Source organism: Culicoides brevitarsis, chromosome 2 (assembly GCF_036172545.1).
Source record: "Culicoides brevitarsis isolate CSIRO-B50_1 chromosome 2, AGI_CSIRO_Cbre_v1, whole genome shotgun sequence".
Lineage (NCBI taxonomy): Eukaryota > Metazoa > Arthropoda > Insecta > Diptera > Ceratopogonidae > Culicoides > Culicoides brevitarsis.
Window position 1 is genome coordinate 7,607,664 of NC_087086.1, and position 259,588 is coordinate 7,867,251.

General features: G+C 25.8%; 23 protein-coding genes across 33 annotated transcripts; 12 read left to right on the plus strand and 11 right to left on the minus strand.

Moving 5' to 3' along the window:
• The first annotated feature begins 11,736 nt into the window (after positions 1–11,736).
• Positions 11,737–16,580, plus strand: LOC134829270 (band 7 protein AGAP004871-like). Of its 5 annotated transcripts, none has more exons than XM_063842288.1 (4): positions 11,737–11,864; positions 14,158–14,270; positions 15,296–15,446; positions 15,514–16,580. In XM_063842288.1, the coding sequence occupies exons 2-4, from the start codon at positions 14,171–14,173 to the stop codon at positions 16,163–16,165; spliced, it is 903 nt and encodes a 300-aa protein (XP_063698358.1). In that variant the 5' UTR covers positions 11,737–11,864; positions 14,158–14,170; the 3' UTR covers positions 16,166–16,580. The 5 variants fall into 5 exon arrangements, with proteins under 5 accessions (XP_063698358.1, XP_063698355.1, XP_063698356.1 ...); XM_063842285.1 differs by lacking the exon at positions 11,737–11,864 and adding an exon at positions 12,320–12,331; XM_063842286.1 differs by lacking the exon at positions 11,737–11,864 and adding an exon at positions 13,344–13,466.
• An 18,180-nt stretch (positions 16,581–34,760) lies between these two features.
• Positions 34,761–44,523, plus strand: LOC134830998 (uncharacterized). Its single transcript, XM_063844624.1, has 2 exons — positions 34,761–35,018; positions 43,187–44,523. Exons 1-2 carry the CDS (start codon positions 34,946–34,948, stop codon positions 44,146–44,148), a joined length of 1,035 nt encoding a protein of 344 aa, XP_063700694.1. The 5' UTR covers positions 34,761–34,945; the 3' UTR covers positions 44,149–44,523.
• Positions 44,524–49,211: 4,688 nt separating this feature from the next.
• Positions 49,212–50,964, minus strand: LOC134831664 (methanethiol oxidase). Its single transcript, XM_063845457.1, has 3 exons — positions 50,869–50,964; positions 50,600–50,806; positions 49,212–50,544 (listed from the first exon to the last, which is right to left on the minus strand). Exons 1-3 carry the CDS (start codon positions 50,876–50,878, stop codon positions 49,325–49,327), a joined length of 1,437 nt encoding a protein of 478 aa, XP_063701527.1. The 5' UTR covers positions 50,879–50,964; the 3' UTR covers positions 49,212–49,324.
• An 8,320-nt stretch (positions 50,965–59,284) lies between these two features.
• LOC134829338 (UPF0047 protein YjbQ) lies at positions 59,285–69,676 on the minus strand. The gene is made up of 4 exons (XM_063842378.1): positions 68,294–69,676; positions 59,969–60,023; positions 59,767–59,848; positions 59,285–59,704 (listed from the first exon to the last, which is right to left on the minus strand). Exons 1-4 carry the CDS (start codon positions 68,454–68,456, stop codon positions 59,489–59,491), a joined length of 516 nt encoding a protein of 171 aa, XP_063698448.1. The 5' UTR covers positions 68,457–69,676; the 3' UTR covers positions 59,285–59,488.
• A 2,412-nt stretch (positions 69,677–72,088) lies between these two features.
• On the plus strand, positions 72,089–72,688 carry LOC134831979 (transmembrane inner ear expressed protein). Its single transcript, XM_063845834.1, has one exon. The coding sequence runs from the start codon at positions 72,260–72,262 to the stop codon at positions 72,653–72,655; it is 396 nt and encodes a 131-aa protein (XP_063701904.1). The 5' UTR covers positions 72,089–72,259; the 3' UTR covers positions 72,656–72,688.
• Positions 72,689–72,940: 252 nt separating this feature from the next.
• On the minus strand, positions 72,941–76,657 carry LOC134829674 (probable actin-related protein 2/3 complex subunit 2). Its single transcript, XM_063842884.1, has 7 exons — positions 76,392–76,657; positions 75,671–75,764; positions 74,680–74,966; positions 74,394–74,614; positions 74,247–74,338; positions 73,921–74,033; positions 72,941–73,370 (listed from the first exon to the last, which is right to left on the minus strand). The coding sequence occupies exons 1-7, from the start codon at positions 76,463–76,465 to the stop codon at positions 73,343–73,345; spliced, it is 909 nt and encodes a 302-aa protein (XP_063698954.1). The 5' UTR covers positions 76,466–76,657; the 3' UTR covers positions 72,941–73,342.
• A 2,396-nt stretch (positions 76,658–79,053) lies between these two features.
• LOC134831174 (lysine-specific demethylase RSBN1L-like) lies at positions 79,054–84,245 on the minus strand. Its single transcript, XM_063844836.1, has 6 exons — positions 83,996–84,245; positions 83,641–83,756; positions 82,206–83,579; positions 82,005–82,141; positions 81,803–81,942; positions 79,054–80,841 (listed from the first exon to the last, which is right to left on the minus strand). The coding sequence occupies exons 1-6, from the start codon at positions 84,048–84,050 to the stop codon at positions 79,856–79,858; spliced, it is 2,808 nt and encodes a 935-aa protein (XP_063700906.1). The 5' UTR covers positions 84,051–84,245; the 3' UTR covers positions 79,054–79,855.
• A 5,647-nt stretch (positions 84,246–89,892) lies between these two features.
• On the plus strand, positions 89,893–92,279 carry LOC134830790 (UDP-glucosyltransferase 2-like). Its single transcript, XM_063844372.1, has 2 exons — positions 89,893–91,164; positions 91,883–92,279. Exons 1-2 carry the CDS (start codon positions 89,894–89,896, stop codon positions 92,190–92,192), a joined length of 1,581 nt encoding a protein of 526 aa, XP_063700442.1. The 5' UTR covers position 89,893; the 3' UTR covers positions 92,193–92,279.
• Positions 92,280–92,575: 296 nt separating this feature from the next.
• On the minus strand, positions 92,576–111,068 carry LOC134830187 (vascular endothelial growth factor receptor kdr-like). Of its 7 annotated transcripts, none has more exons than XM_063843579.1 (15): positions 110,686–111,068; positions 105,964–106,334; positions 102,895–103,275; positions 102,712–102,839; positions 101,177–101,330; positions 100,463–100,477; positions 99,182–99,336; positions 98,813–99,120; positions 98,578–98,756; positions 97,589–97,920; positions 96,734–97,517; positions 95,233–95,884; positions 94,829–95,046; positions 93,465–94,039; positions 92,576–93,407 (listed from the first exon to the last, which is right to left on the minus strand). In XM_063843579.1, the coding sequence occupies exons 2-15, from the start codon at positions 106,040–106,042 to the stop codon at positions 92,865–92,867; spliced, it is 4,503 nt and encodes a 1,500-aa protein (XP_063699649.1). In that variant the 5' UTR covers positions 106,043–106,334; positions 110,686–111,068; the 3' UTR covers positions 92,576–92,864. The 7 variants fall into 7 exon arrangements, with proteins under 7 accessions (XP_063699649.1, XP_063699650.1, XP_063699654.1 ...); XM_063843580.1 differs by having other exon boundaries at positions 110,951–110,982; XM_063843584.1 differs by lacking the exon at positions 110,686–111,068 and adding an exon at positions 108,125–108,397 and having other exon boundaries at positions 97,751–97,920.
• Positions 111,069–112,330: 1,262 nt separating this feature from the next.
• LOC134830202 (TBC1 domain family member 19) lies at positions 112,331–115,174 on the plus strand. The gene is made up of 7 exons (XM_063843606.1): positions 112,331–112,432; positions 112,504–112,638; positions 112,743–113,008; positions 113,070–113,313; positions 113,372–113,642; positions 114,657–114,858; positions 114,919–115,174. Exons 1-7 carry the CDS (start codon positions 112,331–112,333, stop codon positions 115,172–115,174), a joined length of 1,476 nt encoding a protein of 491 aa, XP_063699676.1.
• Positions 115,175–115,184: 10 nt separating this feature from the next.
• LOC134830203 (large ribosomal subunit protein uL24) lies at positions 115,185–115,968 on the minus strand. Its single transcript, XM_063843607.1, has 2 exons — positions 115,837–115,968; positions 115,185–115,753 (listed from the first exon to the last, which is right to left on the minus strand). The coding sequence occupies exon 2, from the start codon at positions 115,701–115,703 to the stop codon at positions 115,254–115,256; it is 450 nt and encodes a 149-aa protein (XP_063699677.1). The 5' UTR covers positions 115,704–115,753; positions 115,837–115,968; the 3' UTR covers positions 115,185–115,253.
• An 857-nt stretch (positions 115,969–116,825) lies between these two features.
• LOC134830971 (small ribosomal subunit protein eS21) lies at positions 116,826–117,499 on the minus strand. Its single transcript, XM_063844591.1, has 4 exons — positions 117,406–117,499; positions 117,265–117,325; positions 116,989–117,180; positions 116,826–116,924 (listed from the first exon to the last, which is right to left on the minus strand). Exons 2-4 carry the CDS (start codon positions 117,312–117,314, stop codon positions 116,915–116,917), a joined length of 252 nt encoding a protein of 83 aa, XP_063700661.1. The 5' UTR covers positions 117,315–117,325; positions 117,406–117,499; the 3' UTR covers positions 116,826–116,914.
• Positions 117,500–117,762: 263 nt separating this feature from the next.
• On the plus strand, positions 117,763–118,903 carry LOC134830731 (large ribosomal subunit protein bL28m). The gene is made up of 3 exons (XM_063844299.1): positions 117,763–117,881; positions 117,989–118,130; positions 118,187–118,903. Exons 1-3 carry the CDS (start codon positions 117,861–117,863, stop codon positions 118,873–118,875), a joined length of 852 nt encoding a protein of 283 aa, XP_063700369.1. The 5' UTR covers positions 117,763–117,860; the 3' UTR covers positions 118,876–118,903.
• Positions 118,904–125,115: 6,212 nt separating this feature from the next.
• LOC134832033 (uncharacterized) lies at positions 125,116–127,351 on the plus strand. Its single transcript, XM_063845920.1, has 4 exons — positions 125,116–125,218; positions 125,713–125,801; positions 126,289–126,418; positions 126,629–127,351. Exons 1-4 carry the CDS (start codon positions 125,158–125,160, stop codon positions 126,865–126,867), a joined length of 519 nt encoding a protein of 172 aa, XP_063701990.1. The 5' UTR covers positions 125,116–125,157; the 3' UTR covers positions 126,868–127,351.
• Positions 127,352–133,941: 6,590 nt separating this feature from the next.
• LOC134828430 (uncharacterized) lies at positions 133,942–135,452 on the plus strand. Its single transcript, XM_063841408.1, has 4 exons — positions 133,942–134,001; positions 134,063–134,254; positions 134,316–134,657; positions 135,366–135,452. Exons 1-4 carry the CDS (start codon positions 133,942–133,944, stop codon positions 135,450–135,452), a joined length of 681 nt encoding a protein of 226 aa, XP_063697478.1.
• Positions 135,453–136,076: 624 nt separating this feature from the next.
• On the plus strand, positions 136,077–138,816 carry LOC134830652 (uncharacterized). The gene is made up of 3 exons (XM_063844201.1): positions 136,077–137,564; positions 138,348–138,429; positions 138,528–138,816. Exons 1-3 carry the CDS (start codon positions 136,330–136,332, stop codon positions 138,672–138,674), a joined length of 1,464 nt encoding a protein of 487 aa, XP_063700271.1. The 5' UTR covers positions 136,077–136,329; the 3' UTR covers positions 138,675–138,816.
• A 1,291-nt stretch (positions 138,817–140,107) lies between these two features.
• LOC134831481 (anoctamin-8) lies at positions 140,108–171,261 on the minus strand. Its single transcript, XM_063845216.1, has 16 exons — positions 171,044–171,261; positions 151,623–151,875; positions 151,393–151,564; positions 146,598–146,997; positions 146,441–146,532; positions 145,510–145,665; positions 145,256–145,321; positions 144,928–145,063; positions 144,147–144,865; positions 142,811–143,031; positions 142,081–142,194; positions 141,578–141,809; positions 140,772–140,882; positions 140,570–140,711; positions 140,373–140,509; positions 140,108–140,310 (listed from the first exon to the last, which is right to left on the minus strand). Exons 1-16 carry the CDS (start codon positions 171,249–171,251, stop codon positions 140,200–140,202), a joined length of 3,270 nt encoding a protein of 1,089 aa, XP_063701286.1. The 5' UTR covers positions 171,252–171,261; the 3' UTR covers positions 140,108–140,199.
• LOC134830383 (tonsoku-like protein) lies at positions 156,235–162,018 on the plus strand. The gene is made up of 4 exons (XM_063843847.1): positions 156,235–156,327; positions 156,387–156,810; positions 157,272–159,791; positions 160,635–162,018. Exons 1-4 carry the CDS (start codon positions 156,315–156,317, stop codon positions 161,890–161,892), a joined length of 4,215 nt encoding a protein of 1,404 aa, XP_063699917.1. The 5' UTR covers positions 156,235–156,314; the 3' UTR covers positions 161,893–162,018.
• Positions 171,262–173,080: 1,819 nt separating the features above from the next.
• Positions 173,081–181,435, minus strand: LOC134829725 (ring canal kelch homolog). The gene is made up of 4 exons (XM_063842955.1): positions 181,149–181,435; positions 178,496–179,764; positions 175,979–177,276; positions 173,081–174,871 (listed from the first exon to the last, which is right to left on the minus strand). Exons 1-4 carry the CDS (start codon positions 181,226–181,228, stop codon positions 173,805–173,807), a joined length of 3,714 nt encoding a protein of 1,237 aa, XP_063699025.1. The 5' UTR covers positions 181,229–181,435; the 3' UTR covers positions 173,081–173,804.
• Positions 181,436–182,481: 1,046 nt separating this feature from the next.
• Positions 182,482–189,573, plus strand: LOC134829620 (RNA-binding protein 5-like). The gene is made up of 10 exons (XM_063842794.1): positions 182,482–182,616; positions 182,739–182,820; positions 182,880–183,179; positions 183,239–183,332; positions 184,515–184,584; positions 184,955–185,028; positions 186,150–186,263; positions 186,606–186,720; positions 186,785–187,462; positions 188,399–189,573. Exons 1-10 carry the CDS (start codon positions 182,595–182,597, stop codon positions 189,526–189,528), a joined length of 2,679 nt encoding a protein of 892 aa, XP_063698864.1. The 5' UTR covers positions 182,482–182,594; the 3' UTR covers positions 189,529–189,573.
• A 2,783-nt stretch (positions 189,574–192,356) lies between these two features.
• Positions 192,357–194,780, minus strand: LOC134831116 (methionine aminopeptidase 2). The gene is made up of 3 exons (XM_063844769.1): positions 194,622–194,780; positions 193,877–194,541; positions 192,357–193,149 (listed from the first exon to the last, which is right to left on the minus strand). Exons 1-3 carry the CDS (start codon positions 194,776–194,778, stop codon positions 192,505–192,507), a joined length of 1,467 nt encoding a protein of 488 aa, XP_063700839.1. The 5' UTR covers positions 194,779–194,780; the 3' UTR covers positions 192,357–192,504.
• Positions 194,781–195,886: 1,106 nt separating this feature from the next.
• On the plus strand, positions 195,887–199,060 carry LOC134829497 (T-complex protein 1 subunit delta). The gene is made up of 4 exons (XM_063842578.1): positions 195,887–196,147; positions 196,369–197,021; positions 197,086–197,225; positions 198,142–199,060. Exons 1-4 carry the CDS (start codon positions 196,036–196,038, stop codon positions 198,842–198,844), a joined length of 1,608 nt encoding a protein of 535 aa, XP_063698648.1. The 5' UTR covers positions 195,887–196,035; the 3' UTR covers positions 198,845–199,060.
• A 1,073-nt stretch (positions 199,061–200,133) lies between these two features.
• On the minus strand, positions 200,134–200,931 carry LOC134830519 (rRNA-processing protein FCF1 homolog). Its single transcript, XM_063844029.1, has 2 exons — positions 200,828–200,931; positions 200,134–200,765 (listed from the first exon to the last, which is right to left on the minus strand). Exons 1-2 carry the CDS (start codon positions 200,828–200,830, stop codon positions 200,160–200,162), a joined length of 609 nt encoding a protein of 202 aa, XP_063700099.1. The 5' UTR covers positions 200,831–200,931; the 3' UTR covers positions 200,134–200,159.
• Between the last annotated feature and the right edge of the window lie 58,657 nt (positions 200,932–259,588).

Below are 259,588 nucleotides of genomic sequence, written 5' to 3' on the forward strand. Positions count from 1 at the left end.
CATAAATAACATCCGAAACCTTTTTCCCCTGTAAAAGTTTCCGTGACATTCCAGCCCGGCTACGACGCGTACATCGTGCATATGCTGAAATCATCGTTAACCATAAATTATGGCAGATAAGAGCATAAGATGGCCCATTAATGTCCATAAAAATGAAGAGGAGAGGCCATAAAACATCAACAAAAGCAATGAAAATGTCTAAATAAACTACGATTTTACCAAGGTGAAATAAGAGGCAAAGAGTTGCTGCAACGTCGCTCCATTTAATGCCTCGTTGGAATCGTGCGAAAGAGAAAAAACTCAAAAACTTTTGTCTCTTTCGCACTTGAAACAAAGTTTCCTTTGTTTCGAATTTTGTTGCGCCAACTCTTGCTCGATTCTGAAGTCTTGGTTTCAGGTCGCAAATGATTGTCTCCGAAATTCAATCAAGTCTATTCCATTCCTCGTACTAACAAACTGACTAACTAGATTGCTGTTCGAGAAGTGCTTTCATGTACCTCCGCTCTTGGATGGTTAACGCAAGTGCCATTGGAGGGTACTCAGTAGCGCGGGTCGAATAATAATAACACTAACATGTCGATTGTCGGTGTCGTGGAATGGAACACTTTTTTTTTTGTTCATACATTATTGGTTTCGGTTTTGTTTTTGTAGAATTCCCCAATTTAAAAAATTTTGTCAGGAGAAAGATTGATTGTACCAAGCGCTCAAAAGCAACAAGGAGGGTTTTTTCAATAGTTGTATCCTGCTCTAACAGTTATACACAGCACGTTGAACGAGCGAGACAGACAGCGTTAATTAAGGAAATGCACTTTCAAGCGATATTTTGTGTCAAGTTCAAGCTGTGACGACGACAATGGAGACAAACGATGAGCTAGAGCAAAACTTATTGGCTCGTATACGAGTGCGAGGTGCCATAAAAAGAACCAAAATGATCATCGTCGACGCGTATGTACAGCGCAAAGAGTCGGCGTATCAACAGAGACGACGTTTCGTAACCTGCCCTAGTTTATTTGAAGCGATATGAATAAGAATAATCGAACAATTTGGAACAGGGGTTCAGGAATGTGGTAGATACGTGTTTGCTGAGTATTCCAGTTGTGTATGCTAACGTGCGAAAGAGAGAAATGCATTCAGTGGTGTATTTGAAAAAGGCGCCAAAGTGGTTTGTCATGTACTTTCAATGATTGGGTAAGTATTTTTTTTTAATTTTTCAAAAAATTAAATAAATTTTTTACTTTTTGAAAGAAGATTCTTATGCTGAAGAACATCTACGAAGAACAATGCATCGAACTAAAGACAACCTTTTGGTAAATTGAAAAATACCATAAAGAGGAGAATTTTATCAAACGTTAATAATCCCAAAAGGATGTATGAACTAACTTAATTGGCTCTTATTCAATATGTCATATCACAGAAAATGAAGATTCAATTGATAATGAAGGATTATAAAACAAGAAAATCGAAGAAGCGGTTAAATAATCGATCATCTTATGAAAGTTCAACTTAATGGTCCTTCCTCAATATTTCAGCTGAAATAAGAAAAGTCAATCTCATCGTTACAAATGTACTAACAGTTTGGATCACATTGTCTTTATGTTATAAGCAAATGAAAATTTTGACGTACAGTACTTATTTTCATATGACCCATCACGAAAAAAGGATGTCGTTATAAATTAGTTGAATTTTACCCCCATGTGAATGAACATCAAAAAATTAAAGCCGAGTTGTTATGAGACATGAGCTATTGAATGTCAAGAATATTAAGTCACTTTCAAATTGTAGATGTAAAGCTAGGTAACTGAAAGAAATCATTTAATGTTGAAAAACGTTTTTAAAAAAAGATGTTTAAAGTTAAAGTTATAAATTAGTTTAAACAAATCTCTTATTAAATATAAATATATTCATAGCTTCAGACATTTTCTGACAGGATGAAAATAGATCCTTTTTTGATTCATTTTTGACTTTGCATGAAAATTTTTACTCTGACATGAAATACTAACTAAGGTTAAAATTTTACTTGTTTTATAAAATAAAACTATTTTTTTTTAATTGAACCATAATTATTTAAGTTTAATTTTTAAACATTATTTCGTAAAAACCAACTTTAATTCGTATTTTTAATGAAAATCAGTTTAATTAAAATTTTTCGAAATCTGATAAGCTGTGTAGCAATTTAAACTAAAAAAGTCATGTAAGATGCAAGTTCAGATAAAAAGCGCTTTAACAAATTATTCACAGCGACTTTTTCGAACTCTTCTACCCGTTATACGAAAACTGCTGTAAAGTACTCTTTCCGCCGTACAAATGACATGAAATAATAGCTCTCTCATCATTGGCTAACGAGCGGGTAATAATTGCTGATGATGATTATTATGAAATCAGTGCGGCAGTCTGTGGCACGTTATACGTACCGTCGATTATGATTATTTGGTGATTTTTTTCATGATGTTCATCAAATGACTTCAGTTGTTGTGTAAGTGATTGTGATGATGTGAATGTGTTATGCAGATCATTTTAATGATAAGATAAAAGTGAAACAAAAATCTGACTGTTGCAACCAGGCTGGCAAAGTTACGCAGCAGTTGCGACCTCTTTCACTTTTTCCAAGTCGTCATTTTGTACGACGCGGTACGAATTCTGATCGTCGTCGTCGTCGTTGTCCGTGTAGTGCCAAAAGGCGAGAGAGAGCGAATGAGGCAAATGTGGAACACTCTTCTTGTACATTTGCGTTATTTTAATTTTATTTTAATTTTCTGCAGCCGATTACCGATATTTGAAGCAGGCAAACATGAAACCGAGATAGGTATTGGTGTCAAGGTAGCGAAAGGGAAGATACGACGCGGTACGTGCGCGAACGAGACAACGATAGTTTGTGCTGTTTGCGGCAACCTCGTTTTCGTATTTCACAAAGTAGGTAAAGATGCGTCGTTGTTCCCAAAAAAGTATTTCATGGTCAACACTTTGCTCTACGTCGTACGTCGTGTACGGGCGCGCGCGCGAGAGAGAGACCGAAGCGCGTTTCCTCGTCGTCATACAAAAACTTCATTTTACTTTTTTACTCTATTATAATACATATATTGTTATATTGTTATTATTACTCGCAACAAAATAATACAACAACACTGATTATGAAATTCATGAAAAGTAAATGTTAAATTAACGAATACTCTAACAGGAGCGCATAACCGCAGAAGAGTTCACCTGTTTTCGCCATCATACATTTTGAATGTCGCATTTTGTGTTGAGTTACACTGCCGGCGACACCGTTCAATGTCGATTGCGGACAATAAAGTGACATTGAAGTCGACTTTTATTGACCAAAAACAGGTTAAAACCTTGTAATAGTTTCGCACGAAGGTCTCACGCACAACATTAGCAGGTGAAAGTTGCATCAAATCACGGAAGTAGTTCGGAAAATCCCTCAATTTCGGAAACCACATGAGCAATTAGCGTTTTTCAGCGGAACATCCGAGAACATTGGTCAAGAATTTCATAGCAAAAAACCTCTGAAATCAACTTTTGAACTTCCAGAATGGATTGAAAAGTTCAAAAATCAGTAGATTTCTAAAAAAAAATGCGAAACTATCCGAGATTTTTTGGGATGCATCTTCATCTGAGGCTCGTACCTCATTGCGGTATGTTTGTAATGTTTGTTATGAAACGCATTTGAAATATTCAACCTAGGCGCGCGTTCTTTACCAAGACATCATGAACGAAGGAGGATGAACCAAACCAACAAATGTTAGTTTAAAAATCATCGGTTTGTTGAGTTTCAGTCAGTTATGTGACAGAGTCAGATATATTTTAAGAAAGAGACGAAACTATTTCACATGAGACAACTATACAAAATCCGAGCGAGACAACTACTGATGTTCCTGCGTTGTAAAAGTGTGAAAGAGAAATCCGACTTCATTTTATTGAATGAATGATTTCTGTTTCCATAGACATACGTAGGTATACTTTACGCTACGTACGAGTTACACCAACTGTAACAAATAGCATGTAATGAATTACAAAATGCCGGTGAATTGTAATTGGAACATCAATCAGGATGTTTTTGGGATTTCTCTGTTCGCTTGTAGTGACTCATTGAAGTTGCTGCGAAATGCTGATGCATGACTAACAGGAATGATTTTTTGCATAAATTCGCATAAATGCATGTGAAATTGAATTGAAACAAAAAATTATGGAATGAGGAAATAGATGATGAGTCAAGTAGGTTACGGATGTGATGAGATAAGCACTGATAATTTGTTGATTGTTTTGATGATTCATGTTAAAATAAAGTAAACATGAACTTGAAGGATTTTGGCTAAAGGAGAAGGAATTTCACAAGATGTGAAATTTTTATGATAAACAAAATAATTTGCTTGAGTCAATACGAATAGATCCATTTGAAGAATGAAAAGAGATTAAAGGCAATCTACTACTTCATATTCTGTCAACTGAAAATGAGTTAAAAATGAGGAATATGCTTTCGATAACATACTTTGGGCCTTGCAAGGGTGACAACTGTTCGGATTACGTTTTCAATTTGTAACTTTTAAATGGGATTCTGTATGTAAAGGCTTTTTCCCCTGCTCGATTAATTAAGAAATATTTGTTCATTGAACAAAGGAGAAGTTCAATAAAATGAAATTTACTACTTTTCTAATGAAGTCACACAGGAAATTATTTAGTCTTTTAAGGTTCGATAGCTATTAAAGCTTTGTTTGAAAGATTTCGAAACATTTTTTGAAAAATTTTGTTCAGTAAAATTCTCGAGATCTAAACTTGTTTCTTAACAATGTTAGATCTCGATCATCCCAAAGTACAAAATTCTTCAAAAAAGGTCTCGAAATCTTTTAAACAAAGCTCTAATAGCCAAAGAAAACTTTTTGCTTCAGAGTAAGACAAAATTAAATTAAATTTTGGCTTAAAAGTCAGAAGTCAAAGCTAAGTTGCAAGTCAATTAAATCTTTAATTTCGACTCAAATTTTCTAAAATAATTTTTTTTTTCATAAAAAATCGTAAATGAGTTTTCTTGCTAAAGGAAATTTATTTTAGTGAAAAAAAATTTTTTTTATAAAAAATTTAAAATAAAAACTTTTGTACTACAAATAAGAAAATAAACGCAAGGAAGTAGAAAATTTAGATTTTTTTGAAAATTAAGCTACTGAACCTTAAAAGACAAAATCCATTAGATAGGTTGATGCTAAAGTTATAGTTAAGATACGATATTTCGTGAAAAAAATCATTTTTCTGATAATTTTTATTTTTTACAAAGACTCGTAAAATTATGAGTTTAAAAACTTACCTCTTTGACAATTCTTTTGATGCACAAAATCGATCTATGAATTTCCTAAAAATTAAAAAATGTATAAAATTAGTAAAATTTATAAAAACTTTAATAAATCATAAAAATTTTAACTCCATAAAATTGTAATCGATAACTAAATGCTACAAATTGCCATCATCTGCTACCTTTTTTATTTTATCTCTCGTTTCTCACTTTTCATCAAATTACCTAAAAAATTTGTGCCCAACTTTGCATGTTCCCGAAAAATATTTTTAATTGAAAAATATTATCGTCATCAAATTGCAATATGAAGCACGTCAAAATTGCTCAACTTGCCATGAAACGACATTTTTATCGTCGTCGTCGTCAAATTCCTCCCTAAACGTCACCGCATGCAATGTCCTAATAAACAAACGACGACGACGACGAAAAAAAAGAGGAACACATAAAAAAAACACATCAAACGAAAATGAAATTTTAAAAAGTTTGCACCTTGCGCCAAAGCATTTTTTCAGTTGCTTGCATTCTGTTGTCGTCAAAGGAACAAAAGACGAAGAAGAGCCAATAAAAAATGTGTGTATGTGTAATTACGTTGCCATCCATAAACAAACTTACAACACCTGACCGACTTCAATCGACATTGCCAAAATAATTATACGCCCTTGACTTTTTTTTCGTTTTTGCTCCTTTGATGATGATGATGTTCATCGGATATCGCGTATCGCTTTTATGCACGAATAATTTTACATTCTTGTCTAAAGCGTTTCGCATTTCATTCACATCACGATGCACTAAAATTATGAAATTTGATGATAAATTTGCATGATAAACGTCGTTGTTGTCGTTTCTTGAAGAACAAAAAAAAAAATGATGATGATTACGATATTAGAAAAGCCATCTGTAAAATTCTTCAAGACATTTTGCGCTTCATTTAATTTTTCGTTTTTTTTTTTCAATAACAGCCGTTTCTGTTCCTCTTTCGTGAATTGAATTTCTACCTAATAATTTTTGGAATCAATGAATAGCACCTTGTAGACCACGTAGAACGAATAAACCGAAAAAACAACGAAATAAAAGGGGAAACAGGTGGACTAGTTTTGTTTTTCCTGTACACACATTGCCTAAATTTCTATCTAAGCGCGTAGAATTGACGATGAAAAAAAAAAGGTTTAACTACGTAGTTTTTGTAGTAAAACAATGTACAAAACATCTGTCCATCGCATTCCGTCTGTCAGAAAAGACCTCTGATCGTGCCAAATTTTATTTCTTAATAAAATTGTGTGCGGATGTTTTCGTAATGCGTTGCTGAAAATAAAATAAAAAAATTTTTTGAAAGTCTGTCTGTGAAAAAAAAAATATTTTAAAGAAATTATTTTTAATTTTTCAAAATTAATTATTTAAATTTTTCTTGAAAAATTAAATTTAAAAAACATAAAAATTTAATTAAATTAATTATTAAAATTAAATAAATTTGCTTAAAAAATATTTTTATTTTTAAAAAAAATAATTTTTATTTAATTACAAATTTAAAATTAATTTTTTTAAAAATAAAAATATTTTTTAAGCAAATTTACTGATTTAATTTATTAATTAAAAATTTAATTAAAATTAAAAATTTTTATTTTTAAACAAAATTTTTCATTAAATATATTTAATTTAATTAAATAATTAAAAATAAATAAATTAAATTTTAAATAGGTATATATTTTTTTATTTTTATTAAAAATTCTAAATAAAAAAAATAATGTTAAATAGTTATATAAAAAAAATATTAATTATTTAAATTAAATTTGAAAAAAGTAAAAACAAAAAAAACTTTATTAAACTGAATTAAAAGAGTCTCAAAATTTTCAATAAAAAAAGTTTTAAAATAATTAAAATAAAATTTTAAATTAAAAATAATAATTAAATTTTTAATAAATTTTATTTATTTTAATTAAAAATTTTATTTTTTTTTTTCAAATTAAATAAATATGTTAAAATTACAATTAAAATTAATTTAATATAAAAAAATATCAAATAAAATTTTAATAAATTAAATTAAATATGTTTAAATTTTTTAAAATTTTAATTTACTGATTTTTTAAATTAAATTTAATTTAAAAAAAAAAAATTATTTTTAAAAATTATTTTAAAAAATTATTTAAAAAAATTTATGAAATTTAAACAAAATAATTGAAAATTTAAAAAAAAAATATTTTTTTGAAAAAAATTTAACTTCAAATAATTATTTATTTTAAATAATTATTTCCTTATAGTTTATTAATTTAATTTTAATAAAAACTTAAAATGCGCCTAAATTGTTAATTTCACGTAAATTTTCAAAAAATATAATAATATCTTGTTTTGTTTGTTTTTATTATCTCCCCGCGCGATATTTTTGACTGTCTGTAAAAATAAAAAAAAAAATATTTTAAAGAGGATCTCTGCTAATGCACGACGACAACACGACAAGTAATTTTTTATTAGCTCATTTTTCATGAATCACTCACAAAATATGAAACAAAAACATACAACAATAAAATTTTACTAGTTAACTACACGACATATTTTTGAAAAATATTTTTATTATTATATTTCTCAAAAAAAAAAATTCTCAAAGAAAAAAAATTAAAAGAAGAAATTAAGACTCTTGACATATTTTCACGCCATTAAAAATTCACAAAACCCACGCACCATTTATTCATGAATTATTTTCAAAATATTTATGTTTTTCGCAGTCGTCTTGAGGTTTTTTCGTGCTCGAGAGAGATGGAATTCAATCAACGCGTAAATGAGTTGTTGTGACGATCATGTGCATGGCAAAATGTGTGAAAAATGTCTTTAATAAGGTCCAGACATTGTGTGACATTTAACATTTTCACACAAATTATCTTGCTGTCATGTGCGTCGTTTTTTTGTGTGTGATGAAAATGTTCTCGTTAACGTTTGTGAAAAATCACGAGGAGGAAAAAAATAAATAAACACATTTTCCGTTGATTTTTTTTTTATTTTGTCAGGTGTTCACTTTTGTTCGAAAAAATTTCTGAAGAAATTTATTGCCACAAAACTCTCTCGGGATTAACAACTTAAGACAAAGAGCGTGACCGACGAGGCAAGTGCATTAATTTTTTTTCGGTTCGTTGTTAGTTTAGCAACTCGACATTCGAGCATGATAAATTCATTCAAAATATTGCGCTCTCTATACCGAGCGTTATTTGTCAAAAAAAAAACCTAAAATAAAAATTCATCTGTCCGATTATTTCTTCTTCTGTGTCTGTTTCCTTTTCTTTTTTTGTGTTTTTGTTATTAAACGTTTTTTTTCTTCGGTTGGTTATTAATTACATATTTTTGGCAGCTGACTTATTCAGAAATTAATAACAAATTAAAAAGAATGTCTGCTTATTTATATTTTTTCGGGTGCGATGGCATGATCCGGACATTGCAAGGGTGCAAAACGTGTTTAAAGTCGTTAGCAAATCGCGAAATGAGATCTATTTAATGACTGATCAAATGTGCAAAGAAAAATTGTAATTAAGACCTCGTCTCTAAGGTTGATGAACAAATTCTGAAGAAAAAAAAATTACCCGAAAAATTTTAAAGCGTGTTGGTAATTTATCACTTGCCAAAAGCCCATCCGCTCAATAACAAGATACATATTAATTTACGACATATTTTATGTTTCGGTATGTTAAAGCTTGTAAATTCGTTGATTGATTTCCTTACACTTGTGGGTGACAATCATTTTGTTGTTTTTAGAAAATTTAGAAAAAAAAATGTCGGAATAAAATTATTTTTTTTAAATAAAAATTGTCAAGGAAAAATAGTTTTTAAGAATAATGAAAATTAATTAATTTTACAAAAGGATTTTTATTTGGTACATTTTAAGATTTTTACTTTTTTTTTAATTTTATAAATTTTAATTAATTATTTTTTATTAAATTAAATTTATTTAATTTTTTAAATTTATTTATTTTTTAAATTTTTTTTTTTTGAATAATTTTTAATTGATTTCATAATTTTTATTTCTATAGAATTTTTGAAATATTTTAGAAATAATTAAGTTAGAAAAAAAGATATATTAGAAATTGTTATTATTTAAAATTTAAAAAAAATTAAAGTAATAAATATTTTTTTTTTTTCAAAATGGAAAATTAAAAAACATAATTTTTTTTTATTCATTTTTTTTACCTAAAATTTGTTAAAATTATCATTATTTTTGCTAAATTTTTAATTGAAGAAAATAAATTTATTAAAATAAAATTTAGTATTAGTTCGAATTAATATTAAATAAAATAAAAATTATTTTTAATTATTTTAATACAATAATTATTGCAATAATAATCTAAAAAAAATAAAAAAAAATAAAATTAAAATTAAAACAAAATAATAAAAAAAAAAAAAACAGCAAAAAAAAAAAAAATTAAAAATAAAATTAAAAAAAAAATAAATTCATTAAAAATTAAATATATTAAATTTTTATTAAATAAATTTTAATAATAAAAATTTTAAAATAAAAAAAAAAAATTAAAATTTTATTTTATTGACTTAAATAATTAAAAAAAAATTATTAAAATAAAAAATCGAGCCTAAAATTAATAAAATTTAATTTAAAATCAATTATTTTTTACTCATTCTTATCATCAAACATTGATAAAAATAATTCATTTTCCAATCAAAGTCACTCTCTTATCTAAAAATAGCTCGATTTTATCATCAAAGATACAATCAAAAAATTTTATAACATAAACCGATGAAAATATCCGTGATTCAATAAGAAATTCGCTCACACTTTGTTTAGATTACCAACAATGTTGTTGTTATTTTTGGCAAAATTCATTGTTTATTCGTTCACGAAACAAATCAAACATCAATCCTTGACACGTAAATTTCACGATTTATGATATATCGGCGCGTTGTTGTTACTTCAAATTCGCTCATATGTGCAAATACGCCGCGTAGTTGACCTGTTTCCCTGAGTTTAGCGCCTCCATAATCCAATTTGGCCTGAACGCTATCAATTACGGATAAATAGTTTAATGAACGAACATTTGCTATGACGACCTATAATTAGTGGTTGCTGTGTGTCTGTTCGAGTTGAATTTGTATTAACAAAATTTTGTATAAACAAAAAATGTTTCAGTGACGGATTTTTTTAAAGGTTAACTTGGGTTTTGAAAGATTTTTTTGGTAACAGCCCTGACATGTTTAATCCAATGTTTGTGTAATTAATCGGTGTGAATGATTTTTCCGTTTCACATTTTCGATTTTTTTATTTTATTTTTCTTAAATTAGCCACAATACATCTTTTTTATTACACAAACAAAAAATTTTTACAATACAATGGTTTAATGGAAAAGCGATCCATGCTCGATTTTGTTTATCACATTTTAAAGAATATTGGAAAAAATAATTTTTTCTTGTGTTTTGGTCTGTCTGTAAATTTATTTTTGAGGTAAAAAATTTTTTAAAAATTGAATTAAAAAATTATTTTAAATAAAAATTTTAATAATTTTTTAATATTTTTTTTAATAATTTATTTTAAAATATTTAACTATATTAAATTTTTATTTATTATAAGAAAAAATAATTTTATTTAATTCAATAATAAATTTAACAATTTTTCAATATTAATTTTAAAATTTTGTTAATTTTTTTTTTTTGAAGTTAAAATTTTTAAATAATTTTTAAAAACTAATTTTAATCTTTAATTATTTTTTAAATAAAGTTAAATCAATTTTAATTCTAAAAAAATTAAAAATATTTTTTTTTTTTTATTTAATTTAATTAAATTAAATTAAATAATTTTTTAAAAATTTATTTATTTAAAATTAATTTTTTATTTATTTTTTTAATAAAATATTTTTATTTATTTAAATTTTTTTTAAATATTTATCTTTTTTAATTTTAATGAAAATTTAATTTTAATTAATTTTATTATTTTTTTTAATTAATTAAAATTTTTAATAATTTTCTAAAAATTAATTTTAATGTGTATTTAATTTTTTTTAATAAAATTAATTTTTTTTCAATTAAAAAATAAAATTAAAAAAAAAAATTTTTAAAAAAATTAAATTAATTAAAAATTTAAATTATTTTAATAAAAATTTTAAATCTTTAATAAAATTATTTAAAAATTTTTATCAACGAAGAATTTAAAAAAAAACTTGTAAAATTCAATAAAAGAAAAAAATGTGTAATAAATTTAAAAAAATAATTTTAATAAGTCTTTGATATTTAGAAAAATGATGAAATATTAAATATTTTGAAATTTTTTTGTGAGATTAGATTAAAAATCTGATAAATCAAAAATTTACAAAAAAAACCATGAAAAATTACAAAATGCGATACAATCTTTCATTTCATGACAGCTCCTTTCATCTTTCTACTTTTTTCATAGAAGCACGACCACTTTTCTACTGGCAACGAGTAACAAGTGTAAATATGTACATTGCAAGTACGGAGAAAAATGTTATTCTAAAACAACTGGAAATAAGCTTTTCGCGCAGTCAGTTCGTCAGTTAATGAAAGGTCGTGTTGGGAGTTAGTTTAATTTTTTTTTTATTATTTTTCCAGACAGGGAAAAACGTAGAAAATGTAATTATTGGTGAGTTCATTAGCAATAAAAATAGATAAGAAACAATTAAATTGTCGTTCGAAGCATGTTACAAGTGTCATTTTTTTATCAAACAAAGGCGTAAAAAATGCACCAACAATAAATTTTCTGTCAAAGTTGTTTTTTCTGCTGGCTCGGTGTTGTAACGCTCGATAAAGTGTCGTCGCGTTACATGAATGAATGACATTAGTGCGAATGATGAATGACGTTATCAGAACCTTGAATTGGGTTAACTCGCATTTCGTGCCGCGCTTGATAGCAATAAACAACGTGTCTGGGCGTCTCGTGGGCTTTACGAGGCAAATTTAATAAAAGTAACAAAGGCAATAAAACTAAAGGAAAACGCATTTTTTGGGTAGTTTTCACCACAATATTTTTATTTAATAATAGAAATGTCGCGTGCCACTTTGCTACTATCAGCAAAGTTAATAAAAGTTAAAATACATAGTAATGAGAAGGTATGCGTGTGAGGTTTTTTGGAACACACAAAGAAATAAAAATAAAGGTAGCGATGAAAAATAATGAGAAAAAATTAAATAAATGGGAAAAAGTGAACTAAAAAGTAAGAAATAAGGAAAAATTTTATTTTTAAAAAAAATTTTTAAAAAAATTAAATTCAATTAATGATTTTTTTAATACATTTTTGAAATTTTTTATTGACAAACAAATTCATTAAAAAATTAAAAAATTTTCAAAAATTTTTATAATTTTTTTAAAAAATATCAAAATTTTTTTCTTAATTTTTTTTTTCAGAAAAAAATTTAAAAATTTATTTAAATTTATTCTAATTTTTGATATAAATTTCAAAAAAAAAAATAAAAATTCAAAAAAAATTTAAAAAAATTTAATAAATTTTAAATTAAAAAAAAAAAAAAAAATAAAAAAAAATTATTAGTAATTTTATTTATTTTCAAAACAAAAATTAAAAAAATTTATTAATTAAAATTTAAAAAAAATGAACTTTTATAAAATGTTGGAAAAAAAAAATAAATTTTAAAAAAAAAGCTTTTAAAAATAATTTTTTTAAAAAAATAATTCATTAAAAAATTAACAAAAAGTTTTCATTAAAAATTAGATTTAAAAAAAAATTAAAATAGAAAAAATAAAAAAATTATTTTTTTAAAAATCTGAGGAAATTTTCTACAGTATTCATTAATTCTCATTTATTTTTTCTTATGAAAAATTAATAGGAAAAACATTTTATTTTAGAAAAATGTCGAAAAGCGAATGTGAATTAAATATTAAATAAAAAATAATTAAATAATTTAATTAAAAAAAAAAAATATTTTTTTAAATAATATTTAAAAAAAATTTTTTAACAAATTTTTTTAAAATATCCATAAATTCCAAAAAATTTTTTGAAGCCTCCTGCTGTTTTGTGACAAAACCTCACCCAACTAAAAACAATAAAAAACTTACCGTCACTCAACACGACGACGGCAATTTATAAATAAAGCATTTTTCGTGTAATCAGTCGTCGTTCCTTATCACTTACCGGCAGACGTAGTTCTTTCTGCGCCAAAAGTATTTATTTAATTTTTTTTTGTGCCGAACGCCATTCACAAAAAGAACAAACAAAAAATTAATTACAAGGTAAATTAGGCATTTTAGGGACGAAAAAATGTCATCGCAACACCCATAGACCGGAAACCTCTAATTGTCTCGACTTTCGTCGACGAGCTTTTGCGATTTCTTATCAGCAATTTATTTTAAATATCAACACAGAACTTGTGATGAAATCGGTGATTCACATTTCTGTACATTTTTTTGTGCGGTTTAAGTCAACAACAAAAAATATTGAATTACCTACCGTTAAATGGGCTGACTGCGCAAACAAATTAACGGAGAATAATTGATTGTTACTTTAAACTCATTGCACGTTCGAGATATTGTGACGAGTCATTGTGTTTGATGTCGTAGGAGCTTCGGAGAACTAATCTAATCAGCAAGTGGCAAATAAAGTTGCTCTCTCAGTCTCTTCTGATCGTTTATCATGCACGGTTGTGTGTTTATTCAAGCCCAATAAAAAAAATCGATTTAATTTAAAAAAAAAATAATAACAGAGAGACGTCTGTTTATGAAGAAGTATATCACACTAAAAAAACCGGTTCTCATTATTCAATAATAAATATTAAATAATAATTCTAATAATATCGGGCACTGTAAGAAGGCACAGATTTTTTTTATTAGTTTCAATTGATGAATAAATAATTATTGAGAAATAATTTATGTTGGAATTTCTGACGTTATAATTTTTTTTGTTTTGTTTTTAATTATTAATTAGAACTTGGAGAGACATGACAAACAGCGAAACAACGATTGTGATGGATGAAACGAAAAATTTGACGCATGGAGGAGGTTCGAGTAGGATGCCGAGTCAGTCTGCGGTACAAACGAGTAAGATTTTTTAATTTTTTTTTCCTTTAAAAAGTTTTTTTTTTAAATTATTAAATTTTTTTTTAATATTCAAAAAGGTCAAAATTCACGAAATTTTTTATTAAAATTTTAATTGAAAAAATGAAAAATTAAAAAAAAATTATTATTTTTAATTAAAGACGTCAAATAATCAAAAAATTATAGTTAAAAAAAATTTTGAAATCAAAAATTAAAATAATTTTAGTTTAAAAAATTTTTAAAAAATAATTTTCTTTTTTTAAAAAAATTAGATCAACTTACAAAATTAAATTAAAAAAATAAATAAAATAAAAATTTAATTTGATAAATAATTTAAATGTAAAATAAAAGTAAAAATTACATAAGTTAAGTTTAAATTAATTAGAAAATATTTTAAAAGTAAAAAATAAAATAATTAATTAATTAAATGAAAAAATAAATAAATTGTTATTAAATTAAAAAATTAAATGAAAAAAAATTTAAAAAAAATATTAATTTTCTAAAAATTAAAAAAAATAATTTTCTCAAATTTTTTTTCAAACATAATTTTGAGCTTAAAATATACTTTTACTCAAAATTTAATTTTAATTTGAAGAAAAAAAAAGGAAAGAAAAATAAATAAATCCGAAATTTGTAACGCTATAAATTAATTTATACTTAATGAAACGCTTTGATTTTTTTAAAAATTTTTTATATTGGCTTGAAGAAATTTTTGATACAGAAATATTAAGAAAATTTTGAAAATTTTTAAAAAATTAAAAAATTAAAAATAACTTGTAAAGTTCATTGCATACCTACTTCATATAGGAGCAAAAAAATTTTCTTGAAAAATTGAACTTTGATAATTTAAAGAGTTAATTTTTACTAAATTTTAAAATAAGTTTAAATTCTAAAGTTTAAAATTATAATAATTTTTTTTTCTATTAAAACAAAAAAAATATATGACAAAAAGCCTTAAAATTTAAATTTTTGTAATAAATTTTTATTTTCATAAATTTAATTTAATAAATATTTTAATTTATTTCCAGCTGAAGGAGAAAATGTTGACTGCATTCAAATTCTAGCGACGATCGCTTCCATCCTTTTGATGATATTAACATTTCCAATTGCCATTTTTATGGTTTTCAAAGTCGTTCAAGAGTATGAACGTTCAGTTATCTTCCGTATGGGACGTTTACGGTAAGAAATTTCCTCATTTTTAACAATTTTTCATCAAAATTTATAATTTTTCTTCTTTTTCTTTTAGTTCTGGCGGCGCTCGTGGTCCCGGAGTATTTTTCGTGCTTCCCTGCATCGACAATTATTGCAAAGTTGACTTGCGAACTGTGAGTTTTGACGTTCCTCCGCAGGAAGTTCTCACCAAAGACAGTGTTACTGTGAGTGTTGATGCTGTCGTCTACTATCGAATTAACGATCCACTAAAAGCTGTCGTTCAAGTCGCCAATTATTCGCATTCGACACGTTTGCTGGCTGCAACTACTTTGCGAAATGTGCTCGGAACACGAAATTTGAGCGAACTTTTAACCGAACGTGAAGCAATTTCGCACACGATGCAAGTTTCCTTAGACGAAGCCACAGATCCGTGGGGCGTGAAAGTCGAACGAGTTGAAATTAAAGACGTTTCGTTGCCACAAAGTCTCCAACGAGCCATGGCTGCGGAGGCTGAAGCTGCGAGAGAGGCTCGTGCAAAAGTCATTGCTGCTGAGGGTGAATTGAAGTCGTCACGTGCCTTAAAATCCGCTTCGGAAGTGCTTTCGGAGTCACCAGCTGCCCTTCAATTGCGTTATTTACAAACTTTGACTCACATCTCGGCGGAAAAAAATTCGACAATCATCTTCCCGCTGCCCATGGACTTGATTCGGCCTTTCATGAATTTGCCTCAAGAGAACCAATCATAAAAAATATTTTAAAAATTAATAAAAATGAGCTTCAAATTTCATTCAAAACGTATTTTTGCGACAACATTGTAGATGTAGACTTTTGGACCTACCAACGTCTTATCAATTTACGAAAACACAAAATTAAAATGAAACCTTAGAAGACACGAAGAAAAAAAATTGAGAAAAGAGGCAGGTGCCTCGCGTGCATTCAGTCTTGTTAGGAAATTACTTTATCTAACCATGCGTTGCTCCGTACAAAGCGTGATATTATTAATTTTTATTTCATCTTTTTTTTGTGTAAGTTATTCTAACATCATAACAAATGCACCTTGCAATAAATTTTGTGCAATGTTTCAAACATTTAATTAAACGCAAAGCCATCAACGACAAAAAAAACATGAGACGTAATAAAGATAAAGAAAAAATGGAAAAAGTTGTCGTTAATTTTTTTTTTACTTGGATGAAAATTTTTATATATTTTTATTTTTATATAATTTTTATAAGGTAAAAAAAATATAAAAAATTTGTAAATAAAATTAAAATGTGCATTGGGTCGAAAATTTGAAAATTTTGTATTGGGCGATAGTAAAAATTTTTTTTTAATAATTTTTTTATTTGGGCAAAAAATTAGAAAAAATATAAGTTAAAAACAAAAATTATAAAAAAAATAAAATGTGCATTGGGTCAAAAATTTGAAAAATTTGTATTGGGCGATAATTAAAAATGTGCTTTGGGTCAATATTTTTTTTATTTAATTTGCCAAAAAATTTAGAATGAATATTAGGTCAAAAATTTATTAAAAATTTGTAAAATTTAAATAAAATGTGCATTGGGTAAAGAAAATAATTTTGTATTGGGCGAAAAATTTAAGAGGTTTAAGTCAAATATTTTTAAAAAATTAAATTGGGCGAAAATTTAGCTAATAATTTAAATTTTTTAAATAAGAATTAAATAAAAAAAATTAAAATGTGCATTGGGTTAATATTTTTTCAAAAAAAAATTTAGAAGAAAATTTAAATTATTATTTGGGTTAATAATTTTTTAAATGCAAATTGGAAAAAAAAAATTTAATGTTGGGTCAAAAACTTTCAAAATAAATTACGACAAAAAATTAAAAATTTGTATTGGGCAATAATTTGAAATGTGCATTAGGTCAATATTTTTTTTAAATAAGAAAATAGCAAAAAAAAACATCAGAATGTGCTTTGGGTCATTTTTTTTTTTTTGAAAAATTTAAGTTATGCGAAAATTTAAAATGTTCTTTGGGTATTATTTAAATTGCGAATTGGGTAAAAAATTTAATGTGCATTGGGAAAAAAATTAGAAAATTTTTTTTAATGTGAAAATTAAAAATTTTTTGAATATGCATTGGGTCGAAAAATTTCAAAATGAAAAATGCGAACAAATTTAGAATGTGCATTGGGTCAAAAAAAAAAATTACAATTAATTTTTTAAAGTTTAATGCAAAATTAAAAACTTTTGAATTTTTAACAAGACATAAAAACGCATAATATCCCATTTTTTCTTCAAAATGCGTCACAAAAAAACGAATAATGTTACTCATAAAAGGCACATTTTATGACGAAGAACCACCAAATGCAAAGGTGTTTATTAATAATATTTTGGGTCTTTTGTTGCATACATTAATTCATGCAGTTTCATTTCTCTATACTTCCCATTCGTTAATCATTAAGCAAGAAAAAACACATGACAACAAGGTGTATCAAAAAATTCATAAAAATTCTTCCCTCATTCGTCTTTTGTATAAATTTTGAATGAAAAATATTCAAAAAAAAAAATGTGTGCATAAAAATAATTTAATGGATTATAACTGACGACGACGGTTAATTGTTGATGGTCATGTGCAAACAACAACGAATTTTTAAGTTTATTGTCATAAACAGGTGTGACAAAGATCGTCTTTTCCTGATACGAAAAATAAAACTTAAAAATTGGGAAATTCCAGAAAAAAAAAGAAATTTGACCGAACAAAATTTGGTGAGTTCCGGATTATAAAAACAACATTTTTTGTTGTTATTTTAGTCTAAAACGGAATGGGATTCCAATATCCGGTCAAGTAGACAAATCATTACCTGATAAGAAAAACAAAAAAAAATTAAAGTTTTTGACGATATGAAAGCGTGACTCAGTGAACAAAATTTTTTCGTTCATTTAATGCTCGAAATATAATAAAAATAATAAATAAATATATAAATGCCACCCAAATCTCAATCATCGAAAAAAAAAAGAAAAGAAGAAAACAAAACATTATGCTTAAAGCAATAACAATGCCATGTCATAAGACACATATAAAAAGTTTAGTTTATTGTTCTTTTCGTCTTTTGTTTTGGACAATGCGGCGCCATCCGTCTAAATATATTTTATACGACTGTGAGGTGAACTATCAAAAATGTCTGTTGATAACTTTTGATGCGTTGTCATGACTTTTTCTGTCCATTTCTTGTGATCGATTATAATCCTTTCAAGTTTAATCTTTATTTGCGTCATCAATTTTTTTTTCAACTTTTGACAGATTTTGCGAATTGTAAATAAAAAAAAGCAGAAGTTACAAAATAAATTTCCTGTTCGAATAATTTTGAACGTCTGGTCATTAATATTTACGAAAAAAAAGTCGATAACATTTGTAAAATTTTTTCATGAAAAAAAAGAAAGAGTTGCATTGTTACAATTTTTATATTTGTTCCTGTATTCGCTGTCACCTTTAAGCGTCCTTTTCAAAATATTATCAAATAAAGTGAATAATTGTAATAACTTTAGTAACACATTTAATTTTTCTTTTTTTAACATCTCAAATTTTAACTGAACAGATGTTTTCGAGAGTCTGTTTGCCATGTATATTTAATAATCAGACATAAAAAAAGAAGCAAAAATATGTAAGTTTTTAGTATTCAAATACAATCCGTTGTTATTTTGTTTATGTTTAACAAAAAGTTAAGTACAGTGCGTTTTTTTAATATTGAGCTATTATTTTTATATTTGATTAAAAATTTCTATGCATTTAATTTTTTTCATATTTTGAAAAATTAGATCAGCAATCCACAAAAAAAGTAAAATTTGAAGCTGATTATAAAAATATTTTTGACAGTTAAAAAAAAATTATTAAAAAATTATTTTTTATGTATAAATAAAATTTTGTTGACATTTTTTCATTAAAAAAATTTTTAAAATTAAATTAATATTTAATTAATTTTTTCTTAAATATATTTTTTTACTTTTGATTATTTTTTTTTAATTTGACTTACAATTAATTTTATTTAATTAATTTTAAAAATTAATAATTTTATTTTATTTTTTTTTAATTTAATTATTTGAAATAATTTGACGGAATTTTAAATTTTCAGTTAAAAATGGTCTAAAAAAATTTTTAACTAATTTTTCATGAAATTTTATTTGTAAAAAATATATTAACTTTAACTTTAAAATTTTATAAAAAATTAACAAAAATATTTTCAAATTGTAAAAAATTTAATAAAATTTTAATTTAAAAAATTTAATATTAAAATTTTACATATTATATTTATTATATACATATATATTAAAATATAATATGATAATGTGTAATATAAGATACATAATTTTTTAAAAATTTTTTAATTTTTATTTTTTTATTTTATATATTTTAATTTTCATAAATTTAAATAATTATTTAAATTTTTTATATTATTTTTATATTTATTTTAATAATTAATAATTTTTTATATTTAAGTTAAATTGAGAAATTTTCTTAACCTAACATTTTTTAAAAATTAAATAAAATTTTAGCTTAAAATATAACATTATAAAATTTAAAAACTTTCCAACTGTTTGAACTTTATTATTAAAAAATTATAAAAAAATTCATATTTATAATTTTTGTTTAATATATAGGAACAAATTGAAGCATAAATTAGAAAAATACGATTTATGCTCAATTTTTTTTTCTTTTTTTTTGATATTTAGTATTAAAAAAATATATAAAAAATTTATGTACATTTATAATATTATAATTTTATTGAAATACTATATCAAAATTTTATGATATGCATAAAATATAAAAAAAAAATTTCCGCAACTTTAAAAAATAAGACCAAATAACATAAAATTATGAACTGTGAAATATCAAAAGAAAACTATCTAAATTTTATTTGAACGTCCTGTACAATATGTTAAAAACCCAACTATATTAGAATAACGCAGAATAAGAAATGCATACCATACGGCTTGAGTAACGATGTTTGTTTGACTTTTTGAATTTTTATTTTACATATTTCATAAAAAAAAAATACGACGAGAAGTATTGTTTACTTTTGAAAAGAAGACGAAGAAGAAGAATGTGGTGTTAAAATGTGCCAGAATCAAAGGGATCAATACTTATTATTTGTTTACACATGTAAGGCATATGCGCTGATGGATAAACAGCAAATGAGTTCTACTTATAAATTCCTAACACAAAAAATGTAAACATCCTCTTTCGCAGACAAAAGCTGTTCGTTACCTACCAGCCGTCGTTTCTCCTTGTTCGTTCACGAAAATTCTCGGTACCTATTTCACGCTGACGATAAGAAATGAGTCAAATTTCAATTAGAAATAATTTTTTTAAGAGATTACATCATCATCTGTACCTGTTGCTATTCCTTGTTTGGATCAAAACTGAGAAGAAAAAAAAGGCAAAGGAACAAGTGAATTTCTCCAGAAAACAAAAATTCTGCTTTTGTTTAAAATAATTTGATAAATGGATAAAAATGGGTCATAATATGAAACTAAACACAATCGGCTTAACATCTGTTACCCATGACGACGATATTTTTTTTTGTACACTTAAAAACACATCTCTCAAAAGAGGTCTAATATTGCAGGTTGCATCATGCACATGCGTGAAAGACATACCGAACGAAACAAAACAAAAAATGTGCCTGGCTTCTTCTCTTTTTGTGTTATTTTTTTCTCTCCTCTAATAAAAAGATTATAAGAATGCTAAAAGGAAATCACAAAGAAATAAATTTTTGGATTGATGCAACACACAGAATTCCCATCGCAACGAAACGAGAAGAAGTCACATCTGGAATACAAATTAAAACACTAACTGCATGTTTTAATCAATCCGTAAGTTGGAGAGTTAAGTAGCGCTCGTCTTATCTACTACTTATTTAATTTCCAGACGTCATCAAACGCGATTCTGGTTAAATAACTGGATGATGTCAAACGACAAGGAATTTATGAAGTGCCAACAAACATTTCTCACGATTACAATTTTTTTTTCATTTGTCATCGAAAATTTTTGTTGGTAAGTACTTTGAGTTACTTGGGGGGTAATGTAAATACTATACACATGAACTTTTGTTTCAAAAGTTAAGTAGGCATTTTTTTATCGCAGTTTAGAGTAAAAGTGCAAGTAATGTCAACCATGTGTGTCCTATAAGTTTTATCTTTTGTTTTCTTTTAATTTTATGGAATTTAGTGGTTTTAGTGAAATTTAGTAGTTTTCGAGAATGTCTCATGGTAAGAAAAAAAATTCGGCTTATATTGAAGATCTGAATTATAAAAAATTTCTGTTCCCGAAATTTGATTAAAATTGACTTCGAAATATACCTTAATTAATATATTCTGCATGACATGTTTCTTTTGTTTTGTATTGTTATTATATTAAGGGAAGAACTGGTTGTAATATTGGGCGATAACAGAACCACGTTCGATGCACTTTACAATAGATTGAATAAGCCAAATTTCCAGAAGACTTTGGATTAACTTATCGCAACATACAAGGATTTTATTTACTGCGTAGGAAATAACTAAGAGAAATTATCGGAGCAAAACAAGCAAGTTGTCAATAAGCTATTTAATTAAAACAAGAATTCTGGATCAATAACTGGAACATAAATACCGCAAAATTTGCGTTGTATTGATCCAAAAGTAGAAGATTAATAGAAGCTAGTTAAGACTTTTCAATATTCACAAGTATATCCCATAATCTAAAGTAATTTAATTTGAAAAACTTCAATTCATCAAAAAGTTTCATGATACCAGTCCATTTCGAATGCTTGTAGTAATAAACTGTGCACATGATGTAAGATCCTGAAAATGAAAAAAAATCCTGAAAATGCTTGATTTGGATTAATTAGTTTGCTTGGTTTAGAATTAATTATTTGCTGAAAAATAAAAAAAAATTAAAGAAAATTAATTCCTTAAACAACAACTGTTCAAATACAAAAAATTGAAATACTTACCCGCTAAACTCGCACAACGATAACGATTATTTAGCAGTTTAGAATCAAAACATCTTTTCGGGGCATTTGCAATCCATCCATCAATGCATTCTGTTTACAGATTCCAGATCGTGGGAAAAATAGTTTGCTCTACAATTTTCTCCATAAAAGGGTTATTAAAATGATACAGACTGCCAAGTCGTCGATGCACGAAAAAAAAGAGCATCGCTGATTTGAGGAGATAATTAATCAAAAGAATTTTCCGTATATGCAGCATTGTTCGGGGCCATGGTCAGTCAGGTAAAAATTTTGAGCTGCTGCATATTCGCGTGCGTTCATGCATTTCTGCAAATGTCTGAAACACATCATTACTCTAGCTCTAGGCTGTCACGAGGAGTTTACACACACATACACTTTTCGTTCACAATTCGCAAAAACAATGCCTTGATCGTATTTTAGGAATCGGTTTATGATGGCAACAATAAAACATAATAACAAAAACTTCTACAGTTTATATTCCTTAAGCTTATTATTAAATTATACGCAAAATATGCCTGCGATCCACGTTGAGGAAGAGAGAGAGATGAAACAATAGAAATGCAACAAAAATCTGTTATTATTGTTTGAACAACAGAGATGCTAATTTCATATGCAGATGGGACCAAATCAAAACGCGCCAGACAACATTCCAAGAGACAAAAGTTGTAATTATTTTTAATCAGCAGATTCAGAGAAATCATAAATTTCTGACGAATGATCAAAGAATGGATCTATGGAGATATGGCTCATCGATTCCATATTCAAATTCAAGAGGAAATATTTTTTTTTAAAAAAATTGATGAAAACACATCCTTTTTCGAACGTTAATCCTCTTAATGTTATATTTTGATAAATGGACCTTTTAACGACTATTTATTTTGCCACATTTTCCCTCGTTTCAAAGCTCAAATTACCGATAACCTTTTAAAAAATATATTTAGAAAATTTTTTTGAGTAATTATGTTGCAAAGTATCGTTACCGAGAAACAACACTGCACCTGCTTCAAAACACTGACGTTTTAGAGAGAAATTTGAATTTGACCTGAAACAGTTTCAAGTTCTGTTTTGATGATCCAGAATGATGACGAAGTTTTTTCCAACTTCATTTGTCAAAATAAACGAAGATGGCGCAAAAATTAGCCCAAAAACTAATAATGGGTGTGGTTGGTTTGCATTCATAACGTTTGTGTTTCTCGAAAAATTCATAATAAATACACAAAAACATAATTTGATCATAATTAGAAACACATGTTTAACGAGAGATGAAGCAGAAAAGAATTTGTCGGTGATTAAAATGTTGGATCGTGAAATGATATGCATAAAACAACTCTTTCACAGCTATCGAAATCTTGTAAAACAATGTAACACATCGATTTTTCATTTCAACCTCCTGCGGATTTCTTGGCGCCACTCAACAAATGATTCGCACTTCTTTAAATCATCTTTCTTCTCACTTCTTTTGTGTATGTATGTACCTCTGAGGTGTTGTACATATTGATTGTCTTTCTGACACATACCTACAAAAAATATGAAGAGAAACAAAAAAACAGTAATGCTATAGAAGGATCGTTTTGTTCTTTTGTTGTTCTGATGATGATTTGAATTCAATTCTGATGAGAATATTACAAAGGTGTTGTTATGGCAACAAGTACCTGCATGGGATCCAAAAGTGATTAAAGTGAATTGTTCGAATGTTCGTCTCCCTTGGCATATACCACAACTTGACGCCAACGAAAATGAAAAGAAAGGGTCAAAAAATCGTCAAACTTTTCATAGAAGATAAATTTTATATGGAATGTTTAGTAACAGGAAGTAAATTGAATTTGACGTTGAAAAACATAATAATAATCAAAAGGAAAATGGAAAATATTTTACAAAACTTTTATAATAATAATAATCATCTCATATGAAACGTTAGTTAGAGAACTCATCACATGTGCCAACCATGCGTTTAACATCGTTTCAAATGCACAAAAACACGCACTCAATCATCGTCAGGGAAAAGATGTGCCGCCGCTGCAAACTGAAGAGACGAAACAAAAAACCCAGAAATAGAAACATCAAATTGTTTCCTGTGTCTGTTGTTCTGTTCTCACTTTGCATGATTATATTGTAAGTAGAAAGCCATATGGAATTCTTGTTTATTTATTTATTCATCCACGAAGCGTCGTAATGAATCTACGGCGAGATTCCGTTCACAAAAAAAAATGACGAAAGTTTAAATCAAAATTCTATTTGAAGTTCGGAAAATGACGGCACTTATGCGTTGTAGAACACCAACGTTCATGTGTTTACGGCAGCCAATTCATTCATTTATGAATGTAAAAATATAGAGTAGGAGATGAAACGTCATCGGATGAGTTGGAGACAAAAGCGCATTGGTAAGTTTTTTAAAGCGACATTTTAACATATTTTCTTTTTTTAGGTACTCAATTTTGGATAAAGGTAAGTTTTGATCTTTATGAACTTCTTGAAGAAACCAAATGATTTAAATCAAAACTGAAGAAAATCTTGACTAACGAATACTGATCTATCCCTATGTCCCTTAAGTTAAGAGAGCTTTAAGTATTAGAATAAGTCAAAATTGCAAATATTCTTCCCAATTTATGTCTTCTACTGCCAAAAACAACAAATGCTGAAGTGGTATAATATTCATCGAATCAACTCATCTGATCCAAAAATCATCAACATCATATTTAAAACAATCTTTAGCATCATCATCCTCAGCAACTTTAACATCATTTTTAATCATGGAAGCCTGAAACAAAAAGCCATAGGTTGCGAAAACCTTCCTTGTGAATTATCATTGACTGACTTTCAAAACTTTAGTAATTTCCTCAATGAAGTTTAAAACCAAACTTCATAAGAAAAAAGTCAATGCAATTCATTGATGTTCAAGCCCTTTAAACAACATCTCAAGCCATTTGAGAAAAGTCAATTAATTCTTACCTGAACATAAAAGATCCATTTGGCGTCGAAGTGCAAGAGATGGAGCAGTAGCAGCGTATCAAACGAGGTATCAAGTGACGAATTAAAAAGGTGTTTTAAATTGTTTTCTTGTGTGAGAAAAAATTCCTCGAACTCCAACAAGCGAAGTTCTTTTTTACTTCCAAATTGCTCATATTAAGAGCCAAAAACTTTTATCATTCAAAAACCTGAAAAGACTCCAACAACTTCCAAAAGAACATTTTTTACATCATAATCCCGCGTAATGCTTTAAAAAACAAATATCCAACTGTGGAATGTGTGGCAAACGGAAAACGCCGTAATTAATAGTCGGTTAATTACTACATTAACTGAATGTTCAACCATTAAAACGTCTCACAACGCATCCGAAAATTTCAATGCATTTTTTTATGTGTGTGGGTCGTATTTCTTTAATTTATACATTTTTCAAAAACAAAAAATGTTTATTATAAATATTGAGCGGAAAATGCGTTGCAGCTGTAGATAGTATTACCTCGTGTCACTTCGAAAAGCGGAAAAAAGGAGTTAAAAAATTTATCGTTTGTCGCTTTGATCTAATTACAAAGGTGTCTTACGATATTTTTACATTCATCTTCATCTTGTGTAATTGATAATTTATGACTTACGTTTTCACGGAATAAAATTTTTTTGTCACATCCAGAAATTAAAAAAAAAATGAACAGCTCAATTTCTTAAAAAACAAAATACAAAAATAAACCGAAACGACAACGGATGTTGATGATGACTTAACAATCCTCTTATTATATTCTTTCACGTCTGCCTTTGACTCTTAATAATTATTTTTCTTTGCAAAAAAAAAATCTTTGCAACACATTGGAAGAAATCCACACAAAAAAATAAAAACACATGAGAGAAAGATTGAAACTCGATACTAATTTCAAGTAAACCACACACACGCAACTCCAACGAAACGATCGACTTTGGCCCATCACACATGTAACGACATGTTATTATGGTACGTGGTTGAGTTTTGGTCCCTCTGTGACGATGATGACAAAAATGTGCCTCGTTGAAACTTAATACATATAATCACTTGCCAAAAATTCCGAGAAAATCCATCATCGCTCTCTCTCTTCATCTCTCTGGACCCGGGATGTTGTTAAGTTTGGAGTTGATTGGGAGTAAATGTTGCATAAAAAGGAGAATAAAATTAACATATTTAATGCATTTTGTTTGTTTAAACATAGAAAGACATGACAAAACGGAGAGAAACATAAAACTTAAAGACCCTTAAATTTCCTCAGAAAAATGTCGGTTTGCGTTTTTAAAAGTTAAAAAGTATCGAAGGAGGCAGTGTTCGACACATGATGACGATAATGACACCAAAAGGTTCACTTAATTCTACTGAAACTATAAATATATGCAAAAACGAAATAAAAATTGGCCACGTTCTTATGGTAAGGCACATATGTGAGCAATTCTTCAAAAAAAAAAGACAATGCAACTTTTTCCAACAAATAAAAAAAATAACATATGGACCTCATCTAGTTCTTGTTTTTGAAACAATACAACGTTGTTTCTTTGATTTGTTTCAACGGGCGCACAAAAGGCAAGAACAATAGAATTTTAGGTTTTGATTTATCTCCATTTTTTTCTGCTTTTATGGCAATCTGCTTTCCAGATTTTATCACATGTGCGAACACGAACATCTTTGACGCGGATGTTTTTCATTCAAAAGGAAGAAAAAAATCAGCAAAGATTTATTCTTTTTTTTTTTTGGCAGAAAAATACATCAGAAACCCTTAAAACGCCCTAATTTGCTACAAAATGGTCTTTAAATCTCGCACAAATACATTTCAATCATTTTTTTATGATTCCTCGGGGCCATCATGCCGATTCTAAAGCCATGAAAATGTTCTCACGGTTGCAAATCTCTTTCGCATATTTCTTCATAATCTTTTTCTCTTTTTGCAAGTATTTTATTAGCAAGCAGTTGCCGGGTATCATGTCACGAAGAACCATTAAAAAAGCAGCAACAAGACAAAGTCTTCGGGGATAACTGACATTTTAACGACCTGAATGGATCGATGGATGTAATTTACGGGACCTTGTGTTCTGGTTTAGCCGGTGTCTCTTTCTCAACTTTTAGAACGTCTGATATGACATTTCAGTAAACATCAATTCACGTGTTAAATGTTTTTTTAAATGCTTTAACAGGTTTTGATTCATAACTTTTTGAAAATTTATAAGGAGTACGTGACTTTTGAAACATATTAGAAATTCGGAATAACTGCAATATGAAAAAAAAGTTGATCGGAAATACGTCGAGGAACTGGAAATGCCGATTATTTCTAGTTCTATTTTTGGTCTACGTGACTGGCGAATCGTAGCAATTGATGCAATTAGCAAGTAGGTCGATGAAAGGTCAGTTGATTCATATGCACTTGATGTGTTAAAAGGTTTTTTGGAACCAGTTTTTGATAAGGAATTGGATGACGATTTTGTTATGACTGCATTTCGTCATAACACAAGACGTTTCGAAGGCGCTAAAAGTATGTGAATTATTTCGAAAGTTTCCATAAACGTATTAGAGCACCCGGCAAAATCATGTTATGATGACCATGCTATGACATTTGACCACGTGAGTTTGTGCTTTGAGCTATGGAAAATTTTCAGAACGCAAGAAGGTAAGTTCTTTAAATAGTTTCTTCGAATCAACTTTATATAATTTCAGATTTAGACTCAGTAGTTAAAGTTGGAAGGAATCAATAACTTGTCTTGAAATCTATCGAAGCAACTATATCCATTAAAATGTGTGAAAAGGGATCAAAAATCGGAAGTAAACGTTATCAGAATGGCGTTTTCAAAGTACTTGAAGTGTTTCTATGCATTTTTAGTGAGATCAGGTATGTCAAAGAGGTACTTGAATATACCCAAATGCACTGAAAAATGTCTAAAATCCGTTTGGTTCGTTGTAGAATTTTAAATTTAGGTTTTTTGGACTACTTTAGGCCTAACTAATACAAAACCATCAAAAAATCTCATGCCATTTTTTTTTTCGATGAAATGCTGATATCGGGTGATGTGGCCTTCATTATCATCAAATATACAATTAGAGGTTCAGAAACAAGTTTTCTTGTTCCTAAAGGATTAAAAAGAAGATTCATGTAAACTTTAAGAAATCCTGAAGACCAAGCCAATTAATGAATAGAATCTCATTGACGATAATCAAGAAGCTTAAATGGATCTCATAAATGTCTTTCTTGCTAAACTGAAACAGACTTAACAAGTTATCAGCTGAAACAACTGAAGCTTTGTTTCTTGTTTTTTAATGTAATTTCATGTCATGTCAACTGTAAATCACTGTCACTAAACATCCTTCAGAAGACGATCTCACAAATTCCGTATGCAAGCTTAAATCAATAAATCTCCATAAATTGATGCCCTTCATTAAAAGTTTGAATCCAAACAATAGTTGAAGTTAAGCTTCAGTATCGAAAATGAAAACCTAACTTCATTTTTCTACAAGGATGTGAGAAAGTTCAACCATATGACAAATTCAAGAGACAAATGCTGAACAACAGATCATCTAAATGGCGTTCTATAGAATTAAAAATCGCAAATGAAACTTTTGAGCTGAATTTCATTCTTTAAGTAGATGCTTTATTGAATCAAATTCAGCTCAAAGTCTTCATTTGCGATTTTTAACTCTCTACATAACGCCATTTAGATGATCTGTTGATCCGCATTTGACTTCATTTTAAAACTTGTTGAACTTTCGCACATCCTTGTACAAAAATGAATCTTGGCTTTCATCAAGTATATCTTCAACTTTAATTTGATGAATCTCGGTTATTTATTGTTTCGATTCTTTTGAAGCTTTTGATTCTAAAATTATAAAAGAGTGAACGACTTTGATATCCAAACCCATTATATTGCCTTTCAATTGTCTCCAATCTAATTCAAAGAAATCCCGAAGACAGTTTCCAACAAACAAACAGCTTACTGTCTGCACAAGTGCAATAATTTCTACCTTTTCATCCTTTTGTCTAAGCCATCTCTCAAATCAACTTCAACCTGTCATTTTCTGTCCAAAAAATTTGCACAAGTGCCAAGTAACAAGTGCAAGTGCCCGATAATTTTCATCCTCTTATCAAATCCGGAATAAAACATAAAAGAAGACAGGTAGTAAGTACTTGAAACTTTAACTTAATCTCCATTCATCATAAACAAAAGGATATTCCAGACGACGTCGACCGACGACAAGTTCTTCTATTGTCACACCTTTCTACGCTTCGTGTCGTACAGAGTCCCTTTTATCACATGTTGTTCACACTTTTGTTATTGCAGCAATTAAATTTGCAGACAAAATCATAAATTTGCAATTAAGGAACCAGACATCATTATCTCTCTCTCTATTCCATCTGTTTTGTTCTCTCACCTCAACTGCGACGTCGACAGGTACCTACGTTGCATTTTGAAGAATAGAGGTTGCAACTTGTTTATTTTCCGTCCATTTGTAAGTACATTACCTGTAATGTGTTTTGATGCCAGAGAAAATGTTCCGTGATTTATTTGTTTGTCGATACCTGCCCCCTTATTTTTTGCCTTTCTCACATTTCTGCCATATTTTTTGATTTTATCTCGTTTTCTCAGCATTTAGCAAGTGTTCAGTTGATGACTAAGTGCTTTGCTATGAAATCTGAGCAGTTGTTCACATCATCAAATACAAAAAATGCGCAACGATTCCTTCAAGGAATACGAGAAAGAAGAAGAATTGAAGGTGTTAAAATCATGAATTGCTCTACTTCGCTTGTCTGATGCCCTGATACCAACTCTTAATCTGCGATGCCTCGAGGCTGGATGAAATTTCAACATTTCGCGAAGGGAGAACCATAATTACCGATAATAATACGCGTGAATCCATGGAATTCACGTGAAACAGCTAAATCCACAAAATTTTTGTTCTTTTGAGAAAAACATCTGTCGACTTTTAGATCGAAATTTATTCAAGTTTTTCCTATTTATCATCCAACTAGATAGCAATGAGGGGAACATCTGAACAAATTTTCAAATATTTCATCTCAATTTACTGCGAAAAAAAATTCTGTAAAGGGGGTTTTACTCGTAAAAAAATGTAAAAAAAAATTCTTGAAAGAGAAAATTCGTTCGCGTAATTTCGTCATTCATTCATATGCCACGCCGACGACGACAAATGCATTGCAACGAGTATTTCAGAACGTAACGGCGCCGCTTTTGATTTTTTTTTGCACATACGTGAGTAGTAGAGTACGGTTACTTAAATAAATTGTAAGAGTGTAAAATAAAACAACTATATATATATTTTATAAAAAGCGATACGAGCGAACACGAAAAACGAATGCATTTCTGCATTATATGCAATCCCAGTAATGATTTACATATCATACCATTCATTTACTGCGTTTTTTCGGCGGACGTTGTAACGGATGATGTAATGTGCGGGTTGCGGTAATTTTTTTGTTGTGAGTTTTTTATCGGTTAAGTGCATTAATTGATTTTTTTGGTTTAAAATATGAATTTTTGTTAAAGAAATTTAATTAAAACTATAAAAAAAAAATTAAATTGAAATAAAAAAAAATTATGAAAAAAATGCATTTATATTTAGATGAATTAAATTAAAAAAATCATATTTTTTAATTAAAAAATATTTAAATTAAAAAAATCAAGAATAAAAAAAAAATAAATTATTTAATTATTTTTTTTTTAATTTATTAAAGAACAAATTTATTGAAAATTTCTATTTTTTGCTACAATTTTATATTTTTTTTCATCAATTAAAATATTGAAAAAATCAAATCAATTTTTTTTCTATTTAATATTTTTTTTATAATTTATTAAAATTGATTTAAATTAATTTATTTCAATTTATTATTATTTTTTTTTATTTTATTTTTTTATTTATTTTTAAAAGGAAATTAAATATATTTTTCAAGCAAATTTAATTTTGAGAAGATTTATTTTCTTTTCAAGAATTTTTTGCTTAATTTTAATCTTAAAGTATCTTATTATTTTATTTAATTTTATTTTTATTAAATTTTAATCTATAAGACAAAAAGGTTTTAAAAAATAACTAAATTTGATAAAATGAATAAATAATTAAAATTAATTAAATTTCCATTTTTTTAACTTCGAGTAATTTTTTTAAATTTAATTTTTAATTTAATTTTAATTAAAATTAATAAATAAAAAAAAAAATTAAATTAATTAATTTAAATAAAATTTTTAAATAAATTTAATTGAATTTAATTAATTTTTTAAAAAAATAAATTTTCATGAATTTTTATAAAAAATCTAATTTTTTTTTAGAAATAATTTTTTTTAAATATTTTTTTAAATAATTTTTTTTTATTAAAATTATTTAATAAAAAATTATTAATAAAACAAAAATATTTTTAAATAATTAATTTTGTTAAATTTTTTTTAATTAAAAATAAATAAATCTGAAATTTTTAAAAGCCAAATTAATAAAATAAAATTTAAAACATTTTCGTTGTGATTTTAACTGAAACCTTTAATGAAGCATAACGTCACAGCTGGCTCTACATTTCTGGCTAGCACAGGAAAAAAGGGCTGTTGTTGTGCATTCCAATTAAAATTCATTTCATTCACTCATCAAAGTACGGCTGACACGTGCCACAAGTCAAGTCCCTCATTTATTCATCGCACATCATGCGTAATGATGGTAATAACAATATTTTTCAACTAAATTCCCTCATTTTTGTGTGACTGAAAGGTGTACAATGCACTGCACTCGCTCTTCTTAGTCACCTGTCACATTCGCTTAATACCGACACACAACAGACCAAAAAATAGTAACTTTTAATGATGAACTTCTGTTTCGGAAGTAATTTAAAAGAAGAAAAAAAAAGAACAGACAGTTGCGCCAGTATGCGAGGGAAATTAATTTTAATTAATGTTTTTAAATGATATAATGGTTATGTTCCATGTTTACTTTTTTTTTTGGTAAGCGTCGCAAAAAGATAATTTCGGGGGTTTCTTGATGAGGACATCTGCCCCCGTTTGTCTTTTGTTTTTGAAACAAATTTTTTTTTTGATGAACTTGAATAAATTATTTTATTTATTGCTCTCGCTTTGCAGGCAGGTATCGAAAAAATGATGGAAGAACTCTTTAATAGACACCTTTTGATGCAATAAAAAATACTTGAGAACGAAGAAAAGAAAAATATTTTTATAAGGAGGGCAGTTCTCTTCTAGCACGTGCTGAATAAATAAAAAGTGATGAAATGGACATGGTGCGAACGAGCAACAGACCGGAAATAAGGGACTCGTGTTCAGTTGGTTACGGTTGATTTTTGTCCCTTGGCTGTCTTGATGGGAAGGAAATTGGCATTGGAAAGATGGTTAGCGGGATATTTAAATTTTTTGACGTTAATGGAGATGTTTTAAAAGAATTTGGCGGTAAGTATAAAAAATTTCATTTTTTTTTCATTAAAAAAATTAAAATTGAATCTATTTATAAAAAAAAAATTAATTTAATTAATTAAAAAAAAAATAATTAATTAATTTTTTAATAAAATTTAAAACATATTTTTATTAATTAATATTAGAAATATTTTTTTTAAAATAAATAAATTTAAACTTAAACCATGCAAAAAATTTTATTTCAAAAAATATAATTTAATTTAATTAAATATAAATATTTGTGATTTAATTTATTAAAAATAATTTTAAATCAAATCATTAAATTATTTAAATTTAAATTAAAAAAAAATATTAAAAAAAAAATTTTTTTTTTTCATTTTTCATTAAAGTTTTTTTTTATTTTATTAAAATTGGATAAAAAACTGAAATTCATAATTGCAAACAAAATTAATTATTAATTTATTTTTAAAAAATATTTTTATATTATATTTCAACGTAAAATCTTAAGCTTTTTCAATAAGTTAAAAAAAAATAAAAATAATTTTTTTTTTCATCTTAAATTAAAATTAAACATTTTTCCAGGTTAAAAGAAAAATTTTAAATAAATAAATTTAAATAATTATTTAAATAGATATTTAAAAAAATAATTAAATTTAAAAATTTATTAAAAATAACAAAAATTTATTTTTTTTTAAATTTTATTTGAACTTACATATATTTAAAACACATAAAAATTTATTTGGTAATTTTTCAGTAATAATCCAGAAATTAAAAAAAAAAATTAAAAATTTATTTCTTACTTTTAAAATATTTTTAAATAAAAATTTTAATTTATTTTGACTTTTTAATCGAAAATTTCGAAAAAAAATTAAAATTAAATTAAAAACCAACTTAAATTAATTTTGAATATTTTATTTACTATTAATTACATTGAAAATACACTTTAAATATTTTTTTTAAATTATTTTTTTTAATACAAATTTTTATCTCTAACTTTTGATCTCAATATCCTTCACTCCAAATAAAAAATAAATAAAATCCAAAAATTCAAAGGTCTTCGTAGATCAAAAGAAACATTTCAAATCGACTTCTAACCCTTTTACATCTCATAAACGATACGCCAACGACCTCTTCTTACTTCTCGTCCCGACCTTTACTCCCGTCAATCATAAAAATGCACGAACAATCAAAACAAGTCATCGAATAAAACCCATCCTACTTACAATAAAGTCATTAAAGTCTGCGATTTTATCTCATCATTTTATTTTTTTACATGTTCAAAACAAATTCATTTCAATAAAATAAAAACATATCTGGTCGATAAAAATTCTAAAAAAAAAATGTTCTGTTCATCGTCTTATATTTTTCTATTCCCAAACCGAGCAACAACAAAAACAGAAATTATAGACACAGATGTTCTTTTTTTTATTGCCACTTCTTCACGCCATCCACGAACCCCTTCTTTCGTTCGAATTTGTCGGATTATGCTATTAAATCGACGTGTTCTGGTATGCGCTACGAATCGCCGTACAGATTGCATAAATATGCACAAAAGAGAATTGTTAAAACACATGTTACTTAAAAATGTTCGAACCAGATGTAAAAAGGAAAAAAATTGAAAATTTCTTCTCTCTTTCGCTTTTCGTGACATTCCGTGAGTAAGACAAGGCCAAATGCATGCGACGAAGAGAGAATCTCTCGCAATTCTGTAGTTACGTTCGCTACACGAGAGATACAATGTAACGACATTCATTCATTGGATCCATTCAGGCAATAAATTATCGTTCGTAGAGCCACGTACAGTTACGAATGTAAGAAAGAAGAGTTAGTCGTACGACGTACGAACGAAAGTCAAGTGTTTGCCGACACATAAAGTTATTCCAAAGTAGTTAGTTAGTCTTCAGCGGTATCTTGTACTGAACAGACGTAATTCATTCAAGAATTTTTTTTAAATTTATTATTTGAAAAAAAAAATAATAAAAAAAAAATTATTAAAATATTTTTATACAAAAAAAAAAACAATTAAAAAAAATAATTTTTAAAAAATAAATAAAAATTAATAAAATGGATTAAAAAATAATTGTGCAGAAAAATAAATAAAAAAAAAACTTCAACAAAAATATAAAAGTGAAATAATTAAAAAAAAATCACAATTTCCTTGGATTAAATTATTATTACAACAAATCAACAGAAACCGGAAAAAATGGCAACAGCAATGAACAAATTATATGCAAGCTTAAATGCATCAGAACTGAATTCAAGAATTATTTTTAAAGGTAAGTTTTTTTTAAAAAAATATTTAATAATAAAAATAATTAATAAAAAAATTTTAATTTTAATAAAAAATAAATTTTAAAATAAAATAAAAAAAAAAATTAAAAAAAAAAAATTAAATAAATTAATAATTAATTTAAATTTAGTAAATTATTATAAAATATTTTTTTTTAATTTATTTAATTAAAATTTTTAAAAAATTTTTTTTAAATTTTTTAAAAAATTTTAATTTTAATTAATTATTAAATTATTTAAATATTTTTAATCGGATTAAACATTCGTCACAAAACTTAATTATTCTGACTTTGTACGAAATGTGAATGACTGGCGCCTAACGTTATGCCTGATTATTTGCCTCACATTAGGGGCTGTCTCTTAATTTTTTTCTTATTTTTTTGTTTGTCACAGCGGTAGACAAATTTGCGTGTCAAGAACAGACACATAAAAAAAAAGAAAATTTAAATAATCAAATTTTTTTATGAATTTATTTATTTATTTTTCTTCGAATTAAAAAAAAATTTGCTCCTGGATCAGTTTTTAAAAATAAAATTTTTTTAATGATAAACAAACAAAACAACAAAATTCGCTGATAAAGCAACTGACCGACCAACTGCGAAGATATTTATCGCATTCCCGTATAAATAGATCGTTTAAAGAGAAAAATATTTTGATACCAAAGGCGCCGTTCTTTTTTTATTTAACAGCCGCTTTAATTTTTTTTTATTTTGCATCGAACAATAGAAGAGGTTTGGTGTTGAAATGGCAAACAAATGATTTAAATACTTTCTGATTTTTTTTTTCGATTTTTTTTATTGATGTCTGTGACTTGCTTTGAGTGATTTCGTTCATCAAAAAGAAAAAAATAAAATTAGAATAAAATTTGCGCTTGGCGGCATGTCAAATAAAAGCGATTTAAATTTATACATGTCGGGCGGCGGCGATGCGAATGACAAAAGCAGACGCGCCAGATATTATTATATATCCCCCCATCATATTTATCAACATCCTGAAACATGTGTGACTATCGTTCGAGAGACAAGAGAGAACGATTTAATGAAAGGGTGTTTTATTATCGGATGGTCGAAAGAGGGAAGCACAGCAGCATCTGTTGTGTCTTTTTACGATGTACAAAATTGGATTATCATATTATACAACTTCTCGAATGTCTTTGAGGAAGAAATTGGCGACGAGGAGTAATTTTGTGTGGGATTTGAGGATGGCGATAAAGTACAATAGGCAATTAAGTGTGCGTTATTTTTCCGTATGAAAACTGACAAATGTTAACTTTTTGTCTGTGTCTTCAAGATTTTCCTTGTTTGGTGTCATTTGTGGTAAGAATTTCACGGTTTGGGGGAGGAAATTTATTTTGCCCTGTGAAATGAAAAGAGAATGATTTTAAGATTTTTTTGATTTTTTTTAAACTTGAAATTTTACAAATTAAATTAAATAATAAATAATTTTTTTAAAATTAATTATTTAATTTAATTAAATTAAATTAATAAATTATTAAAATTAATTAATTAATTAAAATTTATTTTAATAATTATTTAATATAATTTTAATTAATTATAAAAAAAAGTTAAATAATTTATTTTATTAATAATTCTTAAAATAAAAAAAATTAAATTCGAATTTTCAATTTTTTTTTAATAAAAAAATTATTAAAAATAAAATTATTCAAATTAGCTTTTTAAATAAATTATTTTTTTTTATTTAAATAAATAATTTAATTTAATAAAATAATTTTTTAAATAAATTAATTTCTATATTTATTTAATAAAAATAATTTAAATTAAATTAAATATTCTTAAAGAAGAAATCAACACTCAAAAGTATGCAATTAATTTTCTTTTAAAAAAATCAATTTCATGCCTCCTTTTGGTATGCAATGAACATTAAATATCAAATCTTCAATTTTCCATGAATTTTTCAATTTTTCTGGTCCCAAAACCTTCTTAAAGCAAATAAAAATACATTACAAAAAACCCCGAAGTAATTCTTAAATCAAAACTTGAGTTATTGTATTTCAAAGTTTGTATGCATTTTCGAATCAAATTCCATTTGATACACTTTTGATCGAAAATTAAGCCCTCAAGTGTTAATTTATCCCCTTTTTATCACCCCTAAGCCATTAAATATTTGTCTTGAACGAAAAATCCAATCAAATGATTAATTAGAAAAATGTCACGTGGCGGTGCCTCAATTTCTGCCAAAAAATTTCACCTATGATGACTAACGTGGCTTGCAAATTATTAATTACATCAACAACATTCTTTTACAACAACCCAAAAAAAATATTTTTAAAAAAATGCATAATTAAGAAAAAAAAAGATATCCGCCCATTCATAAAAAGCGGACAATTTCTAAAAATAATATCAAATTTTATTTAATTAGCACAACCATTAATTATTTCTGAAGTGCTTTTTTTTGTGCTCTTGTACATTTTCATTCACGTCTCACATGTTTTTTTGCGTCCTGTCATATTTTTTGAAGAAATTTAAACAAGTTGCATATGTGCGCCATCCGTACAGAGAGATAATTGTCACGTTGGCTGTTTGTTTGCTAAAACGTTGATGATTTCATTGCATTTCTCGCGCACAACCAGATGTTGTTGATGTTTTTATAGGGAAATTATATATATAGTTTTGAAATTTTTGTAGACATTAGTCATGCGGTTTTTTGTGTTTGTTCAAGCAATCGCAAGACGACGTTAAATTTTTTGAGGTAATTACATGTGAAATTTTTTTTTACTTGGATTTTATTTAATTTTCAAACAGATGTGAATTTATTTTTTTTTACTCACTTCCGAAAAAAATGAGCTGCACTTGTCGTGACATGTAATCATAATTTATTGAAATAAAAAAAAGAATAATTTGCATGCAACTTTGTTAAATTTATCGTAGACTTGTTACAAAGCAGACAATTATTACAACTTGCCACTTGATTTGCTGCACGCCTTTATTTCTGCACTTATCTTATTGATTAATTATGCAAATGAATTTATTATTATGTGAAATAATTTTTTTTTTTTGCGTTAAAACTGCATTTTACTGCGATAGAGTTGTGGCAATGTAATAGATGATGCAAAATGTATCATTAATGAAATCACTTGTCCTTTAGTCGCTGCATGTGTGTCACTCATGTCAAATACTACTCACACAATTTGCCTGTAGACATTTTTGTTTGGGTTTTTATTAGCGGGAAAGGCGGATGCAAGGGGTGAAAATGTTTCGTAATTCCTGAAAAAAAAATTTTAGAAGAAAAAATTAATTAATTTTAAAAAATTTTAATAAAATAATTAATTAATAAAAAATATAATAATTAATTAAATAAATTAAAAATTAAATAATTATTATAAAAAAAATTATTTTAATTATTTTTTCTTTTTTTTTGTTAAATAAATAAATAATATAAATAATTAAATAAATTAAAAAATTATTAAAAATTATAAATTTTTTATACAAAAAAAGCTTAATTTTGAAAAATTAAATAAAAAATATTTAATAATTAATAAATTAATATAAAATTTCCTTTTTTACAAATTTAATAAAAAATTTCATAAATGTCACTTTGACATTTCAAAAATTTGTAAATCGCATTTTCGCTAATTCAATTTTTTTTTAAATATTCATCTCAAAAAAATTTTTCTCCTCGCCTTCGCCTCAAACTTTGTAAATTTCCATATTTGTAATGTTTCTGCTGTCAATGTGTAATAAAAAATCAAGTCATTACAGTTTGCCCCGTATAATTTATAGTTCCGGTGAATATATTGATTTCGCTTGAGACGCAACTGGTAATTAAGTTGTTGTGAAAAAAAGTCAAGTTCATGCAATTAATTGAAAAAAAAATATTACAAGTAGAAAGTACATGCGAGGCGATAGACGTCATGTAAATTTAATTGGTTCTAACTAGTTTCGAGTGCATTCGAAGCCAGGTGGTCATGTAAAGTTATCATGTGCAGTATGTAATTTAATTAATAATTAAAGATCATTAATTGACATAAAAGCTCATGGCAAAAAAAATTTATTGAAATTATTTCAATGTAAATTTTATTTTAATATTTTTTAAATTTAATTTTAAATAAAATTAAAAAAAAATTAGAAATTTATTATTTACAAAAAATAAATTTGTTAAACAATTTAATTAATTTATTAATTTTTATTAAATAATAAAAAAATAATCAAAATTTAATTTAATTTCAAAATGGGGGGGGCAAAATAAAAAAAAAAAGTTTTGAAATACTGTTTCAACAAAAAAATTAATTTAATTTTTTAATTTTTAAAATTTATTATTAAATTAAAATAATTTTATTTTTAATAAAAAAATAAAATAAAATTAATTAAATAAAATTAAAAAATAAATAAATTAAAATTATTTTTTTTTTTTAAATTTTTCTTAAAAATATTTTAAAAGAAAAATTTTTTAAAAAAATCGAAAAAAATTAAAAATTATATTTTTTAAAATAAAATATTTAAATTATTATTTAATTAAATTTTTTTTTAAAAAAAAAAAAAAAAATTTTTTTTTCATTAAAAATCACGAAAAAATTCATATTGTCACATTTCCGATAAATAAAAATTTGCTTACATTTATTATAACGCACAACAGTAAAAAGAGCAACAAAACAACAACAACACCTAGGTATAACTCGAACGAGCATATAAATATGTGTCGAGACATTTAGCACAATCTGGCGCCGTTTTTGTTAAAAATCTGTTCTAAATATACGTCCGTACCCGCACACACGTTCTATCGAGTTGAGTAAAGTTGATCTGAGAGGAGTTACATTCTTTTGACTTTTTTTTTTGCGTTTCTCCGTCTTTTTCTGCTTAATAAGAATAAGAATCTTATTGTTTGTTAAACGTATAGCAGCAGCGAAAAAACCGAAGGAAAGAAAAAAATTAAACGGACCGACGTTGTGGTTAATATAAAGTAACAGCGTGAAAAAAATTTCTCGGTTTCTGCAAATAAATGGTCATCATGTGGTCACAAAGCGTTTTTTTTTTGCCTTCTTTTTCTTGTTCTTATTTATTATGTGTGCGTCTCTGTGAATGCAACTCGTAGCAGCATAACAAGGAGAATGATGTGATTTTTTATTATAAAAAAAAAATAAAATAAAACAAAAAAGAAAGAGTGCATAAAAAGCGATAAGAAACACTTTTTGCTTGTTGTTACATTAAATACATTACTTAGGTACGCGACTTTGAATTTTTTTTTATTCATATGTCGATGTCGAGTCATACAAAAATTGTTGTTTTCGTGCTTGTTATGGTAATGTTCGCCGCGTCTCTTCTTTTTTTTTGCTTCTCGCAAATAAATATAAAAAAAACCATAAATAATTGTGCGCAAAGAGCGAGATTAGTTCGTCGGACAAAAGATTTGGATGAAACCTTTTGATTTACCATCGTTGTCGTTTCGCGATGTCGACGTCGTTAATAATAATGAACGACCGAAGATCATACAAACACCGCAATAATTAAATTTTCGCATCGCATCGATGCTGCGGCGTCAAAAGTATTTCGTGTGAACAAATTCCGGTTTCAAAAAAAAAATTTTTTTTTCGTTGTTTATCAGTTTCTCCGAACTCGAAGCTATTTTGATAACAAAAAAGTCGTAAAAAAAATTATTATTTTTATTAGAAGTCACTCAACGACGAGGGAAAAGTACTTAAACGACAATTGTCTCGAAGATTTGAAGATTTCGTGCCAAATTATCATCTCGAGAAAAGTTTTTATCGCCTATTGGTCATAAAAACCGAACACAGACATAAATTAGATAAAAGCCTATCGTAAAAATTCCTCATATGATAAATTTTAATAATGATAAACAAAAACATATGTTGGCGCCATGTGTCTAGTTTTTTTTTTGTTGTTTAGAGATTTACGCAAATTTTACACGAGCAGTTTTTTCTACTTCTTCTTCAGGTTTTGATGAACATCTGTAAATGCGGAGTAAATCCGTTATCTTATCGCTTTGTCATTGAAAATCTCAGAGACGGCACAATGACGCATATTTACTGAAATTATCATAATAAATAACAATTAAAGCGAAATGACATTTCATCCGTAATGACAATAATAACACACGATAATTTGTGGTCACACATGTTTTTTTTTGTTGGAAAATGTTTGATACAAAATTGTCACAAAGCGTGTTTTTTTATTTGTTGATATATATATTTTTTTGAATTAGCGAAAGGCGAATTTCAAATTTTTTAAATGTCATTTTTTTAATTATTAAAAATTAAATAATTTATTAAATTAATTATTTTTTTTTTATAAAATAAAAATTATTTCAGAATTGTTTATTTTGAAAATTAAAATAAAAAAAATATAAAATGATAATTTTTAAGATTTGAATTTTTTAAAATAAAATTATTAATTTTCAAAATTTTATTAAATTTTTACAAATAAAAAATTTAAAAAAAAACTGAGAGTTGAAAACATTCAACAAATTAAAAAATGTTTTAATAATAATTTTAAAAAAATATTAAACGTGAATTAATAAAATTATTTTTTTTTAAATAATTTAATTTTATTTTTATTAACAATAATAAATTTTTAATATTAAAATTTTATTTATTTTTTTTAATAAATTAAATTTAAATTTTAATAAAAATAATTTATTTTAATATTAAAATTTTTAATTCTTTAATTCTTAATATTGAATTAGCAAAAAAGCGATTTTCAAATTTTTAACTGTCAAATTTTTTGAATTGACATTTTAATTTTTTTTTTAATGTTAACTTGAAAATTTAAACATTTTTTCACAATTTTTATTTAGTTTAAAAAAATAATAAAAATTTTTAATTTACCAAAAAAAAAAATTTTAATTTAATATTAAATTAATTTAATTTAATTTAATTTAATAAAAATTTCAAATTAAAATAAAATATTATTAAATAAAAAATTTTTAATTTTTATTAAAATTAAATTTTAATTTTTTTTTGCACATTTAACTAACCTAAAATTAACAATTTTATTAATTCCAATAATTAACTCGGGGGATTTTTTCCCATCACATACGCTCAAAACCTCATCATCATCTGTAACGAGAAATAACGTGAAAAATTTGCAATTCAAATTCACATATTTGCATCATCCTCGTAAATATTTGTGTAGAAAATATGGAAGTTACACCTGTTTTTCTGCTCGCTTCTGAATGATTTTAAATAACAATCATTTTTTATTCCAATGAATTAATTCCAACTTATTGCTTTTGCGGCAACAAAAACGTGTCTCATAAAATTTTCTATTGTTTTTTTTTATTTTTTAATTTTATGCAGAGTCATAAATTTTTTTACAAGAAGCAACATTGTTGCAAAAAAATAATAATAAAATAGTTTCACAACAGGTGACAGCAAAGATTTAATAAATTTATGACTCACTGATGATGAGAGGAAATCGTGAAAAAAAAATTGTTTATTTACAAAAAAAAAATTTTTAACCAAGAATGCGGTAATTAGTTCATCTGATCAATCAGAAAAGTAGAAAAAAAATTTTCAGACAGATTTTTTTTATTTATGAGGAATTTTAAGTGTAACAGCAGCAACATTGTCGCCCACGTTCGTTGAAAAAAATTATTTATTTTTAACATGGGGGCATTTCCGATCGTTTAAAATTTTCATTTTCACGAATTTTTCTCATTTTTTCCGCGAACAATGTAAATAAAGAGCTTCCTGATACTTTTCTGCGGATTTTTCAAAGAAAACAAATTTTTTTCTCGTGTGCGGCGTAAAAATAGTTCGAAATTTGATTTAAATCGTGAGTGAGTGAGGCGAACGAGCATGGACCAGATGTGAAAAGTACGTTAATTGTTTGTTATTATTTAATCTAAAAATATTTCACACCCAAGTAGATCTTTTGCTCTCGATATTGACACAAGTAAAGTGTTGTAGGAGATTATTTTTATCTTGCGCGCCGCCATGAGGCATTGTTAAGACATGTTATTTTTTTTATCGTCCATTTTAAATGAGTTCATTTGTGTCTGTGTATTAATTATTTGAACAATGAGACGACAAAATATTTTTTTTTTGCCTACCACGACGCAGCTGTTAAGATACAGATGCAAATCAAGTCTAATTTAAGACGTAAAGTTACTTTTTAACACCATCTTGATGATTTTTTTTGTGAAAATTTTACTAATGAATTTTTTTCTTTTATCTTTTTAGGATCCTCGATGTCACCGCAGTCCGATCGCGATGCGGGGTTTTGTTCGGGGGGCTCCGAAATTGGCGACGAGCGACTAAGTGACAGCCCCAACAGTCAAATTGACGTCTCGGATGACTCGATTGAAGTGAAAATCCCTCAAATTGTCTTGTCGAAGAACAAAAGAAAGAATTCCGAGCCCGTAAAAGTCGTCGAAACGGAAATGGGTCCATTGAAAAAACGAATTAGGTTTCAGCAGTTCAGCTCGATGCAAGAAACAAAGCCTTCGTATTCGAGTCCTGTCAAAGAAAACATAAAAATTATCAAGGAAGAGAAGAAGGAGAAGCCATCCGTGTTCAGACCATGGACTGTTGAAGGTCCGGCAGAGCGAAAATCGACACCTCCGTTGATTCAAATCCCCGAAATTAATCCGGCGGATGTTTTTGTGCGACATCCCGGCGTTACGACACTCCATCGGGCACCCCTAACGCCTCCCTTCGTCATCGACGAGCAAATGGAGCCTCTTGCCCTCGTAGTTGAACGAAAATCTGACGTTTGTCAAAGCAGCAAAAAATTACCTCAAGCGAAATCTCACGTTAAAAAACCCAAAACGACGCGATCGCTCAACAGTAGTCACGATGACGACGCAGAAATCAAAGGAAAAACACCCCCGCAGAGAAATTACAAGAACATGACGTTACAACGTCGCATCGAAGCAAATGCCCGAGAACGTACGAGAGTTCATACCATCTCAGCTGCCTACGAAAAACTCCGAAAATGCATCCCATCGTACTCCAGTTCGCATAAATTGTCGAAATTAGCAGTTTTACGGATCGCAGGCGCCTATATCCAAGCACTGAGTCGCATGAACGGCGAAGATTTGAGTCCCGATGGCAGTCAACCGGATGTCAATGAATGCATCGATCGAGTACGGGACATTCTCGAACGCGAAGGAAAGGTGAAAAAAGAAGAAGATTCCGACTAAAAAAAAAATTCAGCTCAAAAATGTAAAAAAATTGCTCGAAAGGAACCAACCACCTCGTAGATGATACAAAAAAAAACCAACGAAAAAAATCTCGTTCCGGCCAAAAATTAATAATTAAGATTAGAAGTCATAGAAATAGCAAAATTAGTACAAAAAATAATTAAAAAAAAAAGTTTGACAATAAAAACAAAAATTTAGGCCACACAGCACCTGTTACAACAACAACAACACTCACATGTGCCATTGATTAAAATTTTGTTTGACTTTTTTTTGTTATTTTGTCTGTATATTTATAAATAAACATAAAATTATTATTATTTTGTAAAATAAAAAAAATTAGATATTAAAAAATGTGATTAAAAATTTATAAAATAAATGCCATAAAATTGGAAAAAATTAAAATATTTTTTTTTTTATTAAAATTTTGAAAATTATAAATAATTAGGTAAGTAAAAAAAAATAAAAATAAAAAAAATCAGGTCAATTAATCAAAAAAAAGTCGATGTATTTAAGTATAATGAACTGCAACTTTTGTTTACAATTACATCAGATTCCGACGTTTATTACGACGATCCACAGCAAAATTGCGTTTTACAAGCCGTAGTAGGGTAATGTAAATAAATAAAGCGTGTTGGAAGTTTTTCATTCTTCTACGAGATAATCAGTAATTAATAATAAAAATATTCTGATATTCGCGAACAAAACATCTGACAGACGGCGTGATAGGAATGACGTGTCAGAGATTGACTTTTGCTCTCAGAAAAAAAAATTTGAGAAAGGTATCGTTTTTTAAATTTTTAAATAAAGCGTATTATTTTAAATTTAATATTTTTTATTTTTTTAATTTTTTTTTTACTTTAAAAAAATTTACTTTGATTTATTATGTTAGTTCAATTTTACAAAAAATTTAAAACTAATTAAAAAAAATAATTTTTAACTTTTTTTCAATCTCATAAAAAAATAAAACTAAAAAAATATTTTCAGATGTTTAATTTTAAAAATTAAAGTAAATTAAATAAAAATGATTTTTTGAGCATTTTAATAATTTTAATTAATTAATAATTTAATTATTTTAATAATTAAATATTAAAAAATTAATAAATAATTAAAAATTAAATTAAATAAATTAATAATTAAAATAAAAAAACAATTAAAAAAAAATATTAAAAAATTTTAATTTTATTTAAAAAAAAATTATGTGTTTAATTTTTTTAATCACTTGAATTTTTTTTTTAATTTTATAAAAAAAATTAAAATTAATTAAAAAAAATAAAAATATATTAAAAAAAATATATTAAAAAACTATATTAAAAAAATATATTAAAAAAATATATTAAAAAAATATATTAAAAAAAATATATTAAAAAAAATAAATTAAAAAAAATATATTAAAAAAATATATTAACAAGAAAAATTTTTTTTTTAACTGACAGACATGAAAACGTACAAAAAATTATTTTTTTCATTATTAATTATTTTTTTTCCAAATCCGGTAAAAATACATTTTAAAGTGCAACAATGATAGCACGCGTTGAAAAAAAAGAACACAATGTTGCGAAAAAATGTCACCTTTGGCATCAATTTAATGATTAACGGTCTGTTCCCCCAGATGCGTCTCCAATAAATAAAAAAACGACAAAAAAATTGTTTATACAAATAATGAAATATGATTGTAATTTGAGGAGCAACAAAAAAAATCGTTCAAATAAAATTCATTCATGGCAAAAATAATAAAAAAAAAAGTGAAAAAGCTGACTGAGCGAATTTACAGAAGAAAAGTGAAGACTAGACAGCATTGCAATGTCGTATGACACTGGTTAAAAAATGTTTTATCAAATGTTTCTCTGAACAATTGGCGCCAAGTTGGTGCGATGCATTTGCATTCAATAGAACTTACTTGTAGTTGCATTGTTTTGCGGTTTTTTTTTTGGCATCGTGCATTGTTCAGTAACTTGCATTGAGCGTGTGAAGGAGATTTCGTGGCAGAATTTAAAATTGAAAAAAAAAATGTTTCTTGTCCTAATTTTTATTTTGCATTTTTTGATTGTTTTTCGTGTTGGGTGAAAGTATTTGCGCGTTGAGGCAGGCGACGCGTCGAAAAATGATGATGACAGCACGAGACGAGGTAATTAGAGATGACAGGCAATGAATGACGACGCAGAGGCGTGTCAAAAAATGCAACTTTTGAGACGATTTTTTGAACTGAAATTAAATTTTCAAAGATTTTGTTAATATTAGAGCTTAAAAAAATTTATTTGGAATAAAAATAATATTTTTTTTTAAATTAAAATAAATAAATTTTAAAAAATACATTTATAAAAAAAAAATAATAATTCTTTGAATTATTTAGATAAAATAAAATTAAATTGAATTAAAGACTTAAAAATTAAAAAAATATTTTCAGATGTTTAATTTTAAAAAATAAAATAAATTAAATTTATTTTTTTTGTTTAAGCATTTTAATTAATTAATTTATTAATACCTAATTTAATTAATTTTAATAAATAAATATTTAATAATTAATTTTATTAAATAAAAATATATTAATTTAAAATAATCCATCATATTAATAAAATTATTAAAAAAAACAATGAAAAATTTTATAATTTTAGTTTAATTGAATTTTAAAAATATTAAAATAAATATTTTAATTTAATTAAAATAAAAAAAACAATTTTAAAAAATGAAAAAAATAATAAAAAAAATAAAATAATATAATTTAATTTAATTAAAAAATATCATAATAAATAAATTAATAAACAATTAAAAAATTTAAAAATAAAAAAAAAATAATTTTAAAAAATAAAAAAAAAATTATTTTTAGATATTATTTAAAAAATTATGTATTGAATTTTTTTTTAATCACTTACTGTCGAAATATAGACCAACTCCAAAATCTTCCACGTGCTTCTTCTCCAAATCATTTCAAAACTGAAAACGATCACAAATCACGCAGAACGATTTAATAACTGACAAAAATCCATTGAGAACGAATCATTAATGAAAAAATTTCTTCAGTAGCAGCAGCTGAATAACTTCCCTCCACAGACTACATTCACAAGACGACATTGATATTCAATCAACAAAACATAAATTCATCTCTGATTATTATATTAAAAATATTTTCTGTATAAATATGTCTTTTTTCCCTTCGAACGAGAAGAAAATAAAAACAAAACTTTTTTACATAATGAAGATTTTCGAAGAGTTGGCGGCATGTTTTTACTGAAATGTTCCGTAAATAAAACAAGCTCATCGTTCTCGAAAAGAAAAATGTTGATGCACCAAAACTGTCAGTTATTTTTTTTTTCTTTCAAAAAATATATATAATGGCATTTTTGTATGAATGTGTCTTCTTGTCATGTTTTACAAGTTATCAACAATTAGCAGACATCGATTTGTGGATATTATTATTGAATCAATAACTTCCTTTTTCTCTTTCTTTATGAAATGGCTAAAATTTTTATGAAACCAACCAACTTCTTGAATTGAATACTAAAATCATTAAATATATATGAAAATATTTCTGTAGGAAAAAAAGTTTTCAAAGACATAATATTATCGCATTTTAGTCTAAAATGATCCATATTTTGAGGTTAAATGGAAAATGTCTCATTGAGGAGTACAAAAATGTGGAAATTTTTTAAATTAACTGAAAATTTAGATAATTTGAACTTTGAGGAGCATATAAATGTGAAAAAAAATAAAATTTGTGAATTTAGAAATATTTCTGCATTTTGAGGAGTATAAAAATGTGAAATAAATAAAATTTGTGAATTTAGAAATTTTTCTGAATTTTGAGGAGTAAAAAAATGTCAAATTTTAAGAATTTATAGATTCTTTTGAACTTTGAGGAGTACAAAAATGTGAAATAAATAAAATTTGTGAATTTAGAAATTTTTCTGAATTTTGAGGAGTAAAAAAATGTCAAATTTTAAGAATTTATAGATTCTTTTGAACTTTGAGGAGTACAAAAATGTGAAATAAAATGTAAAATTTGTGAATTTAGAAATTTTTCATAATTTTTAGGTTTTTCTGAACTTTAAGGAGTAAAATATTGTGAAATAGTTTAAAATTTAGAGAATTTAAAGATTCGTGTGAACTTTGAGGAGTACAAAAATGTGAAATAATGTCAAATTTTAAGAAATTTTAAATTGGTTTCAACTTTGAGGAGTACTAAAATGTGAAATTATTTCAAATTTTAGAATTTGTATCAAAAGTAGTGTAAAAAAAAGTTACTCTATTTCATTCAAATGCCTCAAAAAATCTTGCCTAACTCGAAAAAATGCTAAAAACATGACGCCACATATTCCTTTAAACCGATTTTTTTTATTTCAAATGTTTTAAAAATTATTGCTAAAGAGTAACTTTTTTTTGCCTTATAATTATTAAAATGTTTGTGAGTTATCAAAAAATTCATAATACAAAAGCACCAATGCGAACATATTTTCTCTGCTGCAACCATATGAATTTATTTCCAATAATTAGGCTCACAAGAAATATAATTTCCAACTTCAAAAGTTTCTTATAACTGAAATTCGCAAAGAACTTTGTGAGTACTTTCGCTAATTCACTAATAACGATCATTCGTCTTCTTCACATGTCGTCGACGTTTTGATGTCGTCTAAGGGCCCCGATCATATAAATATTTTGTAATTTAATTTTTCGTCTCAAAGGTTGGAATTTATTTATTATATTTATAAATCTACGCCGAAAAAAAAAGAATTCATATTTTTTTTTTTGATGCAACTCAACAACCGAACAAATGGCATGCTCAAAATTCCATTGTGTATCAAAGCGAAAAATGTTGATGTTGACGATGACGATCAAAATTCATAAAACAATAATATTAAATAATAATAAGCAGAGAAAATTAATATAGAATTTAATGAAGAGACACGCAACGACAAACAAGGCTTGAGTTGAGTCGCGAGTCTCGGCGACATGCCTGAGACTTAATGAGACAAAGATTATTAATTAGTTGATGTTGTTTACGTCTCGCCTCACGTCTGTGTGGTTTCGCTCGTTTATTAATTTATGAATGTTAATTTGAAATTCTTGCATTATGTTCTGATATGACGATGATATTTATTGATTAAATTAATTGTTGAGAAAAAATTGGCGAAAATTCCATTGCCCAACATTATATTAATTAGCTGCAAAAATTACTCGGTTATTAATCATCAGCGAGCCAAATGTCGGAAGTACAATCGCCTCCGGGATAGCGCATTTCATGCGGCAAAGTTGGTCCATAAGGTTCTTTTCCGAAATCAACTAAAAAGTTTTCATTGAGTTTCAACCCTCCCTTTTCCGTGTCGATGTCAATTTGAACAATGGTACCTCCAGCAGCTACCATTTCCGGATAGAATTGCTTATCCCATGGCGAAAAAAGGCTCGTTGAGACATACATTCGTTTACCATCCAAAGACAGCTGTAACATTTGAGGTCCGCCACGTAAACGACGACCTTTAACTGAAACAGGCTTAGGTTGTTCCTTCAGTTCGGAATCTTCAACCAACTTGACTCCATCAACCGTTAAAACTCCCCCAAGGAAGACTTGACCCACGAGTTTCGGTTCTCGAGGATTCGTGATGTCATATTGTCTCAAATCGCCATGCAACCAATTGTTAAAGTACAAGAATTTGTCATCCAAGGAGATGATGATGTCAGACATCATTCCGTTAATTTGATCCAATTTCCATCCAGAAATCTTCTTTGAAGGTACGTCGATTACTTTGATAGCTTCATACAAGCCAGTTTGTTCATTTTTGAAGAAATAAAACATATTGGCGGGAACACAACAACCTACGAAACCTTCATTCCGCTTTGGATTGTGCAAGAATCGAAGTTCAAGAGGAGCTTGCCCATCCAAGCCCAAATCAATGGTTTGAATGAGTTTCTGTTCTTTCCAATCATAGAAGTTCAAACGACGCCCATATTCGTTATCCAGCAAGTCATCAGGATGGAAGCCTCTTTTAAACATCTTTGGCGAACTCCATTCCGAAGCTGCCATTATGTTGAAGTACGGTTGATACCAAAAATCATAACCACAAATAGCTTTTTCACCTTTAGTCCATGTACCCTTACACTCCCAAGTTTGCGAATCAAAAAGTATGAAATCGCCTTTATTGTTGCCATTTTTGTCGCCCATCGTCGAAATCATGACATTTCCATCGGCAAGACAATGTGTGGTATGAGGCGCGGAAACATCAAAACTCTCCATGACACTGCCATCAATTACTTTGAAGACTTCCGGTGCGCGTGGATTTTTACCCGTATCGAAGATGTAGATGAAATTCGAGCCCAAACACGGAAGAACTAATTTATCACGAACGGGAACGTTTCCTTTGCAGCACTTGTCATCTAATTTGTAACAGCTGCTACAAGCATTCCATCCTAACAAAACAATCAATTAATCAGTTACTTAATTCAATTTTTGTTTTTGTTTTACCAGAATGATGCAACTCCATTCCCTTGCGATTCGTAAAAGTACGATGGATAACTTGGCAATAAGTAGGACTCTCGGGATCCACGTCAACAGTTGAGAGATAGTCGCCGTGCGGTTCGTCGGTATTTGGTTGAACTGTAACTACGTAGAGCAATTTTTCGCGAGGACCTTTCATAGCTGCCAATGGAGAAGCATATCCGGGACCACATTCTAAGTAAGTACGATAAAAAATATTAACTGTTGAATTTCAGATGAAACAAGAAGAAACATACTTCGCTGCATATTTATTTATTTTTTTTTTCTTTTGCTTTGTAGAAATCTTGAATGAACTGAATAGCTGGACTTTTGAATGACTACTAATACTGTTTTGTATGGTAAATTTATTCAGAATGTGTTTGTGATATGTGATAGCTCAACTCACACAAACATGAAGAATACTTAATCTATTAACTCGAATGTTGATATTTCCAGTAGCGGAGATAAACAAATACACTGAGTAACAAAATTACTTTGCACATATTAAAATATTTATCTGATATTTTACGAAATCTATAGTACTAAAATTTTTCAATATTTTTCAGATTTTAGATGTATATTGCGATTCTATAAAAGACGAAACAAAAAATTGGTTAAAAGAATTTTTTCCAAAAATGCAAAATACTCTTATTTAAAGAAAAAAATGTTACGATATAGCAAAAGCCTAAAAATTATATTTTTAGAAAGGAAATTTGAAAAGAACAAAATACCAAAGATCAATTATGAAAAAAAAAATTAGAAGAAATGAGCTTTTGCCTTTGAAAATAATTCTTAAGCAAAAGAATTTTCAGATTTAGAAGTCAGAATCACAAAGTCAAGATCAACAATGCGGAACCCCAGGCTATGTAAGAAACTCCATACATTACAATTGATCCTTTAAAAATTGTTTCCTTTTGTGTCTTTAGATGCCGCTGATTGTTAAAACTATAAAAAGCTATAGAACATTGACTTACGATAACTTAAATTAAAAAGGTGTTTATAACAGTGTTCTTGTGTAAAAAAAAATAGTCGAACGAATTCCAACAAGCGAAGCTCTTCATATATTTTAATAATACTGCTGAGAAGAACATATTATATAACTCAAAATGAATATTGAAACACTTTTAGGTAGAACTGACTTTTTGGTATATATATGTAATTCGAATTGCTTTTAAATAGACGCTTCTATTATTTACTTCTGTTGCCCTCATATCATCTGAGTTCTGAAAGATGTAAAAGGTCTTGAATAGAAAAGAAATAAAAAAAAATATCAATGTCTTTTAAATGTAAAAGGTATTAATTCTGTATACAGATCGAATAAATGAACCCTTTCAAAAACAAATCTAAAAAAAATAAAATAATATTCGTACTAAAAACCAATTAAATTAAAAATTTATTTTAAATCATTTGATATAGTGACAAATATTTTTCATGAAAAAACATTCAAATACAGTGAAAATTCTATCATAGGGCAATTCTGAGTTAGGGCATATTCTCTTATAGGGCACATCGATTTTCTATGGAATTTCAATCAAAATCTCAAATTTTGGGTTTATTTTAACTACTTTCAATAGAAAAAAGTTTCAAATTGTCTAAAATATGATAATTAAGGAAGAAAAACTTGAAAAAGTTAAAAAATTCATGATAGAATGATGAGTGCCCAATGATAGAATTTTCACTGTAATAAAAAAAAATAATTTGACCCAAACTCTTTGTTCGTCAGTGTAGCAAAAACCAAACAACAAAGTACTTTCATAGTATTTGTAAGCCGGTTTTATTCTAGTATTCAACACAAACAATCACACATTTGTATTTATCTTTCATTTTTTGCCACTCAACGTTTTAATCTATACGTGATAACACAATTAATTGAGTTAAAAAACTGTTCAGCAAAATTTAATTCTATTCCATAGAAAAAATAGCAATGTTTGTTTAAAAAAAAACCTTCTACCATGAAATTGCATGCACGCAACTTTCATTAAGTAAATTCAAAACCACTTTGTCGCACTAAATTGCTATAATTTGCTCCGACTTGTCATGTCTCGAACATCAATAAAATGCACGTCGTTAAAATATTTTCTCGTCGATGCACCAAGAGCAAAAGGAATCAATTAAAAAATATTGTGAATTATGAATTAATTATTAGCTTGCGAACATGACATGGATACCAACAGAAAATATTTCGTTCGTCATTCGATCCGATGTTTTTGCTGTGGTCCTTCTTCAAAAAGAAGGGAAATCAATTATCTTTTAATTAAGATGTAATAATAATTTTTTAATTATTAATAATTTTTGTGTCTTTCGTAAAAATTGTCTCTGACAAATTCTGCCAACAAAGTATTTTTGTAACAACCATTTTTAATGAGAACTGCATCTCTAATTATTATTCATCTCACATAATCGCGGTGCTCTCATTCAAAAGGAACGCAAAAGGAGATTTTATATGCCAATAACATTTTTTTTTCTTGCTTCATGCGTTTCGTTGCAAAGTTATTTACGTAAAACACAAAAGCAATTATTGCAAATTTTTGGTCAACTTTTATGCGCTTTCATGCTCAGATTTTGCAAGCAAAAAAAAAGTCAACAGACATCAGTGTCTGAAATCTTTTGTCCCGATTATTTTTTTTTTGTTCTTGCGACATTTATCATCATTGCAAAAATATGTATCGATACTTTTTTGCGCAAAAAAAAAATAAATTATATTAAAAAAAAACTTGAATGCAATCACATTTCGATTTTACTGAAAGATCTTGAGGAATGTCGTGGTTTTAGAAATTCCGCGATCCAAATGCTACTCAAAATTTTTTTCTTCCATATCTCCTTCATGTTAAATTTCAACTAATTACATTGCAGATGCTTCGTCATTTTTTTGTGTGTTTTTCCTTATTTATCGAGCATCAGAGTGTGATCTGAATTTTATTTCGCATTGTCTGTTTTTAAAAATGTCAATGTTAACGTCGCACCAAAAAAAAAGTGTCTATAGAACATGTAAAAGAACATAAGTTTCGAACACCTTTCATATGAATAACATTAAATTCGAGACTTGACGATATTTTTTTTTTTGAAGATGAAGCATAACAATATGGCTTATCGCCATCGGAATATCTAGTAGTGCCGAATTTATTAACATAATATTTTTTTTTCAAGTAAAGTGTCAAAAAATCGTTTGCATGAAATTTTAAACGTGTGATAAATTTAAAATTTTAAGACGCCATGAGCCTTAAAAATAAAAAAAAATTTTTTCAATATTTTATGCTTTTATTTTTCATGTTTATCTCATTTCTCATGTTCATTTTCCATTATTTTAATTATTTATAACATTATCGTGGTATATTGTTTTCTTTTTTTTTGTAATACCTTGTCGCTTTTTTTCTATATTCATAATAATAATAATTATCTGTTTGTATTTTTTTGATAAACAAAATCTGTTTATGAGTTTTTTTTTTGTAAATTTTTCTTTATAATAATGCCAATTTTCATTCATTTATTGATTTATTTTTATTTATTTATTATCATTATTATATTCATTTATTTTTTAAATTGTGTGTACGTACATCTATTTTTGAAAAAAGCTTTGTTTTTCTTTTCTTTATAATTTTTTAGTTTTTTTTGTGTATTTTTTTTATTGCGTTTTTCTTCATTTTTTGCTTCGATACTTTTTTACGATTCTAAATTGTTAAAATTGAATTATTTATACTATTTTTTTATTTTATACTGCACTAATTTACCTTTTTTTATTTACTTTTTTTTTAAATATAAATCATATTCTCCTTATTTTGCATTATTTAACATTATTTATTTATAATATTTATAAGAAGGAGTAAATGACGAAATTTGCTCCTTTTTTTATTCCTTTTTTTTAATTTTTATATCTATTTATTTTATTGTATTTTTATTTATAATAAATTTATTTTTTGTGTCTGTGATTTTTTTTTCTCAAAATGTGTTTTTTTTTTGTTGTGTTTGTGTGTGCACTCATTTATTTATAATTATTTATATATTTATAATTCGGCGACAATTTTTTTTAATATATGACAAAGCAATTTATCTAACGTTTTTTTTCTACATTATTATTTTATTTTTTATTTATTGTTTGAATTTTTGTGAATTAAAAAAAAAATTAATAAAAAAAAATTTTGCGGTCGGTATTTAATTTTTTTTTTTTGTAAGGACTAGCATCGCATCTCGATATAAAAAGTAGTCGAAGGACTTGATTTTTTATTACATGTATTTTTTTTTGCCTTTATTTTTTTTTAATATTTTATCTAAACATTTTCTTTATCATTGTATAAGCTTCATGTATGTATTTTTTTTATTAATTTATTTATTCTATTAATTAATTAATTAATAATAATGGTAAGGATGTGATGTTTTCGAGTGCAGGTATTTGTTTTTCTTTTATATATATTTATTTTTTTAGTAACGCTTTTTATATTTTTTTTATTCAAATTTTACAAAAAAAAAAATATTTTTAATTAAAAAAAATTATTAAATCCAATCGTTGTATATTTTTCTCACTATTTGTGATTTTATATAATTATTTTTTTTTTATTAAATTTTGCAGGAAATTAAATTTATTTATTTGAATTAAAAGGAAGACTATGAATTGAACAGTGAGTATCATTTTAAGGTACACAAGAAACATCGTCTATTTTTTTTTTGTATTTTTAATTAAAAAAAAAAATAAAAAAAAATTTGAAGATCGCCTTAAAGAAGATCCCTAAGACTATATGTGCGATAGTGTGTGAGATCTGTACAATTGTACTCAATAATCCTCAAGGGGGGAAGGCCTATCAGATTACGATGGTGGTTTATATTCAGTTTTTTTATCCTTACTATCAATTTAATAATAATTAATTATAATAAAGAAATATTTATAACTTACATTTGTAAGGATTATCAGCTACGCCTTACAATTTTTTACTAATTTTTTAAAAATAAATTAATAATTGGCAGTGTTTTTCAACCAATTTAAATAAAAAATTAAAAAAAAAATATTATTAAAAAAAATCGCCTCATTTTCAGTTTTTCCCTGTAATTTGTGCTGTCGGGTTTTCTGATGGAATACTGAATAAGGTTTACGGAATTTTGATTTTAAAAAAATAAATTTAATAAAAAAAAATATTTTTTTTTTAATTTATAGAAATTCTACCATAGACGTAAAGCTAGTAATTGCCTGAAAAACTGTCACATACTAAATAAGCTTTCCAAAAATAACAATTTTGTTTTTGTATCAAGATATATAAATTATCATTTTTTAAATTTTGATTTTTTTTATGTCAATTTTTTTTCTTTCCAGACCAATTTATGTGTTTTACATACGTCATATTTTTACATCTGGTTCATTTTTTTTATCAATATTTTCTTTACAAATTACAGTATATTAATAAGTTAGCTTGAACTATACTATATTAATCATATATGTATATATTTATAAAGAAAGTACTTTTTTAATTTGTGTTAACATGCCAATTGCCGAAGAAAAAATATATTTGATTATTTAATTTCATTCTAGTTTTTTTTTTTTTTTTTTTTTTTTTAATTAAATTAAATTTATAGTTAGTGTTATGTTTTTTTTTTATTTTATAAAGTAGAAGAATATTACTATTATACTTATCAAGCGAGATTTATTTTTTTTTAGTATGTTTATTCTTTATAAATCTGAATTTTCCATATTTATTATTTTTTTTATTCAATATAATTATTTTTAATTATTTCTTTTTTTTATTATTTCATAATAAATACAAAAAGGCAAAAATGTGGTCATCAAAAGTCTCGTTCATCAATAAACAACACAAATATTTCTTTTTTAAAGAAATATGTACATACTTTTTGTGCTGTTATTTTTATTTATTTTATTTTATTTTTTTTTTTAGTAAAATGTGTATGCAAAATATTTTCAGTTGATGTTAAATTCTTAATGTTCCAAAAATTAAAATTAAAAAAAAAAATTAAGCGTAAGATTTTTTTTTTCAAATTTAAATATTTGCTTTTAAAAAATATTTTAAATAATTTTTTAAATAATAATAATGAGAAATAAATATAATGATAAATTTTAATATTTTTTTATTATTTCACTATACATTGGACGAAAGGTAAAGTTTTTTTTTCTTGGAATGTTTTTCCTGTAAATTCTGTTGACTGCTTCAAAAATTTTCTCATTCTACATAAATATTTATCTAATTATGATTTTATGCATCGCTTTTGTTTTTTTTTTTTGTATATATATAATCTTCGCATCTGTATACTAAAGATAGTTTTATATATATTTTTTTAATCAATGCATAGAGTTTTATAATGATAATGATTTAATAAGCGATTCAAATGGCTGGACTGGTTTTTTTCTTAATTTTTCATTCTTGTTCATGTTCTAAATCTTATTTATGTTTTATTAATTGTAAGTTTTATGTTAATGAATATAAACGTTTATTTATTTATTATGTATGTGTGTGACTTTTTTTATTTACTATTCATTGTTATTATTTATATTTATGCAAAATATAGTAAAAAATTAACCAAAATATATATATATTGTTACTTTTGTCTTCCTATATTTTTTTCCTATTTTTTATTAATTAAGATTTCTATTAATTGTTAAGTATTATTATATTACAAGTATATTGACCGGTTAATGTTAATTTTTTTTTTCTTTTAATAAATTTATTTAAACAACCTGTCAATATGCGTATCTATTCAATCTTTGTACATCTAATTTTTATTAAGTTTAATATTTACACATTTTTATTTTTTTTTTAATCGAAGTTGTACAAAATTTTTATAATAATTTTAATTAATTAATTTTAAATAATTAAATTAAATTTTATTTATTATATTGAATTAAATTTAAAAAAAATACTGAGAAAAATTAAATAAAACAAAAAAATAAATAATAAGTTTAAAATATTAAATTTTATTTCCAATAATTTTATATAACATCATAGAGTTTTTTTTTTGTATATAATAATAATAATAATAATATATAATAATTATAAGCTTATGTTAGTATGTGATTTGTGCTCAATAGACGTTTTTTCTATAACTTCTTAAATATTTTTTTTTCTATTCAGATGTTTTACAATTACATTTGTGTTTTTTCTCTACCGTTGCACTATTTAATAAATTTCATAATATTTACATTTTTTTTATTATTAATATTTTATTTATTTTAATTTTATTTTTATCAATTGAATAAAAGTAGTAAGATGTATCATCACATTTAAGATTCACTTAATATTGTATTGAATTAAACTTGTGTCCTTTTTTGGTGTATGTTGTATCTGTGTGTTTTTTTTTTGTCTTTTTTTCCTAAAAAAAATTATTTAAATAATTTTAATTATTAATTTTTTTATTAGAAAATGTAAAAATATTGATGAAAAATTTTGATAACGAATTTTGTTTTTTTTACCAATTTAATTTTTAAAAAATTAAACAATTACTATCTATAAAAAAGTTTCACTTCTAAAAATTGCGCAAGAGTGTTTTTGTTTATTTAAAGTGTCTTCTTTTTACAAAATTTGCTAATAATATTTTTTTCTTTTATTTTTTTAAATACAATTATTAAATATCTATTCAACAACATATTTAATTTTTTTTTCATATAATATGTATGATAATAAAATTATTTGTAATTAATTAACAACATTAATGTTATAATAATGTAGAAAAAGAAATAACATTTAAAACGTAACGTAAATTGAACATGTATTTTTTTTATTAAGAAGTTTAATATAATTAATTTGTCTTTTTTATTTATTTATCAAAATATAACATCCTGACATTTATTAGTTTTTTTCAGCTTCCATTCATTTATTTTTATAATATAAAAAAAACCATGTCTTAAAATCATGGTAACAATTTTACTCTCAAAATATATTTTATAAGTAATATATATAAAAATCCTAATTTATTTTATTTATTTAATAATTTTATTAACTAAACAGGTATTTAATTGAATATGTTTGAAAAGGAATGTGTTATTTTTTTATCATTGCTCTAATTTTTTGTTTGTTTTTTATTTAATAGTAATAATTAATTATAATAAAAATTATATTTCGGTCGGTCGGTTTGTTTGTTGTTTGTGTTTAGCTCTTATTTAAACATTTATATTTATATATATTTTTTATATTTATAATTTTACGGTGTTTTTTAATATTTATATACGTTTTTTATACGTTATAGCGAAATTATATAAAAAAGGTCTTTATGCAGTATAGCGATCTAATCTATGGCATTTTTTTTGTCGATATAATTATTTTTTTTATTTATATATATTTTCTCTTTATTCATCGTTTCTTTTCTGAATTTATCTAATTTTTTTCTTCTCTTAAGTTTCATTTTTTTTTTGTTATTTTATTATTAATTATTATCATGTTTTGTCGTGTGCTGTGATATTAGGCAGGTTTTCAGCATATTTATATAATTTTTTTTTTATAATGAATAGTTGCGCTGATTTTCATTTTTTTTATGTACGTACAAAAATAAACGTGCAAGTATTTTTTATCTGTTTTTTTTTTAAATTTGAAACTTAATTTTTTTCAGGAATTAATTTTGGATTTTTTTTTTAATAATGAAAAAAATTAAAATAATTATTTTTAATAATTTTTCTATTTTTCACTATTTTTATATTAGAAGCAGATTATTTTTTTGTGAAAATATGTTAGTTTCAAGTTTTTTCATGTTCTTTCTTGTTCTTTTATGAATTTTTTCAATCATATATATTCAATATATATTTTTTTTCTGTTGTGATATTTTTTGTTGTCTCAATAATTTTTACTATAATTATTATTATTATCTTGTATGTTGATGATGATGTGTGTTTTTGTGAATGAAGCCGCTCTCCCACGATTACCGACTGTCGCGGGCAGAGCGTGGCCTTCCCTAACTGGATGTCGATGCGATTGGTGATACTGGCGATAATGGACTCCGTGCTGAATCACGTGGACAACCAGATAACGTTATGACGAGTTTTCGTGATCCGGCATGATCACGATGTTCGCATAGCCAAACACCCTGCCATGTTCCTAATGATAATTTGCCATCTGTTATTGGGATTGTCAATGAACTTCCAAGGAAGCATGCTTTAACATGGGCGGGCTGTTTGAGAAAAAAAATCATTAATTTCCGTTAAAATTAGTATGAAAGATAAAAAATCTTACCATATCATCGGGCCCTTCACAAGAATGTCGATAAGGTAATCCTTCTGGTACTATTTTATTTAACATCATTTCCATGTCGTCTCTGTTTTTTTTTAAAGAAAAAAGTGAAAATTATTAATTATTCAAAATATTTACGCTTTCACTTAATTTGTATAAAAAAATTAAAAAATTTGCGTAAACATGCAAATTCTTGAATGCGTACCTGACATCAGGATCCCAGCTTTCATTTAACGCCAGACTCGCTGATGTGTGTAATACTGAAAAGATAAAAAAGTAATAAAAAGATAATTAATATGTTATATTATTATTATTAATTGTATTCCGAAATCAGTAAGTATGAAAATAATTAAATTTTTTCTATTCAAATATTTATTCATAAATTCAGGCTTTTACAAAAAATTAAAATGTTTCATGTTTCAAAATTTTATAAAAAAAATTAAATAAAAAATAATTATTTTTTAATAATAATTAATTATAATTTTTATTAAAATTAAATTAAATTATATTAAATAATAATTATTTTGAATAAAAAAAAATATTTTTTTAATTGAAATTAAATTAAAAATAAAAAAGTAATAAAGTAAAAAAATTAAAGGATATAAAATATAAAATAAAAAAATCGAAAATTTAAAAAAAATTTTTTTTAATAAAAATGTATTGAATTGTATAAAATATCAGTTTTAAAATATTAAATATCAATTTAATTTTTTTATTTAAAAAGTTTAAAATTAATTAAATTTTTTCCTGAAATTTTTAATGAAAATTTAGATAAAAATTATTTTTAAGTCACAAAAATTAGATTCGTTCAAAAATTTCTATTTTAAGAAATTTTATTTGTTTTTTTTTTAATTAATTATTATATAATTATAAATAATTATATTTATTATAAATGAATTAATTTAACAATTAAAATTGAAAATTAAAAAAATATTAAAAATTAAAAAATTTAATTATAAAAAAAATAAAAATAAGATAAAAAACAAAATAAAATTAAATAAACAAAAAGTATTTAAAAAAAAATATTTCCAACGATCGATTAAAAAGCTTGATAGATAATTCTAAAAATTATTCCGAAACTTAAAAAAATAATTAAATAATTAATATTAAAATTAAAAAAAACTTTTTTTTATTAAATGATTTTTTTTTTTCAAAAATTTATAAAATGTATTTTAAAGAATATAATATAAAACATGAAACAATTTTCTTAATTGTATCAACTTTAATAATTTTTTTTCTAATTTCATTTATTTTTTTTTTTAATTAAATTTAACTTTTTTAGAGGCATAAAAAAATTAAACAAAAAAGTTTTTGAAAAAAAGTTACAAAACCACTAAAAACCGTCACTCATGTCAAACACTCAACAAAACACAAAACAATTCCAACCAGCCTCAAAAACAGTTTTAATTAATAAATATAAATTTGATCGCATGCTAATTTAATGAAACACATTATTGTTATTATTATTCATTACGTTATTAGTGCCGGTAGTGTGTGAATGCATAAAACTTGAAGATATTTGATTTTATAATAGCTTAATTATTATTTACTTAAATTGATTGTTTTTGTAATTGTTGCTCTTTGTGGCTGAGCATCGCTGCCAAATTTCACTTTTCAATCAAAATTCGAGATAAAATTTATTGTTTTGCAAACAAAACCATTTTTTTCTCTCTCTCTCGGCACACATTGTGTTTGAACAGCGACGTTGTTCCGCATTGAGAGATGTGACTTTTCGTATTTTATATTTTATTTCGTTTTTTTTTGTGTCATTTGCTCACAATAGATGTGTGTGCGATACTTGTGTGCGATGATAGGCTGATAGGCAAAAAGAGGAAATAACTAAAGGGAGTAAATACATGCTATTAATGTACGTGTGGGGCGCTATAGACGTGCGATGTCGAGAACAAATGAATAATGAATAAAAATATGTATAACATAACCATTTTGTTGTCATATCGAATGAGGAAAAATCAATTTTCATTATGCTTTGTCCATGTTTTTTTTTGTTTACTCTTTTCCTTATTTCTTTCTTTCTTTTGAATCATCTTTTTTTTATCTTTTTCGTTTTTCTCCTTTATTTTCGTCGAATTGATATTTAAGTTATTTTTGTTAAACTATTATTTATTCTTGAAGGAAATAATAACAAGTCGAAGAATGGAGAAACTTTAATTTAGATTTTTATTTATTTTAAAAGAAAAAGTGAGGAAAACTTCATAAACTTTGAGGTTTGTCGAAGAAACCTTTAACATGATAAAATAATATTTTAAAGATACATTTGTGTGAAAAATTATCTTTATTTTATTATTTTTGTAAGTTAATGGAGGCGTCTAGTATTTTAAATTATAATATGAAAAATTTTAAATAAAAATTTTATTTTAACAAAAAATTATTAAAAATTAATTAATGAATTTATAGAATTATTAATTTTTTTTATTATTTTTTAAAATTAAAATTTTTTAATAATAATTAATAATAACTTAAAAAAATTTAAAAATTAAAATATATTTGAATATTCAATTTAAAAAAAAATTAAATTAAATTAAATAAAAAAATTAAATTTAGTTAAAAATTTAATATTATTTTTTTTGTATTTTTTAAAATTAAATAAAAAAATATTTTTTAATTTTTAATTAAATTAAATTAAATTAAAATTTTTAATATTTTTATGCAACTCTTAAAAAAATAAAAAGTTCAAATATTTCCAACAATTTTTTTCAGATTTTTTAGAACCAAAAAAAAGTCCCAAAAAATAAATATTCTTAAAAATCGTAAAAAAAATTGTTGGAAAATTGTGTACACTTTATTTAAAGTATTTAATAAATAAAAAATTAAAGTTTATAAATAAAAATTAAATTAATACGAATCTACATCAATTTCAAGAATTATTCAAATAAAATATTTTCTTAATTTAAAATTTTAAAAGAAAAATAATTCATTTTATTTTATTTTAAAAGTTATTTAAAAAATATTTAAAAAAAATTATTAAGTAATTTTAAAAATTATTAAAATATTTTTAAATTAATTAATTTAATAAATTAAATAAAAACTTTTTTTTTCAAATAAATTTAATTAATAAAAAAATTCAATTTTTTTAACTTTTAATCATAAATATTTAACTTTAAAACAAAACTCTTCATTTTTTCTTATTTCGAGTCAATAAATTTGATATGAACTTTGCAATTTGACTCACATTCAAAAGACACGTGAAACGAAATGCTCTCTGTCTTTATCATAATATTAATTAAACTAAATTTGATATCGAGCAAGTAAATTGAAGCCACCGACTAGTGACTAGAAATGACATCAAAACGATGCCAATAATTTTTAATAATAAGTCCCCGTAGCCGAAATAGCTTCCACACAGCGACAACGACAACGACGACGACAACTTTTGATATAACAAACGGAAAAAAGGCATATTTATGCACACTGCCATAAGATTAAATGTACAACATTACATTGCCAATATTCAGGTGCATTTAGATATGTTAACCCAAATATTATGCCATTTTTGTGCTAGCTGCTAATGTTGTTGTTGTTGTTGTTGTTGGGTTGCATCGTAGCTCGATAAATATACGAAAGTTTGCAATATGAAGATGCTCAGACAACTTTTTTGTTGCATGTGCAATATGAATTTTTATGTTGGTATGTATTGGAACGGAAAAAGCCAACATTTTGATTGTTATTATTATTTAACCACACGTTGCATACGTGGCTTTGTTGTGCGACACTATGTACAATTTGCAAAATATGTATTAAGACACAGAATTCAATTATATTGATTATCAATCCTTTTTAATTTAATTACTAATCATATAATGTGTTTTTCTGTGTGGAGAGTTTGTGTGTTTTTTTTTCGTTGCTAATGTTTAGGACAGTTTTTTTTCTTGCTACTGATTCTAGTTTCTACTAATTTTATTTTTATTAAAAATATTTTTCGTTTATATTTATTCTAAAATTTTTGAATTATAAAAAAAATTAAACAAGAAATTAATTTTATTTTTATTAATTTTTACAAAATTAAAAATTTTAAAAGAAATAATTAAGACGAAAAGGTTTGACATTAAAAAATTATTAAAATTATTTTTAATTTGAGGAAAGATAATAATTTTTCATCTAATTTCTTGAATATTTTCTCTATTTTAAAAAAATTAACAATAATTAATTATTTTAATACTATAATTCAATTCAATACAATATTTAAAAAAAAATAAAATTTTCGTTAAAATTAATTTAAAATAAATATTTTCGGATAAACTTAACACTTTTCAATTTTAATGAAAATTATGAAAAAATAAATAAAAAAAAATATTTTTAAAAATTTATATTGTTAAAGTTTTTTTTTACATTTTTATAAATCGCACAATATTGCTAAAAAAAATAAAATAAAATAAATTAAATAATTATAATTTTTAATCAAAATATTCTTTGTAATCTAATAGATAGAATTTTATTTTTCAAAAATTTATGAAGTCTAAAATAATTTTAATTATTATTTTATCGATCTCATAGTATGAATCAGAAAATAATATTTAATTGTAGATTAAAATATAATTTCCATTATTTTCTTAAATAAAATTCCATTTATTATTTCCATTTATTTATTTAAACAGAAAATAGAAAGCAATTAAAAAAATAAATTAATTTAATTTAACGAAAAATTTTCAAAGTATTTTAAATTTTCATTGAGATTTTGAAGACAAGAATTTAAATTTTAAAATAATTTTTATCCATTTTCATTTTTTTTTAAATCGTATTTTATTTATTTATTTATTATTTTATTTTATTTTATTTTATTTTTTTTTTTGAAAAAATAATCTTTAAAGAAAATTATTTTAATTGGTAATAAAAATAATTAAAATTAAAAAAAAATCGAAAATAATAATTTATTAAATTTCTTACTCTTTGGATTATTTTTTTAATATTAAATTAACGTTTTCGACTGAATTAAAATTAAATTTAGACTAAAAAAAAAATTTAAAAAAAAATCTTAATTTAATTTGAAATTTTTAAACCTTTAAATTTTTGTTATTTTTTTAAATAAAAAAAAAAATATTAAGAAAAATATTTAAAAAAAAAAATAAAAAAAAAATTTTTAAAAAAATTTAAAAAAAATATTAAAAAAAATATATATTAAAAAAAATATATCTTTAAAAATAATTTAAAAAAAAAATTAATTTAGAAAACTTTCAGCCTTTTTACTATTTAGAAACCTTAAAAAGGACCCCCTTCTGTAATCCATGCAAAAATAAAAAAAACAATCGCGTGCCAATTTGTATCAATAAAATAACCGTGATCTTTAATTATTATTGTTAAAGTGCAATTCTCGTCGTTTTATGCAACGAATGCTCGCTTTGCAATTCATAAACAGTCTTGTAGTTAAATATCTTCGGGGCAACGAATGCACTCTCTGTTCCAAAGCTACGATCGCATGAATGAATTAACGCAGAGTGAATCGAACAGGTGCATGATTATTTTTGCTGCTTGTATGCTTAAAGACGAGAATCAAAACATCGACGTTGTTGTTGTTGTTATTGTTGGCTGTTAAAGTGCATGTATCATTATTATTATTAACGAAACGAAGAACGAAAAAAAAAACACAAAAGGAAATGCTTTTCCAATTTGTACGAAAACAAAAATTGAGTTTCCGGTTTCATTTTCTGTCGAGTTGTGTTTTTTTTTCTTCGGTGCCTTCAAAACGTTGGTTCATTTTTGTGGTCGATCGACTAGACACGATACACGATAATATTCTGTTAAGGTCTACTAATTCCTCCGTTGCTCGTTATTATTATTAAAGGCAAGTAAAGACAGTTATCGCTTTTTTTTTCGTACACACGAAACATGTTGAAAGTAGTTGTTGTTGTTGTTAATAATTGAAGAGTTGTTGTCCTATTTACACAAAACGACACAAAGGAACGTTACACGGAGGCAAATTAGGTATCTGTGTGCGCTAAATGCCATAACAGCTACAATTAGGACACGCTCGGAACATGTGGCGGTTGCATGAATGAACGAACGAGCAAGAAAACCGAAAGAAGGGAATTCACACATTAATTTTCGGGGGTATGATGGCGATTATGCGCCAAAAAGCAGCAACTACTAAAATAACTTTGTGGTTGTACGAGAAACGAGCAATTAGTTACTAGTTACATTTTTTCGAGCTATTTTTTCGGTTTGTTCGTTTCTTTTTCTGGAACAAGTAATTATTGTTTCCTCGTTAATTGTTACTTTTTATGGGTGGGAATTGAATGAAAAATTAAGAGGGCACAGGGTTAAAGTTTGACTATTTGAACTTGTTAATACTTGAATAATTTATTTGAATTGTTTTGGATTTCAATTAAATTAAAATCGAAAGAATTATTTTTATGGCGGGAAAAAATTTTTTTACATATGTTTTATGCATATTATTTGTATATAATATAACATATATAATAATTTATAAAAATCATATTTTTTATTAAATAATTATTACTATTAAATAATATTGTTTAAAAAAATTTTATAAAATGTATAATATTAAATAATAATAATTTTTTTCCCCAGACCAACAAAATTTCGAAGGTAAAAAATACAACATTTATTTGAGGTTCAAATTATTTATATTTTTTCTACTTTTTGCCAAAATTACTTTTTTAGATTTTTTTACCTTTTCAAATGTTATTTAATTTTTTTTTGAAAAATAGATAAAAATGATATAATAATTTTCATATAATAAATAATTTTAATAAATAATAATAAAAAAATAATATAGAAAAAAATTTTTTTCTATATAAAATTTAATATAAGTTTTAAACTCTTTTGTAGAATTTTAAAAAAAAAATTAATTTTTAATTGTCTATATTGTCTTATAAGATTTTAGAAAATCAAGTTCAATATTAATCTGCTATAATAGATACATTTTTATTTTTCGTATTAAAATTTTCACAAATCAATTTTTTGAGCTCTTTTAAATTCTTGAAATGACGTTTTTTTAATAAAATATTATTAAAATATATGATAATATTTTGTTATTTAATTTTTAAAAAAAATTATTTAACTTGATTTTGCTGAAGTTAAACTTAATAAATTAAAATCGTTAAGATTATGTAAAAAAAAATTAAAAAATTCAAAATTTCATGGTTTACTTTTTATTTTTGTTAAAAATGATTCAAAAATCATGATAAGTCCAATCAAGATATTTTTCAAATTTGATGCATTTTATATGATTTTTTTTCAAAAATACTTCATTCAATAAAAGTTCTGCAAAATCTTAAAAACATTAATTGGAAAATTTATGATAATCTCTTTTTTTAAATTTAAATAATTTTAATAAAGATTTTATTATTTTTTTTTTATTTTTAATTATAAAAAAGTAAACTTAATGATTTAAATTAGAAATAATAAATAAGATAAATTAAAAATAATAAATATTAAATAAAAAATAAAGAATTTTTGAAAAAATTAATATTTTTTACTAAAATTTGAAAAAGCAAAATAGTTTAAAAATTTAACTGATTTAAAATTTTGATTTTTGAATAAATTATTTAAAAAATTATGATAATAATAATGAATTATTTAAAAATATTTTACAAAGTTAAAAAAAAATAAAATTTTCACAAAAAAAAAAATAATTTTAAATTTAATTAAAATGAAAGTTTTATTTATTATTATTTTTCTTTTTCATTTATCATTAATTTATACTTTTTTTTTACTTTTTTATTTTTTTCAATATAATTTTAAAAAATTTCTCCTCATAAGATTTAAATTTAAAAAAATCTATTTTAATCGAAATTCATTTTTTTCTATAAAATTTATTTAAAATTACTTCAAATATACTTTCATTTGTCATAAATAAAATATATTTATATATTTTTTTTTGTCAAATATATTTTTAAAAAATAATAAAAAATTTAAATTTTCAACCAAATAAAGTTAATTGAAAAATTTCTAACAAATCTTTAAACGATAAAAAAAATATTAAAAAAAAACAATTTGCAAAAAAATGGTAACTAAAAAATAGCTTCAACAGAACAAAAAATACTGCATCGCTTTTCACGCCTCTACCCCTTGAGAAATTCATTGCGGCATTGCAAGTAATGCAACAGCACATTTTTTCTTTCATTTTTTTTTTATTTGCCGTGCATACGAAACATTTTCTTTCATTTCTTTTACTCTAAATATTCTCTTCTATCGCTGAATTTCAACAAATTCGCGCATCACGAAACTCGGGAGGTCAAAATGTTATCAATTTCTGATAATTGTTGATTTTTTGAGTTGTTATTGAAAAAAAAAGAGGAAAAAAGTGGCAATGTGTGTATAATTTACATGGGCGATCAAATTGACATTGAACTACATATAGAATTACTACGCGCGGAGTTGTAGTCCTCGTTCGTCCTATTTACGAATGAAAAAAAAAGTCGTACACCGCCCGATAGTGTATGTGTGGAAATTTATGTTAATTTTCTGTTATACTCGTCGTGTGTGTGTGCGAGTAGTTGTGTAGTGTGTTATACAAATACACACATATGGGCGCTGCGTACAAAACACTTACTTTGAACATGACATAATCCGACAGAAAATTGTCCTAGTTCAGGCATTTGCCTCAAAATTTCCTCAGTTACTAAATGTACACCTCGATGTTGTGGCCGCAAATTGATTTTTCGCTGAAACCACGCCGAACCAATTTGTATTCCACGATGATTAGATGAGGCCATGTTGATTTCATATGAGCTGGACTGGAGTGTGGTAGAGGAAAAAAAGGTTTTCCAAAAATTTCCGTTGTCTCGTCTCTCTCTCTCTCTGTGCCTCGCCTGTTGTGTTGTTATTTGGTCACTATTTTTTTTTTCACTTAAAATATTTTTTTTCGTTACACAAGACTCTGTCTCCTCTTACACGTCGAGGGACCGAGAGAGGCACACCGAAACTAAGAATTAAATTTATGTGTGAAAAAAAATTATTTTTTATTTTTTTTTTTATTTTTTTGGGGGGAAATTGATCCCTCCGATACTATTTCCTTTTAATTAATCGGTCGGGTTTCGATGTTTTTTTTTATTTTATTTTTTTTCACAATTTTTCAATTTGTTTTTATTTTTTTTTTAGTTTTTTTGATTATTTTTTGATTTTTTTCATATATTGTCACACATTTAATTAATTAATTATTTTTTTTTATTTATTTTTTTTTATTTAATTAATGCAACTACACCATTTTTCTACATTTGCAATGTGAATTTCAGGTTTCAAAAATATTTTCATGTGCGAGTCAATCCTTCGTTTTTTCTATAGATTTTTTGATTTGCGAAAAACACTTTTTTCCTGCACATTTTTCATAATTTGCGGGGCTTTTTTGCTGTTTCTCGTTCGAATTTCACGAAAATTCACTGTCATTGATTTGTGCTGCCATTAAGTACTTGAAATGGGTCTTAATTTTTGTATGTCGCGTGTGTGTGTGTGTGTTTGTGTATGTATGTTGTTTCAGGGAAAAAAAAATTTGTCGACTCAATTTTCTTCATAATCCCATTGTTATATCACATTTTTCACGTACATTTGCCACATTTCGGGCATTCACAGTGTTCGGGCACGGGTTTTTGGTGTGTCTTGGAGGCGGTCGAGGCTTTTTTTTCGTCTTTTGCTCGCGTCTTCATTTGCCTTTTGCACTATATTCACTGTGAGGCGAGTGTGTATGGAGAAAAAAAAATTTTTCACTCTGCCATCGAATTTTTCCTCTTCTCGATTTTCTTTTTTTTCTTCGTCTTTTTTTCTCTTCGTTAGTTTTTTGTCTTTACTCTCGTTTTTGCCCGCACGAAAATCGCACTGCACTCCGCCAATTAACCGATGACACAATACACATTTCCGTGGCCTCGCGTTATGCCATTCTTTTCATCAGGACTCAATCATTTTTCCTCAATTTTTCCAGTAGTTCTTACACGAGTACACAGTTTTTTTGTTCGACTAAAGGAGTTGTAAAGCTGTCATTCGGGGCCCAATGCGCAGCATGACAGTTGCAGAGACGAATGAAAATGATAAATTGTAAATTGCCTTTTTGCTAATTCGTTAAGATAAAAATGAGTCGGCTCGAATTGATAAATGAGCACCAGATGGCGCTGCCGTCCTTATCAATTGCATTCGTCTCGAAATTAGTTCCAATTTTTGCCGCACATCCGTTTTGGTGGCTCCAACCAGGATATTGACAACGTGCCTGTAGCGCCATCTGGCGACTTATCACTTTCATTCGTCTCATTGGAAAAAATCGGTGCCGGAAATGAAAAAATCGGTGCCGGAAATGAAAAAATCGGTGCCGGAAATGAAAAAATCGGTGCCGGAAATGGAAAAATCGGCAAGATCAGACGCCCTCTGACGTAGCGCAACAGAGCAGTCTACAGAGAGCTCGGGATCATCTTATTTGTGTTGTTTCTCCGTTTTGGACTCGTTTTTTCAGCTAAAAATCGTGAAAAATCACTTAAAAATCGACTTTCATCAACATTTCATCACGTGGATAAATATATTTTTTTAGATTTTCCATGAGAAGACCTGAAAAATAGGAAAATTTAAAAGAAAACACCAACAAACCCGAATTCCAAGAAAAATCAGTGAAAAGTTCACAATTCGTCTTAAATTGCAATAATAAATGAGAGATAACACGGCATTTATCGCAGAATTTTTTTAACAACTGCGTAAAAATTATTTAAATTAATTTTTAATTAAACTTATGAATTTTCATTGAAAATTCAGCAAAAATAATATTTTGAATGTCCTTTTTTAAATTTAAACCGCCTTGAATGATAAGGAAGTGAAATTGTTATACACAAAAATGTCCTTAATGTACTCTGGCGGACAGTAGAGAAATTATTTTAAGGATGCCATTTCATATTTAAAAAAATAAAGAATTTAAAAAATTATTAATTAATTAATTTTAAATTTATTAATTACAAAAAAAAAATAGAATAAATATTAAAGATGAAAAAAAATATTTTTTAATCAATAATTCATTTTAATTATTATTTTAATTCAAAAAAATTATTTAATTAAAAATTTAAAAAATTCTCTTTTTGTTAAAAACTAATTTACGATTTTAATTTTACAAAAAAAAAAAAATTAAAATAATTTTATTAGTTTTATAATTTTATAATAAAATCATATTTATAAATATTAATTTTATTTTAAAATATAAATATAGCGGATTTTCCGTTAAAAAATTAATTTGTATTTAAATAAAAAAATATATAGTAAAATTAATTTCTTTAATAAATCAGCTAACGATAAAAATTGTTGACTAAAAAATTATTTTTATTAAAAAATTAAATATATTTTACAATATAATATTTATTTAAATATATTAAAAATAATTCTTAAAAACAAAATAAATTGGTAAAAAAAATTTATTTATTTTGAAATTTTAATATTTTTCATAAAGCATATTTTTTTAGCAAAATTGATTTAAATTTTAATTTAATAATTAAAAAATAAATCTTTTTTATTTTACTTTTTTTATTTAAATTTTTTAAACTAACTAAGTAGTCTAGTTAGACTAACTAAACTAGACTAAATTTTTTTATTAATTAAATAAAAATTAAATAATTTTAGACTAACTAAACTAGACTAAATTTTTTTATTAATTAAATAAAAATTAAATAATTTAAAAAAAAAAAATAAATTTTTGTAAAAATAATTATTTAAATATAAAAAAATCAATTTTTATATTTTAAATAATTATTTTTACAAAAATTTAATTTTTTTTAATTATTTAATTTTTATTTAATTATTAAATTTATTTAATTTTAAATAAAATATAAATACGAAAATAATAATTTTTTGAAAATTTAATTAAATATTTTTTTAATTATTTAATTCTAAAATTTCACATATTTTTTTAACTTTAAACTCAAAAAGAAATTTTTAAAAAATAATCATAAAAAAAAATAAAAAATCAGACCAATAAATCTTCATTAAAATACACAAAAAATATCCCAAATCCTCTTTCCTGGAAAAAAAAGTCATAATTTTCACCTATTTAAAAATTCAGGCATCCGTTCTTTGCATGCCTGCGAACGAATAGTACACTGAAAAAAAATCTATAATAACACAAAATTTTAGGGTGTGATATTCAGATTATTAATAAAAGATACACAATTATTATTAATATGTACCGAAGAAGCGTTCGTACGGCAAAAAATAAGCAATTGGCGCACCCACATCCTGACGACGACGACTCCGACTCCTAATGAGCATGTGTTCGTGCATGGCATGTCTTTAACGGAAAAACGATGATAATTTTATGTAAAACCCATTTCGTCGTGCTCGATGTGTCAGGAAAATCATTTTTCATTAACAACATTACCCGCGTAAAAGACAATTGCATGCTGTGTTGTCCAATAATAATAATCATTTTCTTACGATCCGAGTGCCTGGGTTTTTAATCATAAAAAGTGTTTCGTTGCAATTATTTAACGACAACCGTTTGAGACAGTTGGAATGCGCAGAAAATAAGAAAAAAAAATAAATTTCGAAAAAAATAAAAAAAATGGAAGGAATAATGCCAGAAGAACCTCCGCAATGGCTCGAGAACGAAGTTTCCAATGGATTTCGCGTTTGGCACATTTTATTCCTCGGATGCAGCGGAATTCTCAGTCTCGTCATCATGATTTGTTGTTGCTTCCGTTTTCGCATTCCGCGTACGAAGCAAGAGATTGAGGCGGATTTTCAACGGAGGAAAATTACGAAAAAATTCAAGAAAAAACTCGCCAACATCCAAAATTCGGAAATGGATGACATGGATTTACGGAAGGCTCTCGAACGGGTAAGACAGGAATTTTTGGAAGATGCTGCTGAAAACGGAAAATTTGGAGAAGAGAAAAAATTGTTGGAAAATGAGCTAAATTCGAATGTGCAAGCAGCTTTGGATTCACTGAAAAAATAAAAAAAAATGTTTAGTAGTGAAAAATTATTTAAAAAAAAATAATTATTGGTGTTAAATGTTATTAAATGTTCAATAAAAATAATAAATATTTATCAAAGTAGGTAAAAAAAAATATTTTTTTTTTTTTTGTATTTGTATTTTTTGTCTGTTTTATTTTTATTGTTTAGTTAGTTTTTTTTTGTTTGTCATCGAATACATTTTTTCATGATTTTTTTTAAAGTTTACTTTATTACTTTTTTTCACTTTAACCTTGCTTAATTATTTATTACATAACAGGACTTTAGTTTATATTATTTTGTTCTTTTAATTTAATTTTAATTTTTTTTTCATCCCAAGATTTTATCAGGCAGAAATTTTTTTTTAATTTGATGGATTTTTTTTTTAGAAAATAGAATTAAGGGGATAAAGTGATGTTTAAATTTTTTTGTTTGTTGTTAACATTCCATTAACAAGGAATTGTTAAAAGAAACCAGGATGCATGCAGGATGATGATTTATTTTTATCTAACTGTTAGTTTTAGTTTTGTTTGTTTAATTTTCAATAAATGATAATTTTTTATTTTTTAATTGTAAAAAATATTTTTTTTTTGTTTTTAATATTTTTTTTTTCAAAAATTTTTGATGATCAATTGTAATCCGCATCAGGAGACATAGTACAATGGATTTGTGGTTGTGCCGAAAGTGATCATTATTCTGCTCGATTGAAGGTTCGACCACTGAAAAAAGAAATAAAATTTGGTTAATTTATTATAAAGTTTCAATAAAAAAAATAATTTAATAAATTAAATTAAAATAATTAAATTTCTAATGATTTTCATTAATTTTAAATTAAATTTAATTTAATAGTAAATTAATTTATTTTTAATAAAAAAAAATAAAAATAAATTTTTTCAAAATAATTTATTTTTTTTTAGATTTAGAATTCAATAAAAATTAATATTTTTTTTTTTAATTTATTTAAATTAAAATAAATTAATTTACTTTTAATATTAATAAAAAAATTAAATTTAATTGAATATTTTTTAATTCATTAAAATTTCAAAATTTAATAAATTAATTTATAAATTGATAAAAAAATAATTATTTTATTTAAATTAAATTAAAAGCAATATTTAATTTAAATTCAATTTATTTTAATAATTTTTTTAAAATTAAGAATTATTTTTATAATATTTTTTTTTGTTGGGTTAATTAATTTTAATTTAATAAAAATAATAATTTAATTAAATTAAAATAAAAATTGAAATAAATAAAAAAAATACTCACGTTATCGTTCTTTGTTTCGGTTTTTGGTTTGTATCGGGCCTGGCTCTGTTAAGCACCTTCAAGAAATCCGATGTCTTGGCTCTCATTCTTGAGTGAATGTATGCTTTGGAACACTAAAAAATAAAATAAAAATTATTTATCAAGAATTTCATTTAATAAATAATTCCGTAAAAAAATTTTGACAAAAATTTTTATCAAAAAATTTAATTTTTGAAGTAAAATTTTAAACAATTTCTTTATATTATTATTTTTTTTTAAATAAAATTTTATTCAATTTGTCAAAATTTTTCTTTAAGCTTCAAAAATTAATTTTTAAAAATATTTACCTTAATATGATAATGCAAATAATCCCGAAATATGTGAATAAGATTGATTGTGTTGTCTCGTGTCTCCTTATTGGTGTGCCGTGGAAAAAGAACTACAAAAAAAATTAATTAAATTTCTGAAAAAAATATTTTTCACAAATTTCTTACCAAAAGTCACATATCCAATGTTATCGCCTACCCGTGCATCTGTATTTGCCAATTCCATGGGCGGTTCCCGATGCGAGAACAATACTTGCGGCGCGGTATGCGAAGCTTTTCGACCCTCACGCAACTCCTGCATGAAAACTTTCCCTATAACAACGTCATCCTCATCGCGGAAAATTGTGCTAAAAACAACGGTGACACGATCAGCCTTTGCCTCGACGTATCTAAAAATTTTTTTGAATAAAAAATTAATTTTTATTTTATAAAAAAAAATAAATTAAAATCTTACAAAGTCTCATCATTCCGATAATTAATGACGGCACGTTTTTCGCCCTCAATTCCCTGTTCTTGGAAGTCAAAATACTTCTCGAAGACAGACGCAAAGCAATTTCGCTTCAACAGACCGATTTTCTTTGCAACCTCCTCCCAATTATCCGGAATATTTTCTAGATCAACGAGAACTGACACGCTATAGCCATCCTCGGGAGCTACAAGTAAGTCGCCATATTCCCGTTTGAGCAATTCGTCAGCGCCATGTTCTTGCAATTGCTTGTAGAATTTTAAGGAAATACTTGTCTGAAATTAAAAAGAAAATTTTTTAAATAAAATTTTTAATTTTTTTTAAAGAAATATTTTTGACTTATTTTTAGATAAAATTTATTTATGATAAAATTAAATTATAAATTTAAAATTTTTTAACTTAAAAAGCTTAAGTTGACTTAAGAAAAAAAAACAAAATTCAAATATTTTTTTTTATTTTCAACAATTTTTAAAAAAATATTTTTTAAAGAAAAATTAAAAAAAAAAATTTAATTTACTTAAAGAGACTTAAGAAAAACTTAAATTAAAAAATCTAAAATTTTACGACTTAAGCTTAAGTTGACTTAAAAATAAAAATTATTTTTTAACTTTTCAACCATTTTGAATAAAAAAATAATTTTTTTTTCTAAAAAATTTAAAAAAAATCCAATTTTGATTTGACTTAAAGAAGCTTTTATTAGACTTAAGTTCAAACTTAAAAAAAAATCTAAAAAAAATTGACTTAAGCTTAAGTTAAAGGATTTTATAATATAATTTTTTAATGAAAATTGTTGTTTGAAAAAAATTAATTTTGTAATTAAAAAAAAAATAATAAAAATTAATTTTCATATTTGACTTAACGTGACTTAAACTTAAAAAAATAAATTAATTAACTTTTTCTTTTGACTTAAGCTTTAATTTTAAACTTAAGTCACTTAGTTATTACTTAAAAAATATTTTTTTCGGCGACGATTACTCACTCTAACTTTCGTCTTATCACCATCGATATTGGAAATATGATACAAAACTCCATCAAAGTCGGCCACTGTAATGTCAATCGACTCGGGTTTATTTCTGAAAAAAGATAAAAAAAAATTGTTTGTTTTAAATAACTTGACGAATGAATCAACTTTGTTGAAAAAAAAAACGATAAGAATATTTTTTTATCTCTCGTCATTCGTCGTTATCACTAATTGGAAGGCATCCAGTCCCGTTTTCAGCATTTTTTTTCACTGCACTGCTGCATTTATCGCACAAATTACGTTATTGAAACACTTGACTGGGAAAATTGTGTGTATGAAGTGCTTTTAAGCGAAAGAGAGATGATTCACATGTACACAGACTCCCGTATATGCATCGTATGCGCTAATAGGTCACAACTCGATGTGTGTCATCATTGCGGCTTTTTTGTCCTGAACTTTTCTCATCTTTTTCTCTTCATTTCTAGACAAATTTTTGAAAATTCCTTTAAATCCGGAGCTCATTTCGATGAAGAGATAACTTTTATCGGCGGAACATGACTCGCTTATCAGTTTTTTGCACGAAAAATTTCCAATAGGCGTGTTCAGGATGGGCAGCAGGCGATAAAATTTTGCATTTTGTGCACTTTATGCGGTAACTGGAGCACTTTTGACGTGATTAACAGACGAAGCGGAGCAGAAATTTGATGGATTTGAGGTATTTTTCGGCGTAACTACTCACTTTTGCAGAGCATTTTTGAATTTCACCAACAGTGTTTCCTCTACAATACGATTATTTATTTCCAGCAAAATCATCTTCGAATCGTTTTTTGCTGCGGCAACCTCCTTTCTCTGTACAAACACTCACACACAATCCTTATCGAATATTTTTAATACTTTAACTAACTAAATATTGATCATAATAACGACTGTAGTAACTATTTTTTGCTTAATTGTGTTTTTTTTTCAACAAAAATTGTGGGCAATGATTTCAGGGAGCGATCATGTTGCCGTAACGGGGGACTACCAATGATGAGGTAACGTAAAAGTAACTGGATTTTGAATAATTTGCCATTGCTGATTCAAATTTTGATTTACAGCGCCATGAAATGTTAGCGGCGAGAATTTGAACTAACAAAAATTGAAAATTTTAAAGGTAAAAATACAAAAAAAATGTTTTTCTTTCAAAAATTTGTTAATTTTTACTTAAAAAATTTCATTAAATTTCTTTTAAAGTTAATTTAAAACAAAATTTTAACAGAAATTGAATTAAAAGCGCCTCTTGTGACGAGAATTGGAACTAAAATAAATCTGAATTAACGTGAAGTTTGAATTAATTCCATAACGGACTTTTATGATTTTCCAAAATTTTCAGAAAATTAAATTTTTCAAAAGAAAATTTTGGATTTTTTAATGAAAAAAAAAATATTTTTATTAAAAAATCCAAAAATTTCTTTGAAAATAATTTAAAAACCTCTAAAAAACTTTCCATGATGATTCACGAAAAAATTCTAATTAAAACGCATGCATGACTTCACATTACATAATTTGCAATCGATCAATCATGCATTCAACAGGTAAAACAGTTGCATTAATTTTTAAATGCAATTATAGGTGAATTACCTTTTTTGCATCGAAAAATTTGGTTCAATGAAATTTCTCTTCGTGTCATATACAAAAATTATTCTCACGTGGGGTCATAATTTAACAAACAGCAGTATTGAAAGTACTTGAAAGTAACGTAATTGACTACCATCATCTTCGTCCATAATTTTTGATTTATTCCGTTTTTCGTGATTCGTGTATATATCGTGTTATTGATAGGTCGTCGTCATTCTCGTCATCGCCGGATTATATTAAAAGGCTATTAGTGTGGCAATTTTTGTATCACGGGTGTGCATTATAAGCAGTTTGCGTTCTATTAATACATCGAAGCAAACGCAGGTAAAGTACCGGCTTGTTTGTAAATTCATATATTTTTTTTCTTTATTTCTTCATAAACGAAAGCATTCGTTTCAGCGTAAATTAGCGAAAAAAAAAACTGGTTTGCCTTGTTATGGGCTGGTAACTTATTTATGAATAAGTAATGAAGTTCAAAAAACAAAAGGGAATTTATTCTGTCAAGCATGATGTTGATGGTGCAGAATATGAGTAAAAATAGAATGTTTCCATTTTTAGATTTTTTGCAAAGAATGGAAAAGAACGTTGCACGTTTAAAAGTGAGGGCGTTACAATTTTAAGATTTAAACATTTTTTGTTTATCAAAGGGGATAAAATTTTATAAAAGTATTGAAAAATCGTAATGAATTTAACAAAGTCAAAATGCAAAATTAAATTTTTGAAAAATATTTTAAGAATGAAATATTACCATATTTTGTATTCAAGTACTTTAAAGTTTTTAAAATTGTGGATGTAAAATTTTTCGAAGGGCGACATATGATTTTTCAAGTAATAATGACAAGCTCCGTTCATACATTTAGTCAAATATTTTACGTAAGGAGGTAGTTTGAACCAATTTTGAAATCCAGTTGAAATGAAGTTGATTAAGAGGAACTCCTTATTTTCAAATTTGAAGTCATTAATATTCATTAGTTATATATGTGGTATCCAAATGATGTTTCAGTAGTCGAAAAGACAAAAGTAATTGAAAGTCTGGATGTTCTTTAACTCCTTATTGAATGTTTCTTTCATATTGTTCGTTCTTCTTCAGTTAAACCTTAGACCTATTGGATGCTCTGAAGACTTTAAACTTTATTTGAAGGGCTTACGTGAGAAAGGTCTTCTAATTCCAAAGTTTTATTGTATTTTTTGATTCCAATTGACTTTTCTGTATTAACAAAGCATACAGAACTTGAAAATATAAGAAATTTTGTTCTTGATGAAGCTTCTAAATTTAGCTTTTAGATAATTCGTATGCATATGTGCGATTTATCACATTAACCCTTCATTTATGGTATTATAATCCTGAAATGAAGCATATTAGAAATATTTTTGTAACTAAAAAGAAAGTTAATATTTTTGTGATTTAAGAAAATTACCTGATTTCCATTCTTTAAGTTCTGACTTCTGACATAATTTTTTCCCCTTGAATTTCTTCTTTGAAAAATTTTAAAATTTCCCTCTGAATTGAAATTTTAGATAAAACAGGAACCAAATCCGATAATTGTATCAACCTTACAAACCACAAACATGTTTTTTTTTACAAAACTAACGATTATTTACACTTTGTACTGTACTCCATGAACTAAAAAGAAGCCTTTTCAATGACAATGAAAATTCATTCTTTTTAATCAACTTACTTTCATTTTCATCTTTAATATATTTAATAAAATAATCGTGTGTGTGTGATATATATATAATTTTCATTTAGCATTTATATCTTAACAGATAAAATTTTACCAATAATTAAAGTAAAGAATTTAAGTTGTATTTTTTTGCAATTATTATATTAAATATTATTAATTTATAAATTCTCTTTCAGAGCAAAGAATTTTATTTTATTTTTTTTTTTTTAAATTTCGAAAAATCCGAATGTTTCTAATTTTTTTTTAAATCTTAAAATTACCATTAAATGTTTGCCACACGAAAGCTTTCTTCATATATATATAATTTATATAATTTTTCTTTTTTTTTTTTAAATAAAAAAAAATTTAATTCAGAGAAAGTCAAGAAATTAAAATATTTTGGGGTTAAAGTATTTTTTTTTGGAAGCACGGCAGACAAAAAATTGCAGTTGCTAATAAATACACGACGAGATCCATCATAAATTTATACAGGCTAAAGCTTTGGCGTTTTTGATAAGAAGAAAACTTTGATGGACCATTTCGAGCTCGTTTCAAGTTTTTTTTTTTTGAATACCGTGAAACTTAAGGGATTTAAAATTTAATTTAAATTATTAAAAAAAAAGAAAGTTGAAAAACTTTTTTCTTTAAACTGTGTTAACTATCCTAGCACGAATAATAAATTAAATTTCTACGTTTTCTCGCGGACTAAGACCAACAAGATTTTTCTAACGATTCAAAATCACTTACAAATCTATATCTTCTAGATTCTATATGCGTGTATGTGTGTTTTTTTTTGTGTAACAATTTTCGTTTTAATGACACATTTCCTTAAATTTCCAGCTTTTTCTTCTGTTTCTTACGTAATTAATCAACAAATGTGGGGTTTTGTGTAAGAATGATAAAAATTGTGTAAGAAATCACGTTAATCGTTTGTTTGCGGCGCAGATTTCTCTGACGACATATTTGAGATAATTGTGTTAAGGAGATCTGCTTGCGGTTCCGTCGTCGTCGTCGTCATCGTCGTGTTTGGAGGTGAAGTGTCGCCATTTGTAAGGAACGGTTCGGATTCTGCCTCGACTTCGACCGCGATATTGCCAACGTAGGGGATTTCGTCGTCTTGCATCACAACTTCTTCGTGAATTATTTCCGTTTCGATCAGAGCTTCCGGCTCCATTTGAACGAAATTATTTTGCGGATGGAGGAATGCTGGGACTTCTTGCTGAAAAGGGGTTTCTTGCACCACTGAATTGACGTTTGACGGGAATGAGGCGGAATTTTCTTTGGATTTTGATCGTTTTTCTTTCTTATGCTTTTCTCGATATTTTTCCTTGCGTCGTTCCTTCCGCGCTTTTTCCTCTTCGACACTCATTTCGTTCTTTCGCATATCAATTCCTTCTTGCGACAATGGCGGTCTCTTCTTTTCCGACTTGTTTTTCTTCGCGGATTTTGGTTTGACGCCATCGCGATGTTTGGCGGGCGTTCGTTTCTCTTCCGACACGGGATGCGGCAAAATCGTTTGTTTTTCGCGATAATGCGGCGTCTGGATCTCGTAATTGTGCGCGAGTTCGTTCACAACTTCCTGATCGGGATAGTATTGCTTGAGGCGCAAATGCCAGGCAATGCTCGAGACGGCTGTCACGGTGCGGAATTGATGGATGATGTTGCGCGGCAAAAAATAAATGTCGTTATCGTGCAAATTGATGCGCGCGTATTTGATGCCCTCGCGACGCAGCTGGTTCAGTTTGGCGTCTTCGATCCATTGCACGCATTGCGATATCGGTGGTTCGTACAAATCCAGCTGAAGCTTTTCGACGAGCTCGTTAAAGTGTTGCGCCGCAAAGGCAACGACGTCTTTTGTGATGCGATTTTGCGTGGGTTTTTCGCCGCAATGAACGGCTTTTAAGATACCTGAAAAATATGAAAAAAAAATTTTTTTTTTAATTTTGCTGACTTTTGAGTAAGAAAAATTGTTAAAGGAATTAATAAATTATTTTAAAAAAATTTAAATGAATTTTACAATAATTTTGATTTTTTTTTAATTTAATTTTTTAAATTATTTATTTTTAATTAAATTGTGATATTTTAAATTTAATTATTTTTTTTATTAATACGAGTAAAAAAAATTCAATATAATAAATTTTTAATATTTATTTTTACAATTAATAAAAATTCTTTGATAGGAATTTAAAAAAAAATTAATTTGAAAAAATATTTAAAAATAAATTAAATTATTTTTTTAAACTTCAAATAAAGTTTTAAAAAATTTATGAATAATTTTTCTTAAATATTTTTTCAAATTAATTTTTTTATTTTAATTTCAATTTATAAAAATTTAATATTTTTTATTATTGATCAAAAATAAATATTTGAAAAAAAATAATTTTCAAAAAAATTTAATAACCTTAAAAAATTAAAAAAAAAATAAATTTTTCAAAATAAATCCAAATATGGATAAAATTAAAAAAAAAAATAATAAAATAAAGTCAGATAAAATATAAAAAAATTTTAAATTTAAATTAAAATTAAAAAATTGAACTAAAGTTTTCGAAAAAAAAAATTAATTATTTTTAAAAAATACTTGAATAAATTAAATAAATTATTAAATTCAATTAAATAAATTAAATTAAATTGAATTCAAAAAATAATAATTATTTATTTTTATTTATTTTTTGAAAAATATAAAAAATTCTTTTTTCTTAAATTTTGTTAATTTAAAATTAAAAAAATTAAATTAAATTAAAAAATCAGAAAAAAATGTTAAAAAATTTAAAATTAATTTTTATTTTAAATTTTTAAATAAAACTTTAAGATTTGATTAAATTGTCGAAATAAAAAAAATAATTTTTTATATAAATAAAAATTAACTTACCAACTGCAGCTGTCGTCATTCGATCAAGACCATGCCCAACATGATCCGCATGAGCTTTCGTTCGATCTTCAAACATTATTTCACGTTGTTCAGCAACTCGAGGCAAATATTGCAAGTTTCTCAACTCATTAATGCGTGTCCTAAATAAAAATTTAAATAAAAAATTAAAATTTTTCATGATTTTTCGAAAAAATGAACTTACCTCTGTCGCTTCAACGGAGTTTTACTCAACTCAGCTGTCGGTATTAGCTGTTCTCCCGGTCTGATCCACAAAATTGGACCATCATTCGATAAACGGGGATCCATTTTGAGTATCGAGAGGGGCCCCCAGGGCATCGTCTATAAGAAAATTTTTAAAAAAATTGAGAAAAAAAAATTTTTTTAAAGAAAATTTAATTTTTACCTGATACAAAAACGGATTTTTCTCAATACGCGCGATGAGATCTGGAAAATATCCGCCAACTTCTTCGTGCACCTTGCCAACAATACTGATTTGATGCAACGGGCCATACCGTATCGTGCCATGCCCATAATTCTTTATCACATGTTCATTGTATTCGTGCATCGTGCATGTCTCGATGTCGTTATTTCTGCCGAGCACGCCCGCCTTTACCGTCAAATTTGCGTAATTTTCCGCCATGTGTTCGAGCAAATCGGGTATATAGGCGGCGGCATCGTGCACAATGCCCATAATGTGATGCGCAAAGCCATTCTCGTCCTCGCTGAAGACAACTTTGAAGAATTCCTCGACGAGTTCGTCCATTTCCGTGGGCGAAAGTGAATTAATTTCGTCCTGATAGAGATGCACGAACGACGCACCGCCATTGGGATGCACTTCAATTCGCATAAATTTGCCGTATTTGAGGCCCTCGAGACCTGTGCGGATGCAATTTGTGTCCCGGTTGACGGTTGGGATGCGATTTGTGGGTGTCGGGGCGCCAAAATTCTGAGAAATGGGCTCTGTGGCTGTACTTGACGCGGTTTTGTCGCGACGACATTGAATCCCGATATTGGCACGCTTAATTTTCGATCGCTTATAACATCGGGAACAGTCTTTTCGACTACTTGAGTGACTGCTGCTGCTGTTACGGTGAGATGACGACGACTTGTGATGACTCGAGGAGGATTTGTGCTTGTCGCGATCCTTTTTTTCTGATTTTTCCGCGGATATTTTGCCATTTGGGGGCGTTTCGGGGACTGTTTGAGGCGTATCACTGTGGATTTTTTTGATTTCCTGTTGTTCAAGAGGCTCCTTTTTGATTTCTGTCTCCGTTTTTAGCTTCGGCGTTTCGTGTTTCACGAGAATATTTGTACTTGCTTCATTTGCGGCATGCACGCCGTTTGTCGTAGCACTTCCATTCGTCAATTGACTCGTCGTTTGACCAAAATTCAAGGTTCGCGTGACATCGTCACGTGTTTTTTCCTTCGCCAAGAGCTTTGGGGGCGCCGGCAAGTATTCCTTCTTGATGAAGACTTCTTGTTTTTTCACTTCGGTGGTGTCTGGCACAAATTTTCCATAAGTTAAGTAAATATTCGGGTGATTTATGAGCGATGGCGACGGTAATTGAGGCGGAATTGGACTCGGATGCCCTCCATTTATCTCCAGAGGCTTGAGTTGTTCGACAATTGCGGTCCCCTTGACATTTTCCTTGTCCTGCTGATGATTGTTCGAGGACTTGTCGTGACTTTTGTACAATTTTTCCGTGCTATTGGGCACCGATTTTCGCTTTATTTCGTCTTCTTCGCTGTCTGATGCAATTCTTCGACGTTTTCGATCCTAAAAAAAATAATTTTTTTAAAAAATTAAAAAAAAATTAAGAAAATTTTCAATGACTCACCTTTTCTTTGTCTTTAGAACGCTCCTTGTCGCGATCCTTGTCCTTGGAGGAGCTCTTGTGATGATGATCGCGGTGTCGATGATGATGCGACGACGACTTGGAGCTATCACTTTTCTCTGAAACACAAAATAAACAAACCGATAAGACATTTGACATTTCCGAAAAACGCGCTCTTCGATAAATCCAGAAGAAAAACACACATTTTTGGTGTATGTGCGCTCTATGGGACTTGTACGGGATATGCGTCATACGTGACGATGGATTTTTTCGCAAAAACTCTCGTTAAACTGCGTTTTTTCTTCGGGATTTGGCGTGAAAAGGGTTTCTTGCGACATCGGGCAGGGTTAAAACTTACTTGCTTCCGGATTCTTCGGACTTTCCTTTGTTTTCACTTCTAATTTCGTTTCCATTGCGACTCAGCGGATGCGTCTTACTGTTTTTGCACGTTTTCTCACTGCTTTTTCGGAAATACCGAGGAACTTTAGGACATTTTTGTTGCTAATTACACGAGAAAAACACTGGTTGCACACAAAAGACGAACAAATTGGAATAAATATGCGAAATTTAACATATTAAACCATTGTTGTTTTTCTCGGCTTGTTAGGGGCTTGCACACTTTTGAACGTCTCGGTTTGCGTGAATTAGCGGGATGCGATTTTTACATTTTGGTATGTCTCAATGAGACGAATGAAAGTGATGAATTTGTTTTTTTTTTCAATTTCATTCGTCTCAAATATTTGAAAAAAAAATTCGTTGATCTCATAAAATCTTCAAAAATTTTAACCTCAAAATAGAAAATTTTATCTAATTTATTATTATATTTTCCATTTCTGTTCAAAAAAATTTATATTTTATTTCAAGAGGAGCAAGATTTGTCAGAAATTGCTTTGACACAGTTTTTGACACAGTTTTTTTGCTCTTGATTTAGTTTTTAAAACAAAACTATGTCAAAGGAAATTTTTTTTTTCAGTTTCTATTTTTTGGCAGTTTTGAGTTATAAAATGATTAAAAATGATAAATTAGAGCCCTCTGACAAATTTCTATCCATTTGGAGCAAGATTTGACAAAAATAGCTTTGACACAGTTTTTGACACAGTTTTTTTGCTCTTGATTTAGTTTTTAAAACAAAACTATGTCAAAGAAAAAATTTTTTTTCAGTTTCAATTTTTTAGCAGTTTTGAGTTATAAAATGATTAAAAATGATAAATTATAGCCCTTTTGACAAATTTTTATCCATTTGGAGCAAGATTTGACAAAAATAGCTTTGACACAGTTTTTGACACAGTTTTTTTGCTCTTGATTTAGTTTTTAAAACAAAACTATGTCAAAGAAAATTTTTTTTTTCAGTTTCAATTTTTTGGCAGTTTTGAGTTATAAAATGATTAAAAATGATAAATTAGAGCCCTCTGACAAATTTTTATCCATTTGGAGCAAGATTTGACAAAAATAGCTTTGACACAGTTTTTGACACAGTTTTTTTGCTCTTGATTTAGTTTTTAAAACAAAACTATGTCAAAGAAAAAATTTTTTTTCAGTTTCAATTTTTTGGCAGTTTTGAGTTATAAAATGATTAAAAATGATAAATTAGAGCCCTTCTGACAAATTTTTATCCATTTGGAGCAAGATTTGACAAAAATAGCTTTGACACAGTTTTTGACACAGTTTTTTTGCTCTTGATTTAGTTTTTAAAACAAAACTATGTCAAAGAAAAAATTTGTTTTTCAGTTTCAATTTTTTAGCAGTTTTGAGTTATAAAATGATTAAAAATGATAAATTAGAGCCCTTTGACAAATTTTTATCCATTTGGAGCAAGATTTGACAAAAATTGCTTTGACACAGTTTTTGACACAGTTTTTTTGCTCTTGATTTAGTTTTTAAAACAAAACTATGTCAAAGGAAAATTTTTTTTTTCAGTTTCAATTTTTTGGCAGTTTTGAGTTAAAAAATGATTAAAAATGATAAATTAGAGCCCCCTGATAAATTTTTATCCATTTGGAGCAAGATTTGACAAAAATGCTTTGACACAGTTTTTGACACAGTTTTTTTGCTCTTGATTTAGTTTTTAAAACAAAACTATGTCAAAGGAAAAAATTTTTTTTTCAGTTTCAATTTTTTGGCAGTTTTGAGTTAAAAAATGATTAAAAATGATAAATTAGAGCCCTCTGACAAATTTTTATCCATTTGGAGCAAGATTTGACAAAAATTGCTTTGACACAGTTTTTGACACAGTTTTTTTGCTCTTGATTTAGTTTTTAAAACAAAACTATGTCAAAGGAAAATTTTTTTTTCAGTTTCAATTTTTTGGCAGTTTTGAGTTAAAAAATGATTAAAAATGATAAATTAGAGCCCTCTGATAAATTTTTATCCATTTGGAGCAAGATTTGACAAAAAATGCTTTGACACAGTTTTTGACACAGTTTTTTTGCTCTTGATTTAGTTTTTAAAACAAAACTATGTCAAAGGAAAATTTTTTTTTCAGTTTCAATTTTTTGGCAGTTTTGAGTTAAAAAATGATTAAAAATGATAAATTAGAGCCCTCTGATAAATTTTTATCCATTTGGAGCAAGATTTGACAAAAATTGCTTTGACACAGTTTTTGACACAGTTTTGCTCTTGATTTAGTTTTTAAAATAAAACTATGTCAAAGGAAAAATTTTTTTTTCAGTTTCAATTTTTTGGCAGTTTTGAGTTAAAAAATGATTAAAAATGATAAATTAGAGCCCTCTGATAAATTTTTATCCATTTGGAGCAAGATTTGAAAAAAATGCTTTGACACAGTTTTTGACACAGTTTTTTTGCTCTTGATTTAGTTTTTAAAACAAAACTATGTCAAAGGAAAATTTTTTTTTCAGTTTCAATTTTTTGGCAGTTTTGAGTTAAAAAATGATTAAAAATGATAAATTAGAGCCCTCTGACAAATTTTTATCCATTTGGAGCAAGATTTGACAAAAATTGCTTTGACACAGTTTTTGACACAGTTTTTTTGCTCTTGATTTAGTTTTTAAAACAAAACTATGTCAAAGGAAAATTTTTTTTTCAGTTTCAATTTTTTGGCAGTTTTGAGTTAAAAAATGATTAAAAATGATAAATTAGAGCCCTCTGACAAATTTTTATCCATTTGGAGCAAAATTTGACAAAAAATGCTTTGACACAGTTTTTGACACAGTTTTTTTGCTCTTGATTTAGTTTTTAAAACAAAACTATGTCAAAGGAAAAATTTTTTTTCAGTTTCAATTTTTTGGCAGTTTTGAGTTAAAAAATGATTAAAAATGATAAATTAGAGCCCTCTGACAAATTTTTATCCATTTGGAGCAAGATTTGACAAAAATTGCTTTGACACAGTTTTTGACACAGTTTTTTTGCTCTTGATTTAGTTTTTAAAACAAAACTATGTCAAAGGAAAATTTTTTTTTCAGTTTCAATTTTTTGGCAGTTTTGAGTTAAAAAATGATTAAAAATGATAAATTAGAGCCCTCTGACAAATTTTTATCCATTTGGAGCAAGATATGACAAAAATTGCTTTGACACAGTTTTTGACACAGTTTTTTTGCTCTTGATTTAGTTTTTAAAACAAAACTATGTCAAAGGAAAATTTTTTTTTCAGTTTCAATTTTTTGGCACTTTTGAGTTGAAAAATGATTAAAAATGATAAATTAGAGCCCTCTGATAAATTTTTATCCATTTGGAGCAAGATTTGACAAAAATTGCTTTGACACAGTTTTTGACACAGTTTTTTTGCTCTTGATTTAGTTTTTAAAACAAAACTATGTCAAAGGAAAAATTTTTTTTCAGTTTCAATTTTTTGGCAGTTTTGAGTTAAAAAATGATTAAAAATGATAAATTAGAGCTCTCTGACAAATTTTTATCCATTTGGAGCAAGATTTGACAAAAATTGCTTTGACACAGTTTTTGACACAGTTTTTTTGCTCTTGATTTAGTTTTTAAAACAAAACTATGTCAAAGGAAAAATTTTTTTTTCAGTTTCAATTTTTTGGCAGTTTTGAGTTAAAAAATGATTAAAAATGATAAATTAGAGCCCTCTGACAAATTTTTATCCATTTGGAGCAAGATTTGACAAAAATTGCTTTGACACAGTTTTTGACACAGTTTTTTTGCTCTTGATTTAGTTTTTAAAACAAAAACTATGTCAAAGGAAAAATTTTTTTTCAGTTTCAATTTTTTGGCAGTTTTGAGTTAAAAAATGATTAAAAATGATAAATTAGAGCTCTCTGACAAATTTTTATCCATTTGGAGCAAGATTTGACAAAAATTGCTTTGACACAGTTTTTGACACAGTTTTTTTGCTCTTGATTTAGTTTTTAAAACAAAACTATGTCAAAGGAAAAATTTTTTTTCAGTTTCAATTTTTTGGCAGTTTTGAGTTAAAAAATGATTAAAAATGATAAATTAGAGATCTCTGACAAATTTTTATCCATTTGGAGCAAGATTTGACAAAAATTGCTTTGACACAGTTTTTGACACAGTTTTTTTGCTCTTGATTTAGTTTTTAAAACAAAACTATGTCAAAGGAAAAATTTTTTTTCAGTTTCAATTTTTTTGGCAGTTTTGAGTTAAAAAATGATTAAAAATGATAAATTAGAGCTCTCTGACAAATTTTTATCCATTTGGAGCAAGATTTGACAAAAAATGCTTTGACACAGTTTTTGACACAGTTTTTTTGCTCTTGATTTAGTTTTTAAAACAAAACTATGTCAAAGGAAAAATTTTTTTTCAGTTTCAATTTTTTGGCAGTTTTGAGTTAAAAAATGATTAAAAATGATAAATTAGAGCCCTCTGACAAATTTTTATCCATTTGGAGCAAGATTTGACAAAAATTGCTTTGACACAGTTTTTGACACAGTTTTTTTGCTCTTGATTTAGTTTTTAAAACAAAACTATGTCAAAGGAAAAATTTTTTTTCAGTTTCAATTTTTTGGCAGTTTTGAGTTAAAAAATGATTAAAAATGATAAATTAGAGCCCTCTGACAAATTTTTATCCATTTGGAGCAAGATTTGACAAAAATTGCTTTGACACAGTTTTTGACACAGTTTTTTTGCTCTTGATTTAGTTTTTAAAACAAAACTATGTCAAAGGAAAAATTTTTTTTCAGTTTCAATTTTTTGGCAGTTTTGAGTTAAAAAATGATTAAAAATGATAAATTAGCCCTCTGACAAATTTTTATCCATTTGGAGCAAGATTTGACAAAAATTGCTTTGACACAATTTTTTTTAGTTTCAATTTTTTGGCAGTTTTGAGTTATAAAATGATTAAAAATGATAAATTAGAGCCTCTCTGATAAATTTTTATCCATTTGGAGCAAAATTTGACAAAAATTGCTTTGACACAGTTTTTGACACAGTTTTTTTGCTCTTGATTTAGTTTTTAAAACAAAACTATGTCAAAGGAAAAATTTTTTTTCAGTTTCAATTTTTTGGCAGTTTTGAGTTATAAAATGATTAAAAATGATAAATTAGAGCCCTCTGACAAATTTTTATCCATTTGGAGCAAGATTTGACAAAAATTGCTTTGACACAGTTTTTGACACAGTTTTTTTGCTCTTGATTTAGTTTTTAAAACAAAACTATGTCAAAGGAAAAATTTTTTTTTCAGTTTCAATTTTTTGGCAGTTTTGAGTTATAAAATGATTAAAAATGATAAATTAGAGCTCTTGACAAATTTTTTAAACAGTTTTTTTGCTCTTATTTTATTTTCTAGTTTTTTTTTTGTTCTTTAAAAAATTTTTTTTTATGATATTTTTAATTTTTTTTTTTTGAAAATTTAAATATTTTTTTTTCAATTTTAAATTTATAAATTATTTTATATTTAAAAAAAAACTTTAAATTTATTGAAAAATTACATTTTTATTTTTTTTAAATATTTTAATTTTCTTAAATTTTTTTTTATGATCACTTTTTTTAAATTATTTTATTTAAAATAAATATATTTAATTAAAAAAAATAATTTTAATGAAATTATTGTTTAATTTTATAAAAAAAATTAATTAGAAAGATCAAATTAAAAATTATTTAATAAAGTTGAAAAAATCGTGAATTAAATTTGGAAAAATGCGCTCAAATAAAATCATTTTAAAAATTAATTTTTAACATCTGTCATTTCTTATCTACTTACTATCAGTAAATAATACAATTACACTCACAATTCTCTCAATTACTCAAAAAATAGTGACTCAGCGATAAGAAAATATTTTGTTAAAGTTTTTGTTTTTATTTATTTTTCAGTGCAAACTCAACCATGAAGCTGCTACCGGCATTTTTCTTCATAATTTTATTCAACGCTGCAACTTCTTACCGCATTCTTGGTCTCTTCATCCATCCCGGAAGGAGTCATTACGTCGTTTACAGTCCTTTGATGAAAACTCTCGCTCAACGAGGTCACAATGTCACAGTCGTCAGTTATTTTCCCGAAAAAACCGCCATTTCCAACTACCGCGATCTGCCGTTTGCCGCCAAAATCGATCTCACCGAATCTTTTGACATTTCCCGTTACACGCCGATCAACGGAAATTACCTCGGATACTTTCGTGAACTTTTCGAACTCGCCGCATGGGGAAATATGGCTTGTGAAGGCGCCTTAAACGATCCCGTGATCGATCTTTTGTTGAAAATGCACGAAAAAGCGCCTTTTGATCTCGTCATTACGGAATTTTTCGAGACAGATTGCATGCTGGGCGTAATTTGGAAGATGCAAGTGCCCTTTATTGGACTCAGTTCGTGCGTTTTGATGCCTTGGCACCCGGATCGCATTGCAACTCCCAGCACGCCGTCACATATCGCGAGCGAATTTGTCGGATTTACCGAAAAAATGTCATTTTACGAGCGATTTGTCAGTTTTACTGTCTCGAATTCCGTCAAATTTCTCTATCGCTGGCTCGTAGAACGCAAAGACAACGAATTACTTGCCGCCAAATTCGGCGAAGGCATTCCCGATGTGCACGAAATTGCGAAAAATACGAGTTTTATCTTTGTGAATCAGCATTTTTCGTTGCATCAAGCGAGACCGATGGCGCCAAATTTGATCGAAATTGGCGGGATTCACATTCAAGACGAAAAACCGTTGGAAAAGGAGTTGAAAAGTATTCTCGATGCGGCGACAAATGGAGTAATTTTGATGTCATGGGGCTCGATGATCAATGCAAGTACGATGGAAACTGGCGTCAGAGACATTTTTTTGAACGTTTTTCGTGGACTTGAGCAAAAAGTCGTTTGGAAATATGAAACGGAGAAAATTGAAAATTTACCAAAAAATGTCGTGCTTCGGAAATGGATTCAGCAACGCGATATTTTGTGTCATCCGAATGTGAAAGTCTTCATAAGTCATGGCGGCATGCTCGGAACAACGGAGGCAATTTATTGCGGAGTTCCGGTTATCACAATTCCGTTTTATGGCGATCAACCGTTGAACGGGGCAGCGATGGAATATCGAGGAATAGGAGAAAAAATTTGGTTTGAAGAAATTGAAACGGAAAAAATTAGGAATTCCATTCTGAAAATGCTCTCAGACGAGTAAGTTTAATTAAAAATAATTATTTAATAATAATTAATTTAAAATTTAATTTTTTCATATTTTTTTTTTATAATTTTATTAAATATTTTAATTTATTTTAAAAATTAATTATAAATTTATTGAATTAATTTTTAAATTATAATTTAAAAAAAATAAAATAATTAGGTACCTACTTTTTAAATTTTTAAAATAATTTTAAAAAAATTAATAATTATTTAAATTAAATTAAATTTATTTTTTTTTATTATTTAATCTATTTAATTAAATTTGAAATTAATAATAATTTTTTTATTTTATTTTTTGTTTCATTCCATATTATTAAATAATTAATTAAATAAAAAAAAAGAAAAAAAAATTAATTAAAAATATATTTTTTAAAAATTTTATTAAATATGCTAATTAATTTTAAAAAATAATTGAATAATTTTTAAAAATTAAAAAAAAAGTTTTAAAAAATTTAAAAATAATAATTATAGGTAATTTAAATTAAATTAATTTATTTAATTAAATTTTAATTTATTAAAAATTTATTTTTTTTAATTCCTTATTATTAATGAAATTAATTTTTTAATTAAAAATAAATTATTTGATTAATTATTTTAAATAAAAGTTAAAAATATTTTTCAAATTAATTAATTAAATAATTATTTTTTTTAATTAAATGAAATTAATTTCTTAAATTAATTAATTAATTCTTTAAAAATTTTTTTTTTGTAGAGTTCAACAAAGAGCGAAATTCATGTCGGAAAACTTCAAAGATCGACCAATGGCAGTTTTGGATACAGCTGTTTATTGGACAGAATATGCAATTCGGACAAAAGGAGAGTTAATTAGATCGCATGCGAGACACATGAGTTGGTTTGTCTATTATTCGTTGGATGTCTTGCTGCCGATAATTTTTGTGTTTTTAACAATATTTTATACGATTTTCAAAATCCATGTCATGATTTTTAAAATTGTTGGAAAAAAATCAGAACCTAAGAAAAAAGAGACAAAAGTTCAGAAGAAAAAACAGAAAAAGAACTGAAAATTTTAAATTAAAAAAAATAGAAAAAAATTTAGATTAATTTTTTTTTAATTTTGAGAATTTATCAATTTGAAGTGATAATTGACAAAAAAAAAATAAATAAAAAAAAATTAATAAAAAAAATCAAATTTAAAGAAAAATAAAAAATATAAAAAAATAAAATTAATACATATTAAATAAATTTAAAAAAAATTAATTGTTGTTATTCGATTTCTTAAAGTGAAAATTAAAAAAAAAATAATTTAAATTTAAATAAAATATGCAAAGCGAGCATTCCCGTAAATTTTTTTCAAGAAAAAACATTTTTGAAGCCAAATAAATTAAAAAATTCGTAAAAAAATATTTAAACATAAAAACATGATTTATTTTATTAATTAGATGACTTTCATACAAATCTCTTTTATCTTAAAATTTTTAAATATCTCTACTTTAAATATACTTATAAAAATATATAATATATACTATATCGAAGTTTTAACGATGAAATATTTTTTTTTGTGGGACAAAATCCCCTTAAAGACACAAAAATTGTACAACAATACTTTCTACAAAATAATTAATATTCTCCATTTAAATGCTAGATGTACGTAAAGATTTAATGTAGTTTAGTAAATTAAGCCTTGCTTCGTGCTAAAATGCCCAAAAATTGACGATTTGAGAGGGAGATCATTTCTAGTTGCGTTCATTGACGTTGTTCACGACGACATAACTCGGATTACTGAAGGCATCTTGTTGCTTCTGCGACGGCACATTCACATACTGATTACTTTCGATTGTGTCTCGCGGATGTCGCGGCATCAATCCGCCCTCGTGATTTCCCTCGAATTTGTTGTTATTCGGGTTCTTTTCCAACATCGGAATATCTTCGCCGGGCCCGTCATCGTCGCTGCTCCGAATTTGACGTTCCTTACTTTTGCGCGGCGGCTTTTGTACTGGACTAGTTTTCTTATTGAGTGGTTGACTTGCGTCATTTTCATCTTCGTCGACGGCGTTGGGAGTGTAAATGGCAGTTCCTTGCATCGGTTGCATGTTAATGTAGCCGGGAACGGAAGGAGCCTCAACATTGGGCGGATGGAATTCTTCGTGCGTGGCAATCATGGAGGGAATTGGAGGCGCCATTTCATCGGGGGGACCCAACATCGCCAAATAATCCGGATTGGATTTTAAGTATTCCGTATTTGCTTGGAGGTAAGGCTCGTTCAAGTCGATGTAATGCTAAAAAAATGAAAAATTTAATTTTTTTTATGAATTTAAGCAAAAAATTTAACTTACATCTTTGACTCCATCTTCCAACAGGGCACTCAACTGCTTCTCCAACTGATTAAACAAAGGCCTTGTCTCCGGTTTTTGATTCCAGCAGCTCAACATGATGTCATAAAGTCGCTGATTCGCATATTTTGGCTTTTCCATGCGATATCCCGCCATTAGTTTCAGATACAAATCGCGATTTGGATCAATTCCGGGATACGGGGTTTGTGCAAGCGAGAAAAATTCCCACATTGTGACGCCAAATGCCCACACATCGGAGTAAGTACTGAAAACTTGATCGCTGAGCGATTCTAAGGCGAGCCATTTGAACGGCAACGGCGTTTCATTGTTCTTTTTGTAATTTTCATTGTTGTAAAGGGATCGAGCAAGACCAAAATCGCATATTTTCACGATATTATTGTCGCACAGGAGGATATTACGAGCTGCTAAATCGCCATGAAGCACTTTACGTGATGCCAAATAATCCATGCCGCGTGCTACTTGGAAAGACCAACACACGAGATCAGAAGTTGTGACATTTCGAACAGGTCCGCGGTATTCGCTTTGGTATCCGGAGCTCAGAGGGCGTTCACTTTCATCTGTTTTGAAGGAAAAAAAATAATTTTAATTTTAATTATTTAATTTTAATTATTTAATTTTAATTATTTAATTTGAATTATTTAATTTGAATTATTTAATTTTATTTATTTAATTTTATTTAATTATTTAATTTAAACTATTTAATATTTAATTTTAATTATTTAATTATTTAATTTTAATTATTTAATTTTAAATTTAATTTTAATTAATTATTAATAATTTAATTTTAATTATTAATTTAATTTTAATTATTTAATTTTAATTATTTAATTTTAATTTTAATTTTAATTTTAATTTTAATTTTAATTTTAATTTTAATTTTAATTTTAATTTTAATTTAATTTTAATTAATTTTTTTAATTTTAATTTTAATTTTAATTTTAATTTTTAATTTTAATTTTAATTTTAATTTTAATTTTAATTTTAATTTTAATTTTAATTTTAATTTTAATTTTAATTTTAATTTTAATTTTAATTTTAATTTTCAATTTTTTATTTAATTTTTTATTTAATTTTAATTTATTTAATTTTAATTATTTAATTTTAATTTAATAATTTTAATTTAATAATTTTAATTTAATAATTTTTTTAATAATTTTAATTTTTTAATTTAATTTTAATTTTAATTTTAATTTTAATTTTAATTTTAATTTTAATTTTAATTTTAATTTTAATTTTAATTTTAATTTTAATTTTAATTTTAATTTTAATTTTAATTTTAATTTTAATTTTAATTTTAATTTTAATTTTAATTTTAATTTTAATTTTAATTAATTTTTAGATCTTACCTCCTCGTGACAAGAGAGTTGCTTCCGTGTTCGCACTATCAACTGCAAATCCTGAATGTCGAACGTATCCTTGAGAGTTAATATGCCCGCTTGGATTGAAACCCGAATTGCTCGCTCTATCGGAGGTGACATTATAATAATTGGACTCATTAGGAAAACGAACATTCATGTATTTAACACCCAATTTACCATTACCGCAACTATTATGACTACCAGTACTGTGAGTGATGTGAAGAAACCCAAAGAAAAAACACACAAAACCACCAAAGTTTAGTAGAAAGTTAATGAGAAAGCAATTTTTAGAGTTAAAAGCGAAAGTTTTTCATAAAATTTTTTGAGTTAGTGACAAAAGTTCTTCTAAAAAACTACAAAAAGCGAAAAATCATGCAAAAAATCGTCTTTACCTGATATTGTAAACACTATTATTTGACCATCGATACTCATTTTCGAGAATTGTCGGATCAATTTCGTCCGTATCCTTCTTAATTTGATCCACAAAGCTCGTGCGATGTTTCAGCAAAAACTTTTGAACATTTCCAAAGCGACAATATTCGACAATAACCATCACTTCGCGTCTCGCGATATTTTTCGTAACTGCTCCGAGCAAATTCACGACGTTCAAATGTTGTCCCAAGTGAACCATGATCTTCAGTTCGGAGATAAGAGCTCGCATAATTTCGTCATCGGTGTTAGCTTTGACCATTTTAACCGCAACTGTGGATTCCTCTTCGTACGGAATGATGCCTTGGGCAATTCCCTTGACGACAACTCCGAAAGCTCCGGCGCCAAGTTGTTGTCCGAGTTTTAGTTTGTCGCGCGGAAATTCGAAACGACGATCGTACGGGAGGAGATCAGCTTGTTCCGTGAGATCCAAATCGGGATTGAGACGATCAATGTCGCCTTCCTCGAATTGGTAGAGACCGATTTTCTTCAAAGCAGCAACTTTGTCTTTTTCCTTCTTGACACGAATGCAGAGATAAATTGTGCAAATTGTGAGGAAAAGGATGAAAATGAAGACGCCAATTGTTGTGTGAAGGAGATATTTGAAAGGACGATCTGAAAAAATTTAAAAAAAATGTTGAATTAGCAGAAATGCGATTTGCAAATTTTTTAACGGTAAGTTTTTGAATTGACATTTAAAAAATTTTTTTTTTTTTCAAATTTTTTTGAAAGAATTTTGTTTCAATTTCTCACAAATATGGATTTAAATTATTTTTTTTTTAAATTAATTTTTAAAAATAATTTTTTGAATTTTTTTTGAACTTATTTTCAAAATTAAAATAAAATTTCGAATAAAAAAAAAAAAAATTATTAAAAAAATATCAAAAATTAATGAAATAGAAATTTAATTTAATTAAAAGAAAATAATATAAAAATGAATTAATAAAAATCAAAATAAAGAAAAAATATATAAAAAAATATTCAATAAAAATAAATTAAAATAAAAAAAAACAAAAAATTATTAAACTAATAAAAAATTAAAATTAATTAATTTTATTTTAAAAAAATTAATCAAAATTAAAAAAAAATCAAAAATTTATTTAAATTAAAAATTAAATAAAAAAAAATAATTTTTTTAAATTGTTTAAAATTGATAAAAAAAATACAAAAAATAATAAATAAATAAAATGAATTTTAATTAAATTATTAATTATAAAAAAAATATTGATTAAATTTCAATATAAAAAAATTAATTAAAATTTTAAAAAATTAAAAAAATAATGAAATTAATCAAAAACATTTTTGAAGATATGAAATGAAATTTTCAGAAATATGAAAAAATAATAATATGAAAATACAGAAATTTTCTTTGACAAAAAAAAAATTAATGAATTTTTGTAAAATTTTCATTAAAAATCAAAAATTCATATTCTTTTAGATAAAATTTTTCAGAAATTTACTCACTTTTGATCACAAGCTTCGTCGATTGCGCATCCATTCCATCTTTATTCTCAACTTTGCATCTGTACTCTCCCTCATGATCGACTTTTACCGCAGTTATCCTCAAAATTGATCGATCTCCTTCCTTTCCGATCCACAAATTGAGCGTTTCATTCGTCAACAGCACGCCATCTTTGGTCCATTCGATCTCGGGCGGCGGAATTCCTTCAACATCACAAAACAATTGCACCGAATCTCCCAAACTGACAACATTATCATACGACGTCAAATTCGTCGCTGTAATTCTAGCCTGTTTTCGCTTCTTTACATCGACAAAATACGTCATTTCGTTGGCGCGCTGGCCCGTTGCTTTGTTATAAGTGATGCAACTGTACTGTCCTTTTTTCGCCATATCCGCATTTTTTATCGTCAGAACCGAGCGATATTCGTATTGCGTGTCATTATTCTCAAAATCGTACTCGTTCGTCTCGTTTGTGATAAATTTTCCCGCATGTCGCCATCGGAAGAGATTCGAATAATTATATTTGATGGCGCCGCATTCGAGTTTCACGTCATCTTCTTCAGAAATTATTTCGCCTTCATTTTGACGCCACAACATCGCCGGTTTCTCCATGTGCCCAACCATAATAACGGCACTTTTGGTATCTGGAGGTCCCTCGTGATTCTCCGCGATGCATCGAGCAACTCCCGGAAATCTTATGAAAGCTGTCAGATTTGCTGTTTTCATGTAAATCAGTTCTGAGGTCTCGCGTTCGACCATATCTCGAAGACTTTCGTTCGTATCAAACTGTGAAAAATAAAAAAAATTATTTTTTTTTGTGAAATTAAAAAAAAAATAAAATTGAAGAAAAAGCAGACCTGTGTATTGTCAGTGAAACGTGCATTTCTGACAATTGTGCTTGTGTTAGGCTTCAGGTTGGAAGTAAATATAGGATTGTTAGTAAGTGAAAAAGTGTCACGACTGTTATTGAGGATGCTCGAGTGATTTTTCAAAAGGGCCAATAGTAAATCATTGCTTACCCAGGTGCCGCCGCGCGTGAGACTGCAGCGATCCCATTCACTAACTTCGCATTTGCGATAACTCCATTCGAAAGTAGCTGGCGGATAGCTGATACTTTTGCAGAGTAACATGATTTTTTGACCGAGTTTGGCGTAAATTACTTCTGGCTCGAGTTGGATGAATGGAGGACCTGAAAAATTATTTTTTTTAATTAAAATTTAAATTTAATCGATTTTTACAAATTTTTTAGTTTAAAATGTGCTTTGGGATTAAAATTTAAAATGTGCTTTGGGTCGAAAAATTTTAAATGTACATTGGGAAAGATTTGTAGAATGTTTATTAGGTAAAAAAATTCAAAATATGCAATGGGTAAAAAATTATCCCTGTTCTCATTTGAAATTTTTCTCAATGCACATTTGAATTTTTTGTCCCAGTTGACATTTCAAAATTTTTTTATACAAATTAAGCATTTTTTTCTTTGAAATACGGTTAAAATGTTTTATAAATGTGCAATGGGTTAAAAATTTCGCTTGTTCACATTCAAATTTTTTCTTAAAGCACATTCTAATTTTTTATCCCAGTTGACATTTTGAAAATTTTCAACTGATTTTGTGCATTTCTTTCTTCGAAATGTTTCAAAATCTTATGAAATGTAAACTGGGCTGAAATTTTACAATTTTCATTGGGTAAAAAATCCAAAATATGCAATAGGTTGAAAAATTTCGTATGTACATTTTGATTTATCTCATTGCAAATTTTAAATTTTCATCCCAGTTGACATTTTTTGACAAATTTTACATCGAAAAATCAATCAAAACTTCAAATTTTCTCAGAAAATTGCTTTTACCTGTTACAAATACTTGAACAGTTGAATTTTTCGTCAAAACTCCATTCGATGCACTTAACGTATAATTTGCTGTATTCTCAATTTGTGCATTAAAAATCTTAAAAATGACTCGACGTTCTTTGTAATTTGGTTCCAACTTGAAATTATCATCAAGTATGAGACGATCCGCATTTTTATATCTAAAAAAAAGAAAAAAATCAATAAAAAAATTAAAATTTCAAAGAAAAAATCTCACATTTCAAATTTAGCATCCGGATACGAAGTGTATTCGAACATAATTGTCACTGTTGTTCCTTTGGGCGTTTCTAACTTTGTTTGTGATGCTCGTAATTCCAACTCAGATTGATCTTTTTCCAACACTTTAACCGTATAGGTATGCTCATTTTCGTTATTGTTGTGATCCCGCACTGAACAACGATAATTTCCCGAGTCCTCGAGAGCTGCTTGTAAAATTGTAAGAGATCGCGTTCCAATTGTCGACAAGGCTTTTTGTGATGGATGCTCCGAAATGTCGGAAATTTCATATTTTTGTTGATCTTGTTTCTAAAAAAAAAAATTAAAAATTAGTTTTTGAAAAAAAAAATTAAAAGAAAAAAATTCTTACCGAAATTTGACGTCCTTTGAAATACCATAAAATGTCGTATTTCACTCCAGCTTTGATTTCGACGAAGCAATAAAGCGTAATGGGACTGTCAATGTAGACGAAGCCGCTTTCGGATGTGCTGTTGATTTGAGGCGATGTGATGTACTCGGTACGCGCTATTTTTAATGGAATTTATCGGACGACAAGGCAACATAAAGAGAGATAAGAAAAGGGCGAAGAAAAAAAGAGGACAAAAATAAGTTTCTACATAAAAAAATATGTGTGTGTGTGTTGAAATATGTTTGTGTACATGAAAAGTTCTTAAAAACGAATTTTAATGGATAAGATGCAATTTTTTTACAGAAAGCATAAATTAAAGCATTGGAGCGATTTTTTTATCGATTTAAATTTAAATAAAATTATTTTATCAGAATTCTTGAAAAATTTAATAAAAAAAACTTTTAATTAAAAAAAAAATAATAATTATATTTTTTACTTTTAATTTTTAGTAAAAAAAAAGTAATAAAAATTAAACTTAAATTAAATAAATTAAAAAAATTATTTTAATTAATTATATTTTATTATATTATTTTTTCTGCAATTTCAATTTTTAATTTATCATTAAATTAAAAAAAAAATAATTAAATTAATTTTTATTTAATAAATAATTTAAAAACATTAATTTTTGAATAAAAATAATTTAAATTTTTTTTTATTCAATTTTTTTTTAAATTTTTTAGCAAAATTAACTTAAAAATGTATTTTCAAAAATTGTCAATTTAATTTATTTATTTTTATTTGTAAAAAAATTAAATCGCTTCAATGCCATAAAAATTAAAAATATTTGCAATAAACTGTACAAAAAGCTTAAACTAAATTGAAAAAAATCTTAAAATTAAATAAAAAAATTAAACATAAAAAATAAATAATTTAAATTTAAAAAAAATATTTTTTAAAAAGATTTTTGTCCATTGAAAATTCGTTGCAAAAAAAAATATTCACTTCATGTAATTTTTTTTTAAATTTAAAATTAATTTTATTATTAGAATCTTCAACCTTCAAAAAATAAAACACTTGCATGCAAGTAACGGAAATGTTAGACTGGTAAGAAAATTAGTAGAAGGGAACATGCGGTTAGCTAATAAAATGACTAATAACATGACTAAACATAATAAAATTAAATTAATTCTAGAATTTCTATTTTATATTTTTTTATATTATTAAAGAAAAGCCTGTCCAACACACAGATTTTTTTTAACTCGAAGATTTTTTTAAAATAAAAACGTTGAAAGAGACTCATACCTTCCAGTTCATTATCTGGAAAAATGAAATAAACAAAAAATTTAATTTTCTCATTAATCACATTTTTTAATTAATTAAAAAAAACTAAAATAAACCCAAAATTTGTTAAATACGGTTTTGAACACGGTGCATTCTAAACTACAAATGAAAATAAAAATTAAAGCTATTTTTTTTTTTGAAAAAACGAACGGGACAAAACTCAAAATTATGGCGTCACAATAAAAATTTTTAATTGAAATTGATTCTCGATGAGGATTAGTTGCAATAAAATTGAGGGAAAAAATCATAAAAAATTAAGTGCAACGAGAAAAATAATAAAATTAATCGATTTTGTTAAAATTACAACAACAACAAACTACACACCCTCGTCTGATGTGGTATTCGTAGCATCACTACCATTGTTAGTGAGTGTTAAATTATTAGTGTTACTGTACGTGAAATTCGTACCGTCATAATCGTCAACCTCGTCGACATAATCGAAGCCAGGTTTGGGACGTTCGTTCACATGAAGTTCTTTTTTCTTTGCACCAACACCTTCGCTACTTCTACTTCTACGAAAAAAGTCAAAGAGATCCCGCTTTTTAATGGAAAGTGAATGTTTTTTGTTAGAGTTCAACCATGAGGGCGACGAAAACTTCCGAGACGACGACAAACATTTACGTGTTAACCCATTACCAAATAAATGTGCGAAAAAATGGGCAAAATTGGACTCACACGTGGGCAAAAGTGATATTTCAAAGGGATGTTCCTCGCCATCTTCGACACCTTTGACGCGGCATGCGTACCATGCGCTGTCGTGAATCTCCCGAAATTTTACCGTGAAACCAAGTTTGGGATCGAACTTTGCGGCATTCAATACGTTACTTGGCTGTTTGTTGCATGTGAGGGAAAAAAAGGAGAAAAATTTATTTATAAAAAAATTTAAAACTAATATTTACAAAAATTTACAAAATTTCTTAAAAAATAAAAATTGGGTTAGTAAAGCAGAGAAATAATATTACAAGCAATTAAGCTAAATATAAACAAAAAAAAAAAATAAAACAAAAAAAAAATAAATTAGACATACTCATAACATTGACACTAATCATCAATCCCTGAGCATCACCCTTTTTCCTACATTCATAAACGCTATTTTCCGCAATGTCAGATTTAGTTTCATATCCAAATTTTATATCTTTTATCATTTTTTCCATTTCCTGTATTTTATTAAAATTTAGTTTTTTTTAGTTATATAAAGTTAGTCAGAAAAAAAGAAATTTATTTTTATTTATTTTAGTTTTTTTTTTAATTTGTTAAAAACCCACACATTTTATAGAAGATAGAATTTTTTTTAATTTTTAGAAATTTGAAAAAAATATTTTTTAATAGAAAAATATTTTTTTATTCAGAAGATTTAAAAAGGTCAAAGCTCAAGTTATTAAAAAAAAAATAATAATAATTAAAAATTAAAGAATTAAATTAATAATAAAATTAAATTGAAAAGAAATTTAAAAATATTTTTTGGAAGTGTATATTCTAACATTTAATTTAATAAAAAAAAATCTTATTTTTTTAAACCATCAATTTGATTTTTTTTTTCAAAAATATTTTAACGTAAAAAATATTTTAATATTTAATTAATTAAATTAAAAATTATTGTTATTAATTAATTTATTAATTTAAAAATAAATAAATATTAATTAAAATTAATAAATTTAATTTAATGTTTTTTTTTTAATTTTCTAATGTTGCATTTTAAAATTTAATTAAATTTAAAACGAAATTCTATAAAAATAATTTTATTTTTGTAAAATATATCAAAAATCTTTAAAAAAAGATGAAAATAATAATTAAATATTTTTTTTTAAATTTTTTATTTATTTATTTTTATCATATATTTTTTTTTGTAAAAATTCAAATTGTTTGGTTTAAAAAATATTTTTTTTTGCTTAATTTAGATTATTTAAGAGAAAAAAAATTAAAAAGTAAGTTTTTCACCTTCTAAAAAATTTTTTGCAAATAATTTGATTTTTTTTTCAAAAATTAATAAAAATTTGTTAATTTAATTTTAGAAAATATAAATCCCTTAAAAATACTTCCGAAACCTTTAAACTATTCTATCCAATTAAAGCTTTTATACGAATTAAAAAGATAGAAATAATTAGTAAAACATTACTTCACAGAAAAAAAATTAATTAAAACAAAAAACACGACAAATTCCCATAAACCATCGACAAAAATTAAATTTCTTCTAAAAAATAATTTCTCACCTCTTGATCCCATCGAATCAATTCAACTTCAACATCTCTATGCGCTGGCTTACACGGAATTGTGTATGGCTCATATTGTTTCACACTCATCGCTGGATTCCTCAAAGGTACCAATGGATGTTCCTCATCTACAAAAAAATTATTTTTAAAAATTTTTTAATGAAAAATTGATTTTTTTCTTACCTTTCACGAACAAATAAACATCAATGCCTCTAAAAAGCTTCACTTCATTCTCGATATCTGCCAAATTTTCCGCCAACTGCAAGGATCTGTTTTGCACGCAGTAATAAAAATGCACATCATCGACACTGACACCGTGCAAAACGAGCGTCGCTTGATACGGAAATCGACTTGTGTCATTAACGGAATATTCGACATGCAAATTGTGATCGATTGTATGATGATCCGGGTCGATTGTCACCCACGTGATCGGCGACGAACAAAGACACGGTATTCGAAAATCCTCCCGAGCTTCAGCTGTGAATTCCGTCGCTGGCGGATCCGTTATCGGAGTTCCATAATTTTCTGCCTTTGAACGGAGATTGGCTTCTTCATCCGTGGCAGCTGGAATGGGAGCGAGAGAAAAAAAGAAGAAAAATAAAGTAATTTATCATAATTTGCTGATAGATGTTGTGACAGCGAGACGAAGGATTGAATTACAACGACGCGGCGCTTGTGACATAATTTAGTGTTTATTTTTAATGCGCAATGAGACTTTTTTTTGTGCAATGGATTTTTTTATGAATTTTTATGAAGTAAAGAAAAATTAGAAACACATGTTGAAATAATTCTTCAGAGATTAAGAACAAAAAATTAAACATCGATAAATAAACATAAGAGTCATCAATGTTTTGCGTTCATATCACGAACAAAAAATTAAAAAGGTATTTTTAACGACATGACTGAGCAGAAACAGATGTAACCTGATTTTTAAAGAATTACTTTCTTTAGAACGGAAGTTGCTTAAAAAAAAAGAGTTAATGACTGGCTAGACAGTTTTAACATCACAATATTTATTTTGGATTAATGTTGGGTTAAAATTTATAAAAATAATAATTTTTACAAATTCAACTTTAATGTTTACCAATTAAAAATAAATAATTTTAAAATTTATTTTATATTTTAAAGGAATTTAATTTTTAATTAATTTATTTAATTTTTTTTTATATTTTACTTTTTTTATTTATTTTCTTCGTTGTAATTTCTCACACTTTTATTTAAAAAAAAAATATTTTTCAATTATAATTATTATATTGTATTTTTTTTATTTTTATTTTATAAAAAAATTAATTTTAATCAATTTTTAGATAATTTGAAAAATAATTTTAATTAATTATTTTTTTAAATTATTTTTTGGTTCGTTTTAAAAATCTATTTTTTATTTTTATAATTTTTTAATCTTGCAAATGCTTACCTAACTACAAAAAAAAAAATAAATAAATCAACTAAAACCTCATTATATTAGTAGTTCTATAGAATCTAAGACTTCGCTAAACATTTTCATCCAAGAAGCCAGACATAAAATTTAAATAAATGAATCACTCAGCGATAAATATGAGAAAAAAATTATTGACTGATTCAAAAAAAAAAAATGGAAAATAATATCTATCATAAACCGGTTTGAATTTGTGTCATTCTACAATGAGAAAAAAATAAGTTAAATATTTATAAATTATGCAATTGGTGAAAATGCTTTTAATTCTAATTAAATTTTATTGAAAAAAAATTGGTTAAAGTTTTTTGTTTGAAAGAAATGAACTTTTTCTCCATGAAATTGAAAAGTTTTCAATAAATATTAAATAATAATTGAATAACTAATTCTTAAAGATATTTTATTGAAATAATTAAAATTTAGATTTTTTTTAAATTTAATTAAAATTAATTCATGAAAAAAGTATGAAGTAAAAAAAAATATCAAAAGGATAGAAAAAATTTTTTAAAAAAGTATATATAAAAAAAATATAAAATAAAATTAAAAAAAATATTTAAAACTCAACTTTAAAAACAAATTTATATTAAAAAATATTATTTTTTTTTTTTTATATTTTTTATATTTTTTTTTATTTTTTTTTTAATTTCATACTTTATAAAAAATACTTCATAGAGAATGAAGTAATGGAAAATTAAGTAGTGTAATGTAAAATTAGAAGCAATATTTTTTTTTCGAATACAATATAAATTTTGTAAAAATTAAAAAAAAAACTAAAAATTAGGTAAATAATTTTTTAAGTAGGTAGTGAGGAGCAAAAACCGTTGTTTTTTTCTCATGTCAAGTTTCAACCCATTTTTGTTGGATTTCAAAGCTAAAATTGAATAGTTTTGCATTCTGAAGATGATTTCCATGCATATCTGCTCAATTTTTGAAAAAATAAAAAAAACGATTTTATCATATAATTTCAACTCTTTAAAAAAATAATTTATCAATTTTTAATATTTATTATATGTAATTATTTTAATTAAATAATTTATTTTTTTTATTTAAATAATATAGTTTCATTTGTATCAAAACAAAATGATTTCATTTCAGGTAAAAACAAAAATCTACTCATGAAAAAATATTTAAGTCAAGGCTTAAGCATTCTAAATAAACTTACAAAATTTATAGTAAAAATAAACAAATGCTCATATTTAACTCAAACAAGTAACCATCAAAATTTAACTCTTTAAAAAAAACAAAACCATCATTCATCCAAACTGCTTGATGACCAAAAAAATTTCAGTTCATGCAAATCAGAATTTGTACGTGCCAATCGACGAATTGTTTAAAAATTAACACATTTTCTGTTTATTCGAACATTTTGATTTTATATTTATTTAAACGTGTGCTGAGTTTTATGTGAATAACCGGTCAATGAGTCATCATTGCTCACTTTCTAGCGGGCAGTGCAGCAAAAAAAAAATGTTCTCTCTACATAAACAATCGTCGCTACTACATATTTAACCAATAATAATAGGCCTTTTAAAAACAAACAATCAACTGATTTGTGTGTTTGTAGAGATTTTTATGAATGAAACGAGTGAATTACGTACTTTTCGCAGCAATCTGGCGTCTCGACCAGATACCGCGATGAATGATTCGTAATAATGTGTACTATTAATTAATTACTGTTATTAACGCATTGCTATGTACTTTAAAGTAAACGTTTCTCAGAAACTTATGAATGAACGGATTTAACGTGCGATGCACTTGTGAAATTTTTTTAAAAGTAAAAAAAAATTGAAATTTTGGTTTAAGAAAAAATTTGAACTCACCTCTGCTAATTAGTACGAAAAATATCCAAATTAACGCTAAATTGTGTATCACAGTTGATTTTAATACAAATTTCATCATTTTTGTATTTTTTATGAATTTTTCATGTAGAAGAGATTTGACTTTTAATTTTTTCTCAAAAACCTTCTTGGAGGTATTTTAAAACTTATTTTTATTAACGATGCACTGTAATTTTTTGTATATTGAACTTTTTTCTTCCTTTTATGATTCATTTAAATTCCACTTGTTAACATCATCTTTGGGTACTTTGCACTATTTGTCACTTAATCAACTCATTGTAATTCAATTGTTGTACATTCTTGTTGTATCTTCCTGGATTCTCTCGAAGGAATTTGTTTCAATAAAGCGACACCTGAAAAAAAAAGAGAGTTGAAAGTATTAGAAAATTTAAACTTGTTTAAGTTCTATTAACACTAATACAGAAACAGGCAGTATTTATCGATTTTTAATTGTTGTAGGCCATAAACTTTGCTAGACGTTCCGGTTTCTTTTTTTCTTTTATATTTTGTTTTTGAGTCAGGGACGTAGAATTTTTTTTCTTTGTATCGTTATGTAATATTTATTTATTTTTTTTTTCATTTCAGATTTTCTTCAGTAAAAAGGAGCTTGTTGGATCTCTAATGGAGTTTAAAGCACATTTTCAATCTGAACTATGAACAAATTTGATGACCTGGAAGTCATATTTACGGAAGAAGCTCATATTCTAATAGAATTCTTTTCATCAGAAGCCTCGTAACTTGATATTTGCTGCCTTCAGTCACTTTAGAAATTACAAAACCTGGTATAAAGAAAGTTATGTTAAGACAGTGAACGATTTTTTTATTCAACATGGGACACATTCCAAAAACGGAAGATACAGAAGTTGTTTTTAAAGCTACAATAACTCAAACTTCATCAGTAAGAATGCATCAAAATTTTAAGATCATGGCAGTTGAGAACAGAGATCTGAAACGTATTCATATGATGTTCAGAATTTTTTCTTCAAAAGACGACGAACATCAAAAATATTCTTTCTACTTCTTAACATGAAAGAAAAAATCGCAAACCTGCCCAATATCATTGCGATGCAAAATTAAAAAACTCAAAATTTTTTATTAATTTATATTAATTACGAACAATTTATATAAAAGTGAAACAGTTTACAGATTTCAAAAATTTGACCAAATTCAATTTTTTTTTTTTCTAAAGATGATCAATAGATTTGACTTTATGTATTTAATTTAATTTATACTCGGGCTCAAGTATCACAAAAATTTTAAAACGTAGGTACGTCACTGCTTTTAATAAATGCATTTTTTGTCAAACGACAAGATGTTTTGTTGTTTGAGGAACTAAATATCGGCCTTTGTTTACTTTCGAAGAAAGTTATTGCCCCTCTTACAAATTTTTATCACTTAAAAAAATATGTTTCATTTTTTTTTAACAAAATTTTTTTGATAAAAAAATTTAAATTGTAGTATTTTTGTCTCAAGTCAACGAAATTCTTACAAATAAAAAAATATGCGTAGGAATTGTTAACTCGTTAAAGCCGAATTTCGGTCTTGAATCGTTGATTTGTGGTAATTTAAGTGTGATTTATTTTACTAATTTCTTTATAATTATATTTTTTTTTATTTTCACATTTTCTCAAATAAAAATATTTTTTCTGGCAGCTATCCATCTACAAGTTAAGCCGGCTACTAAACACATCTTACATGAACATATGTTACAGATAGAGTTAATATATATTTTTTGTGTTATTAATAATTTATTTATCAACAATGCAGTGGGTTGTTGCTGTGTGTCTGTGACAATTTTTTTATTGTTCCGTAAAATACTATTTGGACTTATACGAGTCGAAAAGTAAATAAACACTTTTCTGATATAAACATCTGGAGCATGCTGTTTAACCTTTGGCCTTCATGTTGATGCCACAAACTGTTTTATTTTGTTATATGACTTAATTAACGTTACTTTATCATAGCTTAATTGAATGAGCACGCAATTCTCTTTTAAATTGAGTCTCCTTTTCTAACTAACTGATGATTATAATTTATTGATCATTTTTCTATTATTTCACATGATTTTTCATTTCATTTTTTAAAAGGAAATTTTTCGTTTTTATTTTTTGAGAATTTGACACGACACTATCAGAAGCCACACCTTTGTACAATATCTGCATAAAAAAACTCCTACATCGTAATTTCTCCGCTAGTTTTTTGTAACGAGGCTTCTATCAAGGTAGAGGAGTGTAAAAATAATGATGTTTTTGTTCATGCGACAACTATTTTGTTGAGTAATTACAAAAAAGTTACACTTTTGACACGGTATAATTTTCTTCGAAGCTCATTTCTTATTACAAACGATCACGATCAACTTTATGCAAAGAATGATATTTTTTTTTAAATAAAAAACTATTTTATCGCAGTAAGTAAACAAGAGTTCTGCGAGTGTAAAGTTGATATAAATATGAGAAACTTCGTATCTAACAAGTATTTGATAATAAAATGGTAAAAATAAACAAAGTTTGTGATAACATATGGCAGTGCAATAGTGTTAGTTTGCTCTCTCTCTCGATGTATTGAGAAAAAAGTGTCAAGTGTTTACATTAAATAGAATGTATTTATCTTTAAGTTTTACATGCTGGCTAGAAAAAGTTTGAATTAGCTGAATATGGCAAGTTTTAAGTTTAATATTTTGAGAAAATTAATTTTAAAAAAATAATGCGAACTTTAAGAACACTTTTTTCGATAAAATTTGATTTATACGTTTAAAAAAAGTTTTGGGCGATCCTTTCTTAAAGATTAGGTATACAAAGTCTAAATTTACATCAGATTTATTTTTGTTGTTAATTTTGTTCACATTCTTAAGCTTCTTAATCTGTTGAGATGTCACTTTAATAATTTAAGAAAATCCTTTATGGTTTCTTATAATGTATAAGGACTTCTAATTGATTATGCTAATAAGCCAAAAAAAAAGTATTTAAGTGGCAATACTAATTTGGTATCTTGAAAGGGAATGTATCTTGTAGTAAGTGCTCTTGTGATCGAACGTACAAGAAAATTTGCGATGTATGGTATCGTTTAGCATGGTATCGAAAAATTCTATTGGGTCAGGGAACATATTAAGATAGTTTTGTTTTGAACTTTTGGTCTTATACCCTTTCACATGAAGAAGATCTTCTATCTGTTCTTCGTCTTAAACATATTTTCAGGATAATTTGTTTGGTTTTTTCGGTTTTCTTTTTCTGTTTGTTTTGATGCAGTGTAAATCCAAGTTTTCCGTCAGATGCTTCATAAGTTCAGAACCTTCAGATGTTCAATAGTTATATCAAAATTATTTTGGTACTGATTTTTTAAATCATACAGTAATTGTTATTCCAGTTCATTAATTAAGGACTTTTACTTTAATTTAATTTTTTTCCTCAATTTTTATTTTACTGAAATTTAAAAAAAAATACAAAAATAAAATAATACTGATAAATGGACCGAAACCAATATTTATTTTTTTTTTATGAACAAACAAATTTTTTATCTCAAAATTGCAGTCAACTAAACAAACGTCATTTTTATGAAAAAAAAATCTTATCAAAGTCCGTTATTCTTTGTTATTTTTACCAACTGATGCGATATTGATATATTGCACTTATTAATGTTTGTTTTTAGATTATTTTTCGATTAACTGATGGCCTCATGCGAATTCTTGGAAAATTATGCACGTAAGGATTTGATTAAAAATTTCTTCGAACCTATTGAAATTTTTTTGTCTGTTTGAAAAAAAATATTTTGTATCGATTTGTAGTTTTAGAAATGTGCAATTATTCAAGAATTAATTTTATGAATTAAAGTCAACTTTTTACTTAGACATCTTTTTATAAGAAATTAATAATAAAAATTAAGCTTTAATAGAAAGTTCTTTCCGGCATCACGATGAAACATAAAATCAACCGGAAATTTACTTTTAAAAAATTATCCCCTGATCGTATTGACAGTCATAGACGCGAAAGATGACAAATCTTGCACAAAGTTATGTTTGATAATCGCAGCGAAGACGTGAAGGCCCATTTAATGAATCACCTTTATTATTATGTCTTTTGTAACTTGTTGTTAATCTACGATATATGGTATTTTTTTGGTCTGTAGACACACATAATGAATAAAAACTGCGGTGCGTTTGTGTGAGTAAAGCCGTAATAACACGGGCAATTCAGGTATTTAAGTAAATATACACCGCTATAAAGTTCTTGTGACTTTGAAATGAACAATCGATGGTAGTAGTGACTGTCAAATAGTAGACTGGAATATTTTTTCGTGGCTCATAAAAATTTTTTTAATGATTTTTTTATGAAAAATTACTAAAAATTGATTAAAATTAATTTTTGTTTGTAAAACCGGCAAATTTTTGTTAAAATTCACTTTTAAACATTCCTGCCTAATGAAATACTTTTACAATAACACGCCTTTAAACATAAGTCGATTACGCATCAATGCACTTTTCTACACTTTAGGCCTTTTCTGTATCAGATTCTTTCGTTTTATCACATTTTTTCCTTGACAAATGACCAAAAAATTACAAATATTTGTAAAATTTCACGGTACGAGTTAAAAATAACTCGAGACAACTTGTATAGATGACGTCACAGGTGTTTCTCAATTCTCATATTTTTTCCTGATAATCGAACGAATTTTTTTTTATTTTAATCTATTTTATAGAAAATTATTCACCTTTATTATCTGCAATGATAAAATTTCGGTTGTTTTTTGATCGACGACTCAAATGATAATAAAAAAAATTCACTTAACAATTTTTTTTTCTATTTTCTTCAAAACACTTGTTATTTATTTATTAAAATATTTCTCCAATTTCTTTTTTTGTAAGTCATCACCGCTTAGTAGGAGTTGCTTGTTGCGTTTAATTCACTTGATTTTTTTTTCAAACACACATTTTTCTCTATTATTATTTACTTAAATCATAAATTTAATAACATACGCATCGTATTTTGAGTGAGCGACACGTTCAAGTTATTTCTTCTTTTTTTTTTTTTGATGTGTTTTAATCTACGACGACTTCGACCGCTTTTGAAGAAGAGACGCGATCTTGTTTTAATTCGAATCACGACTAAAGTACGACTGAATGAATGTGTTGGCTGTGAGTTGGATAAAAGTGTATTATTCGCTTATGAATGGGGTTTAGTGGTTTGTATGGGTGTGACGTCATGGGTTTTGTTCATTTTTGTTGGAGTGGCAAGGGTCGGTTGAGTTACTTTTTTAATAAATATTTTTTTTAAAATAGTTTTGTAAATTTATAAAAATTTCAGAAATTTTTATTTTTAGATTTTTTTTTAAATTTTTAATTTTTTTTATTTTAAAAAAATATAATTTTCTATAAAAAAAAATAATTTTTTAATTTAAGAAATTATTAATTTAAAATTAAATTAAAAAAAATAGTAATTTATTTTTAATTTTAATTTTTTTTCACATTTAATTTTTTTACTTTTAAATATTTAAAATTAACATTAAAAAATAGTTTATTAATTTTATTAATTAAATTTTCCTTTAAAAGAAACAATTCAAACCAAAATTATTTTTAAAAAATTATAATAATTTATAAAATTTTACAATTTTAATAAGAATTTCTCAATTTTTTTATTAAAAGAATTAAATTAAATTATTACTGTCATTTTTAAAAATTTTATTTTAAAATTAATTATTTATTAATTATTAATTTTGATATAAAAAAAATTAATTAATAATATATTTTACTACTTTTAAATTTAAAAAAATATTAATTTTATTTTTTTTATAAATTTAATTTCTATTTAGTTAATTTTTAATTTAATTTTATGTAAATTTAAAAAAAAATAATTTTATTAAAAATTTTTTTTTGAGATTCATTTTTAATTTTATTTAAAAAAATTTTTTTTTGAAATTTAATTTTATTTAATTTTTTTTTTAAATTCAATTTTTAAAAAAAAAATTTGAAATTTAATTTTATTTTAAAATTTTTTTTTTTTTTTAAATTAAATTTTATTATAAAATATTTTTTTTTTAAATTAATTTTATTTAAATTTTTAAAAAAGTTAAAAATTAAATTATTTAAAAATTAAAAATTTAATTAATTAAAATAAATGCACAAATAAAACCCAAAAACAATAAAATAAGTTAGGATACCTGTTGATCACAACAAACAACGCAACAGTTACAATCCGATGAACGCTTGCCTTTGATAGCGTGTCCTAGCAACGATTTTTTCTTCAAGGTATGTTAATTCAATATTTATTTAAAACATTTTTCAATATTTTTCGTGCAATTTATGTAACAAGAAAACACAAAAATTGATCAAAATTAAGGAAAAATTTAATTTTAAATCATGGAAGAGCTCAAAGATGCGAGTATTCACCACACAGCGATCAAATTAGCAGAAGACATTAAAAATTTAAAAGTTTATGGAAATTTGTACAAAACAGTGCAGGTTCGAATTTAAAAAATTTTTTTTTAGAATTTTTAATTTTTTTTTAAATTAAATTTTTTTTTCGACTTCAGAAACTCGCTTGTTCGCCCGAAGTCGATAAAGATGACATGAAAGCCACGTTAGAAGCTGCCATCAAAGCAAATGGTCTCGAAACGGATATTCGAAATTTAGTTTTCCATTTAATTCGGAGCACCATCAAGCAAGAAGTCAAAGCTGCGTTACAACCGGTGAGAAATTTCGCTTCATGTCGTCAATTTTTTATCGAAATTTGAGCATTTCAAGTAATTTTTTTGAATTTTTTCCTTTGCAGAGTGATCCGTTAACATATCTCCGTCGCGCTGGTGTTCAATGGGAACGCCGTGTCCGTAAATCCTTGAACGCAATGTGTACAGAGCTGAAGGCGCCCTTGCAAGGTTTGCTCCGAAGTGCTGTGGATAAAGAAGAATTAGTGTCAAAATGGAACGAATTAAGCAATTACCAAATCGATCTTTCGAATTATCGTCCCGTTTACGCCCCGAAAGACCTTTTGGAAGTGCTTCTCTCGTTAAAAGGTCCCCCGAGGAAGGATGATGAAGAGTAAATTTTTCATTTTTTTATAAAAAAAAATTTTTTTTTAATTAAAAATTTATTTTTTTAGTGCAACTCCTAAATGGGAATTCAGTCACATTTCCTTGCAAACGAAGAATTTATTCCAACTTCGGCTTCATTTCGCGGAATTGTTGCGTACGGACTCCCTCATGGACTTTCATGCAACTTGCGTTAAGGTGTTACAGACTCGACATGCCCCATTGTGTCAGCAAGTTCTCAAAAAAGGCGCTACGCCAAATCAGTTACGAGGCGCGCTTTGGTCTTATGTGCTCGGAAGTCATATTGAGCCGCATGTAAGAAATTTTTCATTAATTTTGTTTTAAAAAAATATTTTTTTAATTTTTTTTTTAGCACGAAGAACATTGGCAAAAGCATAAAATTGCCGTTTTTAATACAGATCTCATCGTTGACAAACTCGTTTTTAAGGATATTCAATTAACTGCCACGAATGACGACCAATATTTCGTTTTTGAAGACATTTTGTACCAAATTATGCTTTGTTTCTCACGCGATACGGAAATTAATTTGTTGGTTCAAACGGAGTTTACGAATTCTTCGAAGGCGAAACAGTATGAAGGACCTCCGAGTGGCGTTGTGCCTTTTCATGGCATTTGTATGTATGGTAAGATTTATTTTTAATTTAATTAAATTATAATTTTTAATTATTTTATTAAATTTTAATTAATTGGATTTACTTAAAATAATTAAATTTTTAAAAAATTTTTGTGATTTTATTAAAATTAAATTTTATAAAAAATTAAATTATGTTTTAAATTTTATTTTAAGAAAAATTTTATTTTTTAATATTTTTTAATTAAAAAATTATTTTATTATTAAAATTAACTAATATAATTTTAATTAAATAAATTAATTAAAAAAAATTAAATATAAAAAAAATTTTATTTCAATGAATATAAATAAATATTTATTGTGAGAAAATTTTATATGAAATAATTTTTTAAAAAAATTTTCTATGCAAATAAATTAATTAAAAATTTATTTTTTTAATAATTTTTGAAAAGTAATGTTTAATTAAATTTAAAACTTATTAAATATCGATTAAATTTAATTTATTAACAAAAAAAAATATTTTTAAAAATTTCATTAAAATTTTCTCACAATAAATATTTATTTATTTCATTGAAAAAATATTATTTTAAATTTATTTATTTTTTTAATTTATTATTAAAATAAAATTGTAAAAGTTGATTTTAATAGGTAATTAAATATTTTAAAAATATTTTTTTTGAATTCAAAATTATTTTAAGAAATTTTAATATTTTTTTTTTTTTTTTTTAATAATTCAAATTCAAATTTAAGCTTTTGTTTTATAATTATTTTTTTTTTTAAAAACTATTTAAAAAAAAAATAATTAAAAAATTATAACTAAAAAATCAAATTGATGCATGTAAAATTAAAAAAAAAATAAATTAAAATAATTTTCTTAATTAAATTTAAAATTTAATTTAAATAGTTTTTGATTTTATTTAAAAAATAATTATTAATAAAATTAATTAATTAATTAAAATTAAATTTTATTTAAAATTAAAATTTTTAATTAAAATTAATAAATTTATTATTTTTAAAGTTTAATGAAAATCTCAAGAAAATTCTCATTCAAATTTATTTTTTTCAGTTGCTCCATTTTGTTATCTTTACGATAACCCAGTTGCCTTATACTTTACCTTCCGAGCCTTCTATATCCGATATTGTCATCGTCTCACAACTGTCAATACTCACCCTCAAGGCATCGTAAGTCTCTGTCTACTATTTGAAAAATTACTTCAAACGCATGAACCTCAACTCTGGTCACACCTGAGAGAATTACAAATTCAACCGTAAGTAAAACTTAAAAGAAAATTCACATGAAGCCTAATTTTTCAAAAATATTTTTTCAGCATTCGAATTGTCTTTAAATGGTTAATGAGAGCCTTCAGCGGACATTTACCGCCCGAGCAACTCTTAATTTTGTGGGATTTGGTTTTGGGCTACGACAGTTTGGAGATTTTGTCGTTGCTCGCGATCATAATTGTGAGTTTTCGGAAGGAAAGTCTCATGCAAGTGACGACAATTGAGAATATCGAGGCAGTTTTGGCGGATTTGTCGTCGATTAAGGTGTTGCCGTTAATTCAACTCGCGCTGTCGAAGGATTAAAAACACAAAATTTTGTGTTTTAATGCGAAATACACTTTCTTTTATTTGATAGAAGGTTTTTTGTTGTTGTTGATGGAATTTACGCGGTTTCCATGGCTTGAGCGGCACTTTCTTCGGTGTATTTACCCTTGTCCTTGCCCAAAGCAGCCAAACGTCCCTTGGCACGACGATCCAAGATCTTTTTGCGGTCCTTGTCCATCTTCAGCTTGACAATCAAGCATTTGGAGGGATGGATGCCGACGTAGACGTTGGTGCCGTTCGCCTTTTCGCGTTGGATGCGCTCGATGTAGACAACGAACTTTTTGCGGTAGACTTGCACAACTTTGCCTACTTGGTTGCCCTTGTAGTGACCACGGACAACTTGCACTTCGTCGTCACGGCGGATGGGCATCGAGCGTACGTTGTACTTTTGACGCAATTCCTTGGAAAGGGGAGCGCTCATGAACTTGCGACGTACATGTGAGGGGGCCTCAAAGTGCCTTTTGCGGCTTTTGCGACTGCTCGATGACACGCTGCGATTGAATTTCATGTTGTTGTGTTGTGGTGTTGCTGCGTTGCTTTGTAGGTTAGCGAATGTGTCTGCAAAAGAGCGAAAATTTCGGGTAAATATGCGGAAATCTTCATGAAATGTCGTGAGGCGACGACGGAAATGCGATAATTACCTAAAAATTAGACCCGAATTCGTCGATTTATTGCAAGAAAATTGCAAAATAAGGACAGCCAAATCAATTCTCGCTACGAGATTGACGAAAAAGAAAGAACGTGGAGTCGCTGACAGTCGTCGATAAATGCCAAATGTGTGTCGCCCATGTCGCAAATGCCATTCAAAAAATCATTTTCATTCGTCTCATGGGTAACTAAGTTTAAAAGCAAAAAAATAATAATTTTTATTTTTTGAATTAATTTCATTAAATTAAATTTAAAATATTTAATTAAATTATTAATTTTAAATTTATTAAAAAAATTAAAAATTAATTTTTATTTTTTAAAAATTAAATTAAAATAAAAATTTAAATTTAATAATTTTAATTTATTTTAATTTAAATTAATTTAAAAAAATAAATTAAATTATTTTTTAAAAATTTAAATTAAATTAATTTAATTTTTTTAAATATTTAATTATTAATTAAATTAATTTTAAATAATTTAATTTTTTTATTTTAATTAATAATTTAATTTAAATTTAATTAGTTTAAATTAAATTAATTTAATTTTAAAAAATATTTTTTAAAAATCAAATTTAAAATAATTTTATTTTGAAATAATTAAATTTTAATTAAATATTTGAAAAAAATTATAAGTTATTAATTTTTTGTTAAATTTTACTCAATTTTTTTTAAATTTTTTTAAAAACCTATTTATTAAAATAAAATTTTTCAAAATTTAAAATAAAAATCCAAATAAAAAAACTCCTATTAGAACGAGAAATTATAATTCAAAAGCTAATAAATACCAAAAAGACAAAATATTCGAATAAAAATATTATTTTTAGAAAAAAAAAATCATTCAAAATTCTTATTTTTGAACATTTTCGAATCTAAAAATTATATTTTAATTATTTTTTAATCAAATTTAGAGACAAAATCTTCTTTTAGAGAAGAAAAATCCTCAAAACCATCACTTAGGGACCAAAAAAAGAAAACTTCCAACATAAAATAAAATTTTTTGCATGTCAATTAGCCATTTATTGAAGTAGAATGTTACAAATTATCCAAAATTTATGTCTCCAACGTCTCAAAATTAATAATTTCTGTAAAAAATAATAAAAATTTAATCAAAAAACGATAAATTTCAATAAAAAAATTAAAACTCACTTCGACAAGACACCATCCTTCTTGGCCAATCGTGCAATACAATCATCAGATTCGCCCATACGACGGATTTCTCCGCAAATGGCATAGACTTTTGAGGTATCGGTCATGACTCCGGTAGCGGGATTCACATCGACAAGGTTGATTTGGATGCTAGCATGATCCTTGGCGTGAATGATGCGGTTACTGGCCGAGCTAAAAGGCAAAAAAATCAAAAATTTATTTGTTTACATCACGAAGTCGTCGAAAAATGTCTCAAGCCATGTGGCGTAAACTAACCATTTACGGGGGCAGTACAAATCAACGAATTCTCCAGCGTCGTTTTCCATTTTTGATGATTCTAAAACGAGAAAAACGTAAAAGGGCGTTAGTTTTATCGATCAAAAGTGTTTTTGTTAATTTTTGGAGGCGAAAACTCACTTTATTTTAGCAAAATATTGCGAGCGAGTGCAAATCTTTTCACGGATTTCACAAAAAAGGATGACAGTTCGTTGACGTTTCGTGACGTTTTGGGATGAGACGAATGAAAATGATAAAATTAGAATTTAGGACGTTACAATTAAAAAAAATGTTTTCGATTTTTTCCCAAAAAAATTTTTTGTAGCAAATTTTGAGAAGGAATATCTGAAAATTAAAAAAAAAATCAAAAAAAAAAAAATTGAAAAATTTTTAATTCAAAAAAAAAACTTTTTAAAGTAATTCTTGAAAATGAGAAAAAAATTAAAAAAACTAAAAACTTGAAAAATTTTTGAAAATTGTATCGACCTTATCACATTCATTCGTCTCAATCTAAAGTTTTGATATTTAATTTCTCAATATTTTTTTCTAATTTTTATTAATTTCTCGCTGAATAGAAAGATAAAAATTGCATCAAGATGTCTTATGGAATGCCCCAAGTGAGTAAAAATCAAAAATCTGACATGGCAACAATTTTTTCAAAAATTTCGAAGCATTTTTCCTTCGCCGAACCGAATTTCACATGTTCTATTTTTGATATTTTTAGGGTCGAAACCTCCTTAAAGGATGGCAGCGACGAGGAATGTTGGATTCAAATGCAGGAAAAGACCTTCCAAAAGCTTATCGGAAATTTTTCTTAGAATGGAAAAGCAAAGATGCAACTCCGGTTCATTATATCCCGAAAGAAGGTGAATTTTTTAATTTTTTTTTTAATAAATTTTAATTTTTTCAATTTTTTTTAAAGGAAAATACGTTCGAGATCCCAGAACTGGCCTCGTAACGCCCGTTCAAAACATCCCAATCCCGACGTTGATTCCGGCCGAGGCACACGATCAAATTTGGGGCGGCGAAGGAGTCATCAAAGGTTTCCAAAAACGCAGCAGAAAAACGCATCGTGTCCCGCACTTTTGGGTTCCCGTGTTAAAGCGATATGTCTTGCACAGTCAAATCCTCAACCAATACATGTCAGTTGTCGTAACGGATCGCGCGATGAACCTCATTCACGAAAATCAGGGATTCGATCATTATCTTCTCAAGACGCCGGCATGCGATTTGCGACAATTGCTTCCATTGCGGATTAAAAGACAACTTTTGCTTGCCTTGCAAAATGGATGTCCCGATCACAAAGACGATCCGGAGAAGCAAAAACAGATTCTCGCGGAGTACGGACATTATTTGGAGCAATATACGCCCGAGGAGATCGATTGGTACGGATATTCCTTCACAGAGGCGCTGAAAAAGTTGCAAGATATGCAAATTGCGGCGGAGAAACCCGTGCCGCATAAACACATTTTTAGACAGCAATTGTTGGAGACACTGAAGGCAGCGGGATTGGCAGAAGCACAAGAAGGCGAAAAGGAGGAAGAGGCGTCGTGGATGACGAAATTAAATCCGTTTTCAAAAACAACGCCAACGACAAAAAGTGAAGTGTGAAGAATGAAGTGAATTTTAGTCCAATAGAATAAATAAAAATTTAATGAAAAATTATTTTAGCAAAAAATTTAAAAATTTTAGAGGCAAGGTAAGAAAAAATTAATAGAAGGACAAAATTTTCTCATTTTTTATTTTTTTATATTTTTTAGAAATTTAAATTTTTTTTGAATAATTTTATTCAAATTAAATTCACAAAAAATAATTTATTTAAAAATTAAATTTAATTTTATTTTATTAAAATTAATTAAAAATTAATTTAATTTAATTTAATTAATTTTAAATTTTAATTTAATTAATTAAATTCAATATTTTTTAAAATTATTATTATTAAATTATAATTTATTAAATTTAAAATTGAAATCAATTTTGTTTCAAAAAAATTTAAAGAAATTCTCTTTATTTTTATTTTTTAATTTATTTTTATTTAATTTTTAATTTAATTTAATTTTTTAATAAGGCCGCTCCAAATGAAAATCAAAAATAAAGTCCGATGTCCCATTTTAAAAGTCGAAAATCCAATGGGGTAAAATAAAAAAAAAGTTAAAAATTTAAAAATGATCATTTTTGGGTGTATTTTCATAATTTTTCAAGAAAATTTCCAAAAAATTTTTGAAAAATTTTCAATTTATTTTAATTTTTGTTTTGAAAATCATATTTTATCATAAATTTTCTTCTCTAAAAATATTTTTCATTAAATTATTAAATTTTTTTTTACAAAGTTTTTTGACAGTTATTTTTTATGAAATTTTTTTCTTCAATTTTTAATATGAAATATTCTGAAATCTATTTTAAATAAGCAAATTTAAAAGTAAATAGTAAAAAAAACATCAAAAATATTATTTAACGCTCAAAAATTGATAAAATTTTGTCATTTGGTATGAAAATAGTATTTTAAAACCCCCCCCCCCCCCATTTTATTTTAAAAAATTTTGGACTTTATTTTTGATTTTCATTTGGAGCGGCCTAAATTAACTTATTAAAATTTTTTTATTTTTTCAAAAAAAAAAAAAAAATCATAGAAAACTTGAAAAATTTTGAATTAGCAAAATTCAAAAAAAAATTCATAAATTTCCAAAAATATATTTTTTTTACTATTTTTTTAGTACAGAAAATTTCAAAAAATAAAATTTCAAAAACAGTAAAGCTCATACAAAAAGTTCGTGTTAAAAAAAATAATTTCTCAAGTACGCAAAAAAAAAACTTATCGAACATTTAATTTATGTTCCACGCTTCTAACTCTACACCTTTTGTTTGTATGTTCGACCTAATAATTAATCAACAGATTTGCGCCAAATAATGCATGTGACCCAATAATTATATCAAGCAAACATTTTTATTCAACAAACAAAAGTCCTTTGTTCGAATGCCTTTTATTCCATCGTCGATTTTTTTTTGTAAATTATCGTCGTTAATAATTCATCGAGTTAATTTCTCATCGCGATCCTTGGACTTGAAACGCCAATTTGCTCGACATTGAACGAGATTGGCAATCAATGTTAAAGAAATAAAAAAAACTAAATTTAGAGTAAGTTTTATTAATTATTCAAAGTTTCGTGCATTTTTCCATTTCAAAACATTTCCGAGACATGTGAAAAATTTCTTCGCGCTTAAAATAAAATCACAACGGAATTACCGACGATTAACGGAAAAATTTTCCTGAAATAATTAATTCACTTAACGCTCAATCAGTAAACTAACATATTGATGTTTCTTAAATATTTTATAAGACACTGCCTTGATTAGGTTCAACTCTTTCCAATTGAATCCTTTGATTAATCGATCGACCTTCTCGGTGCACGTTTTATGTATTTGTCGCTTTTTTTCCTTTTGCTCTTCAAGGCAAAAGGCAAAAGTAAAGGTAAAAATGTTCGTTTTCAAATAAATTAACGGACAGCTAAAAATAAGAATGGTCAATGGAAATAAATCAAGCTTTACGTACAAAATGTAAGCAAAAGACAAAAAACGAAAAGAAGCAAAAAAAAAATCAACAAAACGACGAACAAGCGAGGTTTGAATTGTAATTTTGCGTGTTGTTGTCCAGTTATAATTTTGTTGTTTATTGTTCCTTTGCTATTTACGACGATTGAAAATTTGTGGTTGTTTGTTTTCGTTAAAAGGAGTCGTTACGGTGAAATTTTTTAAAAGGGGTTTTATTGCTCAATCACAACGTTCAAAATTGCGAAAAACACGCAATTGTTGAATTGTGGTGAAATAAAAACTACCGGGAGACTCCATTAGTAAGAAAATTTTGTAAATTAATTAATAAAAATTAAATTAATTAAAATTAATTATTTAATAAAAAAAATAATATTGATTAATTTTTAATATGTTTGATATTATTTAAATATTAAATTATTTAATAAAAAAAATATTTTTTTTATTTGAAAAAATATTTCTAAATATATTTTGCCATTAAAGGAAAATATTTCGAATTAATTTTTATGATTAAGAAAATCAATTTAATTTTAATAAAAATTAAATTTTCATTAATTTAATTTTATTTTTTTTTTTAAAGATTTAAATCATTAAAAATAAATTATTTAATTTTTGAAAAAAAAAAATTAAAATGTTTTCTTTCATTATAGCAAAATATTTCAAATTAATTTTTATAATTAAAAAAATCGATTTTAGAGAAGCTTAAATTTAATAAAATTTTATTTAATGATTTTATTAATTTTATTGTATTAAAATATCAAATATTAAAATATAAAATATTAAATTATCAAAAAAAAAAAAATTAATTAAAAAAATTATTATTTTTTTAAGTAAAAAAAAATTTTTCGACCAAAAATTAAAAAAAAATATTTCCATCAGTATTTTCATTGTAATTTGTTATTTTCAGTGTTAAACTATTTAATGTATGAAGTAGTCTCCTTTTTATCAGTTAGTTATGCAAACCACAGTTTATAGTAAATTTCCTTCTTATGTCACTCGATTATGTCACCAAAGATAATATCAATGAGGACATAATTACCGCGGTATTTCGTCATTTCCTAAACCGAATCAGGTGACATTTATTTTTCTCTGACCCATTTTCGCTAACGAATCGTTAATCCGTGTCGTTCTTGTTCGTTAAACATCCAAAAGTTTTTCCCGTTATCTCTCTACTTGAACTTTTTCCGGTAAATAAATAAAAAGTGATGACGTAGTTTAATCTACGCATTCAAGCCTTTAATCTCTCGCAGAGAAAATGAGACAAGGAAGAAGAAAAAGTCATCCATCACAAAATGACTTGCTGGTCGGATATCATTAGCTCCTTATATCGATCGATCATAATTCTACTCAAGTTTTCACATAAACTCCTACTTAGCTAATTACAATGTAATTATCGATAATAATATTTAGTTAACACCTTTCGCATATCATTCATAAAACGTTGGCTGGTTATCGTATTTGATTATTCCTTGCTGTCGACTGTCACGTCAAGAGGACATGAGACTCGAAAATTATGATTAATTTACTTCGTAGACAACGTTGGGACTTTGAACTGGTTCATATCGATCAGGTCAGATTTAAATTGTTATTTACTTCTTATTTATGCTAAGCACGTGGCAAACAAGTAACACCCATAACTTGCTTTATAGTTCATCGTTAGGGTCAATAGTCATATATGTGTGAAAAGGAGTTGAAAATTATTCAATTTATAACATTAACAATAATGTTGATGTAGGAAGTGTTTGATATGCATTTATAAGTACGATATAATAAAACATGCATTTACTACTTAGGCAAAATTTTTGAGTTAAAAGTCGATATTATTGAAATCGGTTAATTAAAGTGTATTTTTAAACTTATTTCAATTATTTAAAATAAATGAATTATTTTTTTATTTATTTTGTTTAATTAAACAGTGGCGTAACAAAGCAAAAGGGTTACGTTTAACTTCTATGTTTTGTTTTATGGAAATTCAATGTTTTTGCTGAAACGTTAGTTTAGATCTTCAGATACATTTTTTGTTTCGAAAGTATTCATGGAATCTGAATATTTAAAGAAAACAAATCTTGGGAGTTAATGATAATTATGAAAAAAAATTAATAACTTTGTCCTTCGTTGTCTTTCAGTTTTATATGCAGTAAATGGAGCTTGAAACCAATATGAAATCGTTTTATTACTTCGTTTGATTTTTCTTTGTCTGCTATTATGCTTCTCCAAACGAATGCTTTTTGTTTCAAAGCTGGACAAAGCAAAATGGGGGATGATATGGATGCCACACTGGATCCAAGATGGCCTGATAACAAAAATTAATGTTTTAATTGATGATTCTCAAAGTCACAAATGATTCTCTTTCTTAAATTTTACCTTAATTTATAAAAAAATAAAATTAAATCAAGTACTCAAATTAATTCTAGTTCTCAATCCTCACCTAGAAGAATAAAATTACATGTTTCTTCGTTCGCTTATTCTTTCAGAGTGAGGTTTTTCTTAATTTTTGTGACGTTTAGCGTAAAAATCTAAATCAAATTGTTCATAGAGCAATTTTTTTTAAATCATCAGGTAATATTGTTCAAAAGCAAAGCGATGAAGTTAGTCTCTTCCCTTTTTGTTTGCAAGATATAAGTCTAAAGTGATCGATTCTCGAAGTTGTGATTCATTTAGTTAAGACTGTCTGCCAGTTTTGTACTCTGAAGATTAAATTTACTCCAATATAAGAAGAAACATATCTTTGATGAGTTAATATTTGTGTTTTCAATCGAAATTATAGGTAGTATTTAGCAAGTTTTGAGTATACTGAAGTTTACCATTAAAGATGATATTTTTCTGAAAATAAAGGTAATTTCTTAAAAATTTAAATAAAAACATAAATTAAAATAAGTTAAAAATAAAAAAAAATCAAATTAAAATTCATTCAAATAATTATGGAATTTATAAATAAATCATTAAGCTAAAATCAAAAAATCAAAAATTTTAAAAAAAGAATTTTTTGAAGTTTTTTTTTAAATTTTTTTTTAATTTTAGACAATTTATTTTTTGAAAATAAAATTAATAAAATTAAATAAAAAAAGATTTTTCCATAGAATTACAAAAAAAAGCCCTTTAATTGCCCTATGATAGAATTTTCACTGTAATTTTATAAAAATTATTTTTTTAAAATAAAAAAATAAAAATTTTTAAAATAAAAAAATAAAAATTTAAAAAAAAAAAAAATTTTAATTAAAAAAAAATTTTTATCTTAACTTCGTCACTGTTTCAAAAGAAGTTAAGTTGAAAAATCTAATCAGATTTAAATTAAATAAATTTTCTTATTGAATGGTCAAAACATATTCTAAAACTTTAAAGACAATTTTCAATATTACTTTCCCTCAGTTAAAAAACAAAAATTTTTTTTTCTCTAATATCAAAAGACAACATTGTCTTCTCTCTTAACAACTTTTCGCCATGACAATGCATTACATGAAAAAGGGTCATTATACCAATAAATTTTACATGTACTTACTTTCCATCCACTCCTACATCTTCATCGTTTTATTTGCGAAAAACTGCTACAAATATAAAGTCAAAAACCAGGCCAGACACTTGTCAGCAGTCAGTTAGTAGAAACTTTTCTTGTTATTGCTTCATTTTGTACTTATTTCCATAGCCTGAAAAAAAAATTTACTCCAAAGCATTTAACAACAAAAAAGCATGTGAGTAAGGTCCCGCGATAACAATAATTTCCCATTTCCATCGCTTGTCGTCGCGTCGACACACAACAAGGAAAAATTATTGACAAGCAAATAACAAACTAACTAAAAATTTTTTCGATATATTTGCACACTCACGTTCCGCTCACATGTTTTCTTATTATTATCAAAGCTGGGCCAACGAAAAAAAAAGGAAATTTATTTATTGGCAAAGAAATCTCTCACCGTTTGTGCGAGAAAATCATTTTCCCTTGTGTGTGTGTGGGGGCTTGATGTTGTTGTTGTTGTTTTTCTTCTTCTTCCTCTGTGTGTGTGTGTGTGTGTTATGCGCAATACGTTTTCTCTTTCAATTTTGTTGTATTTTTCGTTCGTAGCTCTACGTGCGTCCTGGAATATTTGTCTTGCCATTCAATAAAATTGTTTCAGTTCTGTTTTGGTCGTTGTCGGATTAGCAACAAAACTGCGGATAAAAAAAATTAAATAAAAAAATTTAAAAAAAAATTAAAAAATAAAAAAAATATTTTTGTGATTAGCGCTTCTTAATTTCATGCCTTGTTAAGTGTTATAAATTTTTAATGATTATTGACCAAAAATAGCTTCAAATTTAATTTGAAAAAAAAAAAAATTAAAAAAATAATTAAAATAAAAAAATTTTAAAAAAATGAAGAAATTTAGTGTCACCATTTTACAACTCGCCATCTTTGCGGTATTCGTCAAAGAAGGTAAGATCATAGGCGTCCTAATTAGGCGTCATGCTGTCTTGTGCGGAAAATGTGAATTTATGGTGTGTTAAAAACGACGAGGAATTTTGCTCCAACTACTTAATTCCTAAAATGTAATAAATTTAAATTACTCGAACATAAATGTGGCGTTAAATGGAATTTCAAGGGTAAATTATTCAAATATTTGTCAATTCCACGAAAAAGTTCAACGGAGCAAATGGAGCCAAAAGAAGTGTCTTTTATTATCACTTTTCGCAAATGGAATAAAAATGTATCAAAAGTCTTCTATAAAAGATATAAAAAAAAGAGAGAAAATCTGTGATTGTGTTGTTTTTCGGCGCGCGTGTTACTAAAAATACCTTTCGAAAAAGTTACGGCAGTAATAAACATAAAACAAGATAAGAAAAGAAAAATACAAACGAATGAAAGGAAAATTCAGTAAATTGTCTTTTTTATGGTATTTAAGTGAAAAATTTTCTTCTTTTTATCAAAAGGACTTACCGTCAGATGCTACAACTGCAACACAGACACACATCCCGGATGCGAGGATCCCACAAAGGACGACTCTGGCATAACTGCAGAGGTACGATGCGACGACAATGTTGAAATATTTTTCGTTCTAATTAACTGACTTGACGCACGTGACATTGCAGTGGAAATAATTCAAACGCAGAGACAATTGCACGTCGATGACCTTGTCACAGGAAATGCAAAAAAAAAAGTAGAGAAATGCATTTTACGTGTGTTTGTGAATTGTGTTGAAAAGGCAGTGCAAAAGGAAATATCAAAGAGAAAAAAAATATTGTAGCTTAAATTTATGCAGTGTATGTTTCGTTAAATGGTACCAAATTTAAATAATTCGAAAAGTTTTGCAATAAAAATTAGACTTGAGCGCTTTTTAACACTTTACAAAAATTTTCGTATTGAAAACTTTTTGGGAAACGGAAGTAGAAGACAATTTAATTAAATATTCATTAAACACGTAAAATCCATTTCTCCTGTGTTGTTGGTGCATCGACCTAAGTTAGTTTAAACTTTTTCCTTCATTTTACTGAAACTTTTTTTTTCAGGTGTGTCGACCTTCAAAGCTTTCGGGCACATCTGGAAATTGGCTCGAGGATTTAACTAAACTGGATTTCTTTGAAGGATCAAGTACTTTGAGCATACCGATGGTTTGTCAGAAAATCGTAGCAACGCAAGGTAGGTTTGAACTCGACGGGTAAAATTTTCCTTTTAGGCCCTTAAATTTTTTTTAATGATTTTTTTTTAAAACTTTTATAAGTTAAATTTATAAAAATTAAAAAAAAATCATTAAAAAGGATTTTCAGTCAATTAGGGCTTAAAAAAGGAAAATTTTGCCCCCTAAAAAGCTTCTTCGTTATTCTGATACCGATTCCCTGTATCACGCAGCTGGAGGAAAACGTCAAATTTATCGCAGCTGCCAACTACACGGAGGAAATACAAATCCATGCACGATTTACAGTCAAAAGGCCAAAAACAATCAGAACGATATCAAAATTGAGGCATGCGAAATTTGCGAAGAAGACATGTGTAATGCCGCCCAAACGCTACAACAACACAAAACAACTACGTTTGGCATATTGATTGCAACTCTGACTATCCTCTTTGCAAGACAATTTTCGGCGTAATTTGATTGGCAGTTTCTTCTCTTGTGTTGTGATAAGTTTTTTAACGCTGAAACAGTTCAAAATCCTTTTAATGCCTTTATTTTCCAACACACAAGCAATCAATGTCTTAACTTTGCAATATTTGTAAAACAAAAAAAAATTAAGAAGAACACGAACAACGCCAAGCAAATGCCTTCAATGTTTTTAAGCAATTTTCATGTGTGTGATTGTACTTTAATTTTTTTTTGCATTGATTTTCATTTGCACGAAAGAAAAAAAAGGTACATACTTTGCTCAATGAACATTTTCAATAAATATCATTGTCAAAAAGGTCAATTATCGGTTTCATGTCCTTCGTTTTCGTTCCAAAAAAAAATGCGTTTCTGCATAAAATAAAACTTGATTTATCAATGACGATGTAGCTAAGTGAAGATAAAAAAAGGATATTAATAGCAAATTCTAGTCAATATATTATAGAAAAAAAATTATGAAATGATTGCACAATGTCCACGATATAATTGTCTTTTGAACACACAGAAAAAAAATAATTAATGAAACAAAAGGAATTAATTTAATACAAAAAAAAATGGAAATTTATCAAACGAAAAAATATTAGATTATATATCATTCCAACATTCAACGAGAAAGAGAGATAAATTTGAATTAATTATGTTATACATTGAAGAATAAAATTGAATATTAAAGAAAAAAAATGAAAAATGTTACTTTTACTACTAAAGCGTTCGTTTAACTTTTCCTTTTGACTTTTATGTTTTACGAAATCAACGCTAATCACAATCTTATTACCGCGGCGTCGTCGTATGCAACATTCATAAATCTTTTCAACGCGATTACACAGCAAAAAGATTGAAATGTAAGATAATTTGGAAAATGCAAGACAGCATTACATTGCATATAATAATCTTGGCAGTGTTTTTGAAGTTTTACGACAAAGTTAAGCTTGGAGAATGATTGATTTTCACAAAGGCTTGCTATGTGATTAATTTTATATAAAAGACTTGAGCGCTTTTTGAGAGAATGATGAAAATATTTTTTTTCAAGGACATCTATTAGAATGACTGTAGCATTTCGTATAAATGATGTTTAATTTTCATCCATTAATCATAATTTTAATTCAATCTCTTACTTCTATAATTTTTCAACTTTTGCTTTAATATTTCTTTTCATATTTCTTATTTCGTTACTTGATAATTTTTTTAATTTCGTGCTTATCGTTAATTTCAATTTCTACTTAAAGTCAAGATTTTCAAACGAAATGAATAAGATTCGAAATTAGAATATGTGGCTGAAACAATTTCTCGGAGAGTATTGTCGATTCGATAGAAAATTTAACTTTGGCGGACGAACGAAATGTCAAAATATCATTCGTGACCATCGTATGCTGACCATCGTATTTCTAAGTTTTTAAAGAAGGATTATAGTGTGATACCTTTTTTATGATACAAGAACTCAAATTAATCTCTCTATCATTATCGAATGGTTTTTGTTGACTGTCAGCACCTTCTGTTAATAATTGGGTTAAAAATCATTGGCATATAGTACTTCCATAAAATTTTTGACCGTCTTATGTAACTTTGTTATCTTACAAGTTCATACGTTTCAGCCTTTGCCATCGTTATAGTTACTTCGTCAGTATAAAATCTGCTATTGTAGGTTTTGTTCAAAGAATTGTCCTTCTATTCATTTTTTCCGTGTTTCAGGTGAAATCGAATACAAGATTGTTTAAAGTTGAATTAGTTTCCTGAAAAAAAAAGAAAAATTATTACAGACAGACAAATATTGTAATATAAGACATATTTCAAAACTAAATGCGAAAACATTAAAAACAATAGATATTATCGTAAAAACAAAATTATTGAAAATTTCTTCGGAAAACAAAATTATAAAACGCAGACAATATTAAATAATAATACAAAAACTTTACGAACGACAACATTGTTTGTCAAGTAACCCCTTATAGTTTTTTTTTTCTGTCAGACAAAAAAACTATTATTCACATATTCAGTCAATGCCCGACTAATATAATTTTCACACTGCCAACAATCAGCATGTAACTTTTTAATGCAAAAAAATTATGAATCAGCCATCAACAGGTCTTGACTTCTGAAATCTGATTCCAAAAAAATCTCAATTAATCCTTCTGACACGTGCTTAACTCGTGATCGATCTCTTTCTAAAAGCAGATTGCTATCCAACAAATTATCAGTCCATAAAGAAAATGAAAGAAAAAAGAAATCTGTGCCTTTTACACTTGTCATAATATTAATAACAATAAAACCATCATTGATCATTTTTTCGTATTTGCGTGACTTTAACAAATGATATCTCTCGGCATTTTCTTTTCCTCCTCCAATTACAGATAAAAATTCATGCAAATCGTGCCTTCTTTCAAATCACTCCGCCAAAAAAAAAAAATCCAACATTTGCGAGGGAGTGAGATAGAAGGAGATTGGCGCCTCATAGACTGTAAAAAAATTCGAAATACGTCACAATGGCGCCGCAGCTTCTCCGTGAATCTCATATGTACATGTACACGAGTTGCTATGGTCCGAAGACAGACGTAACTTTTTTTTATTGCCATGACGCAAAAAAAAAGTTGTCGTGTGAATGAAGTTGTATACATGCATTTTACGGTTTTAAATTAAGTCTGTCGTCGATGTCTATCTAAAAGTATGGAGATGGACAATTTTCCTATACATTAAAGATTACCCTGGCTTGTATCAATTTGCGAAGAGATGCCATGGGATAAAACTATATTAAGTGATGCGCAATGAGATTTTTTTATGTGTGTTGTTGTTGTTGATCCTGTGAGAAGGAGTAAAGTGGGAAACACCAACACAAAAAAAAACGTGAAAGAATGAATGAAATGAGTGCCAGAACGTGTAACAGATGTTCCGTGCAATATCGTTTGTTGTTGTTTGAAATTTTTCTCGCAGTTTTTCAAATAGCTAATCAAGCGAAGGCAAAACTAGTTTTGAATGCAAAATTAGCTCAAATGTTAACTTTGCTCCATTTACTATTCAATAAAGTTCATTTTTTTCTTTTTTTTTTCAATTTGTAACTCTTTCATAACTGTATAATTTATCACATGCTTTGTTTGTATTTTTTGCCATTTTTTTCTTGTTTGTTCCTATATGTGATAACAAACCATGCAGCCAAATAGGTCAACGGATTTTTGGCATGTTGTTATTATGATGCTTAAACAAAAGAAGAAAATGGTTCATTGTGGAGGAGGAAAGAAAAGAGGAAAAGCTGAATTTATTTAACAATAAAAATTGTGTAAGTAGATCAAGTGAAGGATGAATGATGGAAGAATTTTACTCAATTGTATTTATTTGAGTTGTTTTTTTGATTCAGAAAATAACAAAAATGATGATATAGATGTCATAAAATTTTAGTTTAAACAGGTTTGACATTTTTTTTATTATTTTAAAATTATTCATTTTTGAATTATTTTCAAGTAAAAAATTAATAAATTATTAAAATTTTATTTTTTTTATTTATTATTAAAAATTATTAAAATAATTAATTTTTCTCTTTAAAAATTTTTTTAAAATTTTATTAATAAAAATTTTTTAATTAAATTTAATTTTTTTCTTCTAAAAATAATTTTTAAATTTTATTCAAAAATAATTTTTTAATTGAATTTAATTTTTTTCTTCCAAAAATATTTTTAAAATTTTATTCAAAAATAATTTTTTAATTAAAATTTATTTTTTTTTTCCAAAAATATTTTTTAAATTTTATTCAAAAATAATTTTTTAATTAAAATTTATTTTTTTTCTTCCAAAAATATTTTTAAAATTTATTCAAAAATAATTTTTTAATTAAAAAAAAATTAAAAAAAAATAATTTTTTAATTAAATAAAAATATTTTTAAAATTTTATTCAAAAATAATTTTTTAATTAAAATTTAATTTTTCTCTTCCAAAAATATTTTTTAAATTTTATTCAAAAATAATTTTTAATTAAAATTTAATTTTTCTCTTCTAAAAATATTTTTTAAATTTTATTCAAAAATAATTTTTTAATTAAAATTTAATTTTTTTTCTTCCAAAAATATTTTTTAAATTTTATTCAAAAATAATTTTTTAATTAAAATTTATTTTTTATCTTCCAAAAATATTTTTTAAATTTTATTTAAACATCATTTTTAATTTTTTAATTTAATTACCAAATTTATTTTTAATGATTTTAAAAAAATCAAAAATTAGAATAAAAAAAAATCAAATTTACAAAATTAAACAAAAATCTTAAAAAAATTGAAAAATATTTCAAAATTTTCAACGATTATTTTTGAAAATGATTAAAATTAATTAAAATTAAATATAAAAAAAATTAAAATTAACTTACCCCTTCATAATTTTTTTCTAACTACGCTGGATACCATACACAGATTTTTTTGCATTTTTATTTCACAATTAAATTGATGATTGCCCAACTTTAATGTCTTCATCTACTTAGATAATTTTTTTTATCGTCCCTTACCTCACAATAAAAAAAATATGGAGTCGTAAATTAATATTCATCGCTTTCCCATTTTTACTGTTTTATTTTTATGTCCTTGAAGACTCGCCGAAATTGCTCATTAAAAGACGCAAAATGACACGAAAAAAGGATCGTCATGCGTTTATTAATCCATACACCAAAAATGAATCTAATTAATTAATTTACATATAAAAACGATCCTTTCACATAAAAAAAATATTTTCACCACAAAGCCATTAAAAGCGAAACCAAACCCATTTTTCGGCTTCAGATTCTTTTTCTTCATTTCCTTCCTTGTAAGTTAGTCTTCTTGTTAGCCCAAACCTCACTGAATCACGAAAGTCTTTAATTAATCATCGTTTTTTGTTTTCAGTATGAGCGAAAAAAAAACCTCGCTTTTATCGTTCGTTGTCATCGTGTCAAAACATCATAATTGAATTGTTGTGTGATAAGAGTGAAAGACACGAAAAAAAAATTTTTTTAGTTGTGATTGTGATGTGCTGCGAAGTAGTTCAGCGATGTTTTTTAAGGGAATTTTGATGTTTTTGGTGCTTCATTTGGCAAAAGCGAACGATTTGAGATGTTTCGAGTGCGAAAATTGCCCAAGTCCGATAAATCCAAGGGAAATTCCGATCATCAAATGTCACGAAGACAATGTTATTGTGACTACAACTGAATCTTCGGCAACGGAAGAGACCACGGAATACGAAACTGAAGCTTATTACAACAACAACAACAGCGGAGAATACAATGACGAGAAAAGTAGCGAAGAAGTTGCTCCTGAAGACTATTATATGCACGTCAAAGAGGATGAAATGCAATTCGTTTGTTACATAATCGAAGTTGAAGGTAAATTTTCACTAATTTTCAACTTTTTAAAAAATTTCCAATAAAATTTTAATTTTTTTTAGACTCTTCTGGCGATCTCATAACAAATCGCGGATGTGCCTTGAAACAATCCAGCGACAATGAAACTTGTTCATTGGCTAATTATGCGGATAATGAATATGTTTCATGCGTAATTTGCACCGAAGAAATTTGCAACAGTTCAAACATCGTGACGCCATGTCTTTTGTCGCTATTTAAAGCCGTTGCTCCGCTTTTCGTGTTATTTTTACTCGTGAAATAACGAATGCAGTAGTGATAAAGGCTTCCTTGTTGTTTGTTATTTGTGCGTTAGAGAAAAAAAAAATGAGAAGAGTGAAAATTGAAATAAAGTTATTTTAAGAGAATGCTGGTGTTTGAATCTCTTGCTGTGAGAAAGAAAACATTAAGAATTAACGAGATTCGTAAAAGTTGAGTATTGAGAAAAACTTAAAAATAAACGTCAAGAAGGTGAACAAATTTCATTCGTAATTGAAAATTTTTAACCCAATGCATATTTTTAATTTTTTCAATTTTTTTTTAATTTTCATCCTAATGCATATTCTAATTTTTTTCTAAAATATTCTTTTAAACTTTACCCCAACGCATATTCTTAAAATTTTACCCAAAGCATATTTTTAATTTTCAGCCCAATATACATTTTTAAGATTCGCCTTTAAGAATTTTTGGAAATTTTTATCCCAATCCACATTCTAAAATTTTCTCAAATAATTTTTAAAATTCTTAGCCCAATGCATACAATATTTTTAAAATTTTTATCTTAATATCCAACTTTTTCAAATTTTATATTCATTCCCAATTAAAAATATTTTTAAATTCAATCAAAATAAATCTTTCAAATTTTCAGCCCAATGCACAATTTAAGGTTTCTCCTTAACAGATTTTTGAAATTCTTATCCCATTGCATATTTCCAAAATTTCTAAAAGGATTTTAAAATTCGCAGCCTAATGAAAATTTTATTTGAATGAATTATAAAACTTTCAACCCAATGCACATATTAATTTTTTTTCTTAATATTTTTTTAAAATACCTTTTGAGCTTCAAACCCAATGCATATTCAAAAATTTTATTTAAATGATTTTTGAATATTTTACCCAACGAACATTTTTAAATTCATTAAAAAAAAAATTTAAAATTTTCTGCCCAATGCGTATTTTGAAAATTTTCTAAGAGGCTTTTTGAACAATGAGCCCAATTTTTAATCTAAAATTTTATCTAAAATTTAATCTAAATGAATTTTTTAAACTTAGCCCAATGCACATTCATATTTTTTTCCTTATCCTAAATAGATATTAAATTTTTTCAGCCCAATGCATATTTTACGTTTTTAGCCCAATGCATATTTCAAAATTTTTGTATACATTTTTTTAAATTTTTAACCTAATGCGTATTTTAAATGTTCGAAAAAAAGCAAAAATTGTAGGTAAATTTTATTTTTTTTTCTATAAAAATTTTAAAATATCATAGGGACACCCTACTTAATTGAGAAAATTCACGCATTTTTCTATTGACATCACAAACTATACAGAATTTTACTACTACATTCACACCAAAGTGTTACAATGTCTCTCAAAATCTCTCGCTTAATAAATTCTTATTTCAATCAACTGTTAGTGTTGCTCAGTTCATAATGATTTAACAATTAATTAAAAAATATTTTAAAAATTTGCATTTTTCTGTCAATATTTTAAGTTTAAACAATGGAATTTGGATTTTCAACACTAAAAACTGTCACAATAACTTATAATGTGTTATCAGTGGTAATTTTTTTTTATCTTTTTATCTTATTTTCGACAAAAATTTTAAATTTTTTATTTACAGGTTTGTGGCATAACTCTCATAATTCTGGGAGTATCGAACTTGGATGAGGCCAAAGACTTGAACAACATCACCGGAAACAACATTCCGACGTATTTGATGATATTTCTGACAATTCTGGGAATATGTTTTATCACTTTACGCCTTATTGGCTTCGGAGGTTTTTGTTTTACTAAAAAGTGTTTAGTTTGGACGGTAAAATTTTTTTTCTCTTCAAAAAATATTTTTAAAAAATGAGAATTTATTTTTTTTTCAGTACGCAACTGTTTCGTTGTCACTTTCGACGATGTTGATTCTCACAGCTCTCATAATTTATTTTACGAAAAATACGTTTGCGGATCTCGGATATGATCGAACGATAAAGTTCTTTTTCGAATATCATCGGGAAGAAATTGTGCATAAATTGCAGGAAAAGTACGAATGTTGCGGAGCATTGTCGCCTTCGTACTGGATAGATTTGCCGGATTCGTGTTGCTTGAATCAACGATGTGATATTTTGAGTACGCTGCTGATGGGATGCGCGCCAAGGTTTCGTGAATTGATATTGACGAGTGCGTCGGTGATACAATGGACATCGATTGGAGTGAGTGTAGCGGGGGTGAGTTTTTTGTAATTTTAAAGATAAATTTCAAAATTTATTTTTTTTTTAATTTTTTGGCTTATTTCTAATTTACAAAAAAAAAATAAATAATTTATTGAAAATTAAAAACAAATAAATAAAATAAAAATTAAAAAAAAAATTAAAAAAAATTAATAATTTAGGTAAATTAATTTATTAAATTAAAATTTTACCTAAAAAAATAATAAGTTAAAATATAATTTCCATTCATTTAAAATTAATAAAATTTAATTCTCAATTATTTTTATATCATTTTAAAAGAGAGACAAATAAAGACAAAAATTTACTGGAATTTACATTTTTTTCCAATTATTTTACAATTCATTAAAAAATTAAAATTATTTAAAAAAAAAATTAAAAAAAATAGCTTTTTCAACAAAAATAATTTTATTTTTAGATGTAAATTTTAAATTTTATTATATTCTGTCTTAATAGATATTTTAAAAAAATAATTATTAAAAATTCAAATAAATTATGCCAAAAATAACATTATTTAATTTTAATAATTTTTTTTTAATTTATTAAATTTTTTAATTATGAAAAATTATTTATTTATTTATTATTTTATTAAATTTTTAATTTTTTTTTTTTTTAATATAATTTTTTTAATCATTAAAAAAGTTAATTAATTTTCTCAACTTAATTTTTTTTTTCAATTTTTTTACTGAAAAATCTTACCTCTTTTAGTTATTCGGCGTCATCCTCTCTTATTGGATTTGGAGCCAACACAATTCCCAAAAAGATCCCGACGAAGAAGAAAGCGAAACGACATAACAAAAATTATAATTATTGTCTTTCAACACATCATGGAGACGCCTTGCTATTTTTAAACAACTACCATCCGCATTCATCGTCTCGATTTTTCATCTCTCTGACGACAGATGACAAACTGATGTAACACTTTTCCACATAAATCATCTGAAAATTCAAACAATCACGTGTGTGTGTCGAACCAAGGTCCCCCCGACTTTGATCGCCAGATGACGAGCAGAAATCATATAAACAGAGAATAAAATATTTATTTATCTCTTCTTGGCACCGCGATCTATGCTTGTCTCATTAATTTTCGCCGCTCACTGCAAAAAAATCACACTGACCATCAGTTGATCGAGAAATATCGACGAAATAGCAACTAAAAAAAAATAAAAGAAATTTTAAAAAAACAAATAATTAAAAATAAATAAAATAAAATAAAATAAAATAAAAAATTAAATTAAATAAATAAATTAAAATAAAATAAAAAAAAAAAATAAAATAAATAAAATAAATAAAAATTAAAAAAAAATAAAAAAAAGAAAATTATTTTTTTTTAATAAAAATAAAAAAATAATTAAAAATATTTAAAACTGAAATTAAAAAAAAAAATAAAATAAAAAAAAATTAAATTTCATTGAAAGTAAAATTGAAAATTTTAAAGAGAGAGACAATTTAACAACAACAACAATCGTACGTCTCGATGTGATGCTATTTTTAATATCAATCATTTATTTTTAAAATAAAAAGAAAAAAAAGCAGATAAAAACCGAAATTAACTGAGGAAAAACAAAAACATTAACAATTTAGACCACAGCTGTTCAGTGAAAATTGTGTAAAATTTAGGCGCAACTCGTGAATTCAAAACTGATGCCAATTAATTTTGCGCTGCAGACAAATGGGTCGCAAAATTCCGGTGCGTCAATTGCAGGAATTGGCATTGCAGGAGCTTGCCCATAACATTGTCGCGACAGTGGGCAATGAGGTACGTGCCAACAATGGCATTGAACTTGAAGTCGACATGGCGCTGCTTATCATCGACGTCAACTGCTATCTCGAAAAAGTCGGAGCAACTTCAATAATTTATCAAGATTTATTAAAAGTTATTCTCCGAAGTGACACTCTTGAAGCTTCCATTCGTTTCAGCTGTTTACAAATGTTACTCAACGAATGCATCCAAAATTTGGCTGTTGAAACTTTTCCTCAGTCTTATTACGAGAAAATCCTTCAAGTAATCGCCGCACAAGGAAGAGGCTTGAAATCTCTTGATTTATCGGGAGTTTGGGTAAAAATCGAACACATGCATTATTTGCATGAAATTCTAAAAAATCTCCCGAATCTCGTAAGTCTCATAGTTCCGTATATCGCAACGGATGACTTGCTTTGCTGGATCGCCAAATACAACCCGAAACTCAGAATTCTCAATATTTCGGGAGAAACTGACATTACCGAGTCTGGCGTCGAAGCTCTTGCATTTTCGTTGGCGAAAGATTGCTTAACTGTCGTCGATATCGGCAGCTTGGGCGAAGAAAATATCGCGAATGAAGACATTTCGATGCTTTTAATGAACTTACCCAACCTTACGACGCTCAAAAGTTACTCCTTTGTGGGACGATCGCTTCGGTACATTCGCGAGAATGAAAATCCGCAGTTTACGTGCAACTTGAGGCACGTTCATGACACCCAAACATCCGCCGTGACGATGGAAGCCATTAAAAATTCTTGCCCAAAATTGGAAGATTTGTATTTAGACACGCCCGATCGCGGAATTTTGTCAAAAATGAACGAAATGAAGTTGTTCAAGTTGAAACTTTATCGATTTGATTGTGCTGAACTTTATCCGGTGCTGGAGAAAATTGGCACAAATTTGGTTCATGTGACACTAATTAAGGGACGTGGTACGATGGAAATTGGGAAAATTATTTCGTCGTGTCAGGCGTTGATAGATTTGGATTTTTACATGATGGATTTGCTGAGTTACAGTTCGGAAAAGTGCTTTAATAGGCTTCAGGGTTTGGAGATTTTGAGTAGTCCGTTGCAGTTGTGGGCTTTGAAACATTTCATTTGTAATACGCCGACGTTGAAGAGGCTGGCGATTGATTCCGTGCAGTTTACGGATGAGGATATGACGCGGTAAGATTTTTTTTTAAAATAAATTTTTAATTTTTTTTTTTAAAAAATATTTAATTTAATTATTTAAATTAAAATAAATTTAAAATTCATTTCTTAATTATTTTTTTTAATTATTAATTATTTAATTTAACAAAATTAATTTCAAAATTTAAAATAAATTAAAATTAAATTATTTTTTTAAAATTAAAATCAAATATTTTTTTTTATTTAATTAAAATTAATTTTTTTAGTTAATTTAAATTATATTTTTTTTAATTTTCTTTTAATTAAATAAAATTATTTTTTTTAATTAATTAAAATACATTTTCAATTTAATTTTTTTTAATTTACCAACATTAATTTAAATAAATTTAAATTCAATTATTTTTTTTTATATGAAATTTTAAATTATTTTTTTTATTAAAATTATTTTTTATTTTATTTTAATTAATTTAAATTAAATTCTTTATGAAATTAATTAATTATTAATTAATTAAAACATAATTTTAAATTTATTAAAAAAACAAATTAAATAATTAAAAATTTAATTATTTTTTATAAATAATTAAAATATACTTTAAATTAATTTCTTAAAATTACAAATTAATTATTTAAATTAAATTTTAAAATAAATTTTTACAAAAAATATTTAAAATTAATTTTATTTTTTTAAATTTTAATGTAATTGAATAAAATTAATTTTATTTTTTTTTTATTTAATTTTAAAAATTAATTTCTTTTTTTTTGTAATTTTAAATTTAAAACAAATTTTAATAAAATTTAATAAAAAAAAATTTTTTTTAGCATTTTTCTCGAGCACGATTTCAACCATCTCGAGGATATTTGGTTCACCGAGGCGCAAAATTTGACGTTGGCAACGTGCGAGGTGAGCAAAAACAAGTTGTGTCACTTTCATGAGTCCACACGCCATAATCCCATTTGTATAAGTCACTGTATTAAAATCCGATTAAAATTTCATGCCAGATTTTGATTGAACGGTGTCCGCAATTGCAAAGTATTGGGCAGTTGACTGGTTGGCGTTTAACTCCGGATGATGTGATATTACTGAAAGGTATACTTAAGAGTAGTAATTCGAGCATTGCGATGTTGCCAGCGAATATTTTGCTATAAATAATTTTTTTTAATATTTTTTTAAGTCAATTTTGGTACTAATATTATTATCGCTAGAAATGTATTTAATTGTTCTTTTTTTATGGAAAAATAAATTGGAAGCTTATTGTTGAATTTCAAGATTTTTTTTATTTTTTTTTAGAATGACTTTAATTTTTAAATAAATGTTTTTTTTTAATTACGAAATTTAAAAAAAAAATCTTGACAATTATAATTTCGAAAATCGATAAAAAAAAATTAAAATGAAGTTTTTCGAAATAAATTTTAAATTTTTCGAAAATCAATTAAATGGTTTCAGGTTTTGATTTTTTAAAATTAATTATTCGAATAATTACTTCAATTTTCAGAAAAAAAATTTTCAAATATTTAAAGAGATATTTTTTGTTTTCGAAAATTTGAAAAAAATAATTATTTTCGAAAAGAATAAATTTTTCGAAAATTTGAAAAAGAAATCTAATACGAAGAGTTTTTTATGGAATTTCGAAAATTTAGTCTTACTTTTACTTTCGAAAATTTGAAAAGGTATGTAAGAATATTTTTCTTAAAAAATTCGAGAAAAATTGAATTTCAATTATTTTTGATAATTCTTTCTTTAAAAATTTATTTTCGAAGATTGAATAAAAAAATATATTTTTTTCTGACGTTTGTAAAAAATTCGAGAATTAATTTTCATTTATAAAAAATATTAAAAATAAAAAAAAAATTAAAAGATAAAATTCCTTTAAAATTTTTGTATAAAATTACGAGAATAAAAATAAAAACAATTTTCTATTAATTTTTAATTTAATTTTTTTTCATCTTTATTCATGTAAGTAATAATTCACAAGCATTTCTACTCCCTATAAACTTGCTCGATATTTTTATTATTTTATTTTTATTTTTAAGAATATAACTACAATTATTGTAACGTACCAATAATAATTTTTAATTTTATTTTATTTTATTTTTGAATCCTGGGTAACCTCTTTGATGCATTTTTTGGCTTTTTGCCACTTATCTTCAATATTTTGTTTATTGCATTTTTGTCCTATTTAATTCTCTCAAATCTAAGTTTCAAATCAAATGAAAGAAAAAAAATGATAAATTATCACAATTTTGCGTCCCTTTAGCAAAAAAGAGATGAAGCAACAAAATAAATTACAAATCATAATTTTAAAAGCGCTTTTCCAATATTTTCCTCTGATATCATCTGACATTCTTACATATTCTAAAACTATATTTTTTATAGGCACTAAAGCAGCATTTTTATATTTTTTCTCTTGCTTTTTTATTTTTTTACGTATTTTTATTAAAATTATGATGAATAAAAGCTTTGTTCAAGACTGAAAGGACAAAAAGTCTCATTGTTTCTATTTTTTTTATATTAGAAAATATTTTTTTCTCTATTTTTGATTGAATATCTTGATTTAAATTGTTTGCGAAAAAAAAAATCAAATGCAAGAAAGACTTGAGCTGATGAATAACAGCCAACAATAGATAAAATTCCATTTTAAAATGCGATATAAATTGATTTTTTTTTTGTTTTTTATATTCCTGAGCCTTGTTGATGTCGTGCATTCATGACGTCACTCACTTGGAGCAACTTTTCTATTGGAATTGCGTCGAGTTCTCCACAGCCAGCGGGCGCTGTTAGGACCTGTTTCGCAAAAAAACATTAAAAAAATAAATAAAAATTATTTTTTGACGGAATTTTCTTACATCAGCAGTTTCTTGAGCTAATCGTTCGGCTTCACGAGCACGTCTTTCTTTGAGTTTTAGTGAGAAAATGGCAACGGATCGCGCACTCTTGACCAGTTTTTGTTTAAGGCGTGATTTTTTCGCAGCAATTTCAGCCGCTAAAAAAATTAAAATGTTAAATTTTTCGGGTTTTTATGAAAAAATTTTAAGATTCAGACCTTTTTCTTCTTCTGAAAGAGCTTTTGGGGTGGTAGCTGTATGCGAACTCGTGCTCGCAATATCTTCGGGCTTCATTAAATTAAGCATTGATGGTACAGGTCTCACGTTTATTTCAGGTTGATCAGATTCGGTGGTTTGTTCCTGTTGAAAATTTCAAAGTTTTTAATAAAATTTTTAGAAAAAAAATTAAAAAAAAATTACCTTAGCAACTATACATTCAGTGCTTTTGTGTAGCGAAATCGGTTCATTGCCTTTCATGCGGCGAATCCATTCTGCGCCGCCGCTTGGTCCAATTGTCAAGTGATGTTCAGTCTAAAAAATAATAATTAATTTTTAATTTTTTTATTTTTGATATCAAGCGAAAAAATTTAATAATTTCATTTTTCATCAATTTTAATTATTTTAAAAATTATTTTAATTTAATTAAATTAAATTAATAAAATTTAATAAATTTTTTAAAATTAAGTTTTATAATTATATTAAATTAAATTATTTTTTTTTCATTTTTTTTTAATTCAACAATTTAATTTTAATTTTTTTTTAATTTAATTTAATTAATTAAATAAAATTAATTTTTTTAATTATTAATTTAAATTATAAAAGTAATTTTAAATTTGAATTAAATTATTTAATTTAATATTTTATTTATAATTATTTAAATTAAATTATTTAAAATTAATTTTTCATAATAATAATATTTATTTAATTTAATTTTTAATTTTAACTTGATATGAAGTAAATTAAAAATTAAATTTATTTTTTTTTTATTTTTCTACAATTTTTTTTTATTTATAATTTTTTTTATTTTTATAAATAAATAAATATTTAGAATAATTTTTTTCGTAATTAAAAATAAATAAAAATTAATTTAAAAAAAAAAAGAAAAAAATTAAAATTTAATTTTAAATTATTTAAAAAAAAATAAATTTCAATAAAAATTTACGTCAAGAAAGATAAAAAGTGAAGTTTTTCGCTTAAAAAATAAATATTTTAAGAAAAAATCTCACATCAATGGGCAACGGAGTCCAATCCTTCGACCTTTTCGGCACACTCGGATCGTAGGGCGGTATTTCGGGAATTTTTGAGCCGGCATCTGATTGACGTGACTGACTTAATTGACTCGGCATGTGACTCACCAAGGACATGGTACTTTGCTGATGAGCCTTCTTAACGAAGGGCGGTATTTCCGGGATCTGCATTGGTTGTGAACCAGTTTTACTTGAACTTGAGGATTGTGAGCTTTTTTTTTGGTAGGCAGAAGGAAAAGCGACAAGGTGTGTGGTTGTGTGAGGTTGAAGATCATAAAAGAGGAAAAGCGAAGAAAAATTTTTGATATAAATGACAAATTTTTGACCAAAAATCGCTAATTTAGTGCTATAAACTACAAATTTTTAAGAAAAATCGCAAAATTTTCTAAATTTTTTACAAAATAAAATTTTTTTCAGCTAAAAATCGAACAAAAAATTCAAGCTAGAGTCAAAAAATCTACTTTTTAATAGAAATATCCTACCCTGTGCTAAATTTCTTCTCATTCAAGTGGAATTGCGAGCTAAATTGCCCTCTAAATGGTGGTATTTCGGGAAGCTGCATTTGGAATTTTTTAGTACTCGCTATTTTACATGCACTATGAAAATATTTATAAGTCAAAAAGTATTTTTTTTTAGAGAAATTCAAAGAAATTCATGAGAAAAGCAAAATTTTTAACAAGTTTCCGTGCAATTTTCAAACGAAAAATTGTGTGTAAAATTGTATGAGACAAAATTTGATGCAATTTTTTCAAAAAAAATATCGAAAAATGTTGAAAAGATGCAAAAATTATGTGAAAAAAATTCAAATCTCAGAGAAAAAAGGCCTTTTGCCATACCCAGACATTTGCGGCGAAGCATCCTGTGACAAGGTTTGACCCTGTTGTAGCAACGTTTTTTGTGTCGGAGATTCTTGCTTCAGGCAAACGGTGCTTGTCTGTAAAAATCAAGCCTTAAAATCTCATTTTCCCACAAAAAACCTGAAGCTTACTTGAGAAACGGGCGAATCGGGTGTCAATTCTCGCGTTACGCTGCGCGTCATATCCGTGTCGACACTTCGTCGGGACTCGCGTTCGCCGGAAATTATGTCGCGCAAATGGTAGGTCATCGGGTTCGAAGCTTTACGGGGAATGGGTTCTATTCTAGGTTGGGTACTGTTACGGAAAATGAGTTGATTTTGATGGAAAACAATAAAAATGAAAAAAAAATGTTTACCTTTCGAGAAAAACTTCATTTCGATCAATGTGATCGGGAGTTGATTGATCTTGTGAGACAGAAGTTGATGAGGGCGGCGATGGAGGCGAGGCTTTCGGCGATGGGCCCTTGCATTGCATTTCACGACGACAATTTTCGGCCTTGGCAATTTCAACTGCAAGCCATGAGGGGAGTTCGGGAAGGATCCAGGTGAGAGCGGAACGTAAACCGAGCATGATGTGCTAAAAAAGACGAAATTTTTATCAAAAATTTGAAAATTAAGCTTGAAATTTGTGATAAAAAAATTAAAAAATTATTATTTTTTTTTTTAAAAAAAAATTAAATTTTAATGAAAATTATCATTTCAATTAAAAATTATTTAAATTTTTAACATTTTAAAAATTTGGAAAAAAAAATTTTTTTTAATAAAAATAATTTTTTAGCTTAAATTTTGCCAAAAATATTTATTTAAATTGATTTATTTTGATAAAAAAATTATTTAAATTTTTATTTCATTCAAAATATTTAAAATTTTAACAAAAAAATTTTTTCAAGCTTGAAATTTATCATAAAAAAATTATTTAAATTTTTATTTCATTCAAAATATGAAAAATTTTAACAAAAAATTTTTTTCAAGCTTAAAATTTTAGTCATAAAAAAATTATTTAAATTTTTATTTCATTCAAAATATTTAAAATTTTAACGAAAATAATTTTTTCAAGCTTAAAATTTGTGATAAAAAAATTATTTAAATTTTTATTTCATTTAAAATATTTAAATTTTAACGAAAATATTTTTTTCAAGCTTAAAATTTATCATAAAAAAATTATTTAAATTTTTATTTCATTCAAAATATTTAAAATTTTAACAAAAAATTTTTTCAAGCTTAAAATTTGTGATAAAAAAATTATTTAAATTTTTATTTCATTTAAAATATTCAAAATTTCAACGAAAATAATTTTTTCAAGCTTAAAATTTGTGATAAAAAAATTATTTAAATTTTTATTTCATTCAAAATATTTAAAATTTTAACAAAAAATTTTTTTCAAGCTTAAAATTTATCATAAAAAAATTATTTAAATTTTTATTTCATTCAAAATAAGAAAAATTTTAACGAAAATAATTTTTACAAGCTTAAAATTTGTGATAAAAAATTATTTAAATTTTTATTTTACTCAAAATATGAAAAATTTTTACGAAAATAATTTTTTCAAGCTTAAAATTTGTGATAAAAAAATTATTTAAATTTTTATTTCCTTTATAATATTAAAAATTTCAACCAAAATAATTTTTAAAAAATCTTATGAATCATTTCAGGCTTGAAATTTATTAAAAATTAATAAAAATTCTCACTTACCTCCAACGTAACAATCAAAATAACAGTCTGAGTCGATGTCAATCCGGGCCACAATCGCGAAACTTGTCCCGACATCCCAATTAACGCACAATTAACAATCACAGCTGCCAATCCCAACATCCCCAACGCATTTTGCCACGTGCCAATATTCGCAACTCGCTGCCCAAACGGTCTCTGATGCACATGAGCCAACTTAAACGCATCCGAACGTATCTCCAAAATATTATTCGCCAATGCACACAATCCCGCCAACGGAAATGACGACGAAAAAAGCACAACGTATCCCATTTGAACCAACATTTCAAGATGATCCGAGAACGTTCCGTCATATTTGTACAACGAACTTTCGATTTCTGCCTGCCCAATGGATCGTTTTGGAGTTTGCGATGGTTCTGCTGCCTTTTCGGGACTGTCGTTCTTCTTCGTTTCACTTCCGATATCGATTGGAGGCTTTTCCTGTGACGGACTCAAAGCACCCCACATGTTAAAACTCAACGTTGCCAACTTCCATTGCTCGACGATGTAAGGCCAAGCTGATTCTCGCAAATTTCCGATGATTTGACGCGAAATCAGAAGACCTGCAAGTTGTTCCTTGAGCTTTTCCTCGTCGCGCAGATAAAATGCGATGTAGAAAAGGGACAGAAACGAGTTGACAAACTGAAAAAGTGCCACTTTTGCAATCAAATGATTCTCGTATTTCGATTGAAGTCTATAATTCTCTGAAAAAATGACGAAAAATTAGATAAAAATGTTGAAAGTTGAAAAAATATTGAAAAATTACCTCTGTCATTTAACCACACAGCAAGTTTATAATAAGCCTCATCCATGAGAGTTATTGCTCCGGCAAGTAATACTTTGGGAATGACACTTAAACAGCTAATTATTCCAGTTTCGGGGAGTTTTTCGTCCCACCAATCCTGAAAAAATTAAAAATTTCATTAAAAAATCTTCAAAAAATAATTTTTTTAATTAAAAAAGAGACTTGAGTGCACTTTTATGAAGAAATTTTCGCTTTAGAAACGATAAAAGTGCTCTCGTGATTTTTAAAGCATGATAAAAATGAGAAATTTTGCAATTTTTTTGAATAATAAAGCAAATAAAATTTGAACCTTTGGTGATCTAATGCACATGCATGACCAAATGCCCGTGGTTGGTAATGTGTTGTCAAGCCAATCCTGTGAATTTTCGAATTTTTTTTAAATTATGAGATTGTGCAAGCGAGTGCTTTGATAGAAATTCTATCTTTGATTTTTATGAGAAGCAAACTAAAAAAATTTTAATTAATTTTGAAATTTTTTTTGGAAAAAAATGTGAAGAAAATAGAACTTCTACGAGAATTTTAGGGGGAAAGTAAGGGACTTACCTGAAGTCTGAGCATTAAAAACATCACGACAAAAACAGCCACGAGACAAAGACCGATAATGGGAAAACTAACTAAGTAACGAAAGGCTCTTCGTTGCCAGATTGGCGCTTCACGGGGCTCTAATCGACCTGTTACGGGACTTTCTTCCAATGGGCCCTGGAAAAAAATTATTTTTAAAAATTATTTTTGAAAATAATTTAATATTATAATTTTATTTATTTTAAAAAAAAAAATAATTTAATTTAATTTAAAAAAAAAATTATTAAAAAATTTATTTAAAAAAATTATAAAAATTTAAATATTTATTTTATTTTTTTAAATTATTTTTTTTTATATTTTAATTAATTATTTTTTATTACTAAAAAAATTATTTAAATTAATTTTTAATTAAATAATTTTAATTTTTAAACAAATTAATTAAAAATTAATTTAAATATTATTTTCAAAAATTATTCATTTGATAAATAAATTTTAATTTTTTAAATTTTCAAAAATTATTCATTTTAAATAAATTAAATAAATATTTAAATAAATAATAAATTAATTAAATTTTAATTTAAAAAAATTAATTTTATTTTTTTATTTATTTTAAAAAATTAAAATATATTTTCTTAAATTAAATTTAGATTTGTATTTTAATCAATAAAAATCAATAAAAAAAATAATAGAAAATTTAAAAAAAAATTTAAATAATTTTTAAAAAAAATAATTTTTTAAAAGATCATAAATTTGTGAAAAATATTTTTAGACCATTTAAAAAAAAATAAATAAATAAATAAATTAAATTGAATGAATGAATTAAAAATTTTCTGAATTTTATTTTAATTAATTAATTAATTTTTATAATTAAATAAAAATTGTAAAAAAATAGAAAATCGGTAAAGAAATTTAAATTTTAATTTTTTTTTTTTTTTTTTAAATTTAAACTTACCTTATAAAGAGGTCTTGGAGGTTCTAACAACTCAGGCGGTGTCGATAACGTTCCCCATCGAAACGATAATTCAACTGAATATCGTCGCCATGCTAAAAAAAACATTTTTTTAATACAAAAAAAAATATATGGAGTCGCCTTGTATTTTTTTGCTTACCTTCCAGATACACGCTCGCCCACGTAACATTAAATAACGAGAATAAAATATGTCCAATGTCTTGTGCTGTCTGCCCTCGTCCCCATAATCCCGCCCACAGAATGGTTCCGAGTACCGCAGGCACGCATAACGCACATGTGTAATGTCCGAGCCAGGCAAAGTACAAAGCCACTTTTACGCCAAAGTATTCGGCAATGTCGTCAAGTGGTTGGGGCGCAAACATTTTTCTCACCCAACTTTGTTGGAGTTGCGTTAGGGTGCTCGTTTCGTGCAACGGAAATATTTGAACAATCAAGCCAGAGTCCTGCCATGCTGCGACGATGCTCTGACCTTCCTCGACATTTGCGCGACCTTGCAAGATATGGAGATCGTCGCTGCATGCACGTAAGCCTTGTAGAACCTGCAATAAATTGAAAGTTTTTGTCGTATGGGATTTTCACTTTCGCTTGGTTTTTTCTTTTGTTATTACAAAAGTCGCATAAATAAAAATTGGATTGAAAAGTTTTCTTGGAAAAATCAACTTTATCGCATTTTTATGAGTTTCACATTTTCTTACTCCTCAAATATCAAAGAAATTTTTTAATTTTATTACTCCTCATTATTTAAAAAAAATTTAAATTAACTCAAGTTTTTAAGTAATTTACCCTAATTTTAGTTTAAATTAATTTTTCGCATTAAATTTCATTTAAAACAATTTTTCACATTATTTAACTCCTCAAAGAAAAATTTTAAATTTTAGTACTCCTCATAATTTAAAAAAAACATTATTTTACTATTAAAATTTGAATCTTGAATTTACTTTAGTTTAATTTTTCTCTTTAAATTTCATTAAAAAAAAAATTTCACATTTTTATACTCCTCATGCCAAAAATTTTTCATTTTTTAAAAATTCGAATGAATTTTTCAATAAAAATAATTTAAAACAAAAATTTTTTTCACATTTTTATACTCCTCATGCCAAAAATTTTTAATTTTTTAAAATTTCGAATGAATTTTTAAAAAAAGTAATTGAAAACACAAATTTTTCACATTTTTGTACTCCTCATTCTACTTTTTTTTACTTCTTGTGCCCTGAAAAGGTTTTCTATTAAAAATTTCTAAATGCTTCTTGATCCTTTTGCTATTTTTGATAAAAATTTTATAAAAAAAGTGATTTCGCACATTTTCTTACTCCTCACTTTACAATTTCATACTCCTCATTACTTAAAGTTGAAAGTTTCCCAAAATAATTCAATTATTTTACCTTTTTATACTCCTCAATGAGGAGCATTTTATTCCAAGGACAAAATCTACCGCATAATACCGCATTTTTTCTTCGAAATGCGGTACGAAAAAAAAACTTGAGAGCGCGACAGAGAGAAAGAGAGAACAGAGGCAGAGAAAAACAAAAGAGATCGCGTGAAACGCAAGAAAATCGATTTAATCTGAATAAATTTATTGGAGGGACGATACAAAAATAAAAGTTAATAGACGAAACTAAAAAAAAAATGTATAAGCGATAAAGGTCGATGAAACGCCAACAAAACGAACAATAATTAAATGGGGTTGTTTTGAAACTAAAATGCGAATGTCCAAAAAAACAACAAACTCAATTACAAATAAATATCTAGATAAATAAAAAATGTTAATTTATGCCTTTGACTATCTCTCCTTCGGTATGCCATGCAAACATTTCTTCCTTCGCAAAAAAAAGAAGAGAAGAGACGCAATGAATACCTAATCATTCAGCAAAAGTTTTTCCGTACAAGTCACGATCGCGAGCAATCCGAGTGTGTGGGTAGGAAATAGACGGGCCTCCAGCGATAAAATATTTGTTTCTTTCTCTATTTTTTTTTTGTGTTCGCTGTGCGTTATTATTGCAGACGATAACAACACTATGACACCTCCAAAGCGATATTCCATAGACGAGATATTTTTACTGCATAATTTATAGTTATTGTTTCAGGCATGTCAGAAAAACACAACTTATTTACATTTTTTACGTGAGTGCAATATTGTGATACAATAAAGCGGGTGACTAAAGTAGCAAATTTCGAAGTGTGTTGGCGGAATTTACCTTTTAATGTGGGTCAGTTGGGTGATATTTAAACAAATTATTTATGCGGAGTAATTTTCACGGGGCAGATTTTTAACATATTTTAACAGGTGAGTTGAATTATTATTTTTTTTTTTTTCAAGAGGAAAAAACTTGCCAAAAGCATTTCCCAAATGGATAAAAATTTGTCGAATTTTCATTTTTAATCATTTTCAAACTTTTGAATTTTGTCAAATCTTGCTCCAAATGGATAAAAATTTGTCAGAGGGCTCTAATTTATCATTTTTAATCATTTTACAACTCAAAACTGCCAAAAAATTGAAACTGAAAAAAAATTTTTCCTTTGACATAGTTTTGTTTTAAAAACTAAATCAAGAGCAAAAAAACTGTGTCAAAGCAATTTTTGTCAAATCTTGCTCCAAATGGATAAAAATTTGTCAGAGGGCTCTAATTTATCATTTTTAATCATTTTATAACTCAAAACTGCCAAAAAATTGAAACTGAAAAAAAATTTTTCCTTTGACATAGTTTTGTTTTGAAAACTAAATCAAGAGGAAAAAACTGTGTCAAAAACTGTGTCAAAGCAATTTTTGTCAAATCTTGCTCCAAATGGATAAAAATTTGTCAGAGGGCTCTAATTTATCATTTTTAATCATTTTACAACTCAAAACTGCCAAAAAATTGAAACTGAAAAAAAAAATTTTTCTTTGACATAGTTTTGATTTGAAAACTAAATCAAGAGCAAAACCAAATCAAAAACTGTGTCAAAAACTGTGTCAAAGGAATTTTTGTCAAATCTTGCTCCAAATGGATAAAAATTTGTTAGAGGGCTCTAATTTATCATTTTTAATCATTTTACAACTCAAAACTGCCAAAAAATTGAAACTGAAAAAAAAATTTTTCTTTGACATAGTTTTGTTTTGAAAACTAAATCAAGAGCAAAACCAAATCAAAAACTGTGTCAAAAACTATGTCAAAGCAATTTTTGTCAAATCTTGCTCCAAATGGATAAAAATTTGTCAGAGAGCTCTAATTTATCATTTTTAATCATTTTATAACTCAAAACTGCCAAAAAATTGAAACTGAAAAAAAATTTTTTCTTTGACATAGTTTTGTTTTGAAAACTAAATCAAGAGCAAAACCAAATCAAAAACTGTGTCAAAAACTATGTCAAAGGAATTTTTGTCAAATCTTGCTCCAAATGGATAAAAATTTATCAGAGAGCTCTAATTTATCATTTTTAATCATTTTACAACTCAAAAATGCCAAAAAATTGAAACTGAAAAAAAAATTTTTCTTTGACATAGTTTTGTTTTGAAAACTAAATCAAGAGCAAAACCAAATCAAAAACTGTGTCAAAAACTATGTCAAAGGAATTTTTGTCAAATCTTGCTCCAAATGGATAAAAATTTATCAGAGAGCTCTAATTTATCATTTTTAATCATTTTATAACTCAAAACTGCCAAAAAATTGAAACTGAAAAAAAATTTTTTCTTTGACATAGTTTTGTTTTGAAAGTGTATGAAATTGCAAAAGGGTCATGAGGAGTACGAAATTGTAAAATGAGGAGTACAAAAAAGCGTAGATATATAACATCGAAATGCGGTATAGTATGTCGTTCTTTAGACGACTACTTTCTCTATTTTTTACTTTTTATTTTTAAATTTTCAAGCTTGAGATCCATCAAAAAGACTTCCGAAGACATTTTTTGTAATTTTTGATGAATTTTAAGCTTAAGAACCTCAGAAACATCAAAATACAAATATTTGCTCATTAATTTTAGAAAATCAAAAATTTTCTAAAGCCTTTATCCTCTTTCAACTTTTGCTTCTATTAAGCTTGTAAATATACTTTACCACAAAGAAGCTTAAAAGCCTTACGTAAGTTGAAGAAATAATTAATGAGACTCTGAAATGTCATGTCCTTAAAAAGCAAGCTACTGATGCGTGTTGCCATTTATCATGTCTGATAATCTCTGTGCCTTATTCGAAGTCAATGATCTCATTTTCACGCAAATCGATAAAAAAAAGTTTTAAATCTGATTTATTTTCACCTTTTTAGTAAAAAAAAACAAACTATGGAGCCGTCTATCTTCTTACTCCCGTCAAAACAAGTACTCTATCGGATTAATGCAATTACGGGATCGTCTAGCCTTATTAAGTTTATTGCGTCTGTAATTCACATTTTATTACATTTGGCACCGGCGTTGACGCAATGTATCACATTATAATAATTGTAAATCCGTATCGCGCTTCGGTTACATAAAGCGGGTAGATGCGGGAAAAGTGAAATAAAAAATATTTTGATTTTTCTTTGAAATTTGTTAAAAGTTAAATAAAAAAATTTAAGGATCTTTGAAAAATGTAACAAAAATATTTTTAAAAAATTTAATTAAAAATATTAAGAATAAAATTTAAAAAAAAAATTAAATATTAACAAAAAAAAAATAATTAAAAATTTTTAAAATATTTAAATTTTCATTTCAAAATTTTTTTTTTTAAATAAATTATTTAATTTAATTATTTACTATTTTTTTACAAACATTTTTTCATTTTATTTTTTTTTTATTTTTAGGAAATGTTTTATTTTTTTTCAAATGATCAAAAAAAAATCAAATTAATATTTTTTTAAATTTCCCGCATCTTCCGGAAATGCCTTTGCCAAATTGCATTACGATTTTTTTTATGTTATTAAAATTTGCTGCAGTTTAAAATTGATTTTTCCTCTCAATGTAGAAGAGTCGTGTTATCATCAAATTACCTGTAAAACGAGCCATTGCCTTTCCTGTGACGTGAATAACGTGCTATTCCCCTCGGCATCTTTTGTTTGGGCGAAACAATGACTTTCGCGCTTTGTAAACTCTTTTAAGGCACCACCCAAGTCGGAACGTAATCGTTTTGGTAATCGGGCTTCTTCAGCTGCTTTGTATAAACTAACGAGAATCGATTGTTTTTTTTTGCAGTTTAGTAAAATGAAAAAGAGAGACTTACATTGAATTCGGTGCACTGATATAAAATGCCGTTCGTTTTGTACTTTCGTGTGCTCGGACATGCGTTGATAAGCCGAGATTTTCTGGAAGTGGTCCACGGATTCGACCCAGAAGCCAACGCAGCACATCGTCGGGCGCATCTTCGGGAAATTCTATCACGACATCGCATTGCGTTGGGATTTTGTTGAGCCATAGTCTGCGAGGTGTCATGAGATGTCCTGCTGCGGGAACGCGACGTCGTATTAGTCTGGAAGCTACAAAAAAACACAGGATAAAATAATTCGTAAGTTTTGACACTTTTTTTTAGCGGCATACATTTTTATTTTTCGTTTTTGTGTGAATTATAATGGGAATTTAGCATGACATTTTCTTTTGTTCGTGCGTTATTTTTCCATTTCATGAATATTACTCACTCACAGATTATCGTACTTTTTTATACAATATTTTTTTTTTTTACAGAAAACAGACAAAATGTAGAGCACAGAGGTAACACAAAAGGAAACACTTTTCTATTATTAATGATATTTTAATGGAATCTAGATAGGACACGATGATGCCGAACAAAGGCCATAATTTATATTTTTGATGCTTAATATCATTTCCTGAACCGATTTTCAGTTCAACCGTGTAGCTAACGACAAAGCTCGAGGGACTTATATAATGGAAAAAATGTAAAATTTAGTGAGGCATGGAGAAACGGGTTAGAACAAACCGATGGACTCATTAAAAAAATTACAGGTTTTTACATTTTAATTCATATAATTAATTTTTGAAAATTATTATGTTTCAGATTTTGTCAAGCTGCTTTCAATGATTTGTAAGTAGATAAAATTTTTGTAACAAAAATTGATAACAAAGAGTCAATAGAATTTCAGCAATTCGAGCATTGGAGTTAAAAAAGACTTCGTTTCTTATATTAAGACAAAAGAATCCGTGGACGAAATGTCTGAGCACCTTCCTTTTGAGTATACTCTTGCAAAGTATAAGTATATAAAACTTCTAAAATTGTAAGGATGACAAACTGTTTACTGAAAACTTTAATTCTGAAAATCGAAGGATGGATAAATGGATATCAATTTAAAACTTATGACGATCTAAGAACTATGGATTATGGATGATCGAAGACCATAAAGAAATTCACCAGAAGAGAAACATTTACAGATTTCAAATACTTATAAAAAGATCCTCTCATAACGAATATATAGAAAGTTCTTCGACTCTAATACTTCTTACTTCACGAAAATGTGTTCTGTGTACATTCCAAAAAAGTATTCTGAGGATCCATTAGATAAATTTCAAATACCTGAAGAATCGTTATGTCCTATAAAAAATTTTTAAGATGTTTAGACAAAATTTTTCTTGTGAATACTTAGATCAACTTGCAACTCAATACTTCATACTAATTTTTTTAATAGAAAAATCTCAATGACTCAAGAACTTAAACTCTTGTTCTGACACTTTTGAATTTAAAAGACATCAAACTCATTTCGGTTCACAAACCGGTTGCTTCAAATATCTGTAACATCTCTTCCCTAAAATATCTATTATACTCTTACAAATTTCTTCAAATGCAAACGTTCCAAATGAAATTCAAATCAATAATCTTATTACTTATTATTATAAAAAAATGTTCAAATTGTATAGCATACAAACTTGACCTTCGTCACAATATTTTCTTTTCATTTTTATTATATATTATTTATACTCGTGAATGGAAAGTCATCACAGAAAATAAGTTATTTTATTCATCGTTATCTCATCTAATGGCACAGCACATCATTTATAAGGAAAGAACCATTTCCTCTTGTTTGGTTTATAATTTTCTGTTATTTCTCAATGCTAGAGGGAATACAAAATAAAATTTCATTGTTGCTGCTGCCGGATTTTTATAAGTGGTCGACAATTAAAATTTATTGCTCAGGCAGCTAACATTGTGAAGTTAAAGCATAAAAAAATGCGAAGCAAAAAAAAATAACAACAGCTTTCAAGTATCATTTTATCCTTCAATATTTTACGATGCATATACAATAGTAATAAATGATAGCACTTTACTGTCGCTGCCATCCATCGCGCGCTATAAGTTGAGGTAAAGGAGTAAGTTTAACCACTTATGTTCTTTTTTTCTCTTTTAGAGGTTCTTCTTCTTCCTCTTCTCTTGTCTCTTCTGTTTTCGTGCCTCTTGAGAGTCTCTTTTGCTTTCTTCGTCTGCGAGTTAGAAAGCCTTGAATTCCCACAGATATGATTAATGAATGTCGTTTTGAACTTGTAAGCACAGACATTTATCAAGAGAGAGAAGTCCTCAAAGTGGTTTTTTTCTTTCACTCTTTTTTTTTATTTCGCTTTTTCATTATGCATGCACATTTAAACTTTTAGTACTTGAACTCTTCATTTCACGTCACATTGTGCGGTTTTACGTTTTTATGAGTGACACGCATTTGCAAGGAAAAAGTCAAAAGAGGTCGACATATTTCTCTCTTTATTTAAGTAGTTCAAGCACAAACTTTTGTCATAATTTAAAAGCAACAAAAATTAAAAATATATCACGAGAAAACACTTTCAATTTATGCTTTTAATTTTTATGAAGGTGCAATTTTACGATGACTCAAAGGAAGGATGCCAGAGACATACAAATTGGCAAACTGTTATCGTGTTGGAAAGTTAATTGCATTTTGTTTCTGTTTTCTTTTGTATTTATAATTATCTTTGTTTTTACTGTTTTTCCCTCTTTTTGTTTCTTTCTAAACACATTTCTAAGCTAAAAAAAATATTTTTTTGTCCTACTTATTGTTCAAGCTTTATTTTAATTACTTTTCATGTGTTTCAATTTTAGAAGCAAATCCTCCTTTAATGACTTTCTGCTTCAGAAAAACTCATAAAAATAATTTTTCTTAATGGAGATGACTGGTTCTTTTTTTCTATTGAATCATCATGTGGAATTATAGACGTCATGATTACATAACTTTCCAACTCTTTCCTACTTTAAATTGCATGTTAATGGCTCATTTGAGTATAATAATAATAATAATGATGAAAAAGTTCTTTCTATTCATTGAACAAAATTCGCATTTTTTTCAATGTAAAAACAAATAACTAAGCTAAAATTTATTTTTAGACGAAGTAGAGCAAAGTAAGCAATAAAAATATATAAAAATTTCAATCAATCAAGAAAGTTTTTTCTTTTCAATGTCAACTTTTACTTTATTTTATGTGGATGAGTGTCTCTTGTTGTCACAGTTCAGTTCGAGTCAAATACGAATCAATTCAGCAGAAAAAGGTAATAAATTACAAAAGTAGATTTAAAGGATTTGAAGAGAAAAAGTCTTTGTATCGTTTGTCAAGAAGATCGACGACAAATATTGACTTTGTTTGGGAATAAAGTTTGAAGGTTTCTGTTAAGTAGTTTTTTTTATTGCAATAGGTCAAAAGTTGAACCTTTTTTCCGAAAGAAAAAATATGAATAAGATTGAAATCGTTTAATAATTTTTTTTTTATTTGTTCAAGAGGAAAAATTATTGAACTGTTGAATTGGTTAAAAATTTTTTTAGAATAAATTTTTACAATTTAAATTTTACTGTTAAAAAATTTTTTACAGTTCAAAAAAAGATTTAAAAAAATGTAAAATAAAAAAAAATATTTTTGAAGCTTAATTTTTTTTTTCGTTAGTATTATCTTTAATATTTTATATATAATTATCTTTAGTATCTTTAATTTATAATTTTCTGTAAATATTTTTTATTTATTTTTTTTAGTAATTATCAATTAATAAATTAATTAAAAATAATGCGAAAATAATCAAAATTTTTATTAAAATTAATTTTTTACGTTTTTAGTAATTTTTCGTAAAAGTCAAGTTCATTGTTACTCAAAATTTGAAATTTAATGATAATTTAATTAAATTTAAAAATTATTTTAAAAATTGTTTTTAAATAATTTTAAAAATTAAATTAAAATTATTTTAAAAATTAATTTAAATTATTTTAAAAATTAATTTAAAAAATTAAATTAAATTAAAAATTAATTTAAATTAAAAATTAATTAAATTTGAAAAAATTACTTGATTTCCTCATATTAATTTTTTTTAAAATTATTTTTTAAATTTAATTTTTTTTTGTTATAATTTTTTTTTTCAACAAAAATTTAACCTTCAGTTGCCCTTGAACATTTTGTTTTTTTTTTTTTAAATTTTGCTTCTATATTGACTGAGAAATAACAATTGAACTTTTTCACCGAAGTTAAATGAATTTTTTTCCTCATTCATGTTTTGTTGCCATTTGTTGCATGAACTAAAAAACGTTTAAACGATAAAAATTTAGAGTTTTGTGCACGCAACAAATTCTTTCTTAAATTAGACAAAATTGTTTTGGTGAAAAAATGTTCAAATTTTATCTTAACTTTAATCGTTTTTGTAATTTTGATCAATTTTTTGTTAAATTTTATGTGAATTCTGACTTCAAAGCCGTTATTGTTCCATTTTCCAGTTTCACTTTCAAAAAAAAATGTTTCATTTTTACGTCAATTTTTGACAGTATGGCGCGAAAGTGAAAGAAAAACAAATCCGAATTGTTGTGAAATATTTTTGTTGACCGAATTTATTTAATTTTAAGTTGAAAAGATGATTATTTAATTTATTTTTTGACTTTTATCGAAACTTTAGGAGACGTTTTTTGTGAAAAATTCAATTTTTTGTAGAATTATGGACGAACAAAGTAAGAATTTCATTAAATTTTTTAACATTTTCGAATAACTTTCAAAAAAATCTTTTTAGAATTACTAAAAAAGAAGCGACAAGCCCAAAAAGACCACAATTGGCGTACGATTGCCGAGTTCAGCAACAAGTTAGGAGCTCTTTACTGCGACAACGGAGATTACGAGCAAGCAATTGCGCAATTTAAGGATGAATTCGAGGCATACAAGGCTCTCGGCATGAAAATGGAAGCAGGGCATGCTCAAAGAATGATTGGCGAGATGTTGATGTATCAAGGAGAGTACGAAGCTGCCCTCAAATTCGCTACGAATTACTTGAAAACTGCCGTGGATGAAAAGAACAAAGTCGAGGAGCAACGAGCGCATGCCACAATCGCTCGAATTCACTTGGTTCACGGGCAGAGTGAGGATGAGGGACCAAAAAGACAGAAAATTATCAATGAAGCGGAAAAGGCGTTTCTTCGAGCTGCCTTGGCGTGTAACTCGTAAGTGCTTTTTAAGTAATTTTGATCAAAAATTTTAATTTTTTATGAATTTTTTAAGCAAATTTTTAATAGATTTTCATGAAAGATTTTAATATTTTTATAATTTTTCATAAAAATTTTTAATTTAAAATTATTTTTATATTTTTTCATGAAAATTACGTTTTTAAATTTTTTTTCAAAAAATTAAATTTAGAATTAATCAATAATTAATTTTAATCAAATGAAATTTTTTATTAATAATTTTATATATTTTTGTAATTTTTATAATTTTTTTAAACTATTTTTTTTTTAATTTTAATATTTTTAATTTTTTTTTTTTTAAATTTTTTTTTTTTTATTTTTAAACAAAATAAATTTTGAATTAATTAATTATAATTTTTTTTATTAATTAATTTAATTTTTATTGTTTTTTAAATCTTAATTTTTATAAAAAAATTCAAATTTTTTTAAATTTTTTTCAGGATAAAAAAGCAAATTGGCAGTTTCCAAGCAGCTGACATGGAGGCCCGCATCTACCTGAATCTCGGCGTTTGCAAGGAATATTGCGAAGATTACGAAAAGGCAGCAGAACACATGCAAACCGCCATTCAAATTGCCAAAAAATTCGACTTGCACGAACTTTTGTACCAATGTTACACGTCAGCAGGCTTAATGCACAGTCTTCGAACCGGCGACACCCGAAAATCCCTCTTGATGTTCAACTTAGCGATGCAAACTGCCGAACGCCTCCCCGAAAAGACAAAAAAATCCTGCGAAGTACTGCAGATGAAGGCAGATGTCTCGTTGAAAATCGGCGATATCCGGAGCGCGAAACAATCTCTCGTGCAAGCGTTCAAAATGAAATCCGGCAACGACAAAATTTTGCAAGAAACGATCGAAAAGCAGCTCAAAACGTTAATTGCCGTCGAAAAAGCGCAAGACGAACTTCTGAACTCGGATTCGCAGGAATATGAAGTTCAAAAGGGGCTTTATGAGACACTTGGCGACGGTTGGTGTCAACTTGGCAACTACGGAAAAGCGATTGAATATTACCTGAAGATGTTGGGATGTGCGGAACTGGATGGCGTTTCGTCAAAGGAGTTGGTGCCGATCTACGTGAGTCTTTATCAGACCTATAGGGACAACAAACAATACAATTTGGCCTTGACTTATATGAAAAAAGAGCATGAACTCATCGAAAATAACCCAAAAGAGGCTTGTGACACTCTCGTGAGCATCGCTGAAGTTCAAGAATTGGCGGGAAAAAGTTTTTTCGAGATCGAAGAGACTTTGAGGAAGGCTTTGACACTCGCAAAAACGACAAATGACGATTTTTTGGCGAAAAAAGTCATTTTTAAACTCCTTCAGTTGTGTCGAAAGCACGGAATGATCGACCAAGAAGAAATTGTGGCACAAGAAATCCTCGAAAACGGCTTCACAGTGAAAAATTTAGAGAATTTGTTCGAAAATGAGGAAATTTTAGCAGAAGAAGAGCCTGATACGCCCGATATTGGTCACGATATCGACTTGAATGAACTTTTTCAAAGCGATGATGAGGAAAGAAATGACCAAAAACGCTCCGTGGAACGAAGAAAAAGGACAGGAATTAATCTCCAGATGAAACGAAACCAAAAAGGCGAGACTCCGTTGCATTTGGCGTGCATTTCGGGCAATTTAACGCTCGTTCGGCAACTTTTGGACCAAGGACATGAACTTATTGTGCGCGATAATGCGGGCTGGATACCCTTACATGAAGCTTGTAATCACGGTTTCAAAGAAATTGTCGAAGAATTGCTCACTCGAGGGGCGAATCGAGGCATTAATGATCGCGGCGGCACAAAATGCGATGGCGTGACACCCTTATATGACGCTTGTAGCAACGGAAATTTGGAAATTGTGGAGTTATTATTGGAACGGGGTGCAGATCCAACGATGAAAACGAATGACGGGGACTCTGCCTTGCATGCGTTGGAGCTTTGGCGAGAAAATGCTGTTGGATTAACTGCCGCCGAGGAGAATTTGTACAAAAATTTGCATCACAAGATCAAACATAGCTTGGAAAAAACGGGAAATTTGAATATTTCGAAAGATTCAGAGACAAAAAAGCGACTTTCGTTGTCCAGAAGTAGCAGTTTTAAGGATTTGGAAGTCAGAAGCACAAGCAGTTCAGGTTCTCGTCACACACCGAAAGTGCGAAATATCAGAAAAGGTCTCGACATTTCCTCGGATGATGATTCTGAGGTTGAATTTTCGTCAAATACTTCAAAAATCACGTCTTTAGTACCGACAAAATCGTCGGAAACGCTTTCGGAGCAAAAACGAGCACGTTCCGATTACAAAGAAGTCATGTCAAAACTCAGAAAACCCCATTCCAGCAACAATTATTCGCCATATTCGGCGGAATCGACTGAAAGAAAGCAATCTGCGCTCATTTCGACGACAAATCTCGACGATGATTGGTTAGAAGATGACTTAGGTCCGAATCGAAAAAAGCAAAAAATTATTCAGGAACCGATTTTACCACGAGCCAAAGACAATTTTCGTCGCAGCACGTCTTTTGCATCGCCAACGAAAAAAGTTCCGAGTCAGGAAATCGATTCGACGATCGATGATCTTGCGGATTGGGATTCTGTGGATAATTTTGATGCATTTGCGGATGAAAATGACGTTCCATTGTGGCAAAGTACAGCAAAGCAAAAGACGCCGCCACGCAAATCGAATCCAATTAAGAGACAAACGTCGCTAATGGGATGCGGATTTTCCCTCAGGAGAAGCGATAGTCCGAGAAAAGGAGATAATTTGCCAGATTCGACGATAAATGAACATTTTCCGGTTATTTATGCGAGTCCGAGTCCTGTTAAAGTTGTTGCGCCTGTAACGGGATTGAAGACGATAGTTGTGAAAATTGCAGATGAATTGATTTCAGTGCCTGTGAAAGTTGCGGAAATTGATAATTTGGATGTTGAGTGGCTCGTGAATGAGGTTAAGAGGCGTTATTCCAAGTGAGTATATTTTATTTTAGAAAAATTCTTGAAAAAAAATTTTTTAAATAATTTTAAATTATTTTTAAACTTTTTGGCTATTAAAAAAATAAAAAACATTAATAAAAGTTTTTTAAAAATTTAAAAGAAAAATAATTATTAAAATTACAAAATAATTTTAAATTAAAAATTATTTTTTATTGAAAAAAATTATTTAAAAAAAATAATTTAAAAAAAAAATAATTAAAAAAAAAATATTTGAAAAAAATTATTAAAAAATAAATTAAAAAATTTTTCAAGTGAAATTCAAACCTTAAAAAATAATTATTATTTATTTTATATTTTTCAATATTTTTTTTTATTTATTTAAAAATTTTTGAACATAAAAGTACTTAGAAAAATTTTTAAAAATATAACTTTAAATTAAAATAAAGATTTTTGTTATTTTTTTTATCATAATAAAATTTTCCAGATAACTATTTTAATTTTAAATAAAAAAAAAAATATTTAAAAATTAATTTAGAAAAAATTATAAAAAAAATAATTAAAAAAATTTTTTAACTAAAATGTCTAAATTTTTAAAATATTTTTCTAAAAATGATTGAATTTACATCTCAAATATTTTTTTTTTTTTAAATATTTTGAATAAAATTTCAAATTATAAAATATTTATTAATTTTTATATAATTTTCCAAAAAAAAAAATTAAATTTTTATTTATTTTTTTTTTTAATTAAATTTTGAGCATACCTAAATTAATTCTTTTAATTTATTTTTTTATTTAATTTTATTTTTTTTATTAAATTAATTTTTTTTTAATTAAATTTGATTTTTGTAATAAATTTTTATTTACTTTTTTTTTTAGTTTATTTGGTCGCTCACCCGAAATCCGTATAACTTTGGACAACGCTCTTGTCGAAACAACGGATCCCCTTGCGATTGTCTTCACCGCTACCGAAGTCGGAGCTCGTATATTAAAATTCAACACAATTTCCCTGATGAATCGCTATCGCGCTGCTTGTCAAGAACTGAAATTTCCCATCTTAGAAGACGTCATTAACGCATTCGAGCAATCTTTGTCAAGCAAACGACTGAATTTGGAGGATTTGATGTTAACAAGTGACGAAATTCAACCAATTTCGAATGCAATAAAGCAAGAAACTGAACTCGTTTTTATGAATTTCGACAATAATTGCTTACAAAACAGCGGATTGAAGCATTTATCAGAAGTTTTGGGAGAATTAAAGGCTTTGGAAGACCTAAGATTGAGCGGGAATTTGATCGAAGTTGATGGAATCAAAGCTTTGACGGGAAATTCGATCGTTTTGGAGAATTTAACGAGTCTGACGTTGGATTTTAATCCTTTAGGCAACGACGGAGTGAAAGTTCTCTTCGAAAAAGGGCCTTTTTGGTGCCCGAATTTAACAAAATTATCAATGGCGGCTTGTGATATCAAAATTATCGAAGGAAATCCGACAATTTTATCGAAATTAACTCATTTGGACTTCAGTGAAAACGCGTTGGACAGAAAAAGTTTGGATTTTATCGCCAAAAATATCAATAGAGAACGGATAAAAGTCTTAAAACTCAATAACATGGGCAATAATTCGTTAAATTGGTTCCCGTTATTCGTCTCTCCGTTCGCCAAACTCGAGGAACTTTACCTCGCCTCAAACACTTTAACGGATGACGTGATACGAGAATTGCTTTCGTCATGTACCTGCCTTAATTTGCTCGATTTATCGCACAACTCATCGCTCACCTCGACCTCCTTTGAATTTTTCATGAGAAACGTCGCACTCCGGAAAATTTATCTCAACGGGTGTCAAAATCTCCTTCCATCGCCGTCGCTGCCGCATGTTAATTCAACCGCAGACCTATCACTGCCGGAATATATGGAATTAACATTAAACATCACTAATCCAATGGAACGCGAACAACAAGAGAAATACATGCGGAAGATATGGGATGATTGCTACAACAACAACAACAATGACGACGATGATAACGGCGATGATGCCGCCGCCGCCGCACGAAACACGAGAAAAAGCAAGAACAGAGTTGGATATGTGAAAGTTAATAAATTCCAACTGACGGCATTTGTTCTTGATACAACAGATTAATTTTTGTTGGATTTTTTTTTCTCGTTTCGTTCGTTTTTTTGATTGTTTTTTTTTTTGTTAGTTCATAGAATGACCATCGTTCAAATCAATTTTGTGTAAATATAATAAATTAATCATGAATAGTTTTCTTTTGTCTCTTTTGAGTAATTTTTTAAAAAATTGTTGAATGTCCTTTTTCATTTTTTTCTTTTCTTTTATTCAACTTTTATGCGCATCATTTTTTATCATCATTTTTTGTTTATTGACATTGAAGAAAAAAATTTTCACGTGATAAAAGAGTTTTTAGTTAATGAAAAATTTTCTGAACAAAAAACTATTTTTTTTCTTTAATTTTTTTTTGAATTAGCGGAAATGGCGATTTTCAAATTTTTTAACGGAAATTTTTTAAATTGACATTTTTGACTTTTTTCTTATTATTATTCTTATTATTCTTATTTTTTACTTTATTATTTTTTTTTAAATTAAGAACTATTTAAAGAAATTTTGGTGCATTTTTGAACATTTTCTATAAATGATCAAAATTAAAAAAAAAAAAACAAGTTGATAAAAACTTTTCAACTTTTTTTTATTTAAATTTTAATTATTTCACAAAAAGGTTCAAAAATGTTCCAAAATTTTAAATTTCTCAATTTTTAATTAAAAAAAAAATTAAATAAATTTTAAATTAATAAAAATTCGAAATATTCGATTTATAAAAAATAAAATAATTTTCAAACAGCTAAGTTAAACGAAAGCTTGAAAAAAATCATAAAAATTTTTCAATAATTTTTAATTATTTTTTTAAACTGAAAAATCTTTTTATTTTAAAATACGATTTTTTTCTCAAATTTAATAAAAATTTATAGGGAATAATTTTAATTAATTTTTTTTATATTTTTTTTATTATTTTGAATATAAAATATCCCTTTTAAAAAATAAATTTTAGTTTTTAAAAAATTTTTATGATTTTTTTCAAACTTTAATTTAGTTTTAAGAAAATAAATTTAAGTTTTAGAAAATAAAAATATAAATCAAAAATATTTATTTTTTTAATATATAATTTATTTAAATTTTGATCAGTTTTTAAATTTTGAAACTTTAATGTTAATTTCTTTTTTTTTTCTAAATAGAAATAATTTTTATGCAAATCTCCTTTAGTGAAAAAACGCACCTTTTGTTAAGTTTTTTTTCTCTTCGCTGATTGCAAAAAAGCGTAATGTGACGCCTTTACCGTGTCAGAAAAAAAAAGAGAAGAAAAAGTGTGCATCCACGTGAAGACAATGAATATGAATATGCATGAAGATAAGCATTAAAGTGGGTCAAATCAAGATAATGTACAAGTATCAAGAGAAGAAGTATGATGATTTTTGTTTTTGTTTGTTGTGATGTGTTGAGTTTTTGCATGTTTTAAGAATATTAATTCAAGGATGTGGACAAGTTACGGAGGAAATTGTTGCGGAGCAATTTGTCAACGAAAAATATGGATTTGGAGAGGAAATTTTCACTTTTATGACAGACTAGTTCAGAAAAGAGGCAAGAAATGAGGCCAAAAATTGGTAAATATTGATTTCTTATTCAAATTTGACCATAAATTTAACTTTTCTTCACAAACATTTATTTTCTTTACTTTTGTTAAGATTTATGGCTTTGTGTGAACTTTGAGCTATGATGCCAATTATTTTGCTAGATCAGTTCGTGTTAAAGAGGATTCGACATGCATATCTGATTCGCTTCGTTGCATTGCGAAATTTAAAGGAAAATTTATTTGGTTTTAGTTGAGAAAATATTTCAAGGTATTTCTCTCAATTTTTCTGTTCCAAAAACCTTCTCTTAAAAGATTTTTAAGAGCTCAAATTATCACATTTTAAAATTTTTATGAATTTTGACTTTCATCTCATAAAATTTTGTAACGCTATAACTCGAATTATGCTTATTGAAATTTTCTAATTTTTTTTGTAGAATGTCAAATTTAGCTAAGAGAAGGTTTTGATACCAAAAATACGAGCAAAATTGAGTAAATATGCTAAAAACAGTTGAGTAATATTCATTGCATACTTTCATGGGCAAATTTTATATTGAAAGGTAGAACGAAGTTTACGGGTCCTATATTTTGAACACAAAATACGCCGTTCATGTGATTTTTTTAAAGAATTGTCAAGTCAAATACACATTTTGATAAATTCATCAAAAATTTTCGTCGAAAATTGAAATATTTCCGTTCAATTGACAAGAAAATAAGACATTTCTTTAAAAATTCAAAACATTTCCAAATTCCCATTTACCTTTCACGCAAAACCGTAAGTTTTTCCCACAACAACGCTTTGCCATCCTTGTTGTTTTCGCTCCATTTCCAACTACTACTCCATTATTATAACACAACCATAAATGTTATAACAATAAAAATAAAATTCCCTTCATTGCAATGTCAATCACCACATAAAAGAAAATACCTCACATAGTAAAAAATTGTAACATATCGTAATTTATGTTGATATTGCTGCCTGCCATGCTGCTGTCGTTTATTCGTTTCGTTTGCCAAACAAACACCAATACCAATGTATAGCTAATGACAATTTAATGTGATTACATCTTTTGCTTTTAGTCGTCGATATTTCCCATGTTGGAACATTTTTCGGTGATGTTCCTCTTTCCAAACGTAAAAAAATCGAACTTTTGATAAATTGATGCATTTATTACTATTTTGAAGGATGTTCGATGATGTACAACGATTTAATGGAACCCATTAAAAGTTTTTGTAAGCCGAAAATTGCGGTCAATTATTTCATTTTAGATTCGCTCAATTTTTATTGATTTCTTGGGCAAGATAAATAAATTAACGTTTTTTCTTTCTGAGTAAGTCTATTAGGTTGAATAAACAAACAAATTAGAAGGCAAGAAACAAGTTGATTGATTTAATGAAGGATGGTCATATTTGTTTGTGTCTTATCGATGACGAGACGATCGATGTTGGCTGGCAGGAGAATCAATTACTTCAATTACTTTCGTCATATCCGTGGAAAGAAAATGTCTATTGGTAAGTTTTTTAACTGAGCAAACGCGTAACTTTTTATTTTTAACTTAAGGTTTTACGTTACGTCAAAAATTTTTTTGAGAATCATCAAAATTTGCATTGGGATTTAATATTTTTTTTACTTATTGTGAACTTTTCTTCTTATTTTTGAATATTTTTGTATAGAATTTAAGTTTAATTCATACAAAAATATTCAAAAGTAAAAAGAAAAGTTCACAAAAATTCTCTAATTTTAAAATCCCAGTGCAAATTTTGATGATTCTCTTTGACGTAACAAAACCTTAAGTCAAAAAGTTACGCGTTTAGACCCTTACACAATATCAGTATCTTTTTATTTAAAAAATCTACCTCAGCAGAATTCCATTAAAAAGGTAGGAAGTAGGCTTTAAAATGCAATCAAATTAAAGACATTTTCCTCATAAACTGTTCTTTATGACTTTCTTGAATGTCCCAGTTGAGAGATAAAAAGTAGTGAAAAAAAATGTCTCAAGTAAAATTAATATTTAAAAAGGTCAGAGTTGAGAAATTTCTCGCACATGTTCTTCAAAAAAAAGGTTAACGTGCTGTCCGTTGTAATGAGCTCCATTTCCATCGTCGATAAGATGGTCAATTTAGTAAATAATAAATGTGGACCCAAAAGATGAAACAAACCCCAGAGGAAAATTTTGCAGAAGAATCAAAGCTGCTTAACCTTGACGAAGAAGCAACAAATTTTGTATCGATCTTGCAATAAATTAATAAATATTGCGAAAAAAGTACCCAAAGCGGAAAGTAATAAAGTCCCCAAACACATTAGAAACAAGTATGGAGGTAGGTAAGTAACAACAACCCTCTCAATGTCATGTGTTTTAATAAAAATAGTAATAACGAATGGTATTAATGTAGCAGGAAAAAAATATAATAATGACATTTATTATTATTGGAGTCATCATACGCATGTTAACGATCAAGTGTAATGGAAGTAAGAGGATTTTGGTGTGACGTAAGTAGGTGAGTAACAAAGAAAATGGGATACTTGAGAGTATCATCATTGAAGCTTTTGTATTTTTTTATGAATATGAGCATCGATGAATTAACCCAAAAGTCAATAACTTCAAAATTTTATGTTTCGAGCAAAAAAAAAAATTAAAAAAAAATTTTTTAAAAAAAAAAAATAAAAATTTTTAAAAAAAATTTTTAAAAAAATAATTTAAAAAAAAATTAAAAAAAAAAAATTTTTTTGAGCAAATTTCAAAATTAATTTTTAAATTTAAAAATATTTTTAGAAAAAAATTAATTTAATTCTTTGAAAAATTTTTTTTTTTTAATTTATGAGAGAATTTCTAAAAGATTCGAAAACTAAAAAACTTCCTTAATTCTTTAATTAAAGCTTTAAATTTTGTTTCCTATTAGAATAAAATAACGTGAAAATTTCTTAGAAAGAATCCTGTAAATATTTTCTCTCAAACGCTGCTTGGTAACGACGAACTTAATTAATTGATATAAAGAATCGAAAATATTCTTCTTTCTCATGGAACACGTTTTTGCAGTAAAAATTATTATCTAAAATAGAAAATCTCAAAAGAAGATTATGATTTAGTGAAAATATGCACAGAAAAATTTTCTTCGGTTTTCAATATTTTTTTCGAAGAAAATTTCTTTTCAAGTTCATTATTTGAAAATTAATACCTTGCGGATATTTAACCTTAACCTAAAGATCAAAGAATTTTTTTTATGAAAAAATTTTCAATTAAATTTTCTAATAAAAAATCTAAAAATTTCTTCTTGTAGAGAAAATCAAACTCGATTGAAACTCAATATCAAATTGATGCAATAACCGATAATTTGTACTTTATAGTAGTATTTAATGAGCGCAATTATGTTAATTAGGTTTGTCAACATGCAGTAATTACGTTTTGTTTGCCATACATTTCCATTTATTTATTTATAAAATGTTTCCAACCCTTTTTTCAATGTCACGAACCAGACGTCTCCACGCCTGTCGCTATTTATAAATGTAAATCTGTCTAAATGAAGACTAAATTAATTTCACTTTTAAACATGTTTGCATAGGATTTTCATCATGTGACACGAGTAAATTACTCGTACCAGTCCTGCTTACATTAAATAATTACTCGAAATGGTAGAATCCGGCATGTTATCTATAATGAAAATCGTAATTCTTGTCTATATCGTAGGTACGATGATAAATTTTACAACAATTTATCATATTTCTCTCTAATCAAATTCGCATGAATATGTGAAAAACATGTTTTAATTAATCCTTTTATCCGGTTTTGATTTATTTTTGCCTATTATTGTCGTACATGGAAAATATATTTTTGAGGAAGGTTTTAGTTTGAATCCCTTGTCTTTATAATTTGATTTCATCTGACAGACCCATCAAAGTTTCATATGAAAATTTTACATTTATTACATTTCCCAAATGGAATGCAGTGTTCTTTTTTACTGTAACGTCCACAAAATAATATAAATCATAAACCAATGCCATGAAAAATAAATAAATATTTAAGCGACTGAGGGACATTTAGGCAAATACAATAAAGAAAAATGTTTCAATTTTGATCTTTCTAAATTTTTGACAATGCTTCAATTGGGAATAGAATAAATTGATTTTAAGCCTTTATTGTTTTATTAACTTTTTTTTTTATTTTTTAGGTATCAGAAATTGTATCAACTGAAGTAAGATGGAAAAAATTTTATAATCTCACAATTTCGAATTGATGGATTATTTGGAAGAATCAATAAAGATCAACTTTAAAGGAAGAATAAATGGAAAGGAAAACAATTAAAAATTCAAAGAATAATTGAGTAGTTTAGCAATATAGTAAGAAGTATTACAGAGTAAATCATGCCTTTTGGTAACAGGAACAAATATAAGTACAGAAAAAAAATCAAACAACTAAACTGAAAACGCATACTTGTAGGAAATGGTATAAGCTATAAAATCTGAAAGGCGATCCTTCAAATCCGAAAGACAAACAACTTAAGGAAAATCTTTGAAATATGTGTGATGTCACTCACGTTGAACCTTAAACTCACGTTGAACCTTGAAATTTTACTATTCCCGTATTTAATTGAAGTATGCTTTGAAAATGATTTTAGTTAATGTGATGTCTGATGTCTGAACTTAAACTGAACAAAGGATGGGAAAGAAAAGTGTTCTGCAAAATATTGCAAGAAGCATGATATTTTTTTTATTAGAAATTTTAAAACCGCTTTGAAATATTACACTGGCGACAAAACATCTCAAAGATTTTATAAAGAAAAATTTTAAGACCCATCTAAAATTTCAAACAACCTTGTAATATGAAACATATTCCCTTATTGTCCCATCCTTTTATCTCTCCTCTTTTCTCGAAATTCTGACCGACCTCACTCAACGCGTGTAACGTAAATGTTTTTAGATTCAATTATTCAATCAAAAACTTTTTCATATGTGTTTTTCATGTCTGTTTGTCTCTCGTGTGTGTGTGTGTGTTTAATTTTCAGTTTTCATTCAAACTTTTGAACAAGGGAATGAATTTGTCTTCTGCTCTCATGGCTGATTGAATCAAATAACGACACAAAAAAAAAAGTTTGCTCTCCAAAGTAACATGGGACACAATGTGATAAGGATAAAGTAGGCAAGGACCAAGTAAAGTCGAGAATGAAGTGTTTCAATTAAGTTTGTGATATTTTTTCATCGCACTTTTTTACAACTTTTTGACAAACTTCGGTCCTTTGCAGCAACGTCTAAGTAAACATTACATGACGATACCTTGTTGATTTTTTTTTTGGTGCGAATAGAAAAAAACATCATCATAAATCAAATAAATCGAGCAATAAACCAACATCAAATTAGCAACATGCCAAAAAACATGATGATCTATATTGTTAGAGGAACAAGATTGAAAGAGGACCATTTATAGCGCCTCGTCGTCGTTATAAAATAAAATCATATTGTTCATTCATTTATTATTCAGCCATTTGGAGTAAGTACCTGACTAATTAATTGTAATCTCGGTTGCTTTGAATGATTTAATGGGTTATGAGGTTTGTTGAGAGCGCGACACTTGGGCTTTTGTTCAGATTTTTTGTCATGCAATGTCAAAAGGAAAATTTTTTCAGGGGTTATTGAACTAACACGAAAATTTTATTTTTTTCATTGTTGAAGAAGAAAAGGAAAAGACGATAATTTGATAATATGTCTGGCTTGGAAGTGATGTGATGCATGGCGCTGACATTTTTGCAATTGAACAAAATTAAATTTCAAGGTTAAAATTACTGTCTGTTTAGAAAAAAATTTTAGTTTATTCAAAAAAAATTTGAAATAAAATTTTACGTCGCATGAAAATTTAGTTAAACTAACGAAATAAAAACTGATAATTTGGAATAAAATATCAAATATGGTCGATAATACTCAAGAGCGTGATGGTGATAAACACAAATGTGGTTGTAACGGTCTGTTAATCGCCCAAATGGTCTCAAGTGAATAATATCCATTTCACGTTTTTATATTTGAAAATTTCGCTTAACAGACAGTTTTATGATTTTTAGTTTCGATCTACGTTTTGCACAAAAAAAAATAAAAATTACATATAAAGCTCTAAAGTTATATGATTATTTTTTAAAGAAGATTTTCAAAAAAAAATTTCAATATTAATAAATTTTAATTTTTTTAAATTTAATTTAATTTTTTAAATTTTATGTAAGTAATTTTTTAATGAAAGTTATATGATTTTTTTTTTTAATATTTTAGAATTTGAATAAAATGATTAAAAATGATAAATTTATTTTCAAAATTTGACAAAATTAGCTTGACAAATTTTCAAAATTCGAAATTAGTTTTTAAAACAAAACTTTGTCAAAGAAAAATTTTTTTAAATTTAATTTTTTAATTTTTTAAAATATTTATAAATTAAGCCCTCTGACAAATTTCAATCCATTTAATTTGACAAAAATTTTTTAACTTTATGTAAAACAAAACTAAAGAAAATTTTTTTTTTCAGTTTCAATTTTTTGGCAGTTTTGAGTTATAAAATGATTAAAAATGATAAATTAGAGCCCTCTGACAAATTTTTATCCATTTGGAGCAAGATTTGACAAAAATTGCTTTGACACAGTTTTTGACACAGTTTTTTTTGCTCTTGATTTAGTTTTTAAAACAAAACTATGTCAAAGAAAAAAATTTTTTTCAGTTTCAATTTTTTGGCAGTTTTGAGTTACAAAATGATTAAAAATGATAAATTAGAGCTCTTCTGATAAATTTTTATCCATTTGGAGCAAGATTTGACAAAAATGGCTTTGACACAGTTTTGAAGAAAAAACTAAATCAAGCAATTTTAAGTTTAAAAAAATAAATAAAAAAAAATTAAATAAATAAATAAAACAAAGACTTGAATTTTTCACAATTTGAGTAAAATAAATTAAACTAAATTAATTAATTCGAAATAAATTTTAAAAATTTATTTAAATAATGCTTTGACACAGTTTTATTATCAAAAAAAAAAAAAATAAATAAATTAAATTAAAATAATAAATAAAAAAAATAAAAAAAAAAAAATTTTAAAAAAAAATTCAATAAAATCAAAAAGTTCAAAGAATTAAATTTACATAAAAAAAATCTTCCGTACTTTAGCAAAACTTTTAACCTTTTAAAAACTTAATGACTATAAAAGCTTTACTAAAAGCGCAAAAATCATCCTCCGAGACAATCAACTCGTTATGACACTTTGTTGTTGTTGTTGTAAATTCCTCCCATTACACATGTTTGCCATTTTCATCGTTTTTCATCTCAACCGCGTTACAGACACCATACGTACAAAGAGACAAGACGATGACACACATTCTCGCACTTCAAATGAAAATTCATGCGGCAAAGTATTTAACACGTCTCCTTTTAATTAGTGTTTATTATGCTTTCTTCTGCCTTGTAATCATCATAATGATTATTATTTTTTGCTCTTCTCGTGTTTATTAGTGAACTTTTTTTTTGCATTTTATTTATGTTTCGCCTTTGAGGCGGTGACTACCTCACGCAATTGCTTATTATTCATTTGCAATTTTTTTTTTGTTTTTTTTTATGATAATTGAATCATTTCTAAGCAAAAAAAATGTGGTTTACCGCAAAAGCAAGGAAAAAACTGAACATTAACTCACCATTTTCGATCGTCTCTTTGGCACATGATATAATCTTGCCTTTTCTACGTCTCAATGCTGATGTGCCAGCCATGCCGGCTGTCGTGATGCCATTATCCTCGTCAATAAACTCTTCGTTGCCGTTATCCTCGGACTCGATTATTTCCTCCTGCATTATTAATCCGTGTGTTGTTTGTTGCGGCGGCGGCGATTGTTGTCGTTGTTCCATTGTAAGTTTTTTTTTTCTTGTAGATATTTCTTAAAATTAGTAATTATAAATTATTTAACAATGAATGGCTTTTTAATTATTTACAGCTGCTTGCATGTAAGAATATTGTATTGTATAAAGGACAACAATAATTTTTTTATTTTATTTTTTTTATGCACTTTACGTAATTTTTTTTTACTTTTTTCACACTTTTCCGACCAAATATCGAATTATGAGTTTTTCCGTGCGAAAAAGAAGTTGGAATCGTTCGTGGGGTATCGCAAGAAGACAGAAAACGTAGTATTATGTAATTCCGTATGCATGTGTCGGCGGCCTTTTTTTACGTGTGGGTGAATATTTTAGATGAATAATTCCGATAGGCGAGCAAAACGAGACCACTTGTACAACTTTTCCTCGGGAACATTTCTTCTTGCGGGAAATTTTTACATTTTTACGACTTTTTATGATAATTTACGGTTCGTAGACGTAGTAATGATAGTACGGAGCAGAAAGAGTTGATCAGACACCTTTTTATGTTATTTTGTTATTCACTCGAATTTTTTTTCTTTCTTTTTTCTTCACTTTTTCTGCAATAAATAATTTTTTATGTACATGATATATAATTATTACTGTGAATTTCTCTTTGTTTCTTTCGTTTATTTAAATTTTTTTTGTTTTTTTTCTGTTTGCCGAAAGACGGAAAATATTTTTTGTGCAGATGTTGACCAGAGAAAGTATGAACTTCGAGTGAACTGTTGTTGGGAAGTCGTGTGTTGTGTTTGCCACACAAACAAACGAAGAGAAGGGAAATTATTGATTTTTCGTGGAGGGAAATTTTGGAAAAATGGCTGCGTAGTGAAAATGGAAAAGGATTTCCAAATGCATGGCATGGGGGAGACAGTTTATTATTGCGTCTGAAGGAAAATTTTTAATGCGTTTTAGGAGGAGGGAAATTACGTTTTAATTTTGTTTGTCATTTTTTCTTATACTAAAAAACAACTTATATTAATGTTTAAAAAAATTAAAAAAAAAAAAAATAAAAAAATTATAATAAATAAAAAATAAAATTGTAGCTTTAAAAATTCAATTAATTTTTTTTTTAAAGAATTAATTAATTTTTAATTTAATTTAATTTTAATAATTTAATCTAAATTCGATCTAAATTAATGAATTTTATATAATTAATTTTCTTTAAATCCTTGATGAAGAATTGGAATTAAATTTTAAAAAATTCCAAAATCAATAAAAAATATTTTATAATTAAGATTGAATTCAGAATCAATCGTATTAAAAATTTTAATTTATTAAAAAAATTAATAAAATAATTTAAAATTAAAATTTAATTCAAAAGATTTTAAATAGAAAATTTGCTCAAAAATATAAATTCTTAATTTTTTGAATTTAATAAAATATTTAAAATTTTAAATTTAATAATAAAAATATTTGAAATTAAATAAAATTAAAAATTAATTAAAATTAATTTAAAATAAATATTTTTTTAAAATTATTTTTAAATATTTTTTCTTAATAAATTTAGATTTTTGAGCAATTTTTTTAATGAAAATTTTTGAATAAAAAATATTTATTTGAAATAATTATTTATTATTTGATAAATTAATTCAATAAATAAATAAAACTAATATTTTTTCGATTAAAATTCACTTTATTTTAATTTTTTTTTTCGTTGACATCTTCATTAATTCTACAGGTATATATCATCTAATTGTTAATTAATCAATTATTAATTAATTATATTGTATAAACAAATAAAAATCATGACAGATTTTTTTTTATCACAAGGAAAAATTTGTAAAAATAAAAATTAACACCAATTATCGGTAATAGAGTCTTTAAAATGCTTATAAAAGGTCTTTTTTTTAACAAAATATTAAAATTGGGTCCATAAATTAATTATTTTATTACAAAAAATTAAAATAATAAAATTAAAAATATTTTTTAAAATTTTTTTGAATTAAAAAAAATATTTAAAAATGAAAGATAAAAAGACGGATTAAGTCAGGTAATAAAAAAATTAAAAATTCAATAAAATTTCAGTAATCAGTTTTTGTTTACGAATAATTTGACATTTATGTTTAATATTAATTAATTATTTTTTTTTAATTAATATGAGTTCCAAATTTTTTCTATCTACATTTTTTTTGTGTATATTAATTATTATTGATATTTTGGGAGATTTTTATGGGTAATTATTAATTTATTTTATTATTTTATTTGGGGTTGGGATTTGTGCTTAAAATTTATTGTATTTATCACTCTAATTTTTTATTTTAATTAATTCAATTCTACATCGTAACAGTCCAAAATTTTTGACTGAATCCTTTTTTTAAAAATTTTTTAAGGGTTTCAGTCAAATTTCCATAAAAATTATTATTTTTTTTGTTAAAAGTGGTTAAATACATGACATTGCGTGAGATAATAAAAAAAGAAAATTATCAGCAAGCTTCGTTCATTTTTTTGTGTGATTATCTCATGAAATATTTGAATAAAACTCCATTTTTTTCAGGAAAAAATTTCTATAAAATTTGACACGTCAAGATTTAAGTTGCGAATTTTTTACTGATCATTATCGGACATGACGATAGATGATCTGTCATCGTCATTTTCGTTGCTGCTCGAGCTATGGCTGCTGTTGCTGCGTGGATTCGATGCATAACTTTCCGTGTTCTCGTTTTGTTGTTCCTGATGCACATTTACCGCTGTTTTTTCCGAATTTACGGGCAATTGCACGACACTTGACACCGATCCTGATTGCGATGAACAAGCAGAATCCGATTCAGTGCGCGATGTGCTCGGAATTGGTTCGGGATTTGCTGCTGGAGGCGAGGGATCTTTCGGAAATGTGCCATCAGTGATTCGACGAATTTCTCGAGGTGCTCGATTTGTGTCGCCAACTCGTCCCGCAGGTCGAAAAGTGTTGTCATCAAAGTTAAAAGCCCAATTTCTGAAGGGATCGTGATGATAATTCTCCGGCGCGGCATCTTCTTCAGCGGAATTATCGAAAACATTGCGCCTTGCTTGAAAATCTCGGCATCTGGGACGATCATAAAGCTCACTGGACTCATTTAAGCGCGAAAGTTGCTGCGGCACAGGACGAATGACACGCGGATACGGCCCGTTCATCGTTGGATATTCGCGTGGCGGCGGAATTGTGTCGATGCAATCGTAAATATGAGGTCTCATTTCGCCATTTCGCATCTCCGCTTGTCCCTGGAAACGCAAAAGACCCTGATTGGCGCCGCTGCCTGCGTGTTGTTCATCGCAACCGTCGCATTTGCGCGAAAACATGAAGTTAAAGTCGATTATTTTGTAATCGGGACCTTCGCCAGCCCACAATGGAAGCCATTTGTTCACGAGCAACCATTGCAGCGACGATTTTGAGATTCGGTTTAGCGTTCCGGGATTGTGATGCGCCTGATTGGATGTCACGTTGGCAGTTGTTGTCGCAGCTGATGATGTTCCAGATGAGGCAGATGCTGCGGATGTCGATGGCGTATCGTACACTGAACGGGAGTTTTGTTGTTGTTTTTGTGCTTGTTTGCGACTTTGTTTGGGGATTGCGCCGGAATTGGGGCGAATTGATGCGTAAGTGCCTGATGGAGTGCTTTGAGTTGCTTCGTTTCCTAAAAAAATTAATGAAAAAAAATATGTAAGTACTTATTTTTTAGTTTAAAATATGTTGTTGTTTTATTTCTGATTTTTTTAAAATAATTCAACAAAAAAATAAATTAAAATATAAAAAAATACATTTTAATTTTATTAATTAATTATTTTATTATTTTTTTCGATTTATTTAATTTTTTATATTTTTAATTAATATTCAATAATATTAATTTATATCAAAAATTTTCATTTTATTTAATTCGTCGAAAAAAAAAATAAATTTATTTAAAATGAAGTTAATATTTTCTACAAAAATAAGAGACATTTTTTTTAATCTGAATTTATGAAAAACAAAAGAAATTTTTTAAAAATTCAATTTAGTAACTCAAATAATTGTACTAAAAAAATTTAAAAAAATAGGTAAATAATTTTTTATTTTATTTATTTTATTTTTCAATTTTGAAATAATTAAGAGGAAAATCAAATCAAAAATAAATAAAAAAATTATAATAATTTTTTTTAAATAGACAAAAAGGAACAATTTTGATTTTTTTTCAAATTAAAAAAAAATATGCTTTGATATTTTTTTTTTGAATTTTTTATCTTTAATTTAATTTTAAAAAAGTCAATTGAAAAGTATTAAAAAAATTATATTTTTTCCAAAAATAAGAGATTTTTTTTTAATTTGATTTTATTAAAGATAAAAGAAAATTTTCAAAAGTTCAATTTGTTAACTCAAAAAATTTTACAGTTTAATTTAATAAATTATAGAAATTAGAATAATTATAGAAATTAGAAATTAGAATAATTCTAAAATTAAGAAAAAAAGTTTATCAAAATTTTTAATAATATTTTTCTTCAAGTTTGAAAAAAAAATTTTTTAATAGCAAAATAAATAAAATTAAATTAACAAACAATATAAAAAATTCACAAAATATTTAAAAATTAAAAAAATCAAAATTAAAAAGAATTAAAATAAAAATTTAAAAAAAAATATTTTCTTATTTTTAAAAATTTTAATTTAAAAATTTTTAATTTTTAAAAATTTCTTTTTATGCTTCATTTTTAATATTTTAAAAATTTATGAAATTCATAAAATTTAAAAAAAAAATATTTTTTTAACTCACCAGCTCTATCAATATTCGTCATAGATTGTGAATTCTCGCCGCCCAAACAGCTAAAGAACGATTTTGCCGACGAAGAATCCTTCGAATTATTTTGTGCGCCTCCCGGATTGAGTCTTATGTGTCCTACAGTGCCCAAATGCGAATGCCCAAGCACTGCGTAATGTCCTCCGAGCGAATAATGATCGATATTTCCGCAACTCGATGAGAGATGACGTTCAATGCGCCCAACTCCATGTCCAATGACATCAAGTCTTCCATAACGATTCGTATTTTGGTATTCCGGTTCTTCTTCGCGCACCCGTTCATACATATTTTCATAACGCACAGCATCAATGGGATACGGAGCATATTGATACGACTCGGTATCATCAAAACTTCGTTGTCGTCGAGCATTTCGCGGGAAATTCGCGTAACGAACACGATTTACGTCGGGATTTTGCTGCGGGCGTTGCTTGCGAGGGACGTCATATGTGCCGCGATCGTATAATTCGTTGCGATAAGCGAGCGGATGGTACGGTTGAGCGTTTTGTGGTTGTTGCGGTTGTTGCTGGTTTTGCGATTGTGCAGGGGCGATAGCATGATATGGTTCAACAGATTCGTATAAATTTTCGTAATGAGCGCTACTATTATTGTTATTGTTGCTACAGTTGCTACTTGTACTACTTTGTACTGCTGGCCCTCCGCCAACAGCTCCTTCTTGCTGCTGCTGCTGCTGGATACCTTCGGCCTGACTGTTCTCGTCGTCGTTCGTCGCCATACCATGTTGAATCGCGCCCTGCAGTCCATTTCACATCGGTTTATCGATCATGCAAACGCCGGCGTAACTGCGTCCGATACTCATCGATGCCGGCAAAATTCGCCAAGTGTCACTTTCGGGGCAATAAACTTCGACGGAGGCTAAATTACTTGTGCCATCATCGCCTCCGATGACATAAAGTTGCCCGCAATGCGAAACGACGCCCGCGTTTCGACGACAAAAGTGCATATCGGCGACAGAATGCCACGAATCTGTTTCGGGGTTGTATGCTTCGACACTTTTTCGCACAAGAGGACCGTCGTGACCTCCAACGGCGTATAATAAGTTGTCGAGAACTCCGACGCCAGCTCCCGAACGACGTGCTGACATTTCACTGACAACTTTCCATACGTTTGTGGCTTGATCGTAACGTTCGACGGAAGCGAGACACTGTCTTGAAGCGCCATCGTAACCTCCAACGGCGTAAAGCAAGCCATTTACGACACCGACTCCGACACTGCTGCGTCTCGTTGACATTGGAGCGATCATTATCCATTTTTCACTAAAACGAAAGTAAATATTTTAGTTAAAAAAAATTAAAAAAAATTGCTTGAAATTTTAATTTTTAAGTGAAATTTTCCAAAAATAATTAATTTCTCATATTTAAAAAAAAAAATTAAAATTTTGAATTAATTTAATTTTTTTTTTTTTTTTTTTGATACGAAAATATAAAATTTTATCAAAAAAAAATATATGTTTAAATTATTTCTTGTCAATTTTTAACAAAAAATTCTTTAAGAATTTTTATTCAAAAAAAAAAAAAATATTAAAAATTTGAAAGATTTTTGCATTAAAATTTAAATTATTAAAAAAAATTAATTTTAGATTTTTTTTTATAAATTTTGAAATTTTATTTAAAATAATTTTTCTAAAATAAAAAATATCTTCAATTTTTATAGAAATTTTTAAAAAATGTAAACAAACAAATTTTAATTTTTTTTAAATTAAAAGTTTTGCTTGCAAATTTCAAATTTCAAAATAATTTTTTTCTCAAAAATAATAAATAAATAATGATTTAAAATTATTTTTCAAAAAACTCAACGCATTTTTGGTTAAAAATTCTGAATTTATGATTAAAATTATAAAAAATTTAGAAAAAAAATTTATGACTTTTAACATATAAATTTGTATGAAAATAAATGAAGATAAATGAATAAAATAAATTTGATAAAAAATAATATTTTGAGAGTTTTATAAAATTAATTTAATTTTCATTAAAATAAAACTAATTTATTTTTTAAAAATTGAATCGAACAAAATTTTAAAAAAATAAAAAAAAATAAATAATTAAAGTTAAAAATTTTTAAAACTAATTCTTTAAATTAAATTTTAAAATCGTTGAGAATTAAATATTAAATTTTATTTAAATAAAACTAAATTTATTTTTTTTTTTCAAAATTTAATCCCTTAAAATTTGGTAAAAATTTATTAAAAAAAAAATAATTTTGTAAAAATAAATAAAATAAAAATTAATTTTTTTTTGAATAAAATTTTTAAATTATGAAGAATTAAATTATAAAATTATTTAAAATTAAATTTTAAAATTCTTTAAAATTTTCTTTAAAAATTATATGAAATTTAATTTAATTAATTAATTTTACTAAAAATTTTTTATAATAAAATTTTTTAAATTTAAAATTTTTTTTTTTGATCAACATTTAACATTTTTTTTCCAAAAATTAAAAAAAAAATTAAAAAAAAAATTTATCAAAAAAACTTACGTTGCTGGATCATACATCTCCGCCGAACTCAATCCCGTAGATCCATCGAATCCTCCAACGGCATAAATACATCCATTTAATACTGCAACGCCCAACGTACTTCGTCTCGCCTCCATATTCGTACAAGTTGTCCATTGATCGCGTGACGGCGAATAAACATCGACAGTTTTCACGCGCAACGACCCGTTAAACCCGCCAACAGCGTAAACTTTGTCTCCCAACACTGCCAGTCCAGCTCGACAGCGTCGCGAAGGCATTTCCGCTGCTTGAAACCATCGTTCCTCGCGCAAATCGTAACATTCGACAGACCGAATCGCCTTCGGAGCTTGTCCGCCGATGACTAAAAGAACTTTTGGGAGGCCCACAGGAGCTCGCGGAACAGTTCGCGGGGTTTTAAAAGCCAATTTTTGTTCGCCTTTCAAAAGATGATATTTGAGGGCTTCGATGTAGTAATCTTTGCACAGCAGATCCTCCTTGAAAAGTGGCTCTTTTTCGACACGTTGCACGAGATAATCTTGTGTGAGAAGCGGCAAACGAACATTTTCCATTAACGAAGCCAAATATTGACGTCGTTCGTTGGCGTTGTACTCAATCCACGTGATGACGCTTTCAAAGACCTTTTCTTCCGACGGAACGCACAAACGATCACTTTTAATGAGGTTCAGCACTTGTTGATGCGTCAAATTCAGAAATTCATCGTATTGAACAATTTCCGAAAAATGTTGCTCGACATAATTATCCGTGTAGTTCAACAACTCGAGACATCCATGAATATCCGCAAAATTACGAATTCCCAAACAATTCGTGGGATCAAGTTGCGTTTCGAGATATTTACAGCAAGCGTCCCGAACTTCCGTTAATTGGAGCAAATTTGCCGCCGTCAACAAAGCTTGAACATTTTCTTCTGTCACATCGACAACTGACGTGTAGACATATTCGACGAGTAATCGCAGCGCTTGATGATCGACACCTTGCAACGTGATCTTGTCTTGACGCGATTCCTCGAATCCCGTAAACATGGCGTAAAAATATTGACTGCATGCAGCGAGGACCATTTTGTGCGCCGGGATTTCAACATCTTCAGCAACTAAGATGACGTCGCAAAGCAAATTTTCGCGCCGCATGCTGTTCATGATGTCGAAAGCGCGGGATGTGTGATCGTTGTTGCGATAAGCGTCGAGAGATCCACGTTCGCGGATGTTTTGGCGCGGAATTTGCTTCTGGGAACTCTCGTCGAGGGAGTTTTGGCTCGCATATCGCAGGAGGCAACTGAAAATAAAGGTAAGAAAATTTATATTTTAATTATTTTTCTTTGTAATTTTTAATTTTTTTATTCAAATTAAGCTTAATAAATTAATTAAAAATTTTGAAAAATAAAAATTAGAAATTTTTTTGATTTATGACCAATGAATTTTATCGAGTATTTAAATTATAAAAAAGATTTTTTTTCAATAGGTTTTCTTAAAATTTTGCATATTTCACAAATTTAAAAAATTTACAGAAAATAATTATTTTTCTAATTTTTTTTATTTTATTTTTTTTTTTTTTATTTTTTTTTTGTTTTTTAAAATATTTTTTAAAAAATATTTTTTTAATTCATTTTTTTATTTTTATTTTATTTTTTATTTAATTTTTTTTATTTTACTTATTTTTTAATTTATTTATTTTTTAATTTATTATTTTTTTATTTGAGCCATTTTCACTAAAAATTAAAAAAAAAATATAGAAAATACTGACTTTTGAATTTACTTTAACAAACATTTTTCCTTTTTGATTATTTTTTTGATAAAAATCGATTAAAATGTCAATATTTTATTAAAATTTTAAAAAGTCAATATTAAAAAAACTAAAAACTAAAATAAATAAATAAAATAAAAATATTAAGTTAATTGAAATAATAATGTAGGTAATAAATATTTTTTTTTAAATAAATTAATTTTTTAATTCATAAATTAAATGAATTAATTAATTAATGAATTGTTATATTAATTTAATTAAATAAAAAATAGTTTTAAAAATTAATAAAATAAAAAAAAATTAAATTAAAAAATAATTATAAATTCAATTATTAATTAATTAAAAAATCATAATTTAATAAATTAAATTAAATGTTGAATTCAAAAATAAATAAATTAATTAAAATATTTTTTTTTTTCAATATTTTTAATAACTTTTTAATTTTATCATTTAAAAAATTAAAAAAAAATCAACTAAATAATACCGCAAAAAATTCGAAATGCGGTAAAAAAATATTATTCTAAAAATAATAATTTTTTATCAGCGGAGATAAGAGACATAGACGCTAAAAAAATCCTTATCTCCGACTCCCTTGAGACATCCGACGCGAAATTTTCGCACGTAAACATAAACAAGTAACAAGCAGCTGATATGGAAGTAAAAATGTTCAAAGTTCATTTCTCTCCCTTATTTGTCGTCGTCGTCGTCGCAAGCTCAAAGCAAGTCAAGTCAGCAAAAAAACGACTTTTTATATAGGTAAACAACAATCATATGGGAGCGCTACGCACAGAACAATGAACCAGTACACCTTCTATGCGAGGTACCGAGGCAGCGAAAACGACAATGGCGCATAACTTTTTTTCATCGGGGTCGATTGCACAAAAAAACTCGAAAATTCGACAAAAACATGACAAACCTTCCACGTTCCAACGAAGATCCTTCGGCGGCGGAGTTGGAGCCGTGTCCCGAATTGTTGTACGCCGAAATATTGTTCATTTTTGTGGCTTTTGTGGTGCCCTGAAAAAATTTTTCACACACAGTCGGAGACTTGTAATGCGAAGTTTTCAAGTATTTTGCACGATTTTTGAGCTTTTTCCTGACAATTTTCGCAAAATTTATGTCCTAATGACAGCGATGTGCACTTTGTCGCGGATTATTTTGTTATTTCAGGCATTTTTTCGAGGGATTTTTAACTGGCACGACTTTTTGTGTGAAAATTTTTGTTTGACTGTGTGAATGGTTGAATTAGCAGAAGGAGAATTGAGATTTTAACGAATTTTCTTGTCGTTATTCGTTAAATTAAAGAAAAATAATAATTTTATTATTTAATAAAATAAATAAATTTATTTTTTTAAATTATTAATTAATTAATTAATTTAATTAAATTAAATTTTTATTAATTTTCAGAAAATTAAAAAAAAATATTTTAATTACAAAAATAAAAAGCTCAAAAAATTATTTTTTAAAATAATAAAAATTAATAAATTACATATTTAATTATAAAATAATATTACCTAATGTTATAAATTAAAAATATAAAATAAATTTAATTAAATTTAACTCTTTAAAAAATTATAAACAATTTATTCACTTTAAAATAATTAATTTTTGAACATATTGAAACTTACAAAAATTTTTAAATAATTTTTCCATTTTTTTATATAAATTTGTGAAAAAATAAAAATCTACAAAAATTTCTTTAAATATTTAATTTTGTCTGAAAATTTGTTTAGTTTTATTTATTATTTAATTTTAATTTATTTAAATTTATTTTTTTTTAAATAATTAATTTTAATTTTTTTATTTAATTTAATTTAATTTTTTTATTTTATTTTAATTTAATTTATTTTTAATTTATTTTATTTTTTTAATAATTTTTTAATTTTTTTTAATTTTTTATATTTTAATTTAATTTAATTAATAAATTTAATTTATTATTTTATTTAATAAATTAAAAACGTTAAAAAAATTAAAATTAAATTAAAAAAAATTATTAACAAGTTGTCAAAGTTTTCTATTATGAACTTTAAGAAAATTTAATTCATGAAAATTTAATTTTTCCATTTATTGAGGAAGAAATGACTTAATGAAAAATTCCATTCACATCTCCCGACATGAACAACGCCCTAAATTTGCCAAATCTAATTCAATCACAAATTTTGCGTCATTTTATCAACCAATCACGTCAAAGTGTACGAAAATCTTGCTCCTCATTGGCTTGTCAAACGCAATGAAAATTGACAGTAAAAGACAACGCGAGGAAAAAATCCCATCGCTCGTCATTAAATGATAAAAAACCAAGGAAAAAACACCTAAAAATTGATAAAAATATCAAAAAACTGTAAAAAGACAAAACCTTTCCATGGATCATTACAACAGAGGACGTAAGTTTCGGAAATTCGCTCAAAATTAAGACTTTAAAAAAATTGAACGCCATTAAAACCTACCCTCATAAATTTTCTTGTGACAATCGATTTTTGCTTTAATTGTCTTGTTTTTTTCGCAGGTTCGCCGTCGAATCACAATCAAAACGGCAGAGATGCCTACAAGCGTGACAGAGATTATCGCGAACAACGGAGACCTTCGAGGTAAGTCTCAAAATATTTTTTCGCCGAAATTTTTCTTCAAATTCATGTTCGTAACACAGGGACCGTGACCGTGAAAAGCATAGCAGATACCGTCGTAGTAGAAGTCGTTCCGATAGTTTCGACAGAGATCGCATTTACAACAAAAAGTCGGAAGATTCGCGAAATAAAAATCGCGATGACGATCGAGGCGGATATGATCGAAATTCCGATGATAGAAATCGAAAATATCGCAGAAGTAGGTCACCGAACAGCAATTACAACAACAAAGAACGGAGACACGATCGCGATTATCGGCGGCATGGATCGCCATCGAGATCGAATCGGAGCAATTATAGTGATAGTGAGGAGAGTTATGGAGGGTAATTTTTAGTTTTTTGATGATTTTTTGGAAAAATTTTAAAATTTGGGGCTTTGACAGATATTCGAATGATGATCAAAGGCGTGGCGGGAATGATACGCCAAACAACAAAATTATCGTGAGAGGATTAGCGCCACATTTAACGGAAGCTGATGTGAGTAATGTCTCTTTCTTTGTTTATTCTTGATGACGTGTTATCGGTTTTTGACACAAATATTGACTTTAAATGCATGGGAGGAATTTTTACGATAATTCAGATAAAGTTTAAATTTTCAGTTGATTTTTTCAAAAAAAAAAAAAAAAAAATTATCAAAATTTTGTGATAATTGATATCAGTTTATTAAAAAATTATTTTTTTTTTAATTTTATAAAATTTATTTTTATTTATTTTAAAGAATAATATTTATTGATAATTTAATTTTTTTCTTCAAAAATTTATAAATTTTTCTTTTAATTTTTATTTAAAAAAATTTTTTTAAAAATTTTTCAATTTTTTTTATATTTTTGTATATTTTTTCGTTCATTTATTTTTACAAAAAGTTTTAAAAAAAATAAAATATTTTAAATAAAAATTTAAAAAATAATTCAAAATTATTCGACTTAAAATTAAATTTTTATAAAATCTATTCAAAGTATTTTTTTTTTAAATAAAAAATTATTTAAATTTTTTTTTTTTTTAATTAAAAAAAATTTAAAATTATTCGACTTATAATTAATTTTTTTTAAATCTATTCAAAATTATTTTTTTAAATAAAAAAATAAAATTTTAAATTTGAAAAATTAAAAAAAAATTGAAATATTTTTAATTTTTTGTTTTAAATATTTTTATTAAAAAGATTCAAATGAAAGGTCTTTCAACTTGTTTTTTTTTCAAAAATTTAATTTTGTTCAATTTTATGAAAAATTTTAATATTTTATTTTATTTTTTACCATAATTCCATAACAAAATGACAAATATTGATAAAATTTTTGAAAAAATTAAAATTTTTTGAAAAAAAAATTAAAGAATCAAATTTTTGGATAGATTTTTTTTAAACTTTCAGTTGATTATCAAATTAATTTTTAAAAAAAATAAAAACAAAATAAAATTAATTTTTAATAAAAAAAGCTCACACTGCAATTTTCTCACACATTTCATACTTAAAATTATTTTCGGTGCATGACACGATTTCACGCTATTATATTTGTTTTCATACATTTTTTCCATTCTAATAATTTTCAATTTAATAAACCAACAATTGAATTGTTTTCGTTATCTTATCAAAAAAAAAAAAAAAAAAAAAAAAAAATGCATTGACCTAAAAAATAATTATTTTTCAAAAATTTCTCATTCCAGATCAACAGTGACTTAATAAATTGCGATCTCGCGCCCCTGTCAATCCATTTGATCCGGAAAACCAAAACAGGTAATTATAAAAATATAAAACCTTAACTTATGTAACTTACAAAAAAGTCACAGAACGTGAGCTTTTTTGTCAAAATATTGCGTAACACGGTAGGTAATAAAAAAAACGCAAGAAAACGACAAAAAATGTCAAAACAACCAAGAAGTGGCTAAGCTTGGCGTGCGAACGAACGTGCTACTACTCCATTGAAACGCAAGAAAAAAAATGGGTAACAAAAAAAATCTGTATGTGAGGTCAAATTTCTCTACATTCTCTACTTAGAAATTTGGTTCTAAACCAAAACTAAAAAAAAACTCAATCGAATTTCCTCCTAATGTTGTTTGTTGTATGAAATTACAATTTTGTGTTTTGATCTCTTGCATTTGATTAGGTGCATCACGAGGCTTTGCGTTCGTGGAATTCGCAACTATTGACGAAGCAAGACGTTGGATGGTTTGTAGAAAGGTATCTCTCAAAAAAACAAAAAAAAAAAAAATAAATGAAAAAAATTCCTGCCCGATGTGTCATCGAACTTGACACACAGAAACACACGAGTGACACGAGAGCTAAGTAGATGTCGTGAAAAAAAGCGAGCGTACCCGAAAAAGTTAACATAAGAGGATAAATTATCTTTTTATATTCTTTTAAAAAATCTTTTTTATTAATTAAACCTTTTTAGCGCTTAATTCATGGAACAATTTTGATGTTAGAAAAATTTGGGAGTTGTCACAATTTTTATGAAATTTTATTTTTTTTTTATTTTTTAAAAAAAATAATTTAATTTATTTGATCGATTTAATTAATTTAAAAAAAATAAATTATTTAATTAAAAATTAAATTAAAAAAATAATTAAAATATTTTAAAATTTTAATTATTTTTAATTATTTTTTTTTAGTTTTAAATTAATTAAAGTTAATTAAAAAAAATTTTTTTTTATAAATTTAAAATTAATTAAAAATTATTTTAAAAAAAAAAAAAATTATTTTAAAATAATAAATAAATAATTCTTTAAAAAAATTATTTAAAATTTAGTAATTATCAATTATTTTAATTTTTTTTTTATAATTATATTTTTTTATTTAATTAATTTAACTAAATAATTTAAATTAATAATTTAAAAAAAATAGAAAACTATAAAAAAATTAAAATTTCATAAAAAACTTCACGTGACAACTTAAATTAATTTCTATCAAAATTTTTAAATGGATTTCCCGGTTAAATATTTTATTAGTAAATCAGGCCTATTATTCCCTCTCTCTCCAATTTTTTATCTCTCTTTTAGTATTTAAAAACTTAAAATCTCAATTTTTATCCAAGTTCCTTTCAAGCTTGATTTATTTTAATTTTCTTTTTATATTTTTGCGTTTTTCTCATTCATCATTAAATTTAAAAAAAAAATCATTCAAACATAAAAAAGAAATAAAAAAGTGCAACAGTAGCCAACATCACTTCTTCAACAGGAGAAAAAAAATAGAAAAATATTTTAAAGAATAGTCGGCACTACATTTGGAGATCAATTGATGACAAAAATTCTCTATGTGATTTCTAATCTCTGGATTTTTTTTTGTATTTTTTCGTTTTATAGGGTCAATTGATTCTGCAAGATCAGTACAGAGCAACAATTCAATATACCTATGGAGAAAAAAGTGGATCTTCTAAGCAGGATGAGAAGCAGTTGACTGATTGGTATTGCGCGAAGGTAATATTTAAAATTTAATTAATTAATTTTTTTAAGTTAAAAAATAATTTTAAATTAATTATTTTAATTTAAATTAATTAATTTTAAATTTAAATTTAATTTAACAATTTTTTATTAATTTAAAAATATTTTTATTTTTTTTATTTTAATTAATTTTATTATTTTTAAAATGTTTTTCAATTTAAAAAATAAATTATCTAAATAATTAAATTAAAATAATTTTTAAAAATTAATTTTTATTTAATCTAAAATTAAATTATTATTTTTTTTTTAAATTAAAAAAATCAAATTATCAAATATTTAATTTTTTTAAAAATATTTTTCAACAATTTTTATTTTTAGTGTGGCGTTTTCAACTTCAAAAGACGTGAAAATTGCTTCAAATGTCAAGCATCTCGGGAAGAAAGCGAAAAAGGAGGCGAAGGAAGTGATGAAGTGTCAAATATTTTAACGAAAAGTAAGTTTTTCTTCATTTTATAAAAAAAATTATTTAATTTTTAATAATTTTCTTTTTAAAACAGAAATAATAATGCGAAATTTGGACACTTTAACTAACGAAGAGCGAATTCTTTGCAAACTACAAGAGGTTGTGCCATCTGTTGTGACAAAAATTTCCAAAATTCTCGTCTGTCGTGATCCCTTAACGCAAACTTCGCGTGGAATTTGTTACTTGCACTTTGATAACTTGGTCGATTCGATGAATTTATTCAACGCATTAAAAGCTCTCGAGCCTCCGTTGGAAATTGATTCGCGCGAGATCCAAGTTTCGTATTGCATTGACTCGGAAAATAAAAGTATTGAGCGCAAAGAGAGCGAAAACAAAGAAACGGAAGCTCCCATGATCGGTCCAATGATGCAAGGCGATGAAAGTTCCGCTTATGCGTACACTTTGGCGGATGTTCCTCGTTTGGCGGAGTACAGTGCGAGTTTGTATGCGAAAAATGCCGCCGAGCAACAGTATTACTTGCAATATTACACGGATTACTACACGTCGCAAATCACGATGGGCACGATGTCGAATTTTCCGACTCAAGCGCAGATGGGCGAAGCGAATAATGGAGCGGAAGTTGCACTGCAGGCGATTCAGAGGAAACAGGGGAAGGCAAGTGGCAGTGCAAAGACGCAACAAACGGTTGCAGAGCAAATTGCGATGAATAAACCGGCGCAGATTCCGAAAGGGGATGACGGGAAAAAGTATCGTGAGTATTTTTTGCTTTTTTTTTCTCATGAAAATTTTTTAAAAATTTAAAAATTATTTTTCGCAAAAAAAAAATTAAAAATATTTTTCATACAAAATAAAAATTGTTTCTTTAAATAATTAAAAATTAAATTTAAAAAAAATATTTAATAATTTTTCAGAAATTTTTACATTAAAATTTAATTAAAAATTAATTTAATTTAAAAATTATTTATAAAAATAATTATTTTCAACTTTCATTATCAAAAAAATTATTAAAAATTTAAAATTATAATTTTTATGCGAATTTTTATTTTTTTGAAAATTAAAAATATTTGAGAAAAATTTTTATACATATTTTTATTTTTATTTTATTTATAAAAAATTTTAATTTTATTTTTTATGAAAAATTAAAAATATTTTTCATATACTACCTAAAATTTAAAAAAAAAATATATTTCTTATAAAAATCGTGTAAAATTTAGCAAAATTTAAAATTTTGATTTTCATACAAAAAAAATGTTTAATTTTAATAAACTTAGGTTTTTAAAATAAATAATTTAAAATTTTATTTCTTAAAAATTATAATAAATTTTATTAAAACTAAAATAAATATTTTAAAATTAAAAATTACAAAATATTTAAAAAAAAATATGAAATTATTTTTTTTTAAATAAAAAATTAAAAAAATATTCTTCTAAAAATTAATAAAAAAATTAAGGTATTTAAAAAAAATAACAAAGTTTTTAATTTTTTAATGAATATTTTAGAACAATTTTAAAACTATTCAAAATGAAAATTATTTTTTAAAATAATTAACAATTAAAGAATTTTAAATTTTATTTATAAAATATTTTTTTTGTTTAAAGTATTTCTGATGAATATTAAAAAAAATAATTAAAAATTTAAATTCTTTGAAATTAATTTTATTAATTAAATTTTTTTTATTTATTTTCAGCTCCTCCAAACCCTTGTTTATACGACGAGACTTCTGGCTATTATTACGACACCCATACCGGCTTATACTACAATCCCGTCTCTCAATATTACTACAACAACGAAACGGGAGCCTTTTTATATTGGGATCACATAAACTCAACTTACATCACTGCTGAAGCTCTCACCCAGCAACAACAACAATCCATCGCCGCTGCTTCTGCTGTCGACGAAACCGCGAAAAAAGACGAAAAAGAGGAAACCAAGAAGGAAAAAAAGGGCAAAGACCCCCAAAACAAAGTTCAAGTGGCGAAAAAAATCGTCAAAGACATGGAACGATGGGCCAAGCAACTAAATCAAAAGAAAGACATGCCAGTGATGCCCTCGCAATCGACATCCTCCGACGAAATGTCCTCAAAACCTGCATCTCGCAAGGAAATGTACGCCGATGTCGGATTTTCCATCCTCGAAAAGAAAGATCACACAACGGGATTAATGAATCTCGTCACTGGCGCCCATGGAACTCCCACAAACAAACTCGTTTCGTACGATTCGGGGTCAGATAACGACGCAGCAGCTCCCGAAGCGCCGCGAAACGAAGCTGATTACGTCGATTTCGAAAAACTCACGTGTAATTTGTGCAAACGCGCGTTCCAATCCGCAGAAATTCTCACAAAACACTTGCGAATGTCCCAATTACACAAAGAAAATTTGGCAAAATATAATTTAACGAACACAAATTCGCCACAGAGCGCTGCCAGTTCATCAAACACGTTCAATAGTTCGTTATCGTATCGAGATCGGGCCAAGGAACGACGTTTGAAGTACGGCGAAGATGATCCGCCGCCCGTGAATAAGACTCGCGAAAGGTTCGAACGAGAGTTGGAACGACAACAAGCGAGTTACAAACCGCCGCCAGCAAAAATTGGAGAAAATAACGTCGGAAATAAACTTTTGCAGAAAATGGGATGGACTGAGGGCATGGGACTTGGCAGAAGTAATCAAGGCAGAACGGATATCATTCAGGCGGAACAACGGAATTCAACTGCTGGATTGGGATCGAAACAGAGCTCGTATGGCGCAGGAGCGGGAGACGATTACAAGTCGTACATAAAGAAAATGATGAAGGCTCGTTATGAGTCGGTAGAGTAAAAAAATTTGGGAGTTACCGTTTTTTAGTAGATTTTATTAAAAATAAATTTCGATGAATTAAAAAAGATTTTTTTTTTAATTTTTTAGTGCTTCAAAATGTGATTTGCTTCAAAAAAGGTAAAAAAAAATCATCAAAAGTTCAAAAGAAGAAAAAAATATTTTTGTCAAATCTTGCTCCAAATGGATAAAAATTTATCAGAGGGCTCTAATTTATCATTTTTAATCATTTTATAACTCAAAACTGCCAAAAAATTCTGCTCCAAAAAAAAAATTTTTTCCTTTGACAAGTTTTGTTTTAAAAAAAATCAAGAGCAAAAAAACTGTATCAAAAACTGTGTCAAAGCTATTTTTGTCAAATCTTGCTCCAAATGGATAAAAATTTGTCAGAGGGCTCTAATTTATCATTTTTAATCATTTTATAACTCAAAACTGCCAAAAAATTGAAACTGAAAAAAAATTTTTCCTTTGACACAGTTTTGTTTTGAAAACTAAATCAAGAGGAAAAAACTGTGTCAAAGTCATTTTTGTCAAATCTTGCTCCAAATGGATAAAAATTTGTCAGAGGGCTCTAATTTATCATTTTTAATCATTTTATAACTCAAAACTGCCAAAAAATTGAAACTGAAAAAAAATTTTTCCTTTGACATAGTTTTGTTTTGAAAACTAAATCAAGAGGAAAAAACTGTGTCAAAAACTGTGTCAAAGTCATTTTTGTCAAATCTTGCTCCAAATGGATAAAAATTTGTCAGAAAATCATTTTTAATCAAACTCAAAACTGCCAAAAAATTGAAACTGAAAAAAAATTTTTTCTTTGACATAGTTTTGTTTTGAAAACTAAATCAAGAGCAAAAAAACTGTGTCAAAAACTGTGTCATTTTTGTCAAATCTTGCTCCAAATGGATAAAAATTTGTCAGAGGGCTCTAATTTATCATTTTTAATCATTTTGCAACTCAAAACTGCCAAAAAATTGAAACTGAAAAAAAATTTTTCCTTTGACACAGTTTTGTTTTGAAAACTAAATCAAGAGCAAAAAAAACTGTGTCAAAAACTGTGTCAAAGTCATTTTTGTCAAATCTTGCTCCAAATGGATACAAATTTGTCAGAGGGCTCTAATTTATCATTTTTAATCATTTTGCAACTCAAAACTGCCAAAAAATTGAAACTGAAAATTTTTTTTTCCTTTGACATAGTTTTGTTTTGAAAACTAAATCAAGAGCAAAAAAACTGTGTCAAAAACTGTGTCAAAGCCATTTTTGTCAAATCTTGCTCCAAATGGATAAAAATTTGTCAGAGGGCTCTAATTTATCATTTTTAATCATTTTGCAACTCAAAACTGCCAAAAAATTGAAACTGAAAAAAAATTTTTCCTTTGACACAGTTTTGTTTTGAAAACTAAATCAAGAGGAAAAAACTGTGTCAAAAACTGTGTCAAAGTCATTTTTGTCAAATCTTGCAAATGGATAAAAATTTGTCAGAGGGCTCTAATTTATCATTTTTAATCATTTTATAACTCAAAACTGCCAAAAAATTTTTGTCAAATCTTGCTCCAAATGGATAAAAATTTGTCAGAGGGCTCTAATTTATCATTTTTAATCATTTTGCAACTCAAAACTGCCAAAAAATTGAAACTGAAAAAAAATTTTTCCTTTGACACAGTTTTGTTTTGAAAACTAAATCAAGAGGAAAAAACTGTGTCAAAAACTGTGTCAAAGTCATTTTTGTCAAATCTTGCTCCAAATGGATAAAAATTTGTCAGAGGGCTCTAATTTATCATTTTTAATCATTTTCATTTTGAAACTCATAACTGCTAAAAAAATGAAACTGAAAAAGAAATTCCTTTGACATGGTTCTTAATTTAGTTTTTAAACTAAATCAAGAGGAAAAAACTGTGTCAAAAACTGTGTCAAAGTCATTTTTGTCAAATCTTGCTCCAAATGGATAAAAATTTGTCAGAGGGCTCTAATTTATCATTTTTAATCATTTTGCAACTCAAAACTGCCAAAAAATTGAAACTGAAAAAAAATTTTTCCTTTGACACAGTTTTGTTTTGAAAACTAAATCAAGAGGAAAAAACTGTGTCAAAAACTGTGTCAAAGTCATTTTTGTCAAATCTTGCTCCAAATGGATAAAAATTTGTCAGAGGGCTCTAATTTATCATTTTTAATCATTTTGCAACTCAAAACTGCCAAAAAATTGAAACTGAAAAAAAATTTTTCCTTTGACACAGTTTTGTTTTGAAAACTAAATCAAGAGGAAAAAACTGTGTCAAAAACTGTGTCAAAGTCATTTTTGTCAAATCTTGCTCCAAATGGATAAAAATTTGTCAGAGGGCTCTAATTTATCATTTTTAATCATTTTGCAACTAACTCAAACTGAAAAAAAAAACTCAAGAGGAAAAAACTGTGTCAATAACTGTGTCAAAATTTTGAAACTCTAATTTATCATTTTTAATCATTTTGCAACTCAAAACTGCCAAAAAATTGAAACTGAAAAAAATTTTTCCTTTGACACAGTTTTGTTTTGAAAACTAAATCAAGAGGAAAAAACTGTGTCAAAAACTGTGTCAAAGTCATTTTTGTCAAATCTTGCTCCAAATGGATAAAAATTTGTCAGAGGGCTCTAATTTATCATTTTTAATCATTTAATAACTCAAAACTGCCAAAAAAATTGAAACTTTTTAATCATTTTGAAAACTAATAAAATTAAAAACTGTGTGAAAAATGTTGAAATTTGAAAATCTAAGCAATTGTTGTTCCTGTTCGTCGATTTTTCTCACATAAAATATCAAAAATCGTAAAAAATTATGACGAATAAAAAACTCTTGATGGAAAATTCTTCAAAATTTATTCCAATTAAAAACTTCAAATGGATTTTTACAATACAGAGCAAGAAAAGAAAAGAAAAAAAATGAAAATCGGATGAAAATTCCCGCATTTCGGGAACAAATAACGTTAAAAATCTCCTCGAGAGCTACTTTAATAATCGTCGCCGCGTGACACAACTTCCTTGCATGACGGGCGCAGCATAATTGTGTGCTCATATTGTGCCGTATAGCATCCCTTGATATCACACAATGGCGGATACGCCTCGACAATTCCCTTATCACACAAATCCTTGAGCGCCATTTGGTATTTCGTGGCGCCCGCACGATCGAGCCAACGTTTGCAGAAGGCAAGTGTTCCGAAGTTCTTGTTAATTGTCGTGAGCAGTGCTTTGGACGATTGCAAGCGCAACGGAACGTACGGCGTCTCAAAGTTCTTCATGTAATGCGAGCAATCCATGTCGTCATGGACAATTCCGCGCCCTGTCGATCCGAACGTTTCGATGGCATAAAATTCGTTTTCTTCCATGCGCGTAGTTTCGCCGCCCTTGACAATCGGGACCGTTTTGCCCGAATGGATGCGATACGGCGAGATGGAGTGCCCGTTGAGGTTGCGAATTGCCTTCACTTGATACGTTTTGCCGTCAATTTCAACTTCGTACGATTCCATGACTTCTTGGATGGCGGCGCCGATGTCGCAAAGTCTCACATCGATACCGGCTTCGCGAATTCCGGCATTTGTCGCTTCCTTGACGGCTTCCATGAGTTTGTTGTACTTTGGGTTCCATGCGTGAGTCCACTAAAATATCAAAAAAAAAAAATAGTTTATTAATTTTGAATAAAAAATCTGAAGGAAAAATTAAAATATTTGACAAAAAATTTTTTTCTGATAGTTTTGATTAAAAACGAAAAATTATATAAAAAATAAAAAAAATTTTATAATTAATCAAAATTAATTTTTAAATAAATTTTGGAAAATTTGAAATATTTTTTTTTTATTTTTTTTAATTTTTTTTTTTTTAAATTTTATTTGATTTTTTTTTTAATTTTTTGAAAATCAAATTAATTTTAGATTTTTTGAAAAATAAAATTCATTTTAAAATAAATTTAATTTAATAAAACTTTAGCTTGAAAAAAATTTTAAAAAATATTAAATGAAAATGAAATTTATTAAAATATTTTTTTTTATGGTACAACAATTCAAAAATTATTTTTAGCAATTATTTTTAAAAATATTATTTAAAAAAAATTATTTAAAATTTAATTTTTTTTTTGATTTTTTAATATTTTAAATTATTTTAACTTTTTAATAATTTTTTCAATGCGAAAATAAATCAAAATTTCAAATTAAAAAAATTAAAATTTTTAGAAATCATTTAAAAATTTCAAGAGTTCATAAAAAAATTATTAAAAAAATATAAAAAAAATTTCAGCAATTGTATTGAAAAAATTAATTAAAAAATTATTTAAGAAAAAAAATCGAAAATTAAAAAAAATATTTTATTGATAAAATTAATAAAACTCACCGCACAATCGATGATGCGTCCCTTGATATGCGTGCCAAAATCGAATTTGACAACGTCGTCATACTCCAAAACCGTTGGATCTCCTGCATTCGGCGTATAATGCGCCGCACAATGATTTCGTGAGCAACCCGTTGGAAAAGCCAAACCAGCTTCCAAACCATTTTCGCCAATTAGCTTTCTCGCGGTATTTTCGAGCTCCTCGCAAATCTGAATCATTGTCATGCCGGGCTTGATGAACTTTTGGATGTGTTTTCGCGTTTGTCGATGCGCCTCCGCCGCGTGTCGCAACTCGTTGTAAATATCCAAATGCAACCGATCCAAATTCCGCTTTTCCTCGCTCGTGAAACGATCGACAGCAGTACGTTCGTCGACGCCTTGTGGCACGGGATGCTTCATGATTTCGCCCTCGGGGAAATTTCCGTCGGGGAAAAGCTGCGAAATTGGAATTGACGGAGGATTTGTTTGTTTGCCTCCGGGAAAAGTTGCGCCGCCGCCGCCGCCACTATTTGCGCCCTTTTTCTTCTTCGGCTTCTTCTTTTTCTTGTCCTTGGCACCTTCGCCGGCAGCGGCATCGTCAGCTGCTTCGTCGTCGTCTTTGTCCTCGTCGCCATTCACGTTTTCCTTTTCCTCTGGTTTTGCGGGTTGTTTCGCGTCACCAGATTCTTCTGCGTATCAAAAAAATAAAAAAAAAGACTCGATAACACACACACACAAACATGCGGTAGAATTTTGAAATGCACTTTACCTGTTTTCTTTGCTTTGTTTTTGGGCTTCTTGGGCTTTTTCTTCTTCTTTGCCGCCTCGGGAGCATTTACTTCTTGCTCTTCGTCAGAAGCAGCTTCGACAACTTCTTGATTTTCATCCATTTTCTTTTCTTCGAGCACTTCCGCACTTTTCTCCATTGTGTTTCGCAAATTGAGTAAACGTCAAAGTTGTCAGTTTGAGAGCAGGTCCGTTCATTATTGGCGATTTTTAAAGGATTTCTTTAAAAAAAAAAATAATTATAAAATAAAAATTAAATAAAATTATAAATTATTAAAAAATTAAATATTGAGAAAAAAAAAAATTTAAAAAATGTTCAATTTTTAATTAAAGGATTAAAAATAATTTTTTAATTATTATGAATTATTAATTAATTATTATATTATTTTTAAAAATATCAAAATTTTGTATAACATGATAAATTTTAATTTCATTTAATTTAACTTTAAAAAGAAAATTTAGTTATTTTTTTTTTAAATTTCTTTTTTGAAATAATTTTTTTTTTCAATTTATCATTATGTAGGTAAATAAATATAATTTTCTTTATTTATAAATTATAAAAAATTCTTTCTTAAATTCTTTATAAAAATAATTCAATTTAAATGTTTGATGAAACAAAATTATATATTTAAAAAAAAAAATCATATTTTTAATCGAATTTTTCGTAAAATAAAATAAAATTATTTTTTATTTAATTATTTTAATAAAATTATGTAACAATATTTAAAAACATTTAAGCCTATAAAAGTTCAAATTTGTGAAAAATTAAAAATTTAATATTATTTATTTTAATATTATTGATAAATATTTAACAAATTTTCTCTTGTTTATTTTAAAAAAAATATATATATTGAACTTTTTGGAAGTTTTAAAAGTATGAATTTTATTTATTTTTATTTTATTTTATTAATTGAATTAATTATATATTGGCTTTATTAAATTTTATTTAATTAAATTTAAATTATTTTAATTTGAATATTTAATTATTTATTAATTTTAATTAATTAACGTTTTAATTTAAAATTATTTTTAATAAATATTTAAGAATAAAATTTAAAAATTATTATTTTATTTTTCTATTTTTTGAATATATTTTTATTATAAAATTTAATTAATTTTTATTACCTACTTAGAGAATTAATTAAAAAAAAATTTAAAAAATAAAGAAAAAAAAAATTTTTTAAAAATAAATTTTCAAACAGAGCCCTTCGCAACTCCATCCCTGTCTACCTTGACATTACGGTGCAATATCGCTTTGGTCCACACCTCGTGTATTTTTTCATACCTCCATCGGCTCTCACACATTTCAATCGATTTTGATAATTTTGCAGTGCGAAACCCCTTGGAAACTATTGAATTGTGTCGTAAAACATCGCAGAAGCAAAAGTTAAGTGAAGATGGTGAGCAAACCCGGAGCAAAAGCGGCTGTTGCCAAGCCCAAAAGTCAGGCCTTTAAAGACAAAAGCAAGCCAGCTGACATTCGTTTGAGCAATATTAACGCTGCAAAAGGTAATTTTCCGCTGATTTTCGGTTCATTCGATGCAGCAACGAAGGAATTTTCCGAAGAATTTATCGATTTTTCGTTTTAAAATGATTTTTCATCATTTTTTCGCATTTTAACCGGTGTCCTCTCGAATCTTCCGTACATGAGTGACATACCTCCCATAGACACCGAATGACTCATGTTTTCGAATTTCACGATTTTTATTAAAAAAATTATTTTTTTTTAGCTGTTTGCGATGCCATTCGCACAAGTTTGGGTCCTCGAGGCATGGACAAGATGATTCAAGCTGGAAACGGCGAAGTCACAATCACGAATGACGGCGCCACGATTTTGAAGCAAATGAATGTCATCCATCCAGCGGCAAAGATGTTGGTTGAATTGTCACGTGCGCAAGACGTCGAAGCTGGAGACGGTACGACATCCGTTGTTGTTGTTGCCGGCGCCTTATTGGAAGCTGTCGAGAAACTCTTGAACATGGGAATTCATCCGACGGCGATTTCGGATGCTTTTCAAAAGTGCGCCCGCAAAGCTGTCGAAATTTTGACGGAAATGTCGAAGCCATTGGAGTTGACGGACATGGAAAGTCTCGTAAAAATCGCTTCAACGTCGCTAAATTCGAAAGTTGTGTCGCAGCAAAGTAGTTTGTTGGCTCCGATCGCTGTCGATGCCGTGCTTAAAGTCACCGAACCAGGCAAGGAATATTCCGTTGACTTGAAAAATATCAAAATTGTTCGCAGTTTGGGCGGCACGATCGAAGATACGGAGATGATTGATGGTTTGGTCTTCACACAAAAGTCGTCGGGAGTCAATGCACCGAAACGCATCGAAAAAGCAAAGATTGGATTGATTCAATTTTGCATTTCTGCACCAAAAACTGATGTGAGTTGATTTTTAATTGGATTTTTTGAAGGATTTTTCAATAATTTTTTAAATAAAATTTTAGATGGATCACAGCGTGGTTGTTTCTGACTATGCCGCCATGGATCGCGTGTTGAAAGAGGAACGTGCCTACATCTTAAACATCGTTAAACAGATCAAGAAGGCAGGATGCACAGTATTACTTGTCCAAAAATCAATTTTACGGTGAGTTTTTAATTATTTTTTCTTTAATTTTTTTTTTAAGTCAAAATTTTCTTTTTTGAAATTAAATTATCACTTAAAATAATTAAAATATTATTTCGAAAAATGTTAAATTTAATTTTGAAATAAAAAATTATTTTTAAAAAATTTAAAATCAATTAATTTCAATAAATTTCAAATTTTTGAATAATTTTTTTTTTTTATTTTAAATTTAATTTGAAAAAAAATTTTATTTTTATTTTAAAAAAATTAATTAAAATTAAAGTTTAAAAATAAATCTTATTTTCAAAAATTAAATAATTTTTGTTCAGCAAAAATAAAAAAAATTAATTTTAATTAATTTTTTTTTAATTAAATTAAAAATATATTAAATTTAAATTTAATTAATTAATTTTTAATTAATATAAAATTTACTTTAATTTAATTTTTTATTAATTAATTTTATTTTTTTAAATTTTTTTCTGAAGTTTCTGAAATTAAAATTCATTAGATTTAAAAAATATTTTTTTTTATTAATTTAATTTTTTTAATTAAAAAAAAAAATAGAAAAAAAATCTCAATTAATTCATATTTACATAAAGTTTTAATTTTTTATTATTTAAATTATTCAATTTAATTTTTATTGAAATTTTTTGAATATTTTTTAAGTTTTATTTTAGAAAAAAAATTATCTAAATTTAGTCTCAAAAAAAAAAAAATAAAAATAAATGATCAATAATTAATAATAATAATGATCAACAATTAAATATTTAACTTTAATTTAAATAATCTAATTAAATTAAATAAAATAAAAAAAAAATAATTTTCAGGGAAATAATGATAAAAATTTAAAATTTTTGTCAAATTGTTTCCTAAAAATTTTTATATTTTTTTAAAATATGTAAAAACTCTTTCTAAACAATTTTTTTTTCTTCCACAGTGATGCCGTTTCCGACTTGGCACAACACTTTTTGGACAAAATCAAGGTCATGGTTGTCAAAGATGTCGAACGCGAGGATATTGACTTCGTCTGCAAAACCCTCAATTGTCGCCCGATCGCCTCTTTGGACCATTTCGTGCCCGAAAATCTCGTAAATGCCGATCTCGTCGAGGAAATCTCCTCTGGCACGAACAAATTCGTCAAAGTCACTGGCATCCAAAATCAGGGACGCACCGTTTCCATCATCGCTCGTGGCTCCAACAAACTCATCTTGGAAGAAGCCGAACGTTCGTTGCACGATGCTTTGTGCGTCGTTCGTTGCTTGGTCCGCAAACGTGCTTTGATTGCTGGCGGCGGAGCTCCCGAGATCGAAATGGCTTTGCAATTGGCGGCTTACGCTCAAACACTCGAAGGTGTCGATGCGTATTGTTTCCGCGCCTTTGCCAACGCTTTGGAAGTGATTCCGTCGACACTCGCGGAAAATGCTGGCTTGAATCCGATCGCGACAGTGACGGAATTGCGAAATCGCCATGCGCAGGGAGAGAAAAATGCCGGAATTAATGTGAGAAAGGGAGCGATCACGGATATTTTGGCGGAAAATGTCATGCAACCGTTGTTGGTTTCGACGTCATCCATCACCTTGGCCTCCGAAACTGTTCGATCGATCCTCAAAATTGACGATATCGTCAACACATTCACATAAGAAGACACTTTGCATACTCATAAACATTAATTTTTTGTTCATTTTATCACTAATGCTTTAGTTTTTTTTTTCGCTTGAAACGAGATGATGATCAACTAACATTTAAATTTAATATGTAATAATTAAAAATCGTACTAAGCGACTATTTTTTCACATTTAGCACCGATGTCAGTTATTTTTAAATGGATACAAATAAAAATCAAGCTTTATCACCCTAAAAAAAATTTTTTTTTAAATTTTATAAATTAATTTTTATTTTTTTTAATTAATTAATTTATTTATTTAAATTATAATTTAATATTAAATTATTTTTTTTGATTCAAAAAATTTTTTTTTAATATTTACTTTTTTATACAAAATGACAATTTTTTTAAAGTTTACATTTCAATATTTTTGCTATTTTTTTAAATTAAAAATAGAATTCAGAAAAATTTTCATACAAAGCATCAAAAAAATAAATTTGATAATTTTTCTTAAAATTTTTCCCATTTTTTAAGTACAAACATTTTTAATAAAATTTTTTTTTGAGTTCAATTTTAATTTTCAATAAATTTTTGATATTTATCAAATTAAAAAATTAAACAAAAAAAAAATAAATTTTTAAAAATTAATAAAAAAATAAAGTTTTAAAAATATAATTAGTTTTGCTTAATTATTTTTTTTTTTAATTTTAAAAACCTTAAAAAAAATTTTTAAAAATTAATATTTTTTTTTATCAGGTATGTTTTTTAAAAAAACTTTTAAAAAATATTTAAAACATTTAAAAATTATTTAAAATTTTTAAAAATTAAGAAAAAGCAAATATAAAAAAAATTTCAAAAATTAAAAAAAAAATATTAAATTTTTTTAACTGCCCAAGGAAATTATTAAAGCTGTTTTTTCTTAAAAAATGGGCTTAAATTTTATGAAAAATTATCTTTTTTTTCTTTTCAACGCAAATCTAATTTTCAATCAATATCTTTTCAAAAAAAAAAAAATTAAAATTTGTTTGAAAAATTGTTGAATAATATTTTGTGGTCAAAAAAAAAATTTAAATAATTTTTTTTAAATTTGTGTTGAAATTTTTTTAAAAATTAAATTAATTTTCTGAATATTAAAAAATTAAATTAATTTTAAATTAATTTTTTGAATATTAAAAAATTAAATTAATTTTAAATTAAATTAAATTAATTAATAAATTTACCCAAAAAAATTTTTTAAAAATTTCCAAATATTATTTTTGATTAATTTTTTAAGTATTTTGCTTCATTTTTGACTTTTCCCATGAAAAATAAAATAAAAACTCCTCATTTAATTTAAAAATAAAAAAATATTTTTATTTCTTGCTCATCGGTTCAAACGCATCCGGCATCCGTTCAATCAAATATCTATTCAGCGCAACATACATAATTGGTACTCCGGGAATTTTCCTAATTCTCCTTTTCAGTTCCTTGTCATTTGTGGCTACAATGTAACATTTATGCTGACTAACACGATTCACGATGCAATCATCGGCATAAATCCCTTTGTGCATGCAGTGAATCCTCTCAAAACGCGGATCTTTGATGATTCTCAGCGCCAATTTGTATTTCGGTCCAAGCGATTCCAATTCAGCAAGCACGCAATCCGTGATATAAGGCGTGCATTTGGCATAAAGGCAATCCATCATGTTCTTATAAATGTCCAATTTGTTCTTGATACTGAAATTAATGAAATTCGTATCGAGAATTATGTGGTAAGGAGGTCCCAGTTGCGTATTGTATTCGAAAAATAGCGCGGAACTCGCTTGTGGCTTCTCCATGACCTTCAATTTGTTCGGATCTTCCTTCTTGGGCTTCGCAATGCGATCTTTTGCCTTTAAACGGGCATCGCTGAGACTGATTTGGCGTTTAAGTTGAGCATTTCGTTGGAGAGCTGCTTGACGGATCTTTTTGCGTTTGCCCTGAAATTGATTTGGAAATTTTTTTTAAAAGAAATTTTTAAGAAAAAAGGTTTAAAACTCACCATTTTTGAAAAATTTAGCTAAATTTCAATGGAAATTAATAGAAATCAGTGAAAAATGGGGAAATTGATGAGCTCACGTGTGGTTTGTTGTTATTGAATTAGCGTGAAGGCGAATTATCAATTTCATTCGTCTCACAAAATTAGTTCTGAATTTCGCCGCAGGAAATTTGGAGGCAGTGTTAGAATGAAATTTTGATTGCATACATTTGGGAGTTGATTTGCTCCTTATTTTATGTAATTTTTGATAAATTTGAGGATTTTATGCGAAAATTTAATTTTTAAAAATTATTTTTTATAAATTTAAGAATTTTTTGTAATTCAGAAAAATTTATTTTGTTAAGAAATTAAATTTTTCTTGATTTTTTATTAAATTTTTCTTCATTTTTGAACTTAGAAGATCATTTCTGAGCTCTTAAGAGCCTCATTTTAAAACTTTTTGAAGCTATAAAAAATTTTTAGCCATAATATTTTGTTCTAAAATGCATTTTTAACCGTTATTTATCAATTTTCCATCAAAATTCAAGTAAAAATGGAAAATTCATGGAAACTGTCTCTATAAAATGAGAGCTCTGGAAGAGTTTTAACCCCTTCCATGATAGAAAGAGACAAGAAACACCTTAAAATCCATCTCTTCTCCTAAAAAATCTCATTTAACCTCAATTTTCTTCAAAAATTCCTTCAAAAAGTCAAATTTTTAATAATTTTCTTTCAAATAAACCCCTTTAGAGTCCATAGATCGCTCCAAGATCGCCTCAAAACCCAATTTTCTCTCAAAAATTTTTAAAAATCCTTCATTTCAAATAATTTTCCATTCTCATTTTTTATCTCAAGCACCGACCTACCCCTTTTTTAAGCGAAACTCCGACAATTTCTCTCAACCCTTCACATTTACCATACAAATTTCCATTCAAATTTTCGGTGCATCGTCTGTCTTTGTCACTCCCATAAAAAATTATTGAAACCCTTTCGTCCCTTCCAGTTTTTCCTGTTAAAAAACGAGAGAGTTCAATAAAAAAAGCGAGAAAGGGGTTATCAGAACTTCAAGTCAAGGGTTGATTCTCATTTGAATGGCGATCTTTAGTACAAAAACATGTAAAAATTTGATTTTTTAACAAAAAATCTTAAAAAAATTTAAAAAAGTGATAAGAAATAATTTAAATTTGAATTTTGAGAGAGAAAAAAAATCATGCGCGCTACTTTATATTCAAATTTCAAACAACACGTGCGTCGAAAAATGGAGCTTTATGCAAAATATTTTTATTTTCACGAGTTTAGTCCTGATTGAACAGCTTTGGAGATGAAAAGGAGAAATTTCAACACAATTTTGGGAAAATTTTGGATTACGCGTGACTTTCTCAAAAACTGACGGTAAGTAATTAGTAAAAATCAAATCGATCAATGTCACAAAAATAAAAACCCTTTCGACTCGTCCTGAACTAATTCGCATTAATTCGATGGCAGTGCATGAATAATTTCAGAAAACCCCTTTGACAGAACAGAAAAATGGGTAAAAATATGACTTTTATTATAAATGAGTGAATTTGAGTGCAAAATTGTGTACTTTACTCAGACGGCGAATTGTTTATTCTAATCCATCCATCACCTGATTATCTGCAACTACAAATGCGAAAAAAAGGGAAAAAAATTATGAAATATTATCAACGTAATGAGATGAGAAATGTTGCTCCTTGTGTAACAAATGGAAGGCGAGATAAGCAGAGCGCAGTGCCTGTAACTGATGAAAGGCAAATGAAAAGTGATGCTTCGTGTAATAATTTATCATAAAAAATTTTGTGCTATTGTTTGATGCAAGTTGAATTATGAAAAAAAAGTAAGAGTTAAAAAGTTTTCAAGTGCTCAAGTGATAAATTTTGTTAAAAAAAGTTAAGTTAAAAAATAATTTTTTATAAAAAAAAATTATAAAAAATTTTTTGATGGTAAACATATCTCAATTACAGGTTTCCGTAAAGTGCAAAAATTTGTAAAAAAAATGAAAAGTTTGAATTTTATCCCAAAAATTTTATAAAAAGTTACTTTTTTTACTATTAACAAAATAAATTGATGATACAATTTTTAAATCATACGATAAATAAATATTTGTAAAATTTTAGCAAATTTTTGAAAAATTCCTTGTGTTCACAGAAAAATTTTTTTTCTTTAAAAAATATTAAAATTAAAAAATTTCAAACTAAAGGTTTTTTAGGAGAACAATTGTCTCCAAAGTAATAATTTTTAAAAAATTTTCAAATATTTCCTTAAAAATAAAAAAAAATGAAATTTTGAAAGCTTTAAAATTGTTTAAAAAAATGAGTTTGCTTCATTTTTATGAAATCTTTATCATGAAGGTGCGGGAAATGTGAAAAATTGAAAAAAATAAAAATTATTTAAAATGTTTTATTTTTTTTTTGTTTTTTATTCCACATCTAAAAAAAATTAAATTTTTTTTTTAAATCAAAATTATTTTTAATAAAAAAAATTATAAATATTAAAAAATAAAATTAAATTATTAAAATTAAAATAATTTTTTTATTAATTGTAAAAAAAATAAAAATTTATTTTTAATATTTTAATAAAAATTAATAATTAATTAATTTTATTTATTTATTATTTTATACTAATTTCAAAATAAATAAATTTCAATAATTTATAATATTTTTATTTTTTTCCAATAATTTTTATAATTTTAAAAAAATGTTTTATTAAAAAAAATAAAGTAATTTTAAAAATTAAAAAAAAAATAATTTTTAATAATTTTTATTTAAAATAATTTTTCATATTTTAAATTTATTTTGTTTTTTTTTGTTTGTGAAATTTTCCTTTGTGTGATACTGCATTTTAGCTCTTGAATAAATTTTGAAGTTTCTCTATTTATTTTTGTGTTCTTTGATACAGAATATTCAAAATGAATAAAAAAGCCAAAATTTCTTTGAACAAATTTTCTGAACAAAAGAAAATTTTGTTTTTCACAAAAATTCTAAAAAATACGACATTTTGTGACAAAACATTTTCCTTGGATGCTTTCAACATATTCACGCATTATATTGATGAAAATTGAATTGAACTTGGATACCAATTCATCGAACGCTGCCATATCAATGGGACAACAACAACAGGGGCTGCATTATACAAATACATTCGAAAAAAATAAATAAAAGTCGTTTTTTTATGCGATAAAAATTCAACGTAACAATTGATATAAAATTCAATCAATTTAATGGAATTCATTTTCACGAACAAAAAGTGTCTCTGAAAAAAAAACTTTTTATTTTATTTGGGAGAAATTTTCAATATTTTATGATATTTCACATGAAAGTTTGACCTTTTAAATTTCTCCATAATGAGACACGTGCCGGAAAAATGACTCTTATTACGGGATGATCATCATTAATGCATGCAACGTAAAAAAATAATAAAAAAAATATTCAATGAATAAAAAAATGCAAGTAGCAAGTGGTCAAATTCTGAGGGATTAAGTTCCATCCTCATGCTGACAAACACGCGTTCGTCTCAATTTTCGCCCCTTCTTCAATAAAACGTAAATTGATAATACTTTTTTTTTCAAAAAGGATCAAAATAGGATTAACACTTTTTTAAACAGCTTTAAAAAAACGACGCCCCCTTTTTCCTTGTGAAAAGTGAAATTAAAGAAAAAAAAAATAATAATCGCCTTTTTCATTTTGAAAGAGAGGCTTTTACATTATTTATCGAGGTGTAAGAACACACGCATCCTCACGCACTTGGTCATCTCTTATGGGATTTTTTTTTACAAGAAGCCAAAATTTTTAAGTCTTTTGTCCATCAACTCATCATGTCAAGTGATTTTGTCGGTTCTTCAATTCGATTGATTGCTTTGTGATACAGAAGACGAAAGTAAACACGGAAATATTTATTTTGCTCGAATAAATTTTCTAAAAGCATTCAAGCATTTTTCGTCTTCTTTCGTTTCTTATTAAAAAAAAACGAAAATATTTTGAGAGTGAGTGTTCAAATGAGATAACACACACACACACACGTCATTGCTGACTACTTAGTAAATAAATTCTTTGGAATCTCTTAAAAAATGTTAAAATTAGAAATGAAATGAAAAGTGTTTCTTCATGATTTTCTTTTAAAAGTTTTGTAAAGGACAAATTTTGATAAAATTGTATTTTCAAGTTTAAAAAAAATAAATAAAAATTTAAAATAAAATATTTAAATTAAAATTATTTTTTATATTTGAATTATATTAAATTATTTAAATAAAATATAATTAATTAATTAAAATTAAATTAAAAAATATTTTTAAAAATTATATTAAATTTTTTTATTAATTTTTAAAATATTTTCTAAATTTAATTTTAATTAATTAATTTTATTTTTTTTATTTAAGTATTTTTTTTCCTTCAATTTGAATATGTTTAATTACTTTTTTTTTTTTTAAATAATAATTAATATTTTTTTATAATATAATAAAAAATTAAAAACTGTAATAATTTTTGAAAAGAAATTTCATAGATTTTAAAAATTTATATTTTTTTAATTTTTGAAAGCTGAAAATATTTTAAAATAATTTAATTAAAATTTAAAATAATTGAAAAATAAAAAAATAAACTTAAATAAAATATTTAAATTAAATTAAATTATTTAAATCTAATATAATTAATTTATTCAATTAAAATTTAATTAAAATAATTTAATTTTTAAAAATAATATTTAAATGTTTTATTATTTTTTTTCTAAATTAAATTTTAATTAATTAATTAATTTAATTTTATTTTTTTAATTTTTTTTTGTTCAATTTAAAAATATTTAATTATTTTAATTTTTTTTTAAATTATAATTAATATTTTTTTAATTTTCAAGAAATTAAAAAGTGTGACAATTTTTGAAAAATATTTCATAGATTTAAAAATTTTATTTTTTTTTTTAATTTTTAAAAGCTCAAAATATTTAAAAAAAATTGAATTAAATTTTAAAATAATTTTAAAATATTTAAAAAATTTATAAAAAAATTAAAAGACAGACTTTTATACCAAAAAACTATTTTTTTTAATATATTTCCTTGAAAATGCTCCAACGAAATGAAAATTAGAGAAAAACGAAAACGTCTCATATATTTACTTTTACTTTTCATTTCATTTTGATTTCAACGATATTTGTGTGTTACTGATGTGCTGTTGTAATATTGAACGTTCAGCACACGGATGGAATGAGGAAAATTTCTTTAAACAAAATTTTTTAACGACAAAATTTACTTTCTCCGGAAATTTCCTCTTGCTGCATGAACGAATTTTTCCAATTTTTCCATCTGAATAATTCTAAAGGAGCTGAAAGTGAAAAAAAAGAACAAAATCTTAAAAAAATTCACTTTCTTTTCTCTTTTTTGTCATTTTGATAAGATTTTAATGAAAAAAAGGGAAAAAAGTTTTTTTTTTATTAAAATAAATTAAGTAAGAGGTCACAAGATCCTTATCTCAATTGATCCCAAATAGCAACGCAGCGGGCAACAACCGGCACTCCTTCAATAAACATCCAAATTATTGCCGTGGAAAATTGATGTCTTTATCTCGGGCCGGATTTTTGCACTTGAAACACGAAAAATCACACAAATAATAATAAAAATATTGCAATATCTCAATTTTTTTATCAAACGGGAGGCAGCAGCACGGTACCAAAGCAACAATCCAATCAGCATAAAAGCCATAAAACATCCTTGTGCGACATATAAAACAAGCAAAAATCATAATAATCATAATCATCGTCGTACCGGGCATCGCAACTAGACGAAGGACACGCAGCAAAAACGACACTTTTTTATTTATTATTTGTCGAGATAAAAAGAAGGGCCACAGGGAAGAAACTCAAGTCACATGTATGCATAAATTTTGATATTTTTTATGGGTTTTTCGTACGTTTTTTTTTTTTTTTGTCGGAAGGGATTGCAAATGAAAGGGGGACAGAATGCCTTATGCATGCATGATTATTTTGCTTTTTTTTTTTATCCAGATACTTTTTTTTTCGGCTCGAACCGAATCGAATATTGATCACTCGAGGAGTCTTTTATTTATTTTATATGCATGTATCGGACTGTTTCGATATCTTTTTTATGGGATTCTTCGATTTATGGTAAAAAAAGGCAAGGAAAAAGTCTGTGTTTTTAATGCAATGAAAAAAAAAACGGAGCAAAAGGAAAATGGGATGGAAATAAAAATAAAATTAGAGAAACAACGAATGGTCACAAAAATTAAATAAATTTGGAATGGAATGTTATGGCGAGTTGGATAAAAAGTTACGTGAGGATGACAATTTTTTTAGAGTAAAAATTTAAAAAAAATAATTTTAATTTAATTTTTAATTTTTTCTAATTTTTAAGGTAAATTTTTAATAATTTGATAAAAATTATTAAATAAAATAAAAATTAAACTAAATAAAAAAAAAAAAATCTTGTAAAAAATAAAAAATTATTTGAATTTAATTAAATTAATAGAATTGGGTTCAAATTTGATTTTTATTTATAATTTTTTTTTTAAAGTTTTCGAGAAAAAAAAATTATTTTTTTTTATTTTAAAATTAATTTTAGAAATAATAAATAAAATTTTAGATTAAAAAAATCAAATAAATAGCTTTTATCATTTTTTCTTAGATTTTAGCTACTAAAATCATAAAATAATAAAAATTATCTAAAAATTTATTTTTTAAATTTAAATTATTAAATTATTTTTTTAATATTTTTTTTTTGTAAATTTAAACTTAGATTTTTAATTTTTTTTTAAATTATTTTTAAGAAAAGCTACATAAAAAATATTTTCTAATTCATTAGTTTTATTTTATTTATTTTTTTTTATCTAAAATTTAATTTATTATTTCTATAATTCGTTTAAAAAATAAAAAAAAAATAAATTTAAAAAAAATGTTTTTTTAATAAAAAAAAAAATAAGCTAATTCAATTAATTAAATTGAATGAAATTCAAATAATTCTTTTATAAGAAAAATAAAAAAAAAACATTTTTTTATACCTATTAAATAACATTTACTTATCAAATTTTTGAAAATTTGCTTAGAAAATTAGAAAAAAAAACTAATTTAATAAAAAAAATTTGTGAGAAAATTTTTTTTAGGTTTCTTAAAAAAAGAAATTAAAAAAAATAATAAAATTATTTTTGACAAAATTTTCAATTAAAAAAAGTTGTCTCACCCTAACCTTCCTCCCGCTAACTGATGTCCTCTTTAAATACCAATTCCTAATATGAAATGCATGAATGAATAAACAAGTACCTTCTGAGCAGATTCCGTTGACTATAATCGAGAAAGGTTGCGCCTAAATGGGTTTGATCCTTTTATCCTAATTTCATTGAATTTTTCGTTTTTTTTTTCATCTTATTGAATTTCACGAAGAAGAGTGAGTTATGTCCATCTTATGTCCAATTTTGTTCAAAAGAACATCAATATGTTCCGAAAATGGATGGAAAATTATCATCAACGAGCACTTCAGTGTGCGCCGGAACGTAAAGACGCACCTTCAAGAGACAAATTTTAATCAAACAAAAATTTTAATCAAAAACCACTTCACTTGAGAGAGAAAAGTAAAATTCGATTTGAACGAATTCTTTTAATAAATGTCCTATTAGAGAGTGAAATAAAAGTGAAAATGGCATCCATGACTAAACACTTGACGTTTGATGGGTCCTTCATTCGATGAGCTCGCAAAAAAAAAACAAGTAAAAAGTATTTAACAAATTAAATTTTTTTTTGAAGATTTTTTTTTTCTTGTTTTTTTTCTTATTTTTCCGTAAGGTGAAAAAATATCAAATTTAATTGGCTTTGTTTCTTTCGTTTTTCCTTCTTTTTTTTATTAAAAAATGAGGGCGGAGGGAACAATTTCTTGAATTTCAAGAGAAAATTTTCATTAAATTAAATAAAATTCATTGGATAATTTTTTCGTACACAAATTGAGGTCCTTAAAAGGAAGAAAACACCTGATACTTGCCTTAAATAATTCGAATCGAGATATTATCAGACTGAATGTCGAGGGTCTTGTTGGTCAATGATAAAAAAATGTACGTAAGTTGCATTAATTTAATGATATTTCCATGTTTTTGTATGTTTTTTGGCATTTTTTGGGGAAAAAAAGAGGATTTGATATCAAATTGCAATAAAAAATGATAATGGCCAGCAGTGAAAAAGGTTTGCAAAGGGAAAATAATTCAAGGTTTGAATATAAATATCCTTCATTTCCCTTTTTACTCGGATTTTTTGCGTAATATTTGTTATTGCGTCAGAAAATTGCCGAGGGGCGAGCAATTTTTTTTTATCAATCATTAACATTTTTTTGGTCTCTTCCATTAGACAACACCAGAAAAACATTAAAATAATGATCAAATGATGGCAAATTAATCGTTTCCCTCGAGGTTCTTGTAATTTATTCAGATTTCAAACCACATCAAAGATTTTTGTCAGTTTTTGGTTCAGAAATTGTAATTTTTTGTGAAAATATTGGATTTTACTCGTGAATGGGGAGACGATAAAAATGGTATCCAATATATCCTTATTTGTTGTTTTTTCGGAAAAAAGAGGAAATAAAATGAAAAAGAAATAAATATAAATGTGGATTATTACCATTTTTTGTGGTTTCTTAATAAAAATAAATATTTTCATTCAAAATATTGCGGAGCGCGGTATTTTTTTTTGCTATGGAAAGAATATCGGAAAAAAATCTTCAGGTCCCGTTGTTATGATAATATTTTACAAACTAATGTGACATTTCGATTATTCTCTTGGATTTAATGGGTTTTATGGCATTTTTGTGCTTGTAAACGTAAAAATCGTACATTTTTCTTCTCGTTTTTTTTATTAATTTTTCCTATTTTTAATTTTATTTTGAATTTTTATCAAAAATTTTTTTTTTGAATTTTGAAAAAAAAATTTTTAAAATAATAAAAATATGAAAAAATTTTTTAATTAAATTTTATTTATTAATTAAAGTAAAATTTTAAAAAAATTAAAAATATTTAAAAAATTAAATTTATTTATTAGGGAATTAATTCAAATTTAAATTAAATTTAATTAATTTTTTAAAACTTATTTAAAAAATAAAATTATTTAATAAAAATTTAAAAAAATTAAATTAATAATTTTTTTAATTTTTTTTTAATTAATAATAATTTTTTAATATTTATTTTATCAATTTTATTAATTAATTTTGATTTTAATTAAATAATTATTATTTAAAAAAAAATAAATTTAAAAATATTTTTTTGTTTAATTAAAAAAATTTAATAAATGAAATATCAAAATTTATTTATTTAAAATATTAATTTTAGTTTAATCTTAATTTAATAAAAAAATTAAATAATTTTTTAACAAAAAAAAAGAGAAATAAAAATTAAAATTAAAAAAAATCCATTTTAAAATAAAATTTAAATAAAAAATGGTGCATCATCTCCATCGTTTATCTAAAACTCCGTGATTTACAATGGCTGACTTTCCCTATATGCAAATGCCATTTAAATTTTTTATTCATCACCCTTTCATTTTAAAACTCTTCTCTAATTTCAACTTTTATCAAATTTCCTTCCCAAACCCATTTTATTAATTTTTTAACGACACAAAATGAAAAATCTAAAAAAAAAACAATCCAATCAAATTCCCGAAACCGTCGTTCCTTCCATCAAATCACTCATAAATTATCCAAAAATACATCAAAAGAACAGGCAAACATAAGAAAAGTTCTGTCCTCATCCCTTTCTGCCTGCCAAATACTCCGCTGCTGCACACGAGCGCCGAGACAAACAAAGGGATGGAAAGATTCATGATAGAACACAATTTATTCAAATAATACCGATTTATTATAGTACTTCTTCTCTCCCTAAATTCTTTTCCTCGTGCAGCTCGTACGTCTGTAGCAATTTGTTTCGTACGCGCGCACTTTCAACCCCCTTCATTTCCTTCCCGACTCCGATTGCAGTATTTTTGCATATAGATGTGTTCGTATAATAAAAACATGAATCTTCTCGAGTGAAGAAGTGCTTCGTGGACAAAAAAAAAAGAAGAAACGCATGCGCTGCACTTTTATTTGAATACGTCTCGAAACACCCGAGTAGAACGAGTGCAAAAATTATTTTAATAGCACGAGAATTCCCAACACTTTTATGCCATTAAATATGAAGTTATAATTCATTTTCGCTCCGTACGACAAACACAGACTCGCAACCCCTTTTATTTATTTCTGCTTCTCATCCCAGCTCTTGTTTCATACCACGTGCTGCTTTTCTAATGCAACGTGTGCATTCGGGTTTTTTTTTGCGTCAAGTTAGACATTTTTGCAACCCCTTTCTCACACTACAGGTCGCTCACTTGTATGACGTTGTATAATAATAATGTAATAAGTTGAAGTAAAATATAACAAAGACAACTTTTTTGTTGCGTATGGAGTTGAGATTTTTGTACGACACAAGAAGAAATTGGAGAAAAAGTACAAGTGCACATGGAAAAAGTGTCTGCAGAAGGACATTGTTAAAATAAATTGAACGAGCTTTAGCTAACATTTGTATGCAATAAAGGCTTGTTAGGCAAAGTTATTTGGAGACATTAAACTTTTGTTGCCTATATAAATTCTAAAAAATTTTTAAGTCAAGTAAAATTTTTTAGATTTGAATTTTTTGATCTTAATTCTTAGTTTTTAGCTTTCAGTTTTTAAATCTAAAGTTTTTCTCTCAGATTTTAGATTTTAGCTCTCAGTTTTTAAATCTAAAGTTTTTTCTCTCATATTTTTTTTTCTCTCAGATTTTAGTTTTTAGCTCTCAGATTTTAGTTTTTAGCTCTCAGTTTTTAAATCTAAAGTTTTTTTCTCTCAGATTTTAGATTTTAGCTCTCAGTTTTTAGTTTTTAGCTCACAGTTTTTAAATCTAAAGTTTTTTTCTCTCAGATTTTAGATTTTAGCTCTCAGTTTTTAAATCTAAAGTTTTTTCTCTCATATTTTAGATTTTAGCTCTCAGTTTTTAGTTTTTAGCTCTCAGATTTTAGTTTTTAGCTCTCAGTTTTTAAATCTAAAGTTTTTTCTCTCAGATTTTAGATTTTAGCTCTCAGTTTTTAGTTTTTAGCTCTCAGATTTTAGTTTTTAGCTCTCAGTTTTTAAATCTAAAGTTTTTTCTCTCAGTTTTTAGATTTTAGCTCTCAGATTTTAGATTTTAGCTCTCAGTTTTTAGTTTTTACCTCCCAACTTTTAGTTTTTAGACTTTAGCTCCAACTTTTCATTTGATAATTTCTAAAAGACATTCAATTAAATCTTTACCAGACCGTCAAAAATTGATATAAATAACATTTTTACCTTATCTCCCCAAAATATCAATATTCAATCAAAAACCCGACATTAATCATCGACATGCATACCAACCGAAGCATCCCTTCCTAATCACATCGCCGCAGACTCAACTTGAAAACTTTACTACACAAACATAATACCATTAGTCATATTTACTATGAATTTGCAAGATGTTTACTTTAGTGTATTGTACTTCTTCTTCTCTGGCTATCGTCACATGTCTCCTTTTTCCATCTAAATGTACTGCCAACGAGACCCGAAGATAATGAGAATGGAAAAATTTGTGCACGAATGTTTCGTAGAAGGTATCCTTGCATCGCCACGTTTGCATATGTACCGCAATGGGGGGTAATTTTTCTCTTATATACTCGTGCATTGCGAAAACCTGACGTTGGAAAGGGTGTATGGAAAAATAATTATCATCAGAGGAAACCATAGTTTTCACAATATGTGGTTCTGGTTTCTTTTCAACGCTGTGTTAATGTCTTTATAATAGAAAGATTTTCTGTGTCTGACGCTTTTTTTTTGTGCAATTCGTTAATGAACTTCTAAAAATCGATTTTTCACGCCTACAAAAATTCATCAAAAATCAAGCTTGAATGTGACAAAATAAAGACATTACTTGAATAATGCTCAAAATAATGAAAATCATAATTTAAAGTTGATTCACTTCGTTACAGTTAAAAAAGTTCAAGTTTGATTCAACTTGACCCTCATGTTATTTTTTTGTTGTTTGTCCGTTAGTTAATGCACTAAAAACATGAACAAATTTTTAAATTGCAAAGAAAAATGTTTTTTTTTCTGAATGTAACAAAAATATAAAATCGCATAAAAAATCATGAGATTTTCACATATTTTTTACTGCGGTGCCAGATAAAAAATATGGGGTTGAAATTGTTCGTCAATGTTACAAAATTTCACTTAAATCGTATTTTTCTTTAAATTTTTTATGATAAAAAAGACAAATTTCTGCCCAAAATTTCTTTTTTTATGAATTCTCGTATTTTAATGCACTAAAAAATTTATTTTGATAAATAAATTATGACCGCACATTTTGAGATGCGCCCTTCGAAAAATAAAAAAAGAGGAAAATAAACTCAATTTTAAATCTTTTATGGGGCATTTACTGAATACAATTGCATGTCAATTTTTTTCACACAAATCTGTAAAAAAATAATTTTTTTTAGGGAAGAGTTTTTTTCTGTGAAGGGTGAAAAGTCTCCAGCCAACCATAAATACGTAAAGTTGATAAATGTTGCAAAATCCGGTAGAAAATTGACTATTTTTGAAACCAGGAGCGAATAAATTCAGGAATTTAATGCAAAGTCATCGTTTTTTGTTGATTTTTTTTAATTTTTAGACAATTTTCTACCAATTATATTAAAAAAAAAATAAAACAATAATAATAATAAATAAATAAAAAATTAATAATATAAAATTTTTTACAAATTAAAAAAAAATGATAAAATTTTTTAAATTAATAAAATATAAAATAATTAAATTAATTTATAAATTTTACCGGGAAAAAAATATTAAATTTCATAAAAATTAAAAAATAAATAATTTTAAAATAAAAAATTTAAAATAAATTAATTAAAAAAAAATTAAATTATTAAAAAAAAAAAAAATAATTAAATATATTTAAAATAATAAATAAATTAAATATAAAATATTTATAAATTTAAATAAATAATTTAAAAAATTATAATAAAAATGTATCGTGATTAATAATTTTTTTTTGACATGAAATATTTTTTTTTTAATTTTTCGATAAATATTTAAAAAAAATAAAATAAATTAAATATCATTAACATTTAATATTTTTTTTATATCTCCAAATATTCTCAAAAATGTCCAAAACGTGCAATGCACATTCATTAATTTTCTTTATCAAATCCCCTAAAATTCTTTATTTTATTTTCCTTTGTTCCCGGTCACACACATTTCCAATTATTTACTTATAATTTGTATGTAGAGTTGATCCGCAACTCATTTGCAACATTGTATTATGTAAATCCTCCGTGATTTACTTTGTCAGCCATTTACGTACATTAATCGCATGAAAGTGACAGAAAATCAATAATTTTGCATCCGATAATTTTCCTTGGAATTAAAAATAAAAGAAATTTTCTTTTTTAGAAGAAAAATCTAATTTACCGGTCATAAAATTTCGAGAGAACTGCTCCCTCTTGACCTATTCGTTGCATCCCAAAAGTGTCCCATTTATCATTTTTTCGAGTGAATTTACAACAAACTCAAGCAAAAGCGTGTTAAATCCGTGAAACATTTTTTTATTCATCTTTTTTTGTTATTTCAGATCGACCACAGAGGAAAAATTGTTCAAAACGCACGGCCCTAAATTATAATAATGTCATTTATCAAAAATTATTTCTCCCTTTTTTCGGTCGATGTTCTCACACAAGATTACTCCTACTCACGGAAAAAGTCTCCGAAGCACAGTTTTAAGTCCCAAATCGCTTTCAAAACAAAATAAAATAACGATTACCGCAGGCATTTACATCCATTACAACAATTTACGGACAATTTTCTGTCATTTCAGACAAGTACATTTTTGTAAAATTTACTCCGGTGACTTTTGTGTTATTTTAAATTATTATCTCGAATATTTCTCCCCCTTCAAAAATTTTTTTCTCGTCATTCATTCGAACAATTTGAGAAAATTGAAAAAAAAAGTAATTTTATAAGTAAATTAAGTTAAATTTTTAGTGTCAATCAATGACAATCGACATAAAATGAGAAAAAAAAATAAAAATGGAAAATTTTCACCATTTTTTATTCGACAAAATTCGCCGAATTCCAAACAATCTCATTTAATTTGCCCTTGAGAGAGAGCAAGCATCCATGTTTGTGTCAAAAAGTAAAAATTGTAACAAAAACAAGGAAATAATTTGATAAAGAAGTAGAAAGTGAAAAAAACTCGCTTCTTGTCAAGTAACGTCGTTGGACATAATAAAAAATTATTCCCTTGCGCCCACGCCACAAAAAAAAAAAGAAAAATCACATCCCCTTTTTGAATTTTCCTCCAAAGCGGTAGGAAGTTGATTTTTGAGAATAAAAAAAAACATTTTTAAGATAAACAAACTGTGTGTGTCTGTGTGAAAGGAAAAGTAAAATGTTTTTAATCAGAAAATTGAACAAACAACACACACGAGATGCGAAGAGGAAGAACATAAAAGAGGCACGTCATCTCAAGGGATCGCTTCAGGCTTCTCCTTTTGTTTCATGTACCTTGTACGAAACATGACTGATGATACTTTTATTGCTCGACAGGTTTAACTAGTAAGGGTCCCTTGTTGTTACACGGAAAATTAGGAAGGTCTGAAGTTTTTGTTTTTTTTTATAAAAAAAAAATATTTTATTTATTTTTTAATTTTTTATTTACCTAATTTTTATCATTTTTTTTTGATCAGAAAATAAATTCTTATGAAAAAACAAAAAATATTTTATTTTTTTTTAATAAAAAAAAATTATTTTTTTAAAAATTTTTTAAAAAATTATTATTTTTTTTTAAAAAAAATTTATTTTTTTTTTGTTTAAAATAATTTATTAAATATTTTTTTTTTAATTCAAAATTAATTAATAATAAATTTTAAAAACTTAAATATTTTTTAATTAAAATTTTATTTTATTTATTTTCTTGAAAATTAATTTTTCTTTTATATTTTTTATTTATAATAATTTTAGCAATCAAATGTTTTCTGCTTTTGATTAAAATTATTTTTTTTTTTAATTAAACTTATTTATTTATTTATTTTTTTTTTTGTAAAAATCTTTATAATTTTATTTTAATTTTAAAAAAATTAGCTTAAAAATTTAAAATAAAATTTTAATTAAATTAAATTAAAAATTAATTTTAAAAAATATTAAATTTTTTAAATAATTTAAAAAATATTGTTAGAATTTTTACAAAACTTATTTATTTAATAATTTCATTTTATTTATTAATTATTTTAAAATTTTCACAGATTTCCGTTAAAAAATTTTTTTTGACAATCAAAAAATTCAATTAAAATTAATTAATTAATTTCGTAATTTAAGTAAAAATTTGTTTAAAAATTTTAAATAACTTTATAAAATCGATTTTCTGTAAATTTCTATGAATTTTCTTTAAAATAATTATTTTTAAATTTTTAACAAATTTTCCATCATCCCTATTGATAAAAATTTAATGTCAAAAAATTTCCCGAGTGTTTGTTTATTTATTCAAGAAGATGACCGAATATCATCCATTTAAAATAAAAAAAAAAAGAAAATGACTTGTAAGATGATTTTTTGTGTCCTTTCCATTTCGTATTTTTAAAAACAACATTTTATCCCTGCAAACATGAGATAAGAGAGAGCATTGAAGTTGTTAGTGACATGTTATTTTTTCTGTACGTCGAAAAAAATACAAAAATAATGATAAATTTGATTTGAAATTTAAAGGACAAGAAATAAAGTTTGTCATTTCGTGCATGGAAGTAGAAGGAAAAAAAATTCTACTAACAAGCATAAAATCGAAAGGTAAACATGTTTCGTTAATCAGGGCTATATAGGAGAACAGGATGCCTCATCAGCAAAAAAATACAGAACAAACCCATTTTACGACAAAAAATAAAAATAATATAAAAAGTAAACTTACAACAATACTCTTCAACTTTTTTTTCGCCACAAAACAAAAAAATGGACGAAAAAAGTGCACACTCACACACATGCTTGATACAATTGCAAATTGTATTAAAAATTTTTATAATTCAGCACGCGTCTTATACTCTTTTGTCATCAAAAGCCGCAATGTACCTTTTTTATATTTTTTTTTCATTCTGAATGGATACAGTAACAAATGGTTACTTACTGGGTGCTGCTGATCCAAGAATCGGTTCATATCAAACGAAAACGGAAAACTTTTTTTTTTCTTTATTTAACACAGTGAACATGAACGCAAGAACAAAGCAAGAGAGCCAAGTTTGTTACGAGGAAGCGAAGGTATGTGAGCCGTGTGACGTATTTGTTCACTTTTATTGAAAAGAACTTGAAGCATAATCATTATTGTGTATGTGGGAAACAGTTGACATGAGGAATTAAAATAATAAATGGAAATTTTTATTTTAATTTTTGAAATTTTTGAATTATTGGAAAAGTTTAATTTTAAATATTTTGAAGAAAATTAAATTTTACAGTTTTTTCGATTAATGTTTTGAAATTAATTTCGATAATTTTATTTTTTTAAATAATAAATTTAAAAGTTTTTATTGAATCTCTGTTCTATTAATATTAATTTTTTTAATTTTTAATTTTTTAATTAATTAATTATTTTTTTAATTAAATTAATTTAATTTATTTTATTAATTTTATTTAATTTATTTTAATTATTTTATTAAATTATTTATTTTTAATAATATATATTAAATTTTATTTTTTTTTTCAAAAAATGGCTAAATAAAAAAATATTTATTTAATTTTAAGCAAAAAGAAAAAAATTAAATTTCGGCAATAAATATTAAAACGACGAACAAAAGAAATTTTTTTTATTAATTAAAAAAAAAATAAATTGACTACAAGTCGAACATTTTAAAATTTAAATAATTCACAATAAGCTTAAAAGTTTTTAAATAAATTGGAAAATTTGTTAGAATTCTTTATTTTTTTCCTCTTAATATTAAAAATACTCATGCAACATTTAGCTGACTAAGTACAAAAATGTCCATTTACTGCAAGTGTAATTTTCTTACTTTTTATGAATGATTTTTTACGGCATTTACTTGGCAATAATTGCAACGAGATTTATTTCTTACTCCTAAATTGATGCTTTTAAGAAAAATGACAGACCTTATGATTTTTATGAATTTCAACAGTTGTCAATCGGCATTTCTGATGAATGAAACTAATTATAGCCGAGCAAAAAATAAATATACGAGACACATAAAAAGCATAAATCACATCAATTTTAAATTAAAAAGGACTCGTCCTTTTTTCCACACATCTTTGCCAACCTCATACCATACTTTAACATTTTTTGTGCGTCTCTCATATACTACATCAAAAAATAAATGGAAATCGGATTATAAAAAAAATCAGCACATGCGCGACTCAAAAATGAATTGTGTAAAGGTGAGGTAGAGAGATGTTTGCATATACAGGACATCGTCAACGAATGTACGTGGGTCCTTTTTATAAATGTGGAATGATATGCAAACTGCCTCCCTTCATCTTTGTTGCTGTTATTATTATTTTTCTCCTTTACTACTACTAACTTTTACTCTTGTTAAATAAATGAGTGTCGTAGACTCGTACATTGCTGATCATTATGTATCCATACAATACAGCAAATTATGAATCAAAAAAAATATTTTTATTGGATTTTAAATTAAAATGGGGCGTGGCAAGTGTCCCAAAGTTAGATGTTTTTTACATGACTTTTTCCGATAATGAATTTGAAAAGATAAAAATAAGATGAATGGTTGCTTCATTGTTGAATTCAATAAATTAATAATGAAGAAAAAAAAGTCAGTAAAAACAAGAATATTTAATATGTTGCGAATTGCAAATGATGCAAAAATGTCACTTGAGCTACTTATGTACCTACTTGTAGTACACAGCAAGAGTTTTATTATACATATGTTAATGTTGTTATTGCTGTTTGTGTATGAAAAACATGTTCAGATTTATTATTTTTATACTTTTGCAAAACAAAAATCATTCCTGTGCATAATAAATAATATATATGTTTATAAATGTAAAATGGAATGAATGATTTGATTGTGTTCGTTCGATGAGAATTTGACATTCGATACAAAGATATATCGAAATAGTAAATAAAATATGAAGGAAATACATGAAGTATTACTGTATTAAAAATTAAGTATTAGAAATAAAATAGCTTAATTAAAAAAAAAATTCTAAATGATTTAAAAATATTGGGTAGCACATTAGAATTTTTAATACTATAGCTCTATAATGTATTTTCTATTAATTTTATATATTTTAAAAATGCTATTAATATGGAAGGCAGAAGTGTTTGTATATTTATGTTAAAGTTTTTCAAAGAACAATTGTTTTGTATCATAGCCGCTGGATGCATTGTCATAATAAATTATATTAGGCATTTTTTTAAACCTTGTCAGCAGAACATCCATAATTTGTACAATTTATTTCCAGCATCAAGAATGGTAACTTCATCCAGTACCTTCGAATGTTTCACGTATTGGAATATTAGAAGCTTAAGTATGTTTCATTTTTGATTTTAATTTTGCTACTTTGACTTTTTGCTGTTAATGTCTCTATATCTTCGTTACAACTTAAAATATAAGGTTTTTATCTGCACCTCTGGAATTTTTTTCAGTTGGTCATGTATTTCAAACCCAGAAATAGAATAATTGTCCAAATACGCAAATTTATGTTAAGCTTTATAATTATTTTTTTTTTCTTTATCCAATCATCAAGCCTCTTGCTAATCAAAAAAAATTCTTTTACCTTAAAAAAAATCAAAAAATTTAATTTTATCTTTAAAAAGCTTCTTTAATCATTTTATCATCTCAAAAACAAAAGGATACTTACCCGACATCTTAACATTAATCGACGTCAAACGCTAATTCACTGTTTCACATTTATAATTTTTACATTGATATAAAAATTATGCATACCTTGACGTACATTTTACGTTTTATATTTAATATTATGTACATTAATGTTTATTTACATAAACAGCATGATTACATATCACACTTTTTACATCAATTATACTTATGTTCACATATTTCATTATATTATTACTGAATAATGATGATGATGATGCTGACGAACGATTGTCACAAAGTGCGATAAAAAAAAACTGAACCTATTTATGCATGTTGTTGATTTCTTGCGAACGAAGATGATGACGAGATGCCGATTAAATGTAATCAGTTGCGTCGAAGCGAAGCAAGCAACAGTAAAATCAATCGTGTTTTGCATGAGAAATTAACCTAACGAGACAAAAATGTTTGTTTGTGAGAATCGAGTGAAAATGAGGCAATGATAAGTGAATGTACCTACTTACCCAGACAAACAATTGACTTGTGGTTTAATTGAAAATATTTTTGTCAAATCATCACATAAATGATGAAATCCGATCATTTTTTATCTATTTCACCCCAGATAGTTGTCAGAGAGAGTTTTGTACTTACGTAAATAATCTCCATAAAAAATCGACGATTTATCTGTCATTATCTCATCATTCATCATCTATTGTCCCACTTGAGTACGCATAATGTTGCAAGTGTCGTAACAAGACGTGAAAACAGGAAAATCAAGTGTCGTTTTGAAAAATGATCAACTTTTCCGGAGGCAACAATTTTTCTCTTCTGGACAGTTGAGTTGCTGTTATTTACATATGAATTGCTCGAGACTTCAGCGTCATGTTCTGTAATGAAAAAAAAAAGAAAGAGCTGAATGGTCAAAATCTTCTTAGAACCAATTTTAATTGCCTTCATAAATATTGAAACATGGTTCGATTTTTTTTTTTCCAATTTAATGTCCTTTTTTTATTTCTACAAAACACGCAAAGTAGCTTATCAACGACTTTGCAGCAGAACATGATGACATATCTAAAATAATAAAATGAAATTCTGCCTTTTTTGAGTAAATCCATATAAATAAAGTAAAATATAATAAAAAAAAAGATACGTAAAATTTTTCAAACATTTACTTGACCCTTCTTTACTTATTAATGTAGACAAATGTATGAAGCGAGCTCATGTTTTTTTTCCTTTATCTAATTTTTTTTTGTGGAATGAGTGTTTTTGTATGTCCAAATTTCCCCTGCTTTCATATGTGTCGAAGTTTGGCAAGTTGTTTAGCATCCTAAAAAAAAGTTTTTCCATATCTCATACATGAACATGAGACAGCTCACATGACATGAAAAGGACAGGCTGGGCAGACATAAAAGATAAAGTATAAAAATGTGATGTGATGTATGCAGGAAAATTTAGCGAATTAACGTTTGTTGTCTAAGAGAAAAAATTATAAAAAAATTGTCTGAAGCTTTTAGGATAAAATCTCCCAAAAAATATGCAATTAATTTAATTTTTAATTAATTTTATAAGTTTTTGAATCCGTTAGGTATGCAATGAAGCTTACATTTTAATTTTTAGTTTTTCTCGAGTTTCCTTAAACATTTTTGATTTTTTTCTTCACAAAAACCTTCTTACAGCCAATTAGAATAAATTACTCAACAACCTTTCGGAGATTCTTTAAGAAAAATTTTAGTTAAAACATTTCAAAGTTTGTATGAATTTCAAATTCCATTTCATACAAAATCCGTTATAGAAAAAAATTCGTAAAACGAACAAAATCTCTTACGCATATCAAAAAGGGGGTTCGTCACAATTTATATCCATCTCTCTGATATGAATAAAAAGTCTTTCCTGTCTATCTTCGTACAGCAATGGCAATGATCCGACTAACACCGGACAAGCACAAGACAGTTTTCGCAAGAAAAAAGGATATTTTAATGCTAAATAATAAGATAAAAAAGAAAATCTTGTTTATATTTTTTTTTTCATCCATTCATGCCATCTTTTACTCGACTTGAGTATAATTTTTATTGATTTGAATAAATAATGTTTTAGATGGGACGAACGAGGGGATAAATGGATGCAGTTTAATTTTCTGCTATAAATTTTTCTTTTGATCAACGATTTTTCATCAAAGTTAGAAAAGTAAAAGAAAAAATTGATGAGGGAGAGTGTCGAGTTCAATTATTATGATGATTGGTCCTCATCTGAATATAAAATGACTTGACCCCTGTCAATTTTTTGTATTTCTTAAAATATCATAAAGTTGTTTATGAGTCACGTATTTGATGCAAATATTCGATGATATGCAATATTTTTCCTAAAATTATTTTTTCTTTATAAAAACTTTTTTTTTTGTTTATTTTTAGAGAAAAATTCGAAGAAATGCTGATTCATCATCAACGTGAATGAGAAGAAATAAGCAAGTTGGAATGAAAATCAAGCGGAAACGACGCAGCAGGTCGTTTTGAATATTTATGACTTCAACAGTGTTGCGCTGTGATGGTCGATTAACGTTAAAAGGCAGGACGAGTTTTCGTTTGCATACCATTTTCATCTGTTTAGTCATCGTGAGACGTGTTTGGAGAATTGTTACGATGACGAGTAAGAGAAAGAAAATATTTTTCGCTCTTCAGTGATTTTTTTTATATCAATTAAAGTGAATATTTTAATGATTTTTTTCTATTTTTAGGTTAATTTTGCACCAGAGCAAGTATGCCATAAGCGATAGGTCAAATTGATGTAAAACTTTAATTAATATAGAGGAGAAAAAAAGGTTAATTTTGTGAAAAACTTGAAAAAATCTAAAAAAAATCTACATTTTATAAACCAAAAGGCGATATTTAGTGAAAATTTTGAAGAAAATCTCAAATTTTTAAAAAAGTACGTTTATTAATTTTCATAAAAATCAATATAATAAAACAAAAATTAACTAAAAACAATTAAAAATCAACTACTTGACCATTTAAAACGTAAACAACTCAAAAATTACCGTCTTTCCGCATGAATACCCTTCAAATAATAATATAATATTTAAACAAAATATGCGTGATTCTTGGTAATAGGATGTGAAAATGGCTAATTTAATTTTTTTTTAAAAGACTCTTCTCATTATCTCACCCATGAATACTCGTGCTTTGTACGAACGAATCGCCTTCATATTCATCATTATTTAAAAAAATAAGGTAAAAATACCTCAAAATGAAGTTATAATTTTAAGCAATTAAATTAACCAAAAACAGAAGAAAAAATTACTTTTTTTTTCTTTTATTTAATGTAAATGTGATCTTTGCATGAAAAAAAAGTAAAATTGATTAATTATGCAAAAAAACAAGAAGTTGTGACTGACCAAGCTTCTTTTTTTATTTTATAAAAAAAATTAAAAAAATAAATTAATTAATTCTACACACGCATTTTCAAAAAGTGTGTGACCTCACATAAAAAAAATATCTAATTCAAAGTTAATTTAATTTAAAATAAAAACAATTAAAAAAATTCGACGTTTTATGCGTGAAAATGCCGAAAAAGGTAAAATAATTAACAACAAGTGGAATGTTAAAGATGCGCATATGTAATACGGATGTTCATTAAATTTTCTTCAAAAAACAAAAAATTATTTTAATTATTTCGTAAATGGATGGCGTTCGTTGATTGATGCGTGTTTAACACAATTAAATGAATAAATCAAGTAGTAATAAATGTTTTTTTTTTGCATTTTTTTTTGATTTTTTAAACTAAGTACTTACCTTAAAAACATAAAAGGTAGCATGTGAGAGTCTCTCGTGTATTACAACAATAATTCCTAGTCCACACCTTGTACAATTTTTCTTTTCTTTTCACAGCCGTCACTTTTTTTGATGATGGATAAGTTCACGTTCGCCAGACATGACACTTTAAATTTTAATAAATTTAAAAAAAAGTTAAATTAATTCATAAATTTTTTTTAATTGTAAAATTTACCTTTAAAGCTTCATAAATATTGAAAAATCGAATCAAGATCTAATTATTATGCCATTATTTTAATAATTTTATCATGTTGCGTCTTTTTTATGTTATGTCGTAAAGCGCGTCTTGCATAATTGGAACACGACACCTGTCACGAAAGAATTATTGCGTGATCGTTCGTCAAGCAAGTTACTTCCCTCTGGCTGATGCGATGATCAAAAAGAGTTTCGGATATCACGTCATTAATCTTCATGACTTTTTAATAACATGGCTTAAAATTTTCGAATTTTTTTATTGGCATTTTATTTGCAATTTTAAATAATAATTCACAGTCACACGAAGGGTTATAAAAATTTTTTTTCTTCGAAACATTGTAACAAAAATAAAAAAAAAACACACAAGGAAGACATTAAAAAACATTAAAATAAAAGAAATGTAATAATATGGAATTATTACGCATGTAAAACGTAAATTAATTATTTGCATGATGATGAATTGAAAAGTATAATTTTGCTTGGGAGGTAAAATTTTAAAGATAAAACGTTGAAAGGTGCAATTTTGCGGATTTTAGCACAAAAAAAAAGTTAAACGGAAAAAAAATCCCCAATTCCATCTATCATGCTGTGACTTTTACTTCATCCAATAAATTTGTTGCGAGAATTATAATGGCTTTAGATAAATATATTTATGGCCCATTATTGTACTTAAATAGTCTTATTTCCTCATATACAATTTTCCGTTATTTTTTTTGTTCTGTCCATTACAATTTTTGCGTGTACATTTGTCATCAAAGGCGACCCACAAAAGCAATACCGACTTTTCGGGTGAAAATTGACGGAAAACCTCATAAAACAAAGTCAGTTAAATAAAAATATTGCTTTTGGAATTTTTTTCTCGGTAAATTTTTTTTTTGTAGAAAGGACAGAGTGTTCTTAAAAAATTTTATTATACTTTCTTATTTTTAATTTTATTTAAAATTTTAATTGCAAAAAATTAAAATTTTGAATAATAGAATTTTAAGAAAAATTAAAAAATATACTTAACTTTATTTAATAATTTTTTTTTTGAAATTCTTCTTTATTTAAAAAAAAAATAATAATAAAAAATTCAAATTTCAAACAATTTTAAGCTTAAAAAAATATTTAAAAAAATAAATAAATTAAAAATAAATTTATTTTAAAATAAACATAAATAATAAATTCAAATTTCAAACAATTTTAAGCTAAAAAAATATTTTTATTTTTAAATTAAAAAAAAAATTTTTTAAATAAAAAATAAAATGAAGAAAAATAAATAAATTTAAATTTAATAATTATTCATTAATTAATTATTTTATTTAAATTAATTCCTTCATTTTATTTATTTTTTTTAAATTTATTCATTTAAAACAGGAAAAATTAAATTTTATTAAACTAAAAATAATAATGTAACTTTTAAAGATTTATTTATTTTAAAATTTTAATTAAATATAATAAAATTAAAATTATTTAAATTAATAATTAATTATTTTTTTTAAATTTATTTTACAATGTGACTTTAAAAAAATATATGAAAATATTCAGAAATTAAAAAAAAAATAAATAAATAAATAAATTAAATAAAAATAAATAAAAAAATTTAATAAAATTCAATTTCAAAAAATTTAAAATAATAATTTGATAAAATTAAAAATAAATAAAATTTTAATTTAATAAAAAGCAAAAATTAATTAAATTCTAAAATATTAAAATAAATTAATTTTAATTTAATAAAATATTTAAAAATAAATTTATAGTTTGTTAAAATTTTCTTTGAATTTTTTTATATATAAAATTATTAAATTAAATTTATTAAATATTTTTTAAACACTCTGTACCTTGAATTGACCGACAAAAAAAAATATTTCCGCCAAAGATTAGTATACTGTTTGTTTGTATTTTATATTTTTTATTGCACTCGGTATTAATGTATGACACTTTTTTATTTATTGTTCTGGTAAGCTATCCAATCCAGCAGCAAAAAAAAAATATGTGAGCAAAATAAATAAATTAAATGAGGATAAACGCTGTTTTTTAGGATACTTTACTCATCTCATAGTGCTCGAAGCATTTTTTTTATCAGATATCACGGACAACGAACGACAATTAATTGTAATAATAAATGTAATAAAAAACGTAACAGGACACCTAAATGCTTTTATTTTTTTACCAATTTATTACATTTATTGAACAATGAACACCCCCTTGCTTCCTTGTTTTTTCTCTTATATTTTCGGATTTTATCGAATTTGACCAAATTAGTGAAAATTAGTACCCCGTGTTTATTTTTTTGATAAAAAAATATTTTTTTTAATAAAATTAATTAATAAAATATTTTTTTTGTTATATTTTTAGGTCCAGCGATGTCAAAAGAATGCGTTCCATTTATTTACAAAATTGTATTGATATTTATGCTTTTCTCACGCTTTTAATCGCGAACCTTAAATGGCAATAAACTATACATACCGAGATATATATGATGCCGATGTGACATCAACAACATCATCGCAAGATTTTTCATCAAATAAATCATATATATTAAGTGTTGGCGTTGATTATTATTATTATCATTAGTTTATTACATTATATATATTAGCTAGATGTAAATAACTATTATTTTAAATTAATAATAAGTTATTATGAAAGAGATATCTTTTAATATTTAATAATTGTTTTAAACTAAATAAATAAATTGCAATGATGACGACGACGATAATTATTTTAGTCTGTATATTTAATATTATTTATTAAGTATGTTTAAAGTTTTTATATAGAAATTTATTATCGTATAGTTTTAATATATATTTAATTTATAACATTTGATATCTTATGATTATTCAATTTATTCGCTATTCGTTGCCTATGTTTAAATAAAATTAATATACATTACAACTATAAAAGGAAAAAATAATGAAAAACTGGTTTATTATATTAGTTTTTAGTATTTGAGAAAATGAATGAGTTATTTAGTTCATATATAAATAATTATGTTAAATAGTAGCAGCACTTGTTAGCGTTTCTTATTTATAAAAAATATTTTTTTTTTACATGAAATAATAAAAATTAAGACCTTTGAGTTTTTTTTTAAATAAATAAATAAAATAAAAATAACCTTAATTTAATTAAAGTTAATATAATATAATATTAATAACGTGATAAGTGATCATTTATTACAATAACACAGTTTTTTCCATCAGAATGCGTTTCTGTTTCAAAAAGTTTGTAATTTTCCTAAATTCAATAACGCGTATAATTTATTGCTATTTACATAAATAATAATATTTGCATATTACTCAAAACTTTCTTGTGTAATACTTAATTTTTAAAGTTAATAAATTTACATATAACATATATTTTTCATAAGTTTCTGTGCAATTTTTTAAAATATTTAAATTTTTAAGTGCGTCTAGTCGAAGTAACGCGTGTTTGATGCATCATCAAATATGCAGGAAAAATATAATAAAATGTAAATATTTTTCATGCAAATTAACAGAAATGCAATTGATGTGGTCTTTGATTTTATTGCTTTACATTTTCTTGCATTTTAATATTTTTTTTACGCAACGTGAAAAAATTGCACTTTTTACTGTTCAAAAAATACAATTTATATGTAAATGTTGCCTAAGAACATGCGAAACGTCGTAAAAGTATATTTTATGCTGCTTAAGATTTAAAGATTAGAAAAAAAAAATAATTTCTATTCAAATCATGATTCAAACAGATATTAATATTAATATTCGACGTTACTGTCATTATTTTTCGCAAAACAAACGGTAATGATGCCATAGAGATGCAGAAAAGTCTTTTGCTATTTTTATTATTAATTGTTATAGTTTTCCCCATTTCGTATACTTTTAATGTTTTTGTATGAGGTGTGTGCGATTATTACTTTTATTTCGCCTAAATTGAGAGAACATACGTGCCGTTATATATTATATTACTTTTATTGTATTATCAACAAGACATTTCGCATATGTGTATATTTTTTGCGTGTATATATATGATGTGTGTAATAATTATTATGTATCTTTCTGCTGTTGCCATTAGCATTCGTTCACTTTCAATAAAAATAACATTTCGATGCTTTTGAGAGACAGCAACGATGTTGATACGTAGCACGTGTTGATAAGTTGAAAGAACTATTAGGATGACCAATATCATAATAAAATACATATAATATAGAAACATAACTTTTTAATAAAATATATAATGTTATAAATAATTTATTAATAATAATTAAAATAATAATTAATAAAAATAATTAAATTAAATAATTTAAAATATAAATAATATAATTAAAATATAAATAATTTAAAATTATTTAATAATATCAGGGCTTAAACTAAAGTTTTGTAAAAAGTCAAATACATTTTGCTTTTTTTTTCAAGCAAAAGCAATTGTTATTTACTTTTTAAATTAAAGCAAAATTAAATAATTTTGCTTTTTTTAACGAAAAAGCAAATTAAAAAAAATTGCTTTTTTAAAAAACATGAAAAATTATATATTAATAATAACGGATAAAAAAAAAAATGAATTAAATATTAAATTAAAAAATAATAAATAATATTTTGAATTATTTTTAATAAAATTTTAAAATTATTTATTAGGGTTAATTTTTTTTTTTAATTTTTTTATTAATTTTTTAAAAATAATATTTTATTTATAAATAAATTATAAAAAAATTTTATAAATAATAAAAATTATATATTTAATATTAAAATAAAAATAAATTAATGATATTAATTATTAAATATTAATTAAATATAATATATTATAAATAATAATTTTATAATTTTAAAATTATTTATTTAATTTATAATATAAATAATAATACCTTTATTTTTTAAAAAATAAAATTTTTAAAAAAAATAATAAAAAAATTTTTTTTCATCAAATATTATTAAATAAATTATTAATAAAGTTTTTATAAATATATATTTTATTAAAAAGTTATGTTTAATTTTTTTAAATAAAATATAATATTATTATATAAAATTTTTCAATTAAAAATAATAAATTTTATTTTATGATATTTGGAAAAAAAACTAATTAAATATTAATATTTTATTTTTTTTAAATTTCAACATTGAAATTTGTTAATTATACTAAAGAAAAATTATTATTATTTTTTTTTAATTTTAATTAATTTTTTAAATGATTAAAAATTATTCATGTATTTTATATTATTTTTATTTTATAATTTTTAATAAAAAAATTAAATTAATAATTATTTCAAATTAAAAAATATTATTATATATAATTTTTTATTTCCAAAACGATAAAAATTGGTCATCCTATTCATTATATTGTAACACAGCAACATTATTTTAATAAATCGTTTCTATGAGATTAGAATAATTTTTGTTGGGAATATTTTTCGCCATTCTCCTTCTTCTATTTTACCTACGAATTAACCCCCTTAATGTATATTGTTGCACAAAAAAAACCTAAAACATACGAAAAACGTCGAAACAAAGACATAAAAATCAATAATCAACATCATTAAGAAAATTTCTCCCTAAAAATACTAATAATCATCATCATCATATTTAACGATGTGTTTCTGTTTCTAAGATGATGAAAAAATAAAATAAATTAACGAGGACATTTCTCGCAAATAGAATTGTTGTTGTTTCCTTATTTTTGTATTGTAATTATTATTAGCCAGAACTTTGAACACCGACAATAACAATAAAGTATAAGGATTAGTTTGTTTGTCTAATATTGTTACTTTTCACGGAAAGTTGCGTCTTGTTTGTAATTCCAAGTATTTTTTTTTCTTATATTATTCCCATTTGTATTTTTTTAAAAAAAGCTGCACCTGACGCAATGCTCTTATAAATAATTAAAAGCATAATTACAAGAGAAAATCATGTTTCTGTTTTAAATATATACATATGTTTATCATATATCGCCGTATACAGGAGAATGTCAAACATAACATTTTTTTCCTCTTAAAGCAAACAATCCATCACAAAATACGTGAAGCATTGATTTTTCATTTAGCTTACGCACATTTCAAGTACTTGTTGTCTCGGGTATATGAATATATGATTGTTAATAATAATTTATTAATATTTATATTTATTTATTTTTTATTAAACGAAACACGCATAACCATCATTCCTTTTGCATGATGTTGTTACACACATGTTATTATCAATGATGTACATCTGCATACCACTCAAGTTACTTGTTTATTTGTTTAAAGATGTATTTTTTTGTGTTTTGTTTAAAACAAACAAACAAGTGATGGACAACGGTTATGCGGCGAAGGGATGTTCAAGCACAATTTCCGTAAAATTTACAAAAAGGAAACATATTTTTTTTTATAATAATTTGTAAAAAAAAAATAATTATGACCAAAGGCTAAGTAATTTATGTTTAACAAACAAAAAGTTATTAAAAATTAAGAAGAATAATAATTAATGAAACTTATTAATATTAATTATAATTAACCTTGTTTTAAAAATACATAATATATTTTTTATAAAAAAATATAAAAAAATATTATATTTAATTATTATTAATAATTATTTTATAATCAATATTATATTAAATTATAATAAAAAATAATATTTAAAATTAAAAAAAATATTAAACAAAAAAAATCATTAATATATTTTTTTTATATATAATATATTATAATAAATTTTATATTTGGTGCATTCCATTCTAAAAAATACCAAAATCACGGTTTTGATTTTTACCGATTTCTTCATAAAAAAGTTATAGAAATGAAAAACTGAATAGTTTATCGTGATGTCCATCAAAAAAGAAGAAATTTTTGCTTTGGCGAAATTTTTTTACCCTTATTTTTAAAAATTTTATGATAGTTTTAAAAAATTTTTATCGAAAAATCCGTGTAGCGAAAAAAAGGTCAAAATTTCAACTTTATTATTTTAAAATTTTTGTTCACCAGGATTGTTTGTCATCTCGAGTACATAAATTTTTGCCATGAAACATATTGGAAACGAACTGTTTTCAGAAAAGCCAAAAATGTATATTTTTGCGTTTTTAAAAAATTTTGAACCATTGATAAAAATTTTTAAAATAAGTCGAAAATAAATGTTGTCTTAGCAAAAGTTTCTTATTTTCGGATGGACATCAAGATAGGGTAATAAGATCTGTACTTTTATAGGTAAATTTAAAATCCGGGATTTCGGTATTTTTTAGAATGGAATGCACCATTTTTCTATTTATAAAAAATTTTAAACTTTCCAAGAACTTTTAATAATTTATGTTAAAAAAAAAGTTATTAAAGATTAAGAAGAATATTAATTATTGAAACTTATTAATATTAATTATAATTAATTTTTTTAAATAAATATATATATTTTTTTTTAAATTATAAAAAATATTCATAATATTAATTATGTTTTAATATTTTATAAATTTTTAATAATTTATATTAAACAAAAAGTTTTTAAAATTTACAAAAATAATATTATTTAATATTTTTTATTAAAAATAATATATATTTAAAATTATTATTATTTTTTATATTATTATATTAAGTAATAAAAAAATATTTAAAATAATAAAAATAATTGTTAAGTTTATAATTTTTATAATTATCAATATTTATATTTATTTTTAGATTTTTTTTAAATACAATTGTATGAATATTTAAATTTAAAAAAAAATACATTGAACTACATGATAAACTCTTCTTTTCTTGAGAAATCATTATTAAATATTTACAATTCAAATTTCACTATTTTTCTGCTCATTTCATTACAAAAAAAAAACGCATATTTGGTTTTCTTTTCATTCGATCAAAAGATAACTAATTTACAACATCATTTCTAGCAAAATAATACAACATTTTTATAATTCCAAAAAGCAATAACGCTATAAATAACAAGTTATTGACATGATTCAACGATATATGCGAAACGAAAAAAAAAGAGGCAAAAAAAATACATAAAAATGATGAATATACATTTCACACATTATAAATTTTTGTAAAACATCAAGCTTTAAATAAATAAATTTTTGCTCATTATAACATATACTCTGCGCCAATGTCTGGCACATTACAATGCATTTCATTATCATTTTTTAATAATAATATTTATTATATTATTTATTGTTGTACTTGCTACTACTTGCTTCGAGCTACAACAAGTACGCCAGACATAAATCTAATTTACACTCGTAAGTTAGCCAAAGTTGCATATTTTGTTGTTTATTATATACAACATGATGATATGATCTCTGGCAGTCGAATGATGAAAAGAGCGAGATAATGTGTTTTGTTGTTAAATTGTATCATTTTCTCTCAAATAACTCATAAGGTTCGGACAAAGTAAGGCAAAAACAAAAAAAAAAGTGATTGAAGAATGGGCGCAGAAAGAGTGCAAAAATTAAGAATTTATTGTTTTCGATATGGTTTAATTAAGGTTAAATTATTATTATTGTGAAAACATGTTAAAGTCATATTAAAAAGTATAAATGTAATGAAATAAGGAAGCATGAGAACTTAATGGCCCAATTTTTAAATTAACTGGTAAATGATAATGACTTAATATTTTATGGGTAACTTCTCTTTTTTTTCACCGGGCTTTTGTATATTTTTAAGATAAAATAACGATAAAGGTAAGAGTAATGTCAGAGGAGGTCCAATGTTGAAATATTTTTTTGTAAAATTATTATGAAGGTTTCAATTTGTCAAAGTTTACGCTTTTTTGGTAACAAATCCAGGGGAAATTTAATTAATTAAGTCTTCAGAAGGTTGTCAAGATTATTCTCGCTCTAAAGACTTCTTTCCTAATAAGATTAAAAAATCTTCATAATAAATCCGTTGACGCATGAATTTACTCATAAAGCTCACAACTTTTCTTCATACATGTTGTCAAAAATTCAAAAATGCTTTTAAGATGGATATTCACGATAAAATTCGGTCTATTTCTCTTCCGTGAAGCAAACGAAAGATCATCTCAGAATTTTTTTAACGTCACTCCGATACGCAAACTGTCTTTTCCAACTTCCGCATCTATCAATCATAGCGCCATCATTTATTAGCATATAAAATAACTACGGCGCAAGTTAAGGTAAGAAGATATTCTTTTTTTTTAAATAAACTTCTCATTATAATAATTATGATGAGTTTTACACCAAATTTACATAATGATGAGCCAAACAAGTGCAAGTCGTATGCAATGAACGATTTTTATTTTTTTTTCTTTCTTGTGCAAGGTTCACCTACTTCACGCGATGCAAAAGATCGCAATTATAACGACTCAAGCGTACAACACCTTTAAACATGATTACAATTATTTAAATAAATATTTTTTTTCTTTGCTTTATATACCGTAATATCTGGTTGTAAAGCAAAAAAAAAAAGGAAAAATATCAGATGCATTTTTATGTAATTTTAAAAAGAATTTTTCGTGTCATTTGTGCGGATGCAGGTATTTTACATATTATATAAATTTATACGACACTCTGTTGGAATGTTGAGTCAGAGACACAGAGTTTTCATTGAAATTCCATTCAAATTTATTCTAAATAGTTGCGTAAATGGTTTGGTCGCCAGCAATACTTTGCACGTCACAAACAGTAGCAAAAAGTTTAACATAAAAATGAGAAAGACTTTGCGATAAAATATGAAAAATGGTAGCGTATTTTGTTAATGCAATACTTAAAAAAAAAATTAATTTTTTTCAGGATCATTCCAAACATCTAATTTTGAGAACTTGAAAGTTTTTTTGTCTCATCAATGATTTAAAAAAAATTAATGAATAAATTTTAGCGAAGGCTTTAAGATTTAAAATGCTAATTAGTACTTTTTCCGAGTAAGTACAATAATATAATTATTGTGCGTCGTATTTGTCTTCATGGATCTCATGGTTTTCAAAAGGTTAATGCGAAGAACTTCTTTGATTAAGGTTTGCCAAAAAATTGGATTCGATATTATGAAATGGTGTTTGTTGCTTGTTTGAATATCTTCAACAATTTCTGCAGTCGCTTCAGTTGAACATTCTGATATATAGTTGGATGGAACATGAACTTCTAAACTGATTAAGATTTGAAACCAATAAAGTTGGAGGTTCGATGTGAGCAAGAAGGTAAAACTCTTATCATAGAAACTTAAAGCCCTATATTGCAAAATCGCCTATATTGAAAAATCGTAAATATGATGATATAAGGCTTGTTAACCAAGAAAACGTCCCATTTTGTCAATGGCTTGGCAAGTTTTTTTCCTAAGTGAATGTTCAAAAGAGTTGCACGGTTTTTTAGGCTAAGATACAAAGTTTATTATTATAACTACCATTTTGATTTATTCATAAAGATTCCGTTGAATATCATAAAAAAGTTTCGCAGTCATACCAGTTGAACATTCGGTTATTTATTTGGATGGAACAAAAACTAAGATACTTATTAGCTGAGCTAAAAGCTTATTAGGCAAGCATTTACCAGTTGGCTAAAGGTCATAAGAATCTCTTGTGCTAAAGTACCCAGTACAATCTCTAAAGCCTCTTATAATAGTAAAATAGTGCGTCGAAGAAGCTTCGTTCAATACATATGTCATTAAAACTTGAGCAAGAAGGTAAAACTCTTATCATAGAAACTTAAAGTTTCAAACTCCGCCTATATTGAAAAATCGTAAGTATGATGATATAATTCGTATTTTGTTGCTTTCTGAAAGAAAATTTGAAATTATTTTTAAGAAAATTGAGTAAAGTTAAACAGACAGACAAAACTTACCTAAAGATCCTGCAAATTTTTATTCAAAATCAAAAATGTCGTTCAAATGCATCAATCTCCCGATGCTTGGTATTTCGGCATTTGATGAATAAAATGTAAATTATCGCAAACACAAAAACCAACGCATTTTGTCTGCTGAGTCACGGAATGCTTCTGTCTCTCATGTTTGAAGGACAGTTGAAATAGAATTGACATAATTTTTTGTTGCCGATTTTCTGTCTGCCTTTGCTTGATGCTACTTGCTGATGGTGACGCTGATGGGAAGACCTGACAAATGTTTGAATCATGAGTCACGCAATGCAAAGCAGCTGATTCGTGAGCGTCGTTCGCCATCCTTTGATGAACCAAAGGTCCTCTAATGCAGTTTAACTAAGGGCGATTGAAAGCTGGCTTCTACATAAAAACTTGAATGTGTGACATGACAATCACTCTTGTTGCTTCAAGTACTTTTACAAGAAAGCTTCCCACAGAATCGTTATTTGATATCGAATTGATCGACAATTATAATTGCAATTTGCGGATAATCCTCGTTGTTGTCTCCTTCCTACACACGTTCGTCGTTCAGTAGCAATGGCAACAAATCAAACAAAAAGTCGCACAAAAAAATAAATAAGAAAAGAAGCACGAAAAAAAAATGTTAAGAAAACATGAGCGATTATTATTACGCACACAAATATTTTTACATAGCAAAGGAAGGCGACAACAACAACAACAATCATCATGATAATCTCGAACGCAGCAAGCGCAGTAGATCAGTGGAAAATGCTAATATATTAGCGGACATACGCATGTGACGATGATGATGATGATGTGTTGAAATGTTGCATTGCATAATATAATCATATTGCGACTATGCTGCATGTACGAACGTATGGGCGGCTTTTCATCAAAAGAAGCTGGAATAAAGTCAAGTAGCTGATTAAAATAAAATGCATTAAAAAGGTGACTTGGTTTTGTTCTATGTGATCAGTGACGTATTTCAGGCTCCGAGAATTCTGTAAAAATAGTTTTTTATCCAAACCAAGCTAATTTATATAATATATGTTTATACTATATATGATTATTTGTACTATATTTACTATATATCATATATATTTGTACTATATATTAAAATTTATGATGTATATACTGCATAATATTGTATTTATATTATAAATTTCAATATATAGTATAAAAATATATGATATATATTATATATAGTATAAACATATTTTATTTAAAATATAAATATATATTATTTTTTTAATTTTTTAGGCCTGAGTTTTAAAACCGTAGCTCGTCACTGCATAAGGTTCGTTTATATATACCGATGTAGCGAAAAAAAATCTCTTCAAAGTCAAATCAAACCGATCAAATATGTGATTAAGTAGACAGAGGCGCTTCACGACTACCTTTGACAATTCCCTTACTTGAATTCTGCTTCGAAAAAACATTTTGCCGCTCTAGCTAATGCTAACTAAACTCCATAACTATACACAAAAACTCGACATAATAAATAATGCAGAACTAAATTCAAGGTACAAGGACATTTTTTGTCGTCTTTTTCACAAGTTTACCGGCAGTTTCCCGTTGTTTTTTCTCTTTCTTATTCCTCCGCGCATTCTTTTTTTGTTTACATCGCACACAATTTTTATTAAATATTTTTTCAGCATGCACAGTAGCTGCATATTTGATTGGATTTGTATTTTTTGTCGTTGCATTTGTGAATGGACGAGATGCAAAAAAAAAATCTGCATTCATTCCTCACAAAATTCTTGCTGGACATCATTTACCTTTATTTTTATTCGATTTTTATTTAAAATACAATAAATTCTTCAAATTTTTCCGCTCGTCTGACAACGAAATATTTGAATATATATGTTCGAAGTCGTCATGAAACATTAAAGACGTTAATTGTTCAGTAGTTAAATTTTGCGAGGGTTTTAAACATTAAAATGTATTCTTGTAAATTATTTGCTTCATTAAGGGCTTCTCAGAAATTTGAATATTTTTTTCGTAACTTTACTTATGATTAAGATTACGACTGTGTGATGTGTAATTTAACATTTGTAATGGATAGCAAGGTGTTGTTATAATTTTTCTTGAAAATATTTTTTTAAAAGGTTAAAACAATTATGAAAAAAGTTTCAACTATAATTAAATTTTAATTTTCATATTTAAAAAAAAATATGAATATTTAAAAAATAATAATTCTAATAATTTTTCAATAAAATTTTTAAATTTAAATTAATTATTAATTAATAAAAAAAAAACTAAATGAAACTAATAAAAAAATTAAATAAAATATTTAATTAATAATTTAAAAAAAAAAAAATTTATTTATTTTTTCCAACAAATTTTTAAATAAAAAATTTAAAATAAAATGAACTAATAGGTGAATAAAACTTTAAATTTTGATTAAAAAAAAATAAAAAAATAATTTTAGTATAACATTTTAAGAAATTTTAACTGAAAAAATAATTAATATCAAAATAATATTATTAAAAAAATATATTTTTTATAAAATTTAATTTTAATTTTTTTAAAATTTTAGTTTTCATACATTTAAAATAATAAAATTAATACTTTTGATAAAAAATATTATTTTATAAATTAAATTGTTAATTATTAAATATTAATTTATTTTATTTTTTTATTTTGTAATGAAAATGTATAGTATTAAAAATTGTTTAATAAAAATAAGAATTGAAACATTTTTACCAATTGCATCTGCCTTATGTAAAAATTTGCATGCATGGCGTTTAAAGTTATATCTATAATTAAGGTACATTAACGGCCCCTGTTTAATTAAGGGCTTAAATCGTTTAATCTCCATTACTTCATTATATATTTTAAAAAAGATAATCTGAATTGATAACTTTATAAAAATTTTATTCTAGATTTATTAAAATAATTTTTTAAATTTAAATTTTTATATTTTTAATGATTAATATGTAAGTTAATAATAAATAATTAAAAATCTTGTATAAAGTTGTCATCATGTATAAATATTAAATAATTTTTTTCCATGTACTTAATTTTATAATAATTAAATAAAACTCAGTTGTAATTATACATAATATTTATTTATTATCATTATTAATAACATTCGTCTTTAATTGATATTAAATGTATAATTTTCTTATAATTAACGCCCGTAACAAGGCTCGGAGACGACGACGCGTTTTTGCTGCTGCTACATTTCAAAAGGAGAACAGTTGATGACAACGCCAATGCACTAACAAATAGCTAACAGCATGATTAATTGCATATGTATGTAAGTTTATTCATATATATACAAAACATTTGTCTCATTCGCTTTTGTTGTTGTTGTATTTTTTGTTGCAAAATAAATAAAAAATCGACATCACTGGAAGCAGATAATTATTGTGTAAATGTACATATTAAATAATAATAAAATAATATAAAAAAATTTAAAGAAAGATTAGTTCGTATATATGTTGGTTGTCATCTCAGCGCAAAATGTTCTGGGAAACTTTAATGACGAAAGAATTCTGGCATAAAAAATTTGCCATTTATGTTCATTTTTCTTCGCGTTGCAGCAAATGTAGAGCTTTAAGAGCTACAAAACGCAAAAATCAGGCAAAACGAACAATTAAAAGACGCGCATATTATTATTAAATTGTTGAATATTCAATTAATTGAAATGATATATGTTTGGCGCCAATGAATATGTTGCGGTTCTTTTCCTTGCGGCACAAAAAATTGAATAATTTAATTATATATACTTTGGCTCTTCTTGCATACATAACATATATATTATAATATATTACAAACTCTCGTATTTTTTTTATTCAATTAGCATAACTTTTGACTGCAACTGTTGCGTTGCCAAAAGCTACGATTTTTTGTTGTTTGTTTTTCGCTTGTTTAAACATTATAATTTTAACTTTTTTTTAAATATATATCATATATATATACATAAAATGCACCAAAAAGATAATATATATGTTCAAGGGAGTAGAAAAAAAGGAAGAGTAAACATTATCTTGTAGTGTGGCGCAAGTAATTTGTATTAAATTTATCTGCGGGATGACAACAAAAAATATTTTTGCTTTATTAATGAACACGAAATGCCCTTAATTGGCATTATATATATTGGAAGCGGGAATATTTGTAAAGTAATATGTAATTTTTTTATTCACTTAGTCTCATACATGGGACAAAAAAAATTAAATGAAAAATAATGACACAACATTATTATTATTTTTATCATTTATTATAAATATTAATGAATTTTAAATAGTTTGTCTGAAATGTCATTCTTTAAAAATTAATTTAATTTTAATTTTTTGTCAAAAAAAAAAAAAATGTCATCTACTACCTTCATTGAACCATATGATATTCTAAAAAATATGATTTTTCTTGGAACAATTAGTCCATCTCAATTATTACAGTTAATATTATTAAACATAAGCATTATAATACTAATTATTGCAACAAATGATACTAAATAGTGTTACAAAGTTGCCATATCTGTTCAAGAAAAAATTATTACTTTTTATTTTAATTTATTAGTAAGAAAATTACTTGTGTTTCTTTTGTTATTGCTGCTGTAAAAGAAAAAATAAATAAATAATAATAATAAAAATAAATATAAATAATACGAAAAAGTAATATAATAATGATAATCAACATAAGAAAAAATAAAGAAAAGAACAATAAACATGAATGTTACTGGTTGAACATTAATGTAATTGCAAAAAAGTAGCGAATGTGCACTCCTTGGAAGATAAATAACAAATTATAATAATGATGCATGTGAAGGATTGGAAAGAAACATAAATAAATAAAAGCGCGGTCAAATGTAAAACCGTTTAAAATATTCAAACAATTTCAAGTTGGATGACGAAGATGGATGTAATGAGTAAAGGCGTGTTGATGAAAAATGTTATTAAGGGTAGCCGACACAAAATAAATTTAACGCAAAAAAAGTTACATTAAACAAGTAATTTTTATCGATTGTTGCTTTTATTTATGTTATGTTTATTTTATAAAATTATTTTTGATACATTGTAAATTTTTATTCTAATTTATTATTTTTTATTTCTAATTACTTGTGATAATAATTAATTAATTAATTTTTATAATTTTCTTATTTTTTACAATTTAATTTTATAATTATAAATATTTATAATTCATATTTATATATATTTATATTTTTTTTATAATTATATATATTTTAAATTTATTAATTATTAATTTAAATATCAAATATTAAATAAAAAATTAAATTAAATAAATTTTATACTGTGATTATTTATATAATTAATAATTAAAAAAAAATAAAATAATTTAAAAAAATTAAAATAATTTAAAAATATGAAAAAAATGTATTTTCTTTAAAAAAAATATATATATATAATAATTAAAATTAAATCAATTTTATTTTTATTTAAAAATAATATTTCATTGAATTAATTAATTAATAAAAAATTGTAAAAAATAAGAAAATTTTAAATATTTGAATAAAAAAATATTTTATTTATTTAAACAAAAAAATTATAAATAATTTTTAAACTTTAATTTACTGAAAATAAAATTTTCTAAATGAAATTTAATTTAAAAAAAATAAAATTATAAAAAAATAATTTAATAAAAAATTATTAAATAAATTTTAAAAAAATAATTTAATAAAGAAAAAAGATAAAAAAATTAAAAAAATGTAAAAAATTAAATTTAAAATAATAATAATTTATTTATTTCAATAAAAAATAATAATTTCATTCATATTCTTTTAAATATTTATTTAATTTTTTTAAAAATATTTTTTTTATTAAACCCCAAAAAAATAATCAACTTTTCATACCAATTTCACTCAAGTAGCAATATCATTTATTGACCGTTCACCCCTTTTTTATTGCCTATACCTTTCATCGAGCTGTATCACATACCAATTTCACCCCGCAGCTAATATTTCACTATAATATCGCTATAAATTTCAGATCATAAATAAATTGACTACACAAACTCGCACACACACACATACGCAATTACAATAAAAACCACATTATCAGTTGCTAATTGTTTCCTTTCATTAACTTTTTTTTTATTTATACGCGTTTCGGTTTTTATTAATTATCCCACCCGAAAACCGCACTTAATAAAGTGACGGCGACGCAATGTATCTTTAACATTACCACACCCCTGATATTAAAATAGAATAAAAAAAAATAAATAAATTGTATATCAATAAAATTATTCGAGGACGACGACGACGCGTTTGATATGATATGACAATTATACGACTCTGCTGTGTTATTATTATAAATAAACTGTCAAATGTCACGTCAACTACTGTAAAAAAGAGCATTTTGTTTTTATGGAAATTCAATATAATATTAATGATAATCATATTAAATTGATACAAAATGAGAAAATATGTATGTTAGATGTTTTGACCATATATTGAATTTTATTTTGTACGCGTTTTTGTTTCAGACTTTTTGGTCACTTGAGTGGTTGGATGTTATTATATGCACCATATGGTTATTTTTTTTTTAGAGTTTTTCAATGAATTTGTGTTATTTTAATTTAAGTTAATTAAAGAGGAATGACTTGTGTGACGCATGATTTGGTGATTATTTTTTTTTATTTTTGAAATTTATTTAATTTTAATTTGGAGTCACGATTACGTGCTAAAAAGGAGATCAAACGCAATACTTTATATTAAATATTAATTAATTTTGTAATTATAAATATTATTATTTTTTTTCTTATTTTTAATGATTCGTGAAATTATTTCTTCTTATAGTAAATTATATATTATATATAATAATATTATACAAATTTATAATAAAATAATATAAAATGTTAAAAAGTTAATAATGTTAAATATTAAACAAATATTTAAAATTTATTTTTTATTATTATAGAATTAAAAAGAGTATAAAATAAAATAAAAATATTTATATTTAAAATATTAATATTTTATTATGAAAAAATAATTAATAATAATTATGTACCAAAAATATTTTTTTATATTTAACTACTAAATTTTAAATTTTATTTTTTAAATTTAATAAAATAAATAATATAAAATAAATGTTTTATTATAGAAAAAAAATAATATTTTCTTTAAAAATTTTATATATTAAGAAAGAATTATTTAAATTATTAATATTAATATAATTTAATTATTAATTATAATATTATTTATAAAAATATTAAAAATTAATAAAAGAAAATTCATAAAAAATAATAAATTTTATTGTTATATATTTATAATTTTAATTATTTACAACTTTTTAATTTATAAATTATAAAAAATAATAATAACAAAAATAAAATTTATTTAAAAAAATAAATAAAATATTTAAATAAATTATAATATATTTTTTAATAATTTTTATTTATTTTTTATTTATTTTTTTTATTAATTTTAATTTTTATAATATTTTTTTTTATAATTTTAAATTATATGTATTTTTTATATTTTTTTTACAAATTATTTTAATTAATTAAATTATAAAAAAATATTTTAATTTAAAAAAAATTATTAATTGTAAAGAAAAAATCAAACAAACAAAATATATATTTTATTTAAAAAAAGTCACTTTAAAACAATTAAAAAAATGTCTCATCATCTTCTCCAAATCAATTGTTATATTTTTTCCAAAAACAGTAAAAAATAAATAAAACATGTGGTTCTTGTATAAATATCATGGCATGGGGTAATTATCTCATTGACTAGTCAATTGATACAAATTTATTATTATGATCAATCCACATATTCTAAATAAAAAAAAAATTCACTCTTTGAACGCATAAAATGAGTTGTATGGAAAAATAAACAAAAAAACAATGAATTGAATAATATTCCGCTCTAATTTAATTATAATTAATTGTTTAATAGGCATTTATTATCAATTAATTTAAAATAGTTTTTGATCGCTTTTTATGTCTTTTTATATATTTTATTTGAGCATCATGATGAAGTAATTTCACTTAATTGAGTTTTTAAATGATTATGCAACAAAATATTTACTCCGACGAAAAAAATGGAGAATTTCTTTGTTAAAATCGTTAAAAAGTCGCGCTCGAAGGCGTGGTTCATCACATCACAATTCCAACCCATTTTGCATAATCAGATTAGTTTCAGGCAGCATCAAGTATCAACGATTGGACGTTTTTATGTGTTTTTTATACGTAACGATGTAAAACGCAACAAAAAATCGTCATCGTTCGCGGTGTGTATGTTTTTACTTATTTATTTATATATTCATCTTTTACTCCTACGTTTATTTATTTTTATGTCTTATTATACGAAAAAACATGAAAAGAGAGAAAGAAACTCGAATCCAATCGAAAAGTAACTGAATGATAAATATCTTTATTAATTTTTTAACTAAATTCAATTTTTAATCAATTTCAGGTGTTTCATTAAAAACAAAAACAGGTGCATTATTTTAAATATGCAAACAATTGTTACTAAAAATATATCGAAAAAAAAAATTTTCCACAAACCACAAAAAATAATAAAAAATTCAAAAAATCATAATGTTGCATGCGCAACGATGTCAATGCCCACTCAATAAAACTGACAGAATGAAAATCAAATTATTTCAATTATATCTGGATATATTCATGAAAATTATATTAGAACTCAATTTTTTGTTATTTCTATCGAATAGAAGAAGAAAAAAAAATAAAAAATAATAAAAATGAAATTGAATACTAAATGAGTTCAGTCACTTCACGATTTACTGACTAGACAGCCAGACAGGTCCATTATAAGCATTAAGAGAGCAATTTTTATTGCAAACTTTTACCGACAACTCGGCATTTTGCATAAATGGCATTAAAGTTGCAATAAAAGGAAAAGCTCGAAAGAATTTATCAATGCCGTACAATTTCATTAATAAAATTCCTTTTTTTTCTCTTTTGCATGAATATTCCGCGGAGATATTAAGAAATTTTGCATGATATATTTAAATGAAGTAGTTTTAAATTATTTTTTTTTTTCAAGTAAAAAAAGAATTTTTTATTGTTACGTCATTCAAGTCGTCGTCGTCGTGTGACTTTGTTGAAAAAGAGGTAAACTTTTACAATACAATTGTTTTTGGTCATATAAAGATGTTGCTGGTTTTGCTGAAGGTATAATATAAGGGAAAGAGATCATCATCCAGGCAAACACAATGCGAACAAAGAGGCGCCTAATTTGTTTATTAGCTGTTATACATTTATTGCCATTTAAATTTGTCTCATTGTTTATCTCGTTGATTTATTGTGGCGTTTATTTTTTAATAAGGTAAGTAAATTAAAATTTTTTTTAACTTTTTATATTTTTTTTTTTTGAGTTTTCAATTATTTTTAATAATATTTAATATATTATATAAATTAATAATATAATATATAATTAAGTTTTGTTAAAAACTTAAAATATATTTTTTTTAAAATTTAAAAATGTTTAATATAATTAAAATATTTAAAAAATAAATTAAATTTTTATTTATAATTTAATATTGTATTATATATATTATAAAATTAAAATTAAAAAAAAAAACTTAAAATTTAATTAAAGCTTCTTATAAAAACTTAATATACATATTTTTTGTTTTAAATTTAAAAAATGTTAAAAAAATCCAAGTTTATCCAAAATAACAAAAAAAATATTAATTAAAATTCCATTAAATGGTTAAAGTTTGACTTTTTTGAACTCAAAAGTAACTTAATTCTTTATTTAAATTATTTTGAAATTTTTACTGAAGTTTAAGTTACAGCCATAAGTATTTGTAAATAAAGTAATTTTTAAGAATTTAAATAATTAAATAAAATAAAAGAAATTTTTTTAACTACAAAATAATATATATCTTAACGTTGTGAAAAAAATTTTCAAAAAAAAAATTAAGAATAAAAAATGAAAAAAATTAAAATTTTTGACTAAAACATAAAAACTTAATGAAACTTAATTTAAGGTTTCTATAAAAAATAATACATATTTGAATTAAAAGGTATTTTGCTTAAACTTTTGTTTAAAAATAAATCAATAGTTCATAAGATTTTGACTTTTCGACCACTTTTCGGAAAAAAAAATCAATTTTTATTTATTTATTAATATTATAAGTTATTTTAGTTATTTTGAATTTTTAAATAATTTATTTATTTATTTATTATTAATTTTATAATTATTATTTAATTATTTTATTAACTTTATTATTTAAAATTATTAAATTTTTAATTTATTATTTTTTTTTAAATTTATTTTATTAATATTATTTTTTTTTATTTAATATTTTATTGTTTTAAATAATTTTTATTTTAATTGATTTTTAATTTTTGAAATTAATTTTTTATTATTTTTTTCAATTAATCTCTTTGTGTTTGACTTGTTATTGTTCTTAACTTAAAATTCTATTAAGTTTTGACTAAAAAGTGTTTTAAGCCCTGCGTTAAATAAAAACTTTAAATTTGTAATACATTAAATATGTATGATATAAATTAAGAAATTAATAAAATTTAATAAATTAATAATTTTAATGAATTAATAAAAAGACATTTAATATTGCGGAAAAAAAACTTTCATGTCTTTAATTAACTTAATCAAAAATAAACGTTAAACATAAACATTGGATAAATTTCACGCTTTTTTGACAAAATTTCGCCTCTGGCTGCAATCCTCCGATGCACATTCAAACCAAAAATCTAACTGAATACATTACCTTGTTTATTATTATTAACATTATTATATCTTTGCTGCTGCCAGAGTCTCTTTATTATAATAAAATATATCCAAATATAACTAAAGACCTGCACTAAGCCAGAGCAATAAGCAGCGAGAAAAGACAGGTAATGCACTTGCATATACACCGTTTTTGTTGCTGTTGCAGAATATTGCATGATGATACCATCAGATAGCACGCTAAATTCAATCTGGTAGTTGGCTTTACCCGTTTTCATAAGAGATTTTGTGTGCAATGTGTAATAAAAGTAAACTTCTAAATTCACATGCGATATCAGACAGGAATATTTTTTATGAGATTATTGACGTTATGCTCGTTTCTAACGTGTTAAAATTCTTTAGAAACTTTACATCCTGTCTTGTTCTGGCTCACCCAGTAACTAGTTTACGATCATATCTGCGCAAATAATAAAAAAATTATTTTGATACAATTTCCTCCTCTAATGGGGAATCTGATATCGAACACACTTTCAACTCTATAAAAACTTGAAACACACGAGAAAACAATCGTTATTCAAATTTTATGCAAAATCGAATGTTTTATTGCCAGTTTTTGGTGTCTCTGTAAAAAAAAATAAACAACATGCATAATAATTGGACCCTCATTATAATAACCAACATTGTAACTGATGTTTATTGATTGTATTTTTTGTTGTTTAAATATATTTTTATTGAACCACACACGAAACATTTTCACAGCGAGACCATTAAAATTTACATTTACAGTACAATTTTCCTCGTTTTTTTCTGTTTTGTAAAGAAAAAAAAATAAAATAAAATAAATAAATAAACTTTGATAAAAATATATTGATATCATCGTGTTAAATGTTGTAATAATACTCGTGTATGTTGTTGTTCGATTTCTTGCTTTGCTCTCTCTGTGTGTGTTTGTAAACAATTTTCATTCATTCACAAACCATTCAGAAATTGCAATTTTTATTACTGTATCAGTTTATTTAATCGGCTTGAATTTGAGTCCATTAACTATAATAATATTTTATAGGTATTAAGAATGTAACTGCGAGCTCTTTATGTAGTAAGTAGTTGTTATGTGAACTAACATTTTACAAGTTTTTATTTAAAAGGAGTTTAAAAGTAAAATTTTGAGACTTTTTATAAAGAAAATAATTTTTAAAGTATATAATAAAATAAGATAATATGTTATTTTTAATATCTTTGGAGCTTAAATAATTAAAAAGATGCAAATTTTAATAATAATAAACATTATATAATATGCATAATAATTGTTTCATATTATAATTTAATTAATTAATTTAATTGTATTATAATAAAAGACAATTATTACTATATATTATTATAAGAAAACTTAATAGATACATATAATAATTAATTAATACACACATTATAATAATGTTAAAAATTGTTTATTTTTAATTTAAAATTGAATAAATGAAAAAATTTTAAATAATTTTTTAAATAAATTTTATATTTTTTTTGATAATTTACAAAAATATATAATTAACATTTTTTTATTAATAATTTTAAAATCTGCTATTTTTTCTTTTTAAAAATAATTATGATAAACAAATTAATTATTATTTTATTAATTATACTAAAAGTAAAATAATTTTTATTTCAATAATATTTTTGAAATTTTTTAATATTCTGATACAAAAAATTCAATAGTTTTATATAAAATATTAAATTACTTGTCCTTATATTTTTTAATATTATAATATATTAATATTCATAATATATATTAATAATATATTAAATTTAGTAATTTTTTGTAATAATTTTATAAAAATTATAGTTAAAAATTAATTTTATTTTTAATAATTTTAAAATATTTTATTTTATAAATTAAAAAAATTATAAAAAACGAATTAATTATTATTAAATTTATTTTTTATTTTTTATTTTTAAAAAAAATAATTATTTTTTAAAACCTTTCAATATTTAACCATTTAAACATATAAAAACATTTATTAATACAAAAACTTAAATTTTATTATGTTTTAATATTATTATAAAAGATAAATTGTTTGTATTCATAAAGAATAATAATTTTATTATAAACATTTATAATATAATTTTATAAACGAAATTTAAAAATTAATTTTAAAAGTACACGAAAAATAAAATTATATCAAATTTAATAATAATAAAATACAAAAAACGCACACTTTAACTTTTATACCAAAACCATGTGCATTATTATTAAATATATGTTTGTTTTGTTATTTTCAACCTAGATTAAAATCTCGTTTCTCACCTACCTTCATATATACTCTTTTTTTCGCACCTTTTTTATTATTATACATTTCAGTTAAACAAAACACGGTTAATACATGCTCACTACTGCTTCTCTACCAAACAACAGACAAAACGATAATTTGATTCAATTTAACATTATTTCGTATTTTTTTTTCTCTCTCATTGTCGTTTTCATTCATTAAACTGTGAGATCGCATGCAGTTTGCATCAAGGGACAATTATTGTATATTTAAATATTAAATAAAAACGTTGATAAAATGCTTCTGATAAGCAAATGCATACCGCACATGGTTCATTAAATTTAATTTGAATATTTGTGCATGTTACTTTTAATTATGATGAATTTATGTCAAGCGACGATATATGACAAGATGACGCCAAGTGTCTTTGATTAAAAGTTATGATGATTTGTTTTAATCAGCAGAGCAACAAAACATCGCTAATGACATTAAATTATACAAACAATGCCGAATATGATTTTTTATGCGTGTAACTTGATTCATGAGAATGGAATTTTATTTAAATTTTCGACATTTTCCAGACAGTTTTTTTTTTTATTTTCGTACGAAATTTATTCAAACTCATTAAAATATTGACGAAAATTAAACGAAACGACAATAAACAGCTTGTGACTGATTCGTGAGGCAAAAATTATGGAAACGGGACGAAAATTAAACAGAAAGCAAAATCAACACTTGGAATGCGGCGACGACAAGTTTTTGTAGCAGCGACATTTATTTGCTCAACATTTATCGCTTTTCAAGTCAGTTTTATGACCAAAAAGTTTGAGCATTGGAAATGGAAAGTGTGAGCAATAGAGAAAAAATCAAAATAAATGAAAACAAGGCAGATACGAGACAGATATTATTAATGAGCTAATTGATATGTTTGACGTGTGACAATATTTTTTGCTTCAGGATTAAATTTGTTAAATGCGATTATTATGTTATCAATACTTTTTCTGGTTCCATCATGAGGAGGTAAGTACTTGACTTTCCCATCAACTTAACATTTGTTTCGTTTCTCACCATTATTTGACACCCACACAAAAAAATATCTTATTGTCACTTGCTCGAGTGTATTGGCAAGGGCAAAAAAATAATCAAGTACGACGATATCATTATCATCAACATCATCTTGATCCAATAAGACACACATGTACCAAAGACAACACAAAAATAATTGTGGTAGGCCACGACTTTCGTGCATTGTTCTTTCTTCCTCACATTACGACTATTTAGCGTCTTTTCTTTTCCTCGTACATTCACACACATGAAATCTGGCAGCAAATTCCTCGCAAACAAAAGACGCAACTCGTGTGAGTGAAAGAATGAATGAATGAAGGAAAACTATTTATTTTCGATCGATTTTGTTGATGATTACGAGACACATGTTCTTCTCGTAGAGTGTTTTATAGAGCGCATCAAAGATACCAAAACACATAAAAAAAATAAAAATAAATTCACTTTCGCCTTCAAAACTATTAAAAACCCCTATTTCACGATCAATGTGCGACGATGTTTTTTTATTGCAATTTTAACCCTTGTAGCGTTCCAACTACTGACCGAATATAGTTCACATAGAGTGAAAGAAAAAGTTGTAATAAAATGTCTCGGAAAGTACATAGTACACCTTTTTTATTTACGAGTTGCTCCTAACCCATTTCAGGTGAAATGAATTGTAAAAGATAGTTGAACATATCGATATATAGAATAAAGTTTACAATTGATTGACTTCATAAAAATTATTTCACATGAAGTGCACGTCGCTCGATGCAATATCTAATCTTTTTAAAATGCGATATTTATTTTATGAAGGAAAGTTTATTATTATTATTCTTCGGTACATATTTATAAATGTATTAGAAGAATGTCAAACCGTAAATGATAATTTTATTATTGTTTATTTTTTTTTGTGAGGGCGCTTTTCAATTTTTTTTTCGTTATTTTAAAATTTAATGAATTAAATATTTAAATAATTTAATAAAATTTAATTTAAAATTTTTTTTAAATTTAATTAAAATTTTCCAATTGTTAAAAAAATTCTAATTTTCTCATCGATTGAGTTAACGTTATATAAATTTGAATACTTAACATTATTTTAAAGAATTATGCTGATATCGAAGTACGACTCATTCTATATCTTTCATTTATACCGTTCGAAGAATAAGGATCAACATATTTGCTCTGCCATATATAATATAAAAACTCTTGTATAAAAAGCAACATTCTGTGTTCAGCTCTTCATTCGAAATGAATCTGTAAAATTTATAGATTCGGCTACCGATTTGACTTTAGTCTTGTTACTTAGCAATTTTTAGTTGGTTTATTAAAAATTGAACCGTAAGCCTTTGATATAATGCAAGTTTTACCATTTTAAGCCAAAAAAATAATATAGTTTAGAACATCGAAGTAGGTCTGTGTTTTAGTATAGCTATTGCTCAAGGCTTTTATAATGCTGTCGAATTATAAATGGATATCTGCTGTTATTCAATTCTTAATTAATGGTCACTCCTCATATTAACATTTAGCAATTCATTCTGGATCTGCATTGAAAATTAAACTTTGTTGAATATCTTCTATTTTTCTCAACTAAAAATTATCCTTTAGGTTCGACAGTTTGGTATCTCCAAGTATCTCTAAAAGTCATAGGGCAATATAAAGCAAAAAAGCATAAGGCAAAAAGAAATAGCATAAGTACTTGTAAGAGAATATTTTCAACTTTTCACAAATAAATTATACTTACCTTGAAAAATAGTTGTAAAGCACCCTAACTCGGTCAAAACTTATTTATTCGTATCTATTCGTTCATCGTAATTGAACTTTGTCTTCATTTCATCAAAAAACTGTAAAAAAGAAAAAAGTTGATGAAATATGTATAAATATAAAATTTATAAACTACTTAAAACTTACTTTAATGGAAAGTAATTTCTTTACCCTTTTCATTTTCTATGTCAACATCAAATGTACTTGCCTTACCTGTCTCATCACTCGTGCACTAAATTTACCGTTTCCTCCGTTTATACTTCTGTCAACCAACTTATTATTACTTTTTAACGTATTGTGTGTGACATAATAACAAGAAAGGGGTAGGAATCATTCACTTTTTATATTTTCAATAATCATGGTAATAAAATAATTGTGCATTTATAAAAAAAAGGACAGACCGCAAGATGTTTGCGTTGCGATGTCAAGTCGAAGCAAATAATAAAAAGGGATGACGAACATGTGTTTTAACAATAATAATCGTAAAGAAAAGAGGAATGAAATGTATGCGAAGTGGGTAAGAAGAGCTAATTTATATCATAAAAGGTGACACTTTGACACAAGTACCTGTCAAGGCAAACACTTGAAAAATTTTTAATGATAATTTTTAATGTTTATTCAATGAAGACGTGCTTTTTGATGGAGTTGAAGTAAATTTTTTAAGAGGTATGTAATTAAAAGGAGGGTAAATTACATGACAGCAGATAATAATTATTTTTTGATAATTTTTAAACTTCCTTACCTTCATAGCGTGGCGGAATTTCGTTGATGAAGAAGACCGGAAAAAGCTCGTCTGAACCTTTTTAATCGAATTTTTGCATGTCATTCGGATCTTCGTGGGACTTATTATATTCAAATTAAGGAGCAGCATCGCCATTCATGCAAAAATCGAGCAACAAAAAAAAAGTTAATGAATGATCCTTCTGAAAAGCGAAAACCACTCAAGATAATGATAGAGCGCGCGCTACCTGCTCGATATCGCCACTAAATCAAACAAAATTATTATCCAGAAGTCGTTTATCATGGCGGAACGCAGCAAAAAATCTTTTAAAATGATTAAAAAACAATTTTGCATCTCATCTTCTCGCTGCCTCCCTTTTGTTTTGATCTGGCGAATATTATGAATGAATTTCGAAAAGTTCATTTTCTTGCACAATCATTTCATCGCAAACCATATAATTATAAAAAAATCTTTTAGTTTCATGCGTTCTTCGTAATAATATGCAGAACGTATGCAAAAAAAAAAGTGATCGTGATGACGTTTTTTTTTCGATTTATGTTTCTCGTTTGATTATTTCACACACAGGTCATGCTATTAAAAGAATATAATTATACCCAAACCCTTTTAAAGTGAAGGCAATCGTGCAATATATGAGAAAATCGACCTCGCTCGTAAGTTAATTAAATTTGTGTATTTCGGCCAAAAGTAAAGGCAAAGAGAGATGATGAAGATGCAAAATTAGTTTTTGTTCTCATGGATTGAACCAAGCGCCAACTTTTTTTCAACGAGATGAGAACAAAATGAAAAAATACTTAAGAACTTACCAATTAGTTGTGATCCAACGATGACTTTCAGCAATATTTCTTCTCGGTAAGAAGAACACTTCGTGCGATAATTTTTTACAATAATAAATGAAGACACTCATGGAAGCGTACTATATATGCCCGGATTTATCAATTAATGTTAAGTGGCTTGCATCTACAACACAACGTGGCTTATCGTTTACTAAGATCTCACTTTTATTATGAATACAATAAAAAATTGGTATAAAGGATAAGAAGATGCAACAAGAAAGGAAAGTAATGCAAGTGGCGCCAAAACAGTTAAAAACGTGTAATTTTGTTTCCAACATTTTTTTTTAGAGTTTTTGTACTAAAGTATAAAATGTTTGCCTTATAATAGTTGAAGAGATCATCTTTGAGAAAAATTTTGAAAATATTATGAGAATTTGCTATATATAGTAAAAGTTCAAATATCAAGTGAACATAGTTCAACGGAGACTTTCATTGAATTCTAAGATTCACTTTTAAGTAAACTTCAAGATATTGGGCTAGTTTTTCAGGATTAAAACAATCCTAACAATTTATCAAAGGATTTTATCCAAACAGAAAGAGGAAGTTGATATATTTACTCAAAAGGAAACTAACATGGATTGTCAAAGCTTTTATAGGACATTGAAAGTTTCGTTATTATCTAAAGAAGGTTCAAATGATCTCAGAAAAAGGTTCTTCTGAAGGAAAGAAACCTTGAATATACTTAAATGCATTCTAAAAACAATAATCAGGTTTGGTTCGTTGCAGAATTTTAAATTTAGGTTTTTTGGACTACTTTAGGCTTAAATAATGCAAAACCATCAAAAAATCGCATGCCATTTTTTTTTCGATGAAATGCTGATATCAGGTGATGTGAACAGTTTTGCTAAAGTCATAGTTTTCAAAGTTCATGAAGATCCGTGAAGATACAAATCTTATATACTGAATGATGTGAGAATGATGTATCTTCACGGATCCTCATGAAGTTTGAAAAATATAACTTCAGCAAGCTTTTTGGATAGATCTTTTAATTTGTTTCATTTCAAAGTTTAACTTGCTTTTGTATTTAGTACTTCTTCGAATCATGAAAATCTGACTTACTTAGATATTTGATATCTTACGATCATATATTCAAAATCGATCTTAACGAATTTCAAAAACCATTTTAGAAGCTTTAAGATAATCTCACAAATTTCAAATCAGTTCTAAACATCATGTTTAGTGAAATATTTATAGTATGTGAGATTATCTTAAAGCTTCTGAAATAGATTTTCAAATTCGTTAAGATCTATTTTGAATATTTTATCAAGCGCAAGATATCAAACATCTCAGTTAGAAAGATTTTCATGATTAAAAGAAGTTCTTAACGAATAAGCAAGTTAAACTTTGAAAAGAAACAAATTAAACGACATCTCATAAAAACAAAATAAATAAAAATTCTATGCTAACTCGATACTTCGACGTTCGTAGAGCAATAAATAAATACATAACACAGCAATAAATAATAAATAAAAAAAATACAAATATTATTCTACCGTTCTCTCGAAGGCATCAAGCCTCGCATGGCTTCTCTTCATATTACCATAGAATAGAATGCTGTATGGGTTTTCATATTTTATACATATTTTTTTTTATTTTCATATTTCAAAAGATTTTTCATTGGGCAGTCTATGGCGCATGCTTTTACTTTATAATAATATTATCCCCCTTCATATTTTTATAATAATAATATATACACGTCGTTGTATGTCTGCTATGTTTATATTTGGGGAGCATATATACATTTATTTTATAATATCATATCTTTATTGTATTGTTATAGCAGTTTAGATGGAGCAAGAAGCATGTGGATGGAGGGCAAAAGTTTATATGAGAAGCAATTTTCTTATTTTTTTTTTGCTGCCAGCTGAACTGCTGCTACCATTTGGAAGAAAACGTTTTTTTTTGTATCCACGAGATGTGAATGGAGTAAAAATATGAATAATGTCTCTTTTTTATTGCCTCTGTTTTGTATAAATGGGGACTTTATGTGTTTTTCATGCATGATGTTGTTGCACATATATCATTGTTATGTATGTTGTTGTTGGGATATTTTGTGGGCAATCATTTCGTATGGATGCGTAGGCAGCTTGTTTTGTGAAGAAGAAGGATACTTTTACAAATGGAGCTCTGTTGGGCCTTTTATGGGGAATAATTTTCCTGCGTCCCATTCTACGAGCGAAAAAAAAAGTTTTTATTATTTTTGGAATAAATAATGTGCATGGATGGGATACACGAGGCTGTTTTATGGCTTGTTTTGTGTAAAGAGAAAAAAAGTGAGCGTTTGTTTGATTAATGAAAGAGAAAATGAAATTTTAGAATAGTTTTTGTGATTTTTATGGGAGACACTACGTGATAATGTCTCAGTTTAGGACCATTTGTCTTTGAAATGGATTTTATGAACCAAAGTTAGATTTTAATCTTTAAGTAAAGTTTTTGTATTGCCAAATCAGCAACAAATTAAGATCCATTTTCTTGAACTTGAAGAGTTTAAGTTGAAACTTCAGGAGTATCAAAATCAACTGAAGGGCTCAAATTAAAACTTTTGAACATGTCTCGAGCCTTTTGAAGCTCAAACTTATATTTTTTAACCAATTATGAAGTCTCTATAGTCAAATTTTGAATTTCTAAGTTCTCATGATTGGTTCAATAGTTCAAAAAAAAAAAACTTCTATTCAAGTTTTTCAAGTTGAATTTTAATTTTATTTTTCTTAAATTAATTTTTAATTTAATTATTTAATTTTATTTTGTTTTATTTTTAAAAGTTATTTTTATATTAATGTTTAATTTAATATATTTTTTTATTTTTTAATTAATTTTTATTTTAATTTTATTTTAATTTAATTTTAATTTAATTTTAATTTAATTTTAGTTTAATTTTAATTTAATTTTAATTTAATTTTAATTTTAATTTAATTTTATTAAATATAATTTAAAATTAAATTTTTATTTTTTTATTTAATAATTTTTTAATTTTAAATTTAATTTTAAAATTTTAAAAATTTTAAAATTTAAAATTTAATTTTATTTTAATATTAATTTAAGGACAATTTTACAAGTTTAGGTTTCTAAATTCGAACCAAATTTTAAAATTTCAGAATTATACAAAATATTTAATTAAAGAATAGTAAATTTTTTTTGATCTTTTTTATTCATAAACCTTCTTCAAGCTTAACTTGACATATTTCAAGAAATCCTGAAATAATTCTTGAACCGAAACTTCAGTTATAGCGTTACAAAGTTAAAAATAATTTTAATTTTTTTTTTGTTAAATTTTCAAATTTAATTCAAATTTTGATCTAATGAGCCTAATAAGTAAAAAGTATTAAGTAAAAGTCAAAAAATGTTCGACTCTGGATTTTTATAAACTGAATGAGTTGAAAATATTGAAGAAATTTTTCAAATCCTCATTTTAAAACACAAAAAGTCATTTTGTAAGAAAATTTACTAAAGTAACTTTATCAATGAAGGATGATTCAACTTTTAACACTAAATGATATATCCAAATATTGCTCTTGAAAATGAGTTATCGCTCATTATTTCTCCTTAACCCTTCAACCGCTGCATAGTCTGTCTAGCCTTCGAAGCTGAAGCAAAAGATGACATACAAAACAAAATCCACACACACGAAAAGAAAAAACGAAGGCAATGAACGCCAATCTAACCATTATTTTTATTATTTTTTTTTTTGCAAAGAAGAACTAAAAACACAACACAAGACAGTGGGCAGACAACATACACTTGAACTAATAAAACAGCACAAAACAAGAAGAGGAATCCATAGTGTACAAAAAATATGTGAAAAATATTTTTATCCACACACGAAAACAAAAAATACTACAACACACTATTGATACTTTGGAACTGCTCTAAAGATGATGACGATAGTAGTATATGGCTGATGAAATGACGTGATATTAGTACCAAAAGCAACAACAACAAGATTTTTGCGGATTCAATGAAATGCACAGGCACACTCATTTCTTTCATTCATTCATTTTGGCGTGAGATTCTCTCTTCTTTTCTCTCTGTTTCTGTGCGTTGTTTTGGATTTGGATGGTTTGTTGTTGCTGTAAATGTAATAATAATAAAAATAATAAAATATAAGAAGGAACGGAGCAAAAATCGATTACAGACGCCATTGACCTAATATATGATTGTGCCAAGTAATAGTGGACAATTATTTCGAATTGAGGTGCAAGGACTTAACAATCTGGGTTTTGTATGATATTTTAAAATTTTATTCAAGTTAATTAAAATATTTTTTTTCTTCATAGATTCTAATTTTTCAAAATTTTTAATTATTTTTACTGATTTTGTATATAAATTTAAACAAAATTAAAAATTTTAATGAAAATAAAAAAATAATTGCTCTTTGCTCGATTTTAACAAGTTAATTTCGAGTTAATCTTATGAAAAATTTCATTTACAAAAATTTAAAAATTTATAAAAAATTTCATATTTCATAAAAAAAAAATTTATTTTAAATTTATTTAAAAAATAAAATAAATATTTAATTTTAAATTAAATAATAATTAAATTTATTTGTATTTAAATTAAATTATTTATTTATTTAAAATAAAATATTAATAAATGATATTTTTAATAATTGTTTGGACTTCAATAGTTACGTAGAAAATTTATTTAAATTTTATTTTTTTTAAGTCAAAATTTAGCTTCAAAAATTAAATTAAATTATTGAGTAAAAAAATAATTTAAAAGTTAAAAAACTTGAAAATTAATATAATTTATTCTTCAAACATCATGAAAAAATGAAACAACTTACGAATTTTTCTAAATTTATTTTTTAAAATAGTTTTTAATTTATTAATTAAAATAATAGTTGATTCACAAATTCAACAATTTTAAATTTAGTAGTTTCAATTTTTCATAATATTTAAAAAATAAATTACATTATTCAACATTATTTTCAAAATTAAAAAATAAATAAAAAAATAATATTTATTATGAAAAAATATTTTAAAAATAAATTTTGTAAAAAAAATTGAAAAGACAAATATTTAAAAAAAAATTACCAAAAACAATTAATTTCGAGTTTTTTTAGTGATTAATTGAAAAATATAAACTTAAAAAAAATATTTTAAAAAATTATTTTATAAAAAATAATTATTAAAATATTTTAGTTGAAAATTTTTTTTTAATTAAATAAAAATTTTTCTCAAGATTTTTAAGGATTTTTTTTTTCATTTTTCGCATAAAACTGCACCTTTCCATTCAATTCTACCAACATCTAATAAATTAAAAAAATTTCATTAAGCAAGAAAAATGCCATTTGCTGTGCGCAAAATCAACAAAATAAATATTAATTATCGTTTCATACCGAAGCACAACATGAAACACTCTTTTTTTTCTTTAAAACAACTTGAACATATACTTTTCACTTGCAGCCCCCTCCAACACACTTCATAATAATAATATAATTATAATTAAAAATAAAAAGAAAGAAAAAACTTTTTACTCCTCGTTTAACTTTTCGCAAACATTACACACCCACTTTCCAAGGCTTTTCCCACACACAGCACGGAAAATGAGGTAGTAGCGGTAGGTGGTTATCATCATCATCATCATAATTTTCACATTTCATAAAAATGTTCGGAGAGAAAGAGAGCTACTGTGTTGTGATGCAGAATATATTTTAAAATATTCAAAAAGGAAAATATTTTAACCGCCCCCTTTTTCCTCTTGGTTCACGCGAATGCACGGAGCTGTACGAGTCGTATCATAATTTTATTGCTTCTTGAATATTATTTGAGTTTGTAAAAAAAAATTGTACATAAAATTTTTTATCGTTGAAAAAAATGTAGAAAAATAGGAGGGAAAATAATTTTTTCATCCAATTGGATGTTTTGCATTTTTTCCGTGGATTTTCCTTCATTTTCCTAACTCGTCATCTAAATGAAAGGTCATTGTCCTCGTTTTTTTGTTTACCTCAACAAAGATTTCGTCTATCAGCTTTAAGTTCATTATCTCGTGTTTCATGAACAACGCATGCCGGCAACACACACACACCGCACATAATTTCTGATGAAAAGGAAATCTATATCGCATCACAGACAAAACAACAAGAGAAATAATGTTCTACTTTAATGAAAAAATCGATTTTTGCCGTGTATTCCGCAAAAATACTTACATGCGATGCGAGTTTATGTGCTTTTACACATGTGCTTCTCGTCGTCGACGTCGTCGTCGTGTGTTTTCTCATTTCTCTAACAAAAGAAAAGGAAAAAAACGACGAAAAACGTGTGTGGATTCATTCATTCATGTCAACTGATAGTTTTTGATGTAGTGTGGAGAAAGAGTACTTTGTCTGGCATTTCCTTATCGGTCGACGAGTTAGGTCATGCAAGGAAATTTTGTGGCGAAGGAATTTATTTTTTTTTTCTTAAGAGTAAATTTTTGACTTGACATTGCTTGAAAATTGACTTTTGATGAAATTTCTTGAAATATTTTAATTAAAAAAAAAAAAATATTTTTCGAAAAATAAAAATTAAGTAAATTTCTTTAAAATAATTTTATAATTTTAAAAAATTAATTATAATAAAAATTTTATTATATTAATTAAAAATTTAATTTTAAAAAAATATGAATTAAATTATTACAATTTTCAATTAAAAATCAAATTAAATTTTTAAATTAAAATATTTGACAGCTGTCATAATTTTTCCAAAATAATTTTTTTTTATTCTAAATTTTTATTCGATTTTATTGCTTAAAATTTGATATTTTTATTAAATTCTGACACTTCTCACATAAAGAAAAATAAAATATTAAAAATAAATAAATAAAATTATAAAAAATAAAAATATATGAAAATTAAAAATGTTTAAAAATATTAAATAAAATCCAAAAATTCAAATTTTAAATTAAAAATTTTTTAAGAATTTTAAAAAAATATAATTGTCATAAAATTTATTAATTTTAAATTTATTGTGAATTTATTTTTTATGTAATTTAAAAGATTTTTATTTTAAAGAATTTTAAAAATTTATTTAATTAATTAAATAATTTGATAATGAAAAAAATAATAAATAATTAATTAATTTTTCTCAATTAATTTAATTTCATTATTTTAAATTTTTAATTAATTTTTTTTCTAAAATATTTTTTGAAATATTTAAGTTTTTATTTCTTATTTTTTTATTAAATAAATATTTATTAAATTATTTATTCAAATTAAATATATTATTTTTTCTAAATTGAATTAAATTTTAATTAAAAAAAAAATAAAAATAATTTTAAAAAATATTAAAATCGCTTCACGTTTGAAATTAATAACATAAAAATATATTTTATCTCCCATTCAAAAGAATTATAATAATTTTTTTCTGCAATAAAAAGATGAAAAATATCCTCCCATCTACCGAAATTGCCTTCACACTTTCATTTTCATCGTTTTGACGAATTATAATAATAAAATTTATTCAGCGCGCGCGTTTATTTTATTACGAAGCGCACACAATCATAAGACATTTCATTAAATAAACGATATCTGTGACAATTCTTCTTATTATTATTGCTCCAAATGTCGTGTCAGGCAGTCATGAAAGGAATACTTAATGAATTAACTGAGTTTTGATGCGGTTTTTTTTTGTTTGATGGAAAATTCACCTCAAAGATGCTTCAAAAAGCTTCATATGAAAAAAAAAAGAAAAATTAAGTGCCACACATTTTATTATTTTTATTATATTACGACAAAAGAAGCCAGCCTCCTTTTTACACATACACCATACTCTTAATCTAAAATAATAATATTATGTTACATTTTTCCCATAAGCCAGCAGCAACATATAGAAAAGTAGCAAAAAAAAAAAAAAATTGGACGACATTTTTAATTTATTTTAACGACACCTCCCAGTAATTAAATGTGAAAATTGAATTTTCCAATGTAAACGTACAAAATTTTCATTTACTTGTGTGTTCGTACCGCTGGCAAAGACAGACACGTGTGGTATGAGAA

What these genes read in the sequence shown, in the direction of transcription:
- LOC134828430 (XM_063841408.1), top strand. Translation starts at nt 133,942, where the DNA reads ATGGAATTTGGATTTTCAACACTAAAAACTGTCACAATAACTTATAAT. An exon ending in CTTATAATGTGTTATCAGTG is followed by an intron (nt 134,002 to 134,062) that starts GTAATTTTTTTT and finishes TTTTATTTACAG; the next exon opens with GTTTGTGGCATAACTCTCAT. An exon ending in TTGGAGTGAGTGTAGCGGGG is followed by an intron (nt 134,658 to 135,365) that starts GTGAGTTTTTTG and finishes TACCTCTTTTAG; the next exon opens with TTATTCGGCGTCATCCTCTC.
- LOC134829497 (XM_063842578.1), top strand. Translation starts at nt 196,036, where the DNA reads ATGGTGAGCAAACCCGGAGCAAAAGCGGCTGTTGCCAAGCCCAAAAGT. An exon ending in TTTCTGCACCAAAAACTGAT is followed by an intron (nt 197,022 to 197,085) that starts GTGAGTTGATTT and finishes ATAAAATTTTAG; the next exon opens with ATGGATCACAGCGTGGTTGT. An exon ending in GTCCAAAAATCAATTTTACG is followed by an intron (nt 197,226 to 198,141) that starts GTGAGTTTTTAA and finishes TTTCTTCCACAG; the next exon opens with TGATGCCGTTTCCGACTTGG.
- LOC134830187 (XM_063843579.1), bottom strand. Translation starts at nt 106,042, where the DNA reads ATGATGAAATTTGTATTAAAATCAACTGTGATACACAATTTAGCGTTA. An exon ending in AACTCTCTTGTCACGAGGAG is followed by an intron (nt 94,040 to 94,828) that starts GTAAGATCTAAA and finishes CCTTCAAAACAG; the next exon opens with ATGAAAGTGAACGCCCTCTG. An exon ending in TGGAAGATGGAGTCAAAGAT is followed by an intron (nt 93,408 to 93,464) that starts GTAAGTTAAATT and finishes TCATTTTTTTAG; the next exon opens with CATTACATCGACTTGAACGA.
- LOC134829338 (XM_063842378.1), bottom strand. Translation starts at nt 68,456, where the DNA reads ATGGCCTCATCTAATCATCGTGGAATACAAATTGGTTCGGCGTGGTTT. An exon ending in CGGATTATGTCATGTTCAAA is followed by an intron (nt 60,024 to 68,293) that starts GTAAGTGTTTTG and finishes TTATCTTTTCAG; the next exon opens with TATTACACACATCAGCGAGT. An exon ending in AGCTGGGATCCTGATGTCAG is followed by an intron (nt 59,849 to 59,968) that starts GTACGCATTCAA and finishes AAAAAAAAACAG; the next exon opens with AGACGACATGGAAATGATGT.
- LOC134829620 (XM_063842794.1), top strand. Translation starts at nt 182,595, where the DNA reads ATGGATCATTACAACAGAGGAC. An exon ending in AGTGAGGAGAGTTATGGAGG is followed by an intron (nt 183,180 to 183,238) that starts GTAATTTTTAGT and finishes GGGCTTTGACAG; the next exon opens with ATATTCGAATGATGATCAAA. An exon ending in CTGATTGGTATTGCGCGAAG is followed by an intron (nt 186,264 to 186,605) that starts GTAATATTTAAA and finishes TTTTATTTTTAG; the next exon opens with TGTGGCGTTTTCAACTTCAA.
- LOC134829674 (XM_063842884.1), bottom strand. Translation starts at nt 76,465, where the DNA reads ATGATTTTGCTGGAAATAAATAATCGTATTGTAGAGGAAACACTGTTG. An exon ending in TTCAAAAATGCTCTGCAAAA is followed by an intron (nt 75,765 to 76,391) that starts GTGAGTAGTTAC and finishes ATCTTTTTTCAG; the next exon opens with AAATAAACCCGAGTCGATTG. An exon ending in CATTGGATATGTGACTTTTG is followed by an intron (nt 74,339 to 74,393) that starts GTAAGAAATTTG and finishes TTTTTTTTGTAG; the next exon opens with TTCTTTTTCCACGGCACACC.
- LOC134829270 (XM_063842285.1), top strand. An exon ending in TCAGTCTGCGGTACAAACGA is followed by an intron (nt 14,271 to 15,295) that starts GTAAGATTTTTT and finishes ATTTATTTCCAG; the next exon opens with CTGAAGGAGAAAATGTTGAC. An exon ending in TTCCGTATGGGACGTTTACG is followed by an intron (nt 15,447 to 15,513) that starts GTAAGAAATTTC and finishes TTTTTCTTTTAG; the next exon opens with TTCTGGCGGCGCTCGTGGTC.
- LOC134831116 (XM_063844769.1), bottom strand. Translation starts at nt 194,778, where the DNA reads ATGGAGAAAAGTGCGGAAGTGCTCGAAGAAAAGAAAATGGATGAAAAT. An exon ending in AAACAAAGCAAAGAAAACAG is followed by an intron (nt 194,542 to 194,621) that starts GTAAAGTGCATT and finishes TTTGATACGCAG; the next exon opens with AAGAATCTGGTGACGCGAAA. An exon ending in GACGCATCATCGATTGTGCG is followed by an intron (nt 193,150 to 193,876) that starts GTGAGTTTTATT and finishes TTGATATTTTAG; the next exon opens with TGGACTCACGCATGGAACCC.
- LOC134830731 (XM_063844299.1), top strand. Translation starts at nt 117,861, where the DNA reads ATGTCTTATGGAATGCCCCAA. An exon ending in TGTCTTATGGAATGCCCCAA is followed by an intron (nt 117,882 to 117,988) that starts GTGAGTAAAAAT and finishes TGATATTTTTAG; the next exon opens with GGTCGAAACCTCCTTAAAGG. An exon ending in TCATTATATCCCGAAAGAAG is followed by an intron (nt 118,131 to 118,186) that starts GTGAATTTTTTA and finishes TTTTTTTTAAAG; the next exon opens with GAAAATACGTTCGAGATCCC.
- LOC134830383 (XM_063843847.1), top strand. An exon ending in GCTGCCTTGGCGTGTAACTC is followed by an intron (nt 156,811 to 157,271) that starts GTAAGTGCTTTT and finishes AATTTTTTTCAG; the next exon opens with GATAAAAAAGCAAATTGGCA. An exon ending in GTTAAGAGGCGTTATTCCAA is followed by an intron (nt 159,792 to 160,634) that starts GTGAGTATATTT and finishes TTTTTTTTTTAG; the next exon opens with TTTATTTGGTCGCTCACCCG.
- LOC134830203 (XM_063843607.1), bottom strand. Translation starts at nt 115,703, where the DNA reads ATGAAATTCAATCGCAGCGTGTCATCGAGCAGTCGCAAAAGCCGCAAA.
- LOC134830790 (XM_063844372.1), top strand. Translation starts at nt 89,894, where the DNA reads ATGAAGCTGCTACCGGCATTTTTCTTCATAATTTTATTCAACGCTGCA. An exon ending in CTGAAAATGCTCTCAGACGA is followed by an intron (nt 91,165 to 91,882) that starts GTAAGTTTAATT and finishes TTTTTTTTGTAG; the next exon opens with AGTTCAACAAAGAGCGAAAT.
- LOC134831979 (XM_063845834.1), top strand. Translation starts at nt 72,260, where the DNA reads ATGGAAGGAATAATGCCAGAAGAACCTCCGCAATGGCTCGAGAACGAA.
- LOC134832033 (XM_063845920.1), top strand. Translation starts at nt 125,158, where the DNA reads ATGAAGAAATTTAGTGTCACCATTTTACAACTCGCCATCTTTGCGGTA. An exon ending in TGCGGTATTCGTCAAAGAAG is followed by an intron (nt 125,219 to 125,712) that starts GTAAGATCATAG and finishes TTTTATCAAAAG; the next exon opens with GACTTACCGTCAGATGCTAC. An exon ending in ACTCTGGCATAACTGCAGAG is followed by an intron (nt 125,802 to 126,288) that starts GTACGATGCGAC and finishes TTTTTTTTTCAG; the next exon opens with GTGTGTCGACCTTCAAAGCT.
- LOC134831174 (XM_063844836.1), bottom strand. Translation starts at nt 84,050, where the DNA reads ATGGAAACGAAATTAGAAGTGAAAACAAAGGAAAGTCCGAAGAATCCG. An exon ending in TCCGAAGAATCCGGAAGCAA is followed by an intron (nt 83,757 to 83,995) that starts GTAAGTTTTAAC and finishes TTTGTGTTTCAG; the next exon opens with AGAAAAGTGATAGCTCCAAG. An exon ending in AAAATCCGTTTTTGTATCAG is followed by an intron (nt 82,142 to 82,205) that starts GTAAAAATTAAA and finishes ATTTTCTTATAG; the next exon opens with ACGATGCCCTGGGGGCCCCT.
- LOC134831664 (XM_063845457.1), bottom strand. An exon ending in AATGGAGTTGCATCATTCTG is followed by an intron (nt 50,545 to 50,599) that starts GTAAAACAAAAA and finishes TTGTTTTGTTAG; the next exon opens with GATGGAATGCTTGTAGCAGC.
- LOC134830652 (XM_063844201.1), top strand. Translation starts at nt 136,330, where the DNA reads ATGGGTCGCAAAATTCCGGTGCGTCAATTGCAGGAATTGGCATTGCAG. An exon ending in ACGGATGAGGATATGACGCG is followed by an intron (nt 137,565 to 138,347) that starts GTAAGATTTTTT and finishes AATTTTTTTTAG; the next exon opens with CATTTTTCTCGAGCACGATT. An exon ending in TGACGTTGGCAACGTGCGAG is followed by an intron (nt 138,430 to 138,527) that starts GTGAGCAAAAAC and finishes ATTTCATGCCAG; the next exon opens with ATTTTGATTGAACGGTGTCC.
- LOC134831481 (XM_063845216.1), bottom strand. Translation starts at nt 171,251, where the DNA reads ATGGAACAACGACAACAATCGCCGCCGCCGCAACAAACAACACACGGA. An exon ending in TTTTGATTGTTACGTTGGAG is followed by an intron (nt 143,032 to 144,146) that starts GTAAGTGAGAAT and finishes CGTCTTTTTTAG; the next exon opens with CACATCATGCTCGGTTTACG. An exon ending in CTGAATGTATAGTTGCTAAG is followed by an intron (nt 140,712 to 140,771) that starts GTAATTTTTTTT and finishes AATTTTCAACAG; the next exon opens with GAACAAACCACCGAATCTGA.
- LOC134830971 (XM_063844591.1), bottom strand. Translation starts at nt 117,314, where the DNA reads ATGGAAAACGACGCTGGAGAATTCGTTGATTTGTACTGCCCCCGTAAA. An exon ending in TTGTACTGCCCCCGTAAATG is followed by an intron (nt 117,181 to 117,264) that starts GTTAGTTTACGC and finishes TTTGCCTTTTAG; the next exon opens with CTCGGCCAGTAACCGCATCA.
- LOC134830998 (XM_063844624.1), top strand. Translation starts at nt 34,946, where the DNA reads ATGGCAACAGCAATGAACAAATTATATGCAAGCTTAAATGCATCAGAA. An exon ending in TTCAAGAATTATTTTTAAAG is followed by an intron (nt 35,019 to 43,186) that starts GTAAGTTTTTTT and finishes TTATCTTTTTAG; the next exon opens with GATCCTCGATGTCACCGCAG.
- LOC134830202 (XM_063843606.1), top strand. Translation starts at nt 112,331, where the DNA reads ATGGAAGAGCTCAAAGATGCGAGTATTCACCACACAGCGATCAAATTA. An exon ending in ATTTGTACAAAACAGTGCAG is followed by an intron (nt 112,433 to 112,503) that starts GTTCGAATTTAA and finishes TTTCGACTTCAG; the next exon opens with AAACTCGCTTGTTCGCCCGA. An exon ending in TCATGGCATTTGTATGTATG is followed by an intron (nt 113,643 to 114,656) that starts GTAAGATTTATT and finishes TATTTTTTTCAG; the next exon opens with TTGCTCCATTTTGTTATCTT.